Source organism: Bos grunniens, chromosome 5, assembly GCF_055505025.1.
Source record: "Bos grunniens cultivar Pamir isolate PY7600 chromosome 5, Bosgru_T2T1.0, whole genome shotgun sequence".
Taxonomy (NCBI): Eukaryota; Metazoa; Chordata; class Mammalia; order Artiodactyla; family Bovidae; genus Bos; species Bos grunniens.
In genome coordinates this window covers 100,471,619-100,759,976 of record NC_141169.1, presented here as the reverse complement: position 1 = coordinate 100,759,976, position 288,358 = coordinate 100,471,619, and the positions used below count along the sequence as shown (strand labels likewise).

Sequence of the window (288,358 nt, the reverse complement as noted above, 5' to 3'; positions counted from 1 at the left end):
CTTTTCTCACTGTCAGTCTACGGGGAAACATAAGTAGGCAGAAACAATTACTTCTAAGGGATCTGCAACTTCAGTGGGTTGGCATAAAGGGTTTTAAATTCGTAAAGGGGAAAGAAAGGGGTTATGAGATGTGGGGACACATTTTAGATTATTTGAGAAAGCAAAGAGGGAAGTTGGTTTCTACACAAGCTTCACAGGACTTTTATAACATCTGTTGCCAAGAGTGACAATGAGTTTTGACACTTGTTGAAAATGAAGGGGGATTTGGCTTCCCTGGGGACTCAGTGGTAAAGAATCTGCCTGCCAATGCAGGAAGCACGGGTTCAGTTCCTGGTCCAGGAGGATCCTACATGCTGTGGGACAACTAATCCTATCTTCCTCAGCTACTGAGCCTGTGCTCTGAAATAAGGGAATCCACCGCAATGAGAAACCCATGCACCAACTAGAGAGTAGCCCCTCTTCACCACAACTGGAGAAAACCTGTGGGCAACAGCGAAGACCCAGTGCAGCCAATGAGTAAATAAAGAAAAGGGACAGAGGCTAGACACCCTTTTCATAAAATAATATAAATCAAGGGGAACTGCATGTGCTGTAAGTCTCTGGTTTCTGAAGATGCCACATGTACTTGAACTCCGGTTCTTTCCTGCCTAGCCCTGCAGTCAGTGTTCGGCCCTGCGGCTCGAAGGATCCTGGCTGTGGCTCACTCCCCCAGCTCCCTGGGCCAGCTGCCCTCCTCTCTGGACACCCTCCCAGGGTATGAGGAAGCACTTCGCATGACTCGCTTCACTGTTTCAAGGTGTGGGCAGAAAGCACCTGATCTACCATCAGTGCCAGAAGAAAAGCAGCTGCCCCCGATGGAGAAAGAGTCTCCCGGAGTACAACACTCTTCTGATTGATGGGGACCTTTTTTGTTTTTTTTAACCGTTGTATTTTATTTAGCTGTAACAAATCAAATTGCTAAAACTTTTGTTTATGTTAAATTTGAGATAAGCCTATAGACCCAGCAAGAGAAATGTAATTATAAACAGACATGGCCACTAGTTGCTAGTAGTAACAGTTACTATATTACACATATTTTCTCTTGTAATATGTCAGACATTCCTTCTTTGGTTCCTGCTTGCAACACAACTTAAAATTAGCACACTAATTTGCATTTATAAGTAATTCACATTACATTTATAAGTGATTTATAGGGAAAATATTACATTTATAAGTGATTTAAATTCTCTGTAATTTAATGTCTCATCTGCTGAAGTATAGTAGTCATAGTACCTTAGAAGTTCCTTTTTAATTTATTTTTAATTGGAGGATAATTGCTTTATAATGTGTTGGCTTCTGCTGTAAAACTACATGAATCAGCCATATATATATACACACACACACATATATATATATATCCCCTACTTCTTGAACATCCCTCCCACCCCCCAAAATCTGGTTTTATTAATGGAGTGGAGGTGTCCTCAGGGTTGGTAAATATGCCCAGACAAATGGAAAAATTTTTCCTAACTTTCAGAAGGGTTAGGATGGCATCTAAACATCATTCTGTGGGAAAGATAGATTCTAACTCTTCATTTCCAGGTGCATCTATTTTCTGCTATGGGATGCTCTTGTTGAGAACTCTTCCTTATCCAGGGGTAAAAAATTTGCAATTAACCTGTAGTGATGCTGATTACTACTAAATTGGAAAGCACCAGAGGCAGCTTGGATTCCTTCACCTATCAAGTTCTTTTCCCTAGAGGACGCTGCAAGTTTCCCTAGCAGCAAACAGGTTGTGTACACTTGTGGAGAAAGACACTCGTATAGGCACAGCCAGAGCTGTTAATGCACTGAATTCACACAGCCTTCCTCTCATGAGAACATTCACTTTTATGCTAAATGACAGTGATAATTTGGGACATCATGTAGTACCTCACTGGACATCTAAAATCCAGGGGTGGGATTGCGGGCATGGGCTAAGAGGGCACAGTAAAGTACTGAAGTGCAAATATTGAGGTCTTTCTTTCATTCTTCTACCCACTAACAGAACGGGAAACTGAATAGAATGCAGTAACAGTTCCATTCATTTTTTAGTTCCTCTGCCCTGCAAACACATGCACGCACATGGAGGCATGCACACATATGCACACGTATGCTTTTGTAACTCTAAAAGAATAGCATTGTTTTACCTCTTTCCTCCTTCCTGCTTTGACTGCTTTCAAGTCCTGTCTCTATAGTGACAACACTTGTTTCTAGTGGTGACCTTCACTGCCACCTGGTGGAGCGATGGTAGAAATGCATTCTCCTATTGGCACCTAAAGCTTCCCTGGTGGCTCAGTGGTAAAGAATCCACCTGCCAATGCAAGAGACGTGGGTTCGATCCCTGGGTCAGGAAGATCCCTTGCAGGAGGAAATGGCAACCCACTCCAGTGTTCTAGCCTGGCAAATGCGTACTTCTCCAATCTTTGGAGCACTAACTGCTTGGAGTCCTTCCCAGGGCACCATCCTGCTGTTGCATTGCTAACCTGTCCACATAACACACTACTTCCAAAATTTCCTGTTATTGGAAAATTTAGGAAATGAAGTACATTTGGGGAAAAACTACTTGCCAGTGACCTTAGGAAAGTTACCGAACTCTTTTAAGAACAGTCTCTCATTTGTAAAAGAAAGGATAATAACACCACTGATGATAGTTGTGAAAATCAAATAAACTGTCTAGAAATGACAAGATTTGTAAATTATTATACACATGCATTTGTTACTATTACTTTTGACAGTTTATTTTCACTTGCCTCCTATGATGTTGCTGAGAATTATATTCTGATTTGTCCTTTTGCCAGTCAGCTTGCTGTATTATTGCTAAGTCACCCCTCACGTAGCTTTATTTCATCAATAAATATTTGTTGGTTGAGGTAAACAGCTGGAGACATGTGATCCGTCTTAATATATCCTGTGTAGAGGTAAGGAATATTTTAGAAAATTTGTTTATTAGTCAATTAGCTCCATTTCAGGGAGCAATACAGACCCAGGGGTGGCTGATTAATGCACCACCTCATTAAACCCTTTCTTGGAACGCTCACTGAGCCAGGAGGGAAAATGTTCTAAGTGAGTATAATCTGCTGGTGATCTACTTTATTCTGAGTCATTTAAGACACTGCCTCTGGAAATTGTTAAATGCATGAATTGTTAATAACACCCAAGGGGGCCTTGTTTTGCAATGCCAAATGAATCTCTTCAGTGTCACATATTCCATAAAGTACTCTAGATCCTTTCAACCTTCAGGATGCTACAGCCTTAAAGAAGTTAAAATGTCCTCAGGTACAAGGAGATCTGGAAAGAAACCCTGCCTGTAAGGATCTTGTTCTAAAGAGATCTATCTGCCTCACTTTGCCTCCCCCCTTGCCCTGTCCTTAGCCACATGGAGTCTCCCGCCCCTGTCCCCACTCCCATTTTGTCACAAGCCATTAGCAGCTATTTGGCTTCACTTCTTTACTCAGTCTAAGACATCTGCTCATCAGCTCAATCACTTTCACCACTGGTTTAATTTTGTTTCACTCCTTTTAACTATCCTCATGGGTTTCTCTGCTGGCATAGATGGTAAAGAATCTGCCTGCAGTGCAGGAGACCCTGGTAACATCCTGCAGCCTGCCTATGAAGCTTCATTATCCAAACTCTATAGCTTAATCTGTATATATAGAGAGAGCTTAATTTGGGTTTTCTAAGGTGTTTCCCAAACCAGTCAATCCTAAAGGAAATCAGTCTTGAATATTCATTGGAAGGAGTGATACTGAAGCTGAAACTCCAATACTGTGCCCACCTGATACGAAGGACTGACTCACTTGAAAAGACCCTGATGCTGGGAAAGATTGAGGGCAGGAGGAGAAGGGGACGACAGAGGATGATATGGTTGGATGGCATCACTGACTCGATGGACATGAGTTTGAGTAAGCTCCGGGAGTTGGTGATTTACAGGGAAGCCTGGCGTGCTGCAGTCCATGGGGTTGCAAAGATTCAGACACGACTGAGTGACTGAACTGAACTGAGGGTGATTACACTAAGTGGGGGGAAAAAAAACCACACTTTAAAAAAATCATTTTTTATTTGCCAAAACTGAAACATGTCCAGTGGGGCATGGATATCTGAAAGGAAGTGTCAGTATCTATATGAATGGAGAGAGTAGCATGGAAGCATATACACTACCATATATAAAACAGATAGCCCATGGACATTTGCTGTATGCCTCAGGAAATCCAAACTGGGGTTCTATCACAACCTAGAGGAGTAGGAACGGATGGGAGGTGGGAGTAAGATTCAAGAGGGAGGAGACATACGTATACCCATGGCTAATTCATGTTGATGTATGGCATAAACCAATGCAGTAAAGCAATTGTCCTTCAGTTAAAAATAAGTAAATTAAAAAAAAATTAGTCAACAATTAAAAAACAAGGTTCATTATTAAAAAAAAAATATCTACATAGCAGAAGGAGAAGACACTGAGAGCATGAAGCTCCCAGTCTGAGAGAAATGGACCAGATGTGGACTAGTTTACACAAGAATAATACAGGAGCTCCTTTCTGCGGGAAGATGAGTCTGAGAGAAGATTGACTGGGTTGTGATGACTGGTTTCCTCTGTGGTTTAGAGGCAAATAGAACAGCACAAGAAACCTTGTAGTGGTTTGTTTCTGGTCCAAGTCTAAGTCGGGATTTATAGGGTCTGGCTGAGAAGACTATCAAAGGGTCTGATTAGTTAACACATTAGGAGTTTACATGTATATGAGAGCATGGAACTAAAGCATAAATGAAATTTATGTAACAAATTTAAGAGGCAGGGGAGAAAAACTGCAAAGTCTGGGAACAGCCCAGTTTTGTTTTCTTTTCATCGGCTGAGCAGATTGGCTGGAAGGTAATAAAGAAGACAGGATGGGAAGTCCACCCTTGAACAGACTGACAGGGAAAACAATTTCAGTGATTTATGGATTGTCCAAGATACATTTGTGGAAGATAATTTACAAGCTGTGTCTGAATAATGTTGGCCAATACCCATCTGTTGGAACCTTCACCTCTGTTAAGCCAGAATTGCACTATTTTCCACCTCAGAATTGCTCAGAACTTTAGAATTTGGAAAGGGTGTCATGAAGCAGTCATGTCTGAGTTGAAACCTGAAAGATTATAGAATGTAAACATCAAATATGCATGATAAGTCCATTTTCTGTCTATGAGCAAAGATGGGAAAGATGGGAATGCGAATCATGGAGAGTGTTAAAAATCCCAAGAGTAATAGAAAAAGAAAGATTCTGAAAAGATAGGCTGGGATCTTTTGATGACAAGTAAGTATTACATAGTATGAGGCTTTCCCAGTGGTTCAGCGGTAAGATGCAGGTTCAATCCCTGGGTTGGGAAGATCCCTTGGAGGAAGAAATGGCAATCCACTGCAGTACACTTGCCTGGGAAACTCCACGAACAGAGGACCCTAGTGGGCTATAGTCCAGGGGGTCGCAAAGAGTCAGACACAACTGAACAACTAAACAAACAACAAATTACATATTTTAACTGTGTGCAGGCTTGGCCGCTTGCTGCTCAATAGCCAATAAATTGAAGGGCAAGCTTTGATAAAGAAGAAAAGTCAGCAATCTGAGGAGATGGTGGACTTATGTCCAGACACCAACTCTGATGATCCTGCTTCGTCATGCCAATTTTTAAATGGAACAAGGAGAAACAATCTTAGTTAATCATTAAGGCAGGAGGTCAGATTCTTCATCATCTTTCCATTGCATGCAAACCTGCTGATGTCTCTTCCTCGGGACATTGTCTTGCTCCCATGGTCCACCTGTGGTTGGACGTTCTCTTGCCTGTGTGATCCACTTGCGCTTGAAAGATCCACCTGCAAATTTACTAAAGAGGAAGCTAGGGAGAGAGGGTCAGTTATTTAACAACTTAATTCTTCGTTCTTACTTCTACTCCAAGAAAGCAATCAATAGATTCAGTAAGGTGTTACATATATTTAGGAAAGCATAAATCAGGAGCTAAGTTATTAATGAGCTAAGTTATTAATGTTGTCTAATGGTCTCATCTTTATGATCAAGGTCTAAATGAAACAGGGATGGACAAACAGAAAGGAGAGGCAAAGGAGATACTTACCATATGAGTTTAAGGAGTTTGGTTTTTATCCTGCATTGTATGAAAAGCTATTGAAAGTTTTTGAAGAGGGGGAAAAAGATCATGTAACCTGTAAGATTACTGTCACTAGAGGATGAATGGGAGAAGTGAGATGTAGAATTCAGGGAGACCACTATGGCTATTCAGCCACGCCAAAGACAACACTCTAATACCTTTCGTAAGAGCTTGGTTATAGGCAAAGTTATGAAACAAGGCAGACTAAATTTAATGCCTCTTCATTGTGTTTCAGTTTCCAGGTAGAACACAGACTAAGTGTTTATGCTACCCTTTGGTTCTTACTGTGCTGTTCCGCAAATGATATCAGTGTTCTGAGTGCCTGGACCTTTCTTGGTCCCAGTTTATATAGCAAACTTGCCTATACAGGATTTGTGTGGTACACCCCTCCTGCACTAGACTTAGGACTTGATTTTCCTTCCAACGTTAATCTGATTACTATGGCGGGTGGAGTTAGGTCCTCTCTTCTCTCTCTCTCCAAAAGGGGTGTAAATTCAAACTCAGTGAACACCAAAGTAGATAAATGCAAATCCAATTCAAAGTGGACAAAAGTTCATGAGGGGTCAAACAATTAGTAGGTAACCATAACCTTCTGAATGCCTACAAGGGCCCTTTTAATTTTCCAAACAATGTGCTCCGTTTGGTCAGCTTTTGAGGCTAAAGCTGTTACAGAGAAGTGATATGACTGGCAGAAAACTGAGTTCTGCCAGTTCTGCTCCGTTTGGTCAGCTTTTGAGGCTAAAGCTGTTACAGAGAAGTGATATGATTGGCAGAAAACTGAGTTCCTGAGCTGGCTTTGCACTCAATTTCCTCAGACTTTAAACACCAAACCAAAAAACCTTTTGCTGTTAGTTCTTTAGATTAATTTTTATTCCTTTTACTCAAATATATACTTTCAGACAGATTGCAAAGTCAAATAGCTCTACAAGGCTTGTGAAGAGAAGCACCTTTCCACCACACACATGTAAAATCCCTACATTTTAGCTGACTTTTAAAATCTACTTTACTTCAAATACTATGCATAAATTTATATTCCTTTTTTTTTTTTTTTTGAAGTATAGTCGATATACAATGTTGTGTTAGTTTCAGGTATACAGTAAAGGTCCATGTAGTCAAAGCAATGGTCTTTCCAGTAGTCATGTACAGATTGGGGAGTTGGACCATAAAAAATGGCTTCGGGCTGAAGAATTAATGCTTTCGAACTATGGTGTTGGAGAAGACTTTTGAGAGTCACTTGGACAGCAAGGAGATCAAACCAGTCAATCCTAAAGGAAATCAATTCTGAATATTCATTGCAAAGACTGATTAAGCTTAAGCCCCAGTACTTTGGCCACCTGATGCGAAGAGCCGACTCAATGGAAAAGACCCTGATGCTGGGAAAGATTGAGGGCAGGAGGAGATGGGGGTGACAGAGGATAAGATGGTTGGATGGCAGCATCGACTCAATGGACATGAGTTTGAGCAAACTGCGAGATAGTGAAGAACAGGGAAGCCTGGGATGAACAGCAAAAATGAAGTATGAAGTTAGTTGCTCAGTTGTGTCTGACTCTTTGAGATCCCATGGACTGTAGCCTACCAGGCTCCTGTGTCCATGGAATTCTCCAGGCAAGAGTACTGGAATGGGTAGTTGTCTAGGTTTGTCATAGCTTTTCTTCCAAGGAGCAAATGTCTTTTAATTTCGTGGCTGCAGTCACTGTCTGCAGTGATTTTGGAGACCAAGAAAATAAAACCTGTCACTGTTTCTAGTTTTTCCCCTTCTATTTGCCATGAAGTGATGGGACCGGATGCCATGATCTTTGTTTTTTAAATGTTGAGTTTTAAGCTAGCTTTTCCACTCTCCTCTTTCACCCTCATCAAGAGGCTCCTTGAGGCTTCCTCTTTGCTTTTGGCCAAGTCAAGCAGGGGTATGTAATAAGGATCAATGCAAGTAAGTCTTGCATTCTTCTTTCTTCTGCAAAGTTTCAAAAGGATGGGATTGCTGACAAGATTAGGGTGTGTGCAGGGTCTTAGGTAGCCCAGTCTCTTAATCTTAATGAGCCTCTCTGGTCCCTTTAATCTTGTCTCAGGTGGTTTTGTGACTGCTTCTCATCTGATTAACAAATGTTCTGCCCTCTGGGCTGCCCTGACGACTCTAACTATAAAGAATCTGCCTGTAGTGCAGGAGACCTGGGTTTGATCCCTGGGTGGGGAAGATATCCTGGAGAAAGGAAGATACAACCTGGAGAAGCGAATGGCTACCCATTTCAGTATTCTTGCCTAAAGAATTCTATGGACAGAGGAGCTTGGCAGATTACTGTCCATAGCGTCATAAAAGAGTCTGACCTGACAGAGACTCAACAACAATAATAGAGTAACTAAGAAGTAATATATTGGAATAAATAGAAAAATATTACTTGTCATGACATGTGTGTGCACCCATGTCAAGTTGCTGCAGTCATGTCTGACTCCTTGTGATCCCATGGACTATAACCCATCAGGCTCCTCTGTCCATGGGATTCTCCAAGCAAGAATACTGAAGAGGGTTGCCATGCTCTCCTCCAGGGGCTCTTCCTGACCCAGGGGTTGAACCCATGTCACTTACATCTTCTGCATTGGCAGGTGGGTTCTTTACCGCTAGAGCCATCTGGGAAGCCCTGTCACGACACATGTGAACTAAATTTTGCTGTATTGTATTGTTAAAGTATGTCTAGTTTTCCACAAAACCACCAATTGACTTTGAAAGTTGTTGTTGTTTAGTTGCTCAGTCGTGCCTGACTCTTTGTGACCCCATGGATTGCAGCCTGCAAGACTCCTCTATCCCTGGCATGTTCCAGGCAATACTGGAGTGGGTTGCCATTTTCTTCTCCAGGAGATCTTCCCAACCCAGGGATGGAACCCATGTCTTCTGCATTGCAGGCAGATTGTTCACTGTTGAGCTACCAGGGAAGCCCTTACAAAATTCAGTTCAGTTCAGTTCAGTCGCTCAGTCGTGTCCGACTCTTTGCAACCCCACGAATCGCAGCACACCAGGACTCCCTGTCCATCACCAACTCCCGGAGTTCACTCAAACTCACGTCCATCGAGTCAGTGATGCCATCCAGCCATCTCATCCTCTGTCGTCCCCTTTTCCTCCTGCCCCCAATCCCTCCCAGCATCAGAGTCTTTTCCAATAAATCAACCCTTCGCATGAGGTGGCCAAAGTACTGGAGTTTCAGCTTCAGCATCATGCCTTCCAAAGAACACCCAGGACTGATCTCCTTACAAAATTACCTTCTGTATAATATTCTAAATGTTCTGCTACAAGTATATGTAGAAAGCTGTAAAGGGTTGACAGAGTGGCTAGTCTGTGAAAAAGTATTTGCATTTAGAAAGGCCTTAAGGCATAAAGGTTAATGAAATTTCATCTCCTGAGTATCTGTGTTATGTAATCTGCTACCATGAATAGGTATATTCAAAATAAAAGTTAAAATTATTTTTAAACTAGCTATGATTGTTTCCAGTAGATTTGATGGGAAAATAACACTCTTCTCCATTGATTTTAAAGTATTCCTTTGAGAGATTTAGCTATATTTGGGTCAAAGCTCAAATCAGCTAAAATAACCACTTTGAAAACAAGGACTAAACATTACAAAAATATAATGCGATACAAGAATTCCTGGATTTCCATACATAATAAGGGTTGAAAAATGCCATGGAGAAAAATGATTAGCATTAAAAACAAAGGTTAGGGACTTCCCTGGCGGTCCAGTGGTGAAGACCACCTTGCAATGCAGGGGTGCCAGTTCAGTCCCTGGTTGGGGAGCTTAGATCCCACATGCCTTGTGAACAAAAAACGAAAACATAAAAGAGAAGCAATATTGTGACACATTCAATGAAGACTTTTAAAATGGCCCACATAGAAAAAAAAATCCTAAAAACTAAAAAATGTAGGGCTATGCAATTCATTTTCCTTGTTTCTTTTCATTTGTTTTTTTTTTTTCAATCAGAGACCCTGAGACCTTGATGAAAGATGACAAGTGACCCACTGTTGTCATTTTTCAGAACTTCCTGGACTTCTTTAGGGCACAGCAGCCCCTCATCCTGTATCTTCATTCTTTTTTAATATTACAGTTTCTGCTGCTCTTCCCTTACAGGTCCCTATAATCACTTGTTAGTAGTGGTTGGAAAGGCCTTATTCCTCTGTCTTAGCAGGGAAAAGTGGAGGGCAAGAGGGAGGCGACACTGTTACCTCCAGTCTTCCACCAGCCCTTCAGGTGGCGCTTTGTATTCATGGCTGGAAAGGAGTACCCTCCTCCCGTGAATTTTTGCATCAGGGGAAAAATTGAGGACTACCGAGTTAATCGCCTGAATCGCACGGTATTTTCTTTTCCGAAGACAGACCTAACTTCTGAGATCTGTCATTCATTTCCATAGCTGTAACCTATGCAAAGTCCTTAGTAGTAACGACTGACGTCACTTCCCTGGACCTTGATCACACCTCATGCCCTTCACCGGCTACATCTCTTCAGTTCCCTGAGTCATGCTCTGTTTATATTCTAGGGGCAGATTTGCTGCAAAAACCCAAACATGACGCCAACGTGGTGAACGAGAGGTCACGGGGCGGAGGCAGCCAGCCCAGCATCCGAGGCAGCCAGCCCAGCATCCGAGGCACCAGTGTAATCAATGAACGAGCAAAGGGCGAAATACAAGCCCGGGGCACCTCTGAATGGGCCAAAGAAGTTCCAGGACTCCCATCCCACCTCTTTCCAGACACCAGATCCCAACAGGCTGAAAAAAAGCTGGATTTTTACCATCTGTATTTGTTTTGGGGCCCAACCAAGAAATGGCGGAGAGGGTAGAATACCTCTTTAGAACATTATTTTTTGCTGTTGTTTTAAAAACACCTCTAATGTCACTTTCACAATAAAATAAAATGTGAAAATTCCTCGTGTTCTAAATGGACTATATTCGGGGAAACTGAAACTAGAAAGAGAAAACACTGAAATGGACGGCGCCTGCCCACCCCCATCCCTTGGTCCAAGGTTCGCGGGGGCGGGGCTTCCTGACGTCACAGGATCAGCGGGCCGTCGGGTTGTTTTTGTGCTCGCAGCTCTCGGTAAAAGCCACCGGGAATTCTTTACCTGGCCCTACCCTGTCTTGGAACCCAGGCCCCGAGTCCCTCCTTTCTGAAAGCTCTGCCGAGCGGCGCTGCAACGTGGGCTGGCCTCTTGGAAGCGAATCTGAGACTCATTGCGAATTGCCCAAAGGGATCATCATCAAAAGACGGGAGAGACGCCGTCGTCCGCGAGAGAGGCAGGCCCCGTCCGGGGATTTTAGAAATCCTGCGGTTCATCATGAAGTTCCAGTATAAGGAGGACCATCCCTTTGAGTATCGGAAAAAGGAAGGAGAAAAGATCCGAAAGAAATATCCGGACCGGGTCCCTGTGAGTGTCCTAGGGGAGAAGGGGGGGGATGGGGATGGGAGCGGGGGAGTCGCGATGGCTGCCCAAAGGCACAGAAGGGTGGCCCCTAACATTACTCAACCTGCACGCCCTTCACCGCGGAGAGAGCCAGTGGAATGGACATTCGGACTGCGGACCTTTAAAAACTCGTATCCCTAGAGCCTGTCCCCATCTTTTAGAGCTGACCGCAGTTTTAGAACGGATCCTACGATTGAGTGACTCAGCAGCGTTCAGCGGATGTGTTGGCTGGGATGTACTCAAAATGTAGCTTTTTGGGGAGAGAATGATGAGGTCGGGACCACCCATATGCTGCCTTAAAGATAGCATGGAACTGTTCAGGAATGAACAGGGGGATTTGCTCCCATCAATTTCCACCCTTAGGTGGTTCTCCGTTAATCGGGAGGACTTTGGCCCTTTGTAGCCCTGGGTTTGGGAGGGAAATATTCGGAAGCCATTGGATCTTTTGTTTTATTCTGTGAGAATTAGGAAGGGAAGGGGATGCCACAAGAGTCCTGGCCCAGAAAACAAGGTCACGTTCTCTGCGCAGCAACCCGGTTGCCTCATCATTCTTGGCTCCAGGGTGTGTGGGCCGGTGTTTATTCTGAACACATTGTACCTGAACACAATCAGGAAGGACTGAGACCTTCTTCTTGGGTTTTTGGACTCAGGTTTATGTTCTTTAACTTAGTGCAGGCGGAGAGAAGGAACAGGGAAGAAATACCAAGGTGTCTTTCTGCATCCGGGCGTTTTTCCTGTTACCCTTCCCCCGCCTCTTGCCTGGTTTTCGCTATTGTGGGCTGCGTAGCTGGATTTGAGGGCAGAAGGCTTTTAAAGTGTGATAGAGGGAACAGCAATCCTTGAGTTTTGGAGATGGGAGGATTAAAGACCCTAAGACTGTGTTGTTTATCTTAGGGCAGGGACTTTAGGATAAATATTACAGGTAATTTACGTGTAAAGGAATTGCAGTTATCTGATGGTGAATTCCTTTCCAGTCTTCCATCTAACTTTTCATGTTCTTACAGCTGCCAGAAGCGACCTGGGCCGTATAAACCTCTTGGAGTACTTTTTCTATAATCTAAGGGAGACATGAGGGCTGTTGCATTAGGGGAATTACATACAAAGGTGTTTTCAGCTAAAAAGGAGAACTAGCCCTATTACCCACTAAAGGATGCTTCGCAAATTTCTTTCCTGGTCTCTGGACCTTGGATGACTGCTTTAAAGGTTTCCCACCAAGTCTTGGTGACGCCCATCCTATCCTCTTACAATATTTTCAAGTGACAACTAACTTTGATTGATAGCTTACCATGTCCCTGGGAATATCTTCAGTGCCCTGTCTGTAGTCATTCACTTAGTCCTCACACCATTATAATCCCTTTCTACAGAAGAAGGATCTGAAGAAATGGAGTAACTTCCTGCAAGTGGCTGATGTGTGCCTGAGCTGGGATTCTGATCCTGGCTGTTGGATCCTCCAGGCCATAGTGTTTCTCAAGGTCCGAGGCAGTTCGTGATTTAAGAATGATTTAAGCGTGCATTGTGCTGTCAGGTATTGGGAATAGAGAAGTCAACTGTTGCTGCCCTCACCAGTTCAGATGGCAGTATGATGCCAGAAAAACATTCCAGTAAGCAAAATGATGACCGTTTTTTTCAGAACTCCAAGATTAAAGCTCTGTTCTAATAATAGTTCTGTATAAGCTACAAGCTCAGAATTGTACCTGTTCCGAAATCTAGTTAAAATTCTCCTATATTTCCTCAAAACAGCCCTTCCCATTTCAGTTGTTTCCATGCATTCACCCAGAATTTCAGCTAATCCCTCTATTTTTTTCTCATTGTTTGCTGTTAAATATTTTACTTATTTGATAATTTGTAAGCTCTTATGACTCACTCAGATCTCATGATTTCTCCAGTTGGATTTTAACCAGTGGCCAAACTCCTTCCAGCTGCTCAGTGTGTGGCTTTCTTTCTGATGACAAAAAAAAAAAAAAAATAGAAGGAGCTTTGCCCTCTGAATCCTGAGATTTGGTGTTAGTTCTGGGCAGAACTCTGCATCTCACTGTGCTGAAGTGTTGTGTTGACAGAAAAGAGGGTTAAATGATTTCCAAAGCCCTTTCTCACTGGACTGTTCTGTTATTAAAGCAGTCACGTACCCTGATTCAATTGCACTTGTCTTTGTTGCTCTCTTTTCCTGCTCCTTTCTTGTGGTTTCCATCTCTTATTAATTGGGGCTGGAGCTGCCAGGTCTCAGAGTTCCTGCATAGCACAATGCTATGCTCCCTCCTTCCCTTTTAATTTTATTTACCTGCTGCCTCATTGTTGGGTCTTCACTGGTTTATTCCTGTGCTCTTCTGACTTTGTTTTCATTTCTGATTCATATATCAGTACTCCAGGTTTAATTTTTATTTTTTTTTAAATTTTTTTCTTTTGGTTTTATAGAAATATAATTGACATATGGCACTGTATACCTATAAAGTGTACAGCATCATGATTTGACTTATATACCTTATGGAATGATGGTCACAATAAATTCAGTGACTGTCCATACAGTCTCATACAGATACAAAATTAAAGAAATAGAAAAAAAAATGTGTGATAAGAACTCTTAGGATTTACTCTCAAAGTATAATTAACCTACAACACTGTTAATTCCTGTTACACAACATAGTGTTTTTTATGCACATTTCAAGACACCATGATAAAGTTACTACTCTGTTCCTCACACTTTACATTTTGTGCCTGTGACTTATTTGTGATAATGTTCTTCTGGTCTTCCTGGTGCAGAATTCTCTTTCTCTGCAAAAATAAGCAGGTTTTTCCACTATGTTAACCTATCCCCTTAAATTTAAAAGCTTCAGATTTCTCCAAATCGTTATGTTTAGATCTTTACAGTTTACAAAGCCTTTTCACATAAAAGTTTTATGGATTTATGGATTATTTGGAGAAGGCAATGGCACCCCACTCCAGTGTTCTTGCCTGGAGAATCCCAGGGATGGGAGAGCCTGGCGGGCTGCCGTCTATGGGGTCGCACAGAGTCCAACACGACTGAAGTGACTTAGCAGTGAGTTTGTTGTGTCCATTCCATGTGTCTGTAAAAGATGTGTTTGAAGGTTACCGTGTTCCTTTTTATCAGGTTTCCCTGGCGGCTCAAATGGTAAAGGATCTGCTTGAAATGTGGGAGACCCAGGTTTGATCCCTGGGTTGGGAAGATCCCCTGGAAGAGGGCATGGCAACCCACTCCAGTGTTCTTGCCTGGAGAATCCCATGGACAGAGGAGCCTGGTGGTCTACAGTCCATGGGGTCACAAAGGCTCGGACACAACTGAGTGACTAAACATACATACATATTTTACTCCTTGGAATGCTGAAGTTAAGAGAATTTATGTGACCTGTACCCAGTGTTTATTTATGCTTTAACTTTTCTGTACTTCCCTTATCTTCTACCTAAAATGATTATATTTTCTAGACTAAAAATCTAAAACTGATGGTTTTATAATCAATTCAAAGTATTTATAATTTAAATCAAATTACATATTACATCACTTATATAGTATATAAATACTGAATGTGTTTTTGTAATACTTAAATTAAGTACATTATTTAAATTATTGCTTGAAATTTTATTTATAAAATATTTCCTGTTTTATACATCTACATGTATAACTTTTATGTATCTTTTTTCCTTTTTTTAAATTATTTTTTTATTGAAGGATAATTGCTTTACAGAATTTTGTTTTCTGTCAAACCTCAACATAGGTATACGTATATCTCCTCCCTTTTGATCTTTTTTCCTTTTCATTACAGAAATAAATGACCCTTCTAAACTTGAAAGTATTGTAGAAATATTTAATGTAGACACTGAAAATCCCTTAAAATCCTAACAGATAATCAATACGGGTTATTATGGGTTATTGTACTGACATTCTATTAATATAAGCACTACTTTAACACTTTTTTTACTTAATAGTGCCTTGAATGCATTTTTTTTTGCAATCATTCTCAAAAATTTTGATGAAGTACAAAATTTAAACCACATTATCTGTACCTTTACAGATAAATATCATTTATGAGAAAGAATAAACCTAGTAGGTACTCAGGACCACTTGAGAAAGTCCAGACAATTTTCTTGGTGCTTCAACTAAATGCCAGAAAGTATATATCCTATAACAAAGTACCTGCCTACCAATGCACGAGCCATAAGAGACTCTAGTTTCATCCCTGGGTCAGGAAGATCCCCTCGAGGAGGGCATGACAACCCACTCCAGTATTCTTGCCTAGAGACCTAAGGAGAGAGGAGCCTGGTGGGCTATAGTCCATAGGGTTGCAAAGAGTTGGAAATGACTGAAGCGACTTAGCATGCACGTACACACGTCTTATAGGTAACTTGTAATTAAAATCAAGATCCTCTTTACTTTTCATAATATCCCTTCCTTATCCTCTTGTTGTTTCAGTAATAAAATTATAACCTTATTAAGAAAGTTTGTTTCCCCATACATTTTGTAAAGGGTAAGAGAGAATAAGAGATGGAAAAGTTGTATTGAGCCTAGAGAAACTCACTTCAGATAAGGGCAATTGTAGGGTGTAGAAGGCAACATACTAGGTTGGATTCTGCAGTTTTCATTCCCACCCTTTGTCTCTCCTCCCAGGTGATCGTGGAGAAGGCTCCCAAGGCCAGGGTGCCTGATCTGGACAAGAGGAAGTACCTCGTGCCCTCTGACCTCACTGGTAATGCTCTGTCCCTCCCCTGACCCTTCTCCCACAGCAGACCCTTCCTCCTACAGTAGCAGACCCTTCCTCCCTCCTTCCCAGTCCTTCCTGTGTGCATGCAATCGTGGGCTTGAGGGGAGGTAGAACAGAGGAAAGTGAGTGGGATGCCCCAGAGAATTGGGTGATTCAGCGATGGTGATGTAATTGTTCTTTCCCATCACTGATTTCCTTAAGCTTTTCCCATTGTTGTAGGGCCTTGTTTGATTTAGAGGCAGCAGAGTGTGAGAGCTTGAAAGAAAAGACCAGATGCGTATTATATAAGCCGCTTAAAATTCAGGTTTGTTATTGTGATACCAATTTACACCATAAGGAAAACCAGACTAATTTGTTGGGAAGATAACGTTATAGAGATTCCCAGCTGAATACCTTGACCTCTTCAAGTTATGGTTTTTTTGTTCATACATCTTGTAGATACTGTTTGGATTTCCAAAAGATACATTAATTCTTCATGTTGATGTTTAATGGAATAACCACTGCATCCAGGAGACACTTAGAAAGATATTGGTAGCTGTGTTTGCTCCAGAGTGATTAGGTTTGAATATCAGCCTTCTAGAAACCATGGGCAGAGGAGCCTGGTAGGCTGCAGTCCATGAGGTTGCTAAGAGTCAGACATGACTGAGTGACTTCCGTTTCACTTTTCACTTTCATGCATTGGAGAAGGAAATGGCAACCCACTCCAGTGTTCTTGCCTGGAGAATCCCAGGGACGGGGGAGCCTGGTGGGCCGCCGTCTATGGGGTCGCAGAGTCAGACACGACTGAAGCGACTCAGCAGCAGCAGCAGCAGCAGAAACCTTTCAGTGTACTCAGTGAAAAATAAAGCACTGAACGCCACTCATTGCCCCGACATTGGGATGAGGGATTGTACTAAGATTACTGGAGTCCAGTAGATATCTTCCATCACAAGTTTGTCTTAGGCGGAAATGGACATGAAAGTGTCTGGTGTGTGTGTGTGTTTTTCTCCCCATATTATGTGGCTTTGGGATCTTAGTTCCCCCTACCAGGGATAGAACCTGGGCCCTGGCATTGAAAGCACCAGAGTCCTAACTGCTGGACCCCAAAGAATTCTGAAAAGTGTGTTTCAAATCAGATTTAGACCATGGGAATGTTAGCATTAGGTCTGAAATTGAGTAAAGTGGAGACGGATTGAGGAATTAAACTCCATGGCATGTCAGGGAACACACAGGCTTCTTGCCATGTCATTTTTTGTTTCTGAAGCTGCAGGACAGTGTTAGGCTCTGCTCAGATGATAATGCCCGTCTGGTGCTTTGGGAAACAGGTGCAATAGAATTGTTTTCCGGATCTTACTACCCTCCTGCTAACCTCTTGTCTTCTTCTGCTTCGTCTTTGTTTTCTAAACGCCACCCCCGCACCCCCCATCCAGTTGGCCAGTTCTACTTCTTAATCCGGAAGAGAATCCACCTGAGACCTGAGGACGCCTTATTCTTCTTTGTCAACAACACCATACCTCCCACTAGTGCGACCATGGGCCAGCTGTATGAGGTAATGGTCCTGGCGACAAGGCTGTACCGCCTGGCTTTCTCTAGCCTCCGTCCCAGGTGTTATCTTCCACACACCCGGGAAGTGGGGCAGGTGGTAGAGGTGTCATTTATCAGGATGCTCTCACATGGCCGTGTCAGGCTCTGGGAAATCAGGTGTCTCTTGTCCCTCAGCAATTGAGCGGCACACGGGATTCAGTCCCTTTGAATTATTTTCTCAGTCTTGCCCTGCCGTAGTGTTTTAACATTGGAGTGTCCTTATTGAAAAGCAGGAAGTGCTTTCTGACCACAGATATACCAAATCAAATCAAATTTAAAGACCAGGCAGTGTTTCAGTGGATTCATTTGTCTTCACAAATCAACTCAGTTGGAGGGAGTAACTTGAATGATTTTATTTGGTTTAATTTTTGGTAAACTGTAAAAATATGATGATAAACTATAGTAGAGAACTTGATCGTGATTTATCACCTTAGATTGTAACTGCATCATTATTCCTCAAAGGGTTTCACACAATACTGTCTTATAATTCTATCCTATTAGTGAACTTTTCTAATAATTTCTAGTTTTTATTCCACAGCATACATTCCCTGGTTTATATCCATATATATATATCCCAATATATATAATTTTATATCCCAATATATATATTTTTATATCCCAATATATATATTTTTATATCCCAATATATATAATTATCCCTTCGATTCCAGGGTCGGAAAGATCCGCTGGAGAAGGGATAGGCTACCCACTCCATTATTCTGGCCTAGAGAATTCCATGGACTGTATAGTCCATGGGGTCATAAAGAGTCTGACATGCTGAGCGACTTTCACTTTCAAATATATATAGTTAATGGGTTTCCCTGGTGGCTCAGCAGTAAAGAACCTGCCTGCCAATGCAGGAGACACGTGTTCAATCCTTGGGTCAGGAAGATCTCCTGGAGGAATAAATGGCAACCCACTCCAGTATTCGTGTCGGGAAATCCCACGGACAAGGGAGCCTAGTGGGCTACAGTCCATGGGGTCACAGAAGAGTTGGACACGACTTAGTGACTGAACAGCAGTCAACAACAATATATAGTCATGTTGTGTAATTGTTCTTCTTGCCAGAATGAGCTTCATATCTCTGATGTGTATGATGTTCTCCATGAAGGTTTTTGTGAATTTATGAGTTCAAAGTTGAATCCCAGCCACTTCTGCTGCTTCTTTGATCCCTGTTTTTTTGGCCCTGCCCAGTGGCATGCAGGATCCGAGTTCCCTGACCAGGGATCAAACTGGTGACCCCTGCACTGAAAGCTCAGAGTCCTAAGCACTGGACCACCAGGGGAGTCATGCTATCCCCTTTTGAAGGGGGATGCAGGGTACCTCCTATGCCTACCCTACAAGGTTGTGTGAGACTCCAGACCCTAGGGATGATGAACTTGATTATGTTTCTAAACCATTCTCTCCCCTCTTCGCCCAGGACAACCATGAGGAAGACTACTTTCTGTATGTGGCCTACAGTGACGAGAGTGTCTACGGGAAGTGAGTGGCGGAAACCGGCCAGTGGGAGCGACCGGACTCGGGGCAGGGGGAGGGGCAAGTGTGGGGCTTGGGGAGAGAGAGACAGAGGGAGGGCTCCCCCCATGAAGGAGACAGAGGAGGAACACCTGGAAACACGACACCACACACACCATCACCATATTTTCACACGCTCGATTGACATTTTTTGCTGCTTTCTCGGCCCTGGGAGAAAGCATGTCAGGACAGAGCTGTTGGGTTGGCTTTGATAGAAAAAAAAAATAGGGATACTTTAGTCTCACAACAAACACTGCTGCAAAATCTGATTTCCATGGAAGAACCGGAGTGGGCAAGCTGGGGCCAGAGACCGTGAACCGACAATAACTTCCTGCTCTCCTTTGCTTTGGGCAGAGATTCTATTTTTGACATTTGCACAAGACAGGTGGGGAAAGGGGTTGAGAATGTTGTAGGATTACTGGCTGGTAGTGGACCATTCCCAGGGACCAAAAGAGACCCACTGGAATTGAAGTATTATAGCCCCTGACCTCTCCTGTCTCCCACATCCCTCCCACATCCCAGTGGTCATCTCATAAGCATCACAGTACCCAGCCCACCACCCCTGTGGTGGCTGTAGACACTTAGATGGAGCTCCCCTTCTGCTGGAGAGTAGAGGCCAGGCGTGAGGGACATCAGGATTGCAAAGATAGTCTCCATAGCATAGAACTGGAACTGAATGAGTACTGAGCATCTCTGTCTAACCTGCTTTGCTCTTTGGTGCCCGTTTTCCCCACACCTACCTTGGACTTGAATGAGCATCACCCATTTCAGTAACAGGCTAAAACCACTCGTCTTGACATTTCCCAGACTTCACTCCATGAGTTAACGGAGTTACGTACAGAAGGGGCAGGTATGGGGTAAGATGGCTTGTCTGCACCTCCCGCTTATCCAGAACTCTTGCTTCCGGCCTGCTGTCCTCCACTTTCTCAATGCACAGAGATGCATGGTGAGGGCCAGTGGCACCCCCTCCTTGGGTCTTAATTTCCCGCAGCTGCTAGTTAGAAAAATTTGAGAAGGGTGACTTTTCATAGTTCTTGGGGATTCCATTTGATTCTGATTATTTTCACGTTAGGGTTATGATCTGGGTGGGAAGCAGGAATTTGCACCCAGATGGGACATTTCAATTCATCTCAAGACACTTCAGTTCATCTCCGTGAATGAAAAGGGTCCTTCCCGTGGGGGAAGTCTGAGGGTCAGCTCTGTCAAGATGCAGGCTCTTGTATAATGAAGTTTCTGCTGTCAGACCAAGGAAATAAAAGAATTGCATACCTTAAAATGAGTTAGAAATGTTGCCTTTATTTAGTAGGTGTTAGAGTAGACAGTGTGTGGACTCCGAGCAGGAAACTTTGGGAGGATGTGGCCTTTTGAGGCGTCGCCCAGATGTGGTCAGACGTGTACTCCACCCCTCACCACCCAGGAGTCACTGTCCAAAGGCCAAAGGCGAAGGGAGCTGGGGGCGGGGTGCACAGGGTGTCTGTTGGCAGAATGTGCGTGGTTTTTTCCTCCATAGATAAATGCCTTGTCACTGCTTTACATGCTCCTCAGAGCTGAAGGTGGAAGACTGCCTACATCAGAAGATAGCGGAGTGGAGGTTGGGGGGTGCTTGTTAAAATGCAGATGTCTAGGCCTTGTCCCAGGTTAAGCTGACTCAGAATCTCAGCGTAGGCAGCTGTATTGTTAACTGGCTCCTTGTGACTCTGCTGCAGACCGAAACTGCAGAGGCGCTGCTCTGTTAACCTGGCTTCCCTGTAAGTCCTAAGCCAGCCTGTTCTTGCTATCACGTCCTGGTCTGTAAGAGGCCACCGTCTCCCAGAGCAGCAAAAGGCACCTCGATGGCTTTTGGGCTTGGCACAAGCTTGGTGCCCCTTCCAACCTTAGGTTAGAACCTTCAGTCAGGAACCCATATGTAGGTGGGCAGTTGGGATACAAGTTAAGAGACAGCAAAAAACAGATGAGTGGAAATTTCCTTTCTGAAAGAAATCAGGTGGTTCTGCTTTATTCTACTTTTTCCCCAACATAAAATTTTTTTTTTCCCTAGAAAGCCTGGTGCTTTCTATGAACCTAAGAAGGTTCGTAGGACTGTATTGTGAAATCAGGTTAAAAGTGCGAAAGAACAACAAACGTGAATAGCGGTGACTAGGCAGACAAATGCACCGCCATGCTCAAACTCCGGGGGGCGCTCTACCCTGGTGGTATGTATGGCATTCTCCAGAGCTGGGTAGGGCCCAGGTCTCTGCCTTGTTGCATTCACCCTTTTGACATAATATTGTCAGTTATCCCAAGTTGCTGTGAAAATGTTCCACATATTAACCACATAATTCTTTATGGTGACTGTGTTGGTAACCACCCAATATAATAGGTATGGTGTGATTTGAGGTCTTGTGTGTGAGTTGGGGGTGCTCTTGCCCATGAATACAGCCCCACGTCAGCTGTAATAACACACCAGTCATTTCCAGAAAAATAAACTAGTTGATAAACTGATTGTGTCCAGTTTTTAACTCAATACAAAACTTGTATTCAACTATTTCTAGCTGTGTTTTCTTTTGGATCTATTTTTACTCTTATTTGAATAAGCTCCAAGCATTCATCCTCATTTTGTTTTTACTGCATGAAACCAATTATTTTGAGAAACTGGTCTACTTTGTCCTTAAGTGGCTGAGTCCAGCTGGTCACTCTACTGCAGCCCCAAGTAACTGTTTCCTTCCTGGCCCTGCCTCCTGTCCAGCTCCTCACTCGCCCCTTTGTTTACCTGGATATTACAGAGCTAGGCCTGCAATCTGGTCAGCTCCAGCCTGTGGCATGCTCTCCGGTGGGTAATCAGGGCCACAGAGCTTGTTTTTCTTGTGTTTTAACCTTCCCCATCCCCCAAACAAAAAACAGTCCTTGTTCCCAAAGCTGTAAGATGTTCTTAGCCTGTGATCTCAGTCTGTTTACTTTACCATATATTTTCTTTTTACTTTTATTCTTGCGGTTAAGGACACTTTAATAGTTTGTAAATACAGGCAAACAGATTATTTTCATTTTGAAGTAACAGGAAGCGATTACTCCAGAAGGAGTCAAATGACATTTCCACGTGCCACCATGCAGGCCTGTGCATATTTCAACAGTGACTAAGAGACAACCCTCGTCACTCTGCGTGTATATTTTGCAGTGTGGACCATCAGTTTTGACAGTTCTGTTTTCAACACAGCAGTGTATTTAAGATCCTCAAGACTTCGATTTAGATGTGTTTAGCGCCTGAAGCTTGCAAAAAGTGATCCTGAGCTCCTGGGTTGAAGGTATGGAACACAACGGTTTGTACTCATCTCCTGGGGCCTGTGTTGCCTTATATCACTCAATCAAAGCTTGGTTTTGCATTGCTTGCCATTCAAAGAAAACTGTGTTTTAGGTGCTCTGATTCCCTACCTCCTTCAAGTCTTGGCTCAGCTATCACTTCAGGCTACCCAGAGCACCTTTTTAAATATTTCAGCAACCTTCACCCACTCGCAGCTCTCACTAATTCCCACGTTGATCTACTTTAGTCCTGTTTGCTGAACACAGATCCTAACATTTTCTGAAGTTCATGGTCCACTCTTACTAGATTGTAAGCTCCAAAAGGCAGAAGTTTTATTTTGTTCAATGGTTCATACACTCTGGTCAGAACAGTGCCTGGCCTAGAGCTGATGCTCAAAAAAAAGTGAAAGAATGATAGCTTCTGATAGGCTTAAAGGTTTCAGTTCAGGGATTAGGTCATGAAGAACCAAATTATCCATAAAAGCACAAGTTTCAAATGGGCCATTCAAGGACCATTGGGAACACCTTGGAGCTTACTAGAAAGATTTGGAGGCTGGGCGTAGGGCTCAAATCCCAGGTTTGCCACTAAACTAGCTCTGTGACATGGGTGGGCCAATTTATTTTTTGTATAAAGGAAGTGGTAAATTTCCTTCCTGTTAGATATAATTACATCAGAGGTTGTGACTGAAATCGTTTGCAAATGAAATGACATTGTTGCATATTAGGAGTAAGTTTTATTTAAGACTAAAATGGCAGTGACTTAGGCTAACTAGCCAGAATAATCTAGGTTTTTATTTTTTTGTTCACTGGTGATATTCATTGGAAGGACTGATGCAAAACTGAAACTCTAATACTTTGGCCACCTGATGCAAAGAACTGACTCATTGGAAAAGACCCTGATGCTGGGAAAGATCGAAGGCAGGAGGAGAAGGGGACAACAGAGGATGAGATAGTTGGATGGCATCACTGACTCGATGGACATGAATTTGAGTAAGCTCTGGCAGTTGGTGATGGACAGGGAAGCCTGGAGTGCTGTAGTCCATGGGGTCACAAAGAGTCGGGCACAACTGAGTGACTGAACTGACTGAATATTGCAGGACATTTATTATAATAAATCCTGCATCTATTTGGAAAATACAGGATATGGCATGAGTCAGGGGAAGTGTAGCATATGTTGAGCTGGGTGTCTCTAAAAACAGTTTTCAGACTTGATGGGAAATACAGCTGAGAAGGCTCTCCTTCTTTTGGTTAGTAAACTCTCCTTGAGGATTGATTTTCTTGATGGAAATAGCTGATCATCATCTTTGAAGATGATCTTGCCTGGTCTCCTTTTCCTCGGGTGCAGGTAAAACCTAGATGTGGGAGAGAGTAGCTAGAACATTTCAGAGCTTTGTCAGGCTAGAACCAGCATGAATATGTGAAAATATTGGAAATATATAAGTATTTAAAAAATATTTAAAGCACATATGTTTAAAATACACAAATATTTGTATATTAAAATTTAAATACACAAGTATTTGTATAATTAAAATACATGCACAAGACATCGACTCCATTCTTGTGTAAAAATGTCCAGGTTTGACATAATGACTCTGCCTCCTGTTGTTCAGTCACCAAGTTGTGTTTGACACTTTGTGACCCCATGGACTGTAGCATGCCAGGCTTCCCTGGCCTTCACTATCTGCCGGAGTCCGTGGTGCGCTCCAACCATCTCATCTTCCATCACCCCCTTCTTCTCTTGCTGTCAATCTTTCCCCGCATCAGGGTCTTTTGCCAATGAGTCGGCTTTTCACATCACGAAAGAATACACAGAATGCACACAGAAGAACTACACAAAAAAGGTCTTAATGACCAGGATAACCATGATGGTGTGGTCACTCACCTTGAGCCAGACATCCTGGATTTTGAAATCAAGTAGGCCTTAGAAGCATTACTTCTAACAAAGCTAGTGGGGGTGATGGAATTCTGGCTAAGCTGTTTAAATCCTAAAAGATGATGCTTTTAAAGTGCTTCATTCAATATGACGGCAAATTTGGAAAACTCAGCAGTGGCCCCAGGACTGGAAAAAGTCAGTTTTCATTCCAATCCCAAAGAAAGGCAATTCTAAAGAATGTTCAGACTACCTCACAATTGGGCTCATTTCACATGCTGGCAAGGTAATGCTCAAAATCCTTCAAGCTAGGGTTCAACAGTATGTGAACCGAGAACTTCCAGATGTTAAAGATGGATTTAGAAAAGGCAGAGGAACAAGAAATCAAATTGCCAACGGCCATTGGATCATAGAAAAAGCAAAGGAATTCCAAAAAAGCATTGACTTCGGTTTCATTGACTATGCTAAAGCCTTTGACTGTGTGGGTCACAACAAACTGCCTCTTGAGGCCCAGGCTACTTCTCCCCTCTGTTCCACATCAGTTGGGTGTGATCCTCATCCTGAAAGTCAGACACAAGATCTACTTGTAATCAGATGGAGGAAGAGACCCAGAAGAGGACAGCATACTGGCCAGCTCTCTGAAGGAAAGCTCCCTACAGGTACTAAGGACAGCACCACTGACCTCTACTGGCTGGAACTGAGTAACACAGCCACCCCTACTTGCAAATAGAATTGGTAAAATTTAGTCTCTATCCTAGGTGGCCATTATCCTGGTTCAAAACTTTATTACTGATGAGAACATACAGTACAATTAATCATATACACTACCATGTGTAAAATAGATAGCTAGTGGGAAATCGCTGTGTAGCATAGGAAGCTCAGCCTGGTGCTCTGTGATGACCTAGAGGGGTGGGCTGGAGGTGGGGTGGGGAGAGGGAGGCTCAAGAGTGAGCGGATGTATGTATACTTACCTTTGATTCATGTACTGCAGAAACACAACATTGTAAAGCAGTTATCTGATTACAATGATTAAAAAAAATCGGATTTAAATGTATTGCTATGGAAAAAGAACATAAAGGAAAATCACTAGCATCTGACTTGCCTGGATTGGTGGCTAAATGTAGGAGATTTCTACTCACCCCTTCAAAGTTAGTCATGTGAACTTCTGAGGGATAAATAAAAGAAACTGAATTTTAAGCAAGGCTTTACCTAAACAGATGGAATCTTGAGACTTACTAGGGAGAATGTTAATACTTGCCAAACAATGACAGAAACTCACAACATAGGAATGGCCACACTAAAATGCATCTAGACTTAAAAAGGAATGGAAAAAAGGAATGAAAACCAGACTACCGTTTGGGATATATGAATTTTATTGATCCCATTCTAGAAAGATTTGGGGTTTCTTTTCATATAATCATTCTAAAAATTCAGATAATATTGCTGTGTTATCATCTGCATGTGACTTGCTGTAAGGTAGGGAGTTTTGTTCTTGAACAGAATAACCTGTATTTTATAACCACACTCAATTAAAATTTCCAACCATCTGAGACTTCCCTGGTGGTCTAGTGGTTAAGAGTCCATTTGCCAATGCAGGGGTCATGGGTTTGATCCCTGGTCCAGGAAGATTTCACATGCCTCAGAGCAACTAAGCCCTTATGCCCAAACTACTGAGCCTGTGCTCTAGAGCCCAGGAGCCGCAGCTGCTGAAGCCTTCATGCCCTAGAGTCCGTGCTCTGTAATGAGAGAAGCCACCACAGTGAGAAGCCAGTGCACCACAGCTAGAGAAGCCCAGGGACAGCGATGAGGACCTGATGCAGCCAAAAATAGATTAAAAAAAAAAAAAAAAAAACTACCAACATCCCACTGAATGGGTTTAAGGTATGTATTTCCAGGTTCAGCTGCGTGGCATCAGTGGTACATTTTAAAAAACCACTGATACCAACCAGGGCCCCACTTTAGCATCAGGACATAGCGGGGTCGTGGCATCTTTACGTTTACACAAACCTCTCAAGGAATCTCTGCAGCCAGGGTTCTGAACAACTTAACTGGATGCTTTTTGTCTAACAAACTCATTGGTACCAGTTCTGAAAATGGCTTTTCTTCTGACTTTACTTCATTTTCCTTCAGCTCAGTTTAGTCACACAGTTGTGTCCGAGTCTTTACAACCCCATGGACTGCAGCACGCCAGGCTTCCCTGTCCATCATCAACTCCCAGAGGTTGCTCAAACTCGTATCCATTGAGTCTGTGATGCCATCCAACCATCTCATCCTCTGTTATCCCCTTCTCCTCCTGCCTTCAATCTTTCCCAGCATCAAGGTCTTTTCCAGTGAATCAGTTCATCAGATGGCCAAAGTATTGGAGCTTCAGCTTCAGCATCAGTCCTTCCAATGAATAGTCAAGACTGATTTCCTTTAAGATTAGCTGCTTTGATCTCCTTGCAGTCCAAGCGACTCTCAAGAGTCTTCTCCAACACCAAAGTTCAAGCATCATTTTCCTAGTCCTAGAATAATTCTTGCCAGATCTGTATTTCCTTCTCCATTAATCCTTGCAGGGCTGCAGAATCTAAGACAATACCATGAACTAGATTTCTGCTACATATGAGTAGGCGTTACAAGGCTTCTCACACATCTTTAAGAAAACAAGCCACCTGTCTTTCCGCAGTAACCCTGTTGCTGTTTTGATTGGATTGAAAGACTTTGATGAGCAAGACACCCCCTCAAGACCTGACTCTTTCGTACTCAGTCACAACTAGGTTTTGGGGGGGAAAAAAAAAAAAAAAATTATGTTATTTCACTTAATGGCCACAAGGTGGCGGGCCAGACAATTTCATTAGCTTCAGTTGCCACCAGCAGCAATGATCTTTTTCCCATTTGTTATTAATAAGAATGTATCACCCTTCTACAAATGAAGAGTACAGAATCTTAGAACTAGACAGAAATATGAGATGATCCTGATCATTGATTGTCTTTTAATATCTTCCAAAGTAGGGAGGTTGCTTACACATTTTAAATTGTTTTTCTGATCTTCCAGTGTCCCTTCCAGAATCTAAGAAAACACTAACTCTCTTATTTCAGATACATGGAAATGTCTCTGTTCAAAGAGTTAAGAGTGATGGAAATCTAGGAATGCAATTACAGGCATACCTGTAATTTTATTGTGGCATATTGTGGGTTTGGTTCTAGACGACAGCAATAAAATGAATGTTGCAATAAAGTGATCACAAGTTTCTTTTGGTTTCTGAGGGCATATAAAAGCTATGTTTGTATTATACTGTAGCCTACTGAGTAGAATGACATTTTGTTCAAATTTGTATACTTTAATTAAAAATTCTCCAATAAAGACAAATATCAAGCCTAAAAAAAAAAAAATATATTATATTAGTAAAAAATGCTAGCCATCACCTGAGCCTTCAGTGAGCTATAATCTTTGCAAGATCACTAATCGCAGGTCACTATGATAAACAGAATAATAATAAGCAAGTTTGAATACTGTGAGAATTTCCACATGTGACACAGATATGAAGTGAGCAGATGGTCTTGGAAAAAGTGATGCCGACAGACTTGGTGAAGGTTGGCCACGGATCTTCAATTTGTGAAGAATGCCACATCTGTAATACAGCTAGAGACCTGATCCCCTGTTTGTTTTGTCTGAGTTACCTAAAAAGTTGAAAAAAAGAGCGAAGCCCAAGTAAAGATTTTATGGGGGTGGGGGGCAGCGCAGGGAAGCAAAATGCTGTATGCTTTGTCTCTGTTTTCCCACCTCTGAGAGTATTTGCCTCTGGAAAAGGTGAAGTTTTGTTAACAGACCATCATTACAATCCAAAAAGTAGGTATCAATGATAAATTCCTTTAAATGTCTCTCAAAACTGACTTTGGTCTCATTGCTTCAGTGTTACCAATTAATGAAGAACTTCCTCCTGTGGTAGGTGATAGAGGAAGATGAGGCAGGAACTGAACACTTTCGAGCATCTTTTTCCAAATGTGCTCTACTCCTAATGTTTAGGAGACTAACCTTTCACTGGGGGCTTGCCAGGTGGCACTAGTGGTAAAGAACCCTCCTGCCAGTGCTGGAAGCATAAGAGACTCAGGTTTGATTCCTGCGTCAGGCAGCTCTCCTGGAGGAGCACAGGGCAACCCACTCTAGTATTCTTGCCTGGAGAATTACATGGACAGAGGAGCCTGGTGGGCTACAGTCCATGGGGTCGCAAAGACTTGGACATGACTGAGGTGACTTAGCATGCATGCATGCAAGCTTTCAAGAATAAAAGACTAGAACTACATTTTGGTACTTCCTTAGAAAAAAGGCAAACAGAAAAAAGAAAAAAAAAAAAAGAACCTCTGAAGCTAGGAAAATACAGTCCTCAGTTTGTTTATAATGTTCAGATCTAAAGAGATTTTATGTATATATATATACATATACACACACACACACACACACACACACACACACATACAGTAGTCCTCGGCTTATCTCTGCAGGCTCAACCGCTACTTGTCAATTGCCCTCTCACTAATTAATCTTGAACTGCACCAGTCCTTTATTTCTTTTGGGAACTACACTAAGCAGTTTCCTATTTGAGGGCTGTGTTCATGCTTGCATGTTCTGTTGAATTGCTCCTTCCTTCACTCTGTATGTCCAGCTCATTCCTATACTTTGTTTTCGCTTAAATTTTATAATCTCTGATCACCATGTTAGAGATTATAGGCCCCCTTCACTATTGCTCTGAATCTCAAACCCTTTTTTGTTTCATTTGTAACAGGAATTGGAACTTGTATTTTTTATTGTATCTTTGGCTTCATAGCTTTGTGCAGGCTTCCCCTAATTGCAGCAATCTGCGCCTACTCTTTGTTGTGGTTCTTGGGCTTCTCTTGCTGCAGAGCACAGACTCTAGGAGCCTGGGCTGAGTAGTTGTGATGCACTGGTTTGGTTGTGCTGTGGCGTGCGGGATCTTCCTGGACCAGGGATTGAACCCATGTCCCCTGCACTGGCAAGCAGATTTTTATCTGCTGCACCACCAGGGAAGTCTGGAACTTGCATTTTTAAAATTTGCCTTTTTACTTAGATTTTAAAATTTCTCTTATTAGGAAGAGTATAATCTCCATGAGTCCAGAGACCATGGAGATCATGAGACCAACAGAGACCATGTCTGTTTTTTAATTATTCCATAATTTTGTCACTTAGATATTTAATGTGTGTGTGTGTGTATGTGTAAGTCTCTCAGTCATGTCTGACTCTTGGTGATCCCATGGACTGTAACCTGCCAGGCTCCCCTGTCCATAGAATTATCCAGGCAAGAGTACTGGAGTGGGTTGCCATGCCCTCCTCCAGGGGATCTTCCCAACCCAAGGATGGAACCTAGGTCTCCCGCATTGCAGGCAGATTGAGCCACCAGGGAAGCCCACTGTGTGTCTACTCTTTATCAGGTAGTATAGCATTAGGCACTCAATAACTGTTAAATGAATAACAGTATCTCTTTAGAGGGAACCCTCTCTCCTTTAAATTTTCTATATATAAATAAAGAGAAGCAAGTAGTAAAAGTTCAAACTCTTGAACTTTTCAGAAGTTCAGAAATTGAAATAAGCACATGATCCTATTTCCATATCAGTAAGGAAGTAATGTGATATATACACCTGTTAAGATATATAAGAGAAAAGTGCATCACTAACCTAAAAATTTATATATGTGGAACACATATCACAGAACCAGAACTATGTAACCTAAATAACTGAACATACAATATTAGTTGAACAAAGTGATGAATTGAAATTTGGTGAAATGAGACAAAGCCAGCCCATTTAGGGTCTAAATTAGCGTATGTTTCAACTTTAACCTGTGGTTACTGTGACCTTCCTTTCATTAGGATTGTGTGACTCTGATCTGAAGAAGGATAACAATGTGAGTTTAAGGTGGTGTTTGTGGTCTCTGACCTGTGATTTTTCCAGTTCATCCATCTACTCAGTCAGACTTTCAAAGCTTTTTTTAAAAAAATTGCAATTATTTTAATTTTTTTGTTAGAGGACAATTGCTTCACAATGTTATGTTAGTTTCTGCTGTACAATAAAGTGAATCAGCTATCAGTTTATTTCAGTTCAGTTGCTCAGTCGTGTCCGACTCTTTGCAACCCCATGGACTGCAGCACTCCAGGCTTCCCTGTCCATCACCAACTGCCAGAGCTTTCTCAAACTCATGTCCATCGAGTCAGTGATGCCATCCAACCATCTCATCTTCTGTTGTCCCCTTCTTCTCCTGCCTTCAATCTTTCCCAGCATCAGGGACTTTTCCAATGAGTCAGTTCTTCTCATCAGGTGGCCAAAATATTGGAGTTTCAGCTTCAGCATCCAGTCCTTCCAATGAATATTCAAGACTGATTTCCTTTAGGATTGACTGGTTGGATCTCCTTGGAGTCCAAGGGATTCTCAAGTGTCTTCTCCAACACCGCAGTTCAAAAGGATCAATTCTTCGACTATATACACACACATATGCCCTCCTTCTTGGATTTCCCTCCCACTGCACCACCACCCCCCACTTTTCTTGGGCAGCCACTTAATTATTACTAAATTGTTCTAGAAGCTCAGAAATTCTGCAAGTCTTGACTGGGAAGCCTGACGTTCACCAAAGTTTTTCCTGTTACCTTATGCTGGTTTTTGTTGTGGCTAGTTACTCAACTGATTTATTAACAGTTTAATAAGAAAGACTCCAAAGACCTAAAGATATTTCTTCAGTATAGGGAGATTAGATACTGAATCCTGGGCCAATGGCTGAGCATGGGGAAAAGACTGGTAACAGGGCTTCCCTGGTGGTCTATTGGTTAAGAATCCGTGTGCCAATTCAGGGGACACGAGTTCGATCCCTGGTCTGGCATGATCCCACATGCATGGGAGCATCTAAGCCAATGGGCCACAACTACTGAGCCTGCGCTCTAGAGCCCACGAGCCACAGCTAGTGAAGCCCGGTTACCCTAGAGTCTGTGCTCAGCAACGAGAAGCCACTGCAATAAGAGTCCTGAGCACCACAAGCAAGAGTAGCCTCTGCTCACCACAACTAGAGAAAGCCTGTGTGCAGCAACAAAGATCCACTGCAGCCAAAAATAAATAAGTAAATAAAATTAAAAAAAAGAACTAATAGCCTAAAAAAGGCTTGTCTCACTTCAGAGAGATAAGCATACAGAAAGTATTTTTTTATGTAATTTACCCTAGTTATTTTGTAGCTTAAATTTAGCTTTGTCAACAGGCATGCACGTGTTACATGTGCCTTGATTATTTAATCATTAATTGCTGTATATAGCACTTGACTGCATACTATCTACCCATCTTCATTGAGCCAAAACATAAATTTTGGGGTATATTGTCAATTTTGTCATAAGCAGAGTAGTTTGAGGAATTTTGGCATGCTTCCATGAAGTGCCTTATTTCCTAGTGTTTTTCTTTCCCCGTGTTCTGTCCATTAAGGAGCACAGTGGTGGTGGTGGTTTAGTCCCTAGGCCGTGTCCGACTCTATGTGAGCCCATGGACTGTAGCCTGCCAGGCTCCTCTGTCCATGGGACTCTTCAGGCAAGAATCCTAGAGCATATATTGACATAAAAAAATAGCTCACTCTCCCTTTGTTTATTTTAGGATTTTGTGATACTTTTTGATATAATAAACTTCATTTTATTATCATATTGTCATTGAGAGAGCCAATACTGTGATTTCCTTGAGATTTATTTAAAGGTAATCTTCCCCTCTAACTTGCAAATTGTTCCTACCTTTTTGAATTTCTCTCTGTGTATGAATGTGTGAAGAGAAATGATGGGAAAGATGTCAGTGCAAAGTCGTCTATGTAGCCTGAATGAAGAAAATGCAAGGAATTTCTTTATCCACTATAGATGAATTTTATGTCTACTATGTTCTCATAAACATAAAATTACCTAGAGGTAAAATTATCAAAATATATGGTCTCTCTCAGGACTTTAGTCTAGTGGAATGACTGATACACAAACACAAAATTATAATGCAGTATAGTAAATAATATAGAGGAGTGATGTTTTCTTTTCAGTTCACAAACATTATTATTTAGTATGGCTGAGAATAAAATGCATGTAATATTTTTTTATAACTTTGGCCTAAGTTACAAGAAATAAGATTATATCAGCAATATTGTGGGTGCTAAGGACAAATGCAGAAAAAAAAAAAAAGAATAAAGCTTCCTGTTGGTTAATTATAAAACCTTGCACAATAAGTAGTTTTTCTACTGAGGCCCAGTTTCTGATTCTGTGCCAACTTACCAGGTCCTGCTTCCTCAGACTTACACAAACTAATTTGTAGCACAAGGAATTCCCTCCTCATTTCAGGTATGTTTTCCTGTTTCTGGCTCTTTTCTAATCCCTCCTCCTCTAATTCCTGAAAGATGTGACCACTAGACAGTTCTTCTTTGTGCAGTTTCTGGTTTTAAACATTTTAAATAAATTTAAACATAAAGTATAATATTTTTTTTCTGCTTCAACATATTGTATTTTGCTTTATTTGACTATGTTCAAGTCTTTTATGTATGTCCAGTAATCTTTTTTAAATAAAGTTTCTCTGAGAAGTTTAAACTGAAGATATTTAGAACCCTGACAAGTAAGGGACTTCATCCCGTTTAGTGTTTTGCCAGCGATGAATCTGATAGCCCATGTTCACATCAAAATTCTTCACACTTTTGAAGTTTAGCTATTTGGATACTTAACCTATTTTGTTTATTTTTTTAACAATAAAGAGAATTTATATAAAACGTAGAAACAAGCTATTAGGTCCACTTATGGGGTGTCTTATTTCAGTTACAAAATAATACAAAAGATATTGTTCATAAGTCATGTTGTTAATCATAGAGTCACTTAGGAAAAGTGAAATGGTTAACTTTGTGTTCTAACCGTAAATTGTGCAATGCCTCCGAGAATCACAGCTAATAAACATATTTCAAATCCTAATAATAGCAGAACACCAGCTCTGTCTTTTACTATTCAGTTCCATGAGGCAAACTGGAACTATGTTAGAAACAGGCTTGGGTTTTTGGGTGACTTCATTGCAGACCTAGAATTTTTAAATTTTAAATTCTGTACTAAAAGCAATGATTACTTTTTATATAAGAACTGGTTAAGAATTAAGACAGCTTAACTTTTGTAGGGTTCTATTTCCTTTACTTTTATGTTCTCAGTGACATTTTTTTCCTGTACTCAGGGCTTCAAACTGTTGAGAACATGCTTCCGGGAAGTGTAATAGATGTATCTATTTATAAACTCAGATTTTATTTCATTTTATTTTATTTTGGCCATGTCACGTGGCTTGCAGGATCTTAGTTCCCTGACCAGGGATTGAACCTGTGACCTCAGAGTGCAAGTTAAGAGTCCTAACCACTGGACTGTTGGGGAATTTCCTGCAACTCAGATTTCATTTTTCTATATTATAATATGCCTTCCCAAATTATAGAAGGATATACTGATATTTGAGCACTTTATCCCTTACAGTTTTTTTCCTATATAAAGATGGATGAAGAACCCATAATTTATAGTATTACTACTCTAAACCAGGATTTTCAGCAGAGGCATACACCAAAAAATATTAAGCATAAATTGGATCCTAATGAATTGCCATTAACCAAGAAGAAGCTGAAACACCAGAAACCTTGTAAAAGACAGCACAAAAATATAGCAGAAGATGTCAATGATGAAGGTAAGCTACATTAAAACAGAGGATTCAGTAAACATGTAGAGAATGCCTAAAATTGTATACTGACATGCTATGCACTGGGAGATACAAAAATACAACAGTTTCTAAACTTAGTTAGAAAATGAAAATGTACAAGCAAAAATGTAAATGTTAATTTAGTGCAGATAACGCTAAAGGCCAAATGTTAAATGCTGTAAATAATTTAAAAGATACCTTGGATAGTTTAGAAATTTCACTGCTAAAGTGGGAGTTTATTTAGACTTTAGAGGAAGAATATGATTTGAATAGAAAAGCGTTGGAAAGTAATTCCCTTGAGACAACAATGGTAAATGAAGGACAATGACTAGCTGTGGCTGTTTGAGAGGATTGAGTTAGATACCTTGATTGGAAGCCAGAAGTTGTATAGTGTGAGAAATAAATATTTTTGACTGATTGATCTCTGGGCTAGAGTTGCATACTTTGTGCCATAATCTTTGATGTAACTATTTACATAAGCAGAACATAAATGTATTTCTTTTAAATTTGGAGCACAAAATAGATTGGGTAAATCATTGTCAAGTGCCACTGAGAATCCAGGTGAAGTTTGGGATCCTGATGTGAATTAGCAGCAAGCTGTTTGACTTCCTTCATCAGATATTTGTAACAGTGCACAAGGTGTATAACATGGAAAATGAGCAGTTGGCATCAGGGCAATCACTCAGGTGACCCATCACTAGGTCTAAGTTGGGTGATTAAGGCATGGTGGTGATAACTAATGAAGAGACTGTAAGAGATGCGTGACAATCATATTGGGGAAGAAATTCAGTGGGAGGAAGGAAGTTGATATGAAAGATAAAGGTGATACTCAAAAATTATTTTTTTTTTACATATTAAATATCCCCGAGTTGAATGACAAAAATAAGCCTGCCTTGTACAGCTTTTGATCTTCCAACTGGTGAAATATAGGTTCATCAAGGATGCTGGCAGCTTTTTTTTTTCTTAAAGATTTTTTTTTTTTTCCTGATGTGGACCATTTTTAAAGTCTTTATGGAATTTGTTACAATATTATTTCTGCTTTATGTTTTGGCTTTTTAGACATGAGGTATGTGGGATCTTAACTCCCCAACCAGGTCTCAAACCCACAGCCCCTGTATTAGGAGGCAAAGTCTTAACTGCTGGGCCATCAGAGAAGTCCCTAACTTCTTATTCTTACCATAACACCATCATTGGTTCTATACTTGCATGAAACACTATGAACCTTGATATATGACAGAAGAATAAACAAACAGTATTTGTTGACTTCCTAATCTGAATTGTAGCCTCTTTTAACTTTTCATGTTGGAAAACTGCTCAGTGCCTAAATGAATCAATTGGCATTCTGCAGTTTTCTTGCTCAGCTTATCTTTCTTTTCTTTTTTTGGGGGTGGGGAGAAAAGTGATGGTAAGCTTTGGAGGCAGCATTAGTGAATTAGGGACTCTGTTTTGCTGTGAATTGATTGTGTTATATTAGACAAAAAGCCTATGGAAAAAAATGAGATTTTTTAAAACTTCTATTTCAGTATTATCTAAAACTGTTTGAAAATATTTTGCAGGCCTGTTGTGAGAATCAAGAATTGACATGTATTTGATGTGTTCTTAACTGTAAACTACTCTTTCAGCATTGTTTATTCATCCAGTCATCTTGCTTCATCTAATTTTGATTCTGCTTGTGTTTTCAATCCTCTCAGGAGATGTCTTGCCTCTTCCATGGAGGCTCATTTCTAAAATCCTGGGTGTCTTTTGCCTTCTCCTAATGGCCATGGCCATGGTGGTAGCTGTTGTTACTGCAAACTGTAAGTAAATACAGAAACTTCCAAATTGTGTTCCCCTCAGGAGCGCTGTTTCATTTCATGGAATATGATAAGCCAAAACAGGCTGAGAATAATTTTAGCTTACCAAAATTCTTCCTTTTTTATTTTCTTGAAAATTGCTGATTTATTTTTATGAAATATAGTCTTTGAGTATCTCATTTTTGAGGTTTCAATTTAAAATAAGAACTGCTCATGATATTTGACTGTTTTTGCAGCATCTTCCAAAAAACCACCTCTCAAAATCCAGCAGAAAGGTAGGTTTTACAGACTGGTTTCTTAAACTGATTTAAAAGTATTATTGTGCTGGTCAGAGACCCAGGTTCTATCCCTGGGTCCCTGGAGAAGTGAATGGGTACCCACTCCAGTATTCTTGCCTTGAAGAATTCCATGGACAGAGAAGTCTGGTGGGCGATACAGCTCACGGGGTCGCAAAGAGTCGGACATGACTAAGCGACTAACACTATCACTGTCTATCCACACACACAGAGATTTCTCTGGGCAAGTTACTCTAGGATGTGTAATAGAAAATATAAGACATAATTCCGGCCATCAAATAACTTACAGTCTTGTGAAACTGAGGTTTGTGTATAATTAACTGAAATACAGGAAGACAGGGGTAAGGTTTGCTGGGATGTTTTAAGAAATTGTTGTAAGACTTCATATGTTTGTAGGGGAATAGAAATACTTGTAATGAGAACAAATTTTGGAGAAGTAGAGTTTATATTACAGGGGCAAAATATTAACAAACATTAATCTAATGGAGATGTAATGTGAAGACATTCTAGCCCTGAAATGCTGTAATATCAAAGTATGGAGATAAGAACATGAATAGATTCTAGGTCACCAGTATCATATACTATATGAAGGGTACAACACGTCTCAGAAGTGAGAGAAAAAGAAAAATTTTCATTCCAATTCATAATTTTATTTTGAGTAATTTTTGTGTTTATGAAATGTTACTCTCATGACAAAGGTGTACTTCTGTTCACAAGGCGTATCTAAGAAATAATAAAGTCAGGCTTTGTGATTTTTTTTTTTTCCCCAATGCAATCATAGAGAACCTGTGTCTTGGACCTCAGTGTCATTCTTGTCCAGAGAATTGGGTTTGGTTCAGATGCAGCTGTTACTACTTTTCCAAGGAAATGTTAACTTGGATAGAGAGTCAAAGTGCCTGCTCATCTCTAAATTCCAGTCTCATCAAGATAAACAAGGAGGAGATGGTAAGTTGTGAAACAGAGCATCATAATGGTATGTGAAATATGTGAAGTCGATTGAGTGGATTAAGCTGAGAATTATTTGCACTTACCTGACCTCAGCACTAGACAAATGGCTGAAGGGTATGACTAGTTTATCTTTTGTTTACATGTTCGTATGCAAAATGTGCCACTGGACCAGGCTCTTATGTAAAGGGGAGAGATGTTTTGAAATAATAAGTAGAAAGACCTTCATGTACAGACAGATACTGTTAGAATCGCCTTACACAAGGCACCTAGAATAGTCAAACTCAGAGTCAGAAAGTACATTGGTAGATGCTAGTGGCAGGGGAGTACATTGCGGGGGAGGGGTAAAGGGGAGTTATTGTATAGTGGGGACAGAGTTTTGGTCTCAGTTCAGTTCAGTCGCTCAGTCTTGTCTGACTCTTTGCAACCCCATGAATTGCAGCATGCCAGGCCTCCCTGTCCATCACCAACTCCCGGAGTTCACTTAAACTCACATCCATCGAGCTGGTGATGCCATCCAGCCATCTCATCCTCTGTCGTCCCCTTCTCCTCCTGCCCCCAATCCCTCCCAGCATCAGAGTCTTTTCCAATGAGTCAACTCTTCGCATGAGGTGGCCAAAGTACCAGACTTTCAGCTTTAGCATCATTCCTTCCAAAGAACACCCAGGACTGATTTCCTTTAGAATGGACTGGTTGGATCTCCTTGCAGTCCAAGGGACTCTCAAGAGTCTTCTCCAACACCACAGTTCAAAAGCATTAATTCTTCGGTGCTCAGCCTTCTTCACAGTCCAACTCTCACATCCATACATGACCACAGGAAAAACCATAGCCTTGACTAGACAGACCTTTGTTGGCAAAGTAATGACTCTGATTTAGAATATGCTGTCTAGGTTGGTCATAACTTTCCTTCCAAGGAGTAAGCGTCTTTTAATTTCATGGCTGCAATCACCATCTGCAGTGATTTTGGAGCCCCCCAAAATAAAGTCTGACACTGTTTCCACTATTTCCCCATCTATTTCCCGTGAAGTGATGGGACCAGATGCCATGATCTTAGTTTTCTGAATGTTGAGCTTTAAGCCAACTTTTTCACTCTCCTCCTTCATTTTCATCAAGAGGCATTTTAGTTCCTCTTCACTTTCTGCCATAAAAGTGGTGTCATTTGCATACCTGAGGTTATTGATATTTCTCCCAGCAATCTTGATTCCAGCTTGTGCTTCTTCCAGCCCAGCGTTTCTCATGATGTACCCTGCATATACGTTAAATAATCAGGGTGACAATATACATCCTTGACGTACTCCTTTCCCTGTTTGGACCAGTCTGTTGTTCCATATCCAGTTCTAACTGTTGCTTTCTGACCTGCATACAGGTTTCTCAAGAGGCAGGTCAGGTGGTCTGGTATTCCCATCTCTTTCAGAATTTTCCACAGTTTATTGTGATCCACACAGTCAAAGGCTTCGGCATAGTTAATAAAGCAGAAATAGATGTTTTTCTGGAACTCTCTTGCTTTTTTGATGATCCAGTGGATGTTGGCAATATGATCTCTGGTTCCTCTGCCTTTTCTGAAACCAGCTTGAACATCTAGAAGTTCACAGTTCACGTATTGCTGAAGCCTGGCTTGGAGAATTTTGAGCATTACTTTACTAGTGTGTGAGATGAGTGCAATCGTGCAGTAGTTTGAGCATTCTTTGGCATTGCCTTTCTTTGGGATTGGAATGAAAACTGAACTTTTCCAGTCCTGTGGCCAGTGAAGAGTTTTCCAAATTTGCTGGCATATTGAGTGCAGCACTTTCACAGCATCATCTTTCAGGATTTGAAATAGCTCAACTGGAATTCCATCACCTCCACTAGCTTTGTGTGTAGTGATGCTTTCTAAGGCCCACTTAACTTCACATTCCAGGGTGTCTGGCTCTAGATCAGTGATCACACCATTGTGATTATCTGGGTTGTGAAGATCTTTTTTGTACAGTTCTTCTGTGTATTCTTGCCATCTCTTCTTAATATCTTCTGCTTCTGTTAGGTCCATACCATTTCTGTCCTTTATCAAACCCATCTTGCATGAAATGTTCCCGTGGTATCTCTAATTTTCTTGAAGAGATCTCTAGTCTTTCCCATTCTTTGTTTTCCTGTATTTCTTTGCATTGATTGCTTTGGTTTAGGAAGGTGCAAAAGTCTGGAGACAGATGAAGGTTGAGAGTTTCATAACAATGTGAATGTACTTAGTGCCATCATTAACTGTACAGTTAAATATAGTTCAAATCATATATTTTATGTTATGTGAACATGTTAATCGCTCAGTTGTGTCTGACTCTTTGTGACTCCATGGACTGTAACCCACCAGGCTTCTCTGTCCATGGGATTCTCTAGGCAAGAATACTGGAGGGGGTTGCCATGCCCTTCTCCAGGGGAGCTTCCTAGCCCAGGTGAATTCTACCCCTCTCAAAAAAAGACATTTAGAAAATATGCATGTTGAATGAATTTTGAAGGAGACAGTTATTACAAGAACTATCCCAATCAGAGGAAAAAGAACCTGGTATATAGCCCAATAACCAGATAGTATAGCCTTTGTGGTCTGAAAGTTAATGGCAATGTGTGAGCAGTGCCTCACAATCTAGAACAGGATGCGAGGAGATGGAGGAGCTTTCCCTCACTCTGCCAATGGACATCAGCATCGGGGTAAAGCATCCGCTATAAGAATTCTTCTGATAGAGGATGTTTTCTCCATTCTGCACCTGAAGAGACAGGAGTTGGACATTGGGGGTAAAATTAATCTTCAAGACATCTATAAAGGTCTTGCTTATAGACCTTGCTGCCATTCCTTTAAAAACCTTACTCCCTTATTCACCAAACCCACACTATCTTTTTACTCATATTTATTTATTTTCCATGTCTCCCATAAGAACGGGGAATTTTGTTTTGTTTCTTGCTGTATCATTAGCTAAATCTCAAAATGGTTTTGGAATATAGCATATGATAATGAGTTTGTGGACAGGATGAATTGAATAAAGATAAACACGGTGTTGAATTTTTTAAAGAGGACTCTCATGCAGTTGATGAAAAGATAATGACGAGAACTTTGTATTTGCATGTATTTGTTTATCACTAGCATTTCTTCTCCTTAAAGTCTTTCTTTTGGATTGGAGTCTACTATAATGAAACTGGCAGGCACTGGCTGTGGGAAAATGATTCACTTCTGCCTTATGATATGTAAGTATCTATCTGACATAATGCAATCTTCTTTGCCCTTGGTTTAATTGCTGCAATTGCCCATAATAATAGAAATAAAGGGTGCCCGAGACAATTTCAAGGACATTTAGGTAATTGGGAAAAGAGACAGTAACTTAAATCCAATCCCATGTTCAGAATTGTAGCCTCCAGAAGCAGATAACATAACTCAGATCCTTAATAAGTCCTCTCCTGAGAATTTTTCTTACACATCATCTGTTTGCTAGGGCTCTCATAACAAAGCACTGCAGATGGAGTAGCTTAAACAGCAGAAATTTATTTTCTTGAATGCAGAGGATAGAAGTCCAAGGCCAAGGTGTTGGCACTTTGGTTTCTTCTGAGGCCTCTCTCCTTGACTGTCTACTCTGTGGGTCTACAGGTGGTCTTCCCCCTATACCTGTTTATGTGCAAATTTCCCCTTGTAAGGACAGCAGCAATATTGGACTAGGGCCCACCCTAATGACCTCTTTTAACTGAAATAATTCTTGAAATACCTTATCTACACTCATATTCTAGGGTAATGGAGGGTAGAATCCCAATGTATGCATTTTTAATGGGACACAATTCAGCTCATAACACAGATCATGGATTAAAATCTTACTTCTTCACTAACCATAGTGCTCGATAAGACCCAACTTCCAGGTCATTAATATAGCTTTAAAATCTCCCTGCATTTTTACATTCTACCCACCATCTGCCTAAACACTATGGACACTAAAAATGTTTATTTTCCTCACCAGAAAAATGTGATGATACCTGTTATTCATAGGCTTTTCACTCTTTTAAGTTGTCTGTCTACTTCTATAAGCAATGATAATCAGCCTGCTCTCCATCCTCTCAGACGCTTACATCCTTACTTGAGTTTTTATGAAATATTTAAGATTCTGTAATCTATCAATACAGAGAAGGCAATGGCACCCCACTCCAGTACTCTTGCCTGGAAAATCCCATGGATGGAGGAGCCTGGAAGGCTGCAGTCCATGGGGTCGCTAAGAGTCGGACACGACTGAGTGACTTCCCTTTCACTTTTCACTTGCATGCATTGGAGAAGGAAATGGCAACCCACTCCAGTGTTCTTGCCTGGAGAATCCCAGGGACGGCGGAGCCTGGTGGGCTGCCGTCTATGGGGTCGCACAGAGTCGGACAGGACTGAAGTGGCTTAGCAGTAGTAGTAATCTATCAATAACTTTTAAATTTGTAAAAATCTTAGTTATCTGTGCTACTGATAGAAATTCAATTTGATTCAATTATATTATATGTACATTGCGTTTTAAGTATTTATATATAAAATGAAAGTTTTATATTTCTTTTCTCTGGTATTTACTTGTTATACAATTTCACAAAGACTATGCCATTTCTTCTGTTTTAGGTTTTCTCTTCCTACACCTGTATTAAGACATAACTGTCTATCTTACAAATCAAGAGAAGTTTATCTAAGTGAAAGCTGTGAAATTAAACAGACTTACATTTGTAAGAATCACCTTATTTTTTGATACATATATGTGGGTGGAATCTAGAAAAATGGTCCAGATGAACCTACTTGCAAAACCTATTATCAAAGCTAGAGACACAGATGTAGAGAACAAATCTGTGGACCTCAAGATGGGTGGAAAGGGGGAGTGGGATGGATTGGGAGATTGGGATTGACCTATATACACTGCCATATATAAAATAGATAACTAATGAGAACCTTCTATCTAGCACAGGGAACTCTACTCAATGCTCTGTGGTGACCTATAGTTGTAAAGCAATTATACTCCAATAAGAAATAAAAAATAGAATCACCTTATTTATTCTGTAAATTCACAGAAAAGATGAGCATTACTCTTATCTAATTCTACACCTTGATAGACTCGCCAATGGTCACTATCTTGGTCTATAGAGAAAATATGTAAATGAACACCTTTAGTAAAAATGGAATGTTCTCAAAATATACTGCAATGCTATTTTATAAATGTACTATAATTTTGTTGAGTGGATATACTTTCATTTATATGACTTTTAATGAAATAACACTGTGGTAATACTTAGAATATATATGCCAATGCGCTTTAGGAGACATTGCCTTAAATATTTTCTGAATTACGCTATGAGATAAAGTTAATGAGACAAGGTTAGACTGTGTTGGACATTAAACAGTTGTCTTATGTAAACTTACACTATTGTCACTGATATATGTATTGCTTTTTTTGTCTATAAAATTGTCAAAATATATTGTTAAGCGATAGAACACGACCAGATGTAGAGATTAGTATAACTGCACAAGAAATAGAATTGTTCCATAATTTTTTCAAAATTAGTTTTCAGCTTGATTACTACCCAAAAGTCCAATTTATTTGGTAACATGGTGACTCTGAGATAGCTAATTAGACCCACAGGTGACAATGTGGTTTAAAAGGATTTTGCTTTAAAGTCTCAATTGTGAAATGTTCATTCCTTTAAGTTATTCTGTTGCATAGTATTTTTAAAAAATCAAAAATAAATGATTAGTATTTATTTCATTTTAATTGTATCAAAGCCTTTAGAATTTTATTAAAACAATAGTGATGACAAGCTGTGATTCATCTTTTCTTAGTCTTAAAACCCTCTATACCTTTTACACATACAGACACAATAAGCTCCCTTTTATGTTTATTTAATAAGATTTGGTCTAAAATTACATGCAAAGAGCAAAAGTTATGCTTTACCAAAGTTCTTATTTCACTAGAGCAGAAGCAACGTGATAATGACAGAATTAGATATAATCGTCCCTTGATATCTACAGGAGATTGCTCCCAGGACCCTTGGTGGGTGCCAAACTGTGTAGATGTGTCAAGGTCCTCATATAAAATATTAGCATATATTTTACAATATTTGTATAGCTGCTAAGTCGCTTCAGTCGTGTCTGACTCTGTGCGACCCCATAGATGGCAGCCCACCAGGCTCCCCCGTCCCTGGGATTCTCCAGGCAAGAACACTGGAGTGGGTTGCCATTTCCTTCTCCAATGCATGCAAGTGAAAAGTGAAAGTGAAGTCGATCAGTCGTGCCTGACTCTTAGCGACCCCATGGACTGCGGCCTACCAGGCTTCTCTGTCCATGGAATTTTCCAGGCAAGAGTACTGGAGTGGGGTGCCATTGCCTTCTCCATATAAATGTATGGCTTATGTACAAAAAATAACCTTGGTGTATTATTTACATATAACAAATGTACATGTAAGTCCTATCTAGGTTATTTATACCTAATACAATGTAAATACTATATAAGTTGTTGTTAATACAATGTAAGTACTATGTAGATAGTCACCTGGGTGTGGCAAATTCAAGATTTGCTTTTCAGAAATTTCTAGCTTTTTAAAAATTCATGATTAGTTGAATTGGAAGATGCAAAACCCATGGTGCAGAGGTCCAACTGTGCTGTATTTGTTCTTAATCCAAGCATTTCCATTGATGAAAATAACCAGTAAACAATCTCTAATGGGAGCAGAAAAGAGCTTTATTTGAGGCAAACTGAGGACTATAATCTGGACGGCAGACTCTCCAATAACTTCTCTGGAGAAGCAGGATTTTCAGCATCGTTTCATATCTTGTTAGAACAAAGAACAACAAGCAAGTCAAGGATACATTCCTTCAAAGTTAAAGTGAAGTTGCTCGGTTGTGTCCAGCTCTTTGTGACCCCATGGACTGTAGCCTACCAGGCTTTTCCGTCCATGGGATTTTCCAGGCAAGAGTACCAGAGTGGGTTGCCATTTCCTTCTCCAGGGGATCTTCCCAACCCAGGGATCAAACCCGGGTCTCCTGCATTGCAGGCAGACGCTTTACCCTCTGAGCCACCAGGGAAGCCCAGCGTTCCTTCAAGGATTCACAAAAAAAGAAAAAAGAGTAGCATGTATGCAGAGGATCAGTGTGGCTGTGGCACCTAGGAAGAGAGTCTTATTATCAAAGGAGGATCAGCATTGGCATCCCCAGAAGGGAGCATTTAATCTTTGTTTTTAACATGGACATTCTTTACTTTTGATCAATGTGTCCTTTTCTTTAATAATTAAAGCAGATGTACAGTGTATGTTTGATAGGCCACCAATAGGGTGTTAGTTTCCCTGGAGGCTCAGATGGCAAAGAATCTGCCTGCAATGTGGGAGACCTGGGTTCGATCCCTGATCTGTCTGGAAGATCTCCTGGACAGGGAATGGCAACCCATTGCAGTATTCTTGCTTGGATAATTCCATGGACAGAGGAGCCTGGAAGGCTGCAATTCACAGGGTCACAAAGAGTCGGACATGTCTGAACAACTAACACTTTCACTTTAATATAAAATTCAAGTTAACTTATGCATAAGCCAGAATGACTTCCGCATCCCTCAATAAGTCAAAACTCCTTTTGTCGGTTTCTTCCACTCCTCCATACTTACTTGACTATGCTTTTATTCTTTAAATATTTCCCTTTCTAGATGGTCATTCTAAGCAAAAAAATTTCCCTTCCTAGATGGTCATTTTAAGCAAAAAATTTCTTTCCTAGATGGTCATTCTAAGCAAAAAAGCAGATCAGAGCAACTTTTCAGTTTATTAGCTTTGTACTCTGGTATGTAGTTTCATGAGGATTTTTTTTAAAGATTCCTTTTTGAGTTATGGTTTTCTCTGATATATGGCAAGGAGTGAGATTGTAGGAGCAGATGGTAGTTCTATATTTAGTTTTTTAAGGAACCTCCAGACTACCCTCCGTAGTGGCTGCACCAGTTTACCTTCCCAGCAGCAGTATAGGAGGGTTTGCTTTTCTCCACACCCTCTCCAGCACTTATTGTTTGTAAAATTTTTAGTGATGGCTATTCTGATTGGTGTGAAGTAATATCTCATTGGTGTTTTGATTTGCATTTCTCTAATAATTAGTGCTGGGAAAGAATGAGGGCAGGAGGAGTGGGGGCTACAGAGGATGACATGGTTGGATGGCATCATCCACTCAATGGACATAAGTTTGAGCAAACTTCAAGAGATAGTGAAGGACAGAGAAGCCTGGCGCACTACAGTCCATGGGTTTGAAAAGAGTTGGACACAACTGAATTGAATAACAGTGATAATTCATCATGTTGAGCATCTTTTCATGTGTTTTTTTTTGGCAGATCTGTTTAAATCTTCCACCCATTTTTTTGATTGGGTTGTTTGTTCTTTTGATATTGAGCTGCATGAGCTGTTTGTATATTTTGGAGATAAATCCCTTGTGCGTCACTTCATTGCAAATATTTTCGCCCATTCCGTGGGTTGTCTTTCATCTTCTTTATGGCTTCCTTTGCTTTGTAAAAGCTTTTAAGTTTAATTAGGTCCCATTTGTTTATTTTTATTTTTATTATTCTAGGAGGTGGATCAAAAATATCTTTCTGTGATTTATGTCAGAGAGTGCTCTGCCTATGCCTTCAACTTGATTCCCTTAAAGTTATATAATTACTTACAACAACGCAGCCCATGTGCTACAATACATGGTTTTATTACCTACTGTTGAAGGGCAATATCTGAAGCATTGACATGCCGTGTTACAGCTCATCTTGTTTAGAAGTCAGTGAATAATATAACTGAATTATTAGTATAAACAGGCAAATATCATACATAATTTATAGACATTTCCCCCAAATATCCCTGAACTATATATTAACATTATCCTTTGAAGAAGAACCTGAAAAGCTGTTGAACCACAGAATAAATTAAGCACTGCCATTCGTATCATTGTTACATTGTGAAAATTTACTAACAGAACTGGTGATATAATTTTATAGCAAGCATAGATATATTCATCACCCAGATTGTACCATTAATATTTGAGTATATTTTCTCCATTACCTATCTGTCTCCTATGCTTTTATCCACCTTGATACACCTTATTTTTTATACATTTCAAAATAATTTCCAGGTATCAGCACACTTCCCTCCTGAGTACTGTAGCATGTATATCACTCACTAGAGTTCAATATTTGTTTACAATTCTCTTGTTCTTTTGAATTATAATTTGCATACAATAAGTGCACAGATTTTAGTGTTACTATTCAATAAGTTTATCATACAGTCTGCTGCAAATTCTGATCAAGATGCAGAGTATTGGTCTTCACTGGTGGTCCAGGGGTTAAGAATCCTACCAATGTAGGGGACACAGGTTCGATTGCTGGTCTGGGAAGATTCCACATGCCATAGGGCAACTAAGTCCATAAGGCTCACAACTGCTGAGCCTGCTTGCCCTACAGCCTGTGCTCCACGACAAGAGAAGCCACCGAAATGAGAAGCCTTGCACCGCAACCAGAAAGTAGCCCCTGCTCGCTGCAACTAGAGAAAGTCTGCTCGTAGCAACAAAGACTCAGTGCAGCCAAAAATAAACAAATGAATAAATTAAATTATTTTCTAAAAAGGTGAAGATTATTACTCTTTCCCAGAAGATTCCCTCAAGTTCATTCCAATAGATCCCTACCCACTCTTTAAAGTCAACCACTATTCTGATATTTCTCTTGTATATTTTGTATATATTTTTTCAAGAATTATTTCAAATTCTGTTTTGTTATGTTTTGTATAAAACATTTTTTCTTTCAGTGTAATATTTGTGTGATTCATCTATGTTATTATATGTGATGTTCAGATTTCACACAAAAATTGATATTAATTTCCACTGATCTTTTTTTCCTAAGATGGGCAAGGTTTTATATTTGCACCTTAGAGCTCCTTTGGCAGCCTTACTTTTACAGTCATACTTCCAGAAATGATGACTTCATTTTCACCATCTTCATGGAATTCAGTCGGGTTTTGGTGCAGTGTTATCACAGATTAGCACAAAGTGTAGGATTGCTTCTGATTGCATAGGCTTCTACTACGTACCAGACTTTTGATTCTTAAAGTTGACTCCATTGTTTCCTGGTGGAGGAGACCACAGAGCACTGGGCATTTCTCCCTTCCTTCTCCTGGTAGATTAATTACATCAGATGCTTGACCCCTTCTTGGAGTTACCCATGATGCCTCACTGTTGTCAGCACTTTTCTAAGCAGTAGTGTTTCTCTTTCACTTTACTCAACCAATTCCAGCAACATGACTTTACTCTGTACCAGGCCCTCAGTTTTTGAGATTTATATTCTGACCATTGTGATTTAACGGATCACCATGACCCATATCATTCTTGGGCATCTAGTTGTTTTTGATTTTTAGTATGGCTTCTTCAAAAATTTATGAAAGAAATGAAAGAAAGACTCTACTTTTCTTCTTCTTTTTTTTTAATGTGAATGCTTTTCTTCTTTTTATTATTATTTTTTAAATTTTATTTTATTTTTAAACTTTACATAATTGTATTAGTTTTGCCAAATATCAAAATGAATCCGCCACAGGTATACATGTGTTCCCCATCGTGAACCCTCCTCCCTCCTCCCTCCCCGTACCATCCCTCTGGGTCGTCCCAGTGCACTAGCCCCAAGCATCCAGTATCGTGCATTGAACCTGGACTGGCAATTCGTTTCTTACATGATATTTTACATGTTTCAATACCATTCTCCCAAATCTTCTCACCCTCTCCCTCTCCCACAGAGTCCTTAAGACTGTTCTATACATCAGTGTCTCTTCTGCTGTCTCGTACACCGGGTTATTGTTACCATCTTTCTAAATTCCATATATATGCGTTAGTATACTGTATTGGTGTTTTTCTTTCTGGCTTACTTCACTCTGTATAATAGGCTCCAGTTTCATCCACCTCATTAGAACTGATTCAAATGTATTCTTTTTAATGGCTGAGTAATACTCCATTGTGTATATGTACCACTGCTTTCTTATCCATTCATCTGCTGATGGACATCTAGGTTGCTTCCATGTCCTGGCTATTATAAACAGTGCTGCGATGAACATTGGGGTACACGTGTCTCTTTCAATTCTGGTTTCCTCAGTGTGTATGCCCAGCAGTGGGATTGCTGGATCATAAGGCAGTTCGATTTCCAGTTTTTTAAGGAATCTCACACTGTTCTCCATAGTGGCTGTACTAGTTTGCATTCCCACCAACAGTGTAAGAGGGTTCCCTTTTCTCCACACCCTCTCCAGCATTTATTATTTGTAGACTTTTGGATCGCAGCCATTCTGACTGGTGTGAAATGGTACCTCATAGTGGTTTTGGTTTGCATTTCTCTGATAATGAGTGATGTTGAGCATCTTTTCGTGTGTTTGTTAGCCATCTGTATGTCTTCTTTGGAGAAATGTCTATTTAGTTCTTTGGCCCATTTTTTGATTGGGTCATTTATTTTTCTGGAATTGAGCTGTAGGAGTTGCTTGTATATTTTTGAGATTAGTTGTTTGTCAGTTGCTTCATTTGCTATTATTTTCTCCCATTCTGAAGGCTGTCTTTTCACCTTGCTAATAGTTTCCTTTGATGTGCAGAAGCTTTTAAGGTTAATTAGGTCCCATTTGTTTCTTTTTGCTTTTATTTCCAATATTCTGGGAGGTGGGTCATAGAGGATCCTGCTGTGATGTATGTCGGAGAGTGTTTTGCCTATGTTCTCCTCTAGGAGTTTTATAGTTTCTGGTCCTTCTTCTTAGTAAAGCAATTTGATCACTGAATGAGGCTTTCCCCAGAAAGATACATGCGAGTGTGTGTGTGTGTATTTTCAACCAAAAATAAAACATATAAGGGATTTAGCATCTATATCTAGTTCTATTACTGGAAAAAGAAAATGTAGTTAGAACCAACTAGGTCCAAGATGGTGGAAGATTTAACTTTCAGTAGACCTTGAGCCTCTTTATATGCTCATTATAATTCATTAGCATAAGCTAAAGGGCATACCCACAGGCACCATGACAGTTCTGAAGCTGACCATAAAAGGAAACAAAGTGGGCACTGGACCAAGTCCTGGAAATCCCTGCCCCTTCCCCAAAATGTTGGAAAAATTCTCCTATTCATTGTGTGTGCTTGGTCATTCAGTTGTGTCTGACTCTTTATGACTATTTGGACGGTAGCCCACCAGATTCCCCTGTCCATGGGTTTTTTTCAGGCAAAAAAACTGGAATGCGTTGCTATTTCCTCCTTCAGGGGGTCTTCCTGACCTAGGGATCAAACTCAGGTCTCTTGCTTTGCAGGCAGATTCTTTATCTGCTGAGCCATCAGGGAAGCACTGAAATTACCCAGTCCATAAAAATTAATCACCCCATATTTTGGGGCCTCTTGCCGTCTGAGATGGCTACTCTCTGTCTGTGGAATGTGTTTCTCTCTAAATAAATCTACAGAGAGAGAGAGAGAAAAGAAGTAGTGTGACCGTATCTTGTACTTAACACAATCCCTGAACTGGTGCTGTCTTTAACCCTTTTTATTGTCTGTTAGTTTTCTTATTCATCTCTTAAGGTTTTATCCCATAACAAACATGGATTTTAAAATCTTATTGCTTTAAATTCTTAGCTTTCTATAATCTTCCAAAAACTTCCATTTAAATACAGAGGTTTTAGAGCTGGTTGCTAGGAATGGATTGTTTCCTTCCACATGTTCTGTAACTCATGCCTGTCTCATTCACTTATTATTTTAGGAATTATTTTTACCATGGTTGCTTAGTCTAGTTTTCTGTTTTGCTTAGCATGAATATCTATATATCTGTTCTTATAACTTTCTTGTCCAATTACAATTTAGTTCCCTAAGGGGGAATAATTCAAGTTTTCAAAAAATTTTATTTTTTTTAATAGAAGTGGAAAGTATGCCAAGTATTTGGGAGCTTTTCCTGTTAATGCATTTTCTTTCCCAGTATTTTCTTCTAAAAAATATGTTGCTCAATGCACTCACTTGAAAAGAAATCTCTGGGGAATAAATATATCATTTAGAATATGATTGTAACATTTATATCATCATATATATGACTTGCATTAATGATTTCTCCATCCTAATATAATTCTAACTTTCATTAAAGACTTTTCCAGCCTCATATTATTTCACATTTTTTTTCTGTCTCTTCTTCCTCCTTCCTTCCTCTTCCAAATAAAAGCAATCATGATTTTGAAGCTAATTCTATTACTTGTGATAATGTATGCCCAACTGATAATGCTAATGTCCATGTTCCCACACCTCTAAGCTTGCAAATTAAGAATCCTGAGATAGGAAGATTATTCTCGATTATCCAGGTGTGTCCTAAATGTAATCACAAGTGTCCTTTCAGGATGGAAGTAGAGTGCGCCTTGACAGGTGATCATTGAGAGGGGGGAAAGTGATGTGGCTGCAGAAACAGAGACTGGAGTGATGTGGCCACGATTCAAGAAATGCTGGCAGCCACAAAAGCTGGGTGAGACAAGGATGAGACTTTAAGCTTGCAGATGAAATCAGTCCTGATGAAATCTTAACACTGGCCCTCATTTAGATTTCTAGCCTCCAAAACTATGAATAAATTTTTGTTGTTTTCATTTACTTACTAAGATTGTAGTGATTCGTTGCTGTAGCAATAGCAAACAAATATAGATACTATATAAGAATGTGCGCAGTCACTCAGTCATGTCGGACTCTTTGTGACCCCATGGACTGTAGCTTGTCAGGCTCCTCTGTCCATGGGATTTTCAAGGCAAGAATACTGGAGTGAGTTGCATTCCCTTCTCCAACTATATAAGAATATTGTCTCGTCAAATATAGAGCTCAACCAGACTTCCCTGAGGGTCTTGCAAGGGGCTGGGTTCAGTCTCTGGTCAGGGAGCAAAGGTCCTACATGCCATGGCGTTCCTCGGTCTGCACACTCTGGAGCATGTGTGTCATAACTAGAGAGCTGGTGCACCACGATCAAAGACCCTGAATGATACAACAAAGATGACTTGTGCTGCAAAAAAGACCTGATACAGCCAAATAAATACATAAATATATATTTTTTTAAATATAGAGCTCAAACAGAAGGTGTGGGACACAGGATGTCTGATTTGAGGGGATGGTCATGATTGGAAAATAAATCGGTGCAAGTTCACTGCCCCATTGAGGACAACTATAGGTACAGGGCTCCATGAGGATTTTCCAGGAATAAAACCTGCACAAAATATAAACGAAATGAAGGAGCAAGCCTCCAAAACATTTTGGGGAGGAGCCATGAAAACAATGCAAAGGCTTTCAGATGCAAGATGGCATGGTTTGTTTGAGGAACAGCAAGAAGGCATTGTGACCAGAGCTGAGTGAATGAAGAGAAGAGGGATAGGAAATGAGACTGGAGGACTAGTCAGGCAAGCAAGGATGTGTCAATTAGTTTGGATCTTATTTGAAGAAGGGAGCAGCACTGGTAAGGGTCCAGTAAGGTACACTAAGCCCAGGCCAGATCATTAAATGGAGGGAATTTAATACAGGAAAATATTTCCAAAGCAGTTATAGATCTGAAAAGACAGGGAGAAAGAAGACAGCCCAGAGATGAGCAAAACAGAAAGTGGGGACCATTCCCAGGGCTGGAGGAGATGAGGGAGCAGGTGGGTCTCCAAAGCCATTTAGTGGGAACCAGGACCACAGTTCCAGTTGGTGGGATGGTGTCTGGTGGAGGCTGGGAAGCAGAGGCAGTTGCTGTTTGGCAGGAGTTAAATCCATTTGGTGTAACCATGGTGGGAGATGTAGCCATGGTGGGAGATGTAGCCTGAAGCAGAGAGAGAGATGCAAGAACACCAGGCTTCTCACCACTTCCCACCTTTCAAATGTCGAGCCACTTGCTCCCACTGACTGAATTGGACCGGATTTGGTTGGCGTGAAAATTGACATATATTTTGTGGGAAACAGCACCTGAGTTAGGAGCAGAGCAGGGGAAGTGGAGGGGGACAAAAAGGGTAGTGACTGACACAGGGTGGAGGAAAGCAGATCTCCCAAGGACAAAGGACCACAGTGTTTTGGGAGAGATATTTCTTGTACCCAATCACAAGTGTGACTTGTTAACACAGTTATTTTGTGAAGAGATTCATTAAACCTATCTTGTCTAATCTGCATGTCAGCTTCTTTATTGTGACATGTGGGTAAGATCACTAAGATAAATTATCAATATGGAACCATGTGTAGAAGGGTTCAGGAATGGTGGGAAGGGGTGTTGTATTGAAAACATGTTTGGCAAAAAAAGAATTGAGAATACTTTATTTGATATACTGACATGAGAGATACAAGTGTCTTATCCCTTATCCATAATGCCAAAATCCATATCTTTGTAAAGTAAAACATTTTTATCTGTTTGGCTCCAGGGCCTGAACTAAGCTAATTATAGATTTCCCATTTTACATTTTGCTGAACAAATATTATTATACTTGATTTTCAAATGACCTCACTGGGAACTAATTCATTTATGTATTCATATGTAATGCTTATTAATAAAAAGTATTAATCTTAAAATTCTTTTCTCTTCACAGGCTTTACATATGATATCATGGACTTTACACATTGTACTTCCTTTAAAGAAATGATGAGAAAGCACTGTCTGTAAGAGAACAATCACTGTTTGTCTTTTGATTTGTCTTTATTTTCTGACTCTGTTGGATGTTATGTGTGATTCATGTTGGCTATGTCTCATGTCACTCTGGATTAGAATAACATGTTTTTAATTTAGAAATTTGACTTCTATTTGTAAAATAAGCTTTAAATTTTAGATTGTGTTCTTGCTAAAACTGACATTTAACTACACAGTCTTGCAACTGATTTCTAAGAATAGGTTGATTCTCTTAATATATTCTGCAAAACCATGGTTGTGTGATTCACTTTTTATCTCAGGAATAATTTTTGTCATATGATAGCTTTCTTTTCTTCTAGTGTGAGTTGCCTGTTCTGAAAACTTTCCATTGAGTGCAATCACTTTTCAGTGGTGCTGAGGAAATTGACACAGACAATAAAGATTTTTACTAAGGTAAATATTTTTAAAAAATCATATTTAATAGCAACCAGAATAACTTTTGTTTGGTATTATTGAGACCCTTCCCCATGGCAATTTAGGTGTTCCTGATGTGTCTTTATTTTCCAGTATTTCCATCTATAGAATATGCTACCTCTATGCATTCTATTTGGAGAAGGCAATGGCACCCCACTCCAGTACTTTTGCCTAGAAAATCCCATGGACAGAGGAGCCTGGTAGGCTGCAGTCCGTGGGGTCGCTAAGAGTCGGACACGACTGAGCGACTTCCCTTTCACTTTTCACTTTCATGCGTTGGAGAAGGAAATGGCAACCCACTCCAGTGTTCTTGCTTGGAGAATCCCAGGGACAGGGAAGCCTGGTGGGCTACCGTCCATGGGGTCGCACAGAGTCGGACACGACTGAAGCGACTTAGCAGCAGCAGCAGCAGCAGCATGCATTCTATTATATTAAAATGAATTTTTAGGTTAAAATAGATCTCATGTAAAATGTGGTTAGAGTATCCACAGGCCAGTCAATGCTTTATGATTATCATCTTTACTTATTTATTTATTTTTCTTTTGTTTGGGTATTTATTCTTTCACCCTACTCTTTTAGTGGGTAAAGACTGTCATGATTCTGAATCTAGTGTGATTTCCTGTGATCACACTTGCCTTCCTGAATGATAACAACACAAACAATGATGTTAAAGTGACAGTGATCACGCACATCCAGGGTTGTGCACCTCACTTTTGGTCTCTTTCTCTCCTCTTTAAACTTCATCCTCTACTCCTTGGCCAGGTACACTGCTTTGACTCCTAATATATTTTGCAGCTGCTGCTTGTTCTTTTAATCAACCATGCTGTTTTCATGTTTTCCATGACCCTTCCAACTCTTCCCCGGAACTGTATAGTCACATCAAGACTAGTGTAAGTGTTAACTGTTGTTTTGAGCAGCAACAAGTCTGTGGTTGGAAATATTCTGTACTGTACAGTGTGATGTTTCAGCCACACATGTATAAACTATTGAACTGATAAGAGCGTATTCAACTGATGCATAAAGGTGTGAACAAAGAAGACAGGTTCATTGATAATGACTATGTTTGTAGCATTTCTGAAAATTTCGGCATTGTGCCATATCAGGGTGCAGGTTCTTTAGTTAAAATTTAATTTCCAAACTTACTCTAAATATCATCCTCTGTCCTGTGAGCCCCAACATACATGTTTTTTATTCTAATTATTATTGGTAGTAGTAGTTGCTAGGTATATGTTAATACTTTTATATGTTTATACATTGAACTGTTCTCAGGACATATTTCTATTCAGTTTAGTTTTACATTTTTTCAGATGATGAGAATTAATCTTCTAGGGATTGTGAATATTATTCAAGTTTATAGATCTAACACTTAACAGAATCAGGCACTCGAAACAACTGATGTTTGACATCTCTTGTTCAGCAGGTTGAAGAAGGAAAGGAAGAGAATGTCCACCCAATTTGGATCAATTAAAATTAGATTTGTCCATCTCAAACTCCAGCGGATAGCCAACAAGGACCTACTGTATAGCACAGGGAACTCTGCCCAATGTTATGTGGCAGCCTGGATGGGAGGGAGTTTGGGGGAGAATGGATACATGTATGTGTATGACTGAGTCCCTTGGCTGTTTACCTGCAACTATCACAACATTGTTAATTGGTTATACCAAGTAAAAAGTTAAAAAAATTAGATTTGAATGCTAAACAGCTTGTCATATCATTCTGTTGTCATGACAATATTCTGTTGTCATATCATTTAGCTTTGTGCTGCTACTTTTCTAGATACTCTGTACTTTTTCTCATTAGATTACCCCACTCAGTCGATAAATTGGAAAGATTATAATCATTTTTAAATAAATCTATTCAATTCAGTTTTCCTTTCCTACATAGTAGTCGATCCTATGAGAAATCAATCCTGACTATTTATTGGAAGGACTGATGCTGAAGCTGAAGCTCCAACATTTTGGCCACATGATGCGAAGAGCCAACTCATTAGAAAAGATACTGGGAAAGATTGAAGACAAGAGGAGAACAGGGCGACAGAGAATGAAATGATTGGATGGCATCATCAACTCAATGGACATGAGTGTGAACAAATTCTGGGAGATGGTGAAGGGCAAGGAAGCCTGGCATGCTGCATTTCATGAGTTTGTAAAGAGTCGGACACGACTTAGTGCTTTAACAGTAACAACAACAACTCTCACATTGGTGTTGAACCCGTTCATAGTTGATTCTTTTCTTCCTCTTTTATAAAAATACATTCTTTTCATTTATTTTTTCATTGAGGTATAGTTGATTTACAATATTATATAGGCTTCAGGTATATAGCATAGTGATTCACAATTTTTAAGGGTTAGATTTCATTTATAGTTATTATAAAATATCAGCTATACTCCCTGTGCTCTACTATATATCCTTGTAGTCTATTTATTTTATACATAGTAATTTGTATCACTTAATCCCCTCTCTCTATCTTACTCCTCTCTTCTTCCCACTCCCCAAGTCTTGGTTGGTTCTTAAAAGTTACTCAATTTTAGAATGCTATTCCTCTCCAGGCTCCATTTGTACATTCATGCATGCATTCATTCATTGAAGAGATAATACAAAAAAAAATCTGCAATGGTTTAGACATGGTTATGGGAGTGTCACTTAACAGAAGTAAAAAGAACTGATAAAATCTGTTTTCTGAAGTCATTTTTTCTAAAGGGTTGACAGAAATAGATAGTGACAAAGTGGACACTATTTTGGAGTCAGAATTTTGGTAGTATGCATGTGGTTTTTCCTCTCTTCTCCATACATTCTAACCATACAGAACTATAGTAATAGAAATTCAGTTAATCACAGTATAGGGTGTAGTAACTTGTCTTTTTTTTTTAACCACTCTGAACATTTTTATTTATTTTTATTGTGATAAGAACATGACATGATATCCACACTCTTAAAAAATTTTAAAGTATAGTGACAATGCTCTGCAATAGATTTCTAGAACTTATTTGTATTGCAAAACTAAAATTTTATACTGATTGAGCAGCAGCTCCCCGTTTCCTCCATTCTCAGTCTCTGGTAACCACTATTCTGTTCTCTGTTTCTATGAATTTGACTCTTTTCATTACCTCATGTAAGTGGAATCATGTGTATTTGGCCTTCTGTCTGGCTTCTTTCTCTTATTGTGTCTTCCAGGCTTATCTGTGTTGTTGCATATGCCAGTATCATATTATTTTGACTACTGTAGCCTTGTAATATGTTTTGAAATCAAAGAGTGTGATACCTTCAGGCTGGTTCTTCTTGCTCAAAATTGCTTAGATTATTCAGGATATCTTGCAGTTCTATGCATATTTTAGTATCCAGTTTATTTATTTTTTTGTTAAAAAGAAAGGCCATTCGGGTTTTGATAGAAATTGCATTGTATCTGCAGATCAGTTTGAATAATATGGACATCTGTGTGTGCATGTTAAGTTGCTTCAGTAGTGTCCAACTCTGTGACCCTATATGGCTTAAAGCCCGCCAGGCTCCTCTGTCCATGGAGATTTTTCAGGTAAGAATGCCGGAGTGGGTTGCCATTCCCTTCTCCCCAGGGTATCTTCCCGACCCAGAGATTGAACCCATGTCTCTTATGTCCCCTGCATCGGCAGGTGGGTTCTTTACCATTAGTGCCACCTGGGAAGCCCAGTATTTGGACATTTCCACAATATTAAATCTTCCAATCCATAAACATAGATTGTCTTTTCATTCATTTGTGTCTTTCTTAATTTCTTCCATTAATGATTTGTTGTCAGTGTACAAGTTTTTCAACTCCTTGGTTAAGTTTATCATTAAGTGTTTTATTATTTTTTGATGCTATTATAAATGGGATTGTTTAATTTTTTCATAATTCACTAGCTCATTTTTAGTGTATATAAACGCAGTTGATTTTTGTGTGTTGATTTGTATCCTGTAACTTTGCTGATTTAGTTTATTAGTTTCAACAGATCTTGTTTACACTGAGATATAACTGACATACAATATATTAGTTTGGGGTGTACAACACAAAGATTCGACAAACAGTCCATGCTGAGTGAGCTTGAATGCTGGGCCTGCCTTGGTTTAATGTAGAGGAAGGAATATCAATGGCTTAAGGAGATAAGAAACATTAAAGTGGATTTGTCATTCAAGGCCCTCTCATACACATGTGGGAGGTGATCCAGAAGATATACCTTTCACCAATGCTATGAAAAATAAATTTCTAAGGGGTTGCCAGGTATCCTTAAAGAGCTGTATGTTGCAGCTTAAGTCCAAGATCAGTAGATAAGAGCAGCTGTTTGTTAAAGATCACTGGTTTCCGAACAAGTTCCTAACGTGCTTTTCTCAAACAGGGTTCTCAGGCCTTTTTGAACTTGCATCTTGCCTGAGTCTCTGTGTAGATTTTTATTCCCTCACATATATGCTATGCTAAGTCACTTCAGTCGTGTCCGACTCTGTGCGACCCCAGAGAAGGCAGCCCACCAGGCTCCCCTGTCCCTGGGATTCTCCAGGCAAGAACACTGGAGTGGGTTGCCATTTCCTTATCCAATGCATGAAAGTGAAAAGTGAAAGTGAAGTCACTCAGTCGTGTCTGACTCTTAGCGACCCCATGGATTGCAGCCTAACATGCTTCTCCTTCCATGGGATTTTCCAAGCAAGAGTACTGGAGTGGGGTGCCATTGGCTTCTCTGCCCTCACATATATGGCTGCTTTTAAATGTCCTAACTTCTCAGCTTGTTCTCAGAGCCTTTAGATGATCTGTTGTATGTCTCTTCCTCTAACCTCTTGCTCCAGTATATATAGGTCTGTAGAGTCCTTCAGCTTTTACCTGCAGTGTCTGCCATGTTTATTACTATTATCAACATTATAAACTACTCTTTCCCAAGATAATGGCCTTTTGGAAGTGGAGCATATTCTTTACAACAAACTTAGGGTGAGATACACACATTTTCTCTTGAGAGAACAATGATGAGGCATTCAACCTAAATAGAGTAGTCAGTAATAAGACAATCACGGGAATTATATCTGGAGACTGTAAAATCCTAGTGCAGAAAATTCACTGAAAGTAGAAATTAAAATAGTAAGTATATTTGGAGCCTCAGCTATTAAAATGATTTGAAGAATCAGTTACCATCATTTCCTCATGAAGATAATAAACTAGTTCTTACAGAAACACATGTTAAGGGAGAGAAATAGAGCAGAAAGGACCTTGAAAATTTATATTAGGCCATTACTTGAAGCTGAAATAAATGGGGAGTTAGATTACACAAAGATGAAGTTCCTTAGTGTGGCTTCCTCACACAAAACCACATGGTTCTTTTTCTAGAAAAAGAGGCTGAGAAAATTACATTATGGGCTGCTAAACTATATATATTCATCTGAGATAAATGAATCTGTTAAGAACTGTGAAGAAGTCAAGCGAGCTGAAGTAGTTTTTAAATAAATGACCAATTGACAGAAGTAAATAAAATTAGTCTGCAAGTGAAAGTAGTTGATAGGAAAAGGAGAATACAAGAAAACTCTGACTTGGAGGCATTTGAGCTTACTTCCATTTTTGAGATTAGAATTATTCATTCTCATACTCCAATATCCACCCTCAATACTTTATGGGCCCCTGAATACCCAGAAAGGATAAGGCTGAAATTCTTGCTTTAACTCCTGCAACCCTCAGATTGATTGTCTTTGTCTAAGAATGATTCTGATATGAAATCTTCTACTTCATTGATTTCGTGGAGTATTATCTGTTAATTAAGAATTAGCTGTTTGGACTTCCCTGGTGGTCCAGTAGTTAAGAATCTGCCTGCCAATGTGGAGGACACTGGTTTAGTCTCTGGTCTGGGAAGATTCCACATGCAGGGCAGCTAGGCCTGTGTGCCACAACTAATGAGCCTCAGCTCTAGAGCCTGCACTCAGCAAGGAAGACCTAGCACAGCCAAACATGAATAAACAAATAAATAAATAAAGGAAAAAGAATTATCCACTAAATTATTATCATTCCATTAATTAATTCCTTCATTAGCTTCTGCTACTGCTAAGTCGCTTCAGTCGTGTCTGACTCTGTGCAACCCCATAGATGGCAGCCCACTAGGCTCCTCTGTCCCTGGGATTCTCCAGGCAAGAGCACTGGAGTGGGTTGCCATTTCCTTCTCCAATGCATGAAAGTGAAAAGTGAAAGGGAAGTTGCTCAGTCGTATCCGATTCTTTTCGACCCCATGGACTGCATGCAGCCCACCAGGCTCCTCCGTCCATGGGATTTTCCAGGCAAGAGTACTAGAGTGGGGTGCCATTGCTTTCTCCACATTAGCTTCATAACTACATAATATTTTATTATTTTAGCAGTTATTCTAAATAACTAAAAATTTCAACATGCATTCTTGACCTAGTAATGACTAAGATAAATAATTATTTTACCTCTTCTTAGACATTTTAATAGCCTTCTTGTTGTTTTTGCTGTCACATCCAACTCTTTTGTGATCACGTGTACTGTAGTTCCCCAGTCTCCTCTGTCCATAGGATTTCCCAAGCAATATTTCCAGGGGATCTTCCTGACCCAGAGATTTAACCTGCATGTCCTACATTACAGGCAGATTCTTTACTCTCTGGGCCATAGCCTTAGGTCCTTTGCAGTGTAGTTCAAGCTTATGCAATTTTAAACTAGAGACACTAATATGGTTTTATATAATCACTATTCATTTAGATTTACACCTGCATTTCCCTATTTCATTGCCCTTTATCCTGAATCTTAGAGGTTCCATTTGGGATTATTTTCTAATGGACATTATAGTACATCCTTAGCATAGACCTAAGGTAATGACAATTTTTCTCTACTTATCTTAAATTATCTTTATTTCACTTACGGAATATAATTATATCTTCATATGATTCTCATATAATTATCTTTTCTCTGGGGATAGAGTTTTGTATAACAATTGTCTTTCAATACTTCCATGCTTTCTTTTTTCTTTTTATATATTAGCTACTGCTGCTGCTGCTGCTGCTGCTAAGTCGCTTCAGTCGTGTCCGACTCTGTGCGAACCCAGAGATGGCAGCCCCCCAGGCTCCCCCGTCCCTGGGATTCTCCAGGCAAGAACACTGGAGTGGGTTGCCATGTCCTTCTCCAATGCATGAAAGTGAAAAAATAAAGTGAAGTCACTCAGTCGTGTCTGACTCCAAGCGACCCCGTGGACTGCAGCCCTCCAGGCCCCTCGGTCCATGGGATTTTCCAGACAAGAGTACTGGAGTGGGGTGCCATTGCCTTCTCCAATATTAGCTACTGATTACTTCTTTAAAAGTAAATTCTGGACTTCCCCGGTTGTCCAGTGGTTAAGACTCGACTTTACAATGCAGAGGATGTGGGTTTAATCCCTGGTCAGGGAGCTGAGATCCCGTGTGCCTCATGGGCAAAAAAAAAACAAAACAGAAAACAGAAGCAATGTTGTGACAAACTCAATAAAGACAAAAAAAAGCATTAAAAAATAAATATACAAATATATATTTTGTGTATTTATATACAAATATACAAATACAAATATTCTGTATTTTACTGCCTGCCTTTCAGCTTCCATTTATCTTTGGTTTTCAGCAATTAAACATGATATATGTGACACTGTCTTTATTTTGTTCACCCGATAGGAATTCAGAATGCTCTGGCATTATGTAGTTTGATGTCTTCTATCAGTTTTGGAATATTCACAGACATTAGCTAGTCCACTGTAAGTTATGGGTAACCTGTATTTACAAAATCACATTTTGAGGTAAGAGATCATTAGGAGACACTGCCTTAACAAATGTGTTACTTTGTATATACATTTTAAAAATTGTTTTTCCTGAAAGAGGAAAGAGTTCACTATTGATATGTATGCATGCTCAGTCACTCAGTGGTGTCTGACTCTTTGCAACTCTATAGACTATAGCCCATTAGACTCCTCTGTCCATAGGATTTTTCAGGCAAGCATACTGGAGTGGGTTGTCTTTTCTCCCCCAAGGCATCTTCCCAACCCAGGGATCATGTCACCTGCGTCTCCTACATTGGCAGGTAGATTCTTTATCATTGAGCCCCGGGAAGCCCAATGATCTGTATATACAAGTTCAATTTAGAGCATTTTGTGTGATTGAGATGGTAGTAGTGCAACTGGGAAAGATTGTCAGGAATTATTTAGAGCAGAGGCCAGCCTTGGCAGGGAGGAATGCTGAAATTATGAGGTGTGTCTCCCAAAGGCATCATATGGAAATTGTCAGCATATATGCCACAACTTATCATCATGCTATAGACTGAAGTCTTTATTAAAGGCAATAACAGAACTTGAATGCAATAAAAAAAGAAATAATATACAGTCGCATAGTAGATGAGAACTAAAAATAAAGGAGACCTATATTCTTTAAGCTTGCTGGAGTCTACTAAGGTGAAAAATATCACTTCTATTAGTCTCTTTCTTCCATATTCCAGAGAATGATTAGTATAAAATATTCATAAAATACTCTTTATAAAGAGCTAGTATAATATTTCATTCTTGAAAGTTATTTTTCTCATTTGTTTCTCTCTGAAAGATACAGCCAGGTAGGGAAAATGTAAATCTGCAGCCCTCACTATTTCTGAAGAAGCAATATTTTTACATCTTGATCTGACATGACTTACTGTTCTGAGGTCAGCATAGCATAATGGTTCCATGTGTAATCTCTAGACTAAACCTATCTTGGCTTAAATTATGTTTCTATTTTTTACTAGCTATACAACTTTGGAAAATTCCTCGTTCTTTCTGGGTCTCAGTTTCTTTATTACTATGACAGCCATAAAAATAGTACAGTTTTGTAGGAATTATTGGGGCAGTGCATGATCTAATATGTGATACATTGAAGTAGTATTGGGAACATTAGAAGCAATCAATAAATGTTAGGTATTTTTTAAGTGCTGATTGTGACTAAACGCTCCTTAGTGTATACGTGCTATGTGGTTTCCTCTCATTTATTTACCAGGGTCTGAGATTTTAATATATTAGCATTTACTTCTATGTACAAATACATTTAAAATTTAAAAATCACATAACCATTTAAGCCCATATTTTGATGTTTGGGTTTGATTAAGAGATCTCCAATCAATTATTACAATATGTTGAGTTTAGCATGCTTGAATGAACACATAATGTTAAAATGTCTCTATAATTATCTTCCGTATAAGAAAATGTGGGAAGGGTTATTGTGCCATACATTTCCAATTCTTCTTTGTTATATTTCTTGATAAGACTGGAGCTCAGGGCTTCAGGACAATTTCCTTGCTGCCAAGATCTTATTTTCAGCAGAAATAAGATATCAGTTTTCTTCAGAGAAGGACCAGTTACCTTGACAACAAAAAATGCATCCATGAGGATAACTGTCACCCATGCTAACTCTGTGTATCATAATTTTTGTATTATTGTTTTTAATTATCCTCCCTAACTTCAAGGGAAGCCCATGATATTTAAGAATTTTTCTGAAAAGTGAGCCATAGTTACTAACTTTGATTTTGTATTTATTAATTGTATATATGCATCTAAATTTAAACAACTTACATTGATAGCAAGATTCTCATTGCAATTCAATACTTACCTCGGTTTTGCTATATTGTGTTGCAGCGTCCAGGCACATTTGACGTATTGTTTTGATATGTATTCAGAATTTCTTCTAGACAATTAACTGGAATTTGTAAAATTTACAAATGAAAATACATTTTAAGATTTATCACTTTTAAACCTTTAAGAATGCAAATGAAATAGAAATTCAGAAAAGTTTAAATATAACTTATCCATTTATTTTTTAAATGATTAGCTGTGGAGTAAATTGGAATTATCACTTGCAAATAACTGACATTAAATATAAAACATTTTTCTTATGACAGACGTTTATGAGGTAATGACCCGTGCTTTAATCATTGCAGATTTCCACATCTGATTGATGCTATTCTAAGCAATTAGTAAACCCAATTAGGACATAATGACCAAAGTTGCCTCTGAAGCAAATGCCTTTGACATAGCACACATCCAGTTAGTCACAAAGTACTATTTATTCTATTACTACAGTGCTTCACATATCTATTTACTTTTTCACAGCACCATAACCTTTTCCCCATTCAGATTTTCATTATTTTTATGTGGAACTTTTATAATATTCTACAAACTCTCTATCACTATCCACTGTTTTTCTCAAGATGCCTCTAAAATTGACACCCCCATTACACAGCTTTACTAATGCTACCCTTTCAAAGATCTTCAAGCTATCAATTATTTATATTTTAAATTTCAAGCTCATTAAAATAAACAATTTCTAAAATTATGTCATTTTTTCTTAACATCCATATTTCTATTTTCAAATATGAAACCTTTAACCCTCATCATTTCACATGATGTATTTTGTTTTGTTTTGGAGAATCTGGCCCTCTCATTGGCTAAACTTGATTTGAAAAAAATAGAGTGACTGGAACGCTCCTAGCTTGAATTTATTTTATTTAGTCTGAATGGCCTATGGTTGCTTCTAAGATAATTTGGAGACTTCACACAAATTGTAAAGAAAATCTTTCTGCATGCCTACTTTTTAAAGATCTGATCCTAGTCCAACTACAAGATCATGTAACTTGTTGCACATAAAGTTTCAATCAGCCAAGTGCAGGCTCATATGAGGGAGACTTTAAATTCTCTTGACCATAGTAGCGCAGTTTGAGTCTCAGATGCATTGCTGGACTCATAAGAATAAATGTACTAGAAGAGGATCAAAAAGGCAGAGTAAGAAGACATGGAATTCACCACCCCCTACACACATCAAAAATGCAACTACCTGTGGAATAATTGTCATGGAAAATGAACTGGAAACTGGCAGAAGTACTCCTATGCAACCAAGACTACAAGAATGACACACATGTAATTGGGTAAGACTGGAAAAAAAAGCAGAACCTGTATCCTTGGAGGAGACTAAGAGCAAAAGGGAGATTGTACAGGTGAACACTCGCCCTGGGACATGAGACGGTTGTGCCACAGCCCAGGTGTCCCAGTCCAGGGGTCCTACATGGAGGATGCAAGCCCCCTAGGCTTGTTGGAGAAGATTTGGGATGGAGAGAGGGGCTGAAGAAGCTTAAACTCCACTCGTAAGGCAGATGCTGGCTTGCCTGCCAAGTGCCTTCAAACAAAGCAGAAAGAGGTCTGATGTAGCAGCTGCTGCCTCACTGTGCTCCTAGATTCCTCACTCACTGCATGCCATCTATAACACAGATAACTAATGAGACTCTACTATTTAACACAATGTTCTGTGGTGACCTAAATGGGAAAGAAATCTAAAAATGAGTGGATATATGTGTACATATAACTGATTTACTTTACTGTAGAGCAGAAACTGACATTACAATGTAAAATTATGCTCCAATAAAATTTTTTTTGAATGTATTTGGAGAAAATATGGCTGAACATTTCCTAAACTTAAAGAAGGAAACAGATATCCAGGTACACAAAGCACACAGGGTTTCAAATAAGATGAAACCAAACAGACCTATACTAAGATGTGTCACAATTAAAATGGTGAAATTTAAAGATAGGGGATTCTAAAGGCAGAAAGAAACAAAAAGTCAGTCACAAGGGGACACCCGTGAGGCTATGAGCTGATTTCTCTGCATAGTTAGAGGCTGGAAGGGAATGGGGTGATATAGTCAAAGGTCTGAATGGGAAAACCCTGCAACCTAGGATACTATATTCAGCAAGATTATCATTGAGTGAAGCAGGAGAGATAAAGACATCTTAGACAAACAAAAACTAAAAGAATTCAGCAGCACTAAACTTACCCTAAAAGAATGTTAAAGGGTTTTCTCTAAATGGAAAAGAAAAAAAAAAAAAAAGAGTCTACACAGAAGAGAAAATCCCAACAGAAAAGGCAAATGTATAGTAAGGATTGAGTATCACTTAAGCCAGGATGTCAATTAAAAAACAAGCAAACTAAAATGCTAAATATATCTATACCATAGGTATACATATTCATATGATTTTATGATTAAGCTGTTTCATTTTTCCTATTTTGAATATATTTATTTAATACCAATACTATAATGTTAAATTATCTTTAGCTTTATAGAGTGTTTTGGTACCTGAAAAGACTAGATTGCTATCGCTCTTGTTAATATATTTCAATATGTATTTTGCTAATCCTTTTTTTTACTTCTATGGGACCTAAATGAGTCAATCCTAAAGGAAATCAACCCTGAATATTCATTGGAAGGACTGGATGCTAAAGCTTAAGTTCCAATACTTTGGCCATCTGATGTGAAGAGCTGACTCATTGGAAAATACCCTGATGCTGGGAAAGATTGAAGGCAAAGGAGAGGGCTGCAGAGGATGAGATGTTAGATAGCATCACCAACTCAATGGACATGAATTTGAGCAAATTCCGGGAGACAGTGAAGGACAAAGAAGCCTTGTGTGCTGCAGGTCACAAAGAGTTGGACATGACATAGTGACTGAACAACAACAACATAATTTATAATTAACGTACTTGTCATGAAGATACACATATATTGGGATCATGTAAATCTTAAATAAATCTAGAATTGTATAATTATCTACACAGTATTAGTCTTCCCACCAAGGTACACTTAATATATGCTGAGTTCATTAGATGTATTTCTTTATGTCTTTTAATATTAAAAGGATTACAATCTCTTTTACATAAGCCATATGCATTTATTAGGTGTATTAATTTATGTAATAAAAAATTCACCAAGTACCTCTAATGTGACAACATAGTTTTCAAAAGCAAAGGTTAAAATGTAGAGCAAATATATACGTGGGTTCTTTCTAAAGAAGCTAACGAGCTAGTGGGAGAGACAGATCTTAAGTAAATAATCACACAAATAATTACACAGGTGAAATTGTGAAAGGTACTACAAATGAATCACTATTAAGATATTGTAACAGAGAAATCTGGCTTAATTATAAATGGATAGTGTTAATTGATTACTCTACTAAGGATTAGCTATTTAGAAGAAATGTAGAAGAAAGGCTGTTTCAGGCAAAAAAACAAAGCAGTCTATGCATATGCTTTGTAGCAAGAAGGATTACAGATAAAGTTATGGTTAATATCAGTCTACCCAGAGAAGTCCTGATTTATGCTTGTTGTCCTAGTGTAATTATTAGCATCATCTATTTTCATTATTAAAATGATCCTTGTTTTTTTAATGCTACATGGTAATACTAACTATGAGTCATTCAGGGAACTAAAATATACCTGTGACTGGAACCCATAGAGTGAGAAAGTATGTAATACTAGCTGGGATAGAAACCATGGACCAAGTAAGGAAGGACTTCATACACCATGTTAAAGATTTTAAAATTTTTATTGAATTTAGAGTATTAATAGGCTAAGTCTGGTGGGTTTATAAAATTTATATTTTGATTTGCATTTCTCTGATAATGAGTGATGTTGAGCATCTTTTCATGTGTTTGTTAGCCATCTGTATGTCTTCTTTGGAGAAATGTCTATTTAGTTCTTTGGCCCATTTTTTGATTGGGGAACCCTCTTACACTGTTGGTGGGAATGCAAACTAGTACAGCCATTATGGAGAACAGTGTGGAGATTCCTTAAAAACCTGGAAATCGAACTGCCTTATGTCCCAGCAATCCCACTGCTGGGCATACACACCGAGGAAACCAGAATTGAAAGAGACACGTGTACCTCAATGTTCATCACAGCACTGTTTATAATAGCCAGGACATGGAAACAACCTAGATGTCCATCAGCAGATGAATGGATAAGAAAGCTGTGGTACATATACACAATGGAGTATTACTCAGCCATTAAAAAGAATACATTTGAATCAGTTCTAATGAGGTGGGTGAAACTGGAGCCTATTATACAGAGTGAAGTAAGCCAGAAAGAAAAACACCAATACAGTATACTAACGCATATATATGGAATTTAGAATGATGGTAACAATAACCCTGTATACGAGACAGCAAAAGAGACACTGATGTATAGAACAGTCTTATGGACTCTGTGGGAGAGGGAGAGGGTGGGGTGATTTGGGAGAATGTCATTGAAACATGTATAATGTCATATATGAAATGAATCGCCAGTCCAGGTTCGATGCATGCTACTGGATGCTTGGGGCTGGTGCACTGGGACAACCCAGAGGGATGGTATGGGGAGGGAAGAAGGAGGAGGGTTCAGGATGGGGAACACGTGTATACCTGTGGCAGATTTATTTTGATATATGGCAAAACCAATACAATACTGTAAAGTTAAAAAATAAAATAAAATTTAAAAAAAGAAAAAAATTATATTTTGAAGAGGTTACTCTGGAAATTTAATGGAGGAGGTCAAGGGTGAATTGCAGTTAGACCTTTAGGAGGTTTATAGCCTAGACTAAGGAAGAGAGAGAAAGAGAGAGAAAGAATTGCTTAGATTAGATGGGTAATAATGCAACTGTAGAGAAGTGTATTTATTCACTAAATTGGAATAATCAGTGGCAGTTAAACAACGCAGATGATTCCTAGGCTTGTCTCACTAGACAGGTGCCAAGAGAGATAACAGTATTAAAGTATTTCTTTCCCACTGATGCCAGTAAGATCATGGCTGGGCAGCAAGTCTATTTAAAAATATTGTAGGCTAAGTGTTTTTCAAGATATCAAAGAAGAAATGCAAAGTGAGAGGCTTAATATGTGGACCTGAATATTGGATGTTAGCTCTAGATGGTATATAATGAAACTCTGTTAACTTTGTTTTAAGCATTGTTATTGAAGTGTCTTTATTATGAATTTTTTTTCAGTAGATTTTCTTGGTATATCTACGTTAGAAGCACATCATCCACATATACTTTCAGTGTGTGTGTTTGTATCTGTTCAGACGTGTCCAACTCTGCAACCCCTTGGACTGTAGCCCACCAGTCTCCTCTGTCCATGGAATTTTCCAGGCAAGTATACTGGAGTGGGTTGCCATTTCCTTCTCTGATAATTTCAGTATTTAATTTCAAATATTTGTATCTAAAAAGGTTTTCCCACATCGATTTCTTTGCCCATCAAATCCAAAAGAATAATAGCAATTATAAACCTGTGTGCATGTCAAGAAGCAACAGTTAGAACTGAACATGGAACAATAGACTGGTTCAAAATTGGGAAAGGAGTATATCAAGGTTGTATAGTGTCATCCTGCTTATTTAACTTCTATGCAGGGTACATCTTGTGAAATGCAAGGCTGGAAGGATTACAAGCTGGAATCAAGATTGCTGAGAGAAATAGCAGCCTCAGATATGCAGATAACACCATCCTTACGGCAAGAAGCAAAGAGAGACTTGATGAAGGTGAAAGAGGAAAGTGAAAAATCTGGCTTAAAGCAACATTAAAAAAACTGAGATCATGGCATCTGGTCTCATCACTTCATGGCATATAGACGGGGAAACAATGGAAACAGTGACAGATTTTACTTTCTTGGGCTCCAAGATCACTGTGGAAGATGACTACAGCCATAAAATTAAAAGACGCTTGCTCCTTGGAAGCATATTAAAAAGCAGAGGCATTGCTTTGCCTACAAAGGTCTGTCTAGTCAAAGCTATGGTTTTTCCAGTAGTCGTGTATGGATGTGAGAGTGGGGCCATAAAGAAGGCTAAGTGCCAAAGAATTGATGCTTTCGAACTGTGGTGCTGGAGAAGACACTCGAGAGTCCCTTGGACTGGAAGGAGATCCAACCAGTCCATCCTAAAGGAAATCAACCCTGAATATTCAATGCAAGGACAGATGCTGAAGCTGAAACTCCAATACTTTGGCTGCCTGATGCGAAGAACTGACTCAGTGGAAAAGACATTGATGCTGGGAAAGATTGAAGGCAGGAGGAGAAGGGGACGACAGAGGACGAGATGGTTTGATGGCATCACCAACTCGATGGACATGAATTTGAGCAGACTCTGGAAGATAGTGAAGGACAGGGAAGCCTGGTGTGCTTGAAGTCCATGGGGTCCCAAAGAGTCAGACATGACTGGGCGACTAAGCATAGCACAGCACACGCTTGCCTTATGAATTTGAATGGGACTCTTTGATCTTTTGCTAGCTACTAAACAGTTTGTCTAGGAGTCATGTTTTGTTCGGAGAAGGCAATGGCACCCCACTCCAGTACTCTTGCCTGGAGAATCCCAGGGACAGAGGAGCCTGGTGGGCTGCAGTCCATGGGATCACTAAGAGTCGGACATGACTGAGTGACTTCACTTTCACTTTTCATTTTCATGCATTGGAGAAGGCAACGGCAACCCACTCCAGTGTTCTTGCCTGGAGAATCCCAGGGACGGGGGAGCCTGGTGGGCTGCCATCTATGGGGTCACACAGAGTCGGATACGACTGAAGCGACTTAGCAGCAGCAGCAGCATGTTTTGTTATTAAGATCTTTTCAAGTTCATTCTTAAAAATTACCATTTTTGTGCATCCAAATAGATATTTATTTATCTATAGAATATAGCTATATTTATTCAATTTCTCTACATTGTCATTTATTATCATATATGTCTTTGTTTGGAATTGTACACAAAGTTTTTATGTTTATTTCTTTTTTTAAAATTTTTTTATTATTATTATTTTTTTACTTTACAATATTGTATTGGTTTCGCCACATATCAACATGCATCCGCCACGGGTGTACACGTGTTCCCCATCCTGAACCCCCCTCCCACCTCCCTCCCCATACCATCCCTCTGGGTCATCCCAGTGCACCAGCCCCAAGCATCCAGTAGCATGCATCGAACCTGGACTGGCAATTCGTTTCTTATATGATATTATACATGTTTCAATGCCATTCTCCCAAATCATTTCCCGCCTCCCTCTCCCACAGAGTCCAAAAGACTGTTCTATACACCTGTGTCTCTTTTGCTGTCTCGTATACAGGGTTGTCGTTACCATCTTTCTAAATTCCATATATATGCGTTAGTATACTGTATTGGTGTTTTTCTTTCTGGCTTACTTCACTCTGTATAATAGGCTCCAGTTTCACCCACCTCATTAGAACTGATTCAAATGTATTCTTTTTAATGGCTGAGTAATACTCCATTGTGTATATGTACCACAGCTTTCTTATCCATTCATCTGCTGATGGACATCTAGGTTGTTTCCATGTCCTGGCTATTATAAACAGTGCTGCGATGAACATTGAGGTACACGTGTCTCTTTCAATTCTGGTTTCCTCGGTGTGTATGCCCAGCAGTGGGATTGCTGGGTTGTATGGCAGTTCTATTTCTGAAAATTATATATTATACTATATTCTACTGATTTAGATCTACTTATAACTTTTGAATAAATTTATCCTTCATATGTTTTGTGCTGTTGTTTTCTCTGCTTTGTAAGCATAAATTACCTTACTTTCTATTTTTGAAAGAATTTTCATGTTTCTGGTTTGCAGATAGTACCATTTATGAGTCTATAATTTTAAAAGCTAATATATTTTCTAATATTAAGACACTGAGTTCAAGCAATATATAGACTTGGTCCAAAATCCTGATAATATTTTTTTTTTATTTTTTGATGAATCTCTGCCCATTATCATTTTATTTCTTCTATTAGATTATTTCTTTCAAATTCATGACTTGATGTCCTTACAGTTAGTTTTTAACTGCCCAAATAATAAATTCTATAAATATCTCCAAGTTTTCTTACATCTCACAGTTGCTAAGTCTAATGTCAGTAAAAACACAATAACATAAAGAACATTGCTATTATTTTTCATTTTTTTTCAAAATACACAGCTATCCACCAACATCTTTGATAAGCTCACCTGGGACAAAGCTATTGTTGATAATTCAAAAACTGAATTGGTAAAATTACTTTTATGCAACTAAAATAACAAATGAGGAAAATAACTTTAGTAAAGCCTTAGAATTAATTTCAAATGCTTCAAAATTCTATTCTAGTAACTTTTAACAAGTTAATGAAAACCTGAAAAATACTTACCCTTAGCTATCATAAATGCAGCTAGTGCAAGAGCAATTAAATAAAGCAAGGCAAATATCACTGTAGCAATGCACCATGGAGACTCTGCCCAAAGAGAAAAAGAAGTAGTTCACCATGATGATCAGTGGAAACAAGATTAGGAGTTGGGATTAGAAGGAATTTTGGCTAGGAATATTCACCCTATTAGAATTTGAATGAAATCTAAATCCAGAGGAGTGCTGCATCATTGGTATTCCCACTCTGCAAGGAAAACTTTAAAAACTATTTTGAAGATTTGGATATAGCTAAGGAAATATGAATATTTTTATGTAGGAATGTTGAACTAACAAGTTGCTCTAGTAAAGACATTTTACGATCAAAAAGAGAACTTCAGAAATCCTACAAGGGATTTAATTTATCACCTTCCTTTAATTAAACAATTTTTTTCCCCATCTTTGTAGCAGAACTAAGAATAAAACTTCTGCATTAGCTGTTGACCTTGACAGATACTCTGTGATAGTTTTGATAAAATCTGGCTACTATGATATACCTCCCACAGTCCATTTCATTTTTAGAAATATTGTAGCATAAAAGGAGCACTTACCTTTTGTAAAGCTAAAATATCAACCCCCAAAATATCTAGAAACATTCTTCATTCTATGGCATGGTACATCATTTTAAGCCATGGTTGATTATTCAGAGCAAAATGATCAGTTGTTCATTGTTCATTTCCATTTGCTCTAAACACTAGACTTTGGGTCCTTATGACCTGCTTAAAAGTGTATGAGGGATGATTTCCATTTGAAAGATTAGTCCTTTTATTTTCATGACTTCTCATTAAAATATGAAGGCAAAAAAAGGAGTCTAGAGTTTTACATTTTTTACCTTTTGCTTTCCAAATCCTAGTTAGTTTTCTCTTCTGAATATTTGAAGAATCACGAAGTTTGAGTTCGGAGTATGTTACACTTTCATCACAAAACTCTAGAAAGTATGTTAGAAAAATGCATGCAATAAACAATTATCATTTTATATATACACATGTATATATACATATATTTATAATGACACAGAATTAAAAGCATGTTAGAAACATAAATTGTCCCTATTTTAGACTTATAACAAAGTTTTAAAAATTGGCTCAGTTAGGCAGTTGCTTTGTGAATTGTGGCAAGCTTTTTTTTATCCTTAGTTTCTTATATAAAATAAGAATAACAGTAATATTTATCCATATATATATTGTGGAGATTAAGCTAATGTATATAAAGTCAATAGCATGGTGCTTGAAGCAATAAACATTCAATAAGTTTTATTATTATAAAAATAGTCATAGTAGTAGTTAGAATAGTAATTATAAGAATATAATGGACAATAGCATCTGAAGTAATACCAGTTGCAGAAAGAATAGAAATTTAAGAATTAGTTTAAGTACCTATAATTTAAATGTCTACAAATGCTCCTTCTTACAGTTGAATTTAATGTTAATGAAAAGAGTGTGAGAAACAAAATCATCTAATTCTTGCTAGGTAGATAAATTTTCCTAGCAATATGTACTCTTTCAGTGCAAGAAAAGCAGAATTCACAGCCACCAAGTCAATAATATTTTTCCAATAATATTAAATCTTAATCCATTATAAATATTTACTTCTCAGACAGTGATTGTATTTTAAATTCCCTTCCATTGGAAAATCTAAAATTCATTTGCAAGAACAAAAGGTTTTAAACCCTTCTTCTAAAAGTAGCTAGCTATGGACTTAGTTATTTATAATATTATTTTCTCAGTAAATAGAGGAATTACTTAGCAATAGCAGCATTACCTGTATTTAGTTCATTCAATTCCTCTGGCAAACGTTGATGACCAGGACAGGGGCTGGACAGTGCTGGTGTCTTTGGTTCCATAGTTGAATGCAGATTGCATGGATCAGATGCTTAGCAGAGGGTCAGAATGAAACAGGATCAAGGAAACAGATCTGTTCATACGCAACATCAGACAGGATGTTTACTCTAAACTTAATATGTAAAGTACTTTTTACACTTAAGAAAATAAAAGGCAATGTAATTCAGCTCCAATAGATTAACTTTGTTATTCTTCCATGTGTAATGAAGCTCTTCTTTATTTCCAAAGATAAACTTTAAAATTATATTAACTATGATGATCTTTTCTCTGCCGTTATTTTTCAAAAATAATAAATGAACAAAGAATGTGAAAACATTGTTATGTAAATAAGTGATATATTGTATTCAAATAAAATGTAACAAATACTCATTTTTAAAAATATCTTTTTTGTGGTTATAAATATTCATAATCATTGTTAAAAGGTGCCTTAGAGGAAATGAAAATGACATAAAACTCTGTTCCCACAACACAACTTCTGTTGAAATAATTATTCATAACTTTTCTTTGTTTTTCAAGTGACAAATTGATGTTTTGTTTAAAGAAGTAAAAAGAACAATGTAACTATCAATAAGTTAAATAATGAGATAAATTATAATGTATTCCTACCATAAAACTTTCACAGTCATTAAGTATAAATGAGACAGTTCTACAAATATTGGTATGAATGTTCTGTGATAAATAGAAAAAAGGTTCAAATTATTGCAAGCTCTATTATATTTGGTAGAAAAAATATCTGTTGTTATCCATGTGCTCACAGTTTAATAATATGTGTCTAACCTGGTACTTTAAGATTGATATAATAATATTTAAGTGACTAACTTGGTAAGTCTTAATTTTACATATGTAGTTTTCCATTTTTGTGTTGCTACTCTTAATGAACATATTTTTTATCATTGAAAAAATTAAAGTATGTACATGTGAAATTTCATTCTCAGCCTAATGTGTGCTCTGAGATATACACACCACAGTGACCACAGAGGCCCCTGTCCTCACCTTTGATCAATAGAAATGAACTTCATAGCACAAGAATGTAATTTGACAGGGAGACTATGAATGTTCTTGGGTCTTGTTTTGTTTTGGAAGTGAGTAAAGATAATGATCATTTATAGACATTAATGATTTAAGTACACGTACTTTAAATTTGAGTAAAGGCTAAAAAGAAGAAAAGAAATAATAATTTCAAAAATTATAGAGGGAAACATAAATTGAGAAAAATAAATGCACAAGAAAAGAGAGGGGGAAAATAAAACAGTCAGATCAGATCAGATCAGATCAGTTGCTTAGTCACGTCCGACTCTTTGCGACCCCATTAATCGCAGCACACCAGGCTTCCCTGTCCATCACTAACTCCCGGAGTTCACTCAGACTCATGTCCATCAAGTCAGTGATGCCATCCAGCCATCTCATCCTCTGTCGTTCCCTTCTCCTCTTGCCCCCAATCCCTCCCAGCATCAGAGTCTTTTCCAATGAGTCAACTCTTCGCATGAGGTGGCCAAAGTACTGGAGTTTCAGCTTTAGCCTCATTCCTTCCAAAGAAATCCCAGGGTTGATCTCCTTTAGAATGCACTGGTTGGATCTCCTTGCAGTCCAAGGGACTCTCAAGAGTCTTCTCCAACACCACAGTTCAAAAGCATCAATTCTTTGGCGCTCAGCCTTCTTCACAGTCCAACTCTCACATCCATACATGACCACAGGAAAAACCATAGCCTTGACTAGACGCACCTTTGTTGGTAAAGTAATGTCTCTGCTTTTGAATATGCTGTCTAGGTTAGTCATAACTTTCCTTCCAAGGAGTAAGCGTCTTTTAATTTCATGGCTGCAGTCACCATCTGCAGTGATTTTGGAGCCCAGAAAAATAAAACAATAGACAGGACAAATAGAAAGCACAAAATTATGATATTGATTAAAAAGATAAAATGCTTCTAAAGTAAATGTGGATGCTCTAAATGTCCTGATTAAAAGATAAAAACTATTGTGTAAATTAAAAAAAATTTAAGTGTTATGTGTTATTTACAGAAATCATACCTAGTAGATAAGGATGCACGATGGTTGAAAATAAAAATAAATAATGCAAACACTGATCAAATAAAAGCTCTTGATACCTGACAAAATACACTCTAATGCAAAATATAGTATTTAAGGTGGGTTTTTAATAACAATTAAAAGTTTCAATTCAATAGTAATATAATTTTAATATAATTTTTAAATATAACTTCAAAATGTAGCCAGGATAAATGACATGCATATTCAGAAGGGGAATAAACAACGCATTCAAGATGACTTCCTAGTGCTGCTTTTGGAAATGTATCATTGTTCTTGATCTTCAGTTTTTATTATAATGTGATTTTTATGAACTATTTAACAAAATAGTTTTTATGAACTAATCAAACAAAAGAGAGAACTATTTCTCTCTTTTGTTTGATTAAAGTTAAGTAGGCTTCATAAATCTATGGGTTGGTCTCTCATTATTACTGGGTTGAAAAAGTCTTTGCTATTAATTTTACAGAAGGCACATCTGCCTCTTTCTTCACTCTTTCTAAAATGCTGCTTGCTACATCTTTAATTTATTTTTTCATAATTTCTATCTTTTTGTCTTATGTACTGTATTTTTTAATTTTATTTTTAATCTTTACAATATTGTATTGGTTTTGCCATATATCAACATGAATCCACCACAGGTATACACGTGTTCCCCATCGTGAACCCTCCTCCCTCCTCCCTCCCTGTACCATCCCTCTGTGTCGTCCCAGTGCACCAGCCCCAAGCATCCAGTAGCATGCATCAAACCTGGACTGGCGATTCGTTTCATATATTATGTTACACATGTTTCAATGCCATTCTCCCAAATCATTCCACCCTCTCCCTCTCCCACAGAGTCCAAAAGACTGTTCTATACATCAGTGTCTCTTTTGCTGTCTCGTATACAGGGTTATTGTTGCCATCTTTCTAAATTCCATATATATGTGTTAGTATACTGTATTGGTGTTTTTCTTTCTGGCTTACTTCACTCTGTATAATAGGCTCCAGTTTCATCCACCTCATTAGAACTGATTCAAATGTATTCTTTTTAATGGCTGAGTAATACTCCATTGTGTATATGTACCACTGCTTTCTTATCCATTCATCTGCTGATGGACATCTAGGTTGCTTCCATGTCCTGGCTATTATAAACAGTGCTGTGATGAGCATTGAGGTACACGTGTCTCTTTCAATTCTGGTTTCCTCAGTGTGTATGCCCAGCAGTGGGATTGCTGGGTCGTACGGCAGCTCTATTTCTAGTTTTTTAAGGACTCTCCACACTGTTCTCCATAGTGGCTGTACTAGTTTGCGTTCCCACCAACCGTGTAAGAGGGTTGCCTTTTCTCCACACCCTCTCCAGCATTTTAAACAGTGGCTTCAGAAACATTTTTCAGTTCACTAATTTTCTCCTCATCTGTGTCAAATTAGAGGTAAACTTATCCAATATTCTGTTTTATTAGTAATTCTATTTAGTGTTTTTTCAAATCTTCTTGATCATTTTAAGTTTCTTGTTCTCTAAACACATTGCCCATTTTGTCTTATATTTCTTTGAACACAGTAAATACAATTAATTTATATGTCCCTGATTATTACAGTAATAATTCTGTAAATATTTTCTGCTGTTATTTTTATTCCTGCCGCTTCCGTCTAAGGTCCCTTGCTTACTTGTGTGCGTAGTTTTTAGTTTGTTTGCTTTTGACTCTGAGATTTTCATTTTTTTCACTAATTTATTTATGAGAGCTTATTAAACTTGATATGAAAGAGTTGTGCTAGAGAATCTTTGCATTTTCTTTTGCTAGGTGACATAGTAATAGAAACATCATTAATTTTGAACACCTTTAAAAGAAAAATCTTGGAGGAGTGATACCACCAAAATGGAAACATAGATCTTTTCTGATTCCAGTCACCCTCAAAGAAGACAACTAGCAACTATCCACAGATAAGACATGTTGTGAAAATCCTAGAATATGCCGGGTGAGGGTGAAATTCTCCCTTGGACTACAGAGACAAAGAAGGACTATGTTTGAAGGGTAAAAGGAATGGCTACATTCTGACCACAGTAGATGTGATAAACCCCGTTAATACAATGACAAAAATATTATGATAATCTCAAAAAACACAAGAAAAGATCTGACAAAATTCTTTATCAATTTATGATAAAACTCTAAACAATTTATGTATAGAAAGAACATGTGTATGTGTGCTTAGTCACTTAGTTGTGTCTGACTTTTGGGGACCCCACGGACTGTAGCCCATCAGGCTCCTCTGTTCATGGGATTTTCCAGGCTAGAATACTGGGGCAGGTAGCCATTCCCTTCTGCAGGGTATCTTCCAGACCCAGGGATCAAACATGGGTCTCATGAATTGCAGACGCTTCCATGTGAGCCACCAGGGAAGCCCTACCTCAGTATATAAAGGCTTTATATGACAAGCTCACATCATACTCAATGGTGAAAGGCTGAAAAATGTTCTAACCCAAGTAACAAAACGATGCTCACTCTTACTACTTATATTCAACATAGTACTGAAAGTCCTAGTTAGGGTGATAAGGCCAGAAAAGGATATAAAAGGCATTGAGCAGCTCATGCAGCTCAATACTAGAAAAATAAATGACACAATAAAAAATGGGCCAAAGAACTAAACAGACATTTTTCCAAAGAAGACATACAGATGGCTAATAAATACATGACAAAATGCTCAACATCTCTCATTATCAGAGAAATGCAAATCAAAACCACAATGAAGTACCATCTCCGCCAGTCAGAATGGCTGCTATCAAAAAGTCTACAAACAATAAATATTGGACAGGGTGTGGAGAAAAGGGAACCCTCTTACGCTGTTGGTGGGAATGCAAACTAGTACAGCCACTGTGGAGAACAATGTGGAGATTCTTTAAACTGGAAATAGAACTGTCATATGACCCAGCAATCCCACTGTTGGGCATATACAGTGAGGAAACCAGAATTGAAAGAGACACATGTACCCCAATCTTAATTGCAGCACTATTTACAATAGCTAGGACATAGAAGCAACCAAGACGTCCATCGGCAGGTGAATGGATAAAGAAATAGTGGTACGTATACACAATGGAATGGTACATATATACTCAGCTACAAAAAAGAACATCTTTGAATCAGTTCTAGTGAGATGGATGAAACTAGAGCCTATTATACAGAGTGAAGTAAGCCAGAAAGAGAAACACCAATACAGTATATGAATGCATATATATGGAATTTAGAAAGATGGTAACAATGACCCTATATGCAAGACAGCCAAAGAGACACAGATTTAAAGAACAGACTTTTGGACTATGGGGGAGAAGGCGAGGGTGGGACGATATGAGAGAATGGCATTGAAACATGTATATTCAGTTCAGTTCAGTTCAGTCACTCAGTTGTGTCCAACTCTTTGCAACCCCATGAATTGTAGCACGCCAGGCCTCCCTGTCCATCACCAACCCCCTGAGTTTACTCAAACTCACGTCCATCCAGTTGGTGATGCCATCCAGCCATCTCATCCTCTGTCATCCCCTTCTCCTCCTGCCCCCAATCTCTCCCAGCACCAGGGTCTTTTCCAATGAGTCAACTCTTCATATGAGGTGGCCAAGTGGAGATTCAGCTTTAGCATCAGCCCTTCCAAAGAACACCCAGGACGATTACCATATGTAAAATAGATGACTAGTGCAAGTTCAATGCATGAAGCATAGCACTCAAAGCTGGTGCTCTGGGACAACCCAGAGGGATGGGGTGGGGAAGGAGGTGGGAGGAGGTTCAGGATGGTGGGACACATGTACACCCATGGCTGCTTCATGTTGATGTATGGCAAAACCCACCACAATATTGTATAGTAGCCTCCAATTAAAACAAATTAATTTATTTTTAAAAAGATGTCAGAATTGGAAAGCGAAAGTAAAATGACATAATTTTACAAAAAGAAAATCCTTAAGACTCAACCAAAAACCTACTAGGCCTAATTAATGAATTTAGTAAAGCTGCAGAATACAAAATTAGCATATAAAAATCAGTAGCATATAATAGTCCTATTTTTATTTTGAGGAATCTCCATACTGTTTTCCACAGTGGTTGCATCAATTTATTTTCCCAGCACCAATGTACAAGTGTTCCCTTTTCTCCACATCCTCTCCAATATTTGTGACTTGTAGACTTGCTCTTGATGGCCATTCTGACCAGGTGTGAGGTGATATCTTTGTTGTTTTAATTTGCATTTCTCTAATAATTACTGATATTGAGCACCTTTTCATGTACCTGTTAGACATCTGTATGTCTTCTTTGGAAAAGTTTCCATTCAGGTCTTCTGCTTATTTATTGATTGGATTTTTGAGGATATTGAGTTGTATAAAATAATGAAATTCTGCCATTTGCAGCAACATGGATGGATGTAGAGAATATTATGCTTACTAAAGTAAATCAGAGCACTATAATGTATTATATTAATTATATGTAGAATCTAAAATTAATACAACTGAAAGTATATGCAATACAGAAACACTCATAGATATAAAAAACAAACTGTGGTTACCAAAGGGGAGAGGGAAGGGGGAGGGTCAAATTCAGTGTATGGGATTAAGAGTTACAAGCTACTCTATAAAATAGATAAGGAGTAAGGATATATTGTATAAAACAGTGAATTGTAGCCATTATCTTTAATAACTCTCAATGGAATATAATCTGCAAAAATACTGAATCACTATATTGTACACCTGAAATTAATATTACATTGTAAATCAAGTATAATTTAAAAATACAAAGAATAAGTAATATAAATTTATTAAAAGACACTAAGAATTGAAGTGAGATTAGAGATCCTGATGCAAATTAGCATCAGATAGTTTGACTCCCTACATGAGATATATGCAACTCAATGCAGAAAGAAAGAAGATGAAATTTAATCAGTTGAATGGAACAGTTAATTAGGTATATGCTCTGGAAAAATAAGAAGTTAGTGGCAATGAAATCATTCACCATAAGGTGTGATTAAATCATGGCAGAAGTGATGACTAAGGAAAAAAGTAAAGGTCCAGAGATAAGTGCCTTAATGATATTCCAGAAGAAATTCAGTGGGATGAATAAAGTTAATAGAACAGATAATGTTATCCTCACAGATTTTTTTGATATTTAACGTTCCAAAAATGGAGTTGCTTCTGATTTTCTGTCTCAAATTTATAGACCCCTTGAGACTGAGATCATGAAAGTGCTGGACTGGATGAAGCACAAGCTGGAATCAAGATTGCTGGGAGAAATATCAATAACCTCAGATATGCAGATAACACCCCCCTTATGGCAGAAAGTGAAGAACTAAACAGCCTCTTGATGAAAGTGAAAGAGAAGAGTGAAAAGTTTGGCTTAAAACTCAACATGCAGAAAACTAAGATCACGGCATCTGGTCCCTTCACTTCATGGGAAATAGATGGGGAAATGATGGAAACAATGACAGACTTTATTTTCTTGGGCTCCAAAATCACTGCAGATGTTGACTGCAGTCATAAAATTAAAAGACGCTTGCTTGCTCCTTGGAAAAAAAGTTATGACCAACCTAGACAGAGTGTTAAAAAGCAGAAACATTACTTTGCCAAAAAAGGCCCGTCTAGTCAAAGCTATGGTTTTTCCAATAGTCATGTATGGATGCCAGAGTTGGACTATAAAGAAAGCTGAGGGCTGAAGAATTGATGCTTTTGAACTGTGGTGTTGGAGAAGGCTCTTGAGAGTCCCTTGGACTTCACGGAGATCCAACCAGTCCATCCTAAAGGAAATCAGTCCTGAATATTCATTGGAAGGACTGATGCTGAAGCTGAAACTCCAGTACTTTGGCCACCTGATGTGAGAACTGATTCGTTTGTAAAGACCCTGATGTTGAGAAAGATTGAAGGTGGGAGGAGAAGGGGATGACAGAGGATGAGAAGGTTGGATGGTATCACTGACTCAATGAACATGAGTTTGAGTAAGCTCCAGGAGTTGGTGATGGACAGGAAGACCTGGTGTGCTGCAGTACATGGGGATGCAAAGAGTCAGACATGACTGAGTGACTGAACTGAACTGAACTGAGGCTGAGATACATTTTTCTGTACTTTTACTCTTAATTCTCATCCTTGTATGGCACATTGAGAACTCTAAAATATGTTCATTGAGTTAGGTTAGGGAAGGGAGGGAAGAAGGAGAGAAAAATAAGCAGAAGTCTTTATATATCATAATTAATATATTCACTGTTATTTTTATTGCAGGGAAGAGTTCATTATATCAATTGCTATTTTGACTTAGTGCAGTTTAAAAATTAATTTTTAACTCATCTCATTATTATCTTTCAACTTTATGAAATGAAAAGACAGTAAGAAAAGACTGAAAGACAGGAAGAATTGGAAGCTGAATTTTAATTCATAAATTATGAACACAATTTGCCATTAATTTATTATTTGATATTCACCAACAATCTATATAGAAATAATATTTTTTTCACATTTAATTATTGTCTAAAATTAGATTAAAATATTTTATGGGCTGTCTGTGAGAATTAAAAAGTATTTGAGGGACTTTCCTGGTAGTCCAGTGATTAAGAATCCACCTTGCAGTGCAGGGGACATGGGTTTGATTCTGGTCAGGGAACTAAGATCCCACATGCCACAGAGCAACTAAGCCTCTTTGCCACAACTACTGAGCCTGTGGGCTGCAACAGAAGATCTCTTGTGCCAAAACTAAGACCCAACACAGCCAAATAAATATTTTAAAATTATTTGAATATAATTTAACTGTAGAATGTTCTATAAATGTTGTATTAATTACTTGTCCTATGATCTTGCTCTATTTCTTCTGCTTTTTTTTTAATTCATATACTTTGTTTTTTTAGAGTAGCTTTAAGTGATAGAAAAATTGAACAGAAAGTGCAGATAGTTCCCATATATCTCATCTAGACTTCTGAGTTTCAGGAATTATGAATAAAGCTGCTATAAACGTTTATTAGTGGGTTTTTTATGGACATAAGTTATCAAGTCATTTAGATGAGTGAATCAAGGGGTGTAATCATTGTATTATATGCTGAGGTTGCTTACATTTTAAAAAGCTGTTTAACTGTCTTCTAAAGTACCTTTTTGCATTCCTACCATCTATGAACCAGAATGCCTGTATTTCCACACCCTCATCAGCACTGGATGCTGTCAGTAATTTGGAGTTGAGTCATTCTAATAATCGTGTAATGATTGTTCATTGTTGCTGTTATTTGGAATTTCCAACCCAGAATATTCATTGGAAGGACTGAGGCTAAGGCTGAATCTGTGGTACTTTGGCCACCTGATGTGAAGAGCTGACCCATTGGAAAAGACTCTGATGCTGGAAAAGATTAAGGGCAGGAGGATAAGGGGATGACAGAGGATGAGATGGTTGGATGGCATCACAGACTCAGTGGAGATGAATTTGAGCAAGCTCCAGGAGATAGTGAGGGACAGGGAAGTCTGGCATGCTGTAGTCCATGGGGTCAAAAGAGTTGGACACGACTGAGGGACTAAACAACAACAAAGACATCTGATGTTGAACACTTTTTATATATATATTTGCCATGTGTATATCTTTACTCGAGAGGTCAGTTCAGATATTTTGCTCATTTAAAAATTGGATTACGTATTTTCTTATCTTGGGTTTTAAGAGTTCTTTGTATATTTTGAACACAGCTCCTTTACTAAATATGTGCTTTGAAAATTTTTTCTTCCATTCTGTACTTTATCTTTCTCATTCTCTTACATCTTTCACAGTCTAGTTTTTAATAAAGTCCAGCTCATTGATTTTTTTTTTGGTGTGTGTGTGTATGTGTGTATTGTGCTTTTGGTGGTGTACCTAAAAATTACTGCCAAATCTGTTATACATTTAGGTCTAGGATTCATTTTGAGGCAATTTTTTGGAAAGGTTTAAAGTCTGTGTTTAGATTTATGTATTTTCATTTGGATGTCCAGTTGTTTCAGCTCCATTTGTTGAAAAGCCTCTTTCCCCTTTGAATGGCCTTTGTTGTTTGGTCAAAGAACAGCTGTCTCTGTTTGTAGGGGTGCCTCTCTTATGATTCTACCTATGCTTTTAGTTCCCTCTCAGGAGAGTTCTCACCTCTTCTGTGGAGACTTATTTCTGGGGTACTGAGCATCCGGTGCCTTTTTCTGATGTCCGTAGCCATTTGGAGTAACATGAATTATCTTCCCCTTCAGACCATTATTTAATTAACAGAATGTGGTAACTAGATACCTTATCAAAAATGTTGTCTTTTGGATAAAGAAGATGTAGTACATATATACAATGAAATATTATTCAGCCAAAAAAGGAAAGAAACTGGATCATTTATAGTGATGTGGATGAACCTAGAATCTGTCATACAGAGTGAAGTAAATCAAAAAGAGAAAAGCAAACATTGTATTTTAATGCATATATATGGAAAGAATTTGCCTGCAATGCAGGAGACACAGTCAATGCAAGATCCATCCCTGGGTGGGGAAGATTCCTTGGAAAAGGAAATGGCAGCCCTCTCCAGTAATCTTGACTGAGAAACTCATGGACAGATGAGTCTAGTGGGTTAAAGTCCATGGGGTCTCAAAGAGTTGGACAGGAGTGAGTGACTAAGTGTGCGTGCATAGAATCTAGAAAAATGGTGCTGATGAATCTATTGACAGGGCAGGAATAGAGGCAAAGAAGTAGAGAATAAACTTGTGGACATGGAGGTGGGGGGAAGGAGGGAGCTCTATGTCAGTGCTCTGTGATGACCAAGAGGAGTGGTGTGGGGAGGGGTGGGACAGGGGCTCAAGAGGGAGGGGATGTGCTTATACATATAGCTGATTCATGTTGTACAGCAGAAACTAGCAACATTATAAAGAAATTATATTCCAATTAAAAAATTTTTTTTTAATTTCTCTTCTTTACTTTTTTGATTATTTACTCCCATACAACATAGTATTTTATTCTGCTATTTAGCTTAAAGTACCCTGAGTCAGGTCAATAGACTTCCCTGGTGGCTCAGATGGTAAAGCATCTACTTACAATGCGGGAGACCCAGGTTCAATCCCTGGGTTGGGAAGATCTCCAGGAGAAGGAAATGGCAACCCACTCCGGTATTCTTGCCTGGAAAATCCCATGGATGGAGGAACCTGGTAGGCTATAGTCCATGGGGTTGCAGAGAGTCAGACATGACTGAGCGACTTCACTTTCACCCTGAGTCAGGGCTTCCCAGGTGACACTAGTAGTAAAGAACCCACCTGCCAATGCAGGAGACATAACAGACCTGGGCTTGATCCATGGGTCGGGAAGATCCCCTGGAGGAGGGTATGGGAACCCACTCCAGTATTCTTGCCTGGAGAATCCCATGGACAGAGGAGCTTGGGGAGCTACAGTCCATAGGGTCACATAGAGTTGAATGAGACTGAAGCAACTTAGCAGGCAAGCATGCACCCTGGGTGGGGAAAATCCCCTGGAGAAGGGAATGGAAAACTACTCCAGAGTTCTTGCCTGGAGAATCCCATGGACAGAGGAGCGTGATGGCTCCATGGGGTCACACAGAGTCAGACATGATTGAGCGACTAACACTTTCACATGATCTAATTATGATATCTATTTTTGTAGCATAGTCTAAATAAACTTCTCTCACAATTTTGCAAAAAGCAAGCAATGGTTTTATACCTTGATACCTAAAATACAAAGACCTTCATTATTTATATCAACTCTACAAATATAAAGTCTTCCATGGGAAAGGTACTCTAGCATATGTTGTTGAGTCCGACTCTGTGACTCTATGGACTGTAGATATCAGGCTTCTCTGTCTTCCACTATCTTCTGAGTTTGCTCAAATTCATGTCCATTGAATCAGTGATGCCATCCAACCATCTCATCCTCTGTCGTCCCCTTTTCTTCCTGCCTTCAATCTTTCCCAGAATCATGGTCTTTTTAATGAGTCAGTGGCCAAAATATTAGAACTTCAGCTTCTTCAATAGAGCTTCCAATGAATATTAAGGACTAACTTCCTTTAGGATCGATTGGTTTGATCTCCATGCAGTCCAAGGAACTCTCAAGAGTCTTCTCCAGTGCCATAATTTAAAAGTATCTATTCTTCAGCACTTGGCCTTCTTTGTGGTCCAGCTCTCACATCTGTACATGATTACTAGAAAAGCCATAGCTTTGACTATATAGACCTTTGTCAGCAAAGTGATGTATCTGCTTTTTAATATGATGTCTAGCTTTGTCATGGCTTTCCTTCTGAGGAGCAAGTTTGGAGCCCAAGAAAATAAAATCTGTTACTGCTCTCACTTTTTGCCCTCTATTTGCCATGAAATGATGGAACTGGATTCCATGATCTTAGTTTTTTTAGTGTTAAGTTTTAAGCTAGCTTTTTCACTCTCATCAAGTGGCTCTTTAGGTCCTCTTTACTTTCTGCCATTAGGTTGCTCAGTGGTAAAGAATCTGCCTGCCAATGCAGGAGATGCAGGAGACATGAGTTTGATCCCTGGGTCAGGAAGATCCCCTGGAGAAGGAAATGGCAACCTATTCCAGTATTCTTGCCGAGGAAATTATATGGACAGAGGAGCCGGAGAGCTACTGTCTATGCGGTCTCAAAAGATGTGGACAAGTCTTAGTGACTAAACAACAACAAAAACAGCAACTACCCTATACAATCTTCATTTCCCCTTCATGGATCACAGACTTATTGTGGTGAAGGGGCTTGCATCACTCAATGAAACTCTGATCCATGCCATTCAGGGCCATCCTAGATAGACGGGTTATAGTGAAGAGTTTTGACAAAACATGGTCCATGGGAGAAGTAAATGGCAACCCACTCCAGTATTCTTGCCTGAAAACTCCATGGACAGTATGAAAAGGCCAAAAATTTATGTTATAGAAGACATAAATATGAATAAGACATGGTCTTTCCATGAAGTATATTATGTTCTAATTTAATAGATATTTTAGTGTAACTAACCTAACTATAAATTAACAACATAGAAGTAGATTTCTATTAAAGATGCCTATATAATTCCACAGTTTTTAAGAGACTAAAATAAATGATCCCTACAGAAATCTGTGATTTAAGGGGAAAATATAAATAAATGTTTTAATTTCTAATTCATAATGTAATCATAACTTGCCTTTTTAAATGTAATGTTACTAAAATGATTTTTAAAAAGTATTTCTGTTTCTAGAATTGGGGTCCCCTGCTGGCTCAGTCGCTTGGGAATCTTTTTAAGGCAGTGATGAAAAATTTTGTCCAGAACCTCACTGTCATTCTTGTAAAAGGTATTGATTTTGGTCAGTGTTTTGTTTCTGGTTACTTAGGACCTCCTCTGGCAGCTCTGTTTCCAGGGCCATATTTCTAGCTGTGATGACTTCATCTCTGCCATCTTTATGGATTTCAATTGATTTTTCCACTGCAGTGGCATTTGCCCTGGTTTGGTACAGGGTGAAATCTTAACATTCTGGATCTCTTTACAAGTTAAACAGCCATAGAAAACCAGATCTTATCAGCAGAATCTGACAGTGAGACTCTGGAAATAGAGCAGAAAGGTGGAGGAAGGTAAGAGAATTAAAGCAATAAACTGAATATGTGAAGGACTATGTGAATGGTCCTCAGTCAATAAGGTTTTCCACAGAAAGAGAACTAGAGATACAAGCAGAGTGGCAAAGGCAAGATGTTGACATGGCTATTTTGTTGATTCTTTTGCAACTGACTTTGTACTTCTCTGGTAAACCTGAATAGGCTTACGTTAGAAAATTTAAATTTAAATTAAAGGAGCTCAGGTAGAAGTTTATGGAGGCAGAGAGTGCTTTTCAGTATTAATTATTCTTAAGAATTTCCAAAATTCAGATTCTCATGTTCTACTAGAGAAACTGTGAATCAACGTCTGGGCTGAAACTAAGGAATCTGGAGTAGAAGCAAGTATAGTAGGTGATATTGAGGTGGGCGTTTGCTGATTACTCTTTAAGAAAGACTGGAAAACTGGTCATCCAAAGTTGAATACAAAATTGTTAACTTGCTCTTTTGGTGACTCTGTGATACACAGTTCTTTGGTTTACATATATTGAGAAAATGTTGTATAATCCTAGTCTAATTACATAGTTCACACTAATTGGATATTTTTGTACTCAAGACCATATTTCTCTAACCACCTCCTTTGCTCTGTCAATGGTAATTTGAATCCAGATCACAAGAAATCGTGCCAAGCACTTCTTAGCCACCATACAGTCTTTTAGCTTTAATAGAAATGTAATTCGACTATCAAAATATGCTTTACAAAACTATTCAGTTCTATGCCTTTAGGCTCCCATTTCTGTGCCTATTGTTGTTTGTTGTTGTTGTTTAGCCTCTAAGTTGTGCCTGCTCTTTTGCAACACCATGTACCATAGCCTGCCCGGCTCCTCTGTCTGTGGGATTCTCCAAGCAAGCATAGTGGAGTGGGTTGCCATACTTTTTCAGGAGATCTTCCTGACCCAGAGATCAAACCGGCATCTCCTACATTGGCAGGCAGATTCTTTATTACTGAGTCACCTGGGAAGGGCAGGCCTACTCTTACATAACTTCTTTTTTTATATAATTAATGCAAATCTAAACATTTTCTGCCCAATTTATAATACTAATTAAGTAAATTTGTATTCATGCTAAAACCAAAATCAAATAAAAATAAAAATTAGAAAAAAATAAGTAAATGAAATATTACAAAACTCACATGTCTATGTATAGCAAATACTGTAGCAAATACCTACTTGCTGTAGATTCCTGCATGTATTAAAAATCTTAATATTCAAATATTTGTAGTCCCTTTAAAATCATTGGCTTTAGTTTGGTAGATACAACAGCAAGTATCTCTAAGTACACCAATTGTCTCCACAAGAATAACCTGTCAAATTTTCAGCTTTCCAGAACATTTGCAATCTGATGCTGGTGCACATTATATTGAATGAAAAACCATTCAAAGTGGCTAATATTTAAAGAATATGATGGATCTCCATGCGTCCAACCACACCTAGGTGCCTGGTATTGTTGGCCTTCGGTATGACCGCCTCAAAAATACACAAAAGAAATGTTTGACCCTACCTTTCTCACTTCCTCTTGTTCCATTCAACATGTACTTAAGAATAATTCCTGAACTGGTGCTGTCTTGATTCCTTTTTATTTTCTTGTAGTTACTCTCTTGTGTATCCCATATAGGCTATTCCATGAATTTAAACCCCACCTAGTAATATTTACAAAATAATTCCTTAGCTTTAAACTATATTCTTCCTGAAACTGCCACTTAAGGGTACAGTTTCTGCCACTGATTGCCAAAAGTAAATTACTTTTTCCAATACATTCTGTAAATCATGGCTGTTTAATTTACTTATAATTTCAGGAATTATTTTATCATGGTTTAGCTCTCTGTTTCTATAATATGAATGCCTGAATATGTTTTCTTAAAATGTTCTTTCACCTCATCCCATTTTATTTTTTTCAGAAGTTCAAAATTGCAAAATATTTTGTTTTGCATAAACAGTATGACAGGTTTTTATATATGCATTTAGTTGCCCAATATTTCTCTTTACAAACTATGTTACCTTAATACTAATTGAGAAGAAATCTCCAAGAAGTACACATTTAGAACATGACTGTAACATTTACATAGTCATACTTGCATTTGTGTTACTTCATTTCTCCCTGCTTCCTCTTCAAAAGAAAATTTAGTCTTAATTCTAAAGCCATTGTTGCTAACTGTGATGATGCATGTCCAATGAATAACAGTACTAATGTGACAGTTAAAGTGACAGTTATCCCCATGTCCAAGTTTGTAAATTTCCATTCTGGTTTGCTTCTCTACCTTTAAGCTAAATACACTGCTTCTTGGCCAATTTCATAGATCCTTACAGCTTTTCCTTTCAATATCTTCTGCAGTAGAATCTTACTTTTTTCCAGAAATTTCTTTCTCCTTTCCCTAAAGCCCTTTTAGACTACCCAAGAAGCAATACAATAACATCAAGAGTGGTCGAGGTGTTAAAAGCCCTGGCAAGTGCTGGTCACGCTGTGGTTGGAAAATTCTGTTCAGAGGAGTGTACAGTGAGTGAACATGTTAGCGACACCTTTATATATTTAGAGTGTGTTGACCAGATGTGTGACACTTAAATTAAAAATAACCACAGAAAAAAATCCAGTAATCTTTCAGAAAAAAAAAAAAATACATGGGTCATATCAGAATGCAGATGGTTTATTTATTTAATAATTACATAGCAAATTTTTTTAGCAGTCAATAGAAAAAAAGACTTCCAGAGAGCACTTTATCAGAACTCAGTTTTTATGTCTTAAAAATTTATATTTAAAATGTTTATTTGTTTATTTTTGGCTGCGCTGAGTGTTTGTTGCTCTGCGGGCTTTTCTCTAATGGCGGCGAGCGGGGACTACTCTTCGTTGCAGTGTTTCGGCTTCTCATCGCGGTGGCTTCTCTTGTTGCGGAGCACAGGCTCTAGGGCAGGCGGGCTTCAGAAGTTGTGGCTCTGGGTTCTAGAGCACAGGCTCAGCAGTTCTGGCGCATGGCCTTTGTCGTTTCTAGGCATGTAGGATCTTCCTGGATTAGGGTTTTACTTGTGTCTCCTGCGTTGGCCGGCAGATTCTTTCCTACTGAGCCACCAGGGAAGTCCCTTTATGTCTTAATGAATAAATTTTTTAAGCTATCTATATCCTAGGTAACACTGTGTAGAGTAGCAGGATATGATCCACGTTGTGTTCCACTGTTAACGGTCAGAAAATACCAAGCATTTAAAGGGACAGATTGTACGCATTGCTGGGACTTATCCATCAAGAAGGAAAATATTAAATAATTTGTCTGTTTTTTTCCCTCTCACCTTCTGATCTCTTGGTAATATCTTCCAAGAGCTTAAACCAGCCAGAAACCAGAAGGCAAGAAAGCCTGAATGATGTAATTTTTAGACTTTAGCTTCCAGGGGCACAGAGTACAGCAAAGATGCTTGGAAATGGATGTGGAAGGGGTGTTCTGAAAAAAGATGTTAGAACCATAGCTTCTGGTGGCAGAATACTAGAAGTTTCATGGGGAAGATTTTGTGTGCCTTGCAATTCTGGTCAGGGTCTAGGCAGATAAACAAAGCCCAGGCCAGACCATTCAATAGAGTGAACTTAATGCAGAGAAATAGTTACAAAGCAGTTGCAGGGTTGAAAGACAAACAGGAGAAAGACAGTCCAGAGATGAGTAAAACAGAAAGATGGGACCATTCCCAGGGCTGAAGGAGCCAAGGGAGCAGGTGGGCCCCCAGAGCCACTTGATGAGACCTGGGACCACAGTGGACACTATCTGGTGGGAAGCTGTTGCTGTTTGCAGGAGTTAAAGCCACATGACAGGTGTAGCCACTGCAGGAGATGTAGCCTGAAGCAAAGAGAGAAAAGCAAAAACACCAGGCTTCTCCCCCACTTCTCTCCTTCCAAATATCAAGCCAATTCCTCCCATTGATTGAACTGGAAGCTGGTTCACATGGAAACTGTGAAATGTATGTTGCAAGAATCAGCACCTGAGTTAGGAGCAAAGCATGGGGAAGGCTAAGGAGGATGAAAGGGATAGTGACTGATGCAGGATAAAAGAAACCAGGTTTTCCAAGGACATAGGACCACAGTGTTTTGCAAGAGATGCTTCTTATACCCAAATGGAAGTATGACTTAACAGAGATTCGCTGAACCTGTCTTGTCTAATCTATATGTTAGCTTCTTTACTGTAAATGTGGGTAAGGTCATTCGGATTAATTATCAATATGGAACCATGTGTAGAAGGGTTCAATAATTAGGAGGTGGGTTTGCAAACATGTCTTGTAAAGAAAGAATTGGGAATAATTTATTCAGTATACTGACATGAGAGATACAAGTCTCTAATCACTTATCTACAATGTGTGCATATTAAGTTGCTTCAGTCATGTCTGACTCTGTGTGACCCTATGGACTGTAACCCACCAGGCTCCTCTGTCCATGGGATTCTCCAGGCAAGAATACTGGAGTGGGCTGCCATGCCCTCCTCCAGAGGATCTTCCTGACTCAGGGATCAAACCTATGTCTCCTGCTTTGCAGGCAGATTCTTTACCACTGAGCCACGAGGGAAGCCCTCTGCAATGCTTAAAACCAACATATTTATAAAGCAAAATATTTTTACAAATTTGGTGCCAAAATATGAACTAAGTATGTTTTTTGTTTGATGCATTTTTCTGAGGAAATATTGATGTGCTTGGTTATAAGGTGAACCACCAAATTCCATTGGCACTGTTAATTTATATATGTATATGTACATACTATATTTTAAAGTGCAAAACTGTGAATCTTAAATTATACTTCTCCCCAAGGATTTTGGATACAAAATTAGAGACTATATTTATATCTTAAACAGCATTTAATTTTCCATTTTAACTCTTTAAAGAAATGGCAAGAAAACATCATATAAAAGAACAGTCTCTCATGTGTTCTGCTTGATTTTCCTGTCTCTATCTTTTTCTCTCTTTGGTTTCTATTGGTGTCACCTGCTTAACCATACTGGTGATATTTAATGTTAACCTGGATTAGAATAACATTTCTTTATTTTTAAAAGCACCTTACTGTTATTTGTAAAATAAGTTTTCACTTCAGATTGTGTTCCTGCTAAAACTGACATTTAAGTACAGTATAGTCTTGCTAAGAATAGGTGGCTTTTAAATCATGACTGTTTGATTCACATTTTCTTCTGGAATTATTTTTGCCACATCCCTGCTTTTATTTCCTCTCATGTGAATTGGCTGTCTTGAAGACTTTCTGTTCTCCTCACTGTTCTGTCATAATACTAGTTCAGGAGGAAGTTCAGTTTAGTTCAGTCACTTAGTCGGGTCTGATTCTTTGTGACCCCACGGACCGCAGCATGCCAGGCCTCTTTGTCCATCACCAACTCCTGGAGCTTACTCAAACTCATGGCCATCGAGTTGGTGATGGCATCCAACCATCTCATCCTCTGTCACCCCTTCTCCTCCTGCCTTCAATCTTTCCCAGAATCAGGGTCTTTTCCAGTGAGTCAGTTCTTTGCATCAGGTGGCCAAAATATTGGAGTTTCAGCTTCAGCATCCAGTCCTTCCAATGAATATTCAGGACTGATTTCCTTTAGGATTGACTGGTTGGATCTCCTTGCAGTCCAAGGGACTCTCAGGAGTCTTCTCCAACACCACAGTTCAAAAGCATCAATTCTTCAGCACTCAGCTTTCTTTATAGTCCAACTCACATCCATACATGACTACTGGGAAAACTATAGCCTTGACTAGACGGACCTTTGTTGACAAAGTAATGTCTCTGCTTTTTAATATGCTGTCTAGGTTGGTCATAACTTTCCTTCCAAGGAGTAAGTGTCTTTTAATTTCATGGCTGCGATCACCATCTGCAGTGATTTTGGAGCCCCTAAAAATAAAGTCTGACACTGTTTCCACTGTTTTCCCATCTATTTGCCATAAAGTAATGGGACTGGATGCCATGATCTTAGTTTTCTGAATGTTGAGCTTTAAGCCAACTTTTTCACTCTCCTCTTTCACATTCATCATAAGGCTCTTTAGTTCTTCATCACTTGGAGGAAGTTAGGGAGAAACAATTCCTGTTACAAAGTTGTGTATAAACAGGAACCCCCAATTATGTCTGTACGGTATTAACACCTTTGCCCATAAGCAGCTTCAGAGTTATTCTTTTGTGTCTTTACTTGTTCATTATTTCCATCTACAAAATACTTTTATTGACTATCAGAAGAAAATTCAGGTTAAAAATTTTTATGTAAAATACAAGTCTAGTATTTACACTCTAATCAATTGATGCTTTATGATCCTCATGTTTGTGTGTGTGTGTGTGTTTGGCTCTTACCTCCTCCTCTCTTGGTAAATGCTGTTATGATTCTGAACTCAGTGCTATTTCCTGTGGTCATATTTGTCTGAATGATAGTGACGCAGTTCAAGTGATAACGATCACCACATCTAGGCTTGTAAACCTCACTTTTGTTCTCTTCTCCTCCTTATGCCTTATAGTCTGTTCCTTGACCAGATGAACTGCTTCAATTCCCACTATTTTTAATAGTAGCTTCTTATTTTTTTCTTAACAGATAAGCTCCACATCCACTCGTCTCATCACCAGGACTGTATGATCATATCATGCCTACTGTAGGTGTTAAGTGCAATGTCGAGCATCAGCAAGTCTGAGCTTGGAAATATTCTGTACTGTCCAGGACACCTGTATACACATGGAGCACACTGAGCTGATGACTGAGGTCTGACCAAGAGGGCAGGGTCATGTCAGAATCCAGACAGCATTTCTAAAAAACTACTTATAATTATGTTTCACCTTTTCAGATGATGGAAATGAATATTAAAGGGGTTTTGTAACCTACTCAAGTTTACAAATCTAACAAGAAACAGAATCAGACACTTGAGGCTACTGACTTAAAAAAAAATTCTTCTCAAAAAATTCACATTTTAATGAGATTATTTTGATTCATTGGTTTATTTATGGCCGTCCTGGGCTTTCATTGCTGTGTGCAGGCTTTTCTCAAGTTGCAGCAAGTGTGGGCTTCTCTCCAGTTGCAGTTCATAGACTTTTCACTGTGGTGGCTTCTGATGTTTCAGGTATGGGCTCTGGGATGGGCAGGCTTAGTAGTCGTGGCTCAAGGGTTAGTTGTCCTGAGGCATGTGGACTCTTCCCAACCCAGGGATCAAACCCTTGTTGCCTTCACTGGCAGGTGGAATCTTCACCATTGGCCCACCAGAGAATTCCAAAGCTACTGACTTTTGACACCTCATATTTAGCACCTTGAAGAAGGGCAGAGAAGAATCATCTGATGAGTATCAGTTAGAAATTAGTTTTGAAGGCAAAACAATCTACATTTGTATTATCCTCTAATTTAACTCTGTGCTGCTATTTTTCTATATTCTGTATGTCTTGTTCTCATTAGATATTCTCACTGATCCAGTTTCCATGCTACTAAGACAGGTGTGTCGATTCTGACCTGTTAGTTAAGAGACATTCAATTTTTTATAAATCTAATTATTGCCTGATTCTGTGTATATATTTAGACAACATATAAATGTAAAAACTGAAGATGAACATCTGCTGTTGCTCTTCAATGAGGGAGGTGCAGAGCTAATAAAACATAGCCCAACCGTGATGTCCATAATGTTATGAATTCTGATTCTCTGTAAGATTTAATTAAATTGAAAATGATTTTTTTTCCCACTAGATTGGTTTGATTCAGGAAAAAAAGCAAAATCTTGGAATAAGAAGATAGTTCAAATATATCTGCTAAATTGTAAATATTGAAAGTCATAAATTTTGAGTGTTAGAACAGTCTTGGTTGCTGAAGGTTGGAGTGACTGTGGCTATTCCTTAAAATAAGACAGCAGTGAAATTTGCCACATCAATTGACTCTTCCTTTCACAAACAATTTCTCTGTAGCATGCAATGGTATTTGATAGCCTCTTACCCATAGTGGGACTCCTTTCAAAATTGGAGTCAATCTCCCCTAAACCTTCAGCTGCTTTATAAACAAAGCTTATATAGCGTTCTAAATCCTTTGTTGTCATCTCAACAATCTTCACTGCACCTTAACCAGGAGTAGCTGTCATCTCAAGAAAATATTTTCTTTGCTCATCCATAAGAAGCAACTAATCATCCACTCAAGTTTTATTCTGAGATTGCAGCCATTCAGTTACATCCCTATGTTCTACTTCTAATTCTAGGTCTCTTGATATTTTCACCACATCTGCCATTACTTCCTCCACTGAAGTCTTGAACCAAAGTCATCCATGAATATTGGAACCAGTTTCTTTTAAGTTCCTATTAATGTTGATATTTTTATCTCTTTTGGCTAATCATGAATGTTCTTAATGGCATCTAAAATAGTGAATCCTTTCCAGAAGGTTTTTAATTTACCTTGCTCAGCTCTATCAAGAGGAGTCACTATTTATGGCAGCCATAGCCTTATGAAATATATTTCTTAAATACTGACTTGAAAGTCAAAATTATTTCTTGAACTCTGGGCTGCAGAATGGATGTTGTGTATGTTTTCAGGCATGAAAACATTAATCTCATTGTACATCTTCATCAGACTCTTGCATGACTCAGGTGACTTGACAATGAGCAGTAGTATTGTGAAAGCGTTCTTGTTTTTTGAGCAGTAGTCTCAAAAGTGGGCTTAAAATAAACCATGTTGTAAACAGATATGCTGTCATCCAGGCTTTGCTGTCCCACTTATAAAGCACAGGCAGAGTAGAATCAGCATAATTCTAAAGGGCCCTAGAATTTTCAGAATGATAGATTAGCACTGGCTTCTACTTCAAGTCATCAGCTGCATTAGCCCCTAACAAGAGAGTGAGCCTATCCTTTGAAACTTTGAAACCAGGCATTGACTTCTCTCCAGCTATAAATGGCACCTTTTCCAATATAAGTTTGCTTCATCTACTTTGAAAATATGTTTTTTAATGTAGTCACCTTATTAATCATCTTAGCTAGATCTTCTGAAAAACTTGCCTCGTTTCTACATCAGCACTTGTTGCTTCACTTGGCTGTGAAGAAAGGGAAAGTGAAAGTTGCTCGGTCTTTGCAATCCCATGGTCTGTAGCTGCCAGACTCTTCTGTCCATGGAAATCTCCAGGCAAGAATCCTGGAGTGGGTTGCCATTCTCTTCTCCAGGGGATCTTCCCAACCTAGGGATTGAACCAGGTCTCCCTCATTGCAGATGGATTTTTTACTGTCTGAGCCACTAGGGAAGCCCTCCTTCACTTGGCACTCATGTGTTATAGAGAGAGCTTCTTTCCTTAAACCTCAATTAATCCTCTATAAGTGGGACAACAAAGCCTGGATGACAGCATATCTGTTTACAACATGGTTTATTTTAAGCCCACTTTTGAGACTACTGCTCAAACCTCAACCTAAATTAATCTCTACTAGTTAAAAATTTTTTTCTGCAACTTCCTCATCCTTTTCAGTGTTCTTGGAATTGAAAGATTTAGAGCCTTACTCTGGACTAGGCTTTGACTTAAGGGAATATTGTGGTTGGTCTGTAACAAAACAAAACAAAGCAAAAAACCCAAAATCTCACAATATCTGTGAAGTGCAATGAAGCAAAATGAAACTATAGGAGGTATATGTGTAAATAGAATACAGGCCATTTCTGTTCCTTTTTTTTTTGTTTTAAATTCTCTGAAGGAGTCTATAACCAAGAAAAAATAATATTAAATAAGTACATTATAGAAATTTATATATATGATATAAATTTTTTGACTATCCTAAGGGAACAGGATACAAATTCCTTAATATAATAAAGTTTTTCTCAACGAAGTCATAAGTCATATTTTCTACTTTATGTCGTGAAGCAGACTTATAGTACCTAATTCTTATATTTACCTTTCTGATGTTGTTGATAAAATGTGCTATAATTCTCTAACCTTTCTAGTAAACAAAGATCTTAAAATATATATTCACATCATTCTACCCCTAGTGCCTGTTGAAATGCTGTAAACATGACATCCACATGTAGTGAACAGGAAATATTCTGTAACTGCTACAGTCAAATTATAAAGCTTACTTCTATCTTTGCATTTACACCATTTTGGTCAAAGATTTTCACCTCTCTTACAACATATACACCCACACCCATGCTCACATATAAACACACAAACACACAAATAGTAGAAGGAGGGAACAACATAAAATCTCTTTTCTCCCCATGAAATCTAACTTCAAAGAAATACAGATAAATTCTAAAAAGGACCATCCATCTTGGTGCCAATATCCTCTTCAAGTGAATTTATTTTATGTATGAAATTATCATGAATTCACATATATAGACAGATATTTCTAAAAATTGAATTGTGTTTCCTAGGCAGAAGGCATGAAAATAGAGAAACCAGGAGACAAAGCATATAACTAAAAGCTTCCTGAGACTTTAAAAACTACTCTTAGGTTGTACAAAAATTATCATAATAGCCTGGTTTAATTATTTGTCCAAATCTGGGTTTTACCTCCATGAGAACAATCAGATATTTCATAGTCAAGGATGCATGTAGTGTATATACTGTATAAGTATGCAAATATAGAATTACAATGTAATTACTATGTAATATTAATTACTATGTAAGTATTTACATACTTGCATATGTAGTAGTATCCAAAACATCTGTGGTTATTTATTTATCTAAAGTCAAATAAAGGCTCAAAATTACCAGGGTAACTGAAGCAAAATAGCATATATTCTCCTATTAGTGTGCAAAGTGACTCTCCACGTTTTATCTATTACAGATCGACAGAACTTACTGAGACTCGGCTCAGCCATTGTTAGTTAGTTGACTTGGAGCTTATTTCTTTGATAATACTATGTCTTCAGCTATGAAATTTAAGAAATAATGCTAATAATAACAGGGTAAATGAAGATTATAAAGGTAAACTATGCAGAATATCTCACATGAAGCTGGCATAAACACCAAAATAGCTTACTATCTTACAGATAATTATTAAGCATGTTAACTATAATAAATTATAGACCACCTGTCAACTAAAGAATTAAGGAATAAATTATAAAATTTTAACAATAATCTTTTATGTGAATCCTTTTTTCCCAAGATTCATTTCAGGCTAGTGGAGCTTGGTAATGTATAAATTGATAATCACTGCTGGTTGAGTGCTTTGCATAAAAGTTAAAAGTTGAATTCTTGAAACTGACAGATTTTTACTGATGAATCATCTCATGTTTGGGTACTGATACATCTTATTATTCTTAGAGAATCCTTTTATTTCCCCTTTCTTTTTCTTTATGCCCATTTCATCAACAGATTCTGACCGTAGAGCTTTTCAGTGTAGAAAAGCTTGGCCTAAAGGCCAAGAAAGAGGTTCAGTGCAATTTTCATTGTACTTAGTAAAAAATACTTGAGCTTTCCATCTCAAAAAGTGACCAGTTTGTTTAGTGAGAACCCAAAGGCTCTCCAACAGCTCACCACAGAGGCACTGTTTTCAGCTGCGTGGGGGGCAACAAGCCACAGCTGCAGCCAAAAAGCAAGCTCTCTGCAGCTCTTTTGTGAAGCTTTTACACTTTGCTTAAGTCTCAGGTGATGGAATTTATCAATTAGAAGAGACGAACATCAAGACAGAGGTCCCCAATCTTGTTGGCACCAGTTACTGGTTTCATGGAAGACAGCTTTTCCACAGACTGAGCTGGGGGAGATGGTTTGGGGATGATTCCAGCTCATTGCATTCATTGTGCACTTTATCTATTATTATTAAATCAGCTGTACCAGGCATTAGATCCCAGAGGCTGGGGATCCCTGCTTTAAGGGCTGATGTTAAGAAATTTTGAAACAAATTGTATGTTCTCATCATTCTGGTTTTATAAACCTCTCTTAACTCCACACAATCAGAGAGTGCCAATGTTTTATCCAAAATATATGTTAGCTGTTAGATCATTATTATTTGAATGCTTTTTTTCTCTGTCGACATCTCACTTTATAAAATGGCTATCAGGCAGAGTCAAGTGCTGAGAAAGATCTAGATATGTCCAAAATTTTCACATTGTTTTATTTCTTTTTTGAGTCTAAGTTATACCTGAACCAGATGCAGAATTGGTTGCTGCTGTGGTTTTCTTGTTCGTTTGTCTTTTTTATGTCTTTTGATGGGAAGCAGTACTCTTGCTAGGGCTTCCCTGGTGGGTACAGTGGTAAAGAAGCCACCTGTCAATGCAGAAGATGCAAGGGATGTGAGTTCAATCCCTGGGTTGCAAAGGTCACCTGGAGGAGGAAACGGCAGCTCACTGCAGTATTCTTCATGGAAAATTCCATGGACAGAGGAATGTGGCGGGACACAGTCTATGGAATCTCAAAGAACTGAACAGGGCTGAGCACCACCAGCACCCCTGCTACTTTTAACTTCATGCAAAAAGGGACATTTGCTTGTGTAATATGTCTGGTCAATATTTATGATTGTATTTGTAACTGTCAGGTAAAATTGCAAATGTAAAATGATACCATACTTGTAAAAACAACTATGCGGTATCCAAAACCAATAATATAAAGATAGTGGGTAACATGTCAGAGATCAAATTAAAATAATATGTTGAATAAAATCTGAAAATCATGTTCTCACCAATATCAAATATTTCTCACTTGATTGAAGCCCCGAGGTGATCATCTCTACTTCTTAGAGAAAGCCAGAGTAAGACCTGTTAAAGAACAACCCCAATTAATTCTTACAAAACTTTCTTCAGTGGAACTGAATGACCAGTAAGAGGCCAGCTACTCAACTTTAAATGATGTCAGGATCTTTAACTGTAATGAAGTCGCTCGGTCGTGTCTGACTCTTTGCGACCCCCTGGACTCTATCCTATCAGCCTCCTCCGTCCATGGGATTCTCCAGGCAAGAGTACTGGAGTGGGTTGCCATTTCCTTCTCCAGGGGATCTTCCTGACCCAGGGATTGAACCTGGGTCTCCTGCATTGCAGGCAGATGCTTTACCCTCTGAGCCACCATGGAAGCCCTATTCAGAGGTGCTGCTGCTAAGTCACTTCAGTCGTGTCGACTCTGTGCAACCCCAGAGACGGCAGCCCACCAGGCTCCCGAGTCCCTGGGATTCTCCAGGAAAGAACACTGGAATGGGTTGCCATTTCCTTCTCCAATGCATGAAAGTGAAAATGAAACTGAAGTCGCTCAGTTGTGTCCTACTCCTAGAGACCCCATGGACTGCAACCCACCAGGCTCCAACGCCCATGGGATTTTCCAGGCAAGAGTACTGGAGTGGGGTGCCATTGCCTTCTCCGATTCAGAGGTGGGAGAAGTTTAAATGATTTCCTATTGCTAGGTATACTTGTGTGATCTTCACCCTAATGAAGGTATTTCATAGAGACTTTCTAGTGTATTGATAAATTTCTGCATCAGTAAACTTGTGAAATACCAAAATACTTCCCTAGGATTAAGTATAATCTATCTACTTAAGCTATATAAAACATACATACTCAACACTACAATAAGTATGTTATGTGTGCTCATTAAGTGTTAACATTCTCCCCTACTAAACCAGTTCATTAAAATGAAAATTGATAAACAAGGTTTCAGTTATTTACCTTGCCTTTAATAATATCACTTCAGAGTAATAAAATAATTGGTGATAATTATTTTATAGAATACAAAAACAGATTATGTGATGGTGCTTACATGAATTTACATATGTGATAAAATCATATAAAACTATATACACATATGGGGCTTCCCAGGTGGCTCAGTGGTAAAGAATCTGCCTACTGGAGATGCAGGAGATGTGTGTTTGATCCCTGGATGGGAAGATCCCCTGGAGAAGGAAATGGCAACCCACTCCAGTATTCTTGCCAGAAAAATCCCGTGGACAGAGGATCCTGGCGGGCTACAATCCATAGGGTTACAAAGAGTTGGACATGACTTAGTGACTGAGCACACACATATATTTGTATATATATGGACATATATATATATACACACACACACACATATGCATGTGAAACCTAAATAAGAGCTATTGATTGAACTAATGTTAGTATCTTGGTTTTGATGTTGTGCTTTAGTTATGTAAGTTATTACAAGGGAGATCCTGGTACTGTGTATTTTTCCTGTCAATTTATGTTAATTTCAAAATAAAAAGTGAAAAAAAAGAGAGTTAACAGAAGTCAGTATGCTTATTCTCTTTGTGTTAACACTAACTATTCTCACTTTCCTGTCCTCCTTATATCTCAGCTACACTACTATTAATAACTCTTTCACTAAAGCAAATTCTGCTATATTCTTAACAAGAGGTTCATTCCACATCAGAAACAGTAAATTCAGAGATGGTGGATGTGCTCAATGTTTACAGATCAAAGCTCAGGGAACTCATTGTGCCTCTATTATAAACATTCTTTCTTGCTGAATTTAGACTTAAAGATTTCTAAACACAACCCCCCTAAATATGTACTTTAGTTGATTACAATAGGTACACAAAAAGATTATTCTCATCTTTTCATTGTGCTTCAAAGTAAACTTATACATGTAGATCAGTGGAAGATTCATTCAGAAAGAGTAAACTTGAGAAAATAGCAAAACAAAGCAAAGACAAGCATGAAACATTATTGGTAGGCATCACTACTTTCCCAAAGTTCATTCTAAAAGTTCAGCATTTTAAAATTTCCTATAGATCATCATTGCTAGCCATTTTGTTTTGGGTAGAGTTGACTCCACTTCAGCATCCAAGTGGATACAGTATCACAACTGGGCCCCCATGGATTTCAGTCAATCCATGTGTCTTATCTGTGGGCCACAGTAGTAATTTGCATCTAGCTTGCAAGCATGAATGCTTAGTAACTTCAGCTGTTAACTGAACTTCAGCTGACTCTTAGCGACCCTATGGACTGTAGCTGGCCAGGCTCCTCTGTCCATGGGATTCTCCAGGCAAGAATACTGGAGTGTGTTACCATTCCCTTTTCCAGGGGATCTTCCCTACCCAGGGAGCAAATCTGTGTCTCTTAAGTCTCCTGCATTGGCACACAGGTTCTTTACCATAGGCACCACTTGGGAAGCCCTCACTGACATTGAAGGTGGGAGGAGAAGGGGATGACAGAGGATGAGATAGTTGGATGGCATCACTGACTCAATGGACAAGAGTTTGAGTAAACTCTGGGAGTTGGTGGTGGACAGGAAGGCCTGGCGTGCTACAGTCCATGGGATTGCAGAGTTGGACACAACTGAGTGGCTGAACTGAACTGAACTGAAACATCTAGCTTGTGCTGTGCTATGTTTAATCACTCAGTCATGTCTAACTCTTTGTGACCCCAAGGGCTGTAGCCCACCAGGCTCCTCTGTCCATGGGGATTCTCTAGGCAAGCACACTGGAGTGGGTTGCCATGCCCTCCTCCAGGGGATCTTCCTAACCCAGGAATCAAAACCAGGTCTCCTGCATGCAAGCAGGTTCTTTACCCTCTGAGCCACCAGGGAAGTCCGAGAATACTGAAGTGGGTAGCCTATCCCTTCTCCAGAGGATCTTCCCGACCCAGGAATCAAATTGGGGTCTCCTGCATTGCAGGCAGATTCTTTACCAGCATAGCTACCAGAGAAGCCCCGCTGCTGCTGCTGCTGCTGCTAAGTCGCTTCAGTCGTGTCCGACTCTGTGCGACCCCATAGATGGCAGCCCACCAGGCTCCCCCATCCCTGGGATTCTCCAGGCAAGAATTCTGGAGTGGGTTGCCATTTCCTCCTCCAATCCAAAGAAGCCCAAGCATCTAGTTTAGTTAGGGTCAATAAGACGGAGAGGAATTCTTGGATCACTCTCACAAGGATGTGACCAAAATAAACTAGACATCAAAATTTTTATATTATTCTGGTTATACACATTTTAAAAACAAGAAAAACTACAGTGTTAGAGGTCAAGGTGGTAGAGATACTTGGAAGGAGAAAGGGGGTAGGAATTAGAAAGCTAAATGAGCAAAATATTGAATATCCTGGAAATGTTCTATTTCTTGACTGATGTGGTAGTTACAAGGGTGTTACCACTAATAAGTAATAAACATTATGATTTTATTACTTTTCAGTATGAATATCATCTTTTATTTTAAAAAGATGAGAAAATATGTTGAACTCTTTTCTGTCTTATTGATATGAGGCAGTTCTATTAACTATTTCTCACTTTATAGTAACCACACTTCCACATTTCCAAGTCTATTCTATTTATCCTACAAGACTATACTCAAATTTTAATCTTATTATGATTTCTTTCTTCATTTCCTTCTGACATTGTCAATTCCTCCTCTGTGAAATAGTTCTGTTCCAGAGTGGGTTGGGAAGATTCAGGTGTTATCTTATCTTCAGATCGTCAGAATTCCCATGTATTTCAGTTAGAAAGTAGATATGAATCAATATTTTCTCAAGGCAGGTATCACATCACTTTCTTTGATAGACATTGAGATATTCTACACAATTAAGTTGAACACTTAATCTGATTGTTAGACATTGAATGGAATTTTAAGCAAATTATCTGGTTATTGCTTATACTCTCAAATATTCATTATAGGAATTTCCCTGGTGGTCCAGTGAGTAAGACTCCAAGTTCCAATGCAGAGTGCCCAGGTTCAGTACTTAATCAGGGAACTAGATCACATATGCACCAATGAAGATGGAAGACCCCACATACTACAATCTCACAAACTACAACTAAGATCAGTTGCAGCCAAATTAATAGATAAATATTTAAATAACTAAAATGCTCATCATAAAACTGAAATAAGGTGACTTAAAAAACTATACAAATAACATAAAAGCTAAGTTTTCAGAAAAAGTGTATAAAACTCTTAGGACAACATTGTAAAGCAATTATTCTGCAAACAAAAATTAAAGAAAAAAGCTCTTAGGAAAATTTACAATGAATAAAACTATCTCACTATGAAACATTAAAATAAAGACACCCATATATCTGTGAAAATGAAATGATCATAATCATGACTAAAATGTATGTATTTAATATTTTTACCTGGTGATACGTCAAAAACAGATTGGGTTCATGTTTTGCACTTTAGGTGATTAAAGATAAAAGAGGCAATCATACAGATAAAAAAAGGCAGTCATAATTCTAATGTCTATACAGTCCATGGAATTCTCTAGGCCAGAATACTGGAGTGGGTAGCCTTTCTCTTCCCCGGGGGATCTTCCCAACCCCGGGATTGAACTCAGGTCTCCTACATTGCAGGCAGATTCTTTATCAGTTGAGCCACAAGGGAAGCCCATATCTAGCTTTAATATAGGGTAAAATTTCAATCTTGTCCATTGCTGATTTAACAACTTAAGCTGAATTGTAATAATTTTAACTCTTTTCTATTGTCCATTTAAAAATGATATAGTTATTTTCACATCTCTGAAATAACATATAGAATTATCTTAGAGTCAATAATTTTAAGAGTAAAGATCTTTCTATAGGTACATTCAAAACCTGTACTGACTCTACACTATTGGACTTAGAGCTTTATCCACAAAGTTTCATTGAATTCAGACATCTTGAGATGATACTGCTAGTAATTTGAGAAGGAAGTGTTGCCTTAAGCATTTATGTTCTGACAGCTCAAGCTCTATGATGAATGCAGTTTGATGGTAATTCAAACTCTATAAATGAATAGGCAAAAAAACAGAAAGAGGAGTCATGTGATTATTCTCTTACCATAAAATAAAATTGTTTTGGAGCCTGAGGTTGAATGCTGACTCTGACATCACGTATTCAAAATGCAAGGTGCCCAAAGTTGCATAAACAAAAATAAATATATGAATTTTTGTGTCATGGGGCTGCAGGGACTGGGATTCATTTTATGTAATATACTAACAGTATAATGCTTAAAAATAAACTACATAAATAACAAAAAAATTTGAAAATTTATTTTCTATGTGGATGAATGGTTGATTATATTTCCAGACACTTAACCATAGATCAAGGTCTCTGTTATTGGCTCTTAATCTTCCTATCTGCCCCCATCTGAAATTCCCACTATTAAGGTTATGCTTCTGAGCACAAAAATATGGGACTTGAATTATCAGTCTCTTATCTGAATTAGATACACAATAAATGATTATAATAATTAACATATTAGTAGAAATAAAGAGTCCATTATTAAAAGAAATTTTCAATGCTAGTATCAAGGGAAGTCTTCTGATTTTACCTTTTATATCTTTGCCTTCCATACTTAGGTTAAAGTGGCAGAGATCAAAAGCACAAAATGAGAGATGAAAAGTTCTAATCACTCTGTATTAAAAATAATAAATAAAAATCAACACAACTTATAGACCCAGAGAGATAGGCTTGATTTAAAATACGGGTCATGTGTGCTATAGAGAAAGACTACCAGGGTTTCAAACATAAGCAAACTTGGTTTAGTACTTTAGCTTTACTGTACCTTACTTTTCTCATTGGTAAAACAAGCATATTTATTTATCTTTATTATTAAGTCATATCCAGGGATAAAAATAAGCTAATATATCCCTCTTGATTTAATCTATATTTGACACAAAGCAAATAATAAATATTTCTCCTTATTAAAAAAGGAAAATTCAGTGTCAGCTTTTTTACACTAAGTAAATTTACCTTTGGTTTGTCCATATATTCCATTTTCCAAGTAATTTTTTAGATCACTTTGATGTTCAAACATTAGACAAATTTTTTTCCTCTCACTTTATTTTGTGATAGTCAAAGGGTCTGCATTATGCAAGTTCAGTGAGAATTTCCTGTATTGTGGTTCCTGAAGCATTTTAGAAGACAATGATTTTACTGCCTCTTTTCATACTACACATCCATGTCTCATCGGCAGAAGATTTAAACACACTTTGATACACAGTTGTTGTTGTTGTTGTTGTTTTTTTTATTTTAAAGGATTTCTTTATAACTTTCGGGTTCCTTAGCTTCCAGCTTAGCTTCTAGATCTAATCTCATTTCTCGGAATCAGCATCCATCGTGTCTTACCTTCATTGACATTGGACAACATCTCACATGGCAGGTATGTGCATCCCAAGTCATAACATGAAAAAAATGAAAACAGCCAGGAAAGATATCTCATGAGCATGGCTGATTTCAGGGAAGGCTTTAATAAAAAGGATGCAGTTTTTGGCTTCCCATGTTTCAGCACTTTTTACTTCAATTTCACTTTTCTGATTCTTCATTCTGTAACTTAGCAATGACTTTGTGAAGTTTTGTCAACAGATTTAAGGAGTCGATTCTGACAAGGATAGCTCTAAATTCTGATTGCGATCCGAATTTACAAGGAAAAAATGTAAACAGTATAATTCTAGCTTGAACTTAAACAGAAAATGCTAAATGTTAACAACTCAATGCTTGAAAGTGCTTTTTAAAATTTACCATTTGTGTTATGGCACCCCAGAATCATCCAGATTAACATTTTGACACATTGCACTGTTATTCAAGACACCGCACTTTGGGGTGCACTCATGTTAATGCAGAATCTCCTGATGCTAGATTATTTTAGGGGGAAGGTCTTGTAAGCAAGCATTTTTTGGCATGAGAAAATGTAGTATATATGAAAAATGGTTCCCGTAAAAATGAATGCTATGTGTCATAAATTAACGTATTGTGGAAATAAAGTCAAGCGCTCAAGGTATTACCTGTATGTTGATTGTGGAGCCTCTCACTACACCAGGTCCAGAGTACTCCCATGTCTTCTCTTCCTAGTACAGCCTCTACAAAGCTATCAGCAGCTTGACATTTCTTAGAGCAGTGAATATGTTGAGATTAGCAGAAGGGCATGCTCCCAAGGGAAGCCTGGCATGCTGCAATCTATGGGATCTCAAAGACTCAGACAACCGAGCGACTGAACTGAACTGAACTGAACACTCCCAAGTATTGTAATAGTTTCGTGACAATGATAGAATATATTAAATGAAAGACTCTGGGTTGAGAAAAGCTTTCATCTGAATTCTGACTTGGGTACTTAATAACTTTGAACCTTGAGAAAAATAACCTTATTAATGGACAGTAAGTTTTCTGATCTACTTAATGGGAGTCATACATTCTATCTTGTGATTTTGTTGCTGTTGTTTCTGTGAAAATAAATTCGTTATATCAGCCCATTAACCAGAACTTGGTGCCTGTTGATCTCTTGTTACTACAGATCTTTAAGCTTCTTTGCCAAATTAAAAAATTAAAGGTAAATACTGAAATAGGATAAAGAGGAAATGTATGGATAATCTCACTGAAGAATAAAGTACATTATATAAAAATGTTGGTAACAAGTGGAGTTCTGAATGGAATATCTTCATTTTCCAGCATTTTTCTGGCAAAATGATTGGATTATCAAGCCAAAGCACTTTTTGGATCCTCTCACTGTTTTCTGCTTTTAAGAATTCCCGTGTTTGTTCTTTAAATCATTACCCTATCTTTCTTTCTTTACAGGTTTTCAGACCACTCCATGGAGGTTGATTTCTGGGGTTTTAGGAGTAATATGCCTTTTGTTGATGGTAACTTTGGGAGTTTTGTTGAAAAATTGTAAGTTTTTATAGTCAAGGCTATATAAAAAAAATCAAAATTGTGATGAAGCTATCTTATAAGAAAAGTTTCATTTTGATAACATGTAAACGATTCTGATGCTGGAAAAGACTGAAGGCAAAAGGAGAAGGGGGTGGCAGAGGATGAGACGGTTAGAGAGCATCACTGAATCAGTGGACATGAATTTGAGCAGAGTCCCAGAGAGAGTGGAGGACGGAGGAGCCTGGTGTGCTGTAGTCCATGGGGTCGCAAAGAGTCAGACAGGGACAGTGTACTGATTTGGTACTGAACAAAAATATTTTGTTATTTCATAAATGTTTATCTGACAAAGTAAATTTCTTATCATTTCTTACAGCACTTACTATACAAAGTGTTCAGCTTGGACCCTCCACAGACCTCAGTGAAGGTTGGTTTCACACTTTGGAAAATTTTTGTGTTGGTAGAGAAGGAAATGGAGAAGGCAATGGCACCCCACTCCAGTACTCTTGCCTGGAAAATCCCATGGAAGGAGGAGCCTGGTAGGCTGTAGTCCATGGGGTCGCTAAGAGTCGGACACGACTGAGCGGCTTCACTTTCACTTTTCACTTTCATGCATTGGAGAAGGAAATGGCAACCCACTCCAATGTTCTTGCCTGGAGAATCCCAGGGACGGGGGAGCCTGGTGGGCTGCCATCTATGGGATTGCACCGAGTCGGACACGACTGAAGTGACTTGGCAGCAGAGAAGGAAATAAATGGTTTCTTGGTTTTCTCACACATAAGCTTGATGGAATATTACACAGTCATATTGATTGATATAGTAATTGTAGGATAGTCCCATTTCATTGTTCATTTAAGAATGTATTAAATACATGTATTAAATGTATTTAATAAGAATGTATTAAATACATTATATACTATTTATGTAATTAAATAATTACATATTTATGTAATTAAATAATTATATAAGAAAATTATTATATTGAAATGATATATTTTTCAATGTGAGTGATCATGTAAAAATAAACACAAAAATTACAGTAAATACTATAACAAAAATAAATTGCAAATAAAAAATGGCAAAAAATAAGTTGCAGTAAATATTCTAGCTAATTCTAATTACCTGCTTGTGTTTGTTGATAACCTATACTTCTGTATCTCTTTACCTTTACCTCTGCTTCTTCCATAATTTAGAAAGTAACATGGAGATTAATGCAATTCTAAACCCTACTTAATCAGTGAAAGTCAGCTCAAAGTCCTAGTTTTTTTTGTTTTTGGAACTAGAAGATCTGTTATTTACTCTTCAACCCATTGTACTCTTGTTTCTCACTCTATCACCCAACAAAAGTCCTAGTTTCTAAATGTAATTTTATACTCAAATGCTCTCCAAGTTGTCTTCAGTGTTCATATATCTCTTCACTTGTATCATTTTTTTCCCCTGAGCATTTTTCCAACTTTATTGAGATACAATTGATAAAGGATGCTGCATAAATTTAATGTGTGGGGATTCCCCGATGGCTCAGCAGTAAAGAATTCCCCCTACAATGTTGGAGACATGGGTTCAATTCCTGGGTGGGGAAGATGTCCTGGAGAAGGAAATGGCAACCCACTCCAGTATTCTTGGCTGGGAAATCCAGTGGTCAGAGGAACCTGGCCACTACACTCCATGGGGTCACAAAAGAGTCAGACACAACTTAGCAACAAGTTTTGTGTACAATGTGCTGATTTGGTACGCTTATTATTACAATATTATTATCCCAAAGCATTCACTAACAGCACCATTATGTCACACAACTATCATTGCTATTCATGGTGAGAACATTCAAGAACTACTCCTGTGGCAACTCACAAGTAAGTAATACGGTATTGTTAACCTTAGTTACAATGGTGCATAGTAGATTCCCAGAACTTATTCATTTTCTAACTGGAGAAGTATATACCTTTTTTTTTTTTTGTATTGGCCACAAAAGGTGGCTTGTGGGATCATAGTTTCTTGACCAGGAATTGAACCAGAGTCCAGACAGAGAAAGTTTGGAATCTTAACCACTGGATCACCAAGGAATTCCCATGAACCTTTCAACAAATCCATTTATCCCACATCCCATCCCCTGGTAATCACCATTCTACTCTAAAATTTCAGCACCATTCATTTGACAAAGATTTGAGTGTTGTTGAAGACATTATCACTAGTAAACTGAATGGTCCAATATCAAGCTAATTATTCTTTTATTTTCATTTTGAAAATAAAGTATCCAGAATTATTTTTTTAAAATCTTCTGACTGTATCATGCGGCATATGGCATCGTAGTTTCCCATCCAGCAATCAGAAACTTTGCATTTAAAGCACAAAGTCTTAAACACTATACCACCAAGGAAGTCCTCAGAATTCTTTTGTGACTCAGGAAATGTGCTAAAATTGTTTCCTTCTTTACATATCTTTTTCATCTAATTTACTTTCTCTCTCTCTTTTTTTTTATACCAAAAATTTGCTTTCATTTTGCTGTGATTTATATAAATGTTGCCTTTGATCATAAGCAATACTCACCCCGAGGCATAAGAGCAGTCACAATTTTAGCATAGATGCAAAAGACAAATGGACAAAGAAAATGACAAAACAGAATGCCAGCATAGTCTACTTTTAATTACACAGCAGAGATCAACTTTGGGTAGCTTTCTCAAAAAAGGTTCTTATCACTGCCCCCCATCCTACCACCTGCTACACTGTATTTGAACATACTGAATTTCTTTGTATACTTACCCAAATTATCACTAAATATAGTTCATAAATGAAGGCAATTTATATAATTCTACCCCTATCTCTAGAATATAATTTCTATGAGGAAAAAGGGTCATGTCTGAGTTGTTCAAATTAATATTCCTTGAACTGTGGTGTATGCAGTAAATTCTCAAAGAATATTTATGGAAAAGATTAATAAGTAACAAATGATTTTTTTTGGTTGCTGATATATTTTAAAATTTTTATTTATTTATATTTTTTGGCCATACCATAAGAGACATGTAGGAATCATTTTTTTAAAAAATTTATTTATTTTAATTGGAGGCTAATTACTTTACAATATTGTAGTGTTTTTTTGCCATACATTCACACGAATCAGTCATGAGTGTACATGTGTTCCCCATCCTGAACCCCCCCCCACCTCCCTCCCCATCCCATCCTTCAGGGTCCTCCCAGTGCACCGGCCCTGAGGGCCCTGTCTCATGCATCGAACCTGGACTGGTGATCTATTTTACATATGGTAATATACATGAATAACAAATGATTTTTGAAAAAGTAAATAACACTGAAAAAAAAAATTGAACCTCCAATGTCATCCAGTCATGTTTTATCATTTCTTCTAGAATCTTGCTGCTATTCTTGCCAAGAAAAATGGATTGGCTACCAATGCAACTGTTATTTCATCTCTAATGAAGTAAAAGCATGGGAAGACAGTAGGGATTTTTGTGTTTCTCATAATTCCAGTCTACTTCAGATACAAAACAGAAATGAACTGGCAAGTATTTAATTTTGATTTTCTACATTTTTTTCGACTTAGGAAATATATTATCTAAGTAAGCTCAATACTTTGATTCAAGTCTTTAATCAGATAACAAGTAGATGATTATATTTGAACTAATATCTTATACTTTGAAACCATTACAAAATCAACCCAAAATTTCTCAAAGATTTACATTATAGGAGTGTTGACAGATAAAGTACAGATAAAGTTTTAAAGATAATTCAAAGTAGAAATAAAAATAACCTAATTTAGCTAAAAATAACCTATTTTTAGATCTTTAATTGAATTTCTAATTTATTTTGTAATTATATAGTTTTTGTTATCACTCTTGGGTGTAATATGAAATTTATATGTAAAATATTATAAAACAATTAGCTCTTTAGTAAAAGTTCTCTAGCTCCCTGTAGAACCTGTGCTAAGATCTATCCCTCAATGTGCTATTGGGATCAGATTTGACTGATGGTCCCCTATGAAGGAAGTGTTCCATAAAAACTCTAACACCCATTATGACATTTTTCATTCCTTTAAGAAGTGAGACTCTGTGGTATTTTTTCCTCCAGAAAAGGACTTGATGAATGAGAAACAAGAGGCAAGTGACTGACTACACCTCCTAAATTAGAAGTTAAAAATGATTTTAGTTTGTATTAGTTTGGTGCAAAAGTAATTGTGGTTTTGCTTGGTTGAAAATTGCTGTTGGATATTGGAAAACATTCTTAAATAAATGTGATTATGTTATATACCGTTTATTATGCATTTCTCACTTTATGTTTTTTTGCTAATGACATCACTTGCTGTTTATTTTATATTTATTTTAGGCTATAGAAACTATGTTAGACAAAAAGCAAATTTAAGCAATTTTTAAATTCAAGTTCAAAATGGGTTATAAAGCAGTGGAGACAACTTGCAACGTCAACAATGCATTTGGCCCCGGAACTGTTAACAAAAGTACAGTGCAGTGGTGATTCAAGAAGTTTTGTAAAGGAGACAAGCACCTTGAAGATGAAGAGTGCCGTGGCCGACCATCAGAAGTTGACAACAGCCAATTGAGCGGGTCATCAAAGCTGATCCTCTTACAACCACACAAGGAGTTTTCCAAGAACTCAGCATTAACCATTCTGTGATCATTTGGCATTTGAAGCAAATTAGAAATGTGTAAAAGTTCTAAAAGTGGGTGTCTCAGGAACTGACAGCAAATTAAAAAAAATCATTAGTTTGAAGTGTCTTCTTCTCTTATTCTATTCAACAGCAAACCATTTCTCAAGTGGATTGTGATGTGTGACGAAAAGTGGATTTTATACAACTGGTGATGACTAGCTCAGTGGCTGGACAGAGAAGAAGCTCCAAAGCATTTCCCAAAGCCAAACTTGGACCAAAAAAACGTCATGGTCACTGTTTGGTGGTTTGCTGCTGGTCGGATCCACTACAGCTTTCTGAATCCCAGTGAAACCATTACATCTGAGAAGTCTGCTCAGCAAATTAATAAGATGTGCCAAAAACTGCAATGCCTGCAGCTGGCATAGATCAACAGATAGGACCCAATTCTTTTCCATGAAAATGCCTGGCTGCAGGTTGCAAAACAAACACTTCAAAAGTTGAACAAATTGGGCTACAAAGTTTTGCCTCATCTGCCATATTCACTTGATTTCTTGCCAATCAACTACCACTTCTTCAAGCATCTCCATGAATTTTTGCAGGGAAAATGCTTCCACAAACAACAGGAGGCAGAAAATGCTTTCCAAGAGTTTGTCAAATCCCTAAGTATGGACTTTTACACTACAGGAATAAAAAGTTGATTATCGATGGCAAAAACGTGTTAATTGTCATGGTTCCTATTTTGGTTAAGAAAGATGTGTTTGAGCTTAGTTATAACGATTTAACATTTATGGTCTGAAACCACAATTACTTTTTTGTAACAATCTGATAGAATTGAAAAACTGAATCTGATACTGGAAACTGGGCTTCTTAAAAGTACATATTTCCTAGAGAAGATTTGAAATAGGTTAATATGTTGGTCTCTGTTTCCAAGCAGGATTTTATGAAGTTCAGTTCCAGTTTTTACTGGATTGGACTCTCTTACAGTGAAGAACATCATGCCTGGTTGTGGGAGGACAATTCTACTCTCTCCCAAGATCTGTAAGTTTCTGGCATCAAAACTTTTTCTGTTCTTTTTGTTTATCCTTGGATTTGATCATTCCTTTTCCCATATACTAATAATTTCTTCTTCATTACAGACTTCCTTTATTTCACACTGTAAATCCAAAGAACTGCATAATATATAACCCAAGCAGAGGTGCATTGAATGAAGACTGTGAAAGAACAAATACTTACATCTGTAAGCAACAGTTTATTTAGATGTTTCTTGGGGCAGAAGTATTCTGCAGTGAAGATTTAGACTTACTTAGAATGCCAATGTATTATTACTATTTCTGGGATCTGTAAAATGTTTCAAATTGTGTCTTATCAACCATATAATTTTCATATATTTGAAAACATATGCTTAAATTTTTTATCAATACATAATTGATATATAAATTATATTGGTTTTAGATATACAACATAGCAATAACTAGACAGTAAGTCTAATTAACATTCATCATTGTTATAGTTACATTTTTTTACATGTTACATAATTTTTAAATTTTGTGATATTTAAAATTGATGAAACTTGTATACCTACACTGAAATTATAGAGTCAAGATAAATAATTTCATGAATATTTAATGTATACAGTCAATAGTGAATTTCATAATTTATACATCTATTCTTAGAAATTCTCTCTGCTGAAATTTAAATAAAACCTAGTTCCTACCAAATAATATATATCAAAATCATATCTGTCCTTTGAATGGCATCAGTTCAATTCAGCTCTGTCGCTTAGTCATGTTTGACTCTTTGTGACACCATGAATTGCAGCATGCCAGGCCTCCCTGTCCATCACCAACTCCTGGAGTTCACTCAAACTCATGTCCATCGAGCCAGTGATGCCATCCAGCCATCTCATCCTCTGTCATCCCCTTCTCCTCCTGCCCCCAATCCCTCCCAGCATCAGAGTCTTTTCCAATGAGTCAGCTCTTCGCATGAGGTGGCCAAAGTACTGGAGTTTCAGCTTTAGCATTAGTCCTTCCAATGAACACCCAGGACTAGTTTCCTTTAGGATGGACTGGTTGGTTCTCCTTGCAGTCCAAGGAGTCTTCAAGTCTCAAGAGTCTTCTCCAACACCACAGTTCAAAAGCATCAATTCTTTGGCACTCAGCTTTCTTCACAGTCCAACTCTCACATCCATACATGACCACTGGAAAAACCATAGCCTTGACTAGACATACCTTTGTTGGCAAAGTAAAGTCTCTGCTTTTGAATATGCTATCTAAGTTGGTCATAATTTTCCTTCCAAGGAGTAAGCGTCTTTTAATTTCATGGCTGCAGTCACCATCTGCAGTGATTTTGGAGCCCAGAAAAATAAAGTCTGACACTCCAGATGCCATGATCTTCGTTTTCTGAATGTTGAGCTTTAAGCCAACTTTTTCACTCTCTACTTTCACTTTCATCAAGAGGCTTTTGAGTTCCTCTTCACTTTCTGCCATAAGGGTGGTGTCATCTGCATATCTGAGGTTATTGATATTTCTCCTGGCAATCTTGATTCCAGCTTGTGCTTCTTCCAGCCCTGCATTTCTCATGATGTACTCTGCATGTAAGTTAAATAAGCAGGGTGACAATATACAGCCTTGAGGTACTCCTTTTCCTATTTGGAACCAGTCTGTTGTTCCATGTCCAGTTCTAACTGTTGCTTCCTGACCTGCATACAGATTTCTCAAGAGGCAGGTCAGCTGGTCTGGTATTCCCATCTCTTTCAGAATTTTCCACAGTTTATGGTGATACACACAGTCAAAGGCTTTGGCATAGTCAATAAAGCAGAAATAGATGTTTTTCTGGAACTCTCTTGCTTTTTCGATGATTCAGCGGATATTGGCCATTTGCTCTCTGGTTCCTCTGCCTTTTCTAAAACCAGCGTGGGTATACCTGTGGCAGATTCATTTCGATATTTGGCAAAACTAATACAATATTGTAAAGTTTAAAAATAAAATAAAATCTAAAAAAGTAAAATAAATAAATAAATAAATAAAACCAGCTTGAACATGTGGAAGTTCACGGTTCATGTATGCTGAAGCCTGGCTTGGAGAATTTTGAGCATTACTTTACTGTATGTGAGATGAGTGCAATTGTGCAGTAGTTTGAGCATTCTTTGGCATTGCCATTCTTTAGAATTGGAATGAAAACTGACCTTTTCCAGTCCTGTGGCCACTGCTGAGTTTTCCAAATGTGCTGGCATATTGAGTGCAGCACTCTCACAGCATCATCTTTCAGGATTTGAAATAGCTCAACCGGACTAGGTTGAAAATTCCCATCCTGATCTCTTTTTTCTGGAAGCAAAAATAGCTTTATTGCTATTTTTAAATTCTTTCTGGATACCTATGCATCTATATCTTCTAATTTAGACCTGCAGGTGCCATATAATACTTTCTTCATGTTCATCACAGAGTTCAGAGGGTTTCACATTTGTGTGTCTTCCCTTGATGCTACAGAGTTCCGCATAAGAATTGCAAGTCCTTGCCCAAGTATGTAGTCTCACAGATTATTTTCATATTTTGGAAAAGGAAAGGTAATCTAAGCCCTGATCGCATAAATATACAGTCTTATTTTATTTTACTCCATAGATCTTTCTCGCCTCATGCTTATCTATCAGTTAAAAAAAACCCAAAAAAGCCATTCTTACATGTGCTTTGAAGATTTTAATCTCTCATCAATCCCCAAAATCCTTTCCTAAAAATTATATAATAAATACTGAACAATTACACTTTTGAGGGGTACAGGGAGCAGTTCGTTTTATTGAGGGGTTTTCGAATAGGTCAAAGAAGGATTGAGATCATAATGAGTTCTGATGCCTGTGACCTGAATGGGATTTTCCTAAACTCAGAGATATCAAAACCCAAGTCTCCCCCTTTTTTATAACTGTTCCATATAATTGACCCAGTTTCAAACACTGGGTTGGGAAGACCCCTTGGAAAAGTGAATGGCTACCTGCTGCAGTACTCTTGCTTGGAGAATTCCATGGACATCAGGCTCTTGCCTGATGGACTATAGTCCATGGAGGGTCACAAAGAGTCAGACAGGACTGAGCAACTAACACTTTCACTTTTATACATCTTAAGAAATTTGTTTTGACATCTCTATTTGCTTTGTGATTTTATATTTTAATTAAGTGGTAATGATTAAGAACACAAAGTTGATTTTAAAATTACTGAGTCAAGATGAGGAAAGAACCTCTTATGTTTTATTTCTCAAAATATAATAGTACTACAACTTGAACTCTGCACATTTTTGTATGAAGGTTGACTTAGGAAAACTGCACTTGTTATATTATGAAAGATACAAGATAGACTATAGCATTCTTCAAATGCTTAACATGGACTAAGCAAACATGCCTTGCACTTTATAGATACTTGAAATGTTTTGCCTTTGCTGCCCATGTGATTTTCATAACAATAATTTAGTTTTAATTGAATATAAAATGAAAATTATAAACAAATTTACACACACACACACACACACCATCTTTTTTTTTTTTTATCACTTCCAGAATGCAGGAAAAAGGAAATTTTAAAAAATCAAAACTATCATATTTGTAACAAACAGCTTATTTAGCTGTTTTCTTAGAAAAAATTCAAATCTCATCTGACTAAATATGGAACCTCCTTCATTTTAATAAATCATGCTCATTTCTCTATCTCTAGACTACTAAATGTATCCATGTCTATTTTATCTCTTTTAATAAATATTCACTAATTGTGTCAAACTCTTGTGTCCCCATGACTGTAGCCCACCAACCCAGGCTGCTCTGTCTATGGGATTTCCTACGCAAAAATACTGGAGTGGTAGCCATTTCTTTCTGCAGGGGATCTTCCTGACCCAGGGATACAACCTGGGTCTCTTGCATTGCAGGCAGATCTGAATGTGCATCTGAGCCATCAGGGAAGCTTCAATATATACTACACAAAAACATTTGAAACCACTTATATTGTTGTTGATAAAATGTATGTGTTTCTACTTAAAATATAAAGATTAAGAAAATTATTTTTAAATTTCCTAATTTTATTGTGTTTTGTTAAACTTAATTTGAGTCTTCTGCTTTGAAGCCCTGGTTCATGTGATTGCCTCCCAATTTTTCTCAAAATAAAAATAATTTATGTTCTGCTCTCTTAAAATTCAGCAATTTTTGTTTTTCTTGGGTGTTTTTGTTCATCCTTCTCAAAAGAGGAGTCATTCACATCTCTTTCTTCCCATGATCATTCTGTTAAACCATTTCCCTAAGTATCAAATATCATATACTGTAAAACTCACTTTTGTGATAATGTTACACATATATCTTTCGAAACCTGCATTGATATTCTTCAGTTCAGTTCAGTCGCACAGTTGTGTCTGACTCTTTGCGACCTGATGAACTGCAGAACGCCAGGCCTCCCTGTCCATCAAAAACTCCCGGAGTTTACCCAAACTCACGTGCATTGAGTCAGTGATGCGATCCAACCATCTTATCCTCTGTCGTCCCCTTCTCCTCCTGCCCCCAATCCTTCCCAGCATTAGGGTCTTTTCCAATGAGTCAGCTCTTTGCATCAGGTGGCCAAAGTATTGGAGTTTCATTTTCAACATCAGTCCTTCCAATGAACACCCAGGACTAGTTTCCTTCAGAATGGACTGGTTGAATCTTGCTGTCCAAGGGACTCTCAAGAGTCTTCTCCAACACCACAGTTCAAAAGCATCAATTCTTTGGCTCTCAGCTTTCTTTATAGTCCAACTCTCACATCCATACATGACTACTGGAAAAACCATAGCCTTGACTAGACGGACCTTTGTTGACAAAGTAATGTCTCTGTTTTCTAATATGCTGTCTAGGTTGGTCATAACTTTCCTTCCAAGGAGTAAGTGTCTTTTAATTTCATGGCTTCAGTCACCATCTGCAGTGATTTTGGAGCCCAAAAAATAAAGTCAGCCAGTTTCCACTGTTTCCCCATCTATTTGCCAGGAAGTGATGGGACTGGATGCCATGATCTTAGTTTTTTGAATGCTGAGCTTGAAGCCAACTTTTTCACTCTCCTCTTTCACTTTTACCAAGAGGCTCTTTAGTTCTTCACTTTCTGCCATAACGGTGGTGTCATTTGCCTATGTGAGGTTATTGATGTTTCTCCTGGCAATCTTGATTCCAGCTTGTGCTTCTTCCAGCCCAGTGTTTTTCATGATGTACACTGCATATAAGTTAAATAAACAGGGTGACAATAAACAGTCTTGATGTACTCCTTTTCCTGTTTGGAACCGGTCTGTTGTTTCATGTCCCATTCTAACTGTTGCTTCCTGACCTCCATACAGATTTCTCAAGAGGCAAATTAGGTGGTCTAGTATTCCCATCTCTTTCAGAATTTTCCACACTTTATGGTGATCCACACAGTCAAAGGCTTTGGCATAGTCAATAAAGCAGAAATCGATGTTTTTCTGGAACTCTCTTACCTTTTTTATGATCCAGAAGATGTTGGCAATTTGATCTCTGGTTCCTCTGCCTTTTCTAAAACCAGCTTGAACATCAGGAAGTTCACGGTTCATGTATTGCTGAAGCCTGGCTTGGAGAATTTTGAGCATTACTTTACTAGTGTGTGAGATGAGTGCAATTGTGCGGTAGTTTGAGCATTCTTTGGCATTGCCTTTCTTTGGGATTGGAATGAAAACTGGCCTTTTCCAGTCCTGTGGCCACTGCTGAGTTTTCCAGATTTGCTGGCATATTGAGTGCAGCACTTTCACAGCATCATCTCTTAGGATTTGAAATTGCTCAACTGGAATTCCATCACCTCCACTAGCTTTGTTTATAGTGATGCTTCCCAAGGCCCACTTGTCTTCACATTCCAGGATGTCTGGCTCTGGGTGAGTAGTCACACCATCGTGATTATCTGGGTCATGAACATCTTTTTTGTACACTTCTTCTGCGTATTCTCGCCACCTCTTTTTATTTTTTTATTTTTTAAATATAAATTTATTTATTTTAACCACCACCTCTTTTAAATATCTTCTGCTTCTGTTAGGTCCATACCATTTCTTTCCTTTATTGAGCCCATCTTTGCATGAAATGTTCCCTTGGTATCTCTAATTTTCTTGAAGAGATCTCTAGTCTTTCCCTTTCTATTGATATTCTTAGGTTGTATCTAATTGTATATTTCAAGCACTAATAACACAGTTGAGAGTATATGATTTAATTCCACCATTTCATCATACAGTATGCCTATGTAAAGAAACCTTTTCATTTATTTTTTGTTGACAATGTGACTGTCACACCAAAGCCATTTTTACTCTTGAATAAAGTGAGAATTAGAAGAAATAAACTTAAGTCATACTATGATAGATGCAGGCTTCCCCAGTGGCTCATACAGTAAAGAATCTGCCTGCAATGAGGGAGACCTTGGTTCGATCCCTGGGTTGGGAAGATGCTCTGGAGGGGGGCATGACATTGCACTCCAGAATTCTTGCCTGGAGAATCCCTGTGGAAGGAGGAGCTTGGCTGGCTACAGTCCATGGGGTCACAAGAGTCAGACATGACTGAGTAACTAAGCACACATGATAGATATATATTAATAAGTGCCATCTTTCAAAACTTTTGAAACTTAAAGTTAGGAATCGTTTCTTGGAGACTTAAATTTTTTCTTTTGTGTATTATTTTGCAGAAGCAGAGCGTGGACATGCTTTAAAATTCCACAGTACAGAAGAGTGTATTAGGAAAGTCAGTAATTCTTTTCCCTATTTGTCATTACACTGATCCTGCTCCAGGGGCAAACTAATTATTATTCTGTTTTTTCTACTTTTATTAGCTCTCTGTATAAAAGTAGGGAGAAGTATTTTTTACATTTATAGCCCAGGATGAATCTTGGAATCTAGCAAAATCAGGGTTTGAAATATTTTTTAATTTACCATTAGGAGAGTCCATTCTGTTTTATTATTGTTGTTGTTTTTGTTGAGGGCTTATGAGGCTTATTGGATGTTACAAGAAATAAGGGTGTTAAATAGGATGGATCCTATCTCTTTCAAAGGCAAATTATCTCCAAATAATAATAAGATGAATAGTTAGAATATGGCTTAGGAGGAGGAAATGCACAATACCCTCCCATACAGAGAGTGAGTCATCGTCAGGAGTTTCCCCATTTTCTATAATGATTCAAGAAACTGATGAAAAGTGCTGACTCAGGTGGCAAATGAGTATCATGACCAGTGCATCCTCTCTACTCCCAGCACACTGTTTCCCACAAATGGTACTTAGTCTTGCCCCTTCGACCTTTTTTTATCTGCCTCCAATCCCCACTGTATCATTAGCTTATTCTCCTTTTCTTCTGGTCAGGAGAAAGTGGAGTCATTGGATTATTTTCTTATTATAAGAAAAAATAACTTAGGACCATGAGATTGAATGACTGATTGTGACATCACTTTATTAAAATGTAGGGTGCCCAGAATTGCAGAAGTAAATATACGATTTTTTTTGGTCCCTGGAGGCACAGGGACTGGGCATCATATTATGTGCTTGACTGTTTCCAACTGCAGCTTTTCTGAACTCCATACCTTTTTCCTGGCTCAGATGCTCAACTAGCTCCTGCTTGTGGGAAGGCGGCTCTTCTCTTTGCTACAGTTTGTTAAGTGTCTGGTATTTCTGGTGCTATTCTGCTTCTTTTGGTAAGTCTGCCTTAAGATCTGACCAAGATAATTCATATTTCATAAAACTGCACTGAAGGCAACGTCTCAAGGTGTGAAATTTGAGACAAGAAAAGAAGAAAAACAGGATAGTAATCCATCTCTACCTAGTTTATCCAGAAAGTTCAAACAATGTTGCTGTGGCCATACATATTTTAGATTCATATTCATTTTTTGTATGCTAGTATGTGCATTCATACAAACACACACATACCATCTCTTTTTAATCATCCTCTAGAGTGTACGGAGAAGGAAATTTTTAAAAAAATGAAACTATTGTATTTGTAATAAACAGCTTGTGTAACTGTTTTCATAGCAAGAATTTGAATCTCATATAATTAAAAATGGAACTTCTTATATTTTAATAAATCATGGACATTTCTCTGCCTCTAGAAGACAGTGAAGTGTATTCATCTCTATTTTATCTTCTTGTAATAAAGATTATATAAATACATTTGAAACTACTTATACTGTTGTTGATAAAAATTTGTGTCTCTACTTAATAAAGATAAAGAAAAATTATTTTTTACATGTCCCAATCCTATTGCGTTTTGTTTATTTGAGCCTCCTGTTTTGAAGACATGGTTCACACAGTGATTGCCTCTCAATTTTTCTCAAAATAAAATTAATTTACCTTCTGGTCACTTTAATTCAGCACTTTTTACATTTCTTTGCTGTTTTTATGTTTATCCTTCTTCAGTAAAGGAGTTCTTCACTTCTCCTTTTCTTCCCTGGTCAATCCAGTAAAAACTTTCCCAAAGTATCATGTCATACACTATAAAACTCACTTTTATAATAATGTTACATATATATCTTCAGAAACCTGGATCACTATTCTTATTTTGCTCTAAGTGTTTATTTCAAGCACTGATAACACAATTGGGGAGTATATGATTTGATTTCACCATTTCACCATACAGTGTGCTAATGCAAAGATTTTATTAGTTCAGAATCTTTCTTTTTTTCTTTTCCCAGGGAATTCTTCCTCTCTCTGAAAAAGAAAATAATTTGCAACTTGATGCTAGCAAATTTCTTTCCACCCAGAGAATGCACCCATTTTCCAAGTGGTGAGGTCAAAACAAATTTCTCATTTGGGACCCTTGAAATATATCAGATCAGATCAGATCAGATCAGTCTCTCAGTCATGTCCAACTCTTCGCAACCCCATGGATCAAAGCACGCCAGGCCTCCCTGTCCATCACCAACTCCCAGAGTTCATTCAAACTCACTTCCATCGAGTCAGTGATGCCATCCAGCCATCTCATCCTCTGTCATCCTCTTCTCCTCTTGCCCCCAATCCCTCCCAGCATCAGAGTCTTTTCCAATGAATCAACTCTTCACATGAAGTAGCCAAAGTACTGGAGTTTCAGCTTTAGCATCATTCCTTCCAAAGAAATCCCAGGGCTGATCTCCTTCAGAGTGGACTGGTTGGATCTCCTTGCAGTCCAAGGGACTCTCAAGAGTCTTCTCCAACACCACAGTTCAAAAGCATCAATTCTGCGGCGTTCAGCCTTCTTCACAGTCCAACTTTCACATCCATACATGACCAGAGGAAAAACCATAGCCTTGACTAGACGAACCTTTGTTGGCAAAGTAATGTCTGCTTTTGAATATGCTATCTAGGTTGGTCATAATTTTCCTTCCAAGGAGTAAGTGTCTTTTAATTTCATGGCTGCAGTCACCATCTGCAGTGATTTTGGAGCCCAGAAAAATAAAGTCTGACACTATTTCCACTGTTTCCCCATCTATTTCCCATGAAGTGATGGGACCGGATGCCATGATCTTCGTTTTCTGAATGTTGAGCTTTAAGCCAACTTTTTCACTCTCCACTTTCACTTTCATCAAGAGGCTTTTTAATTCCTCTTCACTTTCTGCCATAATGGTGGTGTCATCTGCATATCTGAGGTTATTGATATTTCTCCCTGCAATCTTGATTCCAGCTTGTGTTTCTTCCAGTCCAGCGTTTCTCATGATGTACTCTGCATATAGGTTAAATAAACAGGGTGACAATATACAGCCTTGATGTACTCCTTTTCCTATTTGGAATCAGTCTGTTGTTCCATGTCCAGTTCTAACTGTTACTTCCTATATTCTGGAACATTGATAAGCAAGGAAGAGACTTCATAATTACATGGACATTCATTTATTTTCTCCAACTCTTGGTTCAGGTTTGAATGGTCTTTTAGTTACTGAAGTCAACATGGGCACTGATCAAGGGCATGAGTAAACTACAGGGAAGAAAATTTGTAGTTCTTACAGTGAAGAATCTCCTCCCCTACTTGGGGAGAGGAGATTCTGCTGAGAGACCTGCATTTTCTGCAAGGAGAAACAAACACTTAAGTGAAGCTGACATTTCAGTGGAGCTTCAGTTTGGGTTCTTTCTGGATCAGACCCCTCCTGATAAAGGTTTGAGTGAAAAGCATATTTGGAATGTGTGTGGATAAAGGAGGAAGTGTTAATTCAGGAAAGAGAATGTAGAACACAATAAAGGTCACTCTCTTAATCCAGATACTAGAGGAGGAGACTGGAGGCTAACACTGTTGAGTGAATCTGGTGAATGGGGAAAAATATAATGTTCAAAAACTGCCTCACATTCAAGTCACAGTTGCTGAATTAGAGCAAATACTGAGACTCATTGGTTAGGGCCATCCCGGTGAGAATTCCTCAGCACTTCTGGACTGCCAGGCGGGAGCAGCAAAACTTTCAGCAGTTCTAAGAGGGAAAATTTTCACTTGCTGATTTACCATAGTTTACAAATATTCCAAGGGATATGGGAAGGGGGAAGTGATAACATTTGCTTCAAGTGGAGATGAATGGTAGGGAAATCGGTACAAAAACAATTCAACTGCCCTTGTGCAAAAAGGGATCAATCAACCAGTGCTGACAGCACAGAGAAAATTAGAGGATTTTATACTTATATATAATCTACACATATATGCATATAAAGTCCTCTTTAATCACCTGACTTCCCTGGTGGCTCAGCAGTAAAGAATCCATGTACAGTGTAGCAGATGCTGGAGACATGAGTTCAATCCCTGGGTCCGGAAGATACCCTGGAGGAGGAAGTGGCAACCCACTCCAGTATTCTTTCCTAGAGAATTTCAGGGCAGAGGAGTCTGGTGGGCTACAGTCCATGGAGTCACACAGGGTTAGATACGAATGAGCAACTGAGCACACATACGTATATAAAATATACACATATATGAATGCTGCTACTGCTAAGTCGCTTCAGTCGTGTCCGACTCTGTGTGACCCCATAGACGTCAGCCCACCAGGCTCTCCTACCCCTGGGATTCTCCAGGCAAGAACACTGGAGTGGGTTGGCATTTCCTTCTCCAGTGCATGAAAGTGAAAGTGAAGTCGATCAGTCGTGTCCGACTCTTAGCAACCCCATGGACTGCAGCTCACCAGGCTCCTCCATCCATGGGATTTTCCAGGCAAGAGGGCTGGAGTGGGGTGCCATTGCCTTCTCCAACATATATGTATACACATGTAGATATGTCTACCTATCTGTATCCATCTTCTACGCTATCCATCTATCTGTTTATCTATCTATATCTTTTGTGTGTATATGCATGAGTGCATTCAGTTATCTTATTTGTGACTTGACATTTACATTGTTGGACTGAACCAATCTTTGATGGCTTTTTACCACGGAGTTAGAGAATTAAATGAGGGAGAGAGAAAGAGTGAGAGAAGAAGAAGGAGAGGAGGTGAGAAGTCCCTCTGATTCCACCATTTTTATTTTGCCTTCCATACTTGGGTTAATAAGGCAAGAATGAGAAGTACAGCATGAGAGCTGAAAAGTTTCAACCACTCTACTAAAGGAAATAAATGAAAATTAAGAAAACATAGATGGAGAGAGAGGCTTAATTTGAAATTCATCTCATGTGTGCTCTAGAGAAAGACTACCAGGGTTTCAGACATGTGACCTAGCTTTACTATACCTTACTTTTCTCATTGGTAAAATAAGCATATTTATCTATCTTTATTGTTAAGTCACATTCAGGGGAAAAATAAGCTAACATATGTCATGTGCTTCATGTTTGACACAAGGTAAATAATAAACATTTTTTACGATTAAAAATGGAAAATTCTGTGCAAATTTTTTTTGTACTAAGTAAATTTTCCTTTGGTTTGCCCATATATTCCATTTTCCAAGTAACTCTTTAGATGACTTTGATGTTTGAACATTAAAAAAAAAACAAAACTTTCCTCTGACCTTATTTTGTGATAGTCAAATGGTCTGCATTATGAGGTTCAGTGAGAATTTCCTGTATTGCGGTTCCAGAAGCATTTTAGAAGATAGCGATTTTACTGCTTCTTGTTCATACTACACATCCTTGTCTTGTCAGCAGAAGATACAAGCACATGTTGATTCACAGTTCTTCTTTTTTAAAATTTCTTCACAACTTTTGGGGTTTTGGTAGCCTCCAGCTTAGCTCCATGGACTAACCTCACTATCCTTGAACAAGCATCCACAGTGCCTTATCTGCGTCGACATTAGACAACATCTCACATGGCAGGTATGTGCAGCCCAAGTCATAAAGTGAAAAAATAAAAATAACCAAAAATATATCTCATGGGTATGGCTAATTTTGGGCAACATGTTAAGAAAAAATGTGTACAGTTTTAAGTTTCTCATATATTAGCACTTTTTAATTTCATTTTTCTGATTCTTCACTCTGTCACTTAGAGATGATTTTGTGAAGTATTCTCAAAACAGATTTAAAGAGTGGATTTTCACCAGGATAGCTCTAAATTCTGATTGAGATATAAATTTACCAGGAAAATTATCCTAGGTTTTCCTACCTACCTAATGGGAATCATGTGCTCCACCTTGTGATGCTTATGTTGTTGTTACTAATATAAGTTTGTTATCAATATATCAGGGTTATCCTGGTGGCTCAGACAGTAAAGAGTCTGCCTACAATGAGGGAAACCCATGTTCAATCCCTGGGTTGGGAAGATCCCCTGGAAAAGGGAATGGCACCCACTCCAGTGTTCTTACCTGGATAATTCCATGGACTGAGAAAACAAGTGAGCCACAGTCCGTGGGGTCGCAAAGAGTTGAGTCCATAAAATGGAACTTAGTGCCTGTTTGTCTCTTTTTACTACAGATCTCTAAGCTTCTTTTCAAATTAAAAAGTAAATGGTAAATACATTGTACTGAGACAGAACTGATAAAGAAGAAAAAGTACTGAAAATCTCAATGAAGAACAAAGTACATCATATTGAAATATTGGTATTGGATAGACTTCTCAATGGACTGTCTTCATTTTCAAACATTTTACTGGCAAAATGGGTTATCAAACCAAAGAACCTTTTGGATTCTCTCACTGGTTTCTGCCTTTAAGAACTCCTGTATTTGATCTTTAAATTATTATCCCATCTTTCTTTATAGCTTTTCGGACCACTGCATGGAGGTTGATCTCTGGGGTCTTAGGAGTAATATGCCTTGTGTTGATGGCTGCTTTGGGAGTTCTGTTAAAAAATTGTAAGTTTTCCTAGTCAAGATCAAAATTGTCATGAAACTATCTTACAATAAAAGTTTGATTTTTCTAATGTGGAGTATTTTGTTATTTCATAAAACAGTGTCTGATAAAGTAAATTTCTAATCATTTCTTCCAGCACTTACTAAACGAAGTGTTCAGCCTGGACCCTCTGCAGATCTTCAGGAAGGTAGAGCTCCTACTTTGGAAATCTTTCTTGTTGATAAAGAATAAAATAAGCAGTTTCCTGTTTTTCTCATACAGAAGCTTGATGGAATATTATAGTCATCAAAACTTGCCTGCTTGTTGTAGGATAGTCTTCTTTCATTGTTCACATAAGAATTTATTAGATTTCATCAAATAAGTATTATTTGTATATTTAAATAATAAGGAAAATATTACCCTGAAAAAATTTTTTCAATGTTGTGTTCATGTTTAAGTAGCAAATAAAAAATACATTATATTTTTATATTTATATTATATATATACATGATACTTACATTAAAGTAAATATTATAGCCAATCCTAATTACCTCATTGTGTTTGTTTATAACCCATACATTTATATCTCTTTACCTTTACCTCTGCTTCTTCTATAACTCAGAAAGCAGCATGGAGATTTTTGCAGTTCTAAACCCTACTTAACACTTAACCTGTGAAAGTCAGCTCAAAGTCCTAGCTGTTGTTTTTTTTTTTTGTCTCAAACACTCTCCAAGTTGTTTTACTATCTTCTTTGTTCATATAGCATCTTCATTCATATTTTTTTTTTCCTGAGCATTTTCCTGGCTTTATTAAGATACAATTAAGATACAATTGACAAATGATGTTGTATAAGTTTAATGTCTGCAATGTGTTGATTTGATGTACTTATTACTATAATATTATTACCACTGTAGCACTAGCTACTGCCTCCATCATGTCACACAACTATCATTTCTGTTTGTGGTAAAAATATTTAAGAACTACTCCTGCAGCAATTCACGAGTATTTATACCACAATACTGTTAGCTCTAGTTATAATGGTGCACAGTAGATTCCCAGAATGAATTCATCTTCTAACTGAAAGCTTCTATTTTTTTTTTTTAATTGTTTTTGGCCTCACCTCACAGCTTTTGGGATTTTAGTTCCACTATCACAGATTGGACCCAGGTACTCAGCAGTGAAAGCATTGAGTTTTAACCACTGGACCACCAGGAAATTTCCATGTACCTTTTGACCAACATCTCGCTATTTCCCCCATATCTCAGCCCTTGTTAACCACCATTCTACTCTACACCCTCAAAATTGTTTATTTGACAAAGATTTGAGTGCCTGCCATGTCATAGAACTTTTATCACCAAGGATGGTCAATACTGAAGACACCATCACTAATATATTTGGTGGTCAGACTTCTGGCTAATCATATTATTTATCATCATTTTGAAAATAAAATATGCAGAATTTTTCTCTCAGAAAATATGCTATAATTCTTTTTTCATTTTAATACTTCTTTCATCTAGTTTACTTTTAATTACATAGAAAAAATCAGCTTTGGATCACTGCCTTAAAAAGGGTTCTTCTAATCACCTCACATCCTACAATCTGCTATACTGTTTATTTGAACACAGTGAATTTCTTGTGTATACTTACCCAGATTAGCATTAAAAATAGTTCATAAAGACTAAAATGTATGCAATTCTCTCTCTCTAGAATATAATCTCCATGAAGAAGAAGAGTCATGTCTGGGTTGTTCAGGTAGATATCTGCTGATGTGTAGTGTATGCAGTAAATTCTCAAAGAATATTTGTAGACACAATTAATAAATAACAAATGCTTTTTGAATGAGAAAGTAGCACTGAAAAGAAACTGGATCTCCAATGTCATCAAGTCATGTTTTATTTTTTCTCTTAGGATCTGGCTGTTATTCTTGCCAAGAAAAGTGGATTGGCTACCAATGCAACTGTTATTTCATTTCTAATGAATTAAAAACACGGAAAGACGGTAGGGATTTTTGTGTTTCTCATAATTCCAGTCTACTTCAGATACAAACCAGAAATGAACTGGTAAGTATTTAATTCTTATTTTCTACATTTTATTTGACCCAGAAAAATATATTATCTATACTTTGACTCAAGTCTTTAATCAGATAGTAAATGGATGATTATATTTGAACTAATTTCCTATACTTTGAAACCACCATAAAATTGAGCCAAACTTTCTTTAAGGTTTACATTATAGGAGTGCTGACAGATAAAATATAAGAAACTGTTTAGAGAGTATTCAAAGAAGAGATAATAGGTCATTAGTTTTATTCCAAAAACTTTAAACTTTTAGTTCTTTAAGTGAATTTATAACTGATTTTGTAATTATACAACATTTGCTATCACTCAGGTATAATGTGAAATGAATATGTAGAATATTATAAAATAATAACCCAACTCTTAATAAAAAGTTCTGTAGCTTCCTGAAGAAACTGCGGTAAAGATTTATCCCTCCAGATGCGGTTGATTTGGGATCAGATTTGATTATTGATCCCATTTGAAGGAAGTGTTCCATGAAAACTCTCATACCCTTTATGACATCTTTCATTCCTTCAAGAAGTGAGATTTTTGTGGGTTTTTTTTTTCCTCCATAAATGAATGGGCTTGATGAATGAGAAATAGTAGGCATGTGACTGACTCCTTTTCCCAAATTAGAAGTTAAAAATTATTTTAGTGGGTATAATTGAAAAACTGATGTGGACACTGGCCCCCTTAAAAGTACGTGATTCCTAGAGTAGATTCAAAATAGATTAATATGTTGGTCTCTGTTTCCATGCAGGCTTTTATGAAGTTCAGTACCAGTTTTTACTGGATTGGGCTTTCTTATGATGAAGAACATCACGCCTGGTTGTGGGAGGACAATTCTACTCTCTCCCAAGATCTGTAAGTTTCTGGTACCAAAACCTTTTTTCCTGTTCTTTTTGAGTTTATCCTTAGATCTGATCAGAGAATTGAATATCCAGAACCATTATAACTAAGGTATCCTATTTTGGGCATGAAACTATAAAAAAGAGAATAGATACAACATAATAAAATTTTTAACCACATCCACAGCATCCAAGTGTTTGCTCAAGAGCTTTCGACATATGGTTTTGTTTCCTGCCTTGGTACAAGCACTTGGATATGTATGCATATGTACAGAATCTCACATGTATGAAAGCAGTCCGGAGAAAACAGTATGTCCATTATTTTTCTTATTCTGGTGGAGACTGATATTCTCAGCATTGACCCATGTTTCAAATATTCTGGGTTTATTTCCTGTATATTTATAAGCTTCAAATCTCATTTTCATTCTTAAATATGAGATTTAACAGCATCATACATTGAGAAATTTTATAATCTGATTTTTTCTTGGACTAGACTTAGTTAATACATCTTTAATTAACATAGAAGCAAAGAATAACACATATCAAAATTATTAAAAACAACAACAAAATAAAAAAATCCCATATCAATGCTATTGATTATTGAGCATACTGTGTTTTGGTAACATTGTACTCTGAAATTGTGAAAAATGACTTGAATGAAGAAGATAATGACTCAAGATGTAATATCTCATTCAAATGCTTTTAAATGTTCCCTAATTCTATCATTTAGCAAGAACAGCATCCTTGAACCTTTTCATTTCCTGTTCTTGTATATTAAAATTTTCTTCTTCATTGCAGACTTCCTTTCTTTAAATCTGTAAATCCAAAGAACTGCATTATGTATAACCCAAGAGGAAGGATTTTGGATGCACACTGTGAAAAGAAGTTTCGTTATATCTGTAAACAACAGCTTGTTTAGATGTTTCTTGGGGCAGAAGTGTTGTGCAATGGAAATTCAGTATTACTTAGAATGGTTACAAATTGTATTACCTACCTCTGGGATCTTCGAAATTTCCCAAATTGTGTTTTATCAATCATATACTTTTCATGTATTTGAAAATATATATTTAAAGTTTTTATCACTATACAATTGGTATATAACATTATGTTAGTTTTAGGTATACAACATAACAATAACTAAGACAGTATGCCTAATTCATCAACATATATAGTTACAATTTAAAATTTTGCCCTGTGTTTTAAAATTGATGAAATTTGTGTACCTATACCTGAAATTATAGAGTTAAGATAAATAATTTAATGAATGTTCAATGTATATGGTATGGATTTAACAATTTATGCATCTATTTTTGGAAATAATCTCTGCTGAAATTTAAATAAAACTTAATTCAGGCCAAACAATATATATTAACATCATATTAGTTCTTTGTATGGTGTGCTAAATTGGAAAGTCCCATCCTCATCTTTTTTCCTCTGAAAGTAAAAATAATTTTAGTGTTTGTTTTAAGTTTTTGGTGAATATTTATTCATCTATAAGTTCTAATTTAGACCTGAAAGTGCCATATAATAATTTCTTCATATGTATCACAAGGGTTAAGTAACACATTTGTGTGTCTTATCTTGATGCTACCAAGTTCTGCAGAACAATTGGAAAGTTATATCCAAGTATGTGATCTTACAAGATTGCCTTCACATTTTCCAAGGGGAAGGGGAACCCAAGCTCTGATCACATGAATATACAGTCTTATTTTTTGTTTTTTCAAGTATCTTTCTTGCCTTATGCTTCAGATCAGATCAGATCAGTCGCTCAGTCGTGTCCAACTCTTTGCGACCCCATGAATCGCAGCACGCCAGGCCTCCCTGTCCATCACCAACTCCCGGAGTTCACTCAGACTCACGTCCATCGAGTCAGTGATGCCATCCAGCCATCTCATCCTCTGTCGTCCCCTTCTCCTCTTACCCCCAATCCCTCCCAGCATCTGACAGTAGAAAAAGCCACTCTTACATGTGCATTTAAGATTTCAATTTCTGATCAATCCCCAAAATCTTTTCCTAAATGGCATGTGGTAAAATACTGGACATTTAGTATTTAAGAGGACAGGGAGCAAGCAGGCTTTTTTATTGAGGGGTTTCTGAGTGGGTCAGTGAAGGGAAGGGAACATGATGAGTTGTGATGCTTGCGACCTGAATAGGTTTTTTCCGACCTCAGAAATATCAAAACCCAATTCCCTCTTTTAAAAAATAACTGTTGAATATACATCTAAAGAAATTTGTACTGACATCTCTATTTGCACTCTTCTTTTGTATTTCAATTAAATGATTATAATTAAGAGCTCAAGGTTGATTTTCAAAATACAAAGAGTCAGGAAGAGATAAGAACCTCTCATGTTTTATTTCTCAAAATACAATTATAATAGTAATACAACTTGAAACCTTTGTTCTTGTATGAAGATTGACCTAGGAAAAAGCACTTAGGTTATACTATGAAAAACACAGGATAGCTGTAACATCTTTCAGGTATTTAACTTGGACGTGCATTGCACTTTCTACATATTTAAAATGTTTTGCCTTTGCTGTGTGTGTCATTTTTGTAACAATATAGTTTTAAAATTGCATTTATAAAGATCAGTATAGACAAGCTTATTAAGAAAACAGTTTTCTGTTCCAATTGTCCAATCAATCTGTCCTCTTCCTACACAAAAAAATTTCCTCTGAGTATTTTGCTTGTTTGTTTGTTTTTCCTAAGGAGAAAAAATGTAGGAAATATATTTCTGCATAGGATATGCATAGATCTAAGTTTATTTTCTATGCAGGAAATAATAGAATTTTCATAATTTTTGTCAAGGATGAATATCAACTGTGTTCTTATAGCTACATTCAGGCATAGGTTTGAAATTGCTATTCTAACATCATCACTCTATGAATTTTACATAGTTCAATCGTTTATTTTTAATGAGAACTCATGAAAATTTATTACAATATCACAAGAGCAATGAGGAAACAGAAGGTGTTAAATGTTACAGATTATATCTAATTTCAAAGAATAATCTATTTCAAAGTTGTCTTCACTGAGAAAGGAAAATTCCTGTTGCCTTCTAAAGATAGCTGAGAGGTTTTCTTCAGCTCCCATATCATATCCATATCATCCCATATCATATCCATATCATCAGCTCCTATATCCCATATCATTTCAGCTCCCATATCATTTCAGACTGGGAGCTAACTCAGGTTCAGATAATGAAATACTTATTGCAAAATTCAGACTTAAATTGAAAAAAGTAGGGAAAACCACTAAACCATTAAGGCATGATCTAAATCAAATCCCTTACAATTATACAGTGGAAGTTAGAAATAGATTCAAGGGATTAGATCTGATAGAAAGAGTGCCTGAAGAACTGTGGATGGAGGTTCATGATATTGTATAGGAGGCAGTGATCAAGACCATCTACAAGAAAAAGAAATGCAAAAAAGCAAAATGGCTGTCTGAGGAGGCCTTACAAAGAACTGTGGAGGGAAGAAAAGCTAAAGGCAAAAGAGAAAATGGAAGATATACCCATTTGAATGCAGATTTTCAAAGGATGGAGAGATAAGAAAACCTTCTTCAGTGATCAATGCAAAGAAATAGAGCAAAACAATAGAATGGGAAAGATGAGAGATTGCTTCAAGAAAATTAGAGATACTAAGGGAACATTTTGTGCTTAGATGGGCTCAATAAAGGACAGAAATTGAATGGACCTAACAGAAGGAGAAGATATTAAGAAGAGGTGGCAAGAATACACAGATGAACTGTACAAAAAAGATCATCATGAGCCAGATAATCACAATGGTGTGATCACTCACCTAGAGCCAGACATCCTGGAATGCAAAGTCAATTGGGCCTTAGGAAGCATCACTACAAAGCTAGCACAGGTGATGGAATTCTAGTTGAGCTATTTCAAATCCTAAAAGATGATGTTGTGAAAATGCTGCACTCAAATGCCAGGAAACTTGGAAAACTCAGCAGTGGCCACAGGACTGGAAAAGGTTAGTTTTCATTTCAGTCCCAAAGAAAGGCAATGCCAAATAATGTTCAAACTACCACACGATCGCACTCATCTCACATGCTAGCAAAGTAATGCTCAAAATGCTCCAAGCCAGACTTCAACAGTACATGAACCATGAACTTCCAGATGTTCAAACTGGATTTAGAAAGGCAGAGGAACCAGAGATCAAATTGCCAACATCCGTTGGACTATTGATAAAGCACAAGAGTTCCAGAAAAACATTTAATTCTGTTTTACTGACTGTGCCAAAGCCTTTGACTGTGTGGATCACAACAAACTATGGAAAATTCTTAAACAGATGGGAATACCAGACCATCTGACCTGCCTCCTGAGAAACCTGTATGCAGGTAAAGAAGCAACAGTTAGAACGGAACATGGAACAACAGACTGGTTCCAAATTGGGAAAGGAGTATGTCAGGCTGTATATTGTCACCCTAATTATTTAACTTATATGCAAAGTATGTCATGAGAAATGCTGGACTGGATGAAGCACAAGCTGGAAACAAGATTTCTGGGAGAAATATCAATAACCTCAGATATGCAGAAGACACCATGCTTATGGCAGAAAGTGAAGAACTAAAGAGCCTCTTGATGAAAGTGAAAGAGGGGAGTGAAAAAGCTGACTTAAAACTCAGCTTTTTCAGAAAAAATTCAGAAAACTAAGATCATGGCATCTGGTCCCATCATTTCATGGCAAATAGATAGGGAAACAATGGAAACAGTGACAGATTTCATTTTGGGGGGCTCCAAAATCACTGCAGATGGTGACTGCAGCCATAAAATTAAAAGATGCTTGCTCCTTGAAAGAAAAGCTATGACCAAGCTAGACAGCATATTAAAAAGCAGAGACATTACTTTGCCAGCAAATGTCCGTCTAGTCAAAGCTATGGTTTTTCCAGTAGTCATGTATGGATATGAGAGTTGGACTCTAAAGAAAGCTGAGTGCTGAAGAATTGATGCTTTTGAACTGTGGTGTGGAGAAGACTCTTGAGAGTCCCTTGGACTACAAGGAGATCTAACCAGCCCATCCTAAAGGAAATCAGTCCTGAATATTCATTGGAAGGACTGATGCTGAAGCTGAAACTCCAATACTTTGGTCACCTGATACGAAGAGATGACTCATTGGAAATGACCTTGATGCTGGGAAAGGTGGAAGGAGAAGGGGACAACAGAGGATGAGATGGTTGAATGGCATCACTGACTTGATGGACATGAGTTTGAGCAAACTCCAGGAGTTGGTGATGAACGGGAGGCCTGGCTGCTGCAACCCCTTTCGGTCACAAAGAGTCAGACATGACTGAATGACTGAACTGAACTGAACTGATAATTTCAGGGCATTATCATGTAAAGTGCTAGCTTAAAGAAATGTTACTAGTCATCCATGGCAAAGTGTCCTTCTTACTATTGGCCTCATCATATTAATTACAGTCAATCCAGGACCATCTGACTCATTTCATTGTTATTAATTTTTTCTCCCACTCTTACCTGAATTATGCTTCCTTCATCCTGAAAATCTCTTTGTACTCCTTGGGATGGGAACAATTCCTTTTATAGAAAGGTTTTGCACAAAAATTTTGTTTCTTTCTGATATGATGTTTCTGATGTATTCTCTGTAGGAGTCACTTACTTTTATTTTGATTTCTGCTTTTTGCTCTGAAATGGGCTGATTTGGAAGGAGCGGGGTGAATGACTATCTCACTGTTGGATATAAAGCAAAGGTAAGAGGGTAATGAAATGTGTGAAAAACACACACTATAACAAAACTGTATTTCCATAAGTCAGTTCAGTCTTTCTTCATTTAATTCTGTTACTCAGAATGTGTTACTCATTACCCTGAATGCATGCAATATGGGTTATGTATTGATGGCTAACAAATTATATTTAGAAACCTAAAACCACACATGTTTATTATCTCTCACTATCTGTGGATCTGGAACTGGACACAGCTTAACTATAGTCTTTGTTCAGGGTCTCACTAGATTGAAACCAAGTTCTTGGCCAGGTGGTATTTTCACCTAAAACTCAAGAGTCCTCTTTCAAGCTCAGTCAAGCTTTTGAAAAAAATTTGTTCTATATGTTTGTAAGACTAATACCCATAGCTTACAAAGGACTCCTTTCTGCATAGATAGTCACACCAGGGTTACTTTCTTCTTCAGGACAAGGAATAGCACCCCTGACTCCTCTCTTTATCATGTCTATGTCTCTTTTGGGCTTCCCTGGAGGCTCAGATGGTAAAGAATCTGCCTGCAATGCGGGATACCTGGGTTGGATCCCTGGGTTGGGAAGATCCCCTGTAGGAGGGCATGGCAACCCACTCCAGTATTCTTGCCTGGGGAATCCCCACAGACAGAGACGCCTGGTGGGCTACAGCCCATGGAGTCGCAAAGAGTTGGACATGACTAAGTGACTAAGCACAGCACTCTTTTAATTGTTTCCCTTATGAGGTCAGGTCTCCCCATAATAATCTGTCTTTTGGTTACCTGAGAGTTGACTAATTTGGAACTTTAATTACATCTGAAAAACAGCTTTATTTTGGCCATTTAATGGAATCTAATTACAGCAGCATCCCATCATATTCACAAATCCCCCCTGTAATTTAGTTGGAAGGGATTATATAGGTGCACACCAGGGAGTGAATACTCTGAGGGTTATTTTAGAGCTCTGTTACCACAACAATTTATCCCCCAAAACTATGCTGTAACTGCTACTCCATTGTTTATTGAATTTATATACTGCCCTTTGATTCCTCATAACTAAGAATTTAGTTCAAATGTGTCATGATAAGTAATCTTTTCAATTGCAATATATTACCTCTAAGTTTTTCTATTGTTGTTGTTGAGTCCCTAAATCATCTGACTCTTTTTCAACCCCATAGACTGTAGCCAGTCAGGCTCCTTTGTCCATGGGATTTCCCAGGTAAGAATACTGGAGTGGGTTGCCATTTCCTTCTCCAAGGGATCTTCCCAACGTAGGTATTGAACCCACATCTCTTACATTGGCAGATCAATTCTTTACCACTGAGCTGCCATGGAAGTGACACCTAAATCTGCTTAATGAAATACAGTTATTTTACAGCTGGACTCTTTGCTTACCTCCAGAAAGACTTGAGAATTGTTTACTGGCTGTTGGCCATGATAAGGGCAATTAGTTAACCAACCAAGTAACTAATTAACTCATGACTAATGATGAATTTTTTAAAGCTCAGAATTCCTGAGTAGAATGTATGACCAATTTGTTTATTGATAACGTAAGCTTGAAGTACAGAGAAGGCAACATCACCCCACTCCAGTACTCTTGCCTGGAAAATCCCATGGACGGAGGAGCCGGGTAGGCTACAGTCCATGGGGTCACTAAGAGTCGGACACAACTGAGCGACTTCACTTTCACTTTTCACTTTCATGCATTGGAGAAGGAAATGGCAACCCACTCCAGTGTTCTTGCCTGGAGGATCCCAGGGATGGGGGAGCCTGGTGGGCTGCCGTCTCTGGGGTCGCACAGAGTTGGACACGACTGAAGCGACTTAGCAGCTTAGCAAGCTTGAAGTAATGAGTTAGATATTTAATCTTCACCATGTGAACAGTCTCAGCAGAAAACTTCTGCCTGAGCTGTCCTGTAACCAAGTTTCCACACACATCCATCAGCATAAATACTAGCAGTTTCATCCAGAGAGATGATGAATCATATCTTCAGACAAATAAGAACATTGGGTAGCTTGTTTCTGGATGTTTCTTTGAATTATCTTTCTCCTGTTGTCTTATATTCACTGCCTTTATTAAAAGCTTTACATGAGTATTCTCATTGGAGCCTTCAATTTGTTTCAATTATCTAAACCTGGAAATCTTTGGAACATTTAAACCAACTTTTTCATTTCCATAATTTTGGAACTTTTGAAACATCTTTTATCCTAGTGTAGGGGTTGGAAAACTTTCCCTAAAGAACTGGATAGTAAATATTTTCAACATTGTAAGTTAGTCTCTGTTGAAACTTCTCAACTCTGTGATTTGTAGTGCAAAAGAATACATAAATTAATAGTTTGACTGCATTACAAAAGCACTTTATTTTCAAAGACAAATGATTGGACAAATGTTCACCAACCCCTGTCAAAATGTGTAAAAGAAGACTATATGGACATCAGTGCTACTCTGCACTTCGCTTTATCCTTTTCCTGGTTGTATCTTACCAGTTGTAAATGTACTTACAAATTTTGCTGTATAAAATCAGTTGTATCTTATTAATATCAGTCTGTACTACCTATTATAAAACCTGCATTATAAAATCCAATGTGACAATCTTCCTCTGTATGTTTTTACTTTATTGAGCACAATAAAATGGTTAGACTTGCATTTTTTCCAGCCATTAAAAGCTCCTTTTGTTTGTTAAAACAATAAATAATAACACAGTGAGAACACAGTGAGGCTATAAGAAAGCAAATGCATACATGGAGAACATAGCTGCCTCAGGTTATCATGTTAGATGCTCATTCACTGCGAACTCATGAATCTTCCATACAGGCTTTTAGAGGTTATGAGTGTGGAATAAATTTGAAGTAAAGATCTGAAAGAAAGAGTACTGTAGTAAATACTACCAAATCCTCAGTTTTATATAGCAAAGATGGTTGCTTGATTCCAAATATCCCTCGAACTTCCCTCTCATTTGTAAAAGCAATAAAGGAAACAAATAAAATGATAAAAGATCCATGTTCTTTCATCATCTTCATAGACGGAGCACCACAACCAACAAATTATCTCTAGGTAGAAATACAGCAATATTAAGGAGTTCTTGCTCCAGTCTACCACTGAATGCTTATGGTGCTGGTTAGGGAAATTAGTCCTTAAAATTGTCTATGAGAAAGTGAAAATAGAGAACATAGCTTAAGTGTAGACACAATGAATCTATAAAGATAAACCTGCAACAGTAAGTTCCAAAATACTTAACAAAGGTTGAGACTCGGTAGTTTATAAAACTGGAAAAAGGTTTGAAATGGAAGACAAGAAGTGAGAAACTTGGGAAAGCATTTTTTTTCCTTAGTATTTTTTTTTCCTATTACCTGAGAAACAGGTAATACACATAGGGTGATATCTCATAGAGCTGTGAGTACAAAAGCAAAGATTTAATTTGGAGGATTTAAGACTACTGAGGAAATGAAAGACAAGAAAGACATCCCTTTGGCCTCCCTACTTCTATCGCAATATACCATCCAGGAAGGAAACTGTCAAGAATAGGGCAGAACTGACAGAAGAGGGAGCTCTCTAACTAGGAACCTTAACCATTAAGTAAATGCACTTGTGCTCAGTCTCTCAGCATTGCCCTACTCTTTGCAAGCCTAAGAACAGTAGCCCTCCAGACTCCTCAGTCCATGAAATTTTCTAGGCAAGAATACTGAGGCGGGTAGCCAATTCACTATTCCAGGGGATCTTCCCAATTCAGGGATCCAGCCTGCATCTCTTGAGTCTCCTGTATTGGCAGGCAGATTCTTTACCACTGCTGCCACTTGGGAAGTTCTATTAGATAAATAGGAGTAGAAAAAACAGATTTCATCTATATAGGCCACTTTAAAAAATCAAGAATGTGAAATATAATATTTTTACCTACAAAAAGTCATCCACCTAAAAAAAGGAAACAACCATAAGGCTAAAGAAGACTATATATGTCCCACAAATTAAATTAGATATTTTCATACAGTCATGAAAAGAAATGCACACACACACAAATATTGAAATAAAGCAGAAGTTAATGATGCTCAGGAAAGCAATAGAGAGCTAAAAGCTAAGAGATGAATTAAGATTTATAAGGTAAAAGGAAGCGAAAAAAAGCAATGGATGAAATTCTGATACTATGTACCTATGAGAATTAAATGACAAAGAAAGACATTTTATAATGATAAAAGCCAAATGCTACCGTGAAGATTAAATAATACTGAATTCATCTAGGAAATAACAGTGAGTATATAATATAAAAATTCTAGGAAATGAAAGAAGAAATACATAGTAATGTGTTCACAAAAAGTGACTTAACAGGTCACTCTGAATATAAAACAGAAAGTTTGGACAAAAAATAAGCTATATTACAGATGATGTAAATGATATAGTCAATGTGGTAGATATTCTGGACACAAACTGACCACTATACACTGATAATATAAAATATACCTTCTTTCTAAATGTACCTGAAACATCTGCAAAAATTGAATATATAGAACTCTTGAAAAAAGTAAAAAGGTATAGATACTTCCTTAACTCGATAAAATACATATACACACTTATGTGTGTGTATGTGTGTCTGTGTATTCTAAAGTTAGAATTTTACTTGTAGAAATCTAATGAAAAAAGTGTAAAAATTTCCTGAAACACAAAAAAATAGGCTTCAAAAATATAAAGCTATTTTCTGGTTTAGGTTAAGACCTTTTATTAAGTTAATTTATAAATTTGAAGTGATACCAATAAAAATCCAATGACAGATGGACCAAGTTGACACTGAAGTTCATATGGGAAACTTAGCACATAATATACAGTCAATATGACTGTAAAAGTATAGTTATGAGGAAGTACTAAACCTACTAATTATTAAAACATACCTCAAAAGCCTCCAGGTAAAACAGTGTCCTTGGTAATGACACACAAATAGGCAGACCAAAGAAATAGAACAGAAAGGCCAGAAATAGTGTCAATTTATCAATACATATAGAAATTTAGATTACAATAAAGGTGGTGTCCTCAAATCATAGACTTTTAAATAGATACTATTATTTGGAAAACTAGGTAGGCATTTGTAAAAGATTAAAATTAGATATATGTGCAGCTAGAATTACTCAAGAGTACAACCTTCAACTACATTAAGAGAAAGATAACTTTCCAAAAAGGATTTTGTTAGTGACAGTGATAAACTAATGGAGGTTTAAAGTCTCTAGAGGCTTAGACAAAGTTTAATTTGAATTCTCAGTCAAATTCTGACTATATTTGATGTTTCAAGCAAATAATTTTATTATCAGAGCCTCAATTTTTAATGTACACAGTGGGACTATCTACCTGTGGATTTGCTGAGAAATTAAAAAAAAAACACCTGAAAAGTAAGCATACAAAACAGAAGTGAGAACATAGTTGATGCTCAGTTAAGATCCGCTGGAGGAGGAAATGGCAAACCCCTCCAGTATTCTTGCCTGAAACATTCCATGGACAGAGGTACCTGGTGGGTGACAGTCCATGGGGTCGCAAAGAGTTGAACACGACTGAGCGATGAGCAACTACGCACACAGCTGTTTTCTTGCTCTGGATTTTCTAGGCTCCTTTGCCATGTTGCTATCTTCCAGAAGTGGGAGAGAGGTGCTAACAGAGATAGAGAAGAAAATGTAAGAATAATCTCACTGAAGAATAAAGTACTCCACTTAAAAATCATGGAGTTAGGGGCTTGAAAAGAACATCTTCCTTTTCCAATGTTTTGTTGCACAAACGACTACATATCAAATACATGACCTAAAGGCTAAGAGATACATTTAAATATTTACTACAAGGATCCTTTTGAATCCTCCCTTGATAGTTCCCACTTTTAAGATCTCCCTCCCTTGACTTTGTGGATCACAACAAACGATGGAAAATTGTTAAAGAGATGGGAATACCAGACCACTGACCTGCCTCCTGAGAAATCTGTATGCGGGTCAAGAAGCAACAGTTAGAACCAGACATGGAACAACAGACTAGTTTGAAATCGGGAAAGGAGTATGTCAAGGCTGTATATTGCCACCCTGCTTATTTAACTTATATGCAGAATACATCATGAGAAATGCTGGAATGGATGAAGCACAAGCTGCAATCAAGATTTCCAGGAGAAATATCAATAACCTCAGATATGCAGAAGACACCCCACTTATGTGTCTTCTGTGAAGAACTAAAGTGAAGAACTAAAGAGCCTCTTGATGAAAGTCAAAGAGTGAAAAAGCTGGCTTAAAACTAAACATTCAGAAAACTAAGATCATGGCAATCTGGTCCTATCACTTTATGGCAAATAGATGGGGTAACAATGGAAACAGTGGGAGACATTTTTTGGGTTCCAAAATCACTGCAGATGGTGACTGCAGCCATAAAATTAAAAGATGCTTGCTCCTTGGAAGAAAAGCTATGACTAACCTAGATAGCATATTAAAAAACAGAGACATTACTTTGCAAACAAAGTTCTGTCTAGTCAAGGCTATGGTTTTTCCAGTAGTCATGTATGGATGTGAGAGTTGGACTATAAGGAAAGCTGAGGGCCAAAGAATTGATGCTTTTGAATTGTGGTGTTGGAGAAGACTCTTGAGCGCCCCTTGGATTGCAAGAAGATCCAACCAGCCCATCCTAAAGGAAATAAGTCCTGAATATTCATTGGAAGGACTGGATGCTGAAGCTGAACCTCCAATACTTTGGCCACCTGATGCAAAGAACTGACACATTGGAAAAGACCCTGATGCTGGGAAAGATTGAAGGCAGGAGAAGAAGGGGACAACAGAGGATGAGATGGTTGGATGGCATCACCGACTCAATGGACGTGAGTTTGAGTGATCTCCTGGAGTTGGTGATGGACAGGGAGGCCTGGTGTGCTGCAGTCCATGGGGTCCAACAAAGAGTTAGACATGACTGAGCAACTGAACTGAACTGAACTGAATTGAACTGAGCTCCCTTGACTCTTCTCTCCATTGCTTCCTCTGCATTTTTTCAGCCTTCTCCATTAAGGCTTATTTCCAAGACTTTAGAAGTCTTGCACCTTGTATTGAATTTTGGTGTGAATCTTGTTTTAAAATGATTAAGCATTTCTAATGAAGTTTTTATGAGACTCCAAGCTTTTCAGAAGTATTTTCACTATAAATGTTTTATTTTGCCAATACATAACATTTTAAACATTTCATGTACTTCCTGAAACCTGAACCTAATCTCATAAATATCTAATGCCTTCTTACAACATTTTTCTAAACACAGTTTTCAGGTAAATTCTCTCCAGAAACCACCATAATCTTTCAGGTTCTAATATCTGTAAATATTGTGAACCAATCCCAGTGGCTGGTTTAATCTGAAAATAGAGGATTTCAGTATTTCCCCATTCAGGAGTATGAGAGAATGCAACAGTAAGAGTCTCCCTTTCTCCATTGTAGGGTGGTCCAATTCCAATGTTCACTGATGTAAGGATGATAGTAAATGTTTAACATCTCTGTGTTAATGAATAATGGAAATATGAGCTTGATATGCAAGCTTGTTTCCTCTCTGAGTACATATGATTACATAACAGATTACAAACAAATCACAGTGAATTCTGATTACCTGCCTGGGATTACTCAGAGCCCTTGCTGTGTTTCTCTTTTCCTTTGCTCCTTTGCTCCTGCTGTTAACTACATGACTCAGGAAATAATTCAAAATTGAAGCATTTCTAACTCCTTCTTATCCTGTATCCATCTCAAAATCCAATTGCCAACATGAATTCCTTCTTTTTTGAGTGATTCCTAAAACTTTTTATCACTTTTCTGTGATCATGTAGCCTTTCTTTCACGACTCACTTCCACGATTTCAGTGTTGTGCATGTGGCAACATTTGAATTATTACCATAAACTGTGATTTGTGAGTATTAATGAGAGAAAAGTAAATAAGACATTATCGCTAGGATAGCATGTAACCAGATTTTCAGCTAATATTTTTTAAGTTTAGCAACCTTTGGAGAAAAATAAAAACACTTCCTGAACATCTATCGAAATTCCACAACTAAACTACCTAATTAAGGTGCAAATACTTTTTTTCCCCAATTTACTTTTGGCTAAAAAATTTAGTCAATATACAAGGTTCTTTCCTGGCCCAGTAAATGTGAAAATGCTATTAATAAGTTATTGGTAATATTAGTTATAATAACATAATAAGAATAACTTATTGTTAAACTTATTGAACAACTTGTAATTAATAAATTATTGTAATTAATTGTAATTAATAAATAACCCTTTATAATATGGTGTAAAGGATTATTTCTGACTTATTTAGTCATATCCCTGTGCACTTCACACTTCAGTGAATATAGTAGTTTCTTAATTAATTTTGACTCATCAGTTTAGTTCAGTTCAGTCGCTCAGTCATGTCTGACTCTTTGCAACCCCATGAATCACAGCACGCCAGGCCTCCCTGTCCATCACCAACTCCCGGAGTCCACCCAAACCCATGTCCATCAAGTCGGTGATGCCATCCAGCCATCTCATCCTCTGTTGTCCCCTTCTTCTCCTGCCCCCAATCCTTCCCAGCATCAGGGTCTTTTCCACTGAGTCAATTCTTCACATCAGGTCGCCAAAGTACTGGAGTTTCAGCTTTAGCATCAGTCTTTCCAATGGATATTCAAGACTGATTTCTTTTTGGATGGACCTGTTAGATCTCTTTGCTGTCCAAGGGACTCTCAAGAGTCTTCTCCAACACCACAATTCAAAAGCATCAATTCTTCAGTGCTCAGCTTTCTTCACAGTCCAACTCTCACATCCATACATGACTACTGGAATAACTATAGCCTTGACTAGACGGATCTTTGTTGGCAAAGTAATGTCTCCACTTTTTAGTATGCTGTCTAGCTTGGTCATAGCTTTTCTTCTGGAGTGAGCGTCTTTTAATTTCATGGCTGCAGTCACCATCTGCAGTGATTTTGGAGCCCCAAAAAATAAAGTCTGACACTGTTTCCACTGTTTCCCCATCTATTTCCCATGAAGTGATGGGACCAGATGCCATGATCTTAGTTATATGAATGTTGAACTTTAAGGCAACTTTTTCACTCTCCTCCTTCACTTTCACCAAGAGTCTTTTTAGTTCCTCTTCACTTTCTGACATAATGGTGGTGTCGTCTGGATATCTGAAGTTATTGATATTTCCCACAGCAATTTTGATTCCAGCTTGTTTGCTCATAGAAATGAAAAAAAAAAAAAGGATGTTTTTTGATTGAATAAATACTAGTAAAAAATGTTGAAAATTCAAACATTAATTATGTTTTATATTCTACCCTTAGACTCTGGCTTCTGTGCTTGTCCAGAAAGTAGATTGAATACAGATGTAACTGTTAGTTCTTTCAGTTCAGTTCAGTCACTCAGTCGTGTCCAACTCTTTGCGACCCCATGAATTGCAGCACGCCGGGCCTCCCTGTCCATCACCAACTCCCGGAGTTCACTCAGACTCATGTCCATCGCGTTGGTGATGCCATCCAGCCATCTCATCCTCTGTCGTCCCCTTCTCCTCCTGCCCCCAATCCCTCCCAGCATCAGAGTGTTTTCCAATGAGTCACTTCTTTGCATGAGGTGGCCAAAGTACTGGAGTTTCAGCTTTAGCATCACTCCTTCCAAAGAACACCCAGGACTGATCTGATTCCAGCTGTGCTTCTTCCAGAGCAGCGTTTCTCATGATGTACTCTGCATATAAGTTAAATAAGCAGGGTAACAATATACAAGATTGCTGGGAGAAATATCAATAACCTCAGATATGCAGATGACACCACCCTTATGGCAGAAAGTGAAGAGGAACTAAAAAGCCTCATGATGAAAGTGAAAGTGGAGAGTGAAAAAGTTGGCTTAAAGCTCAACATTCAGAAAACTAAGATCATGGCATCTGGTCCCATCACTTCATGGGAAATAGATGGGCAAACAGTGGAAACAGTGTCAGTCTTTGTTTTTTGGGGGCTCCAAAATCACTGCAGATGGTGACTGCAGCCATGAAATTAAAAGACGCTTACTCCTTGGAAGGAAAGCTATGGCCAATCTAGATAGCATATTGAAAAGCAAAGATATTACTTTGCCAACAAAGGTACATCTAGTCAAGGCTATGGTTTTTCCAGTGGTCATGTATGGATGTGAGAGTTGGACTGTGAAGAAGGCTGAGCGCCGAAGAATTGATGCTTTGGAACTGTGGTGTTGGAGAAGACTCTTGAGAGTCCCTTGGATTGCAAGAAGATCCAACCAGTCCATTCTGAAGGAGATCAGCCCTGGGATTTCTTTGGAAGGAATGATGCTAAAGCTGAAAGTCCAGTGCTTTGGCCACTTCATGTGAAGAGTTGACTCATTGGAAAAGACTCTGGTGCTGGGAAGGATTGGGGGCAGGAGGAGAAGGGGACGACAGAGGATGAGATGGCTGGATGGCATCATTGACTCGACGGACGTGAGTTTGAATGAACTCTGGGAGTTGGTGATGGACAGGGAGGCCTGGCGTGCTGCTATTCATGGGGTCACAAAGAGTTGGACACGACTTAGTGACTGAACTGAATTGAAGCTAAAATAATGCTAGAATTGTCAAAATGTTTTAAGTGTTTTCTATTCCACCAAGAGTTAAATTATTTTGGGAAAATGAATTTTATTTAAATGTGAATAATTCATTGATTAGTATTTGTAGTTTTGTTTTTTAGTGACTATAGCAGATTTAAATTATTTGGGAATTAATTACCCACTAATAATAAATGCTGAGAACTGTGAAAATTTGCATGCACCATCTAATGATGAAAAATAGTACTTACCTTAGAACAGAAAGAGTTGATAAAGAGACATCACAAGTGTCTATAAATAATAGTTCCAAAATAGCATGTAAAATGTAAATATAAAATGAATGTAAAATGTAATAAAGTCCACTGGAAATAATTAAAAGCACTTGAAGCTACCTTTAAAAAAAAAAACAATAAATGATGTATTCAAGTATGTCTGTGACAAAGCATGGGTTGAGTAAAACTGGTCTTTAGTGAAAATATGTTAGGTATCTTGTGTAATTTAAGGTAAGATTGATGACATGCCCAATCTAGAGATGATACAGAGCTAAACTGAGCAGCAGTAAAACAGTTTCCTGTGTGGCTACATCCAGAGCACTCTTATTCTTGAATTCTGCTCTCACCTGTCAGAGTCTCTCATATGACAGGCAAAGGCATTATTAGCCTGTGTATTTCTTTTCTTGGCTTACTTTCTGGGCTCTTGATGATCAAAATTCTTAAATTCAAACTGCTGTGATAAAAGATAAGATTGCTTCTTCCGAGGATATAGACACACACTCAAGTTCAGACGCTGTCTTCTAAAAATCAGGTATTTGTTAATTTCCCAGATTTCTATTGTTTCTCAACATGTATTTTTGGAATTTTGAGTGAATTTGGATCAAATAAACTGAAGTTATAGATGCAAAGACAAACGTATATGTTTTAAATGTACAAATGTAGATATGTTTTAAAAATAATAATATAATTTTATATGATTATATATAATTTTCAATCATATATATATATATACATTTATATATCTCTATAAATATCACTTGGGAGAAAAGGAAATAAAAGTATTATTATCACTGATACTATTTAATTTGACATTTTATGATACCTTGACATTATTAACTGGAATAAATTTGAGGTTTAAAGAAAATAAATGAGGAAATATAAAATTCCAAAAGGGTAAAGCATAATTAGACATAATTAAACTATGCATAAATTGGATATATTATCCTTTAGTAATAGCATAAAAATTTTTCACAATGATTCCTATCAAATTTTCTAAAATGTTTAATCATGAAAAGTATTTTTCAAATTATTTCAGATTAATGTTTAATACACAAACTGTTACTTTTTATACTTCATATAGAAAGCTAATGAACAATTAAAGCAATAACAAAGGTTAATAAGATGTATTAAGAAATTCACAATACATTGGGGACACGTTAATGAAAGATAAGATAAGGTAAAAGGAGATAACTAATTGGATGGTGATAAACGAAAAATAATGAGAAAAATTGGAAAAAGAGATTAATTGTTATTGGAGGATCTGGAAATTTTATTAAAGGTGGTAGAATTTGATCTACAGATTCATTATGAGCAAATAGAGGAGGAAAATGTACTTGAGAAGGAAGAATTTGAGCAAAACACTGAAATTGGAGAAGTGCTTGTGGTATGTTGAGAAAGAACAAATGTGTCAGTGGAATTATGGGGAAAATGAAAATAAATTGAGTTGAAAGATAAGACTAGAAAGAAAGCAGGAACAGGTGAAATTGTGAAAGAATGGAAGTGCCAAGCTATAAGGATAAATTTCAGTCGAAAGAATTCAGTAAAGCCATCAGATCATCTTTTGCGTTTTTACTTATAAATAAATGATATTAACAGATTTGCAATTGTGAGTAGATAATATTTAAAAGGCCAAAAGTAATATACTATAGCAACTACTTTGCGTGTGTGCTCAGTCGCTCAGCTGTGTCCATCTCTTTGTGACCCCATGGACTACAGCCCCCCAGGATCCTCTGTCCAGGGAATTTTCCCCCATGAATGCTGTAGTGGGTTGCCATTTCATCCTCCAAAGGATCTTCCTGACCCAGGGATTAGACCTGCTTCTCCTGCATTGGCAGGTGGATTCTTTACCACTGAGCCACTTGAGAAGTCCTACGAACTCATTAAGTAACAGTTAAAAATTAATATTTCTTCATTCTTAAAATATTTTCATATTTGTAATTGTATTCTAACCAATTAGAATTCACTAGTTATTCAAATTCAATCCCAATATCATTTTATTCAATACCAATTTTACTTATGGATTTCACAATTTACATGAATTTAAAATGAATTTTTTTGTTCATTTTCTTGTATCTCTGCCTTTCAGTAATGAGTGAAGAAGTTGTAACTTACTCCGATTTGCTATTTCAACCATCATCTCAGCCACAGAGGGGACAAAGACTTGAAACTACCAAGAGAAAAGGTCTTTCATGTTTTCTACTTAAAAAATACGCAGAATTATTCATTATCATGCTTATATGCACACACACATGATCTAAATGTTTTTTTTCTTACTAAACAAAGAAAATAAGTGCTTTTGAGGGAAGATTATATTTTTCCCCATGAGAGTCATCACTGTAACTATGTTGTAAACATAATATCAGCATTTTTAGACTGAATGAAATGTTTGAGGATCGAGATATGCTGTTTATCATTTTCTATCATTTAAGATATCAACACTATATAGTAGGATATTTGGAAAATAGAGAAGTGAGAAAATGAAGAGATAATTTCATTATTCTAACGCAGTTGCTGTGAATTAGGGACTACTTTTCTTGTTTTCCTGGTTTGTGTATTTGCTGGCATAGTGTGTTCAAAGTGTACTTTTTCAAGTGCCGTGCTTCTTGATACACAAACGCCAATGTTATTAATTTACTGGTGCGTATGATTATATGGATTCAATGATATATCTTCCTATCATTTAAAATTTGCTTTCATTTGTACTTTTCCTATTGCTAATTTGCAGTCCTCATATGTTTTAAATCAATATGTAGAATGATTAGAAGTGAGCTGTGTATCAGTGTCCTAGTTCTATTTTGTCTTACATCAAATGGATATTCAATACTTTGACTAAGATGTATTATTTTAATGGGAACCTCAATTGATTACTTTCCAAATTTTTAGATTGTTAATTATTACAATATGGTTTATGATATACAGATTCACCATGAGGTTAATTAAGAAGTATTTTTAAATTTTGCTTAATATATTGTCAACAAATTTTTAAAGACCCCTTAATACCTAATACACTCTGCTTGTTATAGATTCAGAAATTGTTTTCTTTTTAAAATTCTGATGAACAATTCATCTTACCAGTGTCTGTACTTCTTATCAATGCAGCTACTAGTAGATTTGTATGGGAAAACCTACTGGTTTGGGAAAACTTTATTAATGATATTATTAATTGTATGTATGTGCATAAGTATGTATACAGTGACATACTTCACCACAGTTCATATTTTACCATGGATCAAACAGAACAACTTAGAGCCATCATCCTGTCTTTAAGTTTATTTTTACCTAATAAAGCTTCTTAGATTTTCACTGTCTATAAAGTTCTTTCACAGATGGAAATCAATTACCAAAAAACTCCACAAGGTAAGTTTCATGCTTATACCCAATATAAAAATATAAACAGAGACATGATAGTTAAATGTTCTAGAGATTAGAGTATGTAATTGATGGAAATCAATTTTTAGCTGAAAAGACCCAAACTTTTTCTTCTTCTGATGACAACAGGTGGATATTCTGTCCCTTCCTTTGTGGCGTGTATCCTGTATTGGTGGATTTTGTGTGTGAGGAAGTTTCTTCTCTCTGCTCCAGCTAAGGTCCTCTGCTTTGTACAATTTCAGGATATTGGGAAGAAGCTGGTTTTCTGTCTCTTCTCTAGAAGCAGATGGTTTTTGCCTACTGTCAATGCAGGGTACAGGGTGGGCTTGTTGTTTTTTAGTCACTAAATTGTGTCTGATCCTTCACGACCCCATGGGCTACAGCTCTTCTGGTTTCCCTGTGCTTCACTACCTTCTGGAGCTTGCTCAAACTCATGTCTATTGAGTTGGTGATGCCATCCAACCATCTCATCCTCTGTTGTACCCTTCTCCTCCTGCCTTTAGTCTTTCCCAGCATCAGGGTCTTTTCCAATGTGTCTGCTGTTTACATCAGGTGGCCAAAGAATTGAAACTTCAGCTTTCATCATCAGTCCTTCCAATGAATATTCAGTGTTGATTTCCTTTAGAATTGATTGGTTTGATTGCCTTGCTGTCCAAGGGACTCTCAAAAGTCTTCTCTATCACCACAATTTGAAAGCATCAATTCTTTGTCCTTCAGCTTTCTTTGTGGTCCAACTCACATATCCATACATGACTACTGGAAAAACTATAGCTTTGACTAGATGGACCTTTGTCGGCAAAGTAATGCCTCTGCTTTTTAATACACTGTCTAGGTTTGTCATAGCTTTACAGGTTTCTGAGGAGGTTGGGAAGGTGACCTGGTATTCCTATCTCTTTAAGAATTTTCTACAGTTCGTTTTGATTCATACAGTCAAAGGCTTTAGTGTAGTCAATGAAGCAGAAGTAGGTGTTTTTCTGGAACACCTTTGCTTTTTCTATGATACAACAGATATTGGCAGTTTGATCTCTGATACCTCTGCCTTGAAGTCTGCTTTTAGCCTTGAAGATTTGTTGAAATACTCTAATATGGCTTCCACTTTTCTTCCTATGCTTTGCCAAAGGTGAAGTAGAGTTTGCGTGCTGTCTTTCCATAGAGTCGGGGCTTTATCTCTTTAGAATTCAGATCACCTGATCACTTTATCAATTCAACTGCCTTATTCCCTCAATATGTTATGATTTTGTAGATTGCCTTCCTTTTCTCTATTTTTAGGATGTGAGTTACATTGCTATAGAGTTTACTGCACCTTAAACAGAAGCAGAACTCTGAATAAACATTTAGAGTTGATGTTACAAGATGTCTTCATCTCTCTCTATATAGATCACCCTACTCCACTTTCTTCACGGAAATATGTTGCTGTGTTTCTGTGGATCATTTGCCTGGGGCTTCTTCTGTCTGTTGGATACTTGGTCATTGAGTGTAAGTCAAAATATGAAATAGAAGTTTACTTTTCCATTATTCACTTAGTGAAATGTGTTGAAGATAATACATCATTTTGATCAGTTCTATTTTTTAAAAAAGTAAATATTCTCTGCACAAAACTTAATTTCTTAGAGACATATAAAAATGTTGTCCACTTTTAAGCATATCAAGAATATTACATACTGCCTTACTATTTGTTCTCATGTTTCCTTTACCAGAAATACCTTTAAAATTTTTTTTCTCTGTGATGGACTCTGTGGGATGGGGGCGGGGATGATTTGGGAGAATGGCATTAAAACATGTATAATATCATATAAGAAACGAATCACCAGTCCAGGTTCGATGCAGGATACAGGAAGCTTGGGGCTGGTGCACTGGGATGACCTAGAGGGATGGTATGGGGAGGGAGGTGGGAGGGGGGTTCAGGATGGGGAACACGTGTACATGGCAGATGCATGTTGATGTATGGCAAAACCAATACAATATTGTAAAGTAAATAATAATAATAATAATAAAATAAAAAAAGAAAAAGCTTTCTTATACTGTTATCAGAACAATATTTCTTTCTTCTTTGATTTATGGCTGTGTAAACTTGTATATGTACTATAATTTGATTTTCATGATTATGACTTTATTACATTTAAGTTCTTTGAAGTAAATGATGCTTCATTCATCATTTTTGTAGCTCTGAATTCAGCACAATGTTTTACCTATAGAAATGTGTCATATTTTTCTTTTTGAGTTTAAAACTGACCTTTCTGAGTTCTCTTCAGTGAATAAAAAGCCATTTCAACCAGAAGGATGTCCAAGAAATAGCTCCTCCAATACGGAAGTAAATAAAACAGGTAATTTTGGATGAGTCCCTGAGTCATAATTTTATTTGCAGGAGATAAGAGACAATTAACTGTTTTGTTTAATGCATGTAACTGGATATGTGTAAATATATATATGTCAAATCTATTAAGACTCAAATGATGATGGCACTATTAAATGACAACCTGAAGTTAAATAAAATATTTCCACAAGGCATCATAATTTTGGGGCTTATCTATATGATTTAATTTATGTATTTCTTATTGTCTTATTTTTGAAACTTACAGCTTTTTAAAGATAATTATATTCATATTTTATTTTCATGTGAAAACAAAGAAAGAATATTATGTTGATAATTTTAACAGTCATATACACTGAATAGTTTTCCTGACACATTTCTAATTTTGTCATTAAAAATTATTTCCTAGTATACAGCTTATGAATCTAAATGTTTTCAATGAATTGAGTTATTAACTTAAGAAAAATTTAACACTAAATTTAAGTGCACACAGCCTGTAATGTAAATATAAAAAAGTGTTTTTGTTTGTAGATAGTAGATTTGCTATGTCAACTTACAGATGTAATTTGCACTGATGGAAATCATTCAGTTATATTTTAAATTTTTAATAGTTTGGAAATACCCTACTTGTTCAAACAACTGGCATCAGTATGGAGAAAACTGCTACTATTTTTCAAGAAACAGTGTTCCTTGGAAGGAATGTCACCATTATTGCACCAATTTACATTCTGAATTTCTTAAGTCAAATACTGAAGAAGAGATGGTAAGGACGAGATTTTGTTTTATAAATTTTGGTATCAGAAAATTTTAGGATGACAGCAATCACTTGGGTTTTGTATTCTTCTGAATTACTTTCCATAGTGTAGTCACCAAAATCTCTGCAATTTGTAATTTTGAATGTGTATTTCAATAAAACCTGAGTGGTTTTCCTCTAGCACTTGGGGTAAAGTCTAAGTAAAACATAGATAAGATCACTTGTAGTCTGATTTCTGCCTATTTCTCTGTCTTCTTCTGTTGTTAGGGACTCTCCATCACACTGTTCTAAGGAAAGTGTGCCATGGTCTCCAACTGCATTGAAGTTATTTACATTGATCACGGTCCGCTTATGCTCTTTTATGTCCTTGTTCTGTTTACCTGTGACAAATTTTATTTCCTCTACCTCCTATCCCAAACTATCATCTCTCAGTTAATACATCTTGTTTTAAGATTTTAGCTTACTAGACGATCCACTTGGAAAATGTCCTTAGTTCACTAAAATCTGTTAAAATTCCCTGTTAATTATTTCTCTCCTTCAATCCTGTATTTCTGTTCTTGTACCATGTGTCAATACTACTTATTACATAAGTCAATGAATACTATTCATTTTTTCAGTGCCTAATTTGAGCAACTACAGTTTTAAAATTTCATGCTTACTTTTACAACCCATAACTTAAGAAAATGACTAGAATGATATATGTACCAAAAAAATTACTCAGTGAATAAATGAGTTATTAGCTCTGAGCATCCAGCCTATATCTGAAGAATTTAGGGTTAATCCCTCCAGATTCTTTCAATATAAAGAACAGAGAATCCAAAGAGAAGTAAAATATGCATATTTAAACTATTATATTCCTCTTTTGCAAGAAAAGTTCCACTTTTTGATTTATTTTCCTCTTCCTTTCTGCAGAATTTTATAATAAAATTGTCAAAAATGCAATGCGGTTTGCAAAAAGAAAAGTTTTCAATTAGTTTATACTACAGCAATAAACAACTGAACTGGGTTTGGCTAGATGATACAAAACTTACCCTGGACAAGTAAGTCTCTTGCTTTTTAAAATTTCAGTACAGAACAATATTATTTTCTTCCATATAGAAATATTTAATGTGGATCTGGGTAGCATTTATAATAGATGCACCTGTAAGAAATCAATAAGTAAAAGATAGGAAAGATGGAAAGCAAGGAATAAAATACTTAGTAACATACCAAATACTATACTAAATTAAATATGTTCCTTTCAAAGCTCATTGAAATTGCTTATTGAAGTATAATTATTTTGCATTTTAGTAAAAGATAATTGAATAAATAAACTTGCATAAGATTACAAAGTGAGTAAGCTTCAGATTTGTCATTTTAATTTCAGTGTAGTTTGTCTGACTGCAAGACATGTGCATGTATTGAAATTTTCTTAAAATGTGCTCTCTAATTCTCCAGGACTCACCTAGTGTACTTTGTATAGTTTGCTGTCAGAAAAAAATCACTATGAACTGGGTGGCTTAACACAACAGAAATGTATTCTCTCAAGCAGAGGGAACAGAGGTTTGAAATCAAGATCTTGGTAGAGTTGGTTTTTTACTGGAAAGATCCTTTGTCTGAAGGAGCTTGCTAAACTTTTCCAGAGAGAAAGCTAACTGTTGTTGATGATGAAAAACATTTATTTGTTCTGTAAATACTGTGGAACTTGTTTATAAAAATATTACTGTATAAAGGAAATACAGTAAACCTCCATGAAAATACAAAATATTCTGCCAATCCTTGGCATCATTTAAAGACAAGTCAGTCCTCTGTATCTGCGGGTTCTGAATTCTCAAGTTCAACCAACCATGTAGACACAGAGGACTGCCTGGGATTTGAGCATCTGTGGACTATGTTATCTTGGGGATCCTAGAAGAATCTCCCCACTCCCCACATCCTGAGTACAAAGAGACAACTGTCTATACCTCCAACTTCCTTTGCACCTTCTCTGCATCTCTCTGTGTATGTTGCTCTCCCATAAGGATATTCTGATTGGATTTAGGGTATAATCCAATATGGTTTCATCATGACAGTAGTCTTTTTTTTTTCAATTTATTTATTAAAATTTTTTAAATTTTGTTTATTTTTAATTGAAGGATAATTGCTTTACAGAATTTTTCTGTTTTCTGTCAAACCTCAACATGAATCAGCCATAAATATACATATATCCCCTACCTCTTGAAGCTCCCTCCCATCACCCTGCCCATCCCACCGCTCTAGGTTGATACAGAGACCCTGTTTGAGTTCCCTGAGACATACAGCAAATTCCCATGGGCTATCTGTTTTCCATATGGTAATGTAAGTTTCCATGCTACTCTTTCCATACATACCACCCTCTCCTCCACTCTCCCCATGTCCATAAATCTGTTCTTTATGTCTGTTTCTCCATTGCTGCCCTGCAAATAAATTCTTCAGTACTATCTTTCCAGATTCTGTATATATGTGTTAGTATAAAATATTTATCTTTCTCTTTCTGGCTTACTACACTCTGTATAATAGGCTCTAGGTTTGTCCACCTCATTAGAATGGACTCAAATGCAATTCTTTATGGCTGAGTAATATACCATTGTGTATATGTACCACTACTTCTTTATCCATTCATCTGTTGATGGACGTCTAAGTTGCTTCCTTATTCTAGCTATTGTAAATAGTGCTGCAGTGGACATCGGGGTACATGTGTCTTTTTCAATTTTGGTTTCCTCAGGGTATATGCCTAGGAGTGGGAAGGCAGGGTCATATAGTGGTTTTATATCTAGTTTTTAAAGCATTCTCTATACCACCTTCCATAATGGCTGTATGAATTTACATTCCCACCAACAGGGCAAAGAGTTTTCCTTTTCTTCACACCCTCTCCAACATTTATTGTTTGTAGACTTTTTGATGATGGCCATTCTGACCAGTGTGAGGTGGTATCTCATTGTAGTTTTGATTTACATTTCTCTAATAATAAGTGATGTTGAGCATCTTTTCATGTGTTTGTTAGCCATCTCTATGTCTTCTAGGAGAAACGTCTATTTAGGTCTTTTCCCCACTCTTTGATTGGGTTGTTTGTTTTTCTGGTATTGAATTATAGGCATTGCTTGTATACTTTGGAAATTAATCATTTGTCAATTGTTCCATTTGCTATTATTTTCTCCAATTTTCAGGGTTATCTTTTCACCTTGTGTATAATTTCCTTTTGCTGTGCAAATCTTTTAAGTTTAATCAGGTTCCACTTGTTTACTTTTGTTTTTGTTTCCGTTATTCTAGAAGGTGAGTCATAGAGGATTTTGCTTTGATTTTTGTCATCGAGTGTTCTGCCTATGTTTTCCTCTAACAGTTTTATAGTTTTGGGTCTTACATTTAGTTCTTTAATCCATTTTTAAGATGCAAAAATCACCAACAAAATTCTAGGAGACAGAATCCAACAACACATTAAAAAGATCACACACCATGAGCAAGTTGGGTTTACTTCAGGGATGCAAGGATTCTTCAATATACACAAATTAATCGATGTAATACACCATACTGATAAATTGAAAAATAAAAACCATGTAATAATCTCAATCAGTTCAGTTCAGTCACTCAGGCGTGTCCGACTCTTTGTTGACCCCATGAGTCACAGCACGCCAGGTCTCCTTGTCCATCACCAACTCCCAGAGTCCACCCAAACCCATGTCCATCGAGTTGATGATGCCATACAGCCATCTCATCCTCTGTCGTCCCCTTTTCCTCCTGCCCCCAATCCCTCCCAGCATCAGAGTCTTTTCCAATGAGTTAACTCTTCGCATGAGGTGGCCAATAATCTCAATAGATGCAGAAAAAGGCTTTGACAAAATTCAACACCCATTTATGATTAAAACTCTTCAAAAGATAGGTGTAGAAGGAAGCTACCTCAATGTAGTAAAGACCATATATGATAAGCTCACATAAAACATTACTCTCAATGGTGAAAAACTGTAAGCATTCCCCCTAAGATCAGGAATAAGACAAGGATGTCCACTCTCACCACTATTATTCAACTTAGTTTTGGAAGTCCTAGCTATAGCAATCAGAGAAGAAAAAGAAATAAAAGGAATCCAGATCAGAAAAGAAGCAGCAAAGCTCTCAGTTTGCAGATGACATGATACTATACATAGAAAGCCCTAAAGATACTATCAGAAAATTACTAGAGCTAATCAGTGAATTTAGAAAAGTCACAGGATAAAAAATCAATACACAGAAATCACTTGTATTCCTATATACTAACAATAAAAGTCAGAAAAAGAAATTAAGGAATCAATCCCATTCACCATTGCAACAAAAAGAATTAAATATCTAGGAATAAACCTACCCAAGGATGGACAGGGAGGCCTGGCATGCTGTGGTTCATGTCTGACAAAGAGTCGGACACAACTGAGCAACTGAACTGAACTGAACTGAACTGAAGGAAACAAAAGAACTGTATACATAAAATTATGACACTGATGAATTAAATCAGGAGATATATTCCATGTTCTTGGGTAGGAAGAATCAATATTGTTGATCTCTATAAAATTACCAATGGTATTTTTCACAGAACTAGAACAAAAAATTTCACAATTCATACAGAAACACAAAAGACCCCAAATAGCCAAAGCGGTCTTGAGAAAGAAGAATGAAGCTGGAGGAATCAACCTTCCTGACTTCAGATTATACTACAAAGCTACAGTCATCAAAACAGTATAATACAGGCACAAAAACAGAACATAGGCCAATGGAACAAGATAGAAAGCCCAGAAATAAATCCATGCACCTATGGGTACCTTAGTTTTGACAAAGGAGGCAAGAATATACAATAGGGCAAAGATGGCCTTTTCAATAAGTGATGCTAGGAAAACTGGATACCTACATGTAAAAGAATGAAATTATAACACTTCTGAACACCATACACAGTAACCCCAGATATGCAGATGACACCACCGAAAGTGAAGAGGAACTAAAAAGCCTCTGGATGAAAGTGAAAGAGGAGAGTAAAAAAGTTGGCTTAAAGCTCAATATTCAGAAAACTAAGATCATGGCATCAGTCACTCAGTTGTGTCTGACTTTTTGCAACCCCATGAACCGCAGCACGCCGGCCTCCCTGTCCATCACCAACTCCTGGAGTCCACCCAAACCCATGTCCATCGAGTCAGTGATGCCATCCAACCATCTCATCCTCTGTCGTCCCCTTCTCTTCCTGCTCTCAATCTTTCCCAGCATCAGGGTCTTTTCCAATGAGTCAGCTCTTCACATCAGGTAGCCAAAGTATCGGACTTTCAGCTTCAACATCAGTCCTTCCAATGAACACCCAGGACTGATCTCCTTTAGAATGGACTGGTTGGATCTCCTTGCAGTCCAAGGGACTCTCAAGAGTCTTCTCCAACACCACAGTTCAAAAGCATCAATTCTGCGCTCAGCTTTCTTTATAGTCCAACTCTCACATCCATACATGACCACTGGAAAAACCATAGCATTGATTAGATGGACCTATGTTGGCAAAGTGATGTCTCTGCTTTTTAATATGCTGTGTAGGTTGGTCATAACTTTCCTTCCAAAGAGTAAGCGTCTTTTAGTTTCATGGCTGCAATCACCATCTGCAGTGATTTTGGAGCCCAGAAATATAAAGTCAGCCACCGTTTCCACTATTTCCCCATCTATTTGCCATGAAGTGATGGGACAGGATGCCATGATCTTAGTTTTCTGAATGTTGAGCTTGAAGCCAACTTTTTAACTCTCCGCTTTCACTTTCATCAAGAGACTCTTTAGTTCTTCATTTTCTGCCATAAGAATGGTGTCATCTGCCTATCTGATATTATTGATATTTCTCCTGGCAATCTTGATTCCAGCTGTGCTTTCTCAAGCTCAGCATTTCTCATGATGTACTCTGCATATAAGTTAAATAAGTAGGATGACAGTATACAGCCTTGAGGTACTACTTTTCCTCTTTGGAACCAGTCTGTTTTTCCATGTCCAGTACTAATAGTTGTTTCCTGACCTGCATACAGCTTTCTCAGGAGGCAGGTCAGGTGGTCTCGTATTCCCATCTTTTGAAGAATTTTCCACAGTTTATTGTGATCAACACAGTCAAAGGCTTTGGCATAGTCAATAAAGCAGAAATAGATGCTTTTCTGGAACTCTTGCTTTTTCGATGATCCAGTGGATGTTGGAAATTTGATCTCTGGTTCCTCTACCTTTTCTAAAACCAGCTTGAACATCTGGAAGTTCACAGTTCATGTATTGCTGAAGCCTGGCTTGGAGAATTTTGAGCATTACTTTACTAGTGTGTGAGATGATTGCAATTGTGTGGTAGTTTGAGCATTCTTTGGCATTGCCTTTCTTTGGGGTTGGAATAAAAACTGACCTTTTCCAGTCCTGTGGCCACTGCTGAGTTTTCCAAATTTGCTGGCATATTGAGTGTAGCACTTTCACAGCATCATCTTTCAGGATTTGAAATAGCTCAGCTGGAATTCCATCACCTCCCCTAGCTTTGTTCATAGTGATGCTTTCTAAGGCCCATTTGACTTCACATTCCAGGATGTCTGGCTCTAGATGAGTGATCTCACCATCATGATTATCTGGGTGTTGAAGGTCTTTTTTTTACAGTTCTTCTGTGTATTCTTGTCACATCTTCTTAATATCTTCTGCTTCTGTTAGGTCCCTACCGTTTCTATCCTTTATCGAGTCCATCTTTGCAGGAAAGATGTACCCTTGTACCCTTGGTATCTCTAATTTTCTTGAAGAGATCTCTAGTCTTTCCCATTCTATTGTTTTCCTCTATTTCTTTGCATTGATCCCTGAAGAAGGTTTCTTATCTCTTCTTGCTATTATTTGGAACTCTGCATTCAAATAGGTATATCTTTCCTTTTCCCCTTTGCTTTTCACTTCTCTTCTTTTCACAGCTATTTGTAAGGCCTCCTCAGACAGCCATTTTGCTTTTTTGCATTTCTTTCTCTTGGGATGTTCTTGATTCCTGTCTCCTATACAATGTCATGAGTAGTTACATGTAAAAGAATGAAATTAGAACACTTCCTAACACCATACACAAAGATAAACTCAAAATGGATTAAAGACCTAAATGTAGATGTATTTATTTTTTAATTGAAGGGGATTTGCTTTACAGAATTGTGTTGGTTTCTGCCAAACATCAACATGAATCAGTCATAGGTATACAAATGTCCCCTCCCTTTTGAACCTCCCTTCCATCTCCCTCCCCATCCCATACCTCTATATATTTACAGAACCCCAGTTTGTGTTCCCTGAGTCATACTTCAAATTCCCACTGGCTATCTATTTTAAATATGGTAGTGTAAGTTTCCATGTTACTCTCTCCATACATCCTACTCTCTCCTTTCTCCCTGTCTCCCCGTGTCCATAAGTCTGTTCTCTATGTCTATGGCCTCATGACATTAATCTCAATTGCATCTACAAAGAAGCTATTTCCAATTAAGGACACATTTTGAAGTTCTGGGTGGAGCTTGGATTTTATTCATGAATTCTATTCAACCTTTGACTTGGATGGTGGCTCAGATGGTAAAGAATCTTCCTGCAATGCAGGAGACCTGGATTCAGTTCCTGGGTCTGGAAGGTCCCCTGGAGAAGGAAATGGCAAATGACTCCAGTATTCTTGCTTGGAGAATCCCATGGCCAGAGTAGCCTAGAAGGCTACAGTCCATGGGGCCACAAAGAGTCAGACATGACTGAATGACTAATATTTATTCAACCTACTTCCTACATTCAAAAAAGGATTTATAGGCCTCAATTCCCATGATTTTTATTAGGGTATCTGGAAGTCGAGGTATAAAATATATACTAGTGCACATGGACAGAGGAGGCTGGTAGGCTGCAGTCCATGGGGTCGAGAAGAGTCAGACACGACTGAGTGACTTCACTTTCACTTTTCACTTTCATGCATTGGAGAAGGAAATGGCAACCCACTCCAGAGTTCTTGCCTGGAGAATCCCAGGGACAGGGGAGCCTGGTGGGCCACCATCTATGGGGTTGCACAGAGTCGGACACGACTGAAGTGACTCAGCAGCAGCAGCAGCAGTGCACATACACAATTGTATAAAAACCAGTTTAGCAAAACCATGGGAAATACTGAACTACCAATACTCAGTCCCCAGTTTTGAGCTCCACAGTTTAAAATATAGTAAGTAATTGATAGCGCAGGCTCTTAAGTGTCTTGGATTTACGTCTTGGCTCTGCCATTAGGATCAGAGTTTTTTATCCAAACATTCTGTTTTGGTTTCTATTGCATTTTCTATAAGATGTGATGAATAATAGAACCCACTTCATAGCGTAGTTGTGAAAATACCATAATTGATAAATTAAGCATGTGAAAAATGTATGGTTCTTCAAGAAAATAAAGTTATCTCTTCTCCCTCCTCCTCTTTCCTCTCCTACCCCAGGTCTTAACAGTAAATTAATGTCAAATAAATTGTTTTTTAGATGAATCTAATTTAAAAATGTGATTTCAGAACTTCCCTGGTGGTCCAGTGGTTAAGACTGTGCTTAGACTGCAGGGCATATGGGTTTGATCCCTGGTTGGGGAACTAACCTGTGTGCCATGTAGCTTGCCTAAAATTAATAATAATAATATAAAAGTAAATAACATAAAATCTAAATTAAAATAGTATTTCTACCATAAAATATTATGACTAAAATATGCAAGATTTCTTCCAATATATCCATTCTTAACAGACATGATTTTCTAACATAATTTGTGTTAAATTAAAATTTTGGATTTACTTAAAATTATGAGTGATTATGTATTCATTTCTAATTGCTGTACTTTTAGTAAATGCATGCCCCTTCTCAGGAATTATATGATATATGTCTTTAAATGTTTATAAATTGCTCTGATTCTCATTGACATATCCAAATATTTAATCTTTTAAAACTATTTTCTAGACTTATTAGTAAAGAGGAATCTGATGTTTACTCTGGGGTAAAATTTCCCAGGACAGAATGACTTGTCATTAACAATTCATGACAATTTTTTTTTTTTACTGTATGTATAATAAAATGTTTATCAAAACACTAATGTATAAACAAAATATAGTAGACCTCTGTGAAGATGGAGGATACTTTGAAATCATCTGAGGTCAAGAGATGCAAGTCAGAATTGAAGGCATTATTTATATCCCAATTCTAGAATTAATATTAAATTTCAGATGACAAAATATTCATTATTTTATTATTAGAGAACTGGGAAAATGATGTTTCTACTTTTTTATAATATTATGCATTTAAAAAGTACAATTTTAAATATTATGCATTTAAAAAGTACAATTGATAACATAAAACAATTTCAGAACTTAATGGAAAGTATTTTTTTTTTTCTAGGCTTCAACTTCCAGGACATGAGAATGCTAATAATAAATGTGCACACATAAAATACGGCCAAATAATTGCTGAAGATTGCCATAGTAGTGGTTATTGTATCTGTAAGAAGACAATATATTAGATTAGATAAAATGCCTGAGATTTTCCAGTGAGATGAAAACTCACTATTAAACTATGTAAAAACGTGTTTAGCTAAAAATAGATGTCATTAAACATTGAAGTCTATATGTTATTCTTTAACTTTAATCCATAATTTGTAGCAGGATTGATACAATAAACAGTATTTTAGTGACATTGGATAATTGTTGTTTAATTGCTAAGTTGTGTTTGACTCTTTTGTGACCCCATGGACTGTGGCCTGCCAGGCTCCTCTGTCCATGGGAATTTCCAGGCAAGAATACTGGAATGGGCTGCCATTTCCTTCTCCAGAGATCTTCCTGACCCACACATCAGACTCACGTCTCCTGCATTCCAAGCACATTCTTTACCACTGAGCCACAGGGAAAGCTCAACATTGGATAGTATAGAGAAAATAAAAAATATGAGGGAACATTATTGAGATAGAAGTAAGAAGGAAATTCCTCTATTTCTGTGACTGCTGCTGCTAAGTTGCTTCAGTTGTGTCTGACTCTGTGCAACCCCATAGATGGCAGCCCATCAAGCTCCACCATCCCTGGGATTCTCCAGGCAAGAACACTGGAGTGGGTTGCCATTTCCTTCTCCAATGCATGAAAGTGAAAAGTGAAAGTGAAGTCGCTCAGTCATGTCTGACTCTTAGCGACCCCATGGACTGCAGCCTACCAGGCTCCTCCATCCATGGGATTTTCCAGGCAAGAGTACTGGAGTGGGTGCCATTGCCTTCTCCGATTTCTGGGACAGAGGTATGAAATAAATCAAGTTTTATTCAGGTCTTCCAGAACTTTCAAAATAAATTTTATCACTTTAGCCTCATGCTTTTGTTTAATTTTATATAAAACATAATTCTTTGCCTTATTATGGTCATCTATCAAAGAAATAAATAGTTAAGTAAGAAGACCCTGATGCTGGGAAAAATTGAAGGTAGGAGGAGAAAGGGACAACAGAGGATGAGATGGATGAGATGGACAACAGAGGTTGGATGGCATCACCGACTCAATGGACATGGGTTTAGGTGGACTCCGGGAGTTGGTGATGGACAGGGAGGCTTGGCATGCTGCAGTTCATGGGGTCTCAAAGAGTTGGACACGACTGAGTGACTGAACTGAACTGAAGAAAATAAAATTGTCTCATAAAATGAATCTCAAAGAAAAATTGCATTTTTGATAAGCTAGAAAATAATGGTTTAAAAGTGGTTATAGAGAACCAGGAGATGTTAAAAGTTTGTTAGCCACAAAAATTATCAATACAATGAATGAAAATGGGTAGTCTCAGTTGGAGTGGAATCAATAGTATTTATTTCATTCAAAAATAAGAATTTTTTTCCTGTCACTGGTCAGGCACTGAGTTTTAAGGACTGGAAATCCACATTTGTACAAATCAAAGAACTATGTCTACTTTCATAGAGCTTTCAAACTAAATGAGAGGACAGACATTAGTAAAATAATCACATTGGTAGATGCATAATATAAATAAAATAAGTTCTTAGAAAGGGGGAAAAGATAGTGAAAAAGGGAAAAAGTAGTTATCAGATTATAACAAAGAACTTGATCTAGACTGAGAATTTAGTGAAGAACTTCCTGATATGGAGAGCTGAGAAATTAATAATTTTATTAAAAGAAAAGAAAAGGGATCCGGGAGTTAAGAGTATTTCAGAGACAAAAAAGAAACCACCAAATAGCAGGTGGAATGAAGATCAGGGTACTGAATGCCAGAGATGGAAGGGGAAAACAATTTGATGTAATCCTGGAGGAGGAAAAAACAAAAAAAAAACAACAGAAAACACAAATCTTTGAAAACTGTGAGAAAGTCTTGATTTTTTCAGGGTATTTTCAATCTTTAAACTCACGCAAGATTTGAGAGCCTACTGTATAGCGCAAGGAACTCTATTCAATGCTCTGTGGTAACCTAAATGGGAAGGAAGTCCAAAAAAGAGGGGATATATATTTATGTTTAGCTGAATCACTTTGCTGTACAGAGGAAACCAACATTGTAAGCAACTATACTCCAATAAAAACTGATTTTTTAAAAAAGATAGAACAGAGAATCCAAATCCATACACAATCACAAACAAGGTTGCTAAAACCGCCAGATGACATGCTGCCACAGACAAAAATTATTAGATACCTAAGGAACACAATTCCTCTAAAAAATATAGCAAAATAAAATTTCTAGTTCATACAAATATAGTGGCACAAATTTAATAATAATTTTAAAATGGTTATTCTAGGAAAGCCTCAATGAAATGAAGGAGGATGAAAGTGAAAGTGAAGTCACTCAGTCGTGTCCGACTCTTTGCGACCCCATGGACACCAGGCTCCTCTGTCCATGGGATTTTCTAGGCAAGAGTACGGGAGTGGGTTGTCATTTCCTTCTCCAGAGAATCTTCCCGACCCAGGGATCGAATCCAGGTCTCCCGAATTGTAGACAGATGCTTTACTGTCTGAGACACCAGGGAAGCCTCAGTGAAATGAAGGAGGATATGGTAATATAAAACAGACACTCAAAACACACATTTCTGCTTCCAGATATAATGTAGACAAAAAAAAGTCAAAACAGGAAAAGAAATACTCTTTAAAAAATTTTTTAAATACATTTTTAAGACATTAAAGGTCTACAGAAGGATTACTGTGCTTAGTCACTCAGTTTGTCCCACTCTTTGCAACCCCATGGACTGTAGCCCACCAGGTTCTTTTGTCTATGGGGATTTTCCAGGAAAGAATACTAGAGTGGGTTGCCATGCCCTCCTCCAGGGGATCTTCCTAACACAGGGATGGAACCCAGATCTCCCACATTAAATTAGTTTAAATTCCAGAATAGGGAGCATTAGTTATCAATTTGCCATTGTTGCTACTGTTTTTGTGTGTGTGGTTCAGATCTTGGCCAAAGCAGATAGCCTACGACCGAAGAAAGAGAATCTGAAAAGCTTTCAGTGGTTACACAGACTAAAATGACAATATTAGAGATTTGAAGATCCTCAAATTGTCACCTTTCCCACAAGCCATTTGTTAAAGTCTGAGATAAAACTGAGAGAAGACTTTGAAACAAAGTCAAAAGATTCTGAGGGGGAAAAAAAAGAGAAACCTCCCAAAGTTTTCCTAGCAAAGACTAACGAGAAGAAAGAGTTATAAACAAACAAAAAACAGTATATAGAAGCCATGGATGGAGCAGTGAACCAAGATTGGAGATCGGCACCAAGGTCACACCTATGACAATGAGTCTGGGAATAGCTAAAAAACAAGTTAAAAAGCAATTTTGTCCTTTAGTAGAAGGAAGGCATAGCTTCAGAACAACAAAAAAAGAATTGGAGATTTTACTGTTTAAATTCGGGGGTGGGATGACAAAGCTGAAGAACAGTAGACTCTTAAACATTTATTTTATTTTCTATTTTTGGTTGTACTGAGTCTTCACTGATGCACACAGGCTTTCTCTAGTTTCAGAGACTGGGGCCTATTGTCTAGTTGCAGAGCACCGACTTCTCACCGTGGTAGCTTCTCTTGTGGTGGAGCACAGACTTTAGGCACACAAGCTTCAGTAGTTGTGGCTTGCAGGCTCTAGCGCGTGGGCTCAATAGTTGTAGTACACAGACTCAGCTGCTCCATAGCATGTGGAATCTTCTTGGACAAGGGATCAAACCCGTGTCCCCTGCATTGGCAGGTGGATTCCTATCCACTGTACCACCAGGGAAGTCCAAGAATAGTAGGATCTTACATACATGATTGGTAAGACCCTCAAGATATCTGCCAAAATTTGATGCTGTGTGTAGTTAGATGGTAAGTAATTAAAATGAAAATAAGTCAAGAGAAAAACTGACTTTCTCATAGGTTACAGAGATAAAATAACTGTGAAAATGAAAGTGTTAGTCACTTAGTCATATCTGACTCTATGGGACCCAATGGACTGTAGCCCACCAGGTTCCTCTGTCCATGGGATTCTCCAGGCAAGAATACTGGAGTGGGTTGCCATTCTCTTCTTTAGGGCATCTTCCCAACACAGGGATTGAACCAGGTTTTGCAGGCAGATTCTTTACCACCTGAGCCACCAGGGAAGCCCACAACTACAGTGTTACTCAAACTTAATCCCTCTAATTCTCTAATTGAAGTGACACATTCCCACCCTATCCACTTTAAAGAAAATTAAAATATGAATCACTTTATGGTGAAAGATAACGTCATCTGGACCAATGCGGTTCTTTTATACATGGTATTTGACATACAATCAAAAAATCATAAGACTTCCAAAAAGGCAGGAAAATATCAATAATCAAGAACAATCTATACACCCACACACACACACACACACACACAAGTCAGATACACAAATAGTTCATAAGTGATGTTACCAGACTAGAACTTTAAATAATTCTATACTGTGATAGTAGCCAGTAGCCAAGTCACTCAGTCATGCACAGTCCATGGAATTCCCCAGGCCAGAATACTGGAGTGGTTAGCCATTCCCTTCTCCAGGGGATCTTCCCAATCCAGGGATTAAACCCAGGTCCCCACATTGCAAGTGGATTCTTTACCAGCTGAGCCAGAAGGGAAGCCCATACTATGATAAATGTGTTTAAAATTATAAAAAAAAAAAAACACAGACAAGAATAGATGTAATTAAGATGTGTTAAGAACATCACCAGAAATTTTTTTCGTCTCCAAAAACAACATAATGGACATTCTAAAGCTGTAACATCTGAAAGTAAAAACTCAGGGGATAAATTAAATATCAGTTTGAAATGCAAAATACAGTATTTTTGAACTCAAAGACTGGTCAATATAAAAATACACAAACTCAAGCACAGAGACAAAATGAAGTAGAAAAAGAAAAACAGGTCTATGGAAGAACAAAATATGTCACATACTCAACAAAACAAATTTATATAGAACTAGAGTCATGAGGCAAGAGTAGAAAAAGAATGGAACCAGTAGCACCGCCCTTGCCCCCCATCATCCCAACAAAACAAAACGTAGCACACTCAGGTCAGTATAAACAAAAGCAAAACCATACCAAGGCACACGTGCTAAGTTCTTCAGCCATGTCTGACTCTGTGACCATGGACTGCTCCCCACCAACCTGTCCATGGGATTCTCCAGGCAAGAATACTGGATGGTTGCAGTGCCCTCCTCCAGGGGATTTTCTGGACCCAGGGATGGAACCTGTGTTTCTTGCAACTCCTTCATTGCAGGCCGATTGTTTACCCCTGACCACCAGGGAAGCCCATATTATAGTCAAAATGCTGACAACAAAGATGAAGAGAAAAATACCAATAATAGCCAAAGAAAGAGAACATCAGTAATCCAAGCAGATAACAGAAATAATGGAAGGCAGAATTTAATGCTATTTCACTTTGAAAATGACAAAAAAAAAACTACCAAAAATAATATTCCATATCCAGTAAAAATATCTTTCAAAGATTAAGGTAAAATAAAAATATTTAAGTAAAATCAATTTTTGGCAATTCATCAATAGCAGCAGGTCTGATAATAATGGAGGTGATAAGAAATGAAGGCTGATGTATATATGAGCAGTGTTCAGATTTACTGATACATTAGTTGTGTTATGAAAGAGAAAGAGGGACTTCAAGGATGACTGCAGGGGTTTTTCGTTTGTTTCTTTTAGCTTTGCATTTTGACACACAAAAAAACTGAAAAAGTATATGCACACACTTACATATATGTCCTTTATCCACACTACTTCTATGTTAAAATATTATCATATTTGTTCTCTCTCTTCCCCTCTTAGATCATTCCCCACTCCCCCTCCTCAATATTTGTCTTTGTCCAAGAAATCTGGATGATTATTTTTCAAAATTTTTTGATAAGTGGATTTGAAGCTGCTTTCTTTTGGAAGGTATTAGTGTTGTTAGTAGGTAGACCATTATTCACCTTGACCACTTTAAATAAATTTTTGAATACAATACTCTTGGGCTTCGCTGTCAGGCAGGCTTTGGGCTATAAACTAAAAAAGAGGGCTGATTTGTGATTAGAAATGCTCAATGGAGATTTTTACTTTCTCTTTTCATCAGAGGTCAAGACTAGTGCAGGGAAGACAAAACTTGCCTCTATCCATCTTAGGTTTTCACGTGGGTCTCTTGAATCAAACACTGATTAACAAACATGTATACCTGTGGCGGATTCATTTTGATATTTGGCAAAACTAATACAATTTTGTAAAGTTTAAAAAGAAAAGTACAAAAGAAAAAAAAAAAGTTTGCTAACACATGCAGTGCACATCACTTGGGGGAAACCTAAATGGAACAGTAGTTCAAAGTGAGGACTTAGAAGTGCAGGTTATGTAGCATCACAAAGGACAATAAATTTGTAGAGAGATATTAGAACAAAGATAAATAATTTTAAGCTCCCCAGGGCAGCAAACTGTGGGAAGGTAAATATCTGGGAGGAAAGTAATGAAATAAGATTTAAGATTTGTCTGGTGCTGTCAGTGGGCGAAAGGGTCTGTTTCCAGTCAAATGAGAGTTTATAGCCTGACTTGATATGGAAAAAAGGAGGAGAGAGACCTTGTTTTCTGTATTTGCTGTTTCTCTTTGTTTTTTGCTTTGTTTAGGTGATAAAAGGAAACCACCAACAGTTTTTTTTTTTTTCCTCTCACAGGTTTTATTGAGATATAATTGACACATAATATTGTATACATTTAAGGTGTACAATGTGATGCTTTACACACATATATTATGACAAGAGTACTACAATAAGCTTAGTTAACACATGTATCATCCATATAATCATCATTTTTTTTTGTTATGGTGTGAAAATATTTCAGATTTACTCTCTTAGCAACCAACTTGTATAGCAAATCCCCAGAACTTATTCATCTTATATATTTTTTATTTTACTTTTTAAAATTAATTTTATTAGAGTATAGTTGCTTTACAATGTTATGTTAGTTTCTACTGGAGAGTAAAATGAACCAGCCACAGATATACATAAATCCCCTTCCTTTTAGACTTCTTTCCCATTCAGGTCACCATAGTGTATTAAGTAGAGTTCCCTGTGCTATACAGTATATCTGTTTTATACATATTCACCTTATAATTGGAAATTTGTACCTGTGACCAACATCTTCCCATTTTCCCTCCCCCTAGGCCTTGGAAGCCATGATTCAACTCTTTGTTTCTATGAATATGGCTTTTTTAGATTCTACATAGAACTGAGATCATACAGAGTTTGTCTGTGTCTGGCTTATTCCAGGTCCATTGATGTTGTTGCAAATGACAAGATTTCCTTTCTCTATGTACCTGAATAGTATTCCTTTGTTTATGTATCACACTTTCTTTATGCACTCATTTGTTTGATGGTTGACAGACACTTGGGTCATATCCATGTCTTGGTTTTTTGAATAACCATGCTATGAAAATAGGGTGCAGATATATTTGAGGTAGTGATTTCAAGTTCCTTCTTAATTATTTTTAGCTCAAAATGGTTTTCATGTCAAAGAGGCATATTTTGGGGTGACATATTCTGATTTGCTTCACTAGCAAGGGTCCTTGTTACTGTTTCCTGAAATACAAGTTTTATTTCTTATTCAGTATATGAGATTGGGCTTCCCTGGTGATTCGTGGTAAAGAACCTGCCTGCCAATGCAGGAGATGTAAGAAACGTGGGTTTGATCCTGGGTCTGAAAGACCCCCTGAGAAGGAAATGGCAACCCATTCCAGTATTCTTGCTTGAGAAATCCCGTGGACAGAGCATGGCAGGCTATTGTCCATGGGGTTGCAAAAGAGTTGGAAATGATTTATTGACTAAACAACAACAACAATATGAGATTGCAGCCTTTGAAGGTCCCAGGTTTAGAAAGAAAACTTGTATTTAATCCTTTAGTTAGGTGGCCCCTGAACTTTATGGCTTGTTTCACAACCATTAAAACAGAAACTAAGGTTCCCCAAGAGTATTAAAAACCCTCAGAATGAAAGCTAGTTTCTGTGGTTGCTTTGCTCTTAGGGTTTTCATTTTCACTAAATTCTGAGTTTCCACAGTGTTTTTACCATTGTTCGTTTAGCAGTGCTTTCTCTAAACTGTATACACTATATCATAAAACTTCTTTGTTGTTAGTTTCAGTGAAACTTAATAATGTCCCTTCCTTAGTTCCAGAAACAGAAGCCAAGCCCAATTTAAATTTCTTAATTTCTCCAAAGCTAACATATGTGCTTTTTTGCATGCTTTTTATGACTTAAAAATTTAATAATAAAATCTTAAGGTAAACATGACTGATTGTTGGTGGTGGCTTAGTCACTAAGTCGTGTCCGACTCTTGAGACCCCATGGACTGTAGCTAGCCAGGCTCCTTTGGCCCACGGGATTCTCCAGGCAAGAATACGGGAGTGGGTTGCCATTTCTTTGATTCTGGGTGGTGCCTATTATACAAATTCAGGCAATGATTTTAAAACTTAAGTTGATCTAAGACATTCCTCAGCCCTTGATTGGCTATGTAGAAAATAAATAGTTTTCTCCATGGTATTTTATACTAATTTCCACCTAAAATGCTGTTCAACCCACTTCTTAATGCCCTTCACAAAACAAAGAGTAATTGCCCTGAGAATAGAGAATAAAATAAAAAGTTGTTACTAGTTATTACTCTGCTTCTCTCTCCACCACATCTTATGTTCCTCGTTTTCTCTATCATTCTGCTTCCACCAAACCGGCTTTCCCTAGTCACAGACTCTTCTAACTTCTACATGTTTGCATGTAGCATTTCATTTGCCAAGAATTCTGGTACCCTAAATGATTTGCCCAGACAACTTCTAGTCATTCTACAGATTTCAGCTCAGGCGTAGAGTTCTTTTTCCCTAGAAGCCTTGTAAGTCTCCTTCAAATTCAACTTTATTTTCTAAGTTTTGTAGCAATTAGTGCCATATTCTTTTTGCAAGGAATAATTCAACTTCTGCCAAACATGTCATATGCTTTATTAAATTTGTAGAGGAATTTTTAAGATTTGAGGGTGTATTTATTGATTTTTCAACTTTCACTTTGAAAATTTCAAATATAGAAAATTAAATGAAATCTCATATTCCCTCCACCAAGCTTTAATTTTTAAAACAAATTTTTTAAATATAAATTTATTTATTTTAATTGAAGATTAATTACTTTACAATATTGCATTGGTTTTGCCATACATCAACATGAATCTGCCACAAGTATACACGTGATCCCCATCCTGAAACCCCTTCCCTTCTCCCTCCCCGTACCATCCCTCTGGGTCATCTCAGTGCACCAACCCCAAGCATCCAGTATCATGCATCGAACCTGGACTGGTGATTCATTTCATATATCATATTATACATGTTTCAGTGCCATTCTCCCAAATCATGGAAAATTTAAAACATATACAAAACTGGAAGAAATAGTATAGTAAAACCCCATGGAGTCACCAATTAGCTTGAAAAATTATCAACACATAGTCAATCACATCTCATTTATATCATTCTTTTGTCCCCTTCCCATTTTTTTTTAACCAGTAGATTCTTGTCGGTTATTTATTTTAAATATAGCAGTGTGTACATGTTAATCCCAAGCTCTCTAAGTATCCTTCCACTCCCAGGTAACCATAAATTCATTTTCTAGGTCTGTAATTCTGTTTCTAGTCTGTAGATAAGTTCATTTATATCATTTATTTTTTAGATTCCAAAAATAAGCTATTTCATACGATAATTTTCTTTCTCTGTCTTCATTCAGTATGACAATCTCTAGGCCCATCTATATTGCCACAAATGGTATTATTTTGTTCTTTTTTTAATGGCTGAGTATTACTCCATTGTATATGTATACCTTTTTGTCTTTATCTATTAGTTTTTATTCCCTGCAAAAAAATTTTTATATGCTATACATGGAAAAATTAAGTAACTATATGGAATTTTCTTCTTAAGTTTTCTTCAAGAATTGTGTATGTTCTTCTTGAACACAAGAAGAACTGTTCTTGTTGTGAGCGTTCTCTGAGAACACGGCTCTCGAGTCTTTGAATACTTCATATTTTATTAACTATAAGCTTTTACACAATTCTCTGCATGCAGATGTATGTGTTTGGAGTTAAGCAATTTTCTGTATAAGCTTTAAAACTTGAGCCATAGACTGCACAGGTTCCATTCTGCATTTCAACCATTGTTAGTCTAGATTAGAGAGAAGGATAGATTATATTCACAGCTTTATTAATGCAGAAATACAAACATGAAATAATATTTAAATATAGACACTGAAATAATATCATTTCAGGAGATTTTAGGGCCATGTATGTTCTTTCTTAATTCATAGATATGCAAAATACAGCCAACTAAGATAATAACAGTAAAAATTGCATTCTATTATAAATTATATCACTATCTTTTGTACATTGGAAATTAGTCAATTGTAAAAAGTCTGAAATCTTTTCATCTATGTATGTGAGTCAAAATGAAAGCAAAAAAATTAAAACAAATACTTAGAAATGAATTCAGAATTCAATTTAGAAGTTGGCAGATGTCTCGTTGTGTGCAAAACTAACAATCTTCTTCAGATATATGCAATTTTACTTGGTAAAAATATAAAAATAAACTGTGAAATCCTCTAACATACATATACAAGTGTGTGTGCATGCATGCTAAGTCATATTAGTCCTCTCTGACTCTTTACAAGCCCATGAACTATAGCCCTCCAGGCTCCTCTGTCCATGAGATTCTCTAGGCAAGAATACTGGAGTGGGTTGCCGTGCTGTCCTCCTGCGGATCGTCCCAACTCAGGGACGAGTCTCTTAAATCTCCTGAATTGGCAGGCAGTTTTTTTTACCAGTAGTGCTACCTGAGAAGCCTGGTAGTCCATGTACAGATTGCTGTATCTGTGTATCTATTTTGTCCCAGCTTGAATATTTTGTAGTTATATAAGTAATGTAATAAATGGTTTGTTTTCTACTAGGAACCAGCAGGAAATTGAAAGTTGAAGAAAGAGTAATAATGCTACATTAGTGTGAAATTGAGGAAACGAAAAGTACAAGGTTTGATAGTATATGTATTTAAAAAGACAAAAGAACAAACTTTGTTAATATAGCAAAAACTAGCCATTGTAGGGAAAAAATCAAGAGGTTTTTTAGTAACTGCTCTTAGTTGGTCTCAATCTATGTACATTAAAGCCTCAATTTTTCTCACTTTTTTTCATATGCTTCTTCAATTTTTGAGTTTGTTTTCCCAACCTACTCTCATCACATTTCACAAAGGTACTGATTACACTGGATTACACTTTATTTATTTATAACTATATTTCTGAAGTGTGAAGCTTTTGAAGACTCTAAGCCCTACTAATCTCTAGTTATTTCTGTGTAGTTCCTGGAAACTGAGTCACACTCAACAAATATTAATAATATGCAGAAACAGAACTTGGGTATGCTAGTTGTTTTGCTTTTAGCAAAAATGAAATTTTGCACTTGCAGCCTGAAAAATATTGAAATGAGATGATATAAGATCTTAGTATTTCCAGAGAGTAAAATCTTTTTTGTTAAAAGTAAAACCTTGGGTAACACAGAAATGAGGCCATCCCAGATCAATTCTAAGATGTACAAGGGGCTTCAAATTCCAAGTATATAATGAAGTCAGAAGATAGGTAGTCCTTGTTGCAATATTACACTAAATACAATATTACATTTCCTTCCAATTGGTAAGGAAACTTACAGGTTGGGCAAGAGAATGGAGCCATCTTCCCATTGCCAGGAACCATTTGTGGAAACTTGTACTAGTCCCATCCAATGATATGACTTCACCAATTTAAGGAAATCCTGTTTGAAACCGCAAATAAAATCAGAGATCAGAATTTCATAAATGCAAGGCCATAGTCATTTAACCATTTCCCCCCACACTTGGGGGAATGCATTCTCTCCACTAGCATAATTCTGACTTAAACACCACATACAAAATACCTGGAATTTCTGTGCTTTCTTATTTCTAATGCAAAAAGATTTGGGTTTGTTATATCTGAGTCTTAGTGCCTCTCTTATGTTTCACATTCACATTCCAGTGAGTCAGTTCATATGTTAAGACTAAATATAGAAAGGGGATTTAAAACAAATACTCAACCTGGTCATCTTTGCTGTATATCTTCAGGAGACTGGAATTTTGAGACATACAAGAAGCTTGGCTCTGGTGCCAGCTTTTGCTCTCATTAAAAAATTGGTAGCAGTTATTTCTATAACATATCCAGTTTTTAGGACATGGACCACAGTAATTTTCTAGAAAGGTAGAATACATTGTTAATTCTGCATGTCTGAACATTATGTGTGTGTGCATGCTCAGTTTCTTCAGTTGTTTCTGACTCTTTGTGACTCCATGGACTGTAGCCTGTCAGGCTCCTCTTTCCATGGGATTCTCTAGGCAAGAATACTAGAGTGAGTTGCCATGCCCTCCTCCAGGGATCTTCCCACCCCAGGGATCTAACCTGCATCTCTCTTATGTCTCCTACATTGGCAGGTGGGTTCTTTACCACTAGCGCCACCTGGGTAAAGAAGCCGGTCTGAACATAAGAGCAGATTTTATCTGGACAGGTTAAATACCTTTTTTATTTCAACTCTAGAATTCAAGTTAGTTAACTCAATATGGTCCTGCCCAAGAACGTATCTCTACAGATTTATATAGGGGGGGATGCCGAAATGATGTGCTTTACTTTTTGCAAGTACCTCCTCATTATAAATAAATATATCTACAGTGAATTATAGAGAAGAATTAATCATTTTCGTATTCTCTTTCTTGTTCATGCCATTAGATGTGTGCCTATAACCATGTATAGATGTATGCAGTTTGTGCATCAAAATATCAGAAAATTTTCACTTACCTTTCAAAGAAATTGGAGCTTCTTGGTTGAATAATGCTATTAAAATAATCATAGTTATTGAAAGAGTTTATATTGTTAGTAACTGATAGTCTAAGCAAAAGTATAAGCTCAATAAAAAATATACTCAATATTACTAGTTTATATTTCTGTGCCTCTGAATACTAGTTAAATTAATGCACTACAATGGTTAGATAAATATTGCTGCTAATTACTTTCTCTATTATCACTTACAAGTTATGATCATGGCACTGCATATTATTAACACTCCAATGAAACGAATCCCCATGGCTATAGCAATGGATCTGGCAAGGACAAATGGAGATGCTGTCAAAGACAAAAAAAAAAAAAAAAAAGAGTGAGAAATATGAGAAAAGGTTCTGTTACCTTTCTGTTTAACTTAAATATTAGAAATGTTTTTAATTGAGGGGGGAGGGTTGATATCAGTTCCCTGTGACTATTTTTCTCAGTAAAAGGTAAAACAAGTATTTTGTAAATTATTTAAAAATAAGGGTATAAAAAATGTAATATCCATTCTTACTCCTTTTTTCAAGTTCCCTAGTCCCATTCTTCCATTAGAATAAATCTCAGTTATCATTTTAAAAATTTAAAAATTTTCACACAGATATAATAAGAAATACAGACAGTTTCCTTCAACTTTCTTTTTTTTTTAATTTTATTTTATTTTTAAACTTTACATAATTGTATTAGTTTTGCCAAATATCAAAATGAATCCGCCACAGGTATACATGTGTTCCCATGTTTAAGGAAGTACACAAAATATTCCGGAAACATTAAAAAAATATCCTGGTGATTACTCCATATTATGTCTTACAAATTTGTCAATTTTTTTAAAATTAGCTTCTTTTTTAAAAAATTTATTATTGTTATTTTGTTTTACTTTACGATATTGTATTGGTTTTGCTTCTTGCATTGTGTTTCATCAGTATATGGGAAAAATTTAATTATTGGCAGATGTTTATTTTTTTTCCAATACATACTTAAATGATTTCTTAGTTTTTGCTTTTAGGTATAACAATATGAGTAATATTTCACATATATCTGTGCATGTTTTTTGAGTACCTGTCTAGGAGAAATTAATCAAAGGGAACATACTTTTTCAATTTTTGTAATGATTGAAAGTTTCAGTCCAAAGAAGCCACACCAATTTATGTAGCACCAAAAATAAATTCAAAAGCCTGTTTCCTCACACATTCCTTCACACCAAATATTTTTATTTCTCTACATTTTAAGTATATATATATATATATGATACACAGTATTATTTTTAAAATCTAACTTTCTTTTTCCTGTTATGAATAAGATTAAACATTTTTTCATGAGGTTAAACAATGCTTTTTTTTTTTTTAATTTCTCTGCGACGTCTATGTCTGGTCTGTTTCTTTTCAGGTTAAAATTATTAGTTCATTTCATGCCACATGCTTTGCAAATACATGTCCCAGATACCATTTTGTTTTAACTTTACATATGATACTTTTGGGATATCAAAATGGGTAATGGTTGACTTAATCAAACATTTCTTTATGGCTTATGCTTTTTCTGATATGAATAAAAGTATCTTCATTATTCTGAGTTTGTAAAATATGTTATGCCCATGTTCATTTGTGATATCTTGTGGTTTCCTTTTGTATTTGGTTTATTTGGTAGGGCTGTGTGTGTGCGTGTGTGTGTGTATCTGTTTACTAAGTTATGTAGGAGCTAAACTTATAAAAAATTTATTTTCCAAGTGGACTTTTTCTAACATTTGCTCAATAAATCAATGTGTTCTCATTGACATGAAACCCTACCTTTAGCATATAATATATTCCAATTTGTACCTGCATTTATTTCTATACTTTTTAGTCTATGTTTCCATTTAAACAATATGTAAACTTTTCTAATATGTAAAATACTTGAGTATTTGTTAGTGCATACAATATAATATTATATTTCATTTTCCAGATGATTTTCCCTATCATTACATTTCATATGTGCCTTGTGCTTAGTCTCTCAGTCGTGTCAGACTCTGCAACCCCGTGAACTGTAGCACATCATGCTCCTCAGACTGTGGGGATTCTCCAGGCAAGAATACTGGATTGAGTTGACATGCTCTCCTCCAGGAAATCTTCCCAACCCAGGGAGCGAACCCAGGTCTTCCACGTTAACAGGCTGATTCTTTACCGTCTGAGCCACTAGGGAAGCCCTATATGTGCCTTAAGACTTTTAATATCAGCTTTCCAAGAACCTGTCAGTTTAAAAATATGATACAATGGTTTTTCCTTAGAATTACACTAAATGTATAAATTCAGTTCAGTTCATTCGCTCAGTCGTGTCTGTTTGTGATCCCATGGACTACATGCAGCATGCCAGGCTTCCCTGTCCATCATCAACACCTGGAGCTTGCTCAAACTCAAGTCCATCCAGTCAGTGATGCCATCCAACCATCTCATCCTCTGTCATCCCTTTCTCCTTTAATATGGAGAGATAAGTTACATTTTTAAAATATCTTTTATCCTTGAATAGTTTCTATTTATATTACATGTCTTATTTTATGTTCATCGGAACAATTTTAAAAGAGTAAGTTTATTTCTAGGTTTTTCAATTTAAAAGTGTGCTGCCAGTCTTTTCTGATATTGTTCTATGCATATGGCATTTGTTTTTCATCACATTTTCCTTGTTTTTGTAGTTAGTAAGGCAATTGATTTTTGTCTTATTTTCAATCAAGTCCACTTACTTGCTTGCTTCCTTGCTTGCTAAGTTGTTTCAGTCGTGTCCGACTCTGTGCGACCCCATAGAGGGCAGCCCACCAGGCTCCCCCGTCCCTGGGATTCTCCAGGCAAGAACACTGGAGTGGGTTGCCATTTCCCTCTCCACCACTTACTAGATACCCTTATTGTTTGTAATATTTTAGGTGAAGGCTTAAAAAATATTTTAAATCACATATTTTTTTAAATAATATTAATTTTGCCTTTTAACTCCAATTTTATACCATTTACCTCTTTCTTTTCTTGTTAATTCATGTTAACACTGCAAAACAATCAATGTTACTCAACTAATAATAATGAAAATTCTTCTCTTTTTCTAACTACAATGAAAATGCTGCTGCCATTTAGCAATAAGCATAATGGTAGCTTTTGAAAAAATATATTAAAAGCAGTACTTATATTTTAGAGGTTTCTAAAATTAAGTTCTTTGTAATTAAGATTTCATATTGATTTTCATCTGAAACCTTTTCAGCATTATGTATATGATCATACAATCTTTCCACTTTGATTATTACATAGTGCACAGTTTCATTCCTATAATTAATCATTGTAAAATGATGTTATTTGATAACATTTAATCAAAATTTATAGGTGAGAGTAACCTGTTGTTTTTCCTTTTGTGTAAGCTATCTCAGGCTTTATTTTTCACAATATTCCAGATTGGTTAAGAGGAGAGCATAATTTATTCACCATCCAGGAACATTTCTGTGAATAGCAGTCAAGTCATCTCCTCCATAATGTTTAAGGACATAACTGAACTGAAGGAAATTTGATATTTCCCTTCTGTTTTCCATTTCTATTTACTTCTCCTTAAGGCTAGTTTTTCATGGCTTCCTAGGTGACTCAGTGATAAAGAATCTGTCTGCCAATGCAAGAGACCCAGGTTTGATCCCTGGCTTAGGAAGATCCCCTGGACCCCTGGAGCAACCCACTCCAGTATTCTTCCCTGGAAAATTCCATGGACACAGGTTCCTGGCAGGCTGCAGTCCATGGGGTTGCAAAGAGTACCTGAACACACACACACAAGTCTAGTTGTTCAGCAATCCCTTAGAAATTACTGTCTTCATTATTATGATGATTTCATCATTTTTAGGGCATGAAAAGATTCTAAACACAACAGTTTCTGCTAAATTTTATTATATATTCCAGTAGCATATGAGCTACCAGGCAAGATCATATAGCATATGAAAGAGAATCTCATTTCTGCTTTCTTCATGAAGGTAAAATAAACTGAATGCTCATCATCAATTTAGTCACAGTTTGTAAGATTCACCTCAGTACACTGAGAGACAAATGGAACATATAGGACTTACGGTTTTCTCCACGTTGGCTTGTGGTTAATGTACATGTTCTCTTTTGCCATTGTCTAGAAGCACAAGACTTTACTCGTTCACTGGCATAAGTATGAGATTCACTCATCTCTGGAGAAAAACAGTTCAAGCCATTATGTCACCGGCTTTCTGCCACTCAGCTCATAAATGTTTAAAATTTAAGTTGTCAATTCCATTCATATCCTTTTTAAAGCATAACATAAAATTACTTTTATTTTGTATTACCTTATGATTTTTATACTTTGTGATATAAACAAATGCTGGGCTGAATGAAGCACAAGCTGAACTCAAGATTGCCAGGAGAAATATCAATAACCTTAAGATGACACCACTCTTAAAGCAGAAAGTGAAGAAGAACTAAAGAGCTTCTTGATGAAAATGAAAGAGGAGAGTGAAAACGTTAGCTTAAAGCTCAACATTCAGAAAACAAAGAACATGGCATCTGGTCCCATCACTTTATGGCAAATAGTTGGAGAAGCAGTGAAAACAGTGGCAGACTTTAATTTTAGGGGCTTCAAAATCGTTGCAGATGGTGACTGCAGCCATGAAATTAAAAGACATTTACTCCTTGGAAGAAAAGTTATGACCATTCTAGACAGCATATTAAAAAGCAGAGACATTATTTTGCCAACAAAGTTCTGTCTAGTCAAGGTTATTGTTTTTCCAGTAGTCATGTATGGATGTGAGAGTTGGACTATAAGGAGAGCTGAGGGCCAAAGAATTGATGCTTTTGAACTATGCTTTTGAACTATGATGTTTGAGAGGACTCTTGAGAGTCCCTTGGACTGCAAGGAGATCCAACCAGTCCACCCTAAAGGAAATCAGTCCTGAATATTCATTGGAAAGACTGATGCTGAAACTGAAACTCCAATGCTTTGGCCACCTGATGAGAATAGCTGACTCATTGGAAAATACCCTGATGCTGGGAAAGATTGAAGTCGGGAAGAGAAGGGGACACCAGAGGATGAAATGGTTGGATGGCATCACCAACTCAATGGGCATGAGTTTGAGTAAACTCTGGAAGTTGGTGATGGACAGGGAGGTTTGGCATGCTGCAGTCCATGGAGTCACAAAGAGTCCGACCCAACTGAGCAGCTGAACTGAACTAAACTGATAAACAAAGTATATTTATACTATGGCAAAATATCTCTAGCAAGATCCTATGTACTATTAAAGTACTAATGTTGTAATGAAATATAACATTAAAATAAAGACAGTGTATCATGAAAAAGACCGGTTTCTACGGAGTTAGATATTTGTTTAATTCACCGAGCCACATTTACTAAGTTAATAACTTCACAAATCACAAGAAGAAAGAAAGAGAAAGAAAAGGGGAGGGGTTTGGATGAAGAAAAACAAGGAATATTAACACAGTCTGATGTGGATCATTTAAAAAGTGAAAGTAAATAATATACATCTAGTGTCAATAATGTAAATCAGGTAGTAAAGAGTATATACTAGTGTATCTAATATTCTTTATAGTAAAGGACTTACAAAGAATAAAATAGGGTCTAAAATTTTAGGATAAAGATAAGCAAAGACTCTTACCTCTGAACAAAGTAAGTGAAAAATAATTTTTTCTTTCTTTTTGAATAGTAATCATTACTGAATATATAAAAGCCTCTTTATAAATGAAATGCTAATATGAATTACCTTTTATACCTAAAATTAAACTAAAACATTATTTTCTCAAATGGTAAAGAATCTGCCTGCAATGAGGGAGACCTGGGTTTGATCCCTGAGTCAGGAAGACCCCCCTGGAGAAGAAAATGGCAACCTGCCCGGAGAACTCCGTGGACAGAGGATTCTGGTGGGCTACAGTCCATAGGATCACAAAGAGTCAGACACAAATGAATGACAAAGACTTTCACATAATATGTAACATAGCAAACTTTATTATTAAATGTGTGAATAAGGTAAGAGTATTTTATGGTTGAAGAAATTAAATCTTAGAGATGGCCAAAGTCATACTGCTTACTTAATATAATGCTACCACTTATAAGTAATTTATAATACTTTTAGTTTAAGAAGCATTTTCAAATTTATGTCACTTTAGTTGAATCACAGAGATCCACTAAGGTAAATATGACATATTTTTTGTCTCTATTTACTAGAAAAGGAAACTTAAGTCCATAGAAGCTGTGGAGTGTCCCAGATCTCAAAGCTAGAGACTGGTAAAAGCTTGATTAAAATTCCATTCTAACTCCAAATCCTAAAGCTATTATTATTTTAGGCTGCCTTAGATTGTGAGATACATTACTTTGTTAGTTAATGAAGGGGGAAAAAGCTTTCAAGTTTTTGAAGCCTTGATTTAAAATATAAAATGAACATAAGTGATTCAAAGTAAATTGCTTTTCTGTGACTTGTATGTTAGTATCAAATTCTGGATATTTTAAAATTATACAGAAAGAGTGAACTCCATTTATATGGAAAGTACATACCTATGCCATGATAAGCCCACCTATCTCAGACCAATCTCACTGTATAATTATGACTGCTTATCTATATCAAAGATGAATTCAGAGCCTTCATTTTTTAGAAAGGGTTCCTGAATAAAATAAAAATGGGATTTTTTTTCTAGTTTTCTCTCCTTGTGGTAAGTTGATATATTTACATTAGAAAAGTGAGAAATACAGAAAAGGTTCATGCATGCAGATATTAAAAAAAGGGAAGAATGTAAGTGAGACTTCATATAAAATCAAGTAAATTAACCTTTAAATTTTCCCTTACTAGAAAATAAAAAGTAATCATTTCAAACTGTTAAAAAATGTAATAGTTGCTTTTAATTCACCTACACTAGGATACAGCAGTAACTGCATTCTTTGCAAGGTAAATCTGGGTAGGATATATAAACTTTTATTGAATGATTTTTCCTAGTATGCTTTTTTTGAGCTTCTGTCCATATCATTGCCATCACTTACAAGTTATCACCATCATCATCATTAACAAAACTAATCTCACATTTGTTTATATATTAATATCTTAACATTGTCTAGCACAGCTCTCAGACAAAATGTGTTGAATAAATATGTATAATGCTTAGATTTTTTAAAAAGTTGTTTTATATTTGATCATGGTTGTTGGAAACAATGAAAATAATTTGTTTCATTTTTGCAAGTAATGTTGTATGTCACATAGGGTAAGTGACTCGCACAAGAGTAGAAAACTCATGTGTGAAATTTTAAATTGAAATTCAGTTCTCTAGTCCCATAACGATTTATTCTTTTAGCTTTATTTGAAGACTTCATCTTATAGAAACATCATAACTTCTGATTCTTCAATAAGTGTATCCTACTTATCCATCATTAAATAAAGTGAAAAAGAATATACCCCAGAAGTAATAAGTATTCCTTGCCTTCAGTAAGTCAATTCAAACACTTAAGAAACAACTAGAGTTACCTTACAGCATAAATATTTTTAGAAACTTTCTTGAGGTTAAAACCTCAAGAGTTCTTATATCTTGAACAATAGCTGTTAGTAACACACAGAGAGACACAGACACACACCTGATCAGAGAAAGAAGATCCTGATTCTTGTGGATAAGAGCCTCCTGAAAAAAAAAAAGACATGTCCTGAGTTTCCCATTTAGAAATGACACTAGCGATTTCCAGTCAATTTTGATCCCTGAAGAAAGATATGATAGATGTTTTGCTCACCTCATCTTTCTGTTGAAAAAGCACCTCACAAACCACAGTACTTCCGCCTCTCATTGCACAGAATATTTCCCTTTTTGATGGAATAAATGTTAGGTTCTAACATCATCTTATGACTTAAAAAATGGTAAATTCAGTGATAACAAATGGCCAGAGTTTTAAGAAACAAATGATGGGATAACAGAATCACTTTCTGAATTTTTTCCAAAAGTGAATAATTTGTTATAAAATATGGTTGTAAGTAGTGGGTAGAAGAAAAAAAAGGAGAAAAAATAAAACTTCTTAATCATTTCATTTGAGTGGACTTAATTGTGCTGTATCATATAAACTGAAACCACAGAGAGATAGCTTTAATATATATACTATTAATACATACATACATATATAGGTATATATCTAAACACATACGTGTATATATACATATGTGTGTACATGTTGTTAGTGTTGTTCAGTCCCTGACTTATGTCTGACTCTTTGCAACCCCATGAACTGCAGCACACCACTCTCTTCTGTCCTCCACTATCCGCCAAGTTTGCTTAAATTCATGTCAATTGAGTCGATGATGCTATTGAACCATCTCATTGTCTGCCACCCAATTCTTTCGCCTTCCATCTTTCCCAGCATCAGATTCTTTTCCAATAAGTCAGTTCTTCACATCAGGTGTCCAAAGTATTGGAGTTTTAGCTTCAGTATCAGTCCTTCCAATGGATATTCAGGACTTATTTTTATTTTATTTTTTTTGAATGGACTGGTTAGATCTCCTTGCTGTCCAAGGGGCTCTCAAGAGTCTTCTCCAACACCACAATTCAAAAGCATCAATTCTTCAGTGCTCAGCTTTCTTCATAGTCCAACTCTCACATCCATACACGACTACTGGAAAAGCTATAGCCTTGACTATATGGACATTTGTTGGCAAAGTAATGTCTCTGCTTTTTAATATGCTGTCTAGCTTGGTCATAGCTTTTCTTCTGGAGCAAGTGTCTTTTAATTTTATGGCTGCGGTCACCATCTGCAGTGATTTTGGAGCCCAAAAATGTAAAGTCTGTCACTGTTTTCATTGTTTCCCCATCTATCTGCCATGAAGTGATAGGACTGGATGCCATGATCTTACTTTTCTAAATGTTGAGTTTTAAGCCGGCTTTTTTTATTCTCCTCTTTCACATTCATTGAGAGGCTCTTCGGTTTTTCTTTGCTTTCTGCCATAAGGGTGGTGTCATCTGCATATCTAAGGTTATTGATATTTCTCCCAGCAATCTTGATTCCAGCTTGTGCTTCATCCAGTCTAGCATTTCTCATGATGCACTCTGCATATAAATTAAATAAGCAGGGTGACAATGTATAGTGTTGACATAATTCTTTCCCAATTTGGAACCAGTCTGTTGTCTCACTGAACATGTGCTTGTAAAAACAGAACTTCAACCAGTAAATCCACAGTCTATTCAATAAATAAGAAATAATTATCAGGAGATAATTTTTAGTTAACTGTAACTATTTGCTATGTACAAAATGAGTGAGATAAAATTAACATAGGTAAAAGTAAGCTCTGCAAAATTTGATAAAGCTATAGCTATTTTTATGAAATCAATATATGATTTTAAAATTTTCTGTATGGATAGCACAAATGTCAAATAGTTTTATAGGAGAGAGAAATTAACTTTCAAGGACTTTCATTATAAATTATAGAAAGTTTTCTAAACTATAGGGGGAAAAGGAGTTGTTGCTATTTTTTTCACTACAACTAGAGTTACCTTGATTTCCAAATTAGATGAAAATGTGTTAACAGGAAAAGGAAAAGTTAATCTTATTTATGAACATTGTTACAAGATTGTAAAACAGCCCCAAGTCATATCAAACACTGTATAAAACTGCTTAGCATATAGATGATCAAATTTAGTTCATTTCAGGATTGTAATAATTCTCTTTCAGAAGAATGTTAAATATAATGCTACAAACAATAAATTACAGAAATAAAAGAACATGATTGCATCAAGATGGAATGCATACTTATTATAATTCAACAACTTTTTGTGATAAACAATCTTTAGTATATATACCAGAATCTATATAAACATTCTTTTTTTTTTTTTCAAAGTTTAAGCTTTTATTTTGTATTGGAGTATGGCCAATTAACAATGGTGTGGTAAGTGAACAGCAAAGGGACTCAATCATACATATACATGCACCCATTTTCTCCCACACCACCCCTCCTATCCAGGCTGGCAAAAAACATTGAGTAGAGTTTCATGTAATATACAATAGGTCATTGTTGGTTATCCATTTTGAATATAGTAGTGTGTATGATGATCTCTCCAAACTCCCTAACTATCCCTTCCCCCTGGCAGCCCTGAATTTGATAAACATCATTCTTAACCTCAATGTATTAGTAGATTTTTAGAAAATCATTACGACAAAATGATGATAATACCACTTCTTTTCAATATCATTGAGATTCTCCAGCACACTTAAGACCACCACAGAAAATTAAAAAGATAAGAACTTAAAAAAATTTTTGCTGATGATATAGTTATCAACATAGAATATAAAAATAATTTAATGACTAGTTAATAGAAATAATATTAGTATAACTGAATATAACATTAATTTGTAAATTCTCTCATACTAAAGGTCAATAATAAACAGAAACAATTAACAGCCACAATAGAAACATTGTTAGATACTTATGAGCAAATTTAACAGAAATAGATGAGATCTATATAGAACTTATTCTATAATTTTATATAAATATTTTCAAACACAGCTAAATTTTAATAGGACCAGTGGATCTAATAAATATGCCAATTAATCCTAAAATATTTTAGGGGCTAAATTCACTTCCAATTAATATCCTCTGTTATGCTATGTTCATTAAAGAAAAATCCAAGAGTAGACCTATCACTATTGAAGAAGAAAAAAAAAATAGTGTTCTTTTTCTACTAAATATCAAGACTTTTGCTAAAGCTATGTTCAACAAAGTTTTGTTACAACAAAATGACATGAGAACATAAATCAGGCCAACTGAAAGAGAAAAGATACAAACAAGAAGAAGTCATGTGTATCAGTGAAAAAATAGATTATGTAGCATTGTAGATAAAGTAGAAAATGAGGTACTATTAATTACTGCTGTGAATTTTTAAACCAGTATAAAAACCCAAATGTGGGTATATACATTCTGCCATATATACATCATATGGAGAATTATGAACTTAAATCATAACCTGGTGTGCATAAAAATAAGTGAGTACATGAAGATAGATATCAATTCATAAGATTGATTCAGTATACATAATATATATTATATTATTGTATTATAATAAATAAATATATATTTATTTTCATTTATTTGAAACACTGAGATAAAATATAAAATAAGATAAGATAATAAAACACTGTAAAATTATAAGGAAATGAAAGGTTATCAAATTCAAAATTTTTAACAATATACTGAGAAAAGAAGGAAAGCAAGTTTGGTAGTGTGTTTCAACTTGAACAATAAACAATTTTATTCAATATATATATATATGTTTTTAGTGACAACTACTTGCTAGATGCTTTTCTAAACCTTGAGAATGTTAAATAATCTAGGCAAAATTTCTTGCCTTGTAATAGATATTGCGTTTTAGTGTAGTTGATAGAAAAATGGAAAAGAAAGTGTGAAATAATTTCAAGAATAAACAAAACAAGTGACTGTAAAACACGTAGAGGGGAACAAATAGTTATCTTCTGATAGTCTTTGACCAATATTCTTTTCAGCTAATCCACATTTTCCATTGCCAATGCTACAGAATAAAGCTAGACCTTGACATAAGAAATACAGGCAGACATTTTCTTAAAACCACATTTAAAAATAATATTTGGTCTATAAAAGGAAATGAATGTGGGTTTTTTTATGGGGAAATCTAAATCACACTTACTTGAAGGGTTATTTTTTATGTTAGCAGCTTTAGGTTTAACCGATGTGTCTTTTAAATAAAAGACCAAGAAAAAGATAAAAATAAAGTAGAAACAGAACATCTGAATAGTCTACTCATTTTATTTATTTCAAAGAAGAACTTAGAGTCCTGTGGAAAACTCACAAAAACATATTTACAAGAACAGTTTCTGGAAAGAGACAAAGTAAGCATGAAGAGTATTGTGTCATATGTAAAGCTCCCTCTGTAAACTGAGAGTGAGAAAAGGAGTCTTTTTTTCTTTAAGATAGAGGGCAAACAATTTTTCATTAATTTATTAATTAAGGTTTGATTAGCATATAACATTATATTAGTTTCAAATGCATGATTCAATATTCACATATATTGCAAAATGATTACCACAAAAGTCCAGTCAACATCTGTCTTTAAGGATTCTTAAAGAGATATGCTGTGAGTCAGGAATGTGAGCTAAAAAAATGAAAAGGCGGGGGAGACATTTAAAAACTTACTTGTGTAAAAAGATAGTATATATAATGAAATTCCAATATCTTTGTCAATGCTCAGCATACATTAATGCTGCACCAGTCACCATGGATCATTTATTGATGATGTGCTGAACAGTAGTGATATTTCAGTGACATGTGAAATTGCAGAAGTACATGACATTGCTTTCAGAAGACATACTTTCTAATAAATGGTATTTTATTGGACCAACTAAATTAATTTATGCAGATGGAGTAATTTGACTACAAAAATACATGTATAGGTTTTATAGGGACATATTTATCTGACATTTTAAAACTACTGGAGATAGAAATTTACAATGCTTTGCAAACAACCTGTGTTCAAGTCATCTGAGAATAACCACTGCCACCTCAACAAGCTCTTCAAAATTAAATTTGTTAAGTGAGAATAACCAGGGCAGCTAATCAACAGGTCTTCTTGGCCAGTAAGGTGCAGTCTGGCTTACATGACTGAGCCTGTGTTAAGCTCTTCCTGTGTACAATAAGGGGCGGAGGTGGTGAGGCCACAGTGCAACTTTGTGGTGGGAAGCTGTCCTTGGGGCAGGATACTCATCTCAAGCTGTGATACTAAAAGTGGATGTGGTCAGGGGTGTTTGCAGGACAGTTGCTTGGAAATGCAAGCATAAGCTGTATGACCATGACCAACAGAAACTTTTCTAGTCTTGACTTTTCCATAAATGTGTTTGAATCGAAGAGACAGGGCAAGAAGATTCTAAAATTCATAACTAGAGCAATGAAGTAAATAAATCTGACTGGAAGAAACAGAGTTGAATCTGGATACTCACGGGCATGTTGGCCCAGAAGTGAAATGCCCAGTGACAAAGTGAAAGATTGGCAAACAAACTTGAAGAAATGATTATTCAGAACTTAATACAAATTCAGAACACAGCTAGGTGTTACATACTTGGCAAGGCACATATAAAGTCAACCAGTATATTGTAGTAGAATGAACACAAGGCAGGGATTTCATAAATCTTGAATGTATACTTCAGCAGGAAGAGGAAGAGACTAGATCACCAACTTGGCAAATACTATTGATTGGCATGGTTTCCTGAGTTAGTAACAGATAAATAATTCCTTAGCCCCATCTTAGCTGAAGCCTTCTGTAATTTAAAAAATAAACAATTCTACTGAGGGATCATTTCTTCAACAAAGAAGTGTTTTCATTACATTAACTTAGCCCATGCTAGAAGATTTCATATTTGTTTTGTTTAATATCAATCTATTTGATATAGTGAAACATAAGAGCTTTCCCCTGCTGTAGTATTAACTTATAATTTGTGAATAAATGGCCATGTAAATAGTAACTCTTTTCAAAATCACTCTGAAGTGAAAAATATGCATGACTTACAAGTTCAGTTCAGTTCAGTCGCTCAGTTGTGTCCGACTCTTCGCGACCCCATAAATCGCAGCATGCCAGGCCTCCCTGTCCATCACAAACTACCAGAGTTCACTCAGATTCACGTCCATTGAGTCAGTGATGCCATCCAGCCATCTCATCCTCTGTCATCCCCTTCTCTTCCTGCCCCCAATCCCTCCCAGCATCAGAGTCTTTTCCAATGAGTCAACTCTTCGCATGAGGTGGCCAAAGTACTGGAGTTTCAGCTTCAGCATCATTCCCTCCAAAGAAATCCCAGGAAAGATCTCCTTCAGAATGGACTGGTTGGATCTCCTTGCAGTCCAAGGGACTCTCAAGAGTCTTCTCCAATACCACAGTTCAAAAGCATCAATTCTTCTGTGCTCAGCCTTCTTCACAGTCCAACTCTCACATCCATACATGACCACAGGAAAAAACCATAGCCTTGACTAGACAGATCTTAGTTGGCAAAGTAATGTCTCTGCTTTTGAATATGCTATCTAGGTTGGTCATAACTTTCCTTCAAAGGAGTAAGCATCTTCTAATTTCTGCATGGATGCAGTCACCATCTGCAGTGATTTTGGAGCCCAGAAAAATAAAGTCTGACACTGTTTCCACTGTTTCCCCACCTATTTCCCATGAAGTGATGGGACCGGATGCCATGATCTTCGTTTTCGGAATGTTGAGCTTTAAGCTAACTTTTTCACTCTCCACTTTCACTTTCATCAAGGGGCTTTTTAGTTCCTCTTCACTTTGTGCCATAAGGGTAGTGTCATCTGCATATCTGAGGTTATTGATATTTCTCCCAGCAATCTTGATTCCAGCTTGTGTTTCTTCCAGTCCAGTGTTTCTCATGATGTACTCTGCATATAAGTTAAATAAGCAGGGTGACAATATACAGCCTTGACGTACTCCTTTTCCTATTTGGAACCAGTCTGTTGTTCCATGTCCAGTTCTAACTGTTGCTTCCTGATCTGCATACAAATTTCTCTTGAAGAATTTTCCTATCTCTTGAAGAGTTTTCCACAGTTTATTGTGATCCACACAGTCAAAGGCTTTGGCATAGTCAATAAAGCAGAAATAGATGTTTTTCTGGAACTCTCTTGCTTTTTCCATGATCCAGTGGATGTTGGCAATTTGATCTCTGGTTCCTCTGCCTTTTCTAAAACCAGCCTGAACATCTGGAAGTTCACGGTTCACATATTGCTGAAGTCTGGCTTGGAGAATTTTGAGCATTACTTTACTAGCATGTGAGATGAGTGCAAATGTGCAGTAGTTTGAGCATTCTTTGGCATTGCCTTTCTTTGGGATTGGAATGAAAACTGACCTTTTCTAGTTATATATATATATATAGTTAAATAATACAAAGCACAGTCCCTATTATCTAATTGTTCACAATCTGTTTATAGACATAAGCATATGGTTTTAAATTAACATGTAATTTACAATGGTAAACACAATTACTAGGTATTATAGAAGAGATAATTATATCTGACAATTTCATAATGGATTATCAGTATAAATTGTGAGGAATAGTGTTAGGAAGATGTCCTGGATTAGGTGATTTGGAAGGAGTATATTTAAAACAATATGTCTCATATTGGCTTCCCTTGTGGCTCAGCTGGTAAAGAATCCACCTGCAATGCAGGAGACCTGGGTTCAATGCCTGGGTTGGGAAGATGCCCTGGAGAAGGGAAAGGCTGCCCACTCCAGGATTCTGGTCTAGAGAATTCCATGGACTACCTATTCCATGAGGTCTTAAAGAGTCAGACATGGCTGAGCAACTCTTATACATACATGTTAGATATCAAGTTGAATGGGGCTAAGATGCACCAAGAATTGATGATAGAAATGATGAAGACTTAGAAGAAAGAGGTATTAACATGAATAAAGAGAGCTATGTGTAGTCCAGTATTGCTGGCTTAAGTGAGGTTATGAATATCTGGAGATGGATAGAACATGGAACAGTCTAGAATGACAAGAATTGAGTGTGAGTCTTTGTCTCACTTACTTTACTGAGTGACAATCTCCAGGTCCATCCATGTTGCAGCAAATGGTATTATTTCATTCTTTTTCTGGCAGAGTAATACTCCACTGCATAAATGGACCACATCTTCTCTGTCCATTCATCTGTTAATTGACATTTAGGTTGTTTCCATGTCCTGGTTGTTGTTGTATTATAAATAGTGTTGCAATTAGCATTGCAGTGTATGTATTGCTTTGAATTAAATTGGGAGATTGAGATCGACATATAACACTACAATATAAAAAATAAATAATTAATAAAACTACTGTTTAGTACAGGTGGCTCTACTCAGGAATGACCTATAGAAGAAATTTATCCTGCCCTCAGTCTTTCCCAGCATCAGGGTCTTTTCCAGTGAGTCGGCTTTTCACATCAGGTGGCTTCCAAATGATATTCAGCATCAATCCTGATTCAGCTTCAGCATCAGTCCTTCCAATAAATATTCAGGGTTGGTTTCCTTAAGGATTGACAGGTTTGATTTCGTTGCTGTCCAAGGGACTCTCAAGAGTCTTCTCCAGCTCCACAATTCAAAAGCATCAATTCTTCAGCACTCAGCCTTCTTTGTGGTCCAGCTCTCACATCTGTACATGACCATTGGAAAAACTGTAGTTTGACTATATGGATCTTTGTTGGCAAAGTGATGTCTTTACTTTTTAATATGCTATCTAAGTTCATCATAGCTTTTCTTCCAAGGGGTAAGAGTCTTAATTTCAGGGCTGCAGTCACCATCGCAGTGATTTTGGAGCCCAAGAAAATAAAGTCTGTCATTGTTTCCATTTTTTCACATCTATTTGCCATGAATTGATAGGAGTGTGTGCCACGATCTTAGTTTTTTGACTCTTGAATTTTAAGCCAGCTTTTTCACTCTCCTCTTTCACTTTCATCAAGAGTCTCTTTAGTTCCTACTCACTTTCTGCCATAACGGTGGTGTATCTTCATATCTCAAGTTACCGAAATTTCTCCCAGCAATATTGATTCCAGCTTGAGTTTCATCCAGCCTGGCATTTCACATGATATACTCTGAATACAAGCTAAATAAACAGGGTGACAATATACACCCTTGACATACTCCTTTCCCAATTTGGAACCAGTCTGTTGTTCCATGTCCAGTTCTAACTGTTGCTTCTTGACCTGCATACAGGATTCTCAGGAGGAAGGACAGGAGCTCTGATATTTCCATCTCTTGAAGAATTTTCCACAGTTCGTTGTGATCAACACCGTCAAATGCTTTAGTGTAGTCAATGAAGCAGAAGTAGATTTTTTTGTTAGAATTCCCTTGCTTTTCTTTGGTTCCTCTGCCTTTTCTAAATCCAGCTTGAACATCTGGAAGTTTTCGGTTTACATACTGTTGAAGTCTAGCTTGAAGGATTTTAAGCATTACCTTGCTAGCATATGAAAAGACTGCAATTGTGCGGTAGTTTGAACATTCTTTGGCATTGTTCTTTTTTGAGAATAGAATGAAAACTGACATTTTCCAGTTCTGTTGGCCACTGCTGAGTTTTCCAAATTTGCTGGTGTATCGAGTGCAGCACTTTCACAGCATCATCTTTTAGGATTTGAAATAGCTGAACTGGAATTTCATCACCTCCACTAGCTTTGTTTGTAGTAATGCTTCCTAAGGCCCACTTGACTTCACATTCCAGGATGTCTGGCTCTAGATGAGTGATCACATCACTGTAATTATCTGGGTCATGAAGATCTTTTTTGTACAGTTCTTCTGTGTATTCTTGCACCATCTAAGGCATATTAAATGATTAAGTTCCTGTAGAGGAAAGTAAAAAATATCTCTTGTGAAAGATGAGAAAAAAATAAAGCATAATGCAAAGAAACAATATATTACACTTAAAATTAATTATATATGCTTATCTACAAATAACATACATAAAGTTTACAGTAATTTTGAAATTAGGTTAAATATATATGGAATAGCTTTCCACTTAAATTCTAAGAATGTTTATAATTTAAAACATTTTATTAAATATAGCTATATATATGTAAAAGAATTATTTTAATAACTGCTGTCTTAACGAGACTTTTTAAAATGAAAAAATAAAGAGGTAATTTAATAAGATGAAAAATGATATCATGCAGCACAAGCTGATAGAACTGCTAAAGTTAACTGTCAGTACACTAACTGTACTATCAGTTCTGTCTGTACATTAACTGTCAGAATATAAGGCAAGAACCATGTTAGAAAAGATGAAGCATGTTTCATAACAATGTATTGAGGATCATACCATTAGCAATTAAAAAAAAATCTGCATGTACTTAATAGTACAACTTCAAGAAAGATTTGAGAAAGGTATGTAGGTTAAACTCAAACCAGGGCTCTGTAACAACCTACAAGGGTGGGAAAGGGGGGGAAATGGGGGGAGGTTCAAGAGGGAGGGGACATATGTTATAGGTATGGCTAATTCATGTTGATATACAGCATAAATCAAAACCAATTTTGTAAAGCAATCATCAATAAGTTAAATATAATTTCAAAAATATTAAAAAAAAATCATAAATGGAGATCTAAAAAATTCCCAGTCACTGCTTATCTGGCAAGCAGATATACCAGTAAGGCTATAGACAGATCTAAACTATACAATGAACCAACACATATGTACATGCTCACACTTACATACTCATATAGAATACTCACGTTTTTAATTACACTTAAATCTCCCAAAAATTCACTAGATATTCATAACCCTGATTATAATATATAATCTATAATATAGATTATATTATAGCTATAATAGCCTTCAGTCAAGTTTGGCAGAGGGAACTTAAAGTGTGAGTATTCAAATTTAATTTTTAATTAATTATAAAGAAATAAAAAATTAATAATCCCTCCTCATTCACACCAGCCACATATAATAGAGATAGAGATTGCTTCCAGATTCATAGAAATACTCTACAATTTAAACTAGAAGCAATAACCAAAAATGTGAAAATCTTTATCTGATTTTAAGTTCAGTTACACATTTCTAAATAACATATGAACCCAAGAAAAATCCACAGTGAAAGTTCTCAATTTTTATATGATTTAAAAGGAAAATATAATAGCAAAAGGCTGTCTTGTGAAATATTGATTGCCTTAAATGCACACATCACAAACAAAAAATAAGAAAGAATAAATTTGGTGAGGTTTCCCAAGAAACCAAATATTTAAAAGGGATTAGGTAAAATTAAATTAAAGTAGTCCAAATAAAGAAGTAAAAGGAAAATAAGTGATACAAAATCATGACAAAGAAAGCAACTACATTAGAAAGGAGTAAAATGGCCAGAGTCATTTTCATTTCAAAGGCATTATAATTGATAAAAGATATTTGAAGAAAAAAATGAGAAGACATAAATCTTTTCAGTTCAGTACAGTTCAGTTGCTCAGTCCTGTCTGACTCTTTGCGACCCCATGAATCACAGCATGCCAGGCCTCCCTGTCCATCACCAACTCCCGGAGTTCACTCAAACTAACGCCCATCAAGTTGGTGATGCCATCCAGCCATCTCATCCTCTGTTGTCCCCTTCTCCTCCTGCCCCCAATCCCTCCCAGCATCAGAATCTTTTCCAGTGAGTCAACTCTTCTCATGAGGTGGCCAAAGTACTGGAGTGTCAGCTTTAGCATCATTCCTTCCAAAGAACACCCAGGGCTGATCTCCTTTAGAATGGACTGGTTGGATCTCCTTGCAGTCCAAGAGACTCTCAAGAGTCTTCTCCAACATCACCGTTCAAAAGCATCAACATAAATCTTTTACATCTATACTAAATATGACACACCATTATGGTTTTTACAAATGTTAAATACATAATAAGGCCATGCTATGAATTTATTTGAATATCTGTATTAAGTAAAAAATGCCTAAAAAATAAAATTATCAATGTACTACAACTAGAACTCCAGCTGAGTTGTTCCAAATCCTAAAAGATGATGCTGTGAAAGTGCTGCACTCAATATGCCAGCAAATCTGGAAAACTTAGCAGTGGCCATAGGACTGAAAAAGGTCAGTTTTCATTTCAATTCCCAAGGAAAGGCAATACCAAAAAATGCTCAAGCTACCACACAATTGCACTCATCTCACACGCTAGTAAAGTACTGCTCAAAATTCTCCAAGCCAGGCTTCAGAAACACATGAACCACGAACTTCCAGATGTTCAAGCTGGCTTTAGAAATGGCATAAGAACCAGAGATCAAATTGCCAACATCCAATGGATCATCGAGAAAGCAAAAGAGTTTCAGAAAAACATCAATTTCTGCTTTACTGACTATGCCAATGACTGTGTGGATCACAACAAACTGTGGAAAATTTTGAAAGAGATGGGAATACCAGACCACCTGACCTGCCCCCGGAGAAATCTGTATGCAGGTCCAGAAGCAACAGTTAGACCTGGACATGGAACAACAGACTGGTTCCAGTTAGGAAAAGGAGTACGTCAAATCTGTATATTGTCACCCTGCTTATTTAACTTATATGCAGAGTACATCATGAGAAACGCTGGGCTGGAAGAAGCACAAGCTGGAAACAAGATTGCTGGTGAAATATCAATAACCTCAGATATGCAGATGACACCATCCTTATGGCAGAAAGTGAAGAAGAACTAAAGAGCCTCTTGATGAAAGTGAAAGAGGAGAGTGAAAATCTTGGCTCAAAGCTCAACATTCAAAAAACTAAGATGGCATCTGGTCCCATCACTTCATGGCAAATAGATGGGGAAACAGTGGAAAGAGTAGCTGACTTTATTTATTTATTTATTTTTGGCTCCAAAATCACTGCAGATGGTGACTGCAGCCATGAAATTAAAAGATGCTTACTCCTTGGAAGGAAAGTTATCACCAACCTAGATAGCATATTCAAAAGCAGAGACATTACTTTGTCAACAAAATACCATCTAGTCAAGGCTTTGGTTATTCCAGTAGTCATGTATGTATATGAGAGTTGGACTATAAAGAAGCTGAGCACCGAAGAATTGATGCTTTTGAACTGTGGTGTTGGAGAAAACTCTTGAGAGTCCCTTGGATTGCAAGGACATCCAACCAGTCCCTCCTAAAGGAAATCAGTCCTGGGTGTTCATTGGAAGGACTGATGTTGACGCTGAAACTCCAATACTTTGGCCACCTGATGTGAAGAGGTGACTCATTTGAAAAGACCGTGATGCTGGGAAAGATTGAGGGCAAGAGGAGAAGGGGATGACAGAGGATGAGATGGTTGGATGGCATCACTGACTCAATGAACATGGGTTTGGGTAGACTCTGGGGGTTGGTGATGGACAGAGCGGCCTGACATGCTGTGGTTCATGGGGTTGCAAAGAGTTGGACACCACTGAGAGACTGAACTGAACTGAATTACTTTACAATATTGTAGTGGTTTTGTCCGTACACTGACATGAATCAGCTGTGGGTGTACATGTGTCCCCCATCCTGATCCCCCCTCCATCTCCCTCCCCATCCCATCCCTCAGGGTTGTCCTAGTGCACTGGCTTTGTGTGCCCTATTATATGCATTGAACTTGAACTGGTGATCGATCTATTTCACATATAGTAACATATATGTTTCAATGCTATTCTCCCAAATCATCCCAACCCCGCCCTCTCCCACAGAGTCCAAAAGTCCGTTCTTTATATCTGTCTCTTTTGCTGTCTCGCATATAGTGTCATCATTACCATCTTTCTAAATTCCATATGTATGCCTTAATGTAATGTATTGGTATTTTTCTTTCTGACTTACAATTTTGTAGTGGTGCCAAACGTCGACATGAATCAACCATGGGCACACATGTGTTACCCTCTCCCACATCCCTCCCCATCCCATCCCCCAGGGTCATCCCAGTGCACCAGCCATGAGCACCCTGTCCCATTCGTCAAACCTGGACCTGCAATCCACTTCACAGATGATAATATACACGTTTCAATGCTACCCTCTCAAACTATCCCACCCTGGCCTTCTCCCAGAGTCCAAAAGACTATTCTTTACATCTGTGTCTCTTTTGCTGTCTCACATATAGGGTCATTATCACTATGTTTATAAATTCCATATACATGCATTAGTATACTGTATTGGTGTTTTTATTTCTGACTTACTTCACTCTGTATGATAGGCTCCAGTTTCATCCATCTCATTAGAACTGATTCAAATGCATTCTTTTTAATGGCTGAGTAATATTCCTTTGTGGATATGTACCACAGCTTTCTTATCCATTTGTCTACTGATGGAAATCTAGGTTGCTTCCATGTCCTAGCTATTGTAAACAGTGCTGCAATGAACATTGGGGTACACATGTCTCTTTCAATTCTGGTTTCCTCAGTGTGTATGCCCAGCAGTGGGATTGCTGTGCCAAATGGCACTTGTATTTCCAGTTTTTAAGGAATCTCCATGCTGTTCTCCATAGTGGCTGTACTAGTTTGCATCCCCATCAACAGGAACCCCATCAACAGGGTTCCTTTTTCTCCACACTCTTTCCAGCATTTATTGTTTGTAGACTTTTGGATAGCCTCCATTCTGACCGGCATGAGATGGTACCTCATTGTGGTTTTGATTTGCATTTCTTTGATAATTTCCACATTCACTCTTGCCATCTCTTTTTTGACCACTTCCAATTTGCCTTGATTCATGGACCTGACATTCCAGGTTCCTACGCAATATTGGTTTTTACAGCATCGGACCTTGCTTCTATCACCAGTCACATCCACAGCTGGGTATTGTTTTTGCTTTGGCTCCATCCCTTCATTCTTTCTGGAGTTATTTCTCCACTGATCTCCAGTAGCATATTGGGCACCTACTGACCTGGGGAGTTCCTCTTTCAGTATCCTATCATTTTGCCTTTTCATACTGTTCATGAGGTTCTCAAGGCAAGAATACTGAAGTGGTTTGCCATTCCCTTCTCCAGTGGACCACATTCTGTCAGATCTCTCTACCGTGACCCGCCCATCTTGGGTTGCTCCACGGGCATGGCTTATTTTCATTGAGTTAGACAAGGCTGTGGTCCTAGTGTGATTAGATTGACTAGTTTTCTGTGAGTATGGTTTCAGTGTGTCTGCCCTCTGATGCCCTCTTGCAACACCCACCGTCTTGGGTTTCTCTTACCTTGGGCGTGGGGTATCTCTTCACGGCTACTCCAGCAAAGTGAAGCCCCTGCTCCTTACCTTGGACTAGGGGTATCTCCTCACTGCCTCCCTTCCTGACCTTAAACGTGGGATAGCTCCTCTAGGCCCTCCTGTGCCCACGCAGCCACAGCTCCTTGGATGTGGGGTTCGTCCTCCCAGCCGCCGCCCCTGACCTCGGACGTGGGGTAACTCCTCTTGGCCGCGGCCCTTCGGGCATGTGGTCTTCCCGGCTTCTGCCCCTGACCTCAGACATGGGGTAGCTCCGTTCGCAGCCGCCTGTGCTTAGTGCATTGGTCGCAGCCGCTAGGAATCAGGAACTCAAATGGACTGGAATAGGTGAATTTAACTCAGATGACCATTATGTCTACTACTGCAGGCAGGAATCCCTCAGAAGAAATGGAGTAGCCATCATGGTCAACAAAAGAGTCCGTAATGCAGTACTTGGATGCAATCTCAAAAATGACAGAATGATCTCTGTTCATTTCCAAGGCAAACCATTCAATATCACGGTTATCTAAGTCTATGCCCCAACCAGTAACGCTGAAGAAGTTGAAGTTGAATGGTTCGATGAAGACCTACAAAACCTTTTAGAACTAACACCCAAAAAAGATGTCCTTTTCATTATAGGGGGCTGGAATGCAAAAGTAGGAAGTCAAGAAACACCTGGAGTAACAGGCAAATTTGGCCTTGGAATATGGAATGAAGCAGGGCAAAGACTAATAGAGTTTTGCCAAGAAAATGCACTGGTCATAGCAAACACCCTCTTCCAACAACACAAAAGAAGACTCTACACATGGACATCACCAGATGGTCAACACCGAAATCAGATTGATTATATTCTTTGCAGCCAAAGATGGAGAAGCTGTATACAGTCAACAAAAACAAGACCAGGAGCTGACTGTGGCCTAGATCATGAACTCCTTATTGCCAAATTCAGTCTGAAATTGAAGAAAGTAGGGAAAACCACTAGACCATTCAGGTATGACCTAAATCAAATCCCTTATGATTATACAGTGGAAGTGAGAAATAGATTTAAGGACCTAGATCTGATAGATAGAGTGCCTGATGAACTATGGAATGAGGTTCATGACATTGTAAAGGAGACAGGGATCAAGACGATCCCCATGGAAAAGAAATGCAAAAAAGCAAAATGGCTGTCTGGGGAGGCCTTACAAATAGCTGTGAAAGGAAGAGAAGCGAAAAGCAAAGGAGAAAAGGAAAGATATAAGCATCTGAATGCAGAGTTCCAAAGAATAGCAAGAAGAGATAAGAAAGCCTTCCTTAGTGATCAATGCAAAGAAATAGAGGAAAACAACAGAATGGGAAAGACTAGAGATCTCTTCAAGAAAATTAGAGATACCAAGGGAACATTTCATGCAAAGATGGGCTCGAAAAAGGACAGAAATGGTATGGACCCAACAGAAGCAGAAGATATTAAGACAAGGTGGCAAGAATACACAGATGAACTGTACAAAAAAGATCTTCATGACCCAGATAATCACGATGGTGTGATCACTGACCTAGAGCCAGACATCCTGGAATGTGAAGTCAAGTGGGCCTTAGAAAGCATGACTACGAACAAAGCTAGTGGAGTTGATGGAATTCCAGTTGAGCTATTTCAAATCCTGAAAGATGATGCTGTGAAAGTGCTGCATTCGATATGCCAGCAAATCTGGAAAACTCAGCAGTGGCCACAGGACTAGAAAAGGTCAGTTTGCGTTCCAATCCCAAAGAAAGGCAATGCCAAAGAATGCTCAAATTACCACACAATTGCACTCATCTCACAAGCTAGTAAAGTAATGCTCAAAATTCTCCGAGCCAGGCTTCAGCAATATGTGAACCATGAACTTCCAGGTGTTCAAGCTGGTTTTAGAAAAGGCAGAGGAACCAGAGATCTAATGGCCAACATCCCCTGGATCATGGAAAAAGCAAGAGAGTTCCAGAAAAAGATCTATTTCTGCTTTATTGACTATGCCAAAACCTTTGACTGTGTGGATCACAATAAGCTGTGGAAAATTCTGAAAGAGATGGGAATACCAGACCAGCTGACCTGCCTCTTGAGAAATTTGTATGCAAGTCAGGAAGAAACAGTAAAAACTGTACATGGAACAACAGACTGGTTCCAAATAGGAAAAAGAGTACATCAAGGCTGTGTATTGTCACCCTGCTTATTTAACTTATATGCAGAGTATATCATGAGAAACGCTGGACTGGAAGAAACACAAGCTGGAATCAAGATTGCCAGGAGAAATATCAATAACCTCAGATATGCAGATGACACAACCTAATGGCAGAAAGTGAAGAGGAAGTAAAAAGCCTTTTGATGAAAGTGAAAGTGGAGAGTGAAAAAGCTGACTTAAAGTTCAACATTCAGAAAACGAAGATCATGGCATCTGGACAAATCACTTCATGGGAAATAGATGGGGAAACAGTGTCAGACTTTATTTGGGGGGCCTCCAAAATCACTGCAGACGGTGACTGCAGCCATGAAATTAAAAGACGCTTACTCCTTGGAAGAAAAGTTATAACCAACTTAGATAGCATATTCCAAAGCAGAGACATTACTTTGCCAACAAAGGTTCATCTAGTCAAGGCTATGGTTTTTCCTGTGGTCATGTATGGATGTGAGAGTTGCACTGTGAAGAAGGCTGAGCACAGAAGAATTGATGCTTTTGAACTGTGGTGTTGGAGAAGACTCTTGAGAGTCCCTTGGACTGCAAGGGCATCCAACCAGTCCATTCTGAAGGAGATCAGCCCTGGGATTTCTTTGGAAGGAATGATGCTAAAGCCGAAACTCCAGTACTTTGGCCACCTCATGTGAAGAGTTGACTCATTGGAAAAGACTCTGATGCTGGGAGGGATTGGGGGCAGGAGGAGAAGGGAACGACAGAGGATGAGATGGCTGGATGGCATCACTGACTCAATGAATGTGAGTCTGGGTAAACTTTGGGAGTTGATGGACAGGGAGGTCTGGCATGCTGCCATTCATGGAGTTGCAAAGAGTGGGACATGACTGAGCGACTGAACTGAACTGAACTGATAATGAGTGATGTGGAGCATCTTTTCATGTGTTTGTTAGCCATCTGTATGTCTTCTTTGGAGAAATGTCTGTTTAGTTCTTTGGCCCATTTTTTGATTGGGTCGTTTATTTTTCTGGAATTGAGCTTCAGGAGTTGCTTGTATATTTTTGAGATTAATTCTTTGTCAGTTGCTTCGTTTGCTATTATTTTCTCCCATTCTGAAGGCTGTCTTTTCATCTTGCTTATAGTTTTCTTCGTTGCACAAAGCTTTTAAGTTTAATTAGGTCCAATTTGCTTATTTTTGCTTTTATTTGCATTACTCTGGGAGATGGGTGATAGAGATTCCTGCTATGATTTATGTCAGAGAGTGTTTTGCCTATGTTTTCCTCTAGGAGTTTTATAGTTTCTGGTCTTACGTTTAGATCTTTAATCCACTTTGTGTTTATTTTTGTGTATGGTGCTAGAAAGTGTTCTGTTTTCATTCTTTTACAGGCGGCTGACCAGTATTCCCAGCACTACTTGTTAAAGAGTTTGTCTTTTCTCCATCGTATATTCTTGCCTCCTTTGTCAAAGATAAGGTGTCCATATGTGTGTGGATTTATCTCTGGGCTTTCTATTTTGTTTCCTTGATCTATATTTCTGTCTTTGTGCCAGTACCATACTGTCTTGATGACTGTAGCTTTGTAGTATAGTCTGAAGTCAGGCAGGTTGATTCCTCTAGTTCCATTCTTCTTTCTTGAGATTGCTTTGGCTATTCAAGGTTTTTTGTATTTCCATACAAATTGTGAAATTATTTGTTTTAGTTCTCTGAAAAATACTGTTGATAGCTTGATAGGGATTGCATTGAATCTATAGATTGCTTACAGTAGTATACTTATTTTCACTATATTGATTCTTCCAATTCATGAACTTTGTATATTTTTCCATCTATTTGTGTCATCTTTGACTCGTTAATCAGTGTTTTATAGTTTTCTATATATAGATCTTTTGTGTCTTTAGGTAGATTTATTCCTAAGTATTTTATTCTTTTCATTGCAATAGTGAATTGAATTGTTTCCTTAATTTCTTAATGTTAGTGTATAGGAATGCAAGGGATTTCTGTGTGTTAACTTTATATCCTGCAACTTTATTATATTCATTGATTAAGTCTAGTAACTTTCCTGTGGAGTCTTTAGCGTTTTCTATTTAGAGGACCATGTCATCTGCAAACAGTGAGAGTTTTACTTCTTTTCCAATCTGGATTACTTTTGTTTTATTTCTTCTCTGATTGCTGTGGCTCAAACCTCCAAAACTATGTTGAATAGTAGTGGTGAGAGTGAACACCCTTATCTTGTTCCTTACTTTAGGGGAAATGCTTTCAAGTTTTTTACCATTGAGGATAATGTTTGCTGTGGGTTTATCATATATGGCTTTTATTATGTTGAGGTATGTTCCTTCTATGCCTGCTTTCTGGAGGGTTTTTATCATAAATTGATGTTGAATTTTGTCAAATGCTTTCTCTGCATCTATTGACATAATTGTATGGTTTTTATCTTTCAATTTGTTAATGTGGTGTATCACATTGATTGATTTGTGGATATTGAAGTATCCTTGCATTCTCTGGGATAAAGCCTACTTGGTCTTGATGTATGATCTTTTAAATATATTGTTGGATTTTGTTTGCTAGAATTTTGTTAAGGATTTTTGCATCTATGTTCATCAGTGATATTGGCCTGTAGTTTTCTTTCTTTGTGGCATCTTTGTCTGGTTTTGGTATTAGTGTGATGGTGGCCTCATAGAATGAGTTTGGAAATTTACCTTCGTCTGCAATTTTCTGGAAGAGTTTGAGTAGGATAGGTGTTAACTCTTCTTTAAATATTTTGTAGAATTCAGCTGTGAAGCCGTCTGGTCCTGGGCTTTTGTTTGCTGGAATGTTTCTGATTACAATTTTGATTTCCGTACTTGTGATGGGTTTGTTAAGATTTTCTGTTTGTTTCTGGTTCAGTTTTGGAAAGTTATACTTTTCTAAGAATTTTCCCATTTCTTCCAAGTTAACCACTTTATTGGCATATAGTTGCTGATAGCCGTCTCTTATGATCCTTTGTATTTCTGTATTGTCTGTTGTGATCTCTCCATTTTCATTTCTAATTTTGTCGATTTGATTCTTTTCCCTTTGTTTCTTGATGAGTCTGGCTAATGGTTTGTCTATTTTATTTATCTTCTCAAGGAACCAGCTGTTAGCTTTGTTGATTTTTGCTATGATCTCCTTTGTCTTTTTCATTTATTTATGCCTTAATTTTTATGATATCTTTCCTTCTACTAACCGTGAGGTTCTTCATTTCTTCCTTTTCTAGTTGCTTTGGGTGTAGAGTTAGGTTATTTATTTGACTTTTCTCTTGTTTCTTGAGGTAAGCTTGTATTGCTATGAACCTTCCCCTTAGCACTGCTTTTACTGAATCCCATAGGTTTTTGGTTGTTATGTTTTCATTTTCACTCATTTGTATGCATATTTTAATTTCATTTTTTATTTCTTCTGTGATTTGTTGGTTATTCAGAAGCATGTTGTTTAGCCTCCAGATTTTTGTATTTTTAATAGTTTTTTTCCTGTAGTTGATGTCTAATCTTACTGCATTGTGATCAGAAAAGATGCTTGGAATGATTTCAATTTTTTTGAATTTACCAAGGCTAGATTTATGGCACAGGATATGATCTATCCTGGAGAAGGTTCCATGTGCACTTGAGAAAAAGGTGAAATTCATTGTTTTGGAGTGAAATGTCCTATAGATATCAATTAGGTCTAACTGGCCCATTGTATCATTTAAAGTTTGTGTTTCCTTGCTAATTTTCTATTTAGTTGATAGGTGTGAGTGGGATATTAAAGCCTCCCACTATTATTGTGCTACTGTTAATTTCCCCTTTCATACTTGTTAACATTTGCCACATATTGTGGTGCTCCTCTGTTGGGTGCATACATATTTACAATTGTTATATCTTCTTCTTGGATTACCCTTTGATCATTATGTACTGTCCTTGTCTCTTTTCACGACCTTTATTTCAAAGTCTATTTTATCTGATTTGAGTATTGCTACTCCTGCTTTCTTTTGATCTCTGTTTGTGTGAAATATCTTTTTCCAGTTCTTCACTTCCAGTCTGTGTGTGTCCCTTGTTTTGAGGTGGGTCTCTTGTAGACAGTATATAGGGGTCTTGTTTTTGTATCCATTGTTTTGGATCCATTGGATCCATTGTATCCATTCAGACAGTCTTTGTCTTTTGGTTGGGGCATTCAACCCATTTACATTTAAGGTAATTATTGATAAGTATGATCCCATTGCCATTTACTTTGTTGTTTTGGATAGAGTTTATAAACCTTTTCTGTATTTCCTGTCTAGAGAAGATCCTTTAGCATTTGTTGAAGAGCTGGTTTGGTGGTGCTGAAATCTCTCAGCTTTTGCTTGTCTGTAAAGCTTTTCATTTCTCCTTCATATTTGAATGGGACTCTTGCCAGGTACAGTAATCTGGGCTGTAGGTTTTTCTGTTTCATCACTTTAAGTATGTCCTGCCATTCCCTTCCAGCCTGAAGAGTTTCTATTGAAAGATCAGCTGTTATCCTTATGGGAATCCCCTTGTGTTTTATTTGTTGTTCTTCCCTTGCTGCTTTTAATATTTGTTCTTTGTGTTTGATCTTTGTTAATTTGACTAATATGTGTCTTGGGGTGTTTCACCTTGTGTTTATCCTGTTTGGGACTCTCTGGGTTTCTTGGACTTGGGTGGCTGTTTCCTTCCTCATTTTAGGGAATTTTCAACTATTATCTCCTCAAGTATTTTCTCATGGCCTTTCTTTTTGTCTTATTCTTCTGGGACTCCTATGATTCAGATGTTGGGGTGTTTGAAATTGTTCCAGAGGTCTCTGAAGTTGTCCTCATTTCTTTTAATTCTTTTTTTCTTTTTTCCTCTCTGCTTCATTTATTTCCACCATCCTATTCCACCTCACTTATCCTATCTTTTGCCTCAGTTGTTCTACTGTTGGTTGCCTCCAGAGTGTTTTTGATCTCAGTTATTGCATTATTCATTATTGATTGACTCTTTTTTTATTTCTTCTAGGTCCTTGTTAAATATTTCTTGCATCTTCTCAATCTTTGTCTGCAGACTATTTATCTGTAACTCCATTTTGTTTTCAAGATTTTGGATCATTTTTACTATCATTATTCTGAATTCTTTTTCAGGTAGACTCCCTATATCCTCCTCTTTGGTTTGGTGGGCATTTATCATGTTCCTTTACCTGATGAGTATTTCTCTGCCTTTTCATCTTGTTTAGATTGCTGTGCTTGGGGTTGGCCTTTCTGTATGCTGGAAGTTTGTGGTTTCTCTTTATTGTGGGGGTTCCTCCTTGTGGTTGGGCTTGGACAAGTGGCTTGTCAAGGTTTCATGATTAGGGAAGCTTAGCATGGTATATCTTGCTCTGGAACTTGTTGGCTCTTGGGTGGAGCTTGGTTTCAGTGTAGGTATGGAGGCTTTTGGATGAGCTCTTGTCGATTAATGTTCCCTGGAGTCGGGACTTTTCTGGTGTTCTCAAGTTTTGGATTTAAGCCTCCTGCCTCTGGTTTTCAGTCTTACAGTAGCCTCAAGACTTCTCCATCCATACTGGACCAATGATAAAACATCTAGGTTAATGGAGAAAAGATTCTCCACAGTAAGGGACATCCAGAGAGGTTCTCAGAATTACATTAAGAAGAGAAGAGGGAAGAGGGAAATAGAGGTGACCAGGAAGAAAAAAGGGGGAATCAAAAGGGGAGAGAGCAATATAGCCAGTAATCAGTTCCCTATGTGCTTTCCACAGCCTGGAACACTCACAGAGGTTCACAGAGTTATGTAGAGAAGAGAAAAGGGAGAAAGGAGATAGAGGTGACCAGGAGGAGAGTAGAGGGAGTCAAAAGGAGAGAGACAGGTCTAGCCAGTAATCAGTTCCCTAAGTGTTCTCCACAGCCTGGAATACCCAAAGAGATTCACAGAGTTGGGTAGAGAAGAGAAAGGGGAGGGAGGAGATAGAGATGACCTGGGGAAGAAAAAGGAGAGTCAAAAGCGGGAGAGGGCAATCAAGCCAGTAATCTCATTCCTAAGTAAAAATGGGTACTGAAGATTGGATTCTTAAAGGTACAAAATTAATAACAAATACAAAAAAGCAAAGATTGAAAATCTAGAGTAGAGGTTATACTCCCAAAAATACAATATTAAAAAAAATCACAAAAATTATAAAAAATGTATATGAAATTTGCTTTAAAAATAGGGTTTTTTTTTTTGCAAGGTAATAGTAGGTTATAAAAATGAAAATTAAGGGACTAATAAAGGACTTAAAATTTAAAAAAATTAAATTAAAAAAATAATAGTAAAATATATCTAGAAATTTCTCTGGAGCTGTTGCAGGCAGTGTGGGTGTGTGCAGTCAGTTCTGTTTCAGATAGTTCCTTGTTCCAGCTTATACTTCTTCTCAAGGTCTATAGGCCCCTTCCAATGTAGCTGGTGCTAACTACAGTGTTTTGATCTGTTGCACCTGTCACTTCCAAAGCAGTTCCCTCTGTTTATTTTGGCTTCTTCTGTTTGCAAGTCTCTTCAGTGTCTACTTTCCACCTTGACACAAGGGGGAGGAGGTGGTCACTTATTTAGGCTCATTTGTTCAGTTGTGCTGTGGGGAGGGAGGAACACTGCAAACAATATCACTGACGTGTGTGGGGAGTGCTCACAGTGTCTAGGCCACACTGGGTTTGCCCCTACTCACAGCGTGTCCCAGTCTACACTGCTCAGGCTCCAGGTTGTTCTTCAGGGGATCTGTCTAAAGCAGACCTTGGGTTGGGTACACTTCCCAGGTCTAAGCTGCTCAGGTTCAGGTTCTTGGGTACTCCATAAAGGCACAGACTCGGTTGGGCCTGCGTTTTTTGCCCTTCCCAGGTCCAAGCAGCTCAGGTAAACAGGTGCTTGGTGAGCACACTCTCCCCAGGTGGAGCGGTGCATCTTATCACCTTCGTGGTCCCAGCTGCTTGGTTTCCTGGGTGTGCAGCAGGAGCACCATCTCAGATGTGCCATGTGTCTCTTCTGGGGAGCTGATCTCTGGCAGTGACCCTCCTGGTGGATGTCAACCATCCAGAATCCCAGGTAGACTTGATTAGCAACTTGGGGCCTGCTCACAGTTTGGTGGAGATGCTGTCTCTGGGGCCAAGATTGCCCCTCTCCCTCCAGCTCTGGCTGTCGCCTGCCTGTCTCTCTGCCTCCAGTGGAGGATGGGCTGGTCAGCAGCCTGCTAGCTGTCCTCTGGTATCCGCTCAGTCCTTTGCTCTGTGTGCGCACCTGGCAGTGCCTTAGGTTAGAGCTTTTTGCAGGAAAGTTTTCTCTTTCTCTCTCTCTCTCTCTTTTTCTTTTTTTGTCTCTGGTTATCCCACAGTTTGGGTTGCTATCTCATGTTAGCTCCCTCAGATTGTCCTCAGGGCATTCAGGCCCAGTCCTTACCCTAAGCAATGCAGCCTGCACCTCCATGTTCAGTCCCTGGCTTGCTGGTGGCAGATGCGAGTGTCTGGGCTACTTCTCTGCTGGGAGTTAGGCGTGTAATCTGTGGGTTTTATTTATTTATTTATTCCTCCTGGTTATGTTACCCTCTGAGATTCCAAAATTCCCCACAGACCTGCCAGTGAGAGGGTTTCCTGTTGTTTGGAAACTTCTCTTTCACGACTCCCTTCCCAGGATGGGTCTCCATCCCTAAGTCTTTTGTCTCTTTTTATCTTTTATATTTTGTCCTAACTTCTTTCAAAGATGATGAGCTGCCTTTCTGGGTGCCTGGTGTCCTCTGCCAGCTTTCAGAAGTTGTTTTGTGGAATTTGCTCAGTGTTCAAGTGATAGTTCAAGGAATTTGTGGGGAAGAAAGTGGTCTCCCCATCCTATTTCTCTGCCATCTTAGGACCGCCTCCTATTTCCATTTTTTAAAGGAATCTCCACACGCTTCTCCATAGTGGCTGTACTAGTTTGCATTCCCACCAATAGTGTAAGAGGGTTCACTTTTCTCTGCATCCTCTCCAGCATTTATTGTTTGAGGACTTTTTGATAGCAGCCATTCTGACTGGTGTTTAATGGTACCTCATTATGGTTTTGATTTGCATTTCTCTGCTAATGAGTGATGTGGAGCATCTTTTCATGTGTTTGTTAGCCATCTGTATGTCTTCTTTGGAGAAATGTCTGTTTAGTTCTTTGGCCCATTTTTTGATTGGGTCTTTTATTTTTCTGGAATTGAGCTGCATGAGCTGCTTGTATATTTTTGAGATTAATTCTGTGTCAGTTGCTTCATTTTTTATAATTTTCTCCCATTCTCGTCTGTCTTTTCACCTTGCTTATAGTTTTCTTCGTTGCACAAAGCTTTTAAGTTTAATTAGGTCCCATTTGTTTATTTTTGCTTTTATTTGCATTACTCTGGGAGGTGGGTGATAGAGATTACTGCTATGATTTATGTCAGAGAGTGTTTTGCCTATGTTTTCCTCTAGGAGTTTTCTAGCTTCTGGTTTTACATTTAGATCTTTAATTTCATTTTGAGTTTATTTTTGTTTATGATGTTAGAAAGTGTTCTAGTTTCACTCTTTTACAGGTGGTTGACCAGTTTTCCCAGCACCACTTGTTAAAGAGTTTGTCTTCTCTCCATTGTATATTCTTGCCTGCTTTGTCAAAGATAAGTTTTTCATAGGTGTGTGGATTTATCTCTGGGCTTTCTATTTTGTTCCTTTGATCTATATTTCTGTCTTTATGCCAGTATCATACTGTCTTCATGACTGTAGCTTTGTAGTATAGTCTGAAGTCAGGCAGGTTGATTCCTCCAGTTCAATTCTTCTTTCTCAAAATTGCTTTGACTATTCGAGATTTTTTTTTGTATTTCTATACATATTGTGAAATTATTTGTTCTATGAAAAATACTGTTGGTAGCTTGATAGGGATTGCATTGAATCTATAGATTGCTTTTGGTAGTATACTTATTTTCACTATATTTAAAATATGTATTTTAAATATTCATTATATTCTTCCAATCCATGAACTTGGTATATTTTCCCATCTATTTGTGTCATCTTTGACTTATTTCACATAAAATGGACAACTTGGAAGAAATGGATGGATTCTTAGAAAAGTATAAGCTTCCAAAACTGAACCAGGAACAAATAGAAAATCTTAACAGAGCTATCACATGCACAGAAATTTAAACTGTGATAAAAAAAATCTTCCAACAAACAAAAGCCCAGGACAAGATGACTTCACAGGTGAATTCTGCAAAAATTTAGAGACGAGCTAACACCTATCCTACTCAAACTCTTCCAGAAAATTGCAGAGGAAGGTAAACTTCCAAACTCATTCTATGAGGCCACCATCACCTTAATACCAAACCCAGACAAAGATGCCACAGAAAAGAAAACTACAGACCAATATCACTGATGAACATAGATGCAAAAATCCTTAACAAAATTCTAGCAAACAAAATCCAACAATATATTAAAAAGATCTTTTGTCATGACCAAGTGGGCTTTATCCCAGGGATGCAAGGATTCTCAGTACTCACAATTCAATCAATGTGATACACCACATTAACACATTGAAAGATAAAAACCATACAATTATGTCAATAGATGCAGAGAAAGCGTTTGACAAAATTCAACATCAATTTATGATAAAAACCCTCCAGAAAGCAGGCATAGAAGGAACATACCTCAACATAATAAAAGCCATATATGGTAAACCCACAGCAAACATTATCCTCAATGGTGAAAACTTGAAAGCATTTCCCCTAAAGTCAGGAACAAGACAAGCATGTTCACTCTCACCACTACTACTCAACATAGTTTTGAAAGTTTTAGCCACAGCAATCAGAGAAGAAAAAAAAATAAAAGGAATCCAGATTGGAAAAGAAGAAGTAAAACTCTCACTGTTTGCAGATGGCATGATCCTCTCCATAGAAAACTGTAAAGACACCACCAGAAAATTACTAGAGCTAATCAATGAATATAGTAAAGTTGCAGGATATAAAATTAATACACAGAAATCCCTTGAATTCCTATACACTAACAATGAGAAAACATAAAGAGAAATTAAGGAAGCAATTTCATTCACCATAGTGATGAAAAAAAATAAAATACTTAGATTAAGTCTACCTAACATAACAAAAGATCTATATATAGAAAACTATAAAACACTGATGAAAGAAATCAAGGATTCTTAGTTTTCTGAACAAGATGAGAGTTCAGTCTAATCTAACACTAAAAGTACAAAGTTGAAAGTTAATATTTGTCAAAGCATTAACCAGTGTCTGTACTTTTGATTTAAAATAAACTCAAACATTTATGTTTAGCAGTTTCATTGCTTTCTTATGTTAATAAGGAAACGTCTGATTCATGTAGTTTAATTGTTACCCATGTTGTCAAATTGAATATAGCAAGATTTTAAATATTTTTAGATTCTGTGACGTTCTTTTTTCCAGATACTATGATCATATCACCAGATTTCACTACTATGTTTCTCAGAATTTCAGTTTTAGAAAGAAATTAAGGGAATGAAATTGAGAAAATAAATGACATGAAAGACAAAGATTTGTTTTCCAGGTCCCACGCCATTCTTTGACTAGATAAACCCCAAAGCAATCTGTTTCTGTATTGGTGGAATCCAGTGGACCAGACAAGGGATCAGAGACTCATTTCTCTCTGTTCCTCCCTGCTAAGTTCAACTGTAAACAAGGGAACTAATGAAAGACGCAAGAAAGTAGAATGCTGAAGGGTAGGAAGAGAAAAGTGAAATGGTTTGAGACCCTGAGGTAACAGAAAAATTAGGGCAATTTATATCCCTTCCCCAACAGAAGAAAGTGATGGAGGCCTGCTGCTTCCCAATACCCAACACCCAGCCTAGCTGTAGGAGGTGGCGCAGATAAGCCATTCCTCCTGCATTTTGAGGGGAATCCTGTGAGCAGCACCCAGTGAGCCTTACGAGGTGATCCATCAGAACATCTGCTAACAAAGGAGCAGTCAGAGGAAGTGCTTGTCCTTTCTCCACCAATAGGCACTAGAATTAGCTCATGATTCCATGACTTAAAGTATTGAACTCAGGAAGCCTCTTTATCGCTGAAGGTGTAAGACCATCTCCAGTCAGAGACATTGCATAGAATGGATTTTACATAATGAGTAGTAGAAATTAACAAACTCCAGGTAAATGCAAGAATAGGGATGATTTTAAAAATAGCATATGGGAGTGAGCGGAGATAGAAAGAAAAATGCATACTGTATGATTCTGTGTATATGAAGTGCAAAAACATGCAAAGAGATTCTGTAATACCAAAAGTCATGATGGTGGGTAAATAAGGAGGACATAGATGTGATGAGAAATTACAGAGGATGGGGCCACTGGGCTTCTCTGGTGACTCAGCTGGTAAAGAATCTGCCTACAGTGCAAAGTGACAGGGTTCTAACCCCAGGTCAGGGAGATCCCCTGGAGAAGGAAATGGCCACTCATTCCAGTATCCTTGCCTGGGAAATTCCATTGACAGAGGAGCCTGGTGGTCTACGGTCCATTGGATGGCAAAGGGTCCCACATGACTGATCGACTAGCACTTTCACTTTTCAGGGCAGCTGGGAGTTGAAAATTTCTAATCCATGGTCTGATGTGCAATTACATGGTTCTATTTTTTATCAATATGCAAAATTATGATATGTATACTTTCCTTCATATATGGTAAAATTAAATAGCACAGTTTATTTTAGAATTTAATAGCATTTATAGAGGCATGGTTTTCAAAAAAAGCAGAAAGTGGAAATTATAAAGCATGCATTAATGAGAGAAAAATATAAATAAAATATCATTAAGTTGTATTCCATTGTTTAATGAAATAACAAGCCTTAAACATACTACAAATATGTACAAAAACACAAGTGAATTCTAACAAATATAATATTGACTGAATCAAGCCTTTAGCAAAGTGTTGGAAACATTTAATATCTTACCATTTCCTCTTCATTATCTATATAAAGCAGAATAGAGTTCCTAGAAGCACAGGCTATCAAACTCCTATTCCATGTTTTTTTTTTTTTCCAAACGTAATAGGAATATATAACCAGTCTCTTGGACAATGACCAGAATGTCATTCTGAAGAAAGGTTATGAATTATTATCCAAAAAAATTAATCTTAAGGAAATTAAAATTCATTTACATATTTGCTAAGTATAAAATATATGTACATAACATAGTTATGCATTCTCACAGGCTGGTACATACTCATATACACACTCACAGAGAAAGGTCAACCTCTCATTCCCCAATGTCCCCATAGGAAGCAAACAGACAAAAAAAATATGTACTCTCTACATAATCTGATAATCAATGACACTCCTTTTGTAGAATGTAAAATTATTTAATTGTATTATCACAGGAAGAAATTTAAGCCAATTGGCAGCAGTAGGTATGGTGATTGTAACTGAATATTTCTATGTATTGTTGTCTAAGAAGGAACACTCTTCTATGATCATTTATGAGTGTTCATAATTTGATTTTATAATTTATGCTTTCATGTCAAAGACTATTATTATCTTTGTCTAATCTAAGACAGAGACAAAACTAAGTGTATTTAATATCAGAACTTTGAAAATTATTATGTAACTTTTCAGAGCTTTGTTATCATACAGGAATTGTTCTGCTCTGGTATTTTAGTACCTAGAAAACATTGAAATGATCTTTTAAAATATTAACACTGATCTAAATAAATCATAATAATTTGTTTCTTAGTTTAAATGTGGTGTTTTTTAGAATTAGAATTATCTGGAATAAAATTGTTTTTACCAAGAAAAATTAATAAAGTAATGAAAATTGGGAGGAGGGGGGAATATTAACAAAAGCCTAGAGAAATAGATTCTCCACCTCTTATAGTATTTGGTTTAACCAATCTTAAGAACTAATTTGTATTTCTCAATCAGGTCTTTCATCTTCCTAAAGCCTGTGTTTGAGTTATGATATCAGAAAATACATGTATATATACACGCACACATATGTACAAATATATATATGCTGCTGCTGCTAAGTCGCTTCAGTCGTGTCCGACTCTGTGTGACCCCGTAGATGCCAGCCCACCAGGCTCCCCCATCTCTGGGATTCTCCAGGCAAGAACACTGGAGTGGGTTGCCATTTCCTTCTCCAATGCATGAAAGTGAAAAGTGAAAGTGAAGTCGCACAGTCGTGTCCGACTCTTCGCGACCCCATGGACTGCAGCCTACCAAGCTCCTCCATCCATGGGATTTTCCAGGCAAGAGTACTGGAGTGGGGTGCCATCGCCTTCTCCGACAAATATATATATATATATATATATATATATATATATATATAAAATATTCCCTACAATCATTCTCTTATTTATACTTTGGATTCCACATTTAGGCTGAATGAACATATTAAAATAAAAGTTTTATTTCATCATATGATTTTTGAGAAGGCACTGATGATCATTAAAGTGAAAAGTTCAATCACAATTTCAAAAATATACTTACGTGGAATAAAAGTTATCACTCTCACTAGAGTATACATCAAGACAAAACAGATGATTCCCAGCATCACGGCAACGAACTTCTCTCAAGATAATGGTAAATCTGCAGGGAGAGAAAAGGAAACACTGAGAAAGGAGCAATGGAGACAGTTGTTGTAGAAGAACAAAAGATCCCACATCTGTGAGAATTCATAGACATCAACTTGGACCCCAAATCCATATGAAACACTGTAATCCTCCTCTCAGAATATATACATTTTCAGCAAATACAACACTGCACAAGTTGTATATCAAAGACTACAAATTACAACAGTGCTGGAATAGATAGGCTCCTCTGTCCATGGGATTTGCCACGGATCCAACCTGCATTGGCAGGTGGATTCTTTATCACGAAGCCACCAGGAAGCTCATACTAGAGTACTGTATTTCAAAATCAAACTTTGATCTTCATAAATAAAAATATATGAGCTATTAAATGCTTCACACTTGCACTGGTAGCTCCTGTCATTCCATTGAGGATAGTGAGAAGCATTTTGAAATTTTAATTCCATGTAGGTTTTCTCCTGCTCAGTGACTAAAATGGAACTTTGTCTGCTCTTACCTCTCATTTGCTTGTTTCCTGGAGTCCTTAGCCAGATTTGGTTCTGGGTAGTTTTGCGTTTGATTGTTCATCTCTGCAGCTGTGTTATGTCAAGGATGGCGCTCTATGAAAACTGTACCTAGGTAGTTAATAAATGGTGTATAAAATCACAAGAAGCCTGGAGTAGGTGGTGTGTGAGATGAGTGACAGCACTCATTTTGCAGTTAAGCAAGGTGCATGTTTGGTTTTCATTTCCACAGGGTGTTAGTAAGTGTTTCAAGATAGACTAAGTTTTAACAATAATATTCTACGTTTGAAATAATGTTATTTATCATTGGAACAATGAAATTAATAAATTGGTGAAAAATAAAGTTCATAAAGAATAATATCCTTATCAATTTACCATCTATTTGCATAGAAACATTCAAAAGCTGTTACAGCAACTGTGTTGTAATTAAAGTGCCATACTGGAAAAAATAGATGCACCAATATAACAACTTTTATGATAATTTTAAAGCCCATTAACGGTTAAAGATTGAGCCTTCTAAAGAAGAGAGAATAATAGTATAGGCAAATGTAATATTTCCTGCACTAAACTACTTTAATTAGTGATATCATTTATTAAAAGAAAATGAAGTGCTATCAAATACTTTTTTTATTTTATTATGACTGACTGCAAGTTCTTTGAAATCATTAGAAATTTAGACACATATTTTGCATGTTAAAAATGTTACATGAAACATATTAAACTATCCAAAACTTGACAAATAATAAAAGAAAACAATATTAAAAAGATTTTAAAATAAATACTTACTTTACAAAAGTAATTAGCAATTGATAATGGCTGAGATATGAAATCATAAAATGATAAATAAAAGTGTCAATCAATTATGGAGGAGCAATTCTTATACAAACTTCCAGAAAGATCCTATTGGTGTCAAATCAGTGAGGGTAGCTTTAGTTGTATCAACAATTAAATGTCAGATAATGCACATTAATAATTCTGTCACTGGAGCCTGTAGTTAGTGAGATCTAGAAATAATTCTGGCTTTGAAGTTTACAATTTGTGACTTTTAAAAATTATTGAGATTTCACTTAAAATTGCATTGATTTACAAGCTCATTTACAAATGTGTATATGAACTTGACTAATAGGCAAGAATTTGAATGTTTTAGAAATCCTCCATAATATTTCATATTTTATTCTTATATAATTCTCAGAATTATTCATATAAAGCTACCAATATATCCAATTTGGCTATATATCAATTGTCCATAAATTGAATCACATCTAGGCATGTGTAATCTCCTACCAAATGAGATGAGGAATTAGGATGGAGAGGGAGACACATACCTTCTGCAGGCCAGAATCCTGCCTCCTCTTGTGGGTGACCAAGTTACTACCCAAGTAGTAAACAGTATCTGTGGTCTTCACAGACTACCCTGTGAAGGCCCATGGTGAAGCAAGTGTAGAAAAGGTAGATTTCTCATCAACATGTCACAAAGTTTAAACAGGAAATTCTTACACTTGAGTATTTTGAAGACGGTTTATCTCATGACACACCTCCAGGATATAGGAGACTTTGGGTATGTAGTGTGTCATTTAGTTTGCCCTTTGGCAAATGCCTCTGAGAAGTTTTTTTTTTTTTAATTTCTAAAAGATATTGGGGCAGAAAAGATGACAACAATACTGTTAACTTGTTTTTATCTCAATCACGCATACTACAACCTAAGGCCTTGTTAAGGGTACCTTCAATGTTTAAGTTTTACTTTTACATAAAATTGCTAAATTTTGACATTACATTTTTCATTTCCTTATACTCATGATTTCATTCCTGTTGTGGAAAAAAATCATAATTCTATTAGCAATATTTGTCACTAGGGCTTCCCAGGTGAAGCTAGTGGTAAAGAAACCTGCCAAGGCAGGAGACAAGAGATGCTGGTTTAGTCCCTGGGTCGAGAAGATCCCCTGGAGGAGAGCATGGCAATTCACTCCACTAGAATCCCTATGGAGAGAGGAACCCAGTGGGCTACAGTCCATAGTGTTGCAAAGAGTCAGACATGATTGAAGAGACATAGTACATACCAGTCACTAATTCGGAAGATTTACTACTTGGAATTACGTATTTCTTTTCCTTGTATTATGTCTTTTATGCTATAATGAAAAAAAAAATCATAATCCATTAACAATAATTATTTAAGGATTGTAGTTTTTCAGTAGCCAAGTCATGTTCAATAATTCAACACTCTGTGAACTGTAGCATTCCATGCTTCACTGACCTTCACTATTAACCTTTGCTCACACTTACGCCCATTGAATCAGTGATGCCATCCAAGCATATTATGCTCTGTTTGTTTCCACAATTTGTCGTGATCCACACAGTAAAAGGTTTTGGAATAGTCAATAAAGCAGAAGTAGATGTTTTACGAAACTCTTTTGTTTTTTGATGATCCAGAGGATGTTGATCTTTGGTTTCTCTGTCTTTTCTAAATCCAGCTTGAACATCTGGAAGTTCACGGTTCATGTACTCTTGAAGCCCGGCGTGGAGAATTTTGAGCATTACTTTACTAGCATGTGAGATGAGTGCAATTGTGCAGTAGCTTGAAAACTCTTTGGCATGCCTTTATTTGAGATTGGAATGAAAACTGACATTTCTCAGTCCTATGGCCACTGCTGAGTTTTCCATTTTGCTGGCATATTGAGTGCTGCAATTTCACACCATCATCTTTTAGGATTTGCAATAGCTCAACTGGAATTCCATCACCTCCACTAGCTTTGTTCGTAATGATGCTTCCTAAGGCCCACTTGACTTCACACTCCAGGATGTCAGGATTTTGCTGAGTGACCATACCAGTTCAGTTCAGTTCAGTCCCTGGTCATGTCCACTCTTTGTGACCCCATGGACTGCAGCACACCAGGCTTCCAGGTCCATCATCAGCTTATGGAGCTTACTCAAACTCATGTCCATCCAACCATCTCATCCTCTGTCATCCCCTTCTCCTTCTGGCTTCAATCTTTCCCAGAATTAGGGTCTTTTCCAAAGAGTCAGTTCTCATCAGGTTGCAAAAGTATAGGCGTTTCAGGTTCAGCATCAGTCATTCTAATGAGTATTCAAGACTGATTTCCTTTAGGATTGACTGATCTGATCTCCTGGCAGCCAAAGGACTCTCAAGAGTCTTCTCCAACACCAGAGTTCCAATGCATCAATTCTTCGGCGCTCAGTTTTCCTTAAAGTCCAACTCTCATATCCATACATGACTACTGGAAAAACCATAGCTTTGACTAGATGGACCTTTGTTGGTAATGTCTCTGATTTTTAATATGCTGTCTAGGTTGGTCATAACTTTTCTTCCAAGGAGCAAGCATCTTTTAACTTCATGGCTGCAGTCACCATCTGCAGTGATTTTGGAGCCCCCAAAAGTAGAGTCTTTCACTGTTTTCATTGTTTCCTCATCTGTTTGCTATGAAGGGACTAGCTGCCATGATCTTGTTTTTTGTTTTTTTTTTTTTCCCCTTCATTAGTTTTCTGAGTATAGAGTTTTAAGACAATGTTTTCACTCTCCTTTTTCACTTTCATTGAGAGGCTTTTTAGTTATTCTTTGCTTTCTGCCAAAGGGTGTTCTCATCTGCATATCTGAGGTTATTGATACTTCTCCCAGCAATCTTGACTTCAGGTTGTGTTTCATCCAGCCCAGCATTTCATGTGATGTAATCTATACTCAAGTTAAATAAGCAGGATGACAATATACAGCCTTGACATACTCCATTCCTGATTTGAAAGCAGTCTCTTGTTCCATGTCTGGTTCTAACTGTTGCTTCTTGATCTGCATACAGCTTACTCAGGAGGTAGGTAAGGTGGTCTAGTATTCCAATAAGAATTTTCCACAGTTTGTTGTGATCCACACAGTCAAAGGCTTTTGCATAGTCAATGGAGCAGAAATAGATGTTTATCTAGAACACTTTTGCTTTTTCAATGATCCAGTGGACGTTGGCAATTTTACCTGATTCTTCTGCCTGTTCTAAATCTATCTTGAACATCTGGAAGTTCACAATTTATGTACTGTTGAAGCCTGGCTTGGAGAATTTTGAGCATTACTTTGCTAGCATGTGAGATGAGTGCAATTGTGCAGTAGTTTGAACATTCTTTGGCATTACCTCTCTTTGGGATTGGAATGAAAACTGACTTTTTCCAGTCCTGTGACTACTGCTGAGTTTCCAAATTTGCTGGCATTTTGAGTGCAGCACTTTCACAGCATCATCTTTTAGGATTTGAAAGAACTCAACTGGAATTCCATCACCTCCACTAGCTTTGTTTATAGTTATGATATCCATCCTGACTTCTCATTCCAGGAAAAGTGAGTGATCAACAACCATAATTATCTGGGGCATGAAGATCTTTTTTGTATAGTTCTTCTGTGTATTCTTGCCACCTTTTCTTAATATCTTCTGCTTCTGTTAGGTCCATACCATTACCATTTCTGTCCTTTATTGTGCCCATCTTTGCATGAAGTATTCCCTTAGTATCTCTAGTTCTCTTGAAGAGATCTCTAGTATTTCCCATTGCTTTCCTCTATTTCTTTTCATGGATCACTAAAGAAGGCTTTCTTATTTCTCCTTGATATTCTTTGGAACTCTGCTTTCAAGTGGGTATCTCTTTCTATTTCTCCTTTGCCTTTTCTTCTCTACTTTTTTAAGACCTCCTCAGAGAAACATTTTGCCTTTTTGTATTTCTTTTTCTTGGAGATGGTCATGATCACTGCCTCCTGTACAATGTCATGAACCCCCATCCATAGTACTTCAGGCAGTCAGTCTATCAGATTAATCCCTTGAATCTATTTGTCACTTCCACTGTATAACAATAAGGGCTTTGATTTAGGTCTTACCAAAATGGTCTAGTGGTTTTCCCTATTTTCTTCAATTTAAGCCTGAATTTTGCAATAAGGGGTTCATGATCTGAGCCACATTCAGCTTTCTATCTTGTTTTGATGACTGTATAGAGCTTCTCCATCTTTGGCTACAAAGAATATAATCATTTTGATTTCAGTATTGACCATCTGATGATGTCCATGTTTAGATTCATCTCTTGTGTTGTTGGAAGAAAGTGCTTATTATGACCAATATGTTTTCTTGGCAAAACTGTTAGCTTTTGTCCTGCTTCATTTTGTGCTCTAATGTCAAATTTGCCTGTTACTCCAGGTATTTCTTGACTTCCTACTTTGGCATCCAGTCCCCTATGATGAAAAGGGCATCGTTTTTGGGTGTTAGTTCTAGAAGGTCCTCATAGAACCGTTGAACTTCAGCTTCTTCAGCATCACTGGTTGGGATACAGACTTGGGTTACAGTGATATTCAATGGTTTGCCTTGGAAAGGAACAGAGATCATTCTGTCATTTTTGAGATTGCACCCTAGTACTCCATTTTGGACTCTTTTGTTCCCTATGAGGGCTACTCCATACCATTTGTCACTAATTCAGAAGACTTACTACCTTGTCTACATTAAAATAACTGTTAAAAAGAGATGAATGCCTAATCTTACATTTCAATTTCACTCTAGTTCTTAAAAGAGCTACACCTAATTTTATTATTCTTAAATAAGTTATTCAGGTTTCCTCTGAAAAAATAAATGTCTTTGGGAAGGGTAAAACATCGAACAATATCAAGCTATATCACCATAGCAGAGATTGAAATACTGAATACTCGCTATATCATTCATTGATGATCTTTAAATCATAACTTGTTATTTGTATTTTTAACAGGAATATTTGTTGTAAATAACAAAAGCCCAAGTTTCTGTCAGGGGAATAATAAGCTTTTAAATTTTCACTTCTCAAGAAAATGGGGAATGCATAAAAAGTTGACCTTTTACCAAAACACATATGAACATTCAAAAATGTAAAACATTAAATAAAAGATCAAATTTGCCTCAAATGCATTTTTTTCATCAATTATCACTGTATCAAGAAAAGGGTAAATGTTTATCTACCGTTCCTAAGGATATTCATTTTCAGCATAACTTCTAGACCACTGAATTCAAGCAAACACTATTTTTTAGCTTTCTAAAAGCTAGAAAAATCGAATGTAAACTCAGTTATGTCCTTGTAATGAAGACTAATACTTGAGTCTTCTAAAACAATGACTAATAATGGCTACCTATATGGTTGCATCTATCAATCATATTTTATTTTCATAAACTAAATTGATAATTTTCTCTGTTACTCACATCCTAGAATTATAGCAGTTGAAGCATTCATTAGAGATCAATGTAAAATACACTAATGTTGGCTTTTACAATTTGAAGTACTTATGTCTACTGCTGTCATATACTTTGCTATTTTTAATTAAATAATTTATACATGTCAGGTTCTTTTTTATATGTCAAAATATGGGTTTATTCTAAAGAATCTGCCTGAAATGCCAGAGACCCAGGTTTGATCCTTGGGTTAGGAAGATCCCCTAGAGAATGGAATGACTACCCACTCCAGTAATTTTGCCTGGAGAATTCCATGGACAGAGGAGCTTGGTAGGCTACAATTTATGGGGTTGCAAAGAGTCAGATACAACTGAGTGACTACACTTTCATTTTCGTTTTCTCTGGCCTTTAACTTTAATAAAATCTATTTTCAGACACATACAGCAAAGATAAAATTATTCAAAATACGATCAGTAGTTTTACTAATAGTAGTTTACTTTTTATGATATGTATATATCTATTTGTGACAATGTCTATTAATGGCCATAGCTAGTGAGATAGATAAATTGAAAGTCAATAAAAAGTGAAAAAGTCCTTTTAACATAATAACAAAATCAATTCATTTTCAAGGAGGTTTTTGAATGGAGGGAAATTACCAAATGACTCCAAAAAGGAAATATTTACATTCATCTAAAGAAGAAACTCTTAATCTAGGTAAAATTTTATAAGAAAAAATTTGAAAAAAAGAACTTGTGTGACTATATCCAAATAGATATTGAGAGGTAAAATATTAATGATAAAATTTCAAAATGTAAAAACATATTTGTATTACAATTCAAGGGAGTGAATACAGCATGAGCAGTAAATAAAAGTATACTTTAGAGAATAAATATGTCTTTTCATTGTTTGAGAATGAGTGAAAATACTAACTTGGACTCTATTGAGTAGAGAATACAAGCTGTAAAATGTAGGGCACTAATAAAACTAAGGCATATTAAATAAATAAGTTATTCTAGAAGAAAGTAAAAATATTTATTGTGAAAGATAAGAAAAAGATAATGTAGAATGCAAAGAAGCAATATATTATAATTAAAATTGATTAAATAGGATTACATACAAATAATACATATGAAGTTTACAATAATTTTATAATTAGGTTAAATATATATGGAATAGCTTGCCAGTTAAATTTTAAGAATGTTTTAATTTAAAATATTTTATTTAATGCAGCTATTATAGTGAAAGATAAGAAAAAGATAATGTAGAATGCAAAGAAACAATATACTACACTTAAAATTAATTATATATACTTACACACAAATATAAAGAGCAACATTGCATAGGAACCTGGAATGTTAGGTCCATGAATGAAGGCAAATTGGAAGTGGTCAAACAGGAGATGGCAAGAGTGAACATTGACATTTTAGGAATCAGAGAACTAAAATGGATTGGAATCGGTGAATTTAACTCAGATAACCATTATATCTACTACTGTGGCAAGAATCCTTTAGAAGAAATGGATTAGCCATCATAGTCAACAAAAGAGTCTGAAATGCAATACTTGGAATCAATCTCAAAAACGACAGAATGATCTCTGTTCGTTTCCAAGGCAAACCATTCAATATCATGGTAATCCAAGTCTATGCCCCAACCAGTAATGCTACAGAAGCTGAACTTGAATGGTTCTGTGAAGACCTACAAGAACTTTTAGAACTACTACCCCAAAAAGATGTCCTTTTCATTATAGGGGACTGGAATGCAAAAGTAGGAAGTCAAGAAACACCTGCAGTAACACACAAATCTGGCCTTGGAGTACAGAATGAAACAGGGCAAAGGCTAATAGAGTTTTGACAAGAGAACACACTGGTCATAGCAAAAATCTCTTCCAACAACACAAGAGAAGACTCTACACATGGACAACACCAGATGGCCAACACTGAAATCAAATTGATTATATTCTTTGCAGCCAAAGATGGACAGGCTCTATACATTCAGCAAAAACAAGACCAGAAGCTAACTGTGGGTCAGATCATGAACTCCTTACTGCAAAATTCAGACTTAAATTGAAGAAAGCACAGAAAACCACTAGACCATTCAGGTATGACCTAAATCAAATCCTTTACAATTATACAGTGGGAGTGACAAATAAATTTAAGGGACTAGATCTGATAGACAGAGTGCCTGATTAAGTATGGATGGAAGTTTGTGACATTGTACAGAGGACAGGGATCAAGATCATTCCCAAGAGAAAGAAATGCAAAAGAGCAAAATGACTGTCTGAGGAGGCCTTATAAATAGCTGTGAAAAGAAAAGAAGTGAAAAGCAAAGGAGAAATGGAAAGATATACTCATTTGAATGCAGAGTTCCAAAGAATAGCAAGGAGAGATAAGAAAGCCTTCCTCAGTGATCAGTGCAAAGAAATAGAGGAAAACAATAGAATAGGAAGAAAATTAGAGATACCAAGGGAACATTTTAGGCAAAGATGGGCTCAATAAAGGACAGAAATGGTAGGGACCTAACAGAATCAGAAGATATTAAGAAGAGGTGGCAAAAATACACAGAAGAAATGTACAAAAAAGATCTTTATGACCCAGATAATCACGATGGTGTGATCAATCACCTAGAGCCAGACATCTTGGAATGTGAAGTCAAATTATCCTTGGGAAGCATTATTACAAACAAAGCTAGTGGAGGTGAGCTCCAGTTGAGCTCTTTCAAATCCTAAAAAGATGGTGTGAAAGTACTGCACTCAATATGCCAGCAAATTTGGAAAACTCAGCAGTGGCCACAGGACTGGAAAAGGTCCATTTTCATTCCAATCCCAAAGAAAGGGAATGCTAAGGAATGTTCAAATTACTGCACAGTTGCACTCATCTCACATGCTAGCAAAGTAATGCTCAAAATTCTCCAAGCCAGGCTTCAAAAATACGTGAACCGTCAACTTCCAGATGTTCAAGCTGGTTTTAGAAATGGCAGAGGAACCAGAGACAAATTACCAACATCCACTGGATCATCGAAAAAGCAAGAGAGTTCCAGAAAAACATCTATTTCTGCTTTATTGACTATGCCAAAGCCTTTGACTCTGTGGATCACAACAAAATGTGGAAAATTCTTAAAGAGATGGGAATACCAGACTACCTGACCTACCTTTTGAGAAATCTGTATGCAGGTCAGGAAACAACAGTTAGAACAGGACATGGAACAACAGATTGGTTCCAATTAGGAAAAGGAGTATGTCAAGGCTTTATATTGTCACCATGCTTATATAACTTATAAGCAGGGTAAATCATGAGAAACACTGGGCTGGATGAAGCACAAGCTGGAATCAAGATTGCTGGGCCAAATATCAGTAAGCTCGGATATGTAGATGACACCACCCTTATTGCAGAAAGTGAAGAAAAACTAAAGAGCCTCTTGACAAAAGTGAAAGAGGAGAGTGAGAAAGTTGGCTTAAAACTCAACAATCAGAAAACTAAGATCATGGCATCCGGTCCCATCACTTCATGGCAAATAGATGGGGAAACAGCAACAAACTTCATTTTTGGGGCTCCAGAATCACTGCTGATGGTGACTGCAGCCATGAAATTAAAAGACGCTTACTCCTTGGGAGGAAAGTTATGACCAACCTAAACTTGTCAAGCTGGTTTTAGAAAAGGCAGAGTACATCATGAAAAATGCTGGGCTAGAAGAAGCACAGGCTGGAATCAAGATTGCCGGGAGAAATATCAATAATCTCAGATATGCAGATGACACCACCCTTGTGGCAGAAAGTGAAGAAGAACTAAAGATCCTCTTGCTGAAAGTGAAAGAGGAGTGTGAAAAAGTTGGCTTAAAGCTCAACATTCAGAAAACTAAGATCATGGCATCTGGTCCCATCACTTCATGGCAAACAGATGAAGAAATAGTGGAAACAGTGGCTGTCTTTATTTTTCTGGGCTCCAAAATCACTGCAGATGGTGACTGCAGCCATGAAATTAAAAGATGCTTACTCCTTGGAAGGAAAGTTATGACCAACCTAGACAGCATATTAAAAAGCAGACACATTACTTTGCCAACAAAGGTCTGTCTTGTCAAGGCTATGGTTTTTCCAGTGGTCATGTATGGATGTGAGAGTGGGATGGTGAAGAAAGCTGAGTGCTGAAGAATTGATGCTTTTGAACAACGGTGTTGGAGAAGACTCTTGAGAGTCCCTTGGACTGCAAGGAGATCCAACCAGTCAATCCATCCTAAAGTAGATCAGTCCTGAGTGTTCTTTGGAAGGACTGATGTTGAAGCTGAAACTCCAATACTTTGACCACCTAATACGAAAAGCTGACTCATTGGAAAAAACCGTGATGCTGGGAAAGATTGAGGGCAGGAGGAGAAGGGGACAAGAGAGGATGAGATGATTCGATGGCATCACCAACTCATGGACATGGGTTTGGGTGGTCTCCAGGAGTTGGTGATGGACAGAGAGGCTTGGCGTGCTGTGGTTCACGGGGTTGCAAAGAGTCGGACCCATTGAACAACTGAACTGAACTAAATTCTAAAAATGTTTATAATTTAAAGAAAGAAAGTGAAGTTGCTCATTCATGTCCGATTCTTTGCGACCCCATAGACTGTAGCCTACAGGCTTCTCCATCCGTGGATTTTCCAGGCAAGAGTACCGAAGTGGGTTGCCATTTCCTTCTCCAGGGGATCTTCCCAACCCAGGGACTGAACCCGGGTCTCCTGCATTGCAGACAGACGCTTTACCCTCTGAGCCACTAGGGAAGCCCCTTTATAATTTAAAACATTTTTTTTAATACAGCTATATATATAAAAGAGTTATTTTAATAACTGCTGTCTTAGTGAGACTTTTTTAGATGAAGAAATAAAGAGGAAATTTAAATAGATGAAAAATGATATCATGCAACACAAGATGATAAAGCTGAGAAAGTTAACATACTGTCACAATACAAAGCAATAACTATGTTAGAAAAGATGAAGCATGTTTCATAACTATATACTGAGCATCCAAACCATTAGCAATTGCAAAAAATAAAAAAAAAATGCATGTACTTAATACTAAATGTTCAACAAAGATTTTAGAAAAGTATGTAGGTTAAAGAATCATAATTGGAGATTTAAACAATTACCTCTCATTGCTTATCTGGCAAGCAGATATACCAGTAAGGTTATAAATATTTCTAAACTAAACAATTAACCAACATATAGGTGAACACACACACTTATATACTCATATAGAATACTCATATTTTTAATTGCACTTAAATTTTCCAAAAATTCACTATAATAATAACATTTAAAAATATACTAGGTCTTTCACAAGGTTTCCAGGTCAGATGAAAGAAAGGAATGCTTCCCAATAGAGCCTTGATAACACAATTTGTCAGCTTACATGATGTTAAGGAACTCTGTCCTGTCTCTTTGTGAAAATGGATGAAGAAAATATTTTAATCTAAATATGATATGTGCAGTGATTTTTAAGAGAAAGAAAATACAGAATGATCATTGTGGTTTCATTTCAGGGATACTTGACTGGTTAATAGTTGAAGGAAATAGGAATATTAGAAAGAAAAACATAAACATTAAATTTTAATTAATTTGTTTATTTTAATTGGAGGTTAATTACTTTACAATATTGTGGTAGTTTTTGCCATACAGAAACCTTATTTTAAAAAATATTTCTCACTCTATGGAAGAAAAAATAAAAATGTAACACTACTGATTGTTTACAAACTCTATGAGAAAAATATGAATAATATGGAAGTGCTTTCATAGTAAAAATGTATGATGAAAAAAATCCTTAAACCTCATACTTGAAGATGAAGTATTTGAATATATTCCCATAATATAGGAATGATTCATATAGGACCTTTACTGTACCTTCTATTCAACATTGAAAGTAAAAGCCTGCAGTGTAAAAATAAGTCATGAAAAAAAATGCAATTGCACCTGGAGAAAAGAAATAAAATGTGACTATTTATAGTTCTAATAGCTCTTTTTATTTTAAAAATCTAGAGGAATATATATTTGAAACAATAAAATTAATATATAATATCAGGGAAGTCATTGGACATAAGATACACCTGTAAACCTCTGAGTTTTATTTTGTTTATTTCTGCTGCAGAGCAAAAATTACTAAAAATTTAAAAAATAAAGATTACATTTACAAAAGCATGGCTATGAAATATCCGTATTTCTTTAAGATTTCAATATTGAAAAATGTAAAACATGCTAAGTGGATTTCCTTGGCAGTTCAGTGATTGGGACTGTGCTCCCCAGTGTGAGGGGTGCAGGTTGGATTCCTGGTTGGGAAGCTAAGATTCCACATGCCACCTGGCATGGCCAAAAATAAATAAATAAATAGAAAAAAATTAAGAGAAAACCTATATTATTGGAAGGATAAAGCATAGTGCTGATTGGAAGAGTCAATATTGCAAAGATGACTCTCTGCAATTTATTTTAAAGATTAAATGCAGTCCCAAGCAGTTTTTTAAAGCAGCTTTATTGAGATGTAACTTACACAGCCTAAAATTCATCCATTTAAAGTGTACAATCAGTGATTTTAGATATATTTTTAATTTGCAATGATCACCACTATCAAAATCTAGAAAGTATTCATCACTGTTTAGTTAGCATTAATTTCCTTTCCCCACCTCCCCACAGCTCTTGGTCATCACTAATATGCTTCTGGTCTCTCTTTTCTTATTTTTGATATTTCATGTAAATAATGTACCAAGCAATCCTTTAGAAAGTTTGATTGCTGTAAATATATAGTTGAGAAAAAAAAGCCAGACGTCAAAGGAATGATATCTGTACTTTCTGGTGTGCGTATTAAATTTCAAGAGTTTTGTTAAAAAACTTGCATTATTAGAAAAAAGAATATAATGCATTTTGAAGTTTATGCAATCATACTATTATTTCCATTTCATAAGAGATGAAGTTACCCAACAGCAGCCAAACTTACTTTTTAATTCTCAAGCTTGTGCTTGCAAGTATAAAAATTTGGGAATTCACAGTCATCTGACTTTATGTCCCCCGAGGATAGCACTGCACAGTTTCCTTTCTCAGGTAAGACGTCTGATACCCTGTAATGGAAAGCACTGCATAATTCTGTTATGATATATGAGGACAGCTCATGAAGTTATAACATTTCTGTATAACAGTAATAAAAAAGATATTTTGAAAGTGGGTAATGGTGTTTTTAACATAATTTCAGGCAGAGTTTGTTATTAGGAAAATGGAATACTGAGATTTCTGTTTTTAATATTTCTATCAACATTTTATTAACTTTCAACATCTTCCTTCATCATTGTGTAATTCAACCAAAACAAATGTTTTAATAATCTTAAAATATTTATTTTTAATATGTTCCTCCTCTATATAGTATGGTTTTTAAAAACTTACTGTAGTTTGCAAGTTGAGCCATTTTGCCACATCCATGGATGACCACGGCCTTCACGAAAGACTGGAATCCATGATATAATTGATAGGGACTTCAGAAATTTCTACACAAAAGTATTTTCATTTAATCACTATGGAAGATTTTATTTATTCTTAAAATGCAAATAATGTGCTCTTTCATAGGATCATGAGTTTTCTGAACAAGATGAGAGTATTAGAATCTAATCTAACACTAAAAGTATAAAGGCGAAAGTTTTAATATTTGTCAAAGCATTAACAAATGTCAGTACTTTTGATTAAAAATAAACATTTATGTTTATTAGTTTCATTGCTTTTCTTATGTTATTAAAGAAAAGTCTGATTCATGCAGTTTAATTGCTACCCATGTTGTCAAATTAAACATAGTAAGGTTTTAAATGTTTTCAGATTCTGTGACATTCATTTTTCCAGATACTGTGATTATATCACTGGATTTCACTACTATATTTCTCAGAGTTTCAGTTTTAGAAGAAAATTAAGGGATTGAAATTGAGAAAAAAAGTGACACAAAAGACAAAGTTTGGTTTTCTGGGACCCACACCATTCTTTGCCTAGATGAACCCCAAGTCAATCTTTTTCTGTATTGCTGGAATCCAGCAGATAAGACAGAGTGTCAGAGACTAATTTCTCTCTGCTTCTCCCCATTAAGTACAACTGTAAACGTGGGAACTAATGAAAGACACAATAATGGAGGACTCTGAAAGGTGGCAAGAGAAGGGTGATGGAGACAACATCAGCTTGACTCTCATGTAATCTCTCATCACTTTCCAGGATGAGAGAACAAGGGAACAACAATTAGGGGCATCTTATATCTTTCCTAAAAGAAGAAAATGACCTAGACCTGCTAAATGACTTACCCAGCCTAGCTGTAGGAGGGGGCACAGATAAGCCATTCCATTCTTCCAGTGTGTTGAGGGGAATCCTGTCGACAATGCCACATGAGCCTTACAAAGTGTCCGTCAGGACACCTGCTAACAAGAAGCAGTTAGAGGAAGTTTTTCTCCTGCCTCCATAAAGAGAACTAGAGTTGGGAGGCAGGGGTGGAGGTGGGGCCAGCAAAGAGGATCCCATGACTGAAAGTTCTGAACCTAGGAAGCCTCTTTTCCTTAAGGGCATAAGACTCCATCTCCACTCAGTGACATTGGATAGAATGGATTTAAATGTTATATTTACATAATGAACTATGGAAATTAACAAATTCCACGTAAATACAAGAATATGGATGAATTACAAAACTAGTACATGGAGGGTGCAGAGACTGAACGAAGAATGCATATAGTGTGATTCTACGTACATGAAAAGCAAAACATGCAAAGAGATTCTATAACATCAAAGTCATGACAGTGGGTAAATAAGGAGGACACAGAATGATGAGAAATTACAAAGAATAGGCTGCTGGAAAGTGAAAACTTCTAATCCATGATCTGATGTGTAATTACATGGTTCTCTTTACTTTGTGATCTTTGTGAAAATTTATGATATGTATACTATCCTTGATATATGGTAAAATTAAATAGCACAGTTTATCTTAGAATATAATAGCACTTGGAGAAGCATGGTTTTCAGTGAAAAAGCAAATGGAAATAATTAAGCATGCATTAATAGGATAAAAATATAAATAAAATATAAAGTTGTATTCCATTATTTAGTAAAATAACAGGCCTTAAACAAACTACAAATACATACAAACATACAAGTGAATTCTAACAAATATAACACTGACTGAATCAAGCCTTTAACAAAATGTTGGAAACATTTGATATCTTACCAGTTCCTCTTCATTATCTAAATAAAGCAGAGTAGAGTTCCTAGAAGCACAGGCTGTCAAACTCCCATTCCATGTTTTTTCTTCAAAGATGATATAATAGCAGTTGTTGGAATATGTAAACCAGTCTTTTGGAAAACGACCACAATGGTCTTCTGAGGAAAGATTGTGAATTACTAGCCAAAAAAAAATTGAATTTTATAAAATAAAAGAAACTACATATATGCATAGATATAAATATATTTATGTATATACATGCTTATACAACATACATATATATGCACCCTCAAGGCTGGTACATATTAAACAAACCAACACATACATTCACAGAAAGAGTCAGTCTCTCATAAGCCAATTTATGTCTCCATATAAAGCAAAGACACAGAAATACCCACTCTTTACACGTCCTGAGGATCAAGAAATGAAACCTCTGTTTTAGAATAGCAAACTTATTTGCCTTTATTATACTATAGCAGAAGGAAATTAGAACCAATTGTCAACAAAGCATATGGTGATCATACTGTGGCACAGACAGAAGCATTCTCCTATAATCATTACTTATAAATATTTGTTGCTCCATTTTACAATTTATGTTCTATGCTATAATCTATTCTTATTTTCATTAGCCTAAGATAGAGACAAAATACCAATTGTATATATGCCAGAACTTTAAAATTATTATGTACGTTTCTGGAGCCTTGTTATCCGAGAGGAGTTATTCTGTTCCTGTATTAGAGCAGCTACAAAATTAATCATTACAAAAGTTAATATTGCTCTAAATAAATCACAATGATTTTAGTTTATGAGTCTAAAATTTGGTTAATTGCTTAAGATTAAATAATCTAAACTAAAACTGACTCTACCAAGAAAAATAAATTAAGCAATGAAGATTTGATGGAAAAGAAAAAATTAAAAAACAAAAAGGAACAGATGCCACCACCTCTTATAGTATTTGGTTTAACCAATCTCAAGAACTGATTTGTGTTTCTCAATATAGTCTTTCATCTTCCTAAAGTCTGTGTTTGAGTTATGAAATCAGAAAAACATATATATACATGTAAACCTATATACAAATATATACATATATATATATATAATGTTCTCTAGAATCATTGTGTTATTTATACTTTGGACAATCTGAGAATAGCTATTCCACATTTAGGCTGAATGCACAGTTTTATTTCATCATATGATTTTTGAGAGGCACTGATGATCATTAAAGTGAAAAGTTCAATCACAATTTCAAAAATATACTTACGTGGAATAAAAGTTATCACTCTCACTAGAGTATACGTCAAGACAAAACAGATGATTCCCAGGATCACAGCAACAATCTCCTCTTGAGGTGATGGTAAGCCTGCAGGGAGAGAAAAGGAAACACTGAGAAAGGAGCAATGGAGACAGTTGTTTTAGAAGAACAAAAGATCCCACATCCGTGAGAATTCATAGACATCAACTTGGACCCCAAATCCATATGAAACATTGTAATCCTCCTCTCAGAATATATACATTTTCAGCAAATATAACACTTCACAAGTTGTATATCAAAGACTATAAATTACAACAGTCCTGGAATAGATAGGCTTCTCTGTCCATGGGATTTGCCAGGGATCCAACCCACGTCTCCTGCATTGGCAGGTGGATTCTTTATCACGAAGCCACCAGGAAGCTCACACTAGAGTACTGTATTTCAAATTCAAGCTCTGATCTTCATAAATAAAAAGTATGTGAGCTATTAAATTCTCACACTTGCACTGGTAGCTCCTGTCATTCCATTGAGGATAGTGAGAAGCATTTTGAAATTTTAATTCCATGTAGGTTTTCTCCTGTTCAATGACTGAAATGGAACTTTGCGTGCTCTTACCTCTAACTTGCTGTTTCCTGGAGTCCTTAGCCAGATTTGGTTCTGGGTAGTTTTGCGTTTGATTGTTCATCTCCGCAGCTGTGTAATGTCAAGGATGGCGCTCTATGAAAACTGTACCTAGGTAGTTAATAAATGGTGTATAAAATCACAAGAAGCCTGAAGTGGGTGGTGTGTGAGACGAGTGACAGCACTCATTTTGCAGTTAAGCAAGGTGCATGTTTGGTTCTCCTTTCCACAGGGTATTAGTAAGTGTTTCAAGATAGACTAAGTTTTAAAAATGTTTGAAATAATGTTATTTATCATTGGAACAATGAAATTAATAAATTGGTGAAAAATAAAGTTCATAAAGAATAATGTCCTTATCAATTTACAATTAATTTGCAAAGAAACATTTTAAAACTGTTACAGTAACTATGTTGAAATTAAAATGCCATACTGGAAAAAACAGATGCACCAATATGCCAATTTTTGTGATAATTTTAGAACCCATTAATGGTTAAGGATTGAACCTTCTAAAGAAGAGAGAATAATAGTATTTGCATATGAAATATTTCCTGCACTAAACTACTTTAATTAGTGGTATCATTTATTAAAAGAAAATGAAGTGCTATCAAATAGTTTTATTTTATTTTATTTTGATTGACTGCAAGTTCTTTGAAATCATTAGAAGTTTAGAGAAATATTTCACATGTTAAAAATGTTACATGACATATTAAACTATCCAAAGCTTAGTAAACAATAAAAATAAAATAATATTAAAAGATTTTAAAATAATTACTTTACAAAAGTAATTAGCAATTGATAATGGCTGAGATATGAAATCATAAAGTGATAAATAAAAGTGTCAATCAATTATGGAAGAGCGATACTGACACAGACATCCAGAAAAATCTTATAGGTGTCAAATCAACGAGGATAGCTTTGGCTGTATCAGCAATTAAATGTCAGATAATGCACATTAATAATTCTGTCACTGGAGTCAGTAGTTAGTGAGAACTAGAATTATTTCTGGCTTTGAAGTGTACAAGGTGTGACCTTTAAAAATTATTTAGTATGTAGAAACTAGTTTGCAAATCCAAAATTTTAATAAAATATGTATTACATAGATCATATAAAAGTCATGTTAAATTTTATATTTTATTTTATTATTTTAATATAATTGCCATAATACCATTCATATCAGTCAGGAAAATGTAACATAATTTCTTAGACAGGATCTCTGTATCTGTGTCATTTTTCTTTCTTATTCAATGTTTTGTTCAAGGTTTTAAAAAGCATTTGGTTGTTTATAATTGGATTTAAATTAGGATTTTATTGAAGCTGTATCAGTCTTATTTTTATTAAAACTCAACTGCTTTTATTCTATCTAGATCTGTGAAGAATTACACTGGCCCTTCACAATTTCATGAATCCCCTTTAAGAAGGATGACTTGGGAGAATGGCATTAAAACATGTATAATATCATATAAAAAAAAGAATTCAGGACAAAAAAATAAATTTGAGTAGTTCATAAAAAAAAATAAAAAATAACTTTCATAAAACTGAAAAAAAATAAAATAAAAGCATTAATTCAACAAGTTAAAAAAAAGAATCTATTCTTAAAAGCTGAGTGAAATGTTTAATGACGTATATAAATGTATCTCTACTGATGACAAAATACAGCAGTAACTGTTCCTTGTCATAGTGATTATGAGATTTCACTTTAAATTGCATTGATTTAGAAACTCATTTACACATGTGTATATGCACTTGAATAATAAACAGGCAAGAATTTGAATATTTTACAAAATCCTCCATAATATTTCATATTTTATGCTTACATAATTCTCAGAATTATTCAAATAAATCTACCAGTATATCCTTGATTTGGCTTCATATCAATTGTCCCTAAATTGAACCATATCTAGGCATGGGTAACCTCCTACCAAATGAGATGAGGAATTACAAAGGAGAGAGACACGTACCTTCTGTATGCCAGAGTCCTGACTCCTCTTGTGGGTGACCAAGTTACTGTAGCAAACAGTATTTGTGGTCTTCACAGACTGCCCTGTGAGGGCCACAGTGAAGCAATAGTAGAAAAGGTAGATTTCTCATCATCATGTCACAAAGTTTAAACAGGAAATTCTTACACTTGAGTATTTTCAAGACAATTTATCTCATGACACAACTCCAGAATATAGGAGACTTTGGGTGTGTAGTGTGTCATTTAGTCTGCCCTTTGGTAAGTGCCTCTGAGAAGTTTTTTTCATTTTCTAAAAGATACTGGGGAAAAGATGATTACACCTTTAACTTGTTAACTTGTTTTTATCTCAATCACACATACTACAAACTTAGGCTTTGCTAAGGGTGCCTTCAATGTTTTAAGTTCTACTTTTATATAAAGTTTCTAAATCTTGGCATTGTATTTTTCATTTCCTTATACTCTCATGTTTTCATTCCTGTTGTGGAATAAGTCATAATTCTATTAACAATATTTGTCACTAGGGCTTCCCACTTATAGCTAGTGGTAAAGAACCCTCCTGCCAATGCAGGAAATAAAAGACATGTGGCTTCAATCCCTGGGAAGATCCCCTGGAGCATGTCATGGCAATCCACTTCACTATTCTTGCCTGAGAATCCATATGGAGAGAGGAATCTGGTGGCTACAGTCCATAGTGTCGCAAAGAGTCAGACACGACTAAACCGACTTAGCACATACAACACATCATGAATTCAGAAGATTTACTACATGGCATTACATATTTCTTTTCCTTATATTAGCATTATGTCTTTTTGGTTGTAATGAAAACAATCATAATCTATTAACAGTAGTTATTTAAGGGTTGTTGTTTTTCAGTTGCTAAGTAGTGTTGGATAATTCACATCTCCCCTCCCCCATGAACTGTAGCATTCAAGGCTTCCCTGTCCTTAACTATCAACCTTTGCTCAGACTCATGCCCAGTGAGTCAATGATGCCATCCAACCATCTCATGCTCTGTTTGTTTCCACAGTTTGTTGTGATCAACACAGTAAAAGGCTTTGGCATAGTCAATAAAGTAGAAGTAGACGGTTTTATGGAACTCTCTTGCTTTTCGATGATCCAGCAGATGTTGGCAATTTGGTCTCTGGTTCCTCTGCCTTTTCTAAATTCAGCTTGAACATCTGGAAGTTCATGGTTCACATACTGTTGAAGTCTTGTTTGGAGAATTCTGACCATTACTTTGCTAGCATGTGAGATTAGTGCAACTGTGCAATTGTTTGAACATTCTTTGTCATTGCCTTTCTTTGGAATTAGAATGAAACCTGACCTTTTCCAGTCCTGTGGCCACTGCTGAGTTTTTTAAATTTGTTGGCATTTTGACTGCAGCACTTTCACAGCATCATCTTTTAGGATTTGAAATAGCTCAACTGGAATTCCATCACCTCCACTAGCTTTGTTCGTAATGATGCTTCCTAAGGCCCACTTGACTTCGCATTCCAGGATGTCTGGCTCTAGGTGATTGATCAACCATCATGGTTATCTGGGTCGTGAAGATATTTTCTGTATATTTGTTTTGTGTATTCTGTCACCTCTTCTTGGTATCTTCTGCTTCTGTTAGGTCCATACCATTTCTGTCGTTTATTGTGCCCATCTTTGAATGAAATGTTCCCTTGGTATCTCTAGTTCTCTTGAAAAGATCTCTTGTCTTTCCCATTCTATTGTTTTCCTCTATTTCTTTGCATTGATCACTGAGGAAGTCTTTCTTATCTCTCCCTGCTATTCTTTAGAACTCTGTTTTTAAATGGGTATATCTTTTTCTCTTTTGCCTTTAGCTTCTCTTCTTTTCTTAGCTATTTGCAAAGCCTCCTCAGATAACCATTTTGCATTTTTTTCTTGGGAATGTTCTTGATCACTGCCTCCTGAACCATTTCATTAACCTCTGTCCATAGTTCTTCAAGCATTGTGGCTATCAGATTTAATGCCTTGGATCTATTTGCCACTTCCTCTGTATGATGGTTTTTGCTGACTGTATAGAGCTCCTCCATCTTTGACTGCAAAGAATATAATCAATCCAATTTTGGTATTGAGCATCTGGTGATGTCCCTGTGTAGAGTCATCTCTTGTGTTGTTGGAAGAAGGTGTTTGCTATGACCAGTGAGTTCTCTTGGCAAAACTCTGTTAGCTTTTGTCATGCTTTATTTTGTTCTCCAAGGCCAAACTTGCCTGTTACTTCAGGTATCTCTTGACTTTCTCCTTTTGATCAAGCTATATCACCATGGCAGAGATTGAAATATTGAATACTCACCATATCATTCATTGATGATCCTCAAATCATAACTTGTTATCTGTATTTTTAATTGGAATATTTGTTGTAAATAACAAAAGCCCAAGTTTCCATAGGGGAAAAATAAGCTTTTAAATTTTCACTTCACAAGAAAATGGGGAAGGCAGAAAATGTTGACCTTTTTGCAAAACACACATGTAAAATATTAAATAAACTATCAAATTTGCCTCAAATGGATTTTTTTTATCAGTTGTCACTTGTATCAAGAAAAGGATAAATGTTTATCTACCATTCCTAAGGATATTCACTTTCAGCATCACTTCTAGAACATTGAGTTGAGGGAACCACTATTTTTTGCTTTCTGAAATCTATACAAATGTAATGTAAACTCAGTTATGTCCTTGTAATGAAGACTAATACTTGAGCCTTCTAAAACAGTGACTAATGGCTACCTATATGGTTGTATCTATCCATTATATTTTATTTTCATAAACTAAATTGATAATTTTCTCTATTACTCACATCCTAGAATTATAGTTATTGAAACATTTATTAGAGGTGTCACACAATGTAAAATATACTAATGTTTATTTTTAAAATTTGAAGCAGTTATATCTACTGCTTTCATATCCTTTGCTGTTTTCAATAATGTTACACATGTCAGGTTCTTTGTTATATGTAAAAATACGAGTTTAATCTGAAGAAACTGCCCTCCACGCAGGAGACATGGGTTCGATCCTTGGGTTGGGAAGATCCACTAGAGAGGGAATGACTACCCACTCCAGTAATCTTGCCTGGAGAATTCTGTTGACAGAGGAGTTTGGCAAGCTACAGTTAATGGTGTTGCAGAGTCGGATACAACTGAGTGAGTACATTTTCATTTTCACTTTCTCTGGCATTTAACTTTAATAAAATCTATGTTCAGACAACATACAGCAAAGATAAAATTACTCAAAACACTAAAAGTAGTTTGAATTTACTTTTTGTGATATGAATATATCGATTTGTAACTATGTCTATTAATGGCCATACTTAGTGACCTAAGAGAGAGAGATAAATTGGAAGTCAACAACAAGTGAAAATGTCCTTTTCACCTAACGACAAGATCAATTCATTTTCAAGGAAGTTTTTTAAGTGGAGAGAAATTACCAACTGACTCTATAAAAGGAAATATTTAGGGTCTTCTAAAGAAGGAACTCTTAATCTAGGTAAATTTTTATAAAACGATTTGAAGAAAAGAACTTGTGTGACTACATCCAAATAAATATTGAGAGGTAAAATATTAATGATAAAATTTCAAATTGTAAACACATATTTGTATTAGAACTCAAGGAAGTGAATACAGCATGAGCAGTAAATAAAAGTAGAGAATAAATATATCCTTTCATTGTTTGAGAAGTGGGTGAAAGTACTAACTTGGACTTTATTGAGTAAAGAATACAAGCTGCAAAATGTAGGGCACGAATTAAACTAAGGCATATTAAATGAATAAATTCTTCCAGATTAGTGTAAAAAATATTTATTTTGAAAAATAAGAAAAAATAAAGTACAATTCAAAGAAACAATATATTGTACTTAAAAATTAATTATATATACTTACATACAAATAAAATATGTAAAGTTTACAATAATTTTAAAATTAGGTTAAATATATACGAAATAGCCTTCCGCTTCTAAGAATGTTCATAATTTAAAACATTTCATTTAATACAGCTATATATATAGAAGAGTTATTTTAATAACTGCTGTCCTAGTTACAATTATTTTAGAAATAAAGAGGAAATTTAAAAAGCTGAAAAATGATATGATGCAACACAAGATGGTAGAACTAATAAAGTTAATGTGCTGTCACAATACGAGGGAAGAATCTTGTTAGAAAAGATTAAGTGTGTTTCATAACAATATACTGAGGATCCAAGCCATTAGCAATTACAAAAAAACTGCATGTACTTAATAGTACAAGTTCAACAAAGATTTGAGAAAAGTATGTAGGTTAAATAATCATAAATGGAGATTTAAATAATTACTTCTCACTGCTCATCTGGCAAGCAGATATACCAGTAAGGCTATAGATAGATCTAAACTAGACAATTAACCAAAATATTTGTGCACACACACACTTATATACTCGTATAGAACACTCACACTTTTAATTACACTCAAATTTTCCAAAAATTCACTGTATATTCATAATCCTGATTACATTAATATGAAGTATATAGAACTGTAGTGTCACTATAACAGCCATAAGTCAAGTTTGGCAGATGGACACTTGAAATGTGAGTATTCAAATTTAATTTTTAATTTATTATAAAAAAAAAAAAAAAAAGATTTCCTCCTCATTCACACCAGCAGCATATAATAGAGATATAGATTGCTTCCAGATTCATAGAAAATTCTTTACAATCTAAGCTAGAAGGTAATAACCAAAAGTGTGAAAACCTTTATCTAGTTTTAATTTCAATTACACATTTGTAAATAACATATGAACCAAAGAAAAATCCACAAAGTTCTCAATTTTTATATGATTTTAAAGGAAAATGCAATAGTAAAATCTGCCTTGTGAAATATCAATTGCCTTAAATGCATACATTGCAAACAAAAAAATAAGAAAGAATAAATTTAAGGAGGTGCCACTAGAAACTAAAACTTAAAAAGCAATCTGGGTGAAATTAAATTCAAGTATAGTCCAAATAGGAGAAGGCAATGGCATCCCACTCCAGTACTCTTGCCTGGAAAATCCCATGGATAGAGGAGCCTGGTAGGCTGCAGTCCGTGGGGTCGCTAAGAGTCGGACCTGACTGAGCGACTTCACTTTCATGCATTAGAGAAGGAAACGGCAACCCAATCCAGTGCTCTTGCCTGGAGATTTCCAGGGACGGGGGAATCTGTTGGGCTGCCGTCTCTGGGGTCGCACAGAGTCGGACACGACTGAGGTGACTTAGCATAGTCCAAATAAAGAAGTAAAAGGAAAATAAATGATGCAAAATCATGACAAAGAAAGCAAGTATATTAGAAAGGAATAAAATGGTCAATGTCATTTTCATTTGAAAGGCAGTATAATTGATAAAAGACGTTTAAAGAAAAAATGAGAAGACATAAATCTTTTACATCTATAATAAATATGACAACACCATTATTGTTTTTATAGATGTTAAATAGATAAGAAAACCATACTATGAATATATTCTACTATCTATATGAAATGCCTAAAAAATGAAATTTACCAAATGCAGTACAACTTGGATCCTGAATAAACTTAATATGTGCTAAAGATATGGCATTCATTGCATAAAGTTCCTACAAAAAAAGTTCTAGAAACTCTAATGATAACAGTAGTGAATAATAACACTTAAAATTATACCAGGTCTTTCACAAAGTCTCCAGGTAAGATAAAAAAAAAAAAAAAGGAACGCTTCCCAATAGAGCCTTGAGAACAAAACTTGCCAGCTTACATAATATTAAGGAACTCAGTCCTGTCTCTTTGTGAAAATTGATGAAGAAAATATTTTAATCTAAGTATGACATATGCACTGATTGTAAGAGAAAGAAAATACAGAATGATCATTGTGGTTTCATTTCAGCAATGTTTGACTGGTTAATATTTGAAGTAAATAGGAATATTTGGAGGAAAAACTTTATTTTTAAAATTAATTTATTTATTTTAATTGGAGGCTAATTACAATATTGTGGTAGTTTTTGCCATACATAAGCATTATTTTTAAAAAAAATTTCTCATTCTATTGAAGAAAAAATAAAACTGAAACACTACTGATTGGTTACAAAATTTATAAGAAAAAATAAATAATATGGAATTGCTTTCATAGTAAAAAAGTATGATCAAAACATCCTTAAACCTCATACTTGAAGATAAAGTATTAAAATATATTCCCATAATATAGGAATGATACATAAAGGACCTTTATAGTACCTTCTATTTGACACTGAAGATAAAAGCTTGCAGTGTAAAAATAAGTCAAGAAAAAAACAAAGCAATTGTACCTGGAGAGAAGAAATAAAACATGATTATTTATAGTTGCAATATCTGTTTTTATTTTAAAAATCCAGAAGAATGTAAATTTGAAACAATAGAATTAATACATAAAATCAGAGAGGTCATTGGACATAAGATCAGCCTGTAAACCTTTTTCTTTGTTTGTTTATTTCTGCTGCAGGAGCAAAAATTACCAAAAATTTAAAAAGCAACGATGACATTTACAAAAGCATGGATATGAAATATCCATATTTCTCTAAGATTTCAATATTGAAAAACGTAAAACATGCTAAGCGGATTTCCTTGACAGTCAGTGGATGGGACTCTGTGTTCCCCAGCGTGGGGGGTGCAGGTTGGATTCCTGGCTTGGAAACTAAGATTCCACCTGCCACCTGGAGTGGCCAAAAATAATTAAATAAATAAAATAGAAAGAAATTAAGAGAAAACCTAAATTATTGGAAGGATAAAGCATGGTACTGATTGGAAGAATCAATATTGCAAAGATTACTCTCTTTACAATTTAAAGACTAAATGCAGTCCCAAGCAGTTTTTTAAAATAGCTTTATTGAGATGTGATTTACATAGCATAAAATTCATCCATTTAAAGTGTGTAATCAGTTATTTTATGTACATTTCCAATTTGTGACCTTTGCCACCATCAAAATCTAGAAAGTATTCATCACTGTTCAGCTAGCAGTCATTTTCTATCCCCACCTCCCCACAGCTCTTGGTCATCACTAATCTGCTTCTGGTCTCTCTTTTCTTATTTTTGGTATTTCATGTGAATGATCCTATATACCATGTGATCCTTTAGAAAGTTTGATTGCCATAAATATATTATTGAGTGAAAAAGTCAGACACCAAAGGAATGATATCCGTACTTTCTGGTGTGCATATTAAATTTCAATAGTTTTTTTTTTTTTAAACTTCCATTATTAGAAAAAAGAATATAATGCATTTTGAAGTTTATGCAATCATACTATTATTTCCATTTCATAAGAGATGAAGTTACCCAACAGCAGCCAAACTTACTTTTTAATTCTCAAGCTTGTGCTTGCAAGTATAAAAATTTGGGAATTCACAGTCATCTGACTTTATGTCCCCCGAGGATAGCACTGCACAGTTTCCTTTCTCAGGTAAGACGTCTAATACCCTGTAATGGAAAGCATTGCATAATTCTGTTATGATATATGAGGACAGCTCATGAAGTTATAACATTTCTGTATAACAGTAATAAAAAGATATTTTGAAAGTGGGTAATGGTGTTTTTAACATAATTTCAGGCAGAGTTTGTTATTAGGAAAATGGAATACTGAGTATCCCATTTTCTAATAGTTCTATCAACATTTTAACTTTCAACATCTTCCTTCATCATTGTGTAATTCAACCAAAACAAATGTTTTAATAATATTCTTAAAATACATATTTTTAATATGTTCCTCCTCTATATAGTATTGTTTTTAAAAACTTACTGTAGTTTGCAAGTTGAGCCATTTTGCCACATCCACGGATGACCACGGCCTTCACGAAAGACTGGAATCCATGACATAATTGATAGGGACTTCAGAAATGTCTACACAAAAGTATTTTCATTTAATCACTATGAAAGAATTTATTAATTCTTAAAATGCAAATAGTGTGCTCTTTCATAGGACCTTGAGTTTTCTGAACAAGATGAGTGTTAGAATCTAATCTAACACTAAAAATACAAAGTTGAAAGTTTTAATATTTGTCAAAGCATTAACAAATGTCAGTACTTGTGATTAAAAATAAACTCAAACATTTATGTTTATCAATTTCATTGCTTTTCTCATGTTAATAAGTAGAAGTCTGATTCATGCAGTTTAATTGCTACCCATGATGTCAAATTAAACATAGCAAGGGTTTAAATGTTTTCAGATTCTGTGACATTTGTTTTTCTAGATACTGTGATTGTATCACTGGATTTCACTACTATTTTTCTGAGTTTCAGCATTAGAAGGAAATTAAGGGATTGAAATTGAGAAAATAAGTGACATGAAAGATAAAGTTTTGATTTTCCGGGACCCACACCATTCTTTGCCTAGATGAACCCCAAATCAATCTTTTTTCTGTATTGCTGGAATCCAGTGAACAAGACAAAGGGTCAGAGACTCACTTCTCTCTGCTCCTCCCTGCTAAGTACAACTGTAAACATGGGAACCAATGGAAGACACAAGAATGGAGAACTCTGAAAGGTGGAAAGAGAAGGGTGATGTGGTTGGAGACTTAACAGCAGCTTGACTCTTCTGTAATCTCTCATCGCTTCTCCAGGATGAGAGAACAAGGTGAGAGGTTAGGGAACAACAATTAGGGGCATCTTATATCTTCCCCCAAAGAAGAAAATGACCTAGACCTGCTAAATGACTTACCAGCCTAGCTGTAGGAGGGGGCACAGATAAGCCATTCCATTCTTTCAGTGTGTTGAGGGGAATCCTGTCGACAATGCCGTGTGAGCCTTACAAAGTGTCCATCAGGACACCTGCTAACAAGGAGCAGTTAGAGGAAGTTCTCCTCCTGCTTCCACAAAGAGAACTAAAGCTGGGAGGCTGAGATGGAGGTGGGGCCAGGAAAGAGGGTCTCATATCTAAAAGTACTGAACCCAGGAAGCCTCTTTTCCCTGAAGGCATAAAACTCCATCTCCATTCAGAGACACTGGATAGAATGGATTTTAAATGTTATATTTACATAATGAGTAATAGACATTAACAAACACCATGTAAATGCAAGAATATGGATGAATTGCAAAACCAGTACATGGGAGTGTGCGGAGACTGAAAGAAAAATGCATACTGTTTGATTCTATGTACACGAAGAGCAAAAACATGCAAAGAGATTATATAACATCAAATGCCACGACAGTGGGTAAATAAGGAGGACACATAAGTGATGACAAGTTACAGAGGATGGGGTGCTGGAAAGTTGAAACTTCTAATCCATGATCTGATGTGTAATTACATGGTTCTATTTATTTTGTGATCTATATGAAAATGTATGATATGTATACTTTCCTTGATATATATTAAAATTAAATAGCACAGTTTATCTTAGAATATAATAGCACTTGTAGCAGTGTGGTTTTCAGTGAAAAGCAAGAATGGAAATAATCAAGCATGAATTCATAGGATAAATATTAATAAAGTATCATAAGGTTGTATTCCATTATTTAGTAAAATAACAGGCCTTAAACAAACTACAAATACATACAAAAATACAAGTGAATTCCAACAAATATAACACTGACTGAATCAAGCCTTTAACAAAATGTTGGAAACATTTGATATCTTACCAGTTCCTCTTCATTATCTATATAAAGCAGAGTAGAGTTCCTAGAAGCACAGGCTGTCAAACTCCCATTCCACGTTTTTTCTTCAAAAATAATACAATAGCAGTTGTGGGAATATGTAAACCAGTCTTTTGAATGACCACAATGGCATTCTGAAGAAAGATTGTGAATTACTAGCCAAAAAATATTGAATTTTAGAAAATAAAAGTCAATTTACATATATGCATGCTGCTGCTGCTGCTAAGTCACTTCAGTCGTGTCCGACTCTGCGACCCTATTGATGGCAACCCAACAGGCTCCCATGTCCCTGGGATTCTCCAAGTAAGAATACTGGAGTGGGTTGCCATTTCTTTCTCCAATGCATGAAAGTGAAATGTGAAAGTGAAGTCGTTCAGTCATGTCCGACTCCTAGTGACCCCATGGACTGCAGCCTACCAGGCTCCTCCATCCATGGTATTTTCCAGGCAAGAGTACTGGACTGAGTTGCCATTGCCTTCTCCAACATATATGCATAGATATAAACATATATATATATATGTATATACGTGTTTAGACAATGTATCTATGCATCCTCAAGGTTGGTACACATTAAACAAACCAACACATACATTCACAGAAAGGGTTAGTCTCTCATAACCCAATTTATGTCTCCATATAAAGCAAGGACAAAGAAATACCCACTCTTTACACATGCTGAAAATCAAGAAATGAAACCTCTGCTTTAGAATAATAAACTTATTTGTCTCTTATCATATTATAGCAGAAGGAAATTAGAACCAGTTTTCAACAATTGCATTGTTCATATTGATCATATTGTTGTATAGGCAGAAGCATTCTCCTATAATCATTACTTATAAATATTTGTTGCTCCCTTTTCCAATTTATGTTCTACCCCATAATCTATTCTTATTTTCATTAGCCTAAGACAGAGACAAAATACCAACTGTATGTATGCCAGAGCTTTAAAATCATTATGTACCTTTCTGGAGCCTTGTTATCCGAGAGGAGTTATTCTGTTCCTGTTTTAGAGTAGCTACAAAATTAATCATTACAAAAGTTAATATTGCTCTAAATAAATCATAATGATTTTAGTTTCTGAGTTTAAAATTTGGTTTATTATTTATGATTAGAGTAATCTAAAATAAAACTGATTTTACCTAGAAAAATTAATTAAGCAATGAAGATTTGGTGGAAAAAAATATTTCAAAAACCAAAAGTAACAGATGCCACCACCTCTTACAGTATTTGTTTTAATCAATTAAGAATTAATTTATGTTTATCAATAAGTTATTTCAATCTCCTAATACATGTTTTTGAGTTATGAAATTAGAATATACAAATATGTACCCTCTGTAAATATTCTGTGTTGTATATTTTTGACAGATTCAGAATTACCATTCCACATTTAGTCTAAATGCATATTTTTTAATGATAGGCACATTCTATAATATTATGAAATGTTTAGAAGACTGACCATCATTAAAGTGAAAAGTTCCCTTACAGTTTTTAAAAAATGTACTTACAGGGAGTAATAATGATCATTGTTACCACAGTGGACATCAGGACAAGGCAGATGATTCCGAGGATCCCAGCAATGAGCTTCTCTGGAGGTGATGGTGAACCTGCAGGGAGAGAAAAGGAACTACTGAGAAAGGAGTGATGGGAGCAATTGTTTAGAGTAGACATAACACTGCTGCTGCTGCTAAGTTGCTTCAGTCGTGTCCGACTCTGTGCAACCCCATAGACAGCAGCCTACACTAGAACCCATGTAAACAGAGAGTTATATATATAAACTTGGACCCCAAACTCAATTTCTACAACTGTAGAAATATACCATGTAGAAATATATATTCTCTCAAAATATACCATTGCATTTTCAGCAAATATAATGCTGCATTAGTTGTTGATTAAAGACTACAAATTTCAGCAATGCCAGAATGAAAGTAGTTCTCTGATTTCACATTAAATACCATACCCAATTTTAAGCTCTCTTCCTCAAAATGAAAAATATGTGACTTATCCCTTACTCCTTCTCCACACTTTTGCACCCCAACTGCATATCCTGGAACAGTTCCACCTAGTGACTGGTAATGTTTTACCTTTGAAGTGGTAGTTCTCCTCATTCCCTTGAAGATTCTGAGAAGCATTTTGAAGATTTAATTCAGCATATGTTAATTCCTGTGGAGCTATTGAAATGGAACCTTTAGAGCCCTTAGGTTTTATTCGCTGTCTCTTTGAGTTCTTGACTCCCTTCAGTTCTGCATAGATTACTCCTTGGTTATTCATCTCTGAAGCTGAGTGATGTCAAGGACTGTGCTCTAAGTGAACTGAGGAATGAGTGGTGTATATAAGACAAGAATCCTACTGCAATAACATGGGGCGGGGCAAAGAGCTTAGTGTTCACTTTGCAGCTGAACAAACTTAAAGCCTGGTTCTAAATTCCTTGGAACTTCAAACAAGGATTTCATGATAGAACACTTTTTAAAAAAAAAGATATTTTATATTTGACAATATATTATTGGTTAAACAATGAAAAGCAATAAATCAGGGAATAATAAAGAAGTTCATGACTAATAATATCCTTATTAAGTTAGATTCAACAGAAATATTTTAACAGCATTACAGTGCTTGTATTAAAATGAAAATATTTTGTAATATAACAGAGATTCAACTATAATTTTGATTATTTTGAAATCCAACACTGGTTATAGACGAAGTTCTTTAAAGATGAGGATAAAGTTGGCATTTCCTGTACTAAATTATAGTATATGGTGACATTTATTTACTAAAAAGGGTACCAAATGCTCTTTATTTTGAATGGTTGAGGAATTCTTAGAAAACTTTAAAAATTGAGGTACTACTTCATATATTGAAAAATATTACGTGACAAACTAAACATAACCTAAACAATATTAAAAATAAAACAATAGAAAAAGACTAAAAAATATTTATTTTACAAACCTAATTGATAATTGATTTAGTGACTAAGGTCTGAATTCACAAAATGATAAACAAATATAGGACATTTATGGAAGAACACTGTTGGTTCAAACTTCCAGAAAGATCTTATAGATGTCAAAGTTAGTAAAGGTCATTATATTTGTATAAGTGATGATAATTGCTTATAAAATCCAGAAAACATAGCTTAATAATTCAGTCAATGGATGCATTAGTCAGAAAGATCTGGAAATTAATTATGGATTTGAAACTTAAAGAAGTGTGTTCTTTAAAAGTTACTTAGTGTCTAGTAACCTATATTATTAATCTAACATGGAAATAATATGTAATATATAATGCATGTTACACTGAGCACTCAATCTGGTACCTATATGTTCTATAAATATTAGTTTTTAACTACTGTTTAAGTTACAATTTCTGTGTTACTATTTCTGATTCATATCAGTTAGAGCCTGGAAAGCAATTTGTTAAACAAGAGTATCTTTAATTAGTATAGTACATCTTTTCTGAAATGTTTGTTCAATATTTTTTAAAATCCTGTCATTACTTACAGTTAAGGTTATATTAGTTTTTAGGAAGCTACTTCATCTCGATTTTTATTAAAAATAAAACTGATTTTATTCAATCTAAGTGCATATATAAAGAATTATGTTTGGCCTTTTTATGCAATGAATTCTTTCCCAAGAATCTATTTATAGAAGTCAAGAGAAATATATATTAACATATTATTATACAAGAAACCTACCTTCTACTGATTATAAAATCCCAAACTAGTTGTTCTCTGTCAAGATGCCTGCAGCTTTCACTTAAGAATGATATACAAATCCAAATATGCACTTGACTAGCATTCTACAGACACTAATTTGAATACTTGGAGAAATCTTCCATCGTATTTGATATTTTATGGTTGTTTTTTACCCTGAGTTATTTTTTTAAACTAATATTATACTTTGATTTTGTTGTATATTAACTATACTTCAGTTACTTCACATCTAACATTTGCTAGTTCCCACTAAGTGAGATGGTCTAGTAGAGAGACAGGCGAGAAGGGACACATACCTTCTGTTGGCCAGAAAGTCGTGCATCCTTTAGTGGGGAGGTCAGGTTACTCTCATAAAAGAGGCCTGCTATAGCTGTGTAATAAAAGGAGAAATTTAAAAACATAAATCCAGGACAAGAATAAACAATGTCTGTGACCTTCACATACTGCCCTTTGAAGGCTCAGAGTGAAGTGAGAGTGGAAAAAGTTGATTTGTCATCAATGTGTCACTTCAGGTTTGAACAGGAAATTCTCACATTTGGGCTATTTGAAGAGAGTTTAGCTGATCACACACCTCCAGAAAATAGGAAACTTTGGACTCCAATTGAAAAGACAGATGGACCTCTAAGTGTGCTATTTATATTCTCACTTTTCAAATGCCTCTGAGAAATTATTTCCACATTCTACAAAATCTGAGGACACTGAGGTTTAACCACCCATGCAGTTATCTTGCTTCCATCTCAATCATATACATTGCAAACTTAGAATACTTCAAGTTTTTCTTTTAAAACTAGATTGCTAAATCTTGGCAGTACATATGCCTTTTCCTCACATCCATTATTACTTCATTTTCATTGTCATTAAAGAAGTTCTATGAACCATAATCCCATTTTCAATAAATATTTAAAGATATTTGTCCCTAATTATTCTGAGAAATTACTGCATTGCCAACCATAGTGTACCTGGCACAGAGTCCATCATTTTCAAAATACCATCTCCCTTTCTCTGCCTTAGTTCTTACATTCAGCTTTAATCTTATTAAATAAATATTTTAATGTATAAATTTCCTCTGATAAAAATAAATTCCCTTTGAAAGGATAAATATAAACAATATTAAATGTATCATCATGACATAGGTTGAGATATTAAATAACTACTCATCATATCAGATAACTCATCACTTCCCAGCTACCCACCTTCAAATTTTACATTCTCATCATCCCTTCTCTTTTTGTTATAATGAAGGAAGCATTAGTAATTTTAATTTTTATCCACCCATTCCTACCTTTAGAGACTAAATGAGTCACCACAGGCATGTCCACTGTTGATCACCATCAGTTTGTTTTACTTTCCTAGTTTCTTCCCACTTCTGTTTTCTCCTTAGGATTCACTTTGTTAGTCTTTACAATATGAAAAATGTCAGTTCTTACCCCCAAACTGAACCACCTTCAGACTACTTGCAATCCAGCATTTTCCTGAGTGCTCAAACCAGAAACTTAGGATGAAATTGAGGCAGGGTCATAGAGGTTTGTGATGTGACTAAGATTGGAAGAAAACTATTGGCAATGTCAAGAGATGTCCAATATGCTGTCAGAGTAGGAAATGAAAACTCACTCCAGTATTCTTGCCTGGAGAATTCCATGGACAAAGGAGCCTTGTGGGCTACAGTAGGGTCACAAAGAGTTGGACACAAATGAGAGACTAACACACACATCAAATCGGTCATGAATTCATCCTCCAATCCTCAATCATGCCTAGTTGTCTATATTTCACTAGGAACATTTATATCACAATATAAACCCAAGTCAAACTTTGCAGTTCAAGAAAAGGTAATTTTTAAACATATCTAACAAAACAATGGGAAGGGGAGGAAAAGAAGACATAAGCCACAAGATAAATGGCACATGCAAATGAAAATGATAAGAAAGCAGGTATAACAATATTCATATCAGATAAAATAGTCTTTAAAACAAATTTCATAATGAAAGACAAAGGACACTATGTAATGATAAGGAGATCAATATAAGAAAAGGATATTATACTTGTTAGCATATATCCACCCAATATATTTAGGAGGACCTAAATACATAAAACAAACACCACAGACATAAAAATAATGATTGAAGGGAATACAATAATAGTAGGAGCTTTTTAACACTGCACTGACATCACTGGACAGATCTTCTGGACATAAAATCCGTAAGACAGCAGAGAATCTAAGTGACACAATAGAACTGATGAACTTAATTGATATCTACAGGACATTACTTACAAAAAACCCAGGATATCCTTTTAAGTGCACATAGAACATTCTCAAGGATAGACCACATACTAGAACACAAAATATGCCTTAAGGGGTAGAAATTATTTCACACATCTTTTCTGACCACAACTCTGTAAATAGAAATAAAATAAGAAATAAAATAAAATGATAAAAGAATGATTACATGGAAGCTAAAAACACAATACTAAAACCCAATGGGTCAGCAATGAAATGAAAGAGAAAAATCAGAAAAACACCTAGAGATAAATGATGATGAAAAGACAACCTTATAAAACCTATGGGACTGAGCAAAAGCAGTTCTAAAATGGAAGGTCATAGGGATACAGAACTTTCTTAAAGAAGAAAATCTCAAATATACAACCTAACCTACCACTTAAAAAAATTAGAAAAAGAGGGACAAACAAACCCAAAAGTCATCAGAAGGAAGGAAATAACAAAGATAAGAGAGGAAATAAATAAGAAATTAAAAGCAATAGAGGAAATAAAGATAAATTTTTTTTTGAGATGTAAAGAAAATCAAGCCAAGTTCACCAAGAAGAAAAGAGAGCTCGAATTTAAAAAAAGAAATTAAAAAATAAAAATGAGAAATAACAACCAATACCAGAGAAAATTTTAAAAAATAAGAAAATACTATGAATCCTTATGTCAATAAATTGGACAACCTAGAGGAAATGAACAAGCTTCTAGAAGTGTACAACCTTCCAAAGTGAGTTATGAAAAAAAAAAGATAATTTGAAGAGCATGATCACTGGAAGTGAAATAGAATCTGTCATCTTAAAAAACTCCCTACAAACAATAGTTCAGGCCTGGATGGCTTCACTGGGGAATTTTACCAAATATACAAAGAAATAATTTATATTAGTTCTTCTTGCATTATTCTAAAAGGTTGAAAAGGAGGGAACACTCCTAAAGACATTCAAAGAAGCCACCAGCATCCTGATGTCAAATCAGACAAAGATACTGGGGGAAAAAAAAAGAAAGAAAAAAAGAGAAAATTATTAAAGGCCAATATCCTTGATTAATATAAATGGAAAATTCCTCACAAAATATTAGAAAAATGAATGCAGCAATAAGTAAAGAGATCATATGCTATGATCAAATTAAATTCATCCCAGGGTCCCAAGAATGGTTCATCATATACAAATAAATTAACATGATACACCACGATAAAAAAAGAAAAGACAACAAACACTTATCACCTCAATAGATGAAGAAAAGTCTTTGATAGAATTCAACATCCATTCATGATAAAAACTTTCACCAAAGTGGGAAAAAGGGAACATGTCTCAGCATAAACTTTTTATAGCAAATCCATAGTCAATATAATGCTCAACAATGAAAAGCTGAAAGCCATCCAGATAAAATCTAGGACAAGACAAGGGTGCCCATTCTCACCAATTCTATTCAATATAGTATTCAAAGTACTGCCAATAGTAGTCAGACAAGAAAAGCAAATAAACGGTATCTAAATTGGGAGCTTAGCAGGTGGTGCACGAGACATAAGAGAAGCAGTTTTGCTTCTTGGGTTGGGAAGATCCCCTGAAAACAGCATGGCAACTCACTTCAGTATTTTGCCTGGAGAATCCCATGGAAAAAGGAGCCTGGAAGGCTACTGTTCATAGGATTGCAAAGTTGGACACGGTGAAGCAACTGGGCACACATGCATTCAGATTGGAAAGGAAGAGGCAAAAATGTCATTATATGCAGATGACATGACACTATATATAGAAAACCCTAATGACTGCACACAAAACCCACTAAAAGTAATAAATTCAGCAAAGAAGGAGGATGTAAAATTAATACATAGAAATCTGTTGCATTTCTTTACACTAACAATTAACTATCAGAAAGGGAAAGTAAAAATGATCCTGCTTTAAATGCATCAAAAAATTCCAAAGAATAAATATAACCATGGATGTGAAAGATCTAAAGGTTGAGAACTGTAAAATATTGATAAAAAGAAACATGATTTAAAGAAGTGGAAAGGTGCTCTTGTATTGGAAGAATTAATACTGTTAAAATGGCCATACTACACCAAAGCAATCTACAGATTTAATGTAATTCCTATCAAATTACCCATGACATTTTACACAAAACTATAGCAAATAATTCTAAAATTTGTATGGAACCAGAAAAGACCCAGTAATCCAGAGGAAAAAGAACAAATCTAGAGGCAGATCCTTCTCAGAACTCAAAAAATACTACAAAGCTACAGTAACCAGTGTGATACTGGCACAGAAGAAGATATATGGATGAATGCAACTGAGCAGAGAGCACAGAAACAAACCCTCAAACCTTCAGTTAATTAATCTTTCACAAAGGCGGCAAGAATAAACAACAGAGAAAAAGTCTCTTTGGCAAGCGGCATTGGGAATCTGGACAGCTGAACGTAAATCAATGAAGTTAAAACACCCACCTTGAACCATTTGTTGTGTTATTCAGTCATTCAGTCGTATTCAACTCTTTCCAACCCCATGTACTGCAGCATGCCAGGCTTTCCTGTCCTTCAGCATCACTTGGAGCTTGTCCAAATTCATGTTCATTGAGCCGGTGATGCCATCCAACCATCTCATACTTTGTCGTGCCCTTCTCCTCCCGCCTTCAATCTTTCCCAGCATCAGGGTCTTTTCATATGAGTCAGTTCTTTGCATTAGGCAGCCAAAGTATCAGAACTTCAGCTTCAGCATCAGTCCTTCAATGAATATTCATGATTGATTTCCTTTAGGATTGATTGGTTTGCTATCCTCGCAGTCCAAGGTACTCTCAAGAGTCTTATCCAACACCACAGTTAAAAAGCATCAATTCTTCGGCTCTCAACTTTCTTTATAGTCCAACTCTCACATACGTATGTGATTACTGGAAAAACCATAGCTTTGACCAGACACACCTGTGTTGGTAAAGTAATGTCTCTGCTTTTTAATATGCTGTCTATGTTGGTCATAAGATAAGAAAGCCTTCCTTAATGAACAGAGCAAAGAAATAGAAGAAAATAATAGATCTCTTGAGATCTCTTCAAGAAAATTAGAGATACCAAAGGAACATTTCATGCAAAGATGGGCACAATAAAGGACAGAAATGGTGTGGACCTAACAGAAGCAAAAGATATTAAGAGGACATGGGAATAACACAGAAGAACCATACAAAAAAGATCTTCATGACTCAGATAATCACAATAGTGTGATCACTTGCCTGGAGCCAGACATCCTGGACACAAAGTCAAGTGGTCCTTAGGAAGCATCACTAAGAGCAAAGCTAATGAGCTGATGAAACTCCAGTTGAGCTCTTTCAAATCCTAAAAGATGCTGTGAGTGTGCTGCACTCAATATGCCAGCAAATTTGGAAAACAGTGGCCACAGGACTGGAAAAGGTCAGTTTTCATTCCAATCCCAAAGAAAGGCAATGCCAAAGAATGCTCAAACTCCTGCACAATTGCATTCATCTCTCATGTTAGTAAAGTAATGCTAAAAATTCTCCAAGCCAGGCTTCAACAGTATGTGAACCATGAATTTCCAGATGTTCAGCTGGACTTAGAAACAGCAGAGGAACCAGAGATCAAATTGCCAACATCCTATGGATCATTGAAAAAGCAAGAGAATTCCAGAAAAACATCTATTTCTGCTTTATTGACTATGCCAAAGCCTTTGACTGTGTGGATCACAGCAAAATGTGGAAAATTCTGAAAGAGATTGGAATACCAGACCACCTGACCTACCTTTTGAGAAATATGTATGCAGGTCAGGGAGTAACAGTTAGAACTGGACATGGAACAACAGATTGGTTCCAAATAGGGAAAGGAGTACATCAAGGCTGTATATTGTCACCCTGCTTATTTAACTTATATGCAGAGTACATCATGAGAAATGCTGGGCTGGATGAAGCACGAGCTGGAATCAAGATTGCCGGGAGAAATATCAATAACATCAGATACACATATGACAACACCCTTATGGCAGAAAATGAAGAACTAAAGAGCCTGTTGATGAAAGTGAAAGAGGAGAGTGAAAAATTTGGCTTAAAACTCAACAATCAGAAAATTAAGATCATGGCACCTGGTCCTATCACTTCATAGCAAATAGATGGGGAAACAGTAGAAAGAGTGACTGACTTTACTTTTTGGGGCTCCAAAATAACTGTAGATGGTGACTGCAGCCATGAAATTTTAATTTCATGTGTCTTTTAAGACACTTACTCCTTGGAAGAAAAGTTATGACCAACCTAGACAGCATATTAAAAAACAGAGACATTACTTTGCCAACAAAGGTCCATCTAGTCAAAGCTATGGTTTTTCCGGTAGTCGTGTATGGATGTGAGAGTTGGACTATAAGGAAAACTGAGTGTGGATGAATTGATGCTTTTGAACTGTGGTGTTGGAGAAGACTCTTGAGAGTCCCTTGGACTGCAAGGAGATCCAACCAGTCCATCCTAAAGGAAATTAATCCTGAATATTTATTGGAAGGACTGATGCTGAAGCTGAAACTTCAACACTTTGGCTGCCTGTTGCAAAGAGCTGAATCATTTGAAAAGACCCTGATGCTGTGAATGATTGAAGGTGGGAGAAGGGCATGACAGAGGATGAGATGGTTGGATGGCATCACTGACTCAATGGACATGAGTCTGAGTAAACTCCAGGAGTTGGTGATGGACTGGGAGGCCTGGGTGTGCTGCAGTCCATGGAGTCGCAAAGAGTCAGACATGACTGAGTGACTGAACTGAGGTTGGTCATAGCTTTTCTTCCAAGGAGCAAGTATCTTTTAATTTCATAGCTGCAGTTCACCATATGCAGTGATTTTTGAGCCCAAGAAAAAAAAATCTGTTACTATTGCCATTGTTCCGTCATCTATTTGCCATGAAGTGATGTGACAGGGTGCCAGGAAGTGATGTGACAGGATGCCATGATCTTCATTTTTTGAATGTTGAGTTTTAAGCCAGCTTTTTAACTCTCCTCTTTCACTTTCATCAAGATGTTCTTTAGTTCCTCTTCACCTTCTTCCATAATGGTGGTGTCATCCATATATCTGTGGTTTTGATATTTCTCCTGGCAATCTTGATTCCAGCTTGTGCTTTCTCCAATCTGATATCTCACATGATGTACTCTGCATATAAGTTAAATAAGCAGGGTTTGATGTACCCCTTTCCCAATTTGGAACCAGTCTGTTCTATGTCCAGTTCTAACTGTTGCTTCTTGATCTGCATACAGGTTTCACAGGAGACAGGTAATGTGATCTGGTATTCCCATCTCTTGAAGAATTTTCCACAGTTTGTTGTGATCCACAAAAACAAAGGCTTTGGCACAGTAGGTAAAGCAGAAGTAGATGTTTTCTGGAATTCTCTTTCTTTCTTCTATGATCCAACAGATGTTGGCAATTAGATCCCTGTTGGCAATTAGATCCCTGTTGGCAATTAGATCCCTTGCACCATCAGTTCAGTTCAGTCCAGTCGCTCAGTTGTGTCCGACTCTTTGCAACCCCATGAATCGCAGCACGCCAGGCCTGTCTGTCCACCACCAACTCCCAGAGTTCACTCAAACTCATGTCCATCGAGTCAGTGATGCCATCCAGCCATCTCATCCTCTGTCATCCTCTTCTTCTCCTGCCCTCAACCCCTCCCAGCATCAGAGTCTTTTCCAATGAGTCAACTCTTCACATGAGGTGGTCAAAGTACTGGAGTTTCAGGTTTAGCATCAGTCCTTCCAATGAACACCCAGGACTGCTCTCCTTTAGAATGGACTGGTTGGATCTCCTTGCAGTCCAAGGGACTCTTAAGAGTCTTCAACACCACAATTCAAAAGCATCAATTCTTCGGTGCTCAGCCTTATTCACAGTCCAACTCTTACATCCATACATGACCACTGGAAAAACCATAGCCTTGACTAGACGGACCTTTGTTGGCAAAATGATGTCTCTGCTTTTTAATATGCTATTTAGTTTGGTCATAACTTTCCTTCCAAGGAGTAAGCATCTTTTAATTTCATGACTGCAATCACCATCTGCAGTGATTTTGGAGCCCAAAAAAATAAAGTCTGACACTGTTTCCACTGTTTCCCCATCTATTTGCCATGAAGTGATGGGACCAGATGCCATGATCTTAGTTTTCTGAATGTTGAGCCTTAAGCCAACTGTTTCACTCTCCTCTTTCACTTTCATCAAGAGGCTTTTTAGTTCCTCTTCACTTTCTACCATAAGGGTGGTGTCATCTGCGTATCTGAGGTTATTGATATTTCTCCCGGCAATCTTGATTCCAGCTTGTGCTTCTTCCAGCCCAGCGTTTCTCACAATGTACTCTGCGTATAAGTTAAATAAGCAGGGTGACAATATACAGCCTTGATGTACTCCTTTACCTGTTTGGACCATATTCAAAAATAAATTCAAAATATCTTAACAATTTAAATATAAGACATGACACCATAAAACTCTTAGAGAGAACATAGACAAAACTTTTGACATAATTTTAGCAATATTTACTTAAGTCAGTCTTCCAAATCAAATGAAATAAAAGCAAAAATAAACAAATGCACCTCATCAAACTTATAAGCTTTTGCAAAGCAAAGAAATAAAAAACAGAAAAACAACCTACAAAATGGGAGAATGTATTTACAAAGGATCTCACTGTCAGGGCCTGATTTTCAAAATATGCAAACAGCTTATACAACTTTATAACAACAGAAAACAATCCAAACAAAAATGGGCAGAAGTTCTAAATAGAAGTATGTTCAAAGACTTTCCAGATGGCCAACAAGAACTTGGAAATATGTTCAACAGCAGAAATTATTAGAGTAATGCAAATCAAAACTACAGTGAGTTATCACTTCACACCATCAAAATAACTATCTCAAAAATTCTATAATAACAAATGCTTAGAGGGTGTGGAAAAATGGGAACCCTCCTATACTATTGGTGTGGTTGTAAATTTGTGTTGACACTATGGAGAACAATATAGAGATTCCTTAAAAATTTAATAGACTCTCCATATGATGCAGAAATGCTACACTTGGGCATATATCAAGAGAAAAATTTAATTTGAAACAACACATTAAATCCCAGTGTTCATAGCACCACTACTTAAAGTAGCCAAGATATGGAAGTTATATGTCCATTGACAGATGAATGAATAGAAAGATATGTTGTACATATAAACACACACACACACACACACTTACTATATATATATAATGGAATATTTACTCAGCCATAAAAAAAGAATGAAACAATGTCATTTGTATAAACATAGTTGGACCTAGAGATTATCATACTATGTGAAGTAAATCAGACAAGGACAAGTATCATATGATATCACTTATGTTTAGAATCTTAAAAAACATGATACAAATGACCTTATTTACAAAACAGAAACAGACTCACAGATACAGAAAACAAACTTATAGTTACCAATGGGAAAAATGGAAGGAGGAATCAATTAGGAGTTTCAGATTAACATATACACACTTCTATATATATAATAGATAAACTGCACAGGTAACTATATTTAATACCTTGTGGAAATAACCTATAATGGAAAAGAATCTGAAAAACAAATACATATTTTCATACATATAGTATAAATATATATCTGAATCTCTTTGCTGTACATACAAACTAACATAAATTGAAAATCAACTATACTCTAGTTGGAAATTAAAAATACATATGAGAGATTCAGCTTTCCTCAAAAAAAAAAAGTTTTTTTTCAGATTTCTCTTTTTAAACTATTGTTTCGTAATTTTCTGTATTCCATCTGCTTTATAATTAAGTTCATATTAACTTAGTTAAATCCTGCTATCATTCTGCTTTGTTCTTATGCTTATGTTTACTTATGTCATCATGAAGTATTCCCCTTTCTATTTTATTTTATTTATTTCATCTGAGGTTTGAATCTTGGTTTGCATTACCTCATCTTTCTTTCATTCAAAGCTGTTTGAAGTTCCATTTCTTTTTTTTTTTCTCTAATATTGAGTTGGCTTTGTAGATATGAAAATAGTGAAACATAAGCAATACTTCAGTGGGACCTTAAAAGATAAGTAAAAGTTCAGGTTGAAAGTCAAGTTGTTGAGAATAAAAGCCATTCTAGGCAGTGCTAAAAGTATGTTAGTATTTTGGGTGCAAAAGAGTATGGGTGCTTCAAGAACAGGGAAGAGTCTAATAAACTAATTAATAAAATCCTATTCTTTACTCAAAACAGGAGAAAGTATTTTAATTCTTAAAATAAAATAATCATGTATCCATGATCTGAAGATATTTTATATTTCACTTGCTGTAGATGCTGTTCATGAAATATTTAAATCATATAGTCTGACAGATTTTTATAGCACTTATTATATTTATTTTAATTATGATAAATGTATAAGCCTATTTTAGAAGCCCTAAGAACTAAAACTGCTAATCTGCTTTTCACAGGGGCTTGCCCCAAACATTTATGAATATGTGTTTATCAGTTAATCTGTCAATATTAAAAATGGTAAATATAAAACTATGCAACTTTTTAAATGATCAGAGCCACCAAATTACTTAAATATATGGTATGCTAATATTTATAATTAAATTATATTTTTGGTTCATAACATATGAAAATATTACTTAATACATTTTGTTAAATTACATAGTTTGAAAGTGGGAAATTTGACATACTATACATAGATACAGATGTACAGCAGCCATGCTGAGTGATTGATTGTTGTTGTTGTTGGTTAGTCTTTCAGTAGTGTCCAACTCTTTTGCAACCCATGGACTGTAGCTTGTCAGGCTCCTGGCCAGGGATTTCCCAGGCAAGAATAGTGAAGTGGGTTGTCATTTCTTTCTCCAGGAAATCTTCCCAACCCAGGAATTGGACCTGTGTCTCTTGCATTGCAGGCAGATTCTTTACGACTGAGTCACCAGGGAAGATTGAATTCATACCTGTGAGCCTATTAATACTGATAGTTCTCAGACATGCCTTAAAAAATACTGTTTTGACTTTAGAAGAATGTACCATTGCCCAACTGACCGGAGAACTTCTGGATTGACTTCCTCACTGTCATTATTTATATCAGAAACCGACTCCCTAAAATCAAGCAGTTTAATCTTAAGGAAGATATATAATAATTTAAAGGCAAATCTATGAGAAAACTCTAAAGAATCTCAAAAATGTGCAATCATTATTTAGAATGAGAAAAAGACAGCTTTGTTTTGGCAATGACGGGTGAAGTCATACCAAGCCACAGAACAGTGCTATTGAAAACACTACAAATGGTATAATTGACATAGAAGTAATTTCAGTTGTTGCTACCATGCATTTCTAGGAAAAGTTGTAAAGCATCAGAGCATTGGTGGCCCTTGAGGTACACAGATCTATGTGGTTAATAAGGAAAAAAAGAGAAAAAAACAAAATATAACCCTTCTTTTGTTCCTGCCTGACTAGCACTTGCTTCTGGATTAAATAGGGCCCAGACCTACTCACTATATTTAAACATGTCATGATTTAAAAACAATGCTTTGACAAGTGGAACAGATGATTTTGACTCTGATGGTTTTAAAGGGCTACATTCAAACCCATTCACCATTTTAAGATTTTCAATTTTAGTTTCTGTCACTTTTTTTTTTTTTTACTTGAAAACCAATGTCTGCTTCTTCAGACAATTCTAGGAGAACACAAGAAAGAAACAGAAACTGGCTGTTATTCAAATCAGTCAACCCAATATTCTATATATTTATTGACTGTACTTAAGCTCCAGACTTTCGTCACTTGATGCTACCAGCCAACTCATTAGAAAAGACCCTGATGCTGAGAAGAATTGAAGGTAGAAGGAGAAGAGAGCAGCAGAGGATGAAATGGTTGGATGGCATCACCAACTTGATGCACATGAGTTTGAGTAAACTCTGCGAGTTGGTGATGGACAGGGAGGCCTGGCGTGCTGCAGTCCATGGGGTGGCAAAGAGTCAGAAACAACTGAGCAACTGATGGGGAAAAAACTAAATTAAAAAAGTTGGAAAAGAAGAAGTAAAACTCACTGTTTGCAAATGACATGATCCTCTACATAGAAAACCCTAAAGAGTCCACCAGAAAATTACTAGAGCTAATCAATGAATATAGTAAAGTTGCAGGATATAAAATCAACACACAGAAATCCCTTGCATTCCTATACACTAATAATGAGAAAAAAAAGAGAAATTAAGGAAACAATTCCATTCACTATTGCAACGGAAAGAATAAAATACTTAGGAATATATCTACCTAAAGAAACTAAAGACTTATATATAGAAAACTATAAAACACTGGTGAAAGAATCAAAGAGGACACTAAAAGATGGAGAAATATACCATGTTCATGGATTGGAAGAATCAATATAGTGAAAATGAGTATACTACCCAAAGCAATCTATAGATTCAATGCAATCCTTATCAAGCTACCAACGGTATTTTTCACAGAGCTAGAACAAATAATTTCACAATTTGTATGGAAATACAAAAAACCTCGAATAGCCAAAGCAATCTTGAGAAAGAAGAATAGAACTGGAGGAATCAACATGCCTGACTTCAGGCTCTACTACAAAGCCACAGTCATCAAGACAGTATGGTACTGGCACAAAGACAGAAATATAGATCAACGGAACAAAATAGAAAGCCCAGAGATAAATCCATGCACCTACGTACAACGTATCTTTGACAAAGGAGACGAGAATATACAATGGAGAAAAGACAATCTCTTTAACAAGTGGTGCTGGGAAGATTGGTCAACCACTTGTAAAAGAATGAAACTAGAACACTTTCTAACACCATACACAAAAATAAACTCAAAATGGATTAAAGATCTAAATGTAGGGCCAGAAACTATAAAACTCCTAGAAGAGAACATAGACAACTCTCTGACATAAATCACGACAGGATCCTCTATGACCCACCTCCCAGAATACTGAAAATAAAAGCAAAAATAAACAAATGAGACCTAATTAAACTTAAAATCTTCTGCACAACAAAGAAAACTATAAGCAAGGTGAAAAGACAGCCTTCAGAATGGGAGAAAATAATAGCAAATGAAGCAACTGACAAACAACTGATCTCAAAAATATACAAGCGACTGCTGCAGCTCAACTCCAGAAAAATAAATGACCCAATCAAAAAATGGGCCAAAGAACTAAATAGACATTTCTCCCAAGAAGACATACAGATGGCTAACAAACACATGAAAAGATGCTCAACATCACTCATTATCAGAGAAATGCAAATCAAAACCACTATGAGGTACCATCTCACGCCAGTCAGAATGGCAGCGATCCAAAAGTCTACAAGCAATAAATTCTGGAGAGGGTGTGGAGAAAAGGGAACCCTCTTACACTGTTGATGGGAATGCAAACTAGTACAGCCACTATGGAGAACAGTGTGGAGATTCCTTAAAAAACTGGAAATAGAACTGCCTCATGACCCAGCAATCCCACTGCTGGGCATACACACCGAGGAAACCAGAATTGAAAGAGACACGTGTACCCCAATGTTCATTGCAACACTGCTTATAATAGCCAGGACATGGAAGCAACCTAGATGTCCATCAGCAGATGAATGGATGAGAAAGCTGTGGTACATATACACAATAGAGTGTAACTCAGCCATTAAAAAGAATACATTTGAATCAGTTCTAATGAGGTGGATGAAACTGGAGCCTATTGTATAGAGTGAAGTAAGCCAAAAAAAAAAAAAAAATACCAATACAGTATACTAACGCATCAGAGAAGGCAATAGCAACCCACTCCAGTACTCTTGCCTGGAAAATCCCATGGACAGAGGGGCCTGGTGGGCTGCAGTCCATGGGATCTCTAGGAGTCGGACACGACTGAGCAACTTCACTTTACTTTTTCACTTTCATGCATTGAAGGAGGAAATGGCAACCCACTCCAGTGTTCTTGCCTGGAGAATCCCAGGGATGGGGGAGCCTGGTGGGCTGCCGTCTATGGGGTTGCACAGAGTTGGACAAGACTGAAGCGACTTAGCAGCATACTAATGCATATATATGGAATTTAGAAAGATGGTAATGATAACCCTGTAAGCGAGACAGCAAAAGAGACACAGATGTATAGAACAGTCTTTTGGACTCTGTGAGAGAGGGAGAGGGTGGGATAATTTGGGAGAATGGCATTGAAACATGTATAATATCATACATGAAACGAATCGCCAGTCCAGGTTCAGTGCATGATACTGGATGCTTGGGGCTGGTGCACTGGGACGACCCAGAGGGACGGTATGGGGAGGGAGGAGGAAGAGGGGTTCAGGATGGGGAACATGTGTATACTTGTGGTGGATTCATGTTGATGTATGCCAAAACCAATACAATATTGTAAAGTAATTAAACTTCAATTAAAATAAATACGTTTATATTAAAAAAGTTTGCCAAGAAGTTATTTTAACTATAACAAGATTTATTATATATTTTGAAAATGTAGAAGACAGAGTATTTACTAAACAATAAATAGTAGTGTTTTTGTTTAACTTATCATTATTTGATGATTGTTCAAATCAAGTTTCCTCAAATTACAAAGTAAATGTTGAAATAGTAAGATATTTTGAGAACCCAAGAATAAAACCTAAACTCTTAGGAACACTATTCTGGCTATGTTTACAGAAGTCACAGAAATATTTTTCAGAGAAAAATATGGGTTTTTTCTTTTAATCATTAGCATTTTCCATTTCTTCAGTAGTTTATTTTGTATTAGCCATACACAATCCAACTAATTTTTTAATTTATTTTTTAATTGAATGATAATTGTTTTCAACTAAATTTGTAAATCTTACTGTGTATTGAATGTATGAATTTCACTGACATCTATTCTATATTCATTATTTAAAATATTTTTATAGTTTTGAAATTATTATATGTTCATAGTATAACATGTGGACAATAGAAGGATGTCATTCCCGCAACAATCTTCTCTGCCAGTATTGGCTGTTCACTTCACAGTCTGCTAAGTGATAGAGGAGGAGTTGGAGACAAACAGGCCCTTACTTCATAAATGAGTCAACTTGTAAAGGCACATTTTGTTTTGTTTTAGGAGTCAAAATAAATATTTAAGAAAAATATATTAAATATTGCAAGTAATGTATATATCCAGTAAACAAAAGCTGTGGAGATGTCATAAAAATAAATGCAAAATTTTCTCATAATTACACAAAACATAAACAAATTTTGTATGCTAACTCCTTATTATGCTTCTTTTTACTTTCTCGATCTCACTCTAAAATGTAAACCAAATCACTGGCAAGATGAAGTCGATGCTCATGATTAACTTAGGCTAATATCTGGAGTAGAATAAATGTTGGGAAATCAATCAATATGAAAACTGAAATACTTTAAATTGATTTAGATTTGAGAAAAGACTACAATTTCTATGAGATTGTTAAGCAAATGTCCCAACTCCATTAACTGGATAATCCTTCCTTTTAGCCTCTGACTTATATAATAAATTTATACACTTTTTAACACAACATGTATGATTTAATTAATTATAGAATGTAGTTAATATATATCATGTATTAATCAAGGTATATTAATTGGTTGCAAGAATAAGTTGAATCAGAAAGCAAAAAAAACAAAAAGCTCAGTACAATATGGTATATTTTACTCACTAAAGATCAGCTATACTAATTACCAATTCTATCCATATTGGATTTGCTTTAGAATTACATTTAAGATGGAATTTTAGACTCAAAAATGAAACTTGAGATCATCTCTTCTAACCTCTCCTTATGTGTATGAGAAAGTTAGAATAGTTATTTTCTTAAAGTCATAAAATTAATTTGTATCATAACAAAGATTATAACTATCTCCTGGATTCAATTATAAAGTTATTTCAGAGAATCTTGAATTGCCTTGTTTTATAGTCTGCTAAATATCAAAAGATTATGAGTCTTAGATTATTCACACCTTCCTAAAATAGCTTGAACCTTTATTGTTCCTCTTAAGTTTCAGAGCAGATTTAGTACCATGTTCTTTAAAAATCCATCCATATCTTGCTGAAGAGAACATATTTGTCTCCATTCTAAGCCCTGTGGTGTTAAAATAGAAAAAATAAATAAACCTTGCATTTCTTCAGAATGTTTTCCTCCTTAAATTTATTTATTTTTCTGGAGTAGACAGAAGCTATATTTTTGTGGAAGTATAGATGAGAAATTATATTTTGGAGTTGTATGTATGTATGTACATATGTATATGGATTTTGATTAAAGATTATCACTTATTAGTTGATTGATCTTAGAAATATTTATATTATTTAGGCTCAATTTTTCTCACTTATAGAATGAAAAATAATCACACCATATAGGCTTGTTATTAGTGCCACAAGTCATCTTTGGCACCTTTAATATCACTTTTCAAAGGCTCTTTTTTTGAATCTCATGGTTACTGTGTTTTCCTCAAAATCTAAGATTCAAGTTATGAACTCCAGTGACCATAATGTTGAAGGAACAAGAAAAGTGAATGATAGGACCTGGTATAACACAATTGGTCAGTTAAGGGAATTTGCCAAATTAGACTGTGTGTGTGTATTCTTCTTCAAAGGGGTTACTCTATTTGGTGTACCCAAACGTGTGCCATTTGAGTCTAATACAGATACTAAGTGATGAGATATAATTTTTCTCAAAAGAACATATTGATCTGGGTTTTTGATGAGTGTGAAATATATCATTTCTAAAACTTTGCAACCAATTAAATTGATTTTTAAGTTTGAAAGTTTAAGCCATAAGCTGTCATGGATCATTACTTAATCACACAGAAAATATGTTCTAAAAGCTCCAGAAAGAGAAATTAAAAAAATCATATTTTCTGATATTCCCAGAGAAATGGATATTTTATTTCACTTTTTAAGATCATCTTGGTTATTATTCACTTAGCACCCCATTACTTAATGATGAATATGTTGCCATTTTTCCATTGAATTAATTATACCTTATGAAACAATGTGAAGGATTCTTAGTGTGTTCTTTGCCTATAGTCTTCAAAAATGAGTGAGAAGAGGGGGTGACTCATAAACCAGAAATTCTCTTATTTAAAGAAGGATAAAAGGCATTCAGCTGATAAAAAGGTAAATACTTTTTTCTATATGCTGTGGTTGTTTAGGTCCTAAGTTGTATCTGACTCTTTTGCCACCCCTTAGAATGTATTCTGTCAGGCCCCTCTGTCCATGGAATTTCCCAGGCAAGAATATTGGAGTAGGTTGCCATTTGCTTCTCCAGGGGATCTTCCCGACCCAGGGATTGAACCCACATCTCCTGCACTGCAGGCTGTTTCTTTACCATTGAGCCACCAAGGAAACTCTTTTCCTATATATTTGGTTGTTTACTGGAAACAATGTCAAGTAAGAAAAAATGAAATGATAACAGTTGTGTCTGTGTATTTATTATATGTCTGGTTCTTAATATATTAAGAGGTGTATTTAAATGCAATATTCAATGACATTTGTGATCAACTAAATAGTGATATTAATCTGAAACTCCACAATAAGTTCAGTTTTGCTCTGATTCTGGAGGTTTTGCTTACCACATATTTGCCTTCTGATTTTGTGAAGAATTTCCACAGCATATTGTTGCAGCAATCCTGGGATTAATGTGCTTTTTATTCCTGCTGGTAACCAGAGGCTTAGGATATACATATGAGTATCAGGTACACTTATTGATCATGAGAGCAATGAACCAGAATTTAAAAAATGAGATACTATAACTGCTGAACAGCTGTTGAGCTTCATAAACTATAAAATTCTATAGAAATGTTAGATTCCAGAGGGTAATGACTATGATATTGATATAATAATCTTGTTATCATAAAGTTCTTATGTCACACAAAATAGCTGAAGTCATACAAAAATTTTAGTAAGGAATTTGAATTTGAAATTATTTGAAATTTTCTATTTGAAATTATTTTTCATGTAAGTTTGAATTTGCCATATGGACCAAGACTTAGAGCATTTTATTTGATTGTTACATTCCTTATCTTACTACAATACTACTTAATTAGAAAAGAGTAAATTTGATCCCTTTTTATGTTATTAAAATAAAAATCATGAGTATTGATATATTATATATTATTTTGTACATTATTCTTTCATTTCAATGTGTTTTTCCTGATAATTGTTAATTATTTGGTTCACTTCAAACCATTTTTAGTGTCTTTCTGGGTTAATGTATACTGAGTAGAATCACAAGTTTGAAATTGTTATTTGAGAAGAATATATGGCAAAAAAAAAAAAAAAAAACAGTTAATAGCTTCTTTATTTCCACTTTTTGTTTTCTGTTGTATAAATGTTTATTATTATTTTACTCACTTTAAAAATAACAGAGTCAAATATATGCAGCTATCATTTAAAGATCTTTTTTATGCTTCAACACTTCAAAATATTTTAACTTTACATATTCATTGATTGTTTCAACTTAGCCAACATCATTCATACAATAAATTATAATAATGTCATCTTGTGTTAAAGCCATTCATGATCTTATTTTTACAATTGAAGTGTTACAGGGCTATTGTGAATGCAAAATACAAAATACAACAGAAAGGAAAATTTCTGCACCAGAAGTTGAGGATCACTTCATTTTACCACCTAATACAAGCAAGTATTAAATACTTAGGCTGATATCTGACAGGTATTTTTTCATGGAAATATCCCCTTCTGTACCATTTCAAAATGTAGTTTTAAAACTTTATATTGAAACTTTGGCAGAAATTTTAATTTTACTCATCTTTCTTCTTGAATCCATGTTTTACTATAGTTAATTGGATACTTAACTTTCACAAAAATCCTATGATACCATCATAGTTACTTGATTATTTGGATGTTCTATGCTAGTCATAAGATTTCCAGGTCGCTCAGTGGTAAACAATTCTCCTACCAATTCAGGAGACTCAAGACACTTGGGTTTGATCCCTGGGTCAGGAAGATCCCCTGGATTAGGAAATGGCAACCCAGTCCAGTATTCTTGCCTAGAGAATCCCATGGGCAGAAGAGCCTGGTGGGCTGTAGTCCATGGGGTTGCAAAGAGTCGGACACGACTGAGCACACACACATGCTATCTATAAATATTTCTCAAAGCAAAGAGTTTTTAGAATTAACATCATTCCCATGTATTCACTTTGATGGATTTTGCCCTTTAGGGAGAAATATTTCATTTTGTTACAATTTATCTACATTTGAGAAGTCAAGGTTTCTCAGTGTAATCTTATCAAAGGCCTTGAGTCTGTCAGAGACAGTCTCTGGCTCAACAGTATTCTTACCTACAGAATTTGGTAGAAGAGCTATTTTTTAATATAGACTTTTGGGACACAGAAAATAATCTATTTACTGATCATTCAGTCAGAAGTAAGCAGTGAAATAAAGAAAATATACAGGTCACTAAAGATCTTGAGGCTGTGATGATGGTAGTTTTGTTTTCAAGATAGACTATGGCACATGTCAAGTACAATGGTCCTGCTGTGGAAAGAAATATTATTATTTTTCAAAAGAAGAAAAAATTTGGAGTGAGTATAAGAAATCATTCCAAGACCTGGGCCCTAGACTCATTAAGATTGATGACCAAGAGGAGAAGGCATATTTACTTTACTAAACCTGAGTAAGTGTTTTAGGAGAAGTTTGTATATCTTAAGTTAGGATAATTGCGTAGACTTTTCCTCCAATGATATTTGACCAATTTGGTTTGAGCCCTGATACGTATAGGTGCAGACTTACCTGCAGAAAAGGGGACACAGGTGTAACAAAGACCTGTAAAACCTATCTCTAAACCAAGAGAGAGAGTTTTGCTGTGGGTGTGGGTGCAATGTACTGATTTTCAGTTGTTTCATTTTATGTGTGGCATCTTGATATTTTAATATACATAAGGCCGTTTCAGTATTTAGCCTCAAAGCACTTTGTTGTTGTTCAGTCGCTCAGCCGTGTCAAACTCTGACCCCATGGACTGCAGCATGCTAGGCTTCCCTGTCCTTCACTATCTCTCAGAGGGTGCTCAAACTCATGTCCATTGAGTCAGTGATGCCATCCAACCATCTCATCCTTTATTGCCCCCTTCTCCTTTTGCCCTCAATCTTTCCCAGCAACTAGATCTTTTCCAGTGAGTTGGCTCTTCCCATTAGGTGGCCAAGGCATTCGAGCTTCAGCTTCTGCATCAGTCCTTCCAAAGAATATTTTTGGGACAAAAGAGAAACTGCTTTCAATGATATAAACAGTCTAAAAGAGCCAACATCTTACTGTATTGAGTTCTATTCTTCCACCACCAGTATTTCATGGGTTCAATCCCTGGGTTGGGAAGTTCCTCTGGGGAAGGGAATGGCAACCCACTCCAGTATTCTTGCCTGGAGAATTCCATGGACAGAGGAGCCTGGCAGGCTACAGTCCACGGGGTTGCAAAGAGTTGGATATGACTGAGTGACTAACACACATCGGTATTTGGGAGGGATCACATTTCTAAGGGAGGATGAGTTTTTCACTTTCATGACCATAGGAAATATAAAATGAAAAATAAAGAGAAAGACTTTAGCTGGAATGATTCTTTGAAAATGAGTTTTTGTCTTACTCTTAATCCTGAATGACAGGGAAACTTCTCTTTTCTGGAAGAGAAAAATCTAGGTCACATTTGCCATGACTTATAAAATGTAGAACTATAAAGCCTACCTAGCAGATTTTGTAGATTTCCTTCTAATAATTCAGGTCAGGCACTGAATTTAATTTGTAATATTTAGTCCCAAGAATGCTATTTCTATTAGTCTTATAAGGTATAGGTTAAGAGCTTTATGTTTTCTTGATTGTGAAATGCTTATGTTCTTAAAATAACAGTGTCAGTGAATAACTCTTCAGTATAAAAAATTAATGAATTAAGTGATGGACAATGAAGACAGAGAAATACAAAAATTCAGACACATATTATAGGTACCTTGATTAATTTAAACCTCAATTGTGAACAATCAATCCCTGAATGATATGAGTTTTATTTTACCCTCAGGAAATTAGCTTTATTTTAATCTGTATTTCTCTCGTCTCTTCCCATTTTGTTGTCTACAGTTTTACTTCTGCCACTGGAGTTTCTGGACTTTGACATTTCAGCCAAACGTTTTGTGTCTTTCATCTGTGTACTTCCACGAACTATTCCATCTCCTCTGGAATTTCTGAAACCTTTTGATGTTTGTTAGAGTGAAAACTTTACGTTGTACAAATCTTATGACAGACTTTCTTGTATAACAGCATTACTTTCATGCTAATGGTTTAGGATTTTGGGTATTTCCTTGCTTTATAGAGCCTAAGAGTATAGGTAAAGCAGTGACTTAAATCCAGTGATATGTGAAAACAGTCTTTTATAAATGATATAGACCCCTAGTATGTAACAAAGATATATAAATGAAAGAATTGATGAACATTTAATTTTAGTGCTTTTTCAGAGACCTAGAAATGATAGGGTATATTTTTGACGTGCCTCTAGAATACCTATATATTTTACCTAGACATTAAAAGTTAATAATTAAAATTTTCCTCTATGCAATTTAACTATAGTAGAAAAAATTGGTGTGTGTGTGTGTGAGAGAGAGAGAGAGAGAGAGGGAAATACAGAAAGACAGAGAAAAAGAGAAAAAGATGTTGCTCTTAGGGAAAAATATGACTTTATAGCTCCACATTTGCATCCATATGAAAATATTTCAAGTGAATAAAATGCACCATAAAGAATGATTGCAAATAATTAATAGCATTTTTATGGTAAGGATGTTTCAGAAACTGCATGCATCCATTATTTCAGTACACAAAATCTTCAGAATAGACAGTATGATTCCCATTTGATATATAAAAAATGCTTAAGAACATTTGTTTCCTTACATTAACATGGAAGTAAATGGGATGACCTATTTTAAAACTTGTAGATACAGTTTCTCCATTTTCACTGCTATATAATATTCCATAGTACAGATATACTTTATCCATAGTCTAAATGATGGGAATTTAATTTTTTTCCCGTTTTTGTTGTTATGAATTGTCCTTCATTAAACATTCATAGATATATCACTTCATAAGTTTTTTTTTTTTTTCCCCCTGTATCCTATCTTTTCTTTGTCACAATATTCTGAGGAGTGGAATCATAGGATAATTGGGTATGTAAAAGTTTAATTTTATATGATAATTCCAAATTATTTTTCAATATTTTTAGCAATGGTTTAAAAAATATCTTTGATATCTGGCGTCCCACAAACTGGGGGTAGTTATTCTTCAGTTCGGTCACTCAGTCATGTCCAACTCTTTGGAGTTGTTATTCTTAATTTTTGACAGTTGAATAGCTGTCAATATCTTTGTAGTTTTGATTTACATTACCCTGATTTCTAGTGAGCTTGAAATATTTCCATATTTATTGACTATACATTATATTTATTATGTTTTCTTATTGATTTATAAGAATATTTTATTTGTTCTTTAAGTGAAATATTGCAGATATCTCCAGATTTGAAACTTGTCTTTTCACATTTTTAAGATGTCTTTCATTGAAGAGAAGTTTTAGGTTTAGAGCACCCATATTAACCCGTCTATTCTGTTATACATGGAATTTCTTTTAGTCTATCATGTCTCTTCCTTGATACCTTTCATCCAGACACAAAGAATTGGATGAGTCATTCATGAGGCTTTCCCACTTTCATTTCTTCTCTGCACAATGGGGAAATTAGTGCTTTTTTGATTTATCATAGGGGCATTTGAAGACAAATGTGTCCAGTGTTTTATGAAAGTCCCCAGTAATAAAGTGTTATCAATATTATGAATAACGCTAGTGATTCTAATTTTCCCACAGATCATTCGATCAAAAATAAAATACAACTATTGGGTCGGATTATATTAAAAAGGAGCTAATCATCCCTGGATATGGCTGGATGGTTCTTCTCTTTCTCAGAACATGTAAGTTTTAATTTCATTCTCAGTAACTGACTCAGAGATTACAGGTCATGAACCAAAATGGTCCTTGGGAATTTAGGTACCATCTTTAATTGCATTGAATATCACTTCTCAAGGAACCAAATGCAAATCTCAGGCCCCAATTCATCAAACACAAGGAACATTATTTATTCTCATGTTCTTTAATGGAGGGGTCTTCCAAACAGAGTAAAGTAATATTTTACTTTTGTATTTTTCCCTTGTGTATTTGATGATGCTAGTTGTATTTGCAGGTGGGGCTGGAAGAAAGAGTAAAAATGTAATGGGAAAGAACAATTGTACCTAAACCCAGCACTCTTTGTATATGAAATTTGTAGCTACTTACTGGAATGTCATTGAAGAATTGAAACAAATCCATTTCCTAATAAATCATTTAGTAATCTCAAATTGCTTATGTGGTACTGTCTTTCAAGCCATTATTTCACATAAGTTCACATTGATTCCAGTTAACCCTCTCTCATCATTAGTTAGTCGGCATAGATTTGTCAATCCATATCTAGGAAGGTAGTTTAGAAAATGAAGAAAAATCACCTGTTAAAGTTAAGTAGCATGGGGAACAATATGAGAAACACAGGCTCTTTAACAAGCTGTTTATTGATTAATTACCCACTGTCCCATGTAGCTATTCTAGCTATTGAAGCTATAGAAATAAATAAACATACAAAAATATCTTACTCTTGTAGAAGATTACATTTTAATGCATGAGAGATAGGGATAATGAAAATTATTGACAAAAAAACAAAATATGCCAAGTAAATTGCATAACATATCAGAGAATGATAAATGCTATGATGTGATATGAGTCCATATATTCCACTATATCACAAAGTACTTTCTTATATATGGATGCAAAAGAAAGATACTTCATTGTATTAAATAGAGTTGCCAGGGACAGCCTTCTTGAGAAATTATGTCCATACAGTATCTTGAATGAGCAAGCTATATGGGTTGCCTGGTGGGATAGCTTCCACACAGTAAAAAAGTCAGTGTATAGCCCAGCAATCCCACTGCTGGGCATACACACTGAGGAAACCAGAATTGAAAAGACACTTGAACCCCAACATTCATTGCAGCACTGTTTACAATAGCTAGGACATGGAAGCAACCTAGAAGTCCATTGGCAGATGAATGGATAAGAAAGCTGTGGTATATACATACAATGGAATATTACTCAGCTATTAAAAAGAATGCATTTGAATCAGTTCTAACGAGGTGGATGAAACTGGAGCCTATTATACAGAGTGAAGTAAGTCAGAAAGAAAAACACCAATACAGTATATTAATGCATATATATGAAATTTAGAAAGATGGTAATGACAACCCTATATGGATGACAGCAAAAGAGACAGATATAAAGATCTGACTTTTGGGCTTTGTGGGAGAAGGCGAGACTGGGATGATTTGAGAGAATAGCATTGAAACATGTATATTACTATATGTGAAATAGATCACCAGTCCAAGTTCGATGCATGAAACAGGGCACTCAAAACCGGTGCACTGGGACAACCCTGAGGGATGGGATGGGGAAGGAGGTGGGAGGGTGGTTCAGGATGGGAGACACATGTATACCCATGGTTGATTCATGTCAATGTATGGCAAAAACCACTAAAATAGTGTGGAGTAATTAGCCTCCAATTAAAATAAATTAATTAATTTTAAAAAGGAATTGAAAGATATTATCCAGAAAAAAAAAAGTAGGTGTAAAAACTCAGAGGTTGGAATGTATATCACCTGCATGAGGAAAAAGCTAGAGACCTATAAGACTGGAGCAAAGTGGGGAAAGAAGAAGAAAAGTAGGTCAGAGAGCAGAGAAATAAGGATGACAGAGAACATGGGCTTCCCTGGTGGCTCAGCAGTAAAGAATCTGCCTGCCACCCAGGAGATGAGGGTTCAATCCCTGGATGAGGAAGCTCCTCTGAAGGGAATGGCAATTTACTCCAGTATTCTTGCCTGGAAAATCCCATGACAGAGGAGCTGGCAGGCTATGGTCCATGGCGTTGCAAAGAGTTGGACACAACTTAACTGAACAACAACAGCAACATGTAAGAGATCAGACGTTATTGCAAGAACTTTGATTTGTTTTTAGGAGGATAACTACTGGAGGGTTTTGAGCAGAGGAGTGATGAGGGCAGATTTTTAGTTTTAGAGACTCACTCTTTGAGATTAGACTGTGGGTGTGTGTGTTTAGGGGTATTAATTCAGTTCAGTTGCTCAGTCATATCAGACTCTTTGCGACCCCATGGACCGCAGCCCACCGGGGTTTCCTGTCCTTCACCAACTCCTGGAGCCTGCTGAAACTCATGTCCATACAGTCGGTGATCCATTCAACATCTCATCCCCTGTTGTCCATTTCTCCTCCTGCCTTCAGCCTTTCCCAGCATCAGGGACTTTTCCAGTGAGTCAGTTCTTCGCATCAGGTAGCCAAAGAGTTGGAGCTTCAGCTTCAGCATCAGTCCTTTCAATGAATACTCATGACTGATTTCCTTTATGATAGACTGGTGGGATCTCTGATTGGATCTCTGATTTTCTTTAGGATGGACTGGTTGGATTTCCTTGCAGTTCAAGGGACTCTCAAGAGTCTTCTCCAACACCACAGTTCAAAAGCATCAATTCTTCAATGCTCAGCTCTCTTTATAGTCCAACTCTCATATACATGACTACTGGAAAACCATAGCTCTGACTAGATGGACATTTGTTGGCAAAGTGATATGTCTTATTTTTAATCTGCTGTCTAGGTTGGTCATAGCTTTTCTTCTAAGGAGCAAACATCTTTTAATTTCATGGCTGCAGTCACCATCTGCAGTGATTTTGAAGCCCAAGAAAATAAAGTCTGTCATGGTACCACTGTTTCCCCATCTATTTGCCATGAAGTGATGGGACTGGATGCCATGTTCTTAGTTTTCTGAATGTTGAGTTTTAAGCCAAATTTTTCACTCTCCTCTTTCACTTTCATCAACAGGCTCTTTAGTCCTTCTTCACTTTCTGCCACAAGGGTGGTATCATATGCATATCTGATGTTATTGATATTTCTCTTGGCAATCTTGATTCCAGCTTGTGCTTCATCCAGCCTGGCATTTTGCATGACGTACTCTGTATAAGTTAAATAAGCAGGGTGACAATATACAGCCTTGATGTACTCCTTTCCCTATTTGGAACCAGTCTGTCGTTCCATGTCCAGTTCTAACCTTTTCTTCCTAACCTACATAGAGATTTTTCAGGAGACAGGTCAAGTGATTTGGTATTCCCATCTCTTTCAGAATTTTCCACAGTTTATTGTGATCCACACAGTCAAAGGCTTTGGCATAATCGATAAAGCAGAAATAGATGTTTTTCTGGAACTCTCTTGCTTTTTCGATGATCCAACGGATGTTGGCAATTTGATCTCTGGTTCCTCTGCCTTTTGTAAATCCAGCTTGAATATCTGGAATTTCATGGTTCACGTACTGTTGAAGACTAGCATGGAGAATTTTGAGCATTACTTTCCTAGTGTGCAATTGTGTGGTAGTCTGAACATTTTTTGGCATTGCTTTTCTTTGGAATTGAAATGAAAACTGTCCTTTTCCAGTCCTGTGGTCACTGCTGAGTTTTCCAAATTTGCTGGCATATTGAGTTGAGCACTTTCACAGCACCATCTTTTAGGATTTGAAATAGCTCAACTAGAATTCCATCACCTCCACTAGCTTTGTAGTGATGCTTCCTAAGGCCCACTTGACTTTGCCTTCTAGGCTGTTTAGGGTATGTTTAGGGGTATAGGGAGTAAGAATTGGGACATGAAGTACTTAGTACGGTCATCTAGGTGAGAGATGATAGTGGCTTGATGAACAATGATGAACATTAAGGAGAAGGGGATGACAGAGGATGAGATAGTTGGATGCACATGAGTTAGCATAAACTTTGGGAGTCGGTGATGGACAGGGAGGCCTGGTGTGCTGCAGTCTATGGGGTTGCAAAGAGTCAGGCACAACTGAGGGACTGAAGTGAACTGAATTGAACTGATAAACATTGGTTGAGTTGGTCTGCTGACAGATTCCAAACATATTTTAAGATGAGTGAGTCAGAGATGTCAGGGATGCCTCCAAGATTTTTATGTCAGTAATTGTAAGAATATTTGCCATTAACTCTGATGGGACATATTTGGAATTCAATTTTAGATATGTCAGATAAACATATTAAACATTTATCTATCCACAAGATATCACATGATGGTTTTTGTACATGGTCATCAAGTTCAAATGAGAGGTCTGTGCTGGGAATGCAAGTGCAGCATGAATCATTGCAGAGACATTGTCAATACTATGAAGCTGGGAGTGAACTTCAGGAAATCTAAGCTTGCACTTTTGCAGACACAAATGTTTAAGATAATGGGGAGAAGAGGATGATGTGGAGAGACTACTAAGAAGGGTCGTAAAAGAGACATAAGGAAAACAATGAAGCAGGTAGGATCGTGGGATACCTTAAATAGAAGTGCTACTGAGGTCATTAGCAGAATTTGAAAGTTTGGTGACTTCACACAGATAATTTTGTGATTTAAAAGTATTACTCACTATTGGTTAGATTCGGGAACATTTAGAGAAAATTAAAATTAAGCAACATTTTCTCCTACATATTGCTGCCTCCTCCCTCTAAAATGTAAAATCTATGTTCCTTAATCTCATTGCTCAATTTCACAGAATTTTAATACTTTCTTTGGTATGAAAGTCTTTATAAAAGTGTTAGTTGCTCAGTCGTGTCTGACTCTTTGTGACTCCCATGGACTGTAGCCCACCAGGCTCCTCTGTCTTTGGGATTCTCCAAGCAAGAATACTGAAGGAGGTAGCCATTCCCTTCTCCAGGGGATCTTCTTGACCCAGGGATGGAACACAAGTCTCCTGCATTGCAGGCAGATTCTTTACCAGGGAAAGAATCTCAGGTACTAGGGAAGCCTCAAAGTCCTTAAGGTCAGTAGGAAAAAGGTGTACTTTCATTTTAGTTATTTATGTAAAATTTTTATTGACATATAGTTAACATACAACAAGTTTCAGGTGTACAACATAGTGACTATGTCTATTTGTCTCCTCGTTGTGCTTAACTCTCTGTGCTTGTGATAAGTCACTCAGTCATATCCGACTCTTTGCAACCCTCTGGACTGTAGTCTGCCAGACTTCTCTGTCATGGCACTCTCCAGGCAAGAATATTGGAGCCAGTAGCCATTTCCCACCCCAGGGAATCTTCCCGACTCAGATATTAAGCCCATGTCTCTTGCTTCTCTCACTTGGCAGGCAGATTCTTTATCATTGAACCACCTGGGAAGGAGCAACAGGAATGGTGCCAACCAGTGCTGGGTTAGCTAGGTGGGTGAAGAGCTAAAAAAAAAAAGTATCCCCCACCAGTGTATCCATCCCCATAGAAAGTTCTACCATATCCCTGCCCCTTTAGCACGGACCCTAAAATTACTCAATTAATTTTTTTCTTGTATGACTCTGATACTTTTCAAGCTTCTGCTGCTGTTCTGGGATCAGAGCAAGTTAGTTTGTGTGTGAGTCCTTCAAAACTAGAGTCTCATACTGACCTCTGGCTCCCTGGGATGTAAAAGCCCCGCTAGTTTTCAAAACCAGACATTATGGGGACTCATCTTCCTAGTGCAGGTCCCCTGGTCTGGGGACCCCAGTGAAGAGCCAGAACCTTTGCTTTTCAGGGGTGAACTCTGCAGTTGCACTCACATCTCATGGCACTGGGAATGCAGGCTCTGAATCACTATACCTAGGCATTGTCTGTTTTAAATTTTAATTTATTTTTGGCTGTGCTGGGTCTTCATTGCTGCATGAGGCTTTTCTCTAGTTGTGGCGAGTGGGGGCTACTCTCTAGCTGTGATGCACAGGCTTCTCATTCCGGTGGCTTCTCTTGTTGCAAAGCATGGGCTCTGGAGCACAGGCTCAACAGTTGTGGTGAACAGGCTTAGTTACTCCATGGCATGTGTGATCTTCTTGTATAAGAGATTGAACCCGTGTCTCCTACATTGGCAGGCAGATTCATTACCACTGAACCACCAGGGAAGCCCCTATGCAGTGTCTTTACAACCTTAGTTATAGAAAATCTGCTCTGTTGGTCTTTAAGTCATTCTCAGAGATCATTGTTCTACATACGGTTGTAGTTTTAGTTTGTCTGTGGAAGGAAATGAGCTCAGGATCTCCAACTCAGCTATCTTGCTTTCCAAACATACACTCTTGAGACTTCCCTGGCAGTGCAGTGGTCAAGACTTTGCCTTCCAGCTCAATTCCTGGTTGGGGAACTAAGATCCCACAGGCCTCATGGCCAAAAAACCAAAACATTAAAAAAAATATATATTGTAACAAATCCATTTAAGACTTTAAAAATGACCAGACTAAAAAAATTAAAAATATACATTCATTTTTAATGCATATTAGCACTTTCCGCACTCAAAGTGAGGCTAGTATAGTAGATAATTGCTTTCAGCACATTATTCTGAGCCATAGGAAACTAGAAGTATTTTTATGTCTAGTTATAATTGGCAATACTTCTATTAGTTTTATATATAAAGTTACACTTTACAATTTTATAGCTATATATCTGTCACAAGATTTGCATCTGAACACTGAAATAATTACACACATATGTTTTAAATTTGTCATAATCAAATTTTTCCTGAAGAATGACTGTCTAAAATAAATATATTTTCTGTTGTAGGAATTTCCGCAGAATTCACCTGATGGGAAATGTGGATACTGAAGTGAGTGGAATTCAGTGAGTATCATTTTTGATGTTTGTATTAAACAGCTTCATTACATTTGTGAAAAGAAGTTTATTTGCCCTGGTAACTAAAAGAATTATTGTGTTCAAAGTCAATATTTTAATTCTTTAATAGATACTATGAAAAAAAACTTAGGATGTTCATTCAAATTACTCAACTATGCATGATTTATGAAGGATTATGATCTCTCAAATATTCCTGAAGGATAAAACAATAAGTTTTAAATGTAATAAAGTCAAAAGTCCAAAAAATAAATTTAGATTTTAAAAATTTTGAGGACCAGTAAATAATAAAACATCAAACAATTTCATTTAATGGAGTAGATATTTTAAAGTTATCTATGTAAGTCATTATTAAATGTATTTTAAAAGGTTAAAAATTGATACTTTCATAATGTTCAAAATATGAAAGGTGTGAAATAATGAACAAAGTCTTTTATTTTTCCTCATTTCCTTCTCAGAGCAAAAATTATATTTGCCTAGATGTTATTCCAGAGATATTCTAGGAACATAAAATTATATACATGCTATATGCTAAATCAAATGTTATGTAATCATGGAACAACAGACTGGTTTCAAATAGGAAAAGGAATACTTCAAGGCTGTATATTGTCACCTGGCTTATTTAACTTATATGCAGAGTACATCATGAGAAACACTGGGCTGGAAGAAGCACAAGCTGGAATCAAGATTGCTGGGAGAAATATCAATAACCTCAGATATGCAGATGACACCACCTTTATGGCAGATAGTGAATAAAAACTAAAGAGCCTCTTGATGAAAGTGAAAGAGGTTTGCTTAAAAGTCAACATTCAGATAACTAAGATCATGGCATCTGGTCCAATCACTTCATGGCAAATAGATGGGGAAACGATGGCTGACTTTATTTTTCTGGGCTCAAAAATCACTGTAAATGGTGATTGCAGCCATGAAATTAAAAGACGTTTACTCCTTGGAAGGGAAGTTATGACCAACCTAGACAGCACAATCAAAAGCAGAGACATTACTTTGTCAACAGAGGTCTGTCTAGTTAAGGCTATGGTTTTTCTAGTGATCATGTATGGATGTTAGAGTTGGACTATAAAGAAAGCTGAATGCCAAAGAATTGATGCTTTTGAACTGTGGTGTTGGAGAAGACTCTTGAGAGTCCCTTGGACTGCAAGGAGATCCAACCAGTCCATCCTAAAGGAGATCAGTCCTGGGTGTTCATTGGAAGGACTGATGTTGAAGCTGAAACTCCAGCACTTTGGCCACGTGATGCGAAGAGCTGACTCATTGGAAAAGACCCTGATGCTGGGAAAGATTGAGGGCAGGAAGAGATGGGGATGATGGAGGGTGAGATGGTTGGATGGCATCACATACTCGATGGACATGGGTTTGGGTGGACTCCGGGAGTTGGTGATGGACAGGGAGGCCTGGCAGGCTGCAGTTCATGGGGTCACAGAGTCAGACATGACTGAGCGACTAAACTGAACTGAATTATAAACAATAGTCCTGCTTCTTTATTTTTTTATTTAAATAACCTTCTGCAGATTTTTCCATGTCAGCATATGAAGAGCTATCTCACTTTTTGTAAACAATTGCAAGTATTACGATAAAATTTAACTGCTTACTTGATAAAATATTCTCAGAGAAGTGTTAACCTGTCTCATTGTGATTATATATTTTTTTTCTTTTCCCTTTTATTCCTTCTGATTTTTGCTTTATGCATTTTTGTTTCTTTGCTGTTAAGGTAGCTAATGGTTTATGATGTCTATCTTCTTTGTGAATTGTACCTTTTATCATTAAAAACATTTATCTTTGTTTCATTTAAAATAAATTACTTTTTAAAAATTTAACTGCTTATTTCAATGGATATTCAGTTTTGCCCCAGAATTTGGTAATTATAGAAAAATTCTCCAATAAATAGCATGATATACTGTATCATTTGCCATAGAGCATATCTATAATATAAATCTCTTGCAGTGCTATTTCTGTGTCAAAAAATATGTAAATTAAATTTTGATAGAAATTTAGTGTTTAATAGAGCTTGTGCACTTACTATCCCCAAATAGCATCATTCAAAAGTGCTTGCTTCCCTACATCTTTACCAACAAAGTGTGTTATGAATCTGTTTGATTTTGCCAATAAAGCCTTTACCAATGGAAAGAGTTGTCTTGAGTTATTTAAATGTACAATTTCCTATTATTTGTGACACCAAGCATCTCTTTTTGGTATTTCTTTTATTTAAACTATCTGTTCATGTCATTGTGGGTTAATAACATGAACATAATTTTGAGCAAAAAATAAGATACAAAATAGTTTATTCTATAAAATTCTATTTATTTATACAGTAACTCTAATCTCTGCTGTTATAAATTAGGACAGAATTTATTTTAGAGAGGATTTATTCCTAGAAGGTATAATAATGGGAATGAATAATAGTTACCATGGTGAGAAGTCATTCCTAGAGACAATGTCCTAGAGGCATTTCTCAAGTGCTTGTAATATTGTTTAACACATTATTGACCAGGGGATTTTTGCAGACATTAATGCCTGTGGTTGGTGATTTGTTACATAAGTGAATATTGAAACATCCTCAGTCACTAAAGTTTCAGTAACAAAAGATATATCAATATGTTTCTGGTCAAAGCCTTGTTAATTATCTGGTCCTGGTTACTTGGGTGTTGTATTTGTTTCCTAGGCCTTCTGTAACAAAGTAGCACAACTTGAGTGTCTTAAAAGAACAGAATTTTTTTTTCCCACAGCTCTATGAAGATAGAAGTTCAAAATAAAGGTGTCAGCAGGTCCTACAAATGAGCATATTCGATTAGGCTTCTCTCTAAAGAGAGAAGTAGCTTTAACTTGATCATATCCACCAAGACCCAAGACCCATTTCAAATAAGTTCATATTTTCAGGTCCTGGGGGATTAGATCTTAACATATATTTATATGTTAGGATCTCAACATATAAATATACAACAAGTATATTTATTTTGTGAAAATTAAACAAGCTCTACATTAATAGTCTGTGCAGTTTTCTGCATGTTTTATTTACACTATGAATTTGTTTAATATAATAGATGATTCCATTTACATTAGGAAAAAATTTAAATACCTAGAAGTATCTGGAGTAAATACCAGAAGATATTCACTATTTCTATGTAGAAAATTATGAAGTTTACTGAAAATTATTAAAGAAGATGTAAATTACTAGTGATATCTCTTGCCAATTCATTGAAATATTTACTTACATTATAAATATGCAAATTCTGCCCAAAGTAATCTAAATACTTAGTGTAACTAAAACAAACACCCTATCATTGTTTATTCTAGACCTTAATAAATTATTTCTAAAAATTTATAGTAGGGCAAAGAGCCTAGAATAGATATTTTATTCCTAAAACTGAAGAATGGTAAGAGAGAATTCGGCGTGGTAAACACAAAGCTACATATTATAAAAGTGACCTTAATTTAGATACTTGATAATGAAATAAGTCAGACAGAGACAAATAAATATTACATGATATCACATACATATGGAATCTGAAAAAGCCAAATTCAGAGAACAGAGAGAGAAGTGATTGTCACTAGGAACTGGGAGTGGACTGTGGAAATACTAATCAAAGGACATAAATTTCCAGTTATAAGATTAACAGGTTCTAGGGATCTAGTGTATAGTATGATGAATAATTGATGCCTTTGAACTGTAGTGTTAGAGAAGACTCTTGAGAGTCCCTTGGACTGAAAGGAGATCCAACCAGTCCATTCTGAAGGACATCAGCCCTGGGATTTCTTTGGAAGGAATGATGCTAAAGCTGAAACTCCAGTACTTTGGCCACCTCATGCGAAGAGTTGACTCATTGGAAAAGACTCTGATTCTGGGAGGGATTGGGGGCAAGAGGAGAAGGGGACGACAGAGGATGAGATGGCTGGATGGCATCACTGACTCGATGGATGTGAGTCTCAGTGAACTCTGGGAGTTGGTGATGGACAGGGAGGCCTGACGTGCTGTGATTCATGGGGTCACAAAGAATTGGACACGACTGAGCGACTGATCTGATCTGATGATGAATAAGATAATAATATTGTAGTATATACCTGGAAGTTGCTAATAAATTAGATCTTGAAAGTTTTCATCACAAAAAAGAAATGTATGTCTCTGATAGGACAGACATGCTAGGTAATGCAATGATGACAGTCATTTTGCAATAGAAATGTGTCAAATCAACATGCTGGACTTATACAATGTTGCATGTTGATTATATCTCAGTAAAACTGTGGAATAAAGTCTTTGTGTCTATCAAAAAGATATTACTTAAAAAGTGGGGGAAAAAAGTGACAACATGTAAAAATGTTTGCTGCAAATGTAACCAACAATATGAGGACAGCCCCACCTATCAGTGTCCCCATAGTAGTCATCCTACGCTGTCCACAGAGTCACTCCTAGAGCATATGGCTCTGGTGACCAGAAGAGTCTGCTGCTGGCCCCATAGGACATCTCTTACATAAGACCACTTCTCCAAGAACAAGAAACATGACCAAGCTACCTAATACAGAGAAATAAACACAGAGAATTAGAGAAAATGACAGAGACAAAAAGAGCAAGGTAAAATCATAGAAAAAGAAGTAAAGTGGATATGACCAATCTACCTGGCAGAGTTCAAGAAAATGATTATGGATATACTCAATGAACTCAAGAGAAGAAAGGATTACACAGTAGTTTTAACAAAAAGTTAGAAAATAACAGAAGAAACACACAGAGCTATAGAATTCAATAGCTAAAATTTTAAAATACACATGAAGGTATCAACAACAGATTAGATGCCGCAGATGAACAGTTCAGTAGTCTGGAAGAGAGAGTAGAGAAAAGCATTTAAGTTGAACAGACAAGGAAAAAAAGAGAAGACTTTTAAAAATCGAGGACAGTTTAAGACACACATTATGCAATATCAAGTGCACAAACAATTGCATCATACAGATCACCAGTAAGAGATGGAGCAGAAAACTCATATGAAGAAATAGGAGCAGAAAACTTCCTTAACCCAAGAAACAAATATCCCTGTCTGGGAGGACAGACGGTACAAAAACATATGAACCCAAAGGGGTCCTCAAAGAAACACATTATAAATATAGTGGCAATAATTAAAAATAAAAAGAGAACATTATTAATAAAATCATCAACAGAAAAGCCACGGGTATTGTACAAGGGAGAGGCTTCCCTGGTAGCTCAGCTGGTAAAGAATCTGCCCGCAATGCAGGAGACCTGGGTTCAGCCCCTGGGTTTGGAAGATCCCCTGGAGAAGGGAAAGGTCACCCACTCCAGTATTCTGGTCTGGAGAATCCCTATGGACAGAGGAGCCTGGCAGGCTACAGTCCATGGGATCGCAGAGTCAGACAATACTGACTGACTAAGCACAGCACAGCAAAGTACAATGTACAAAGGAACTCCCACAAGACTATCATTTGGCTTTTCAACAGAAACTTTGCAGGTCAAAAGATAGGAATGCTATATGCAAATTGAATAAAGGAAGTTCAGATCAATATGATGGAGTAAAAGGACATAAAACTCACCTACTCCTTCACAAATACTTCCACATGTGGAACAATTCTCACTGAAACCTAACTGGAAACTGGCAAAAGGACTCCTGTTTAACTGAAACTGTAAGAAAGATACACAGATAATCAAGTAGAAAGGGAAGAGAAGTGATTGGGTCAGGACTGGTGCCCCTTGGAGGGAACTCAGAGGAAAGAGAGATTATACTGATGGAGACCCACTCTTGGGATTGAATGGGTCAAGCCATGGATTGAGTGTCACAGTCTGGAGTCCTATGTGGGGGAGACAAGTACCTGTGACTGATTGTAAGACTACTAAAACAGATGGAAGGGCTGTGGGAAGCCTGGCCTTTGTTCTTAAGGAGTATGCATGAACATAAGCATACTGGTTTGCCTCCAAGACTGGACAGACAAAGGTTTATAAATCTTGCTATTTCTTGTTTTTCCATTAAACCTTACTAATGTGGTTTACCACTGTAAACCTCTACAACAATCTTAAATGTCTATTTCATGCCAGAACCCTAACTGATATAAGTAGAAGTCTTTTTTAGTTTTATATCCCTAATTTTTACAATTTTTTTAGTTCATAAAGGATGTTTGCTAACTTTATTACATAAATAATTACTAATATGAGCTCTCATAAGGAGACTACTCACTCCCAAGGAATTTATGGGTGGTAAATTTTCCTCACTTTGAGTACATTTAAAATTTGGAAATGTAACTGAAGTATTCTGCATGCAGTAAAAAAAGGTTTAACTAATAACTAATAAAATTTTATAAAAGCAGCAACATATTTTATGCTCTTTAATTAATTAGGATTCACTAACAACTTGTATTGGAGAAGGAAATGGCAACCCACTCCAGTGTTCTTGCCTGGAGGATCCCGGGGATGCCGGAGCCTGGTGGGCTGCCGTCTATGGGGTCGCACAGAGTCAGACACGACTGAAGTGACTTAGCAGCAGCAGCAACAACTTGTATTAGCAAACTTGAGCTGCTATACAGTAAACTCACACACGTAACTTTTCCTAGATGAACAGTTAGCAGTATAAACATAATTTCCTTCAATATATGCACAACCATCTTTCTCCATTTTCAGGAAGTCAAATCTGTAAAAAAATTAAAGCAATAAAATCTTCAAATGCCAATTTTATCTCAAGCTTAAAATTAACAAACAAAATGAGAAAGAATAAAAGAACAAACTAAACAAATAAAATAAGAACAAACCCCTGAAGATTGACAGTCTTTAAATTTAGCAGTTAATACTAAACAGTATCTAATCCTGTTTGTTTAAATAGAATTATAAGCCAAATGACAATTTATAAGTCAAAGGAAATCAATCCTGAATATTCATTGGAAGAACTGATGCTGAAGCTGAAGCTCCAATACTTTGGCCACCTGATGTGAAGAGCTGACTCAACGGAAAAGACCCTGACGTGGGGAGAGATTAAGGGCAAGAGGAGAAGAGGGTGATAGAGGATGAGATGGTTGGATGGCAGCCCTGACCCAATGGACATGACTTTGAGCAAACCCAGGGAGTTAATGAAGGATAGGGAAGACAGTCCATGGGGTCACAGAATCAGAAATGACAGTGACTGGACAACAACAAAAGCAAATCACGAATGATAAAACTATGATAGAAATGTATAGATTTATAAACTTGCCTAAAACTATGCCCAAATTTCTCCTAAGAGTCCAGTAAAGTTAACAATGTAAAGGTTCTAAAGCTGAGATTATTTAGAAAGAATTATTTTCCCCAATTAAATCCCACAGACTGATCCTCAAAAAACATAATGATTTCCTTTATCTTGGTTGCTCTTTCTGTTCCCTACACACATAACACACATACACACAAAACCACATATAATCTCAGAAAAGTTCAGTTATCAAAACACTGTACATACAGGTTTTCAATTACTGTGCTGCCATCTTCCCATAACCAGGATTCACTGGTTTCATTGATTTTGAGACCTATCCATCCTTTTACTTCAAGCATTGATAAAATTTCCTATTTGGAAAAAATCATAAATCATAAATGTGTACATATTATAATTCACTCCTTTCTGACTCAAAGATTATTGATTAAATTTCTCCCAAGGGCTTGCACACATCCACTTAGTATTAATAAGATTTTTTCTCAAGATATCTCATTTATTAATGTGCTTTTTCCCTAGCATTGAATGTTCAAAAAGTGGAGTTTCTCTAATTTCTCCCTAATAAAACTGAGTCAAAGAAACAAAATATCATAGACTTTTGAGAACTTCAGTTTTGCCAAATTATAGCATCAATCACTAATGTTTTCAAACCAAATACAGTCACAGTATAACAACAACAAAAACAAACAAATGAAGTGTTTCCCCTACCAGCTCTCCCTTGATATCGATCTTTAGAAGGTGGGTATTTAGCTCTTCACAGGCAGCATGGCTCTCCATCCAGGTTTTGGTTTTACTCGAAAGATGATAATAACTACTTCCAAATCCAATCCAGTGAGTTGAACAATGGTCACAGGAACATTCTAGAAAGTAAAAATATATTTAATGTGTACTCTGTACAATAAGTCACTACTACTAACACAATTCCCTTATCTTCCTGTTTGTTATACAGATGGATATTAGGTAGAAAGCAAAACAAGCATTTTTTGGTAACAATTCTGGGCAAATTTTAAAGAAAACCATAGCTAACTTCAGCAATATGTGAACCATGAACTTCCAGATGTTCAAGGTGGTTTTAGAAAAGGGAGAGGAACCAGAGATCAAATTGCCAAATTTGAATTGATCAAATTCGATGGATCATCAAAAAAGCAAGAGAGTTCCAGAAAAAACATCTATTTCTGCTTTATTGAATGTGCCAAAGCCTTTGACTGTGTGGATCACAATAAACTGTGGAAAATTCTGAAAGAGATGGGCATACCAGACCACCTGACCTGTCTCTTGAGAAACCTGTATGCAGGTCAGGAATCAACAGTTAGAACTAGACATGGAAAAACAGACTGGTTCCAAATAGGGAAAAGAGTAAGTCAAGGCTATATATTGTCACCCTGCTTATTTAACTTCTATGCAGAGTACATCATGAGAAACCCTGGGCTGGAAGAAGCACAAGCTGGAATCAAGATTGCTGGGAGAAATATCAATAACCTCAGATATGCAGATGACACCACCCTTATGGCAGAAAATGAAGAAGAACCAAAGAGCCTCTTGATGAAAGTGAAAGTGGAGAGTGAAAAAGTTGGCTTAAAGCTCAACATTCAGAAAACTAAGATCATGGCACCTGGTTCCATCACTTGGTGGCAAATAGATGGGGAAACAGTGGAAACAGTGTCAGACTTTATTTTTCTGGGCTCCAAAGTCACTGCAGATGGTGATTGCAACCATGAAATTAAAAGACACTTACTCCTTGGAAGGAAAGTTGTGACCAACCTAGACAGCACATTAAAAAGCAGAGACATTACTTTGCCAACAAAGGTTCATCTAGTCAAGGCTATGGTCTTTCCAGTGGTCATGTATGGATGTGAGAGTTGAACTATAAAGAAAGCTGAGCACTGAAAAATTGATGCTTTTGAACTATGGTGTTGGAGACTCTTGAGAGTCCCTTGGACTACAAGGAGATCCAACCAGTCCATCCTAAAGGAGATCAGTCCTGGGTATTCATTGGAAGGACTGATGTTGAAGCTTAAACTCCAGTACTTTGATGTGAAGAGCTGACTCATTGGAAAAGACCCTGATGCTGGGAAAGATTGAGGGCAGGAGAAGGGGACGATAGAAGATAAGATGGTTGGATGGCATCATTGACTTGATGGACATGGGTTTGGGTGAACTCCAGGAGTTGGTGATGGACAGGGAGCCCTGGTGTGCTGTGATTCACGGGATCGCAGAGTCGGACACGACTGAGCGACTGAACTGAACAATAATTAGCTCATGTTTTTAATTTTTCTACTTAAAATTTGTTATAAAATTTTATCTATAGGGAAAATGCATTTTAAATATAACTTTTTTGATCTGATCAAAATTATGCATGCATATCGTAGTCCAGTGGCTAAGACTCTGAGCCCCTATGCAGAAGACCCAGTCTTGATCCCTGGTCAGGGAACTGGATCCCACATGTTGCAACTAAGAGTTTGCATGTGGCAACTAGAAATATCCCACATACCACAAAGACGATGGAAAATCCCATGTGCTGCAACTAAGACCCAGCACAGTCAAATAAATAAGTGAATAAGTAAATGTCATAAATAAAAAACTAATCAACATATAATCATATGAACACAAAAAGCAACTAATGAGATATTTCACTTTTGTCAAAATTTTTGCTATTAATTTAAATATTCCTTGCCATTTCCTTCTCCAGGATATCTACCCTACCAAGGGATTGAACCTCAGTCTCCAGCATTGCAGACAGTTTCTTTAGCAACTTATCCACCAGGGAAGCAATTTAAATACACAGAATAAAATTCAGTAAGTAATTTTTTTAAACTTATAGTTCAAAAATTTAATAATCATGTAATTTGTGTATTTTAATAATTTTTTTATAATCATAAAAAATGTAGACTTAGGGAGGGGGAACAAGATGGTGGAGTAGGAAGACATGGAACTCATTTTGCCACAGGCACATCAAAAAAATATCTACATGTGTAACAATGCTCATGAAAAACCAACTGGAAACTGGTAGAAGGACTCCTATAAAATCAAAACAGCAAGAAACGTGTAACCCGGTAGGATGGGGAAAAAAGGCATCATTTCAGGACCTGCACCCTTGGGAAGGATCTGATACGAGGAGAAGGACCTTCACTCAAACAGCAAGAAGGGTGAGCCACAATCTGGGAATTCCAGTCCTAGGTCCTGTGCATGGGAGACAAACCCCCTCGTCTGCTGAGACAACTGCTGGGACAGATAGAAGTACTGGAGAAGCCTAGATAGACTCTACTTATGAGGGGTGTGCATGGGCTGGTTTGCCAACAATCAGGGTGGAGAGATCTTTGGGCTTGTGGCTACTGGATCAACACTCTTTTTAATCCAAAAGGGTGATCACCCCAACTCTGCTCACTCCACACCACAGCCTGGTGTGATATCTGGGACAACCAGGCCCTAGGAAAAGACTGTCTAGCTACACAGAGAGAGACTGGGAGGCCTGGGGAGTGATGCGGGTGGGTGGGTAGTGGTCACTGTCAGCATACACACAAGGTGACAGATGAGGCAGCTACGAATATAGCGGCTACAGGGGTAGCACCCCAGGAGTCTCAGTGGCTTAATGCTGAGTCTCAGGCACACAGGTATTGGGAGAGGACTTGATGTAGCCACGCAGAAACTGCCTGGAGGGGCTATGGTGTGTTTTGGGTGGGGCAGCAGCAGCCATTCTCAGCACCCACAGGAGTATACAGTGGTTCCTCTCCCAGGGAGAGCATCCCAGCTCCACTCCCTCTCTACCACATCTTAGAGGTCCGTCAGGGACAGACTGGTCTCAGGAGGAGAATGCCACAGAGACCGTCCACATCTCTGTCAGCAGCACTTCCTATGGCCATGATGCCCTGACCCCCAAACCCAGCCTTCTGCACTACAGCCTTGCACTAGATCTGGGATGAACACAACAGAGGAAGGGATACAAGCCCAGGTTGCTTCTGAGCCTGGGAAATCCCATGGACAGAGGAACCTGGCAGGCTACAGTCCACAGAGTTATCATTTACACATAATAAAAAGCAGTTTTGAAATATCCAAGTTGATAAGTTTTGATAAATGAATATATTTCTGTAACTTCCTCTCCAATCAAATTTTAGAATATTTCTATTAACACAGAAGTTAATTTATGTTACTTTCCAACTAATGCTCCAACACCCCTACTTCACCCAAACAACCTTGGATCTGATTTACATCGCCACAAATTATTTTTTTTACCTTTTTAAGCAGCTCATATAAACATAATCCTTCAAGATCAATTCTTTTGCATCTTTTCCCACTCAGTATGTTTTTGAATCTTATCTATTGTGTGTATAGAGATTTCATTCCTTTTCATTACTGAGTAGTCCATTATTTACTAACCCACAATTTGTAATCCATTCATCTGGAGGTGTATATTTGGATTGCTTATAATTTTTAGTTATTATAAATAAAGTGTCTCTAGATATTCTTGTACATGTCTTATGTGGACATATGCCTTCATTTCTCTTTTTTAAGTGTCTAAGAGTAGGCTCGTTAAGGGCTTGTGCCAGTACAGTTAGTCCCACATCCTTACTAAAGCTTGTTACTGTCAGTCTTTTCAAATTCTAACCATATTGGTGGTTGTGTAATGGTAACTCATTGGGGTTATAATTTGCATTTCCTTAATTTCCTATTTGATTGCTTTTTATTTTCAAATTAGGCGAATGAAAGGAAAACAGAAACACAAGCAATGTGGATGGCTAATGTTTGACACTGATATTTTTTTTTTTTTTCTGAGAGACAACAAACAGTTTCTCAAGTCAATCACTAATTTAAATAAAAAATTAACAACTGATGTATCTACTCTCTGTTTATTGCATCTGTTGAGATTTTCTCTTTTTACTCAAAGAATTTATTTTTAATTAGACTTGAAATTAGTTCTTTTCATCTTTTTTTAATCTTAGACTTCCTCTTTCATAACTGTTTAGTCCTTTTTAATTTCTTCACATCAGATCAGATCAGTTGCTCAGTCGTGTCCGACTCTTTGCGACCCCATGAATCACAGCACACCAGGCCTCCCTGTCCATCACCAACTCCCGGAGTTCAGTCAGACTCACATCCATCGAGTCAGTGATACCATCCAGCCATCTCATCCTCTGTCATCCCCTTCTCCTCTTGCCCCCAATCCCTCCCAGCATCAGAGTCTTTTCCAATGAGTCAACCCTTTGCATGAGGTGGCCAAAGTACTGGAGTTTCAGCTTTAGTATCATTTCTTCCAAAGAAATGGCAGGGCTGATCTCCTTCAGAATGGACTGGTTGAATCTCCTTACAGTCCAAGGGACTCTCAAGAGTCTTCTCCAACACCACAGTTCAAAAGCATCAATTCTTCGGTGCTCAGCCTTCTTCACAGTGCAACTCTCACATCCATACATGACCACAGGAAAAACCATAGCCTTGACTAGACGAACCTTTGTTGGCAAAGTAATGTCTCTGCTTTTGAATGGGAGTGCTAAACCAAAATATTTTTATGTCATCCTCAAACTACTGCATGATTTTTATTATTTTCCTTCTATTTCTTTCTTTATCCCCCCTGCTTATAGGAAATGTTCATCAGGAACACTCATGAGGAATGTCTTTGGCCTCAGTGACAAAGGGACCCTACCCTTTTGGTTTTAGTGTATGGAAAAAGAGATACCTTTCTTGGCAAATGCATCTGTGCTGAGAATCTAACACTGTTCTTTAAAAAGGAAAAATTTCCCTGAAAGAAAGTCAGAGGGGAACCATCCCAACTTCCTGAAAAAATAGACTCAGAAACATTATCTCCCTCTCTCTCGCATTCTTTGTCTTTCTTTCAAGTGCTGAGTTTACTGTTAGGACTTTGAGTAAACTTGCAATAAGTGAAAAAAAAAAACAACAAGAATTCAAAACAATAACTGCTTTCTATATCATAGCTATATCAATGTATAAATAAAATTAATGTACTTTAATAAAATCAAAATGCTTCTAACTTCATAAATGCTAGAGGAATCATTTCCATCAGGGAA

The 288,358-nt window shown here is 36.8% G+C and overlaps 11 protein-coding genes and 1 pseudogene across 38 annotated transcripts in view; 6 read left to right on the top strand and 6 right to left on the bottom strand.

The window, feature by feature from the left end:
- The window catches only part of TMEM52B (transmembrane protein 52B), a 9,882-nt gene extending 7,178 nt beyond the window's left edge, over positions 1-2,704 (top strand). For both annotated transcript variants that reach the window (XM_086404140.1, XM_086404139.1), the window contains exon 5: positions 652-2,704. In XM_086404140.1, the coding sequence (XP_086260266.1) occupies positions 652-896 (245 nt within the window). In that variant the 3' untranslated portion in view covers positions 897-2,704. The remainder of the gene's footprint in view (positions 1-651) is intronic.
- Positions 2,705-11,172: 8,468 nt separating this feature from the next.
- On the top strand, positions 11,173-20,654 carry GABARAPL1 (GABA type A receptor associated protein like 1). The gene is made up of 4 exons (XM_086404177.1): positions 11,173-11,552; positions 16,207-16,285; positions 17,710-17,828; positions 19,284-20,654. The coding sequence occupies exons 1-4, from the start codon at positions 11,463-11,465 to the stop codon at positions 19,347-19,349; spliced, it is 354 nt and encodes a 117-aa protein (XP_086260303.1). The 5' UTR covers positions 11,173-11,462; the 3' UTR covers positions 19,350-20,654.
- Positions 20,655-32,685: 12,031 nt separating this feature from the next.
- On the top strand, positions 32,686-57,001 carry LOC147372735 (killer cell lectin-like receptor subfamily E member 1). 14 transcript variants are annotated; one of them, XM_086404164.1, is made up of 10 exons: positions 32,745-32,854; positions 34,007-34,211; positions 35,915-36,019; positions 36,253-36,291; positions 37,094-37,257; positions 40,379-40,461; positions 41,849-41,949; positions 52,780-52,849; positions 53,177-53,270; positions 54,709-57,001. In XM_086404164.1, exons 2-9 carry the CDS (start codon positions 34,025-34,027, stop codon positions 53,193-53,195), a joined length of 768 nt encoding a protein of 255 aa, XP_086260290.1. In that variant the 5' UTR covers positions 32,745-32,854; positions 34,007-34,024; the 3' UTR covers positions 53,196-53,270; positions 54,709-57,001. The 14 variants fall into 14 exon arrangements, with proteins under 14 accessions (XP_086260292.1, XP_086260290.1, XP_086260288.1 ...); XM_086404162.1 differs by having other exon boundaries at positions 40,361-40,461; XM_086404163.1 differs by having other exon boundaries at positions 35,906-36,019.
- A 4,540-nt stretch (positions 57,002-61,541) lies between these two features.
- On the bottom strand, positions 61,542-73,192 carry LOC147372734 (uncharacterized). Of its 2 annotated transcripts, XM_086404174.1 has the most exons (5): positions 73,009-73,191; positions 72,080-72,175; positions 71,216-71,299; positions 62,868-62,954; positions 61,542-62,620 (listed from the first exon to the last, which is right to left on the bottom strand). In XM_086404174.1, exons 1-4 carry the CDS (start codon positions 73,088-73,090, stop codon positions 62,878-62,880), a joined length of 339 nt encoding a protein of 112 aa, XP_086260300.1. In that variant the 5' UTR covers positions 73,091-73,191; the 3' UTR covers positions 61,542-62,620; positions 62,868-62,877. The 2 variants fall into 2 exon arrangements, with proteins under 2 accessions (XP_086260300.1, XP_086260302.1); XM_086404176.1 differs by lacking the exon at positions 71,216-71,299 and having other exon boundaries at positions 73,009-73,192.
- A 32,127-nt stretch (positions 73,193-105,319) lies between these two features.
- LOC147372733 (natural killer cells antigen CD94-like) lies at positions 105,320-120,908 on the top strand. 4 transcript variants are annotated; one of them, XM_086404157.1, is made up of 7 exons: positions 105,362-105,597; positions 107,007-107,099; positions 107,455-107,505; positions 110,438-110,589; positions 112,625-112,728; positions 112,827-112,927; positions 119,355-120,908. In XM_086404157.1, coding segments are annotated over exons 1-7 (510 nt in total). In that variant the 5' UTR covers positions 105,362-105,590; the 3' UTR covers positions 119,357-120,908. The 4 variants fall into 4 exon arrangements, with proteins under 4 accessions (XP_086260282.1, XP_086260284.1, XP_086260283.1 ...); XM_086404156.1 differs by lacking the exon at positions 119,355-120,908 and having other exon boundaries at positions 105,320-105,597; positions 112,827-116,724; XM_086404158.1 differs by lacking the exon at positions 119,355-120,908 and having other exon boundaries at positions 105,355-105,597; positions 107,007-107,071; positions 112,827-113,602.
- Positions 120,909-124,631: 3,723 nt separating this feature from the next.
- On the top strand, positions 124,632-134,492 carry LOC147372732 (natural killer cells antigen CD94). 3 transcript variants are annotated; one of them, XM_086404151.1, is made up of 7 exons: positions 124,632-124,895; positions 125,774-125,866; positions 126,001-126,051; positions 127,551-127,595; positions 127,752-127,903; positions 128,661-128,764; positions 129,547-130,112. In XM_086404151.1, the coding sequence occupies exons 1-7, from the start codon at positions 124,889-124,891 to the stop codon at positions 129,665-129,667; spliced, it is 573 nt and encodes a 190-aa protein (XP_086260277.1). In that variant the 5' UTR covers positions 124,632-124,888; the 3' UTR covers positions 129,668-130,112. The 3 variants fall into 3 exon arrangements, with proteins under 3 accessions (XP_086260277.1, XP_086260279.1, XP_086260278.1); XM_086404153.1 differs by lacking the exon at positions 129,547-130,112 and adding an exon at positions 134,369-134,492 and having other exon boundaries at positions 124,653-124,895; XM_086404152.1 differs by lacking the exon at positions 129,547-130,112 and adding an exon at positions 128,936-129,174 and having other exon boundaries at positions 124,653-124,895.
- On the top strand, positions 134,370-161,328 carry LOC147372731 (killer cell lectin-like receptor subfamily B member 1B allele A). Of its 2 annotated transcripts, none has more exons than XM_086404150.1 (7): positions 134,370-134,470; positions 147,340-147,435; positions 150,000-150,098; positions 150,875-150,946; positions 151,545-151,696; positions 152,600-152,727; positions 161,030-161,328. In XM_086404150.1, the coding sequence occupies exons 2-7, from the start codon at positions 147,342-147,344 to the stop codon at positions 161,148-161,150; spliced, it is 666 nt and encodes a 221-aa protein (XP_086260276.1). In that variant the 5' UTR covers positions 134,370-134,470; positions 147,340-147,341; the 3' UTR covers positions 161,151-161,328. The 2 variants fall into 2 exon arrangements, with proteins under 2 accessions (XP_086260276.1, XP_086260275.1); XM_086404149.1 differs by lacking the exon at positions 134,370-134,470 and adding an exon at positions 145,606-145,785.
- A 6,421-nt stretch (positions 161,329-167,749) lies between these two features.
- KLRK1 (killer cell lectin like receptor K1) lies at positions 167,750-190,490 on the bottom strand. 2 transcript variants are annotated; one of them, XM_086404148.1, is made up of 8 exons: positions 189,504-190,490; positions 181,557-181,600; positions 178,033-178,140; positions 174,189-174,281; positions 173,958-173,993; positions 173,207-173,358; positions 172,805-172,908; positions 167,750-171,277 (listed from the first exon to the last, which is right to left on the bottom strand). In XM_086404148.1, the coding sequence occupies exons 3-8, from the start codon at positions 178,136-178,138 to the stop codon at positions 171,160-171,162; spliced, it is 609 nt and encodes a 202-aa protein (XP_086260274.1). In that variant the 5' UTR covers positions 178,139-178,140; positions 181,557-181,600; positions 189,504-190,490; the 3' UTR covers positions 167,750-171,159. The 2 variants fall into 2 exon arrangements, with proteins under 2 accessions (XP_086260274.1, XP_086260273.1); XM_086404147.1 differs by lacking the exon at positions 189,504-190,490 and adding an exon at positions 181,707-181,836.
- A 14,899-nt stretch (positions 190,491-205,389) lies between these two features.
- On the bottom strand, positions 205,390-212,807 carry LOC147372729 (uncharacterized; annotated as a pseudogene). Its single transcript, XR_015164946.1, has 3 exons — positions 212,737-212,807; positions 212,140-212,238; positions 205,390-206,045 (listed from the first exon to the last, which is right to left on the bottom strand). The product of XR_015164946.1 is annotated as an uncharacterized LOC147372729 (transcript).
- A 12,568-nt stretch (positions 212,808-225,375) lies between these two features.
- LOC147372728 (NKG2-A/NKG2-B type II integral membrane protein-like) lies at positions 225,376-232,160 on the bottom strand. 2 transcript variants are annotated; one of them, XM_086404144.1, is made up of 7 exons: positions 231,926-232,160; positions 229,962-230,078; positions 229,356-229,454; positions 228,784-228,837; positions 228,101-228,252; positions 226,297-226,397; positions 225,376-225,977 (listed from the first exon to the last, which is right to left on the bottom strand). In XM_086404144.1, the coding sequence occupies exons 2-7, from the start codon at positions 230,029-230,031 to the stop codon at positions 225,860-225,862; spliced, it is 594 nt and encodes a 197-aa protein (XP_086260270.1). In that variant the 5' UTR covers positions 230,032-230,078; positions 231,926-232,160; the 3' UTR covers positions 225,376-225,859. The 2 variants fall into 2 exon arrangements, with proteins under 2 accessions (XP_086260270.1, XP_086260272.1); XM_086404146.1 differs by lacking the exon at positions 228,784-228,837.
- Positions 232,161-235,708: 3,548 nt separating this feature from the next.
- Positions 235,709-245,646, bottom strand: LOC147372727 (NKG2-A/NKG2-B type II integral membrane protein-like). 3 transcript variants are annotated; one of them, XM_086404141.1, is made up of 6 exons: positions 243,603-243,892; positions 243,027-243,125; positions 242,483-242,536; positions 241,507-241,655; positions 239,672-239,772; positions 235,709-239,352 (listed from the first exon to the last, which is right to left on the bottom strand). In XM_086404141.1, the coding sequence occupies exons 1-6, from the start codon at positions 243,787-243,789 to the stop codon at positions 239,235-239,237; spliced, it is 708 nt and encodes a 235-aa protein (XP_086260267.1). In that variant the 5' UTR covers positions 243,790-243,892; the 3' UTR covers positions 235,709-239,234. The 3 variants fall into 3 exon arrangements, with proteins under 3 accessions (XP_086260267.1, XP_086260269.1, XP_086260268.1); XM_086404143.1 differs by lacking the exon at positions 243,603-243,892 and adding an exon at positions 245,521-245,646 and having other exon boundaries at positions 238,744-239,352; XM_086404142.1 differs by having other exon boundaries at positions 238,744-239,352; positions 241,507-241,586.
- Positions 245,647-281,482: 35,836 nt separating this feature from the next.
- LOC147372726 (killer cell lectin-like receptor subfamily I member 1) overlaps positions 281,483-288,358 on the bottom strand; it is a 15,089-nt gene continuing 8,213 nt past the window's right edge. For both annotated transcript variants that reach the window (XM_086404138.1, XM_086404137.1), the window contains exons 5-7: positions 283,050-283,201; positions 282,591-282,694; positions 281,483-281,795 (exon numbers count right to left, since the gene is read on the bottom strand). In XM_086404138.1, coding sequence (XP_086260264.1) covers positions 281,684-281,795; positions 282,591-282,694; positions 283,050-283,201 — 368 coding nt within the window. In that variant the 3' untranslated portion in view covers positions 281,483-281,683. The remainder of the gene's footprint in view (positions 281,796-282,590; positions 282,695-283,049; positions 283,202-288,358) is intronic.

Bases quoted from the DNA above. Each gene is read 5' to 3' on its own strand.
- GABARAPL1 (XM_086404177.1), top strand. From the start codon at position 11,463: ATGAAGTTCCAGTATAAGGAGGACCATCCCTTTGAGTATCGGAAAAAG. The intron at 11,553-16,206 runs GTGAGTGTCCTA...CTCTCCTCCCAG, and splicing joins AATATCCGGACCGGGTCCCT to GTGATCGTGGAGAAGGCTCC. The intron at 17,829-19,283 runs GTAATGGTCCTG...CTCTTCGCCCAG, and splicing joins CCATGGGCCAGCTGTATGAG to GACAACCATGAGGAAGACTA.
- LOC147372735 (XM_086404159.1), top strand. From the start codon at position 34,025: ATGGATGAAGAACCCATAATTTATAGTATTACTACTCTAAACCAGGAT. The intron at 37,258-40,360 runs GTAAGTTGTGAA...GTTTATCACTAG, and splicing joins AGATAAACAAGGAGGAGATG to CATTTCTTCTCCTTAAAGTC. The intron at 41,950-52,779 runs GTAAGAATCACC...TTCTCTTCACAG, and splicing joins AATTAAACAGACTTACATTT to GCTTTACATATGATATCATG.
- LOC147372734 (XM_086404174.1), bottom strand. From the start codon at position 73,090: ATGGAACCAAAGACACCAGCACTGTCCAGCCCCTGTCCTGGTCATCAA. The intron at 72,176-73,008 runs GTAATGCTGCTA...CATACTTTCTAG, and splicing joins ATTGAATGAACTAAATACAG to AGTTTTGTGATGAAAGTGTA. The intron at 62,955-71,215 runs GTAAGTATTTTT...TACAAATTCCAG, and splicing joins TGCATTTATGATAGCTAAGG to TTAATTGTCTAGAAGAAATT.
- LOC147372733 (XM_086404155.1), top strand. From the start codon at position 107,340: ATGGGGTCGCAAAGAGTCAGACAGGGACAGTGTACTGATTTGGTACTG. The intron at 110,590-112,624 runs GCAAGTATTTAA...GTTTCCAAGCAG, and splicing joins TACAAAACAGAAATGAACTG to GATTTTATGAAGTTCAGTTC. The intron at 112,729-112,826 runs GTAAGTTTCTGG...TCTTCATTACAG, and splicing joins TCTACTCTCTCCCAAGATCT to ACTTCCTTTATTTCACACTG.
- LOC147372732 (XM_086404151.1), top strand. The intron at 127,596-127,751 runs GTAGATATCTGC...TTTTTCTCTTAG, and splicing joins GTCATGTCTGGGTTGTTCAG to GATCTGGCTGTTATTCTTGC. The intron at 127,904-128,660 runs GTAAGTATTTAA...GTTTCCATGCAG, and splicing joins TACAAACCAGAAATGAACTG to GCTTTTATGAAGTTCAGTAC.
- LOC147372731 (XM_086404150.1), top strand. From the start codon at position 147,342: ATGAGTGAAGAAGTTGTAACTTACTCCGATTTGCTATTTCAACCATCA. The intron at 150,099-150,874 runs GTAAGTCAAAAT...AGTTCTCTTCAG, and splicing joins TGGATACTTGGTCATTGAGT to TGAATAAAAAGCCATTTCAA. The intron at 150,947-151,544 runs GTAATTTTGGAT...AATTTTTAATAG, and splicing joins TACGGAAGTAAATAAAACAG to TTTGGAAATACCCTACTTGT.
- KLRK1 (XM_086404148.1), bottom strand. From the start codon at position 178,138: ATGAGTGAATCTCATACTTATGCCAGTGAACGAGTAAAGTCTTGTGCT. The intron at 174,282-178,032 runs GTAAGTCCTATA...TGTCTTTGACAG, and splicing joins AAGCCAACGTGGAGAAAACC to CATCTCCATTTGTCCTTGCC. The intron at 172,909-173,206 runs GTTGAGTATTTG...GGTTTCAAACAG, and splicing joins TATACAGCAAAGATGACCAG to GATTTCCTTAAATTGGTGAA.
- LOC147372728 (XM_086404144.1), bottom strand. From the start codon at position 230,031: ATGAACAATCAAACGCAAAACTACCCAGAACCAAATCTGGCTAAGGAC. The intron at 228,838-229,355 runs GTAAGTATATTT...TTAATTTTGTAG, and splicing joins AGTGATAACTTTTATTCCAC to CTGCTCTAATACAGGAACAG. The intron at 226,398-228,100 runs GTAAGATATCAA...ACTTTTGTGTAG, and splicing joins TAGATAATGAAGAGGAACTG to AAATTTCTGAAGTCCCTATC.
- LOC147372727 (XM_086404141.1), bottom strand. From the start codon at position 243,789: ATGAATAACCAAGGAGTAATCTATGCAGAACTGAAGGGAGTCAAGAAC. The intron at 242,537-243,026 runs GTAAGTACATTT...TTAATTTTGTAG, and splicing joins AATGATCATTATTACTCCCT to CTACTCTAAAACAGGAACAG. The intron at 241,656-242,482 runs GTACATAATGAT...ATCTTTCTTCAG, and splicing joins GATAACAAGGCTCCAGAAAG to AATGCCATTGTGGTCATTCA.